The sequence below is a fragment of the Nyctereutes procyonoides genome, unplaced genomic scaffold (genome assembly GCF_905146905.1).
Source record: "Nyctereutes procyonoides isolate TBG_1078 unplaced genomic scaffold, NYPRO_anot_genome, whole genome shotgun sequence".
Classification (NCBI taxonomy): Eukaryota; Metazoa; Chordata; class Mammalia; order Carnivora; family Canidae; genus Nyctereutes; species Nyctereutes procyonoides.
Window position 1 is genome coordinate 18,944,352 of NW_026575049.1, and position 283,371 is coordinate 19,227,722.

The 283,371-nt window shown below is 59.9% G+C and overlaps 1 protein-coding gene across 2 annotated transcripts; it reads right to left on the reverse strand.

The window, feature by feature from the left end:
• Nucleotides 1-16,103: 16,103 nt before the first annotated feature.
• TAFA5 (TAFA chemokine like family member 5) lies at nucleotides 16,104-172,865 on the reverse strand. Of its 2 annotated transcripts, none has more exons than XM_055329477.1 (4): nucleotides 172,665-172,865; nucleotides 77,419-77,568; nucleotides 43,574-43,701; nucleotides 16,104-18,087 (listed from the first exon to the last, which is right to left on the reverse strand). In XM_055329477.1, the coding sequence occupies exons 1-4, from the start codon at nucleotides 172,774-172,776 to the stop codon at nucleotides 18,079-18,081; spliced, it is 399 nt and encodes a 132-aa protein (XP_055185452.1). In that variant the 5' UTR covers nucleotides 172,777-172,865; the 3' UTR covers nucleotides 16,104-18,078. The 2 variants fall into 2 exon arrangements, with proteins under 2 accessions (XP_055185452.1, XP_055185453.1); XM_055329478.1 differs by lacking the exon at nucleotides 172,665-172,865 and adding an exon at nucleotides 110,746-110,877.
• Between the last annotated feature and the right edge of the window lie 110,506 nt (nucleotides 172,866-283,371).

Genomic DNA, 283,371 nt, shown 5'->3' on the forward strand with positions numbered 1-283,371 from the left:
AAGCTTGAAATACTCATAACGGGAAGAAGAAAGATTGAGAATCAAGAGTTAGTAAGTTATGAAAAATAACAAACAAAACCAATGTCATGAATACAAAAAAAATTGAACAAAGGCAATTTAAAAAGTGTGGAATGTAATGAAATAAAATTCAAACTAAAGGCAGTGGAGAAGCTCAAAACCTAAAAGCTAGATTTTTGAGGAAAAAAAAAGAATGATTAAAATTGACAATTTCCATGAAATTTATATAAACACACACACACACACACACAACACCAGAGCATTTTCAGACAAACCAAAGCTGGGAATATAAAAGAGGATTATAACTACAGATGTAGCATGCTCCGATTATCTCTTTAAAGATAAGACAACTTTCAGATTAAGATGGTTGATCACATACTCCATTTTCTTGCAACTTCCCCCCAAACTCCACTAATACTGTATATATTCTTTAAATCTGAAAATCTTAAAAACTCTAACAGATGGGAAGAAAAGGGACAACATTTTTGAAGATGAGAAAAAGACCAATGAATAATAACTAAGTGAGTGAGCTTGAGAAATCTGAATCCCAAGCAGCAGCCAGGAATGCTGAGAACAAAACTAATTTTCTGAAAGAATTCAAAAGGGAGGGGAAGATGAGAGGGGGAGGAGAGGGGTTGAAGGAGGGGGAAGAGAGGATGAGAAGGGAGAGGGAGTGAAGGGTGGGACAGGTAGAGGGAGGGGAAGGAGGAAAGGGGAGGGAAGGGGGGAAAAGGGAGGGAAAGGGAGGGTGGGGAGGGGAGGGGACAGAAGGAGGTCTGGAGGACACTGTCTGGGATGTGGTTGGAACCCAGCTTTCCTCTCCCACCTCATATCTCCTCCTGCATCCCTGCTGGTGTCTGGAGGTGTACTTTCTGTCCAGGGCATAACTGGGATGTATCATAACAGTATAAAAAATGAAAATTAACAAACAAAAAACCCCAAGAAACCAAAGCTGTCAGACACACCTTCCCATTTTGGCAAAAATGAGAAGATAATTTTCTACGAAATAAGATCAACCCAGAAGAAATATCTAAAGAACTGAGATAAAGCAGAGATTTTCCAGCAAACAGCCCGTCCCAACCCCCATGTAGCACAATTCAGCGTCGGTGACTTCATCTGTGGACAGAGATCTCAAACCATGTTCTAGACTCCGCTCTTCACCAGGAGCCATCCGTCCAGGGGCCTCGAGTGCAGGGAACAGCCCCCACATGGAAGGGAGAGGACAAGGCAGGCAGACAGCACCGCTGGAGGAAGCAAAGGCTTTTTGGAGAGCAGAGATTCTCAGAAAGTCATCTGATATCCCAGAGAAATAAGAAGAATATTGCAATAATAAAACCAGAATGAGAGCAATTTACAAAACCAGAGCTGATTCCGACAGCAACAACAACATAGCTGTTGGGCACTGAAAACATGGCGGCCAAAGTGAAAAACTCTATAGAAATCTGCAAAATGAGGTGGAGACCATCTTCTAAAACCTTAGTGGAGATAAAAACAAACAGATGAAAAAGGAAGAAATGAAATTTTAAGAGCCGTCCAGAAGGTCCAACACCCAAATAATGGAAGTTATAGAAGAGATAAAGTCATGAGATGCCTGCATGGCTCAGCAGTTGAGTGTCTGCCTTTGACTCAGGCCGTGACCTCAGGGTCCCGGGATTGAGTCCCAGTCAGGATCCCCACAGGGGGCCTGCTTTTCCCTCTGCCTGTGTCTCTGCCTCTCTCTGTGTCTTTCATGAATAAATAAAATCTTAAAAAAAAAAGAAGAGATGAAGTCATGAAACATGTTTTTCAAAAAAAGTTCTCAGAAATAAAGGACACGGGGTTTATGGATTTGAAAATCCCCACTAAATACATAGGTTCGCCCCTGGGCTCATCTTTGTGAAATCTTAAAAACAGGATACAAAGACACTCTGCTTCACTCAAGGTCGGATGAAAGGTCGGGCAGTCAGAGCGGCTTAGGGTTTCTCCAAGCAACACAGAAACCATCTGATGAGGAAGTATTACCTTCAAAAGTCAGAAGGGAGGTGGTTTCCAACCAGAATCTCTTTACTCAGCCAGGCTCTTAAATATGATTTAAGATCCAGTGATAAAATACATAGAAGGTGTGGAATAAAGCTAGGTATTGCTGTGGGCACGTGGGGTCTCAAAATTTAGCTTCTGATCAGCTCCTCTCAAGAGGTGCCCCCCACGCTGGAAGAGCAAACCCACAAAGGGGTGACGTGGGATACAGGACACAGGGGATCCAGAATGGGAGGACGGTGGCTGCCACGCTTGGGAGGCTGGGGAAGGATCTGCCATAGGCACGCTGATCATCAGGGGCAGAAGTGAACCGCCCAGCTGGCGCATGTCCCACAGGCAGGCGCTTTACGGTTATCCCAGAACCCTCACCACCTGGGGCGCCCGTCTAGGCTCCTCTCTGTGGCTGCCCTTGGCTGTGTGCTCTGCTCCTCAGCCCTGAACTCTGTGCCCCTGTAGGGCCTGCACGCCACCCCGTGGGTGCACGTGCTCTGACCTCCTCCTGGGAGCTGGAGCACGTTGGCCACCCCAGCTCCTGGCTGTGTTCCTCCAGAATGTGCAGCTCCTGGCGTGTACGACAGTCCCCGCAGTCAGTCGCCCCAACCATGGTCCTCAGGTTCCTCATGTGTGACCTGCTCCCAGAATTCTGCAGAAGTCTCAGATAAAACTCTCCAAGACCCCAAACCAGCCTCCCACCCAGAAATTCTCTCCTACTTATTTCCTTGGGCGCTTCACCTATGTAGTAGCAATACTACACTTTGCTCATAAAGCCAGTTTTGTCTTTAATACTCACATCTTAAAGTAAACCATATAATGTTTATGGATAGATTCTGGGGCCACAAAAATATAAAGAAACATAAGAACATGATTTGCACAAAGTCAGAGCAATGACACCTGGGCCATGGGCATGGGGCTTCAGGAGGACTGCCGGAGTCCTAACACGGGTTCTGGAAGGATGAGTACACCATCATTTGTGGTTCTTCAAACCCCTCTCATGCAACATTGAATGTGTGATAAATCTCGCAGTAAGGATGGTAACGATGGGGTAACTCTATAAACAAATTTGCATCAATAAATGTGCAAACTTGAGTAAGCTTAAAAAAATTGCTGGGAAAGTATAACCTCCAAAAAATGACCCAAAAAGAAATAGCAAGCCTACATAGACCTATAACCATTAAAGAAACTGGGTAAGTATTTTAAAGTCCACCCACACTGTATTTTCAATTTAAGAAGAGGCACAGATGGTTTTATGGGTGACTTCTACCAAATAGCCAATGAACAGATCATTCCAATTTCATGAAAAATTTTCCAGACAATAAAAAATGAAAGAACTCATTTTATGAGGTGAGTATAATCTTGATCCCAAGCCAGGCAAGGACAGCATAAGAAAAAAAAAAGTGTAGATCAGTATAACTTCTGAGCATAGATCTTCAAAAATCAATCAAAATATTAACAATTCAAATGCAGTAATCCAATAAAAATTGCTCATGACCAAATTGAGGTTTTCTTTTCTTTTTTTTTTTTTAGGAATAAAAGGGATGCATTAACACCACACCGAATAAAAACTGTACAATTATTGGAATAGATGCAGGAAAGCACATTTTAAAGAATTTAACCCCGTTCTTGGTAAAAGCTCTGAGAAAACGGTCAAATCTTTTCACTGGATATCGGTTATCTATAAAAACTGACAGCAAACATACTTCAAGATAAAACTTCCAGACACATTCTCCTTAAAACCTGGGGCAGGTTAAGGACACTCTAACCTAGTGGAGTAGGACAAGAAAAATAAATAGAAGATATAAAATTTAAACATAAACATATGGACATTGTTGCCAATTTTATTGCCTCAACAGAGTATTCAAAATAATAAAAGTTTCCCAAAAACGCTTTGTGCAAAAATAAAAGGAATAAAACCTTAGGATGTCCAAGTCTCTCAAGGGGAAAATAATGACATTGAGAAAATGTGAAAAAACCGAGAGATCTGTTGCATTAATTTATGTAAAGTCTCAATTCCTTCGAGATGTCCATTTTCCCTCATTAATCCAAAATGATTATCCATAAGGACGATTCCTTATGAAAATCCTAGCAAGATTTCTGATGGAACATGCGTGCGAAGGTACACGTGGTTACCTGTGGCGCGTCTCAGGTATGGGCCTGCAAAGGTGCAAAGTACAATAGGACGATGCCCACTCAAGAGGCTCGGCTCAGGTCCACAGACCACAGGAAATCAACCCCAGCACAAAATCCTATTTGTAATAGGATCGCCAAGTACAGATAAAAGTTTAAGTTTCATGATACAATACAGCAACATTTATCATGCTTGCTCTTAATAAAAGAGCTTCCAAATATATAAGGAAAGAAATGAGCAGACCTTGTGGGCGACGTGTACGCTCATCCATCATGCTGGCGGGTATTTCAAGCGTCCCTTGCACAGGCCAGGCTGAGAAAGGACCAGCAAGGACCAGTTAGAGTTCGGGCAGGAACACACGAAGGATAACTCTTTTTTTTTTTTTTTTCCAAGCCCACATCGAAAAATCACAACAATCAGCAATCACGCGTGAGGCCGTGAAGGGAGCCTCGATATCTAACTAGGTGTATCTGCAGGGTGGAGCAGGACCTCTGACCTCCGTGCAGTCGGAAAAATTCATAACCACAGAGAAAAATCAAAAATCACCTGTAAATGTAGACATTGAAACGCCACCACAGCTACGTAACTCCTGCAGTAAATCCATAACAACAAGGAAAATGTCAAAGGACCCAGAGCTGAGATGTAATGGAAATGCCATGTGGCACGACGCGGTGAGCTGGTGCCCTGGTGTGGCAGTGGGGGCCCCGGCATGTCGGCCCTGTTGCTAACAGGAGCCAGGGATGCCAGGCAAATGCAAGACGCAGCCACCCGAGGACCCTGAGAGCGAATGGGAAGCAGCTGATTGTGCAGAGGCCTCAGCACACCGAGAGGCCACCGGCGCGGGACGTGGCAGGCTCCGCGCCTTGCACTCTGAGACACCATGCAGCCTTCCAGCCTGGGACCTGGGGAAAGACGGCTGCAGAATGGACACCTGAGACGGGGTGGCGGGCAGGGGGAGCCAGAGCGGAGGAAGCAGAGCCCGAGGAGGGGCCTCCCAGGCTGTGCACGACCCGCGGGTTTCCGAGAAGATGCAGCGTGCGCGTCGTCGGCATCCGAAGGCAGGGGTGGCTACGCTGGTGACAGCCGACACGGCCTGGGTCCCGCGGCCGAGCTGAAGACAGACACCAGGCGAATGATGACAGGGTCAGTTGTTCAGGAAGAGATGGGAGTATAAATCTGTGTGATCCTAACAGAGATTCTAGAGGCTGAAGCAAAAAAAGAACGTAACCAAACGGAAAACCACACACGCCCGCAATCCAAGTAGGAGCCGGCCACAGCAGCTCAGAGATTCACGAGGCAGCCACACGCAAAGACGGGCCAGACACACACGATCCGCACGAGGACAGCAAACATTTTCACCTCACTGATATTTATGTGCGTTAAACAAACAAAAATATCAAAATTAAAGGAAAAATAAGTGACTTCACATCCATAGTCAAGGATGTTAACGTGTCTTCCGGCAAATTCACAGAAAACTTGGGAGGAAAGGAGTAAACACAGCATCCGGGAACCCCATCAACCTCGCTGCTCCACTTGTGATTTACGAAACACTGACCCAACATTTACAAAATGGACATTTTATTTCAAACCAATACAGCGCGTTCACCGAGGTAGAGCGTGCGATGGGCCGAACACCGGGCAAGAGGACTGACGTCCCCGGGACACGTCCCGTTACCGCAGTGCCACGTCCTAGACACCAGTTACACCAAAGTACCTAAGAAAACGCCCAAAGACGTAGGAATTAAACACCTTTCTGAGCAAGTCACGGGTCAGAAAGAAATAACCGAGGAGATGAGACAAATAGTTTGAACAGGACAGTGATGGAAATCCAACAGATCGACGTGTGTGCGACGCCTCAGAACCACCGCATGGAGGGACGCTGACAGCTTTCAATGCTTATGTTCGAAAAGCACAAGAGCCCGACATAAAACCTGCGAACTTTCACCCCCGTCACCCAGGAAACGGAGCAGAGCCAAAACCTAAGTAGAAGGAGGACGGTGACAAAGGTGATGTGACTCGGGAGCAGTCAGGAGCGAGGGCCAGGAGGAGGGGCCTTGGGGCCGGGGGTGCGTTCTTGCCTGGGCTCCGAGACGGCGGGGTCCCCTCCAGGTCCCGGGCACAGGTCCTAACCCCAGAGTGGCGGTTTTTGGAGATGGAGCCTCTGGGCGGTGTGGGGGCTGGGCTGTGGCCACGCGGGGGTGGGGGCCTGGGCCCGTGGGGTCCGTGCCTCCAGCAGAGGGGACCCCGGCACGTGGGCCCCAGCGACGGGAAGGCCACCTGGCAGCCAGGGGGAGAGCCTGCTGGCACCTTGGCCTTGCACCTCCCAGCCGTCTGACCCCGCAGAAATGAACCCCCTCCTATGCGGAACTCCGTCCACGGGATTTAGGTGCCGCAGGCCGAGTGCGGCCGTGGCTGCGAGGGTGCACACGCGTGGACATGTCCAGCTGAGCGCAGTGACTGGCCTGCCGAAGCCACGCTGCCGGGAAACGAGCTCTCAGCTTCCTTGCTGCCCCTTCGCTGACTGTGCTGTGACCCATGATGCCTCTTTCTTCCTACGTACACTCCGTTTGCCCCTCTTTCTGCAGCCGCGTGGGGTGGAAGCTCCCACGGACCACGGCCTGCACTTCCTACTGCGATCCGATCCCTCTAAGCCTTGGCAACGCTGCATAGTATTTTGTGCTTCTGCTACCATTCAAGCCAAAATATTTAAATCAATGAAATACGCAACATTTAAATTCTCATCTTTTTTTTTTCCTAACCCATGGGTTGTTTAGAAGGGATTTCCGAATATTCGAGAATTCGCCAGGTCGAATTTTCGTACTGGTTTCTCACTACATGCTGCGTGGTCAGAAGGCCAGAGAACGTGCAACTGTGCCGTTTTCATTCTTTGACATTTTCTGAGACTTGCTTTGCGGTCTAACAGTTGGTCTATCTTGGTTCATATTCTACGAGTCTTGAAAAGACTGTGTACAGGGCACCCGGGGGCTTGGCAGTGGAGCGTCTGCCTTCGGCTCAGGACGTGACCCCGGGGTCCTGGGATCGAGTCCTGCGTCGGGCTCCCTGCATGGAGCCTGCTTCTCCCTCTGCCTGTGTCTCTGCCTCTTTCTGTATGTCTGTCATGAATAAATAAATAAAATCTCTTTTTTTTTAAAGACTGCATAACAAAGTTAATCTATTTTAGGACGGCTCAAAGGCAGCAAAGAAGGCTCAGACATAGTACAACCACTTGTGAATGCAGTTTGGCAATTAAAAAACAAACCCCGTTGCACAGCCCTGTCATGCCCTGTCACGCGCCCCAGCTACTCCCAGGTGCTCCTTCTGGGGGCTCATAATGTTCCAAAAACGTGCAAGGATGTCAGCTGAGGGCGGCCACGTCTCTGGGCACTTGCCGATCTGGCGTCTGTTTGCGTCGTCAGTTAGGACAGAGCAGCAGTGACATCTCCGCAGGTGATGCTCGCGCGCCCATTTCCTTCCCAGGGGTTTCAGCTCCAAGCGCCTTGTACTTATTTCCAGGTACATATGCATCGTGTGCATGTGACAACTCCTCCTGTTTCCTGCTCAATCAACACTTTGTTACTGTGAAATGTTCCTTTAGTCTGTAGGAAGGCCCAGTGCTTGCCTGAACGTGGGCCTTCTCTGGTGCTAACGTCCACTCTAGGCTTCTTTTCTTTTTTTTCAGAGAGAGAGAGAGAACCAGGCCGGGGGGAAGGGCAGAGGGAGAGGGAGGGGGTCCTACGCCGACCCCAAGCCCAGCGTGGAGCCCACCCGGGGCCCATCTCATGGCCCTGAGCTCACAACTGAAATCAAGAGGACGGCCCTCCGCCAGCTGCACCCACACTCGGGGCGCCCTGCTCCGGCTCCCTCCTCTCACTGCAGCCCAGCTGCGCAGTGAGTGCGTTTTTTTTTTAATATTTTATTTATTTATTCACGAGAGACACAGAGACACAGGCAGAGGGAGAAGCAGGCTCCACGCAGGGAGCCCGACGCAGGACTCGATCCCGGGTCTCCAGGATCACGCCCTGGGGTAAAGGCGGCGCTAAACCTCTGAGCCAAAAAAATAAAATAAATAAAAATAAATAAATAAACCGCTGAGCCCCTCGGGATCCCAGTGATAACATTTTTAAGCAGCCACGGGTTTTCTGGTAAGGAGGAGAGATGCACACGCACACTTACTTATATCCATACAACACTCCACCTGTTCTTGCAATGCCACCCGGACACTGACTGTTCTCAGCTTTGTTTTACTGGAAATGTCTTTATTTCGTGTTCTGTTCTGATGAATAGTTTTTAGGGATGTAGAATTTTTGGCTGCTCCGTGCCTCTGGCCTCCGCCGCGCGTGATGGGGAACCCGCTGCTCCGTGCCACACCGGCCCTTCTGGGAGGTGCCACGCGTCTCCCATGCAGCCGGGATGCCCTCCCGACTCCACCTGCTGGGGGCTGGACGCCCACGTTCTTGGGGCGTTTTCTCGTCTTCATGCCACTTTGGGTTATGGGTGTGGCTGGGTCTGGAAGTCAAGGCTGTCACCAAATGTGGGAAGTCTTGGCCGTCTCTCCTTCCAATGCTTTTCAAGCGACGGCACTTTTTCTCCAGCATTCAGGGCTCTAATTCCACTGTCTGTCGGGCTGGTGGATGTTGTTCCAGAGCTCTCGGAAGCTGGCACATTTTTCTTCAGCCCTTTCTCCGTTTCTCAGATTGGATTTTTTTTATTGCTTTATCTTCAGGTTCCCTGGTTCTCTCATGTTTTCTACAATCTGCTGTTGGGCCCATCTGGTAAGATTCTCAGGTTTCTTTTTCCCCCCGATACTGTATTTTTTGCCTCTAGAACTACCATTCCGTCTCCTTAAAAAAAAAAAAAAATTTCCACTTCTCTGCTGAAATTCTCCACCTCTTCACTCATGAACACCACATTTTCCTTTAATTAGTTAGACGTAGCTGTAGGAACGACTTTGAAATCTTTGCGAAACTCAACCTAAGGGCCGGCTCAGAGTCAGTTTCTGTACCTGGATTTTTCCCGAAGTACAGGATCACAGGGCACGCAGTTAACACACTTCGCTGTTCCTTAAAATTTTGGTGGAAAGATCATCACTCTCATTAATATGTTGTGGACACTTGGACTGTCTGTGTTTTCCCAAGGGTTATTGGTTTTTGTGACGGAAGGCAATTATCTCGCTGGTGCTCAAACTGTGACACCCGGCAGCAGAGTGCTCGGGGCTGTGGCTTTCTGGGTTTGGCTTCCTTCTGTGCTTATTTTCTACCCTGCCCCCGGGTGTGCATCCTACACCTGAGCGTTTGGACAGGGCTCACACTTGGATCTGGGGGCTCATCCACTCCCAGGGTCGCGGGCTTCTGAGGCTACCCCTAGCCGTCACTCTGCAGGCTGCCTCGCGCTCCTCCTTGGAGCCCTTGAGCCAGACCATGCGGGTCGGGGGACGCACCTGGTCACAGGCATGGAACTCTTACCCTCCCCAGAGCCATTTCCTCCCTGCCTTCCTCCCATGTGCCCCTTGGGGCAGGACTGGATGGCTTGTGAGACCTGTGCAGGGAGCTGGTTTAAGTGCTGCTTGGGCCGTTGCTCGGGAGAGGCCCCCAGCCAAACCCTCCAGGCCCCCCCAGGCCTGTCCAGGCCCGTCCAGGCCTCTCCAGTCCCCTCCAGGCCCCTCCAGGCCCCTCCAGAACCCCCAGTCACTTCCAGGCCCCTTCAGGCCCCCCCAGTCCCCTCCAGTCCCCTCCAGGTCCCTCCAATACCCTCCAGGCCCCTCCAGGCCCCCCGAGGCCTTGGCCAGCATGGCATGCAGGGCATGACCTCCTGCCTGAGGAGCCTCTTGCTGTTGTCCTTCCAGCCCCTCCTGGTGACCATGCCCAGGAGGGTCAGTTGGGGGGCCAGGCCTCACCCCATCTCAGAGGCAACACCTACCACCCGCTCGTGGGCCATGTGCCCTCCCGACCCCCGGCCGTGCTGGGACGGGAGCCCCTCCAGCTGTGTACGGTTACCTGCTCTGCTCCCTGCTGTCCCAGGGCTGCGGTGAGCAGCCAGTGAGTGACGCCCGATGTGAGACGAGCAGCGGCTGCTGAGGGAGGAGGCCAGAGGGCAGGGGACACCTGGGGGTTTGCGGCCCTAGGAGCAGCTGGCCACCAGCAGGGGCAGCCACGGCACCCCTGGATGGCTGCAGCCTGGCTGGCTCCCTGGGGCACCTGCTCCTTGGGGCGCCCTCTGTGCCTTCAGGTTCGCGGGAGTGTCCCGTGTGGCTGAGCGGAGGCAGTGTCCTCGCCGCACGCCAAGGACCGGAGCAGGCCGGGCACACGTTCAGACCCCTGAACCCCTGGGACAGGCCGGGCCCGCCTCCACCTCTTGGGGACCACAGCCGGGGGCACCAAGACGCCCCGACACTCACAGCCTCACACACAGAGACACAGACTCCTCCCAAGATGAAACAGCCACGCAAAGGCGCATCAGGAAAACGAAAATGCCCAGCGCAGCGAGAGCCTGCTGACGGGCCCGACGGGGTGGCCGCGGACGACTTCCCACCCTGCACGTGCTGCCCTGGGGCAGGTGTTTCCCTGCCTGGCCGACCCGCACCCTCCAGACGGGCCCTGAGGGGTGTTTGCAACCATACTGGCCGGAAAGGGGAGACGACTGCTCTCTCCTCCTGAGACCTTAGCCTGATGACGACGTGTGACCCCGACACCACCTTCGCCCCCAGTAAACCTCGGCCCCTCCTGGGCAGAGCCCGCTGGCCCCCGGGCCCTTGCCTGCAGCTCTTCCAAGCGCCCCTGCTCCCTCAGTGGGTCCCGGTTCCTGCAGGGTCGGGGGCGCCGGGGCTGAGGCCTGGACCCTGGGGGCGGGAGGGACGGGCCTGGACAATCCCCTGGGGACTCCTGGCCCGAGGCCTTTGGCCTTGAACATGGAATCTGGAAGCCAGAGCACCTGTGGGCACGAGCAGCCGGTTGAGCCACTCCTGACCTCCTCCCACAGCGTCCCGGGGTCGCGCCCCATCGGGGTGGTTTTACCTGGTTCCCTGCTGAGCCGAGCACCTGTCGCCCGAGCGGGAGGCGTCCCGGGGCTCAGGGTGCGCGCCGGGCTCCCCCCGAAGATCCCCGCCCCTCGCTGCCCGGACTGGGGAGTCGGGGGCTGTGCGGTTGTCATGACCGGCGGGTTTATGAATCCGAAGCAGAAAAGTACCTTAAATTACCTGGGAGTCAGGAAGCTCCTTCTCTCCCGGTGACTGACGATGGGGGCCGCCCAGCCTCGGGGGTCCACGTGGGGGAAATGGGGCCACATGTTGGGAATTAAATTGGTAACTGGACCAAATCGATTTCGTTAGTGAAGGTGTCATCTGTGAGGTTAATGAAGGCGATGCCCCAAATGGGGTTGACAACTGCCCCCGAAAAACTGGGAGACGGAGATCCCTCGGGCCGGGACCCCTGTGCCCTTGGCTACCCCCGCGGCCCCGCTCTCCGTGCCCGGGCCATCACCTGCCCTTCATCCCTCCACCCAGCGTTCGCTGGCCCCGACCGGAGGGAGCCCCTTGCCCAGGACCTCGGCAGGCGCCGGGTGGGGGGTGACCAGCTGTGGGGGACGCCCGGGGCACCTCCTGAGGGCATGGCCCCAACTTCCCCACAAGCCGCATCTCAGCCGTCTCCAGAAGACACGGGTGCTCCCTTCCTGCTCACGGAGCCCAGGCCGGCGGTGGCCTCCCTGCTGCGGCCCAAGGGCAGACCTGGGGGTCCTGGCGGCGCCCAGCCTGAGCCAGAGCTCCAGGCTGCCCCGGGCTTTTGGCCCTGTGTGTCCCCACCTTCTCTGGGCCCGACCGGAACATACCCCGGGCTCCGGGGCTGGGAGCTGAGCAGTCGGGGCTGCTTCCTGGGGACACGCATGTGCGTGTGAGTCTAGGGCTCCCCCGAACCCTGGAAGGGAAGCCGGCCCGGCCCGTCTGCCTGGTGCTGAGGCCCTGTCCCCTGGGGAGGCTCCTGGGATGACGGGCCCATGGACCCCCGTGGGCTGAGGTGCACCCGCCCTCCCGGGAGGAAGGAGGTTGAGCCTCGGAGTGCGACCCTCCTCCCCTCTTCTCTGCAGAGGAGCGTCAGCGTCGTGGCTGTGGCCATGGGCTCAGCACCATCAGGCCACCTCCCCGGGTGCAAGCTCTTCCTTCTCCCGCGTGCCCAGAAGGAGGCCGGGCTCAGGGAGGGGGTCCTGGGTGCTTCCACGTGGAAGCCAGCATCTCACTCCCGTGTGGAGAAAGCTCGTGACCAAGACGCACCCCTCAAGCAAAATTTAGTCAGGCTCCCGGAGACCCCGGCCCGGCTTGCGCCACCGGGGCTCCCACACGGCCTTGCCCAGATGCTCCTTGCATGGGGTGGCAAGGCCTCATCCCACCCTGGTGTCACGGGCTGTGGATGCCACCGTCCGGGAGGGACTCTGGAGGCCCCGTTGCTGCCTCGGCCCTTGGCCTGCTCACCTTCCTGCCATCTCTCGAGCACCGAAAACACCTGCCGTCTGCAGAGCGTGTGGGCGCCATGGCGCTGGAGGCTTCCGCAGGCTTCATGTTCCACCCTTGGGACAGGATGGGACAGGACAGGATGGGATGGGACGGGACGGGATGGGACAGGATGGGATGGGACATAGTGGGATGGCCTGGTGGACCTGGGTGGGTGCCCCTGGGCTCGCTCCTCTGGGCTCACAGGGTGAGTCTCCATGAGCGTCCCCATGGGGACGAAGGCCTCCATTACTCGCAGATCTACCCTCCCAGGAAGGAGACCGATGTACTCCCTGCAGTGCTGGTGGGAGGGACAAATGGGGTGACACTCGTAAGAGCAGAAAATAAATGTGGTTATTACTTGAGAACAATTCCATGACTCTGGGCACAGAAGGAAGAAGCAAAGAATATTTCAGATGTGGCGTGTCCACTAGAGAAGCCCGCTAGATGGACACGGCATGCACGGCCGCGAAGGTGGACCCGCCAGCACCGGAAAGGGTCTCCGAGGCTGCTGGGCATGTCGACAGGGGGTGCCCGACGCTGGGCACGGGGACTGGGAGTCACATGCCGGTATGAGGCCAGTGGGGCGGGGCTAAGAGACAGATGGCCACATGGACAGACCACGGGGCTCCGGCGCTGACCCTGCTGGGACGCAGTGTGGAAACCGAGGCAGCGTGGAGACCCTGCCGCCCACGAACACGGCAGCAGCAAAGGGCCTGTGCAGGGTAGGCGTGTGGGTGTGTGTGACCCGCCTACAGCCGTGTCCCCGTCTCCCTGGGTCCCTCTCCACCAGGGGCCACAGGGGGGCTGCAGAGAGGCCACAACACCCAGGCAGCGTGTGCCCTGTGACCTGCCAGGTGAGTGGGGAGGCCGCCAGCGAGTCACGGCAAGGGGTGAGGATGCTGGGGGGCCGGTGGGGGATGACAGGGGGCAGGTGGGGGCTGACAGGGGGCCTACGGCCAGACACCTGACATGGGGCCTCAGGACTCGCGTGCATGGGGAAGGCAGTCCGGCCCTGCTCCCCCTGACCAGCACCCCACCCGCGGCACTGCCCCCTCCCTGACCCATCGGCCTTCTCTGGTGCTGCCCACCTGTGCTCACCTCCTGTGGCCTCTCTGAGCGGCAGGTGGCCCCCTCCCCACCCCATCATTGCGGGGGAGCAGTCCCCTCCACGGCCACACCAGTCTTGTGGGACCTGTGACCTCCCACCTTGGCAGCAGGCGAGCTGGGGCTGGGGGGCGCATGGAGGCCCCACCGCTCCTCGCTGAGCATCTTGGCGTCCTTCCGTCCATGAGCCGCTGTCAAGGAAGCATGCTCCCCTCTCCACGGGCACCAGTTCTCAGGGTGGCCAGGAGAGCCAAGTGGTCACCTCCTCAAGGCCCAGCAGGAGAGGCCCTGGCGGACGCAGGGTGGAGGGAGGCGCCTGGCGGGTGGTGTCCAGGGACGGTCCGAGGCTCAAACAACAGGTCCCAGGGCAGAGCCCATCTCAGCTGCCCTCCCGATGGACGCCTCTGAGCATGACCTCGGGGTCCCGGACCTTGGTAAGGGGTCAGGAGTTTGGAGGGCTCCTCCTCGAACCCTGGCCCACGAGGCGCTGGGCACATGCGGGTAGTGGTGAGAAGGGTGCTCGTGGGCACCCACGTGTGGACGGCCCCCCAGGCACGCACACCCCGCTTGGGCCCCAGATGCACTCCCTGCCCCTGCGGGCTGAGCGCATCCACTCCTGGCCCAGCCAGGCCCCGAGCAGGATGGCCCCCCGGACGGCTGCTACCGGGTGGTGCTCTGGCCGCGGAGCCTTAGCTGAGCCCGGTGGACACGCGGAGAAACGTCCCCACGCTCCCGGGGCAGCAGGCCCCGGAGGCCCCATTCCCAGGGCTGTAGGACGCGGCCCACTTTCCTCTACTGCATGGATGGGGAAGTCCAGGCGCCGCAGGGGGTGTGAGCCGCCGACACCACGTGCCTAAAGCACGATGACACAGCCAGGTAGCCGGCCCGGGCCGTGTCCAGGGGCAGGGGGGCCTCTGCAGCTCCGGTGCGGATGCTCCAGCCCGGCCTAAGGGCTGCGTGGACGGCCCTCCGTCCCTCCGTCCCACGGCAGCGTCTTCCAGCTCCAGGCCCTGTTCGCAGCACGGCGGGTGCCGGGCACCACGGAGGGAGCACTCGCCACACAAGCCACGTGTCTGGGACAGGCCTCTGGCGGTGAGGCGGCCCCCGCTCACCCCGGCTGGGCCTGGGGGTGCGAGCCTGAGAGGACGCCTCTTCACGTCCTGGAGGCTGTCGGGTGCGTGAGCACACAGGCCAGACGCTCTAGTGCACAGAGGACACAACCTGCAGCAGGAGCGGAGGAGGCGGGCTTACCTCTGCACGGAGGCCAGGGGGCGGGGGGCGGGGGATGCTCGGCGTGCGTCCCCGGATTTCGGAGATGGGCACATAGGATGCCTGTTCCCACGAGGTGCCCTGGCTGTGGCACCAGGGGAGACACATGTGTGAGGCCGGGCTGCTTGTCACGGCGGCAGGACCCAGCCCACCTGACAGATACACCCTGGCTCTGGCTGGAGGCCATCGTCCTTGTTCACGAGCCCCGGTGCTCACGGCACTCACCATCCTTTCCTCCACGGCCACAGTTTCTCGCCTCGGGGACAGCGACGTCGAGGCTCACGGGCCGGGCAAGCAGCTGTCAGGTGGCTGAGCTTCCCGGGAGCTGCCGCTTGAACCCCTTCTCGTCTCCACGCATGGATGCCACTCCCGCACCTCCAGGCTCGTCCTCTCTCTGCATGGACAGTGCGAGGAGGAGTGGGGGCCCTGTCCTGGTCACGCCGGCCTGCCCCGTCGTGCTCTGACGGCACAGCCCCAGGCTGCCCCCTGCCGCCCAGGGGGCCCGTGGCCACCGCAGGACCTGCCTTCCACCTCAGTCCCCCGCCCAGGACAAGCGCGCTCCGGGCCCTGAGCGGGGGGTTCGTCAAACCCCCACTGCGGCGCCAAAGCCAGGGACGTCGCCTCGAAATCACGCGGCCCACCGCTGACCCACCCAGCCATGCTCCCAGGGCCGAGTTCCATAAAGAGCAGCTGGACAGACGTGGCTCCTTCCGTCCACGTGCGGCCCGAGGACCCGGGTAGCGGAAACAGTCTGACGCCAAAACCACTGTTTGCAGATCTGAACAGGCTTCCCCGGAGAGGGGCTCCTCCCGACATGGGTCTCCTTCGGGGTCCTGCTTCTCTGTGTCCAGGCCCCGGCCTCTGCATGGGGCGGGGGCGGGCACCCACCCACAGGGTGACCGACAGAGGCCCCCGAGCAGCGCCGTCCACGCGCCAGGCTCTGGAAGACCCAGCTGGGCCCCAGGCCCGGGAAGGGGGTCCCATGGCTGCGTGCGCTCTGAGCCGCCCCACCAGCCGCACCTGCTACGCCCCCTCCCAGGACATCCCAGCCTGTGAACAAAAATCATGCTTACCAAAGGATTTTTTCTTTATTTTCATAATTTAGCTGAATCAACACAAAATTGAATACTGTAAAACAAGGAGGAAAAAAAAACGCTGTAACATCTTAATCCTCCAGTGTCTGCCTCTGAAGGAGCCCACGCTCGCTGTGGGAGGACGCGGGTTCGGGGAGGCCGCCGCGACCCTCCTGCGGCCCCGGCGCCTGGCCACGTCGCTCCCTCGGGGATGCTCAGCCCTCTGAACCTGCGGTGACCGAGAGGTGAATTAAATACTCATGGACATCGAAACGGGTCTTAAATAAATGGGTCTTCTCTTCTATCTTTAGTCTATGGGTTGCTGGGACGGCTTCTATATACTTAATATTATTATTTTTTTTTACTTTTTCTTTCCTTTTTTTTTTTTTTTTTTTTTTTTTTTTAGTAGCATAGAACTAGCAGAGCGCGCCTGTTAATTGGACTGTCAGGTAGTATAGTTCAGCACAAACTCAGGAGAATGAGGGGCCCCGGCGGACGATGGCCCGGGGTCGGAGACGCAGGAGTGTCCCTCGCACGTCGGGCCCGGCGGCCCTGTGCCGTGGGGAGGGCGTGGGAGGCTGGGGCGCCTGCCATTCTCCGCGTGCCCTGGCCTGTCCCCGGCTACTCAGCCGCCAGCCGTGAGGACCGAGAGGCAGCGGGGCGGGTGGGCTTCAGCCCCAAGAGGAGGTCCGCGGCAGCGCCCACGGATGGGCCCGTGGGGAGGGAGTCACGCAGAGGGACACAGGATCTGTTGGGAGAGGCGTGACCAACACCTGCCCCCTGGGCCTCCCCGCGGCCGGGCTGGACAGGGAGCAGCGCCTGGGCCCACGGTCGACCGCGCATGACGGCCACCTCCCCGCGGCGTCGGGCGCGTCCTCGGCTGCTGTCCCCGGAGTCCGGCCCTCGGCGCCCGCCCCGCAGCCCTTCAGAGACGCCGGCGCTCCCGCCCGCCGCGTGGGCCGGGCAGGGCGACCACATTAATTGTTAAATAGGATTTTTTTCTACAAATATACAACATATAAAAACTGTTAAATATATAACTTTAGGCTTTGCAAAATACATTTAATGATCTCTTTCAAACAAGTGTTACTTTAGGTTTCTTTAATTTGCTTTCTGGAGCTAAATGGTGCGTCGTTGCAGACAGCAGTCACGGGAGACCCAACATGCTCGCGGCGAATACTGGATTATCCCACTATCAGAAATGAGCTGTAGAGAGGCATGTGTAACTGGTTAAAACAGAAAGTGATTTTAGTCGGTCAAGTCCATCTAAGTACAGCGGGGCCGGCCGCGTGCGGCGGTCCACGTTCCCGGTGAGGGGCGCTCGCCCGCGGGGCCGGCCTGGGGGCATCGCTGCCCGGGCCTGGGGGTGCTGCCGCGGGTCCGCCCCCGCTGGGCCCCTCTCAGCAGGCCCCGCAGCGTCCGTGGGGGGCACGTGTCTGCCGAGGGTCGCCCTCCGCGCCCTGCCGGGGCCGCCGGCGGATCTCGGCCCCCGTGTCCCCCAGTCGAACCCACGGACTCTGACGGTGAGGGCGAGTCCAAGTTAAAATAGATTTTGCTCTTTGGTCTATCGAGTATGCTGAAAGGGTACGAAAATAAAAGTGATTCGGACAGTCTGGGGCACAAGGCGAGGCCGCTTCGGGGCCCAAGGGCCAGTCCTCCCGCGGGCCCGGCGCCGACGGCCGCTCCCGGGCTGGGCCGCTGCGGCCGCTGCCTCGTCCTCCTGGCCAAGGCCCGGGAGGGCGGCTGAGGCTGGGCTCCCACGGACGCCCTCGGGGCCCCTGTGCGTGTCCCGGGCCGGACTCCTCGCAGCAGCAGACGCGCTCAGCTCAGGACGACGCCAGGGAGGCGGGCTGTCCTTGATGGGCTACACGGAAACGAGGGTGGGCGGGTGGCGGAGAAGAGGTGGCGTCCACGACGGACGGAAGACCGTGGTCGAGGTGCGGACGCGCCAGGGAGCCAAGGCCACTCCCGGGGCCCCTGGGGGGCGGCGTCTGTCAGGAGACCTGAGGAAAGAGACAAGAGAGCGTCAGCCCCGCAGACCCCGCAGTCCCCATGGGCACTGGATGAGCCCGGGACGCACCCACCGGCCGCGCGCATCACAGGCCAGTCCTGTTCCTCTCCGGACCCGGGCGGGCACACCTGCCACCGGGGCGGCCCACGGGGACCCTGCCTCCCCCCGACCTGGACACGACTGGGGGGTCCTGCCCTGAGCGCCGCAGGCTCAGCAAACCAGCCACGTGTCCTCCGCCCCGCACTGGGCAGGGTTTGGCTCTGAGGCCCACCCTCCCGCTGCCCCAACAGCCTCTTGCTCTGCGCCATGTACACAGCAGGGGCCGCATAATTGCAGGATGACAAGTGAGGGGAGTGTGTGCGTCATACACCGTGGAGCCCACGGGAGGCCACGGCGGTGGGGTGGCATGTGCACCCCTGGTGACCGGGCCCCTGCCCCCCGGAGCCCTGGGAACCCATCAGACCGAGCACACGAGCTCGCGGCCATGGAGCAAGCATGGGGGTCCCAAGCTGCTGCTCTGGGGTGGGAATAACACGACCCTGAAAACCACGAAGGCAGAAGAGCGGGGTGTGGTTTGCACAGAGCAGCACACCCCACACCACAGGCCCCGACCCAGGTCCCCACCAGGCTCCTGTCACCCCCCAGGGTGACCCCAGTCCGAGGCAAGGATCCCGGGGTCCTGGTGAGTTTTAGGATCCCTGGGCTCAGGTCAGGGGCTCAGGGGCTGCTGGGCAGTCTCCACACGGGGGCCCCAGTCGGGGGAGAGGAGGGTGTCACGCCCCCCCCATGTGGCAGAGATGGGACACAGCATGGGCGGGCCTGTCCTTGGCAGGTGGCGGAGGCCCCTCAGCAACCCCAGGTCAGCGTCCTCCATCCACGCCCTGGCACCTCCCGCCCCCGGCTGGCCCCATCCGCACCCCAGCTCTCCTGAGCACCCCGGCCCTGTCCCACCTGCCTGGGCTCTCACCACACTGCCCCCAAACTCTGCCTGCACTGCAGGTCCCCGTCCTCTTGCACTGGCCGCTCCGCGGCCTTCCCTCTACTTCTCGGTCTCACCAGGCTGGGTGCTAGGCGTCCTCAGTCACCTGGCCTCTCCCCGCAGGCCCCCCTGCAGAGTGCCCCCCCCACGACGGCTGCCCTGGAGGTGTTTATAGGGCAGGGGTGGTGGGGACGCCATCCTCAGGCGGGGCCCGGGGCCAGTCCTGTCCACACCTCACTCATCTTCCCTGTCCCTGGACACCTGGGTCCCCCAAGCTGCCCCAGGGCGCAGGAGGCCTCTCGCAGGGACAGCTGGGCTGCACCCGTCCCCCGTGGCCCCCGGGCAGCACAGGACAGCCAGCCCACTGCCCCCAGGGCACCCTCGGGTCCCCATCCCCCGGGTCAGATCCAACCTGCCCCACCCCCAGGCCCCAGCCCGCCCTGACAGGGGCCCTGCCTGCCGCCCCGTCCTCCCCGTGAGGCCCCCTGACCCCGGGGTCTGGCCCGGCTCGCAGCCTCCTGAGCACGCCCGTCCGGGACGCTGAGGACGGCTGTCACCCGCGGCTCCTTCCCGGCTTTAGGCAACATGGTCCTGCCCACGTCCTCGCCGTTTCTCAGGGCCGTGGGGTCCCCCTGCTTGTAATGTTTTGGTCTGGGTTCTCCTGGGCGTCTCACCGCCGAGCAGAGGCCGCGGCGATGTTCACGGCGAGTGACGGCGCCGGACTCAGGCCTCAGCCCTCCGTCACCCCGGCCTTGCTCTGGAACTGTGTTTTCTCTGGCTCAGAGCGGCCCCCTGGAGACTCAATGACGGGCGCTGTTTCCACGTGGTCGGCGTGGCGGGGCCGCACCACAGCCCGAGAGACGCCCAGACTCCGTGGGCCCGAGGAGGAGCCCGTGACTGTCCCCAGAGACACCGGTGCCTCCCAGGGCTCCACTGAGGGGGCTGCTGTCCTGGGACCCGGGCGACCCTGGCACCTGGAGCCTCCGTGACGATGCAGCATCTCCTCCTGCTTTTGCTCACCGTGCCAGGGCCCCCACGAGGCTAGGAAGGGGACCCCAAGAGCCGCAGTGACCCCATCTTGCAGAGCTGCGGTGACGGGGTCCAGGCGCTGGACGCAGGTCCTCAGAGGTGCTGGGAGGAACCAGCAGAGCCTCCGGTCCTGGGAACGCTCAGCCGGAGGCCTGTCTCGGGGCCTGTGTGGCCACCAGCGTGCCACGGAACCTGGGGGAGCAGATGGGGGATGGGCTGGGCCGGCTGCCCTAGCCCCCGGCCCCCTTCCTCAGAAATGCCAGCCTGTGGCCCAGCCTGGGGACCCTGGGGGGCCCTGCTGTCGTCCTGGCTGCCGTGCTCCTGGGGCCACGTGGCTGAGCTCCCACCTGCTCAGGGAGCAGCGCATGAGGGGCTCAGAAGGGCCGAGGGGAGAGTCCCCCGTGAAGCTCCCTGCCTCCTGAGAGCTCGCCCAGGCTGGGGGACCCTCTTTTCCTGGACCCCGGACATGGCCCCTGGGTCAGCAGGTGGGTCTCTCTGGCCAGGCCCTGGCCCCCGGCGGGTGGTTCGTGTGCCCCGCTGGCCCCCGGAGGGTCCTCACGACACCTGACACCCGCCTGCCTGCCCTGGGCGTCCCCGCAGCCCCACCCTAGGAAGCGCGTGTTCCCCACGGTGACGGGCAGGTACTCGGACACGACAAGCATCGTTCAGAAAACAGAACTTCCCAGCCCCTGCGGGTCCGACGGCGGCCTTCTCTGTTCCTCATTAAAGGCTCGCGTGTGATGTCCAGTGGGGCCGAGTGTTCCGGGTGAAGGAACACGCCGTCCTGGATCAGGAGCCCTGCACAAAAGGTCCTAATAAACAGCAGGCATGAGACACAGAGGCGGCGGCCCCCGGTGCCGACAGGCTGGGGACGACGAGCGCCGCTGCCATGGAGAAGATAAAGGCAAAGCCAGGGAAGAAGCTTCTGGAAGGGTGGCACATCGTCCCTCCCGTGCCCCACCATCCAGTTTCTCTGAAGCTTCACAGCCAGGCCCAGGCCCTGTGTCCTCCCCAAACCCACAGGGCAGCTGCAACTTGTTTCTTTATTTAAAAACAAACAAACAGGGGATCCCTGGGTGGCTCAGTGGTTGGGTGTCTGCCTTCGGCTCAGGGCGTGACCCTGGGTCCTGGGATCGAGTCCCACGTCGGGCTCCCCGCAGGGACCCTGCTTCTCCCTCTGCCTGTGTCTCTGCCTCTCTCTGTGTGTCTCATGAATAAATAAATAAAATCTTTAAAAAAAATAATAAACCAAACAAACCAACCAAACAGCACACGGAGGCTGGGGCGGCGCCTTCTGGTCACACAGCCAGCTCATGGCCTCAGAGAAGCCCCCGGCCACCACCCCTCCACACACACACCCTCTCTTCCAACTCCAAGCAACACAGGTGCGTCCGGGCCGGGAGGACGCAGCCCCTGCCGGGCCGGCAGCACTGGGGACCCCGCATAGGACGTTGGTGTGTCGGGTGGGTGCTCTGTGCACGTGGACAACCCCTCCCCGGGTGGAGGGTGACTGTCTACTGTGCCCCCGGGGGTATTTACCCAAGGCCTCGGGAGGGGAGGAGGCCATGGGGGCCTCTCTGCCCTGTGGCCTGACTAACCTGGTCCCCCGGCAGCCTGAGAGCCACGTTTGTCCCCTCCTCCACTGTCCCCTGGGAAACAGCGCCCTGCCCTCTCCGGCTGCCCCAGGTACCCTCAGTGGCACAGAGGAAGCCCCTCATCGCCCGAGGTCCCGGGCCAGGCCCCTCCTCTGTGAAATGTCCCCCGACCCGGGCAGCCAGCCACGAGGACCCCCGACACACAGCGGCCCGCGGGCTCTGGGGAATCAGTCCTGGGCTGTGGCCGCTGGTCGGAGCCGGCCTGGCCTCCCCTGAGGGCCTCCGCGGGCCCAACGCCATCTGGAGCGTCCAGGGCCCGGTGCACAGGGCAGCCGGGATGGGGCACCTGTCCCTGGCTCCTGGTGTGCCATGGGATCAGCCCCCTTGTGACCACAGCCTGCGGCTGGCGCTGGCGTGTGTCGTCCCCCCTGAAGCGCGGGACAGACCTGCGAGCAGCCCCTCGTCTACAAGGCCCGTACGCTGCCACCCGTCCCGGGGTCTGAGCGGACAGGCGGGCGACGGGCATCTCACCATGCAGGTCAGGGTCGAGCACGAGGTGGGAGGGCTGCCCACAGCCCCCAGGGGGAGCCCAGTGAGTCTCCAAGTCAGCATCTCTGGTGCTAATCAGACTCCCACTTGCGACGCAGACACGGCCATCCCAGCGCAGGCGCAGAGGCAGGTCCCCGCCGGCTGACTCAGCACTCGCCTGTCCGGGCACGGACGGCGGCGGAAGCATGCGGGGCGTGCAGGGCGGTGTGCATGCACATGCCATGCGTTTGGGCGCCCAGAGGACGGGCAAGCAAGCACACAGGCCGTGGACGGAGCTGCCACGAGCCTCTCGCCCACAGCGGCCTTAATGTGCGTCCCTGTTAGTCATTCTGTGCATCGGCGTCGCCTCTGGGGCAACTGACCCGCTGCGGACATCTGAGCTGTGTCGCCCTGGTGGCCCCCACCCTCGCCCCCGTCCCCTCCACCCTGGCTACCGACACCCAGCACCTGGACACAGCAGCGTCCAGTGGGGCAAGCGGCCAGCTGCTCTAGCCTGGGCCCTGGGGCCGTGCAGCCCTTTTGTGCCACGAGGCAGGGAGCCCCCTCCTGCCCACTCGAACATCCCAGGCAGGTCTACACCCACAGGAGGGTCCCCGCGGAGCCCTCCCCCTTGGCTCCCTGCAGAGCACGGCCTGGGAACCGCCTCGTGCCCTGATCCCGTCACTGGCAGGATCTGGGGTTTTACGAAGTGTCCGGGCCTTTCCTGCTTGTGTGGCCTTGGGAAAAGGGCTGTTTCTACCTCCACTAAATGGGAATCTGAAAAGGGGTCGACCACGTCTCCCCTCCACACGGGAGCAGAGAAGGTGAGGATGGAGGCCAGTGTGCACACGTTCCCTGCGCAACACGCCTGGGGCGGCCAGGCTGCCGTCTGGGCTCCTGTGGGTCCACAGGGCCCCCCAAGGAAATAACAGGAGGCTGGTCTCTCGGGTCCCAAACGGAGGAACTTCACCAGGGGCACAGCCCACCCAGGACGCCTGTTCTCACTGGAGAAGCTGGAGAAGTCCCGCTGTCAGGGCGCCGCTCCCCACGGCCTGAGCCCCCCCGGCCTGCAGGCGCAGCTCACTGGCCACCAGGGTGCGGGCAGCCAGCAGCACAGCCTCGGGTCACGGGCTCGCGGGACACTGCGGGGGCTGTGGAGGAAGACGGTTCTGAAGATCCAGAAGGATCCTGCTCCAGTTTCATAAGGAGCTTCAAGTTCCTATCCTACTTCTTAAAAATGGAAAGCTGAGCTCAGGGATGATGTCAGTGCAAGGAAGCCCATGAGGACGCCACCCGTGGGGCCTGCGCATAAGAGGACAGGCCCTGGAGGTGACGCAGGGCGCTGGGAGTGGCCCCTGCCGGGCGCTGCAGGGAGCTGGGTCTGCCCAGAGTCGCAGGAGAGACCCCGCCCGGCCCTCACCGAGTGAGCACCTGTGACCTCAGTCCCGGGCTTCCAACCTCAGAGCTGGGACAGGGCCCCCCCGAGTCGTGCTAGCTGCTGCTTGCAGTGATGCATTATGTGGCACAGAAAACCAGGGACACCCTACGTGGAAAACTCAGCTCATAAAATTGCATTTTACGTTTTAAATAAAAGCAATGCAAAAATAAATAAATAAATAAATAAATAAATAAATAAATAAATAAATAGATTAATTAATTAAAAAAAAAGCAATGTGTTTAGGAGACATGGGTGGCACACGGTCCAGGGCCCCCGCCTGAGCCCCGCTGCACCTGCTAGAGGACTCTGTTGCAGACGGCGTCCCAGGCCGAACCCCTCGTGCGTCTCCAAGGTGACACCCCCCCTCCCTTGCCACACTGGGTCCTGCACACGCCACCTCCACTGGAGGAGGAAACCCCCACTCGGCATCCAGCTGGCAGGTGAGGACCGTCCACCCCGAGCCAGGCCCCCAGACCCCAGGCTGCATCTGCCCTGCTGGTGGGTCAGACAGGCAGGTCCCAGGACTCGTCCCTTGGATGCTGATTCGGGGGGGTCCTGGGAGGCTAGGGCCCCCACAACCTCCTGCCCAGGTGCGGCCCGGCTCCTCCAGGGAAGCATCCCTGCTGGGTGAGGACTCCAGGCTGACACTGACCCCGAGTCCCCTCGGGGCTGCTACAGAGTCTGCTCAGCCCCGCCCATGATCCCCCCGGGAGGACGGGACCCCCCTCCCTGCCGCGCTGGCACCTCCAGCTCACTGCCTGCAGGACTGACCGGCCTTCCCCCTCCCCTAAGTCTCGTGTGTGTTTGCACGAGCCCAGCTCTCCACGCAGCTTTTCCAAAGGGAGTGTCGACCACTGGGGACAGGCTTTGCAGACTGGATTCCTGTCCTCTTTGACCCCAAGGCAGCGCCGGCTTTGAAGTCCGTCCCTCACCTGCGCTAATCCAGGGCAGCTGCCCCTGTGAGCCCCGCACGGCAGCCCAGCCCGGCCGGCAGCAGATCCGAGGTCCGCGTTCACGGGCGGAGGGATCAAGGGGATGCAGAGATGACAGGGCGGGCGGGTGGCGCTCTTCAAAGACGACACCAGAAACGTTGCGGCTGCCACCTTGCTATCCGCCGTCCGCAGTGGTGAGGGTGGCCCGATGTGCTCGGGGAGCTCAGGATCCAACCCCTTCTCTGGTCTCCCTCTGGGGGAAAGCAGCCCCGCACGGTGGGGAGGTCATCTCGGAGCTGGACCAGGCACTGCCCGCAGTGCGTGGAGCCCTGCCAGGCCACTGCCTGCCTGCAGCCTCACTGCCCCACGATCACACTGTCAGGGTGGAGGCTGTGCCTCCGTGCAGCGAGCTCCACGGCCAGCGTGGAGCCCCCCACCCCCACGAGCACCTCCCGTGGGTGTCCACCACTGCTCCCCGACGGGTATCTCTCTTCCAACAGTTGTTGGCCGTTCCCATCCGGGGCTGTGGGCTCCGTGTCCTCGTGGGCTCTACTCCTCTGCACCCGTGAGCCGTCCCTCCGCCACATGGACTGGAGCCATCCGGGCAGCTCACCTGCCTCTGCTTCTGTGAAAGTGGGTTTGGGACATGGAGGGGAGTCTGGGCTGCCCCTTGAAAGCCGGCCCAGTGTGGGCCCTCGGTGTCCGGCCGACTGCCGGGCAGGACTTGGCGCCTCTGTGGCTCCGCATCCCCGTCTGTACAATGTGGATGACGATAGTCTGTAGCTCACGGGCGTCTGGGCCTGAACAGGTGGATTTACGCACCTGCTCAGAACAGCATCTGAGCACGCGTGGTTAGCAACAAGCGTGCCTGTGGTTTTTCTGGATTTTCCAGGCTGGATTTATAACCCGAACCCAGAGATTCCCCAGCGCTTTCTCCAGCGGCCCCCACCGTTTGGGGCGCCACGGTCCTGTCTGCAGGAAAATCCGTGGAAGGTGGTGGTAGTAAGGCTCCAGGTCCAGTTACCCCCAGATATGAAGCCTGTTACCACCACTCTGCCCTGAACTCCGTGCAGTTCGCCACACCCCACAGTCCACTCCCCCCAACGGGGGCCACACGGTCCCCTCTGTGGAGCAGAACATAACAGGAGGAGGACCAACACTCTCAGGTTGTAAGTGCATGTGTGGGATGGAGACAAGCCCTGTCCCTGTCTCAAGGACAAGAGGGGTTGGTCCCCAGAGGGGTGCAGCCCGGGGCTCAGCTGCTCACAAGCGTCGCCTGCTCACCCGGTGGGATGCGGACATCGGGGTGGCCTCTGTCCCAAAGCCCTCCTATGCTGCGGTGGGCCCACACTCCCAGATAAGACGCAGAATCACTCGTAATGTTCCCAAGATGTCGTTGGGGACCAGAATGAAACTGTATTAAATCTAAAAATCAAATTTGAAAAGACAGACAACGGCACAGGGTTTGGGCACCCCCCGACTTTACCCTGGTACGTGCGTGATAGCTTTGTTTATTGATTCAAATCGCTTTAAATTTCTCCTGGAAAGACGCTGCCATTATCTTTATACAGGTGACCAAGCTTTTCTTACCCAAGTTATTTCATACGTTTCCTGCTGGGTTTCAGCAGAGACCCCTCCTCCCTCTCATTTACTCAGGTTTGTTTTATTTACGCAGCTTCTGAAACGTATCTGCCCGGAGGTAAGAGCACAGCTGACTTTGTCGGGCCTCTCCCGTGGACACAAGGCTGTGTTCCAATAAAACTTTATTTATAAACATAGGTAAGGGGGCCGGATCTGGCCAACAGGCCACAGTTTGCGGACCTCTGATCCAGACCGCGACGTGTTTGTGTCTATGAAGACGTACGGCGGGATGAATGCCAAGTGGAGAGCCTTCTGTATTCACAATTGGTCCAATTTAATAAACTCTTTAATTAGTTTTCAAGGCACTTCAGCTGCTCCTGCAGAATTCTGGAAGCACCTGTGCACCTCATCTGTAATAATGATTGTATTTTCTCATATCAAATAATTATGTGATTGCATTTGCCAGATCTTCCAAAAGGTCACCCCGGGAATGTCTGCAGGCCCGTGCACGCAGCCTGCCTTGGTCCCGATGTGAACAGGACAGGGGGCCGGCTATAAGGGCAATGCTGGCTTTCATTTCAGACGGACGTGGTGCCTGCCTGGTGCCTTTTTCAGCACCTACTGAATCAGAGCACATTTTTATCTGGTCATCCTTTGGGGTTGGTCACCCTTCCTGATTCTAAAATGTAAAAATGAAAAAAATATTTTTTTAAATGTAAAAATGTATTTTAATCTCATATAAATCTACGGTGTGAGCACAAGCCTTCTGCTTTGTTTTCGAGGGCTGCAGAACTCCCTGCACTGTTACCTTGTGCAGGGATGCATCGCAGACCTGGCCACAACCCCAAGGCCATATGGGGTTTCCCGGGGGCCTCCAGGGCACTTGGCTGAACGAGCCCAAGGCTGGCACACTGCCGGACCAAGTCACAGGCTCGAGGTCCTTGTGGAACACGCTGGCTCCATGTGCGCTCTTCGGGGACACTCCGGCGTCAGGGTTCCATCAGCCCCCACAATGAACCAGGCAACTTTCCAGTACTTGGGGAAAGGATACCTGCAGACCAATGGGTCCGAGAACGTGTCTCCTAAACCAGCTGTCTGGGATTTCTACTGGGGGACGTTCCCATCTTTCCACTCCTGAGATAGGTTGGTAATTGTCACCCCAGAAAAATCACTTTTATTTTATTTTACTTTTTTTATCTTAAATTTTTTTATTTTTATTTTTTTAAATAAATTTATTTTTTATTGGTGTTCAATTTACCAACATACAGAATAACACCCAGTGCTCATCCCGACAAGTGCCCCTCTCAGTGCGTCACCCAGTCACCCCCACCCCCCGCCCTCCTCCCCTTCCACCACCCCTAGTTCGTTTCCCAGAGTTAGGAGTCCTCATGTTCTGTCTCTTTTTCTGATATTTCCCACACATTTGTTCTCCCTTCCCTTATATTCCCTTTCACTATTATTTATATTCCCCAAATGAATGAGAACATACACTGTTTGTCCTTCTCCAATTGACTTACTCACTCAGCATAATACCCTCCAGTTCCATCCACTTTGAAGCAAATGGTGGATATTCATCATTTCTAATGGCTGAGGAATATTCCATTGTATACATAAACCACATCCTCTTTATCCATTCATCTTTCGATGGACACCGAGGCTCCTTCCACAGTTTGGCTATTGTGGACATTGCTGCTATAAACATCGGGGTGCAGGTGTCCCAGCGTTTCATTGCATCTGAATCTTTGGGGTAAATCCCCAGCAGTGCAATTGCTGGGTCATAGGGCAGGTCTATTTTTAACTCTTTGAGGAACCTCCACACAGTTTTCCAGAGTGGCTGCACCAGTTCACATTCCCACCAACAGTGCAGGAGGGTTCCCTTTCTCCGCATCCTCTCCAACATTTGTTGTTTCCTGCCTTGTTAATTTTCCCCATTCTCACTGGTGTGAGGTGGGATCTCATTGTGGTTTTGATTTGTATTTCCCTGATGGCAAGTGATGCAGAGCATTTTCTCACGTGCATGTTGGCCATGTCTATGTCTTCCTCTGTGAGATTTCTCTTCATGTCTTTTGCCCATTTCATGATTGGATTGTTTGTTTCTTTGGTGTTGAGTTTAACAAGTTCTTTATAGATCTTGGAAACTAGCCCTTTATCTGACATGTCATTTGCAAATATCTTCCCCCATTCTGTAGGTTGTCTTTGAGTTTTGTTGACTGTATCCTTTGCTGTGCAAAAGCTTCTTATCTTGATGAAGTCCCAATAGTTCATTTTTGCTTTTGTTTCTTTTGCCTTCGTGGATGTATTTTATTTTATTTTATTTTTTATTTTATTTTTTTAGAAAATCACTTTTAATGACAGCCTGCAGATTCAGTGATCAATACACTGGCCATGTATGCACTCCTGAATAATCTGAGACCCCAGTACAGGCTGGGTTTCCTCCTTCCTATCAGATATACTTTCTAACCAGAAAATCTGCACATGACAGAGCTCAGAGCGTGTGTTTATGGTCTTGCCAGATACACAGTGAATGATCGTGTCCACGTCTTTCTTTTAAAAGTTCACTATTGAGGCGCCTGGGTGGCTCAGATGGTTGAGCGTCTGACTCTTGATTTCAGCTCACATCATGGTCTCAGGGTCGTGGGATGCAGTCCTGTGTCGGGCTCCGCTGAAGGCAGATGGTGAACCACGGAGCCACCCGGGTGTCCCTCCATTCTTCCTGATTTAAAACTAAAGTTATTCAAAGGCACGAGAATACCCAAGTCCATTTCTCACCATGCCTGCAAAAACACCATGTGTCACCCTCACAACATTCAGAATGTGACCCAACGACTACGGTGAGTGAACTTCATCGTCAGGGACACGTTGGCTCCACTCGGACAGCGTTACCACTCTAGCCCCTTCTTCGATCCTAAGGCAGCCCTAGGAGGCGAGGAGCAGCATCCTGCCCATTTCACAGATGTGGACACTGAGGTACGAGAGCCAGGGGACGAGAGCTCCACCAGCAGCCTGACTTCAGACCCTGTGCACAGCTGCACAAGCGTGACTACACACCTTCCTTCCTCTTTCTGTCCCTGTTTGACCAAAACATTGCAGGATGATGCTGGCTGCTACGGTCATTATTAATTTCTTTTTTTTTTTTTTTTTGCTATACCTTTAATATAACGTAAAATGACTGGAAAAGAAGGTTGCCACATTTCTCTTCTACGGAAGTTCAATCCATGACTTGGGTTATGGATTCTTCTGCACAGATTCCATGAATGTCGAGAAATTAGAAGCACCCTGTTCGTATGTTATGATGTTCAATATGTCGGTGCCAATTCAGTCCTGGTACTTTTATTATTCAGAAGATTTACATCCTGGTTCTTTAAATCATTGTCATTGTTGGTTTTTACTTGACCTTAACGCAGATTTAGGGGTTGTTTGAATTTCCAACTAAACACTGTGTTCCCAATCATTTTGTTAATCTGCAATTGAGCTTGCTTCATATGAACTCACACTAACCTGTGCACAAAGGTTTCTGTGACACTTGCAATACTCTGAACGGTAACCTATCGATAGGTGCCAGTAATCGCATGCACTCGTATGATCTCACGTGGAGCATCTCCACGTATCTTGCCTGTATCAATATATAACCTGGGACACCTGGGCAGCTCAGTGGTTGAGCGTCTGCCTTTGGCCCAGGTCGTGACCCTGGGGTCCTGGGATCGAGTCCCATGTCGGGCCCCCCAGAGGGAGCCTGCTTCTCCCTCTGCCTGTGTCTCTGCCTCTTTCTCTGGATCTCTCATGAATAAATAAATAAAATCTTAAGAAAATACTACATACATGACCTGTTGTTCTGGTTTAATCATTTTACCTACCGATTTCCTTTTCCTGTCCTTGGCCTGGCATATCTTGATTCATTCTTTGCTTTAAAACTTGGTTTGCAGAAATGTACTTAGAAGGCAACGTATATTTGACTATCTTAAAAACCTGATTTAAATAGCCTTTGCCTTTTAGGAGGGGAGATTAACCTATTTACGTTTATTGTCACCGCCGGCATGCAAGTTCCATCAGGGGCAGTGGATCCCATTCTGATTTCTGATCATGTGCCTCCTATGGTTCATTTCTTCACGTACACACACCATGTGGTTTCACCTGCTTTCTCCTCTGCCATGATTTGAAGAAATCATGTTCTTATTTGCATTACGGGTGGCCTTCCTGTTAATCAAATGCACTTTTAATGATTAAGCCATTTCTCTAATGACTTAAGTCATTATGGCTCCTTCTACTCTACAAACAGACATTAAGTGGCTCTTCTCTTTACTTGGCAGCTGCTCCCCACCCTCAGCTTTTATTAATTTAGCCGGAGGTTACAAATCAGTTTACTGTTACACAGAAGTTGTTTTTCCACAATATACACAGTAGATTACACAATACACTGTGGATTCTGTGTTCACTGTCATAGCCACAGTCACGAGAACGATTCAATCAAGCTCCGTGTGTTTGTTGGTATCAAGAGTCACCATGATTCCTCTTGTCTGTGACCTTCTCCATCGTCAGCTCCTGATTTTTAATTCTTTTATTGGCTTGAGATGAGCTTTCATTTCATTTCAGGAGAGGGGTACACTTTCTAAATCCTTGCAAATTGGGCACCTGGTGGGGGGGGCTCAGTGGTTGAGCATCTGCCTTCAGCTCAGGGCGTGACCCCGGGGTCCTGGGATCGAGTCCCACGTCGGGCTCCCTGCATGGAGCCTGCTTCTCCCTCTGCCTGTGTCTCTGCATCTCTCTGTGTGTGTCTCTCATGAATAAATAAATAAAATCTTAAAAAAAACCTAATAAATGCAAATTTAAAATCGTCTGTAGTCTCTGGGTGTGAAAAACAACCAGAAATAGGATTGAATTTGTAAGTGAACGTATTTTTCGGTCGAATCCCTGGCTGTGGTCCTTCCTTTCCATCTGGTGCAGGGGGTGGCTGGTCCGTGCCTTCGGAGGGTCTGTGGATTCCTGTCCTCTTGTCTGAGTCTCAATTCCCTGATTTAGCCTGGATTTTAGGAGGCAGCTTTCTCTCCTTCCTTCAAATCAAACACACCCGTGGGATGTGCGGGTCATGATGGTGTGGTCTTGTTCTTAACTGGGGTTTTCCTTCCTGGTCCTATTTCCATCCTGATGTGATCATCCCTCCTCTCCTGCTCACGGTGGCTTCACCTCCAGAGCACCCACTCCCTCAGCTTAGGCATCTGCCCTCCGTCCTCCACACCTGCCGACTTTCTTTCCTCCGCTTTCTCCTCTGAACCATCTCTGGGCTGGAGACCACGTTGCTTTTCTGCGGGGACAGTTCCTTCATTTGCAGCTTCCAATACACACCTCAGATCCACTCGTACTTTGGGCAGCTTAGCGTCTGTCCCTGGTTCACCCGCCAACCTCGATGCTCACCTTTGCCCCAGGGCTCCTGGGGTTCCTGGGTCACAGCAGCCGCAGCCCCCGTAGCTCTCGGATTCCAGCCAGCAGCATCTGTGCTCAGCAGAGGACTCCTCGGAGCAAACTCCGCCTTTAGTTCTTTAGAAGGTATTCCTTTCCAGAGCGTGCATTTCCCCACAGGCTCATGTTTGAACTTGGGCTCTGATGCTTTTTTAATCCCCTTTAAACGGGCAGAGGCCTATCGTGGGCTGGAATGACCCATGAGGCCTAGCAGTGAGCGAGTCTTGAGCCTTCATCCCGGCTCCCGGGCGTGTGGGAAGCCCCTCCGGGCGGGTCTGGAAGGTCTGGATGTGCAGGGACCCTCAGCTCCCACGTGACCCCCAACAGGTTCTCGACCAGGGGGAGGCACCCCCCCAGGAGAATCCCATCCCCCTGGAGGTCACGGACTCTGCTTCTGCTGGACAGGTCCACCTTCTCTTGAGGATGGAGAACCGAGTGGGTAAACGGCCCCGTGTGCCGCAGTCCTCTGCTGCTTCCTCCTGCTCACCCGACGGGCTCTTCCTGCTAACCCTGCCCTGCCCGTGAAGCTCACCTCCGCCCACCACCTCCGTCCTGCATCCCCAGCAGGACAGGGAGCGCTCCTGCTGCCCAGACCCCACCGCGGCTGGCTGGCTTCCCAGGCAGCACAGCAGTCTCTGTGTCCGGGTCAGGCCAGGCTCCTTCTGCATCTTCGGGGGTCCTTGTCACAGCCAGGGCTCAGAGGGTTGGGCACCCACGGGATGTCACCGGACCTCAGCACGTGGCTCTCGGAGTCACGATGCGATGGCCAGTTCTTACTTCTAGAAATATTCGAAATTGGGCAAAAGCTGGGCCGAGGCAGTGCAGAGGGCAAAATAAGCCTGCTGCCATATTAATCCAGAGAGCCAGGGCCACTTCTCTACACACTTGGTGGGAGGACTAGACGGTTCCTCTCCTCCAAATGTTGGATGAGCTTGCTTCCTCGTGGTGTGGATGGCCCGGTCAAAGGGATGGGGGCAGTGGTCCCCCTGACTCATCCCACACGGGCCGTGACGACACAAGTGAGATGCGCCCCAGATTCCAACAGACCTGAAAGACACAGCAACACAACAGCGTCCTGGGGCCTTCCTAGATGGCAGGGGGAGCCGGGAAAGGGTGTCGGGTGTGGCGTCTTGCTGATGCAGGTGCAGGTGGTGGGAGCACCCCAGATACTCCAGGAGCCACGCAAGGGAGAGCAATGCTTTACTCTCACAGAGACTCCCTGGTCTGTTGCAAACCCTCCTTTTCCATTCCCACCACGCCAAGGACCCAAGGTGAGGCCAGCAGGGGTGGGGGGCACTCTGACCCCTCCCACGGGTAAGGAGACGGAGGCTAAGCACGCACCGGGACGGTCACCCTATGGGCAGGGGACACAGCCCCATGCGGTACGTTGACACAGTGGCTCCAGGGCACATTCGTCACCCTGCGGGCATGGCAGGTGCGCTCACACCGAGCTGAGCACCGTGCTCTGGCTCAGGGGGAGAAGACACCAGAGGGGACGGGCCCCAGAACCCCGCGACATCACCCAGCCAGCACTGATGCCACCCAGGTGCCCCGTCACGCAGTCCATCTCGGGTCTAGCAGGGAGGTGACATTTAAAGCAATTTTGAGTCGAGACACAAATCCTCCCATTTCAGTTTTAAAGACTCATCTGAAGTAAGCGTCTGTGTCAAATGGTGCACCTCGGTCCCCGAGCTGTGAGCAAACACCGCTGGGAAGGGGCCGGCCTGGCTCGCACTCCGGGTGCTGCCATCGGGGCGGCAGAGCTGGGCTGAGGGCGCGGCACGCGGACCCCGCAGTGACAGGTGCAGTGGGACCAGACTAGGGGCGTTGGGGGCAGGCTGGGGTGCAGGCGGCAGAGATGAGGCCGGATGAGCTTCTGCAGGTGCAGACTGACCCACTTCTGGCTTCCGGGATCGCCCCGTCTACTGCGCGGCTAAGAGGACCCGTGTTTACCCTCGTCCTTTCCAAAGAGACACAGCCCTGAGCAATGTCGCTTGGAAGATCATTAGGACTTATTAAACCAACAGGAAAAAAACATGTTTTTGACCACTTTGCCAGTATTTCTGCCCAATAAACTCATGAAAGTGGATCAGAGGACAGAACGAACTCAAATGGCTCCTCCGAGGGCTCGGCGTCACTGTGAACTGCTCCATCCTAATCAAACGCTCACCGTGGACAAGGCGACCGCCTCACGCTCACGGGATCACAGAAGCCCCGGCTTCCGGCGTGGCGGGTGCGCTCCGGGCCCGGGGACTTGGCGGGGCAGGCCCAGGGCCGGCGTGGCAGGCTGGCCCCCGGGAGGGGCAGCCTGGGTCGCTCCCACACGCTGTCCCATCCAGCCCTGTGTTCTTGGAAGGTCCCCTCAGGGCAAGACCGTCCCCTCCCCTGGGACTGCGAGGTCTGGGACCATTCAACGCTTCCGGATCCAGAGCAACCCCCATCAGGATGAGCTGGGGGCCTGGTGTGCGGCTAGCGCCCTCGGGTGGGGGGGGGCATTCTCTTTCGTTTATGCAGCAAATACTCTGACCTCGCATCTAAGCAACGGCCACCTGTGCAGGTGCGGATGGCACCACACACCGCCCCTCCAGGGATTCCTCAGGGGTGTCCATCAGCGGCCTGAGAGCCAGGGGCTGCGAACGCTTCGCCCTTGCATCCCGAGTGTCCCACGTGGGAGCCAGAAAGGATGGGTTGGGAGGGAATGGCTTTGGGGGAGGGGGGAGAGGGCCCGTGAGGGGCTGGGGGACAGCAGGACACGGCCTCCCAGGCCCCCCTGCTTCTCCACTGGGCACGTGCCCTCCCTGTTCAACCGTTTCCCATTTATGTATTTAAATCGACTCAAAGAACAACCGCTTTAAGGAAAAACGGGACTAACACGGCACCATTGCCCTGAAGAGCCCCCCCACGGAAATCATGCGGGCTTGGCCCAACCGATTTTTTTGTTTCTGGGCTCCTTTCTGCCGAGAAAATGAAGCATGTTGCAGCTCACGATACCCACCGATGCCACACCGGCCAGAGACGTTTTGTGTTTACCCACGGAATCCATTAAAACGTCCGGCTATTACCGTGGTGATGAATAGCGGTGATTCAGAGAACACAAAATGGATCGCGGACACGGATCAGAGTAATGACTCGGGATTTTTCATTGTTTGTGCGGGAGGAGGAAGGAGCTAGGCGCAGGCACCGAGGTCCCCAGGGTGGGCCCCGCCATCTGCCCTGCCTCCCTGGGCACTTCTCCTGGAAACCCGATGAAGGCCCCTCGTCCTCGGGAGGATGCCGTAGTCACTGACCGGCTCCTGGGAGGGCAGGTGAGAGGGGCTGGTTTGGGCTGGACTCTGCCCCAGCCTCCACCCGCCTCCCCTCTTCTCCGGGACGAGCCCTGCACCGTGTGGGCTCCCGCAGACCCGCCGGAAGCGCCACCCCATCGGATTCCACCTGGGCGATGGATGGCAGCCCCTCAGCCCCAGACCTCGCAGCCTGCTGGTCCCCTGGTCCTCACCAGACACACAGAAGGAGGGACAACGAATGCCAAGGACCCTCCCCGGGAGCAGAGGCAGAGCCGAGGAGCAGGGGCTGGGGCCGAGCGTCCAGGAGCTCTGGTCTCATTCCAAGGAGCCACTGTCCCTGCTCTGCAGTGGAAGCTCCACGGCTTTGGGAACAGACTCCAGAAAGCACGTCCTCCTGGGCGCCTGCAGGGTGGGGGCAGGGGGGAGCTCAGCCACAGGCCCCCAGCACACGGATTCAAACAGAAAATCTCCAGCCGAAAATCCTGTTTGTCCATTAGAGGCAAATCCATTATCCCTCTTGCTCTCATGCCAAGACGTGTCACGGCGTTCCACAAGTGGCGCGGGTGTTTGCTAATTCCCTCCGCTGGGACCCACGGCGTCCAAGGTGGGAGCTTCTCATGCAGCAGCAGCCGCTGGGCCGGGGATTATCCCACGCGGCCCCTTGTACGGTGAGGAGCTTCCTGGAGCCCCCGCGTTGCCTCCTGCACCCCGTCTTCGACCCCCGTGGCCTGCTGGTCTGCACCGTCCTACCTGGAGACCCGTTTCCCAAGCCCCCACTGGGGTGGCCTCACCCGCATCCCCAGTCCCCCAACGGGGGCCGAGCTGAGATGTTGCCCAATGTGCTCTTCAGGTGACTGGATGGACACAGAGCCCCGACCTCCCTCTGCCGTTTCCCCTCTGTCCCTCAGCATCGCGGGGTCCCAGGGCATGTTTCTCCAAGGTCGGCCTGGGGCAAGTCTGCAGGGGAAGCCCTGTCTCCAGGGAGGGGTGTCCTGGGAGGGGAACATGGCAAATGAGCCGCCCCAGAGGGCGGGCAGGCCAGGAAGGCTCTCCACGCACGGGGCCAGGGGCGGCAGGACTCTGCTGGGGCCTGGGCCAGCTGCCCGGCAGGCTGATGGAGACCCCCGGATCCTCGGGGACCCCCGTCTCCCTGTTCCCAAAGGAGACAAGGGAAGACCCGCCACCAAGCAGCCGGCTGTGGCCTCTGGCCAATGAAGCCCCACGCCGCCTCACTCGGGGCCCAGAATCATTTCTCTTTTATTGGTTTTCAGAATGAGCAGCGGAACGGCAGCTGAGACTCGGCTCTGTAATAAACGCTTCTAATTGCTGGGATGGCTCATTCAGATCAGAGACAAACCCAAGGTTCCCGACGCCTCCAGGAGGCACCGCACTGCTGCTTGGCGTCGGGGTAATCCCGTCTGCGGGGAGGCTGCAGCCCTGAAGGCCCGGGCCCCCAAAATGGACCAGCAGCGAGCTACTCTGCGCGGGGGACCCAGAGGTGGGCTGGCCTGGGTCACTGGGGAGACAGCCAGACGGCGAGGGGAGAGCGGGCCTGGGAGCACAGCGCTGGGGGCGGTGACGGACAGGGCGCAGTGTTCCCAGAAGTCCTGGTGCTCGGAGGGAGTCCTGGAGCTGCAGTCCAGTAGCTGCAGACAACGGGAGGAGGACTCTCGGGCATAAACCCCCAGGTGCGGCACAGACCCCTCGGCTGCCAGTTCAGCAAGGCCACAGGAGTCCCTAGTGGCCCACGGACCAGGGAACCTCTGGCCAAGACAAGGGGCGCAAGCACGGTGCACGCAGGCTGGCCGCTCTGTGCTGGGTCTGGCCTGCCAGGACACCTCTGGACCTTGCTCCACGACGGGGGCCGCCACCCTGCCCATTGGGGCTGTGCCATGCTGGCCTCCTTTGGACCTCTGATGGCCTGCGCAGCCCAGGGGGTGCCCATGGGTGTCCCCAGGAGTGACCAGGCCGGGAACCCGAGTCGATCCCCGTATGTGCCCCTCCTCACCCTGTGCCCTGCACCACACGGGCTGTCACCGGTACCCCTTGCACTCCCACCCGGTCCCTCCTCTCCTCTCCAGCCACAGCTCCTCAGCTGCGACTCTGTTCCAGCCAGGGTGACCTCCAGCCCTTGGCTCCAGCCAGCCTCCTGGAGGCAGAGCTCACTGCGTCCCTCCAGAGCCGCTCGGTGACCCCAATGCACTCAGAACGCACGCCTCCGGGGCCCTGCGTCACGGTTGGAGACGACCCGACCTCTGCACTCCTACGACGCCGGGCTCTTGTGGGAGGGGGCCGCAGGGCAGGCCCTGGGTGGACCTCTCTCTCCTTACAGCGTCTAACCACTTCAAGCCAGCTGTCACCTCCCGGGGAAGTGGTGCCCCACCACCCACGCGAGGCAGGCTCGCACCCACTGGCAGGCCCCGGGCCTCCCTGATGGCAACCGCACTGGCCCACACCTGCCGGGCTCACGGGGGAAACGCTGGATCCGCCTTGGAGACCCCACCCCTGCAGGGGGCTGTGCAGGGGGCTCCTTGGGTCCCTGTCCCGGACGGGGAGCTCTCATTCCCAGCTCGGGGGCACACAGAGCAGAGGGGCCCTGCACCCCGGGGTGTCCCTCCAGCTTTGGGTTCCAGGCTGCGGTCTCCTCTCTCCCCGAAAGGATCCCAGAGGTCCAGGTTCGGGGAGACGTGGGGCGAGGAGTCTTCGTATGTGACCCACCTTCTTGTCTGGGGTTCCACCTGCGGCCACGGGGACGCACCCCGGACAGATGTGCACTCCTGCCCCCTCGGCAGCGGCCATGTGCCCTCGGAGACCACACCTGGGAGCTCTAGGAACTCTAAGCACTGCTCTTCTCCGTGTTTCTCTATTTTTGGAGCTTAAAGTCTTCAGAACCCTTGAACGGATAGTCTATTTTTTTCCGACTTCTCTTGAAAAATCAACTCCACGGTTTTCTGAGACTTCCTCCTGCTACTGGATTAACGAAATCTGTTACACACACGTAGGTGTACGCGCACAAACGCATGCGCATCGCAACGTTACGGGTCTGTGTGCTCATATGTGCAATTTTTTTTACGTATTTTATAGCTGCGTTCTTATAAAAAATCATATCTATCCTTTCCGCAAGTGCTTCTGATCTTCTCAGCATCCAACCCCCTGTCCTGAAACGACCATGACTCTTCTGCGCACACATCTGGGTCTCGGGGGCGTGAGCATGACAGCTCACCCCTGTGTCACAGGCAGCCCGGCCTGGCGGGGGGCAGGTCGGCACAGCGGCCGCGGGGTGACCGCACCTCCCAGGTGGGGCCCGGGAGCCAGATGCCACCCAGGAGGGGCAGGGCCGAGGTCGGGGTGCGCAGCCGGGTCCGTGTGCTCCCCTGCTCCCGCTTCCTGACCCGCCTTGGCTCCTGCGGGCTGCGCGCTAGCTTCGCTCCCCGCTTTTCCGTGTGGTGCGGTCTCTTCCCCCAGAGCCCCGGCTCCTCCAGCTTGGGGCTGGCGGCCCTTGTTCGCGCTCCTCCAGCCCTGATGCTTTGCTTTCCAGTTGGTGAGCGTGGGGTGAAGAACCGATGGGCAGCTGGCGGGCTTCCCAGAGGGTCCGCAGGCCCCAAACTGCAGCGACCACGGGTTTCTGCCTTGGACCTGGTGAGTGAGAGGCGATAGGACGCTTCCACCCCCAGATTCACGGCCGCCTGGAACCTCAAAAAGTGACATATTTGGAAATGGAGCCATTTAAGGTGCGATCAATGAAGTTCAGGGGCGCAATCGTTCTCGATAGGCACGGCCTGGAGGGGACGGCGTCATCAGGAGGGAGGTCTGGCTCTCACGAGCTCACGGGTGACGCGGGCACACGCGCAGGTGCGTCTGGAGCCCCAGAGGCGGGATGAGGCTGGCCGCACCCTCCTGCAGAGCCTCTGGAGAAGCACGGCCCGGCCACAGCTCGGCTTCCAGCCCCGGGGCCCCAGAACCCAGCGGGCGTGAACGTAAGCCTCCAGGCGTGTGGGCACTTGCTGCGGGGGCCGCGGGGCATGTCTCCAGAAGGAAGCCGGGGTGTCCGACAGCCCCCGGGAGCTGCGGGGCCCATGGCTCAGGACATGCCCTCCCCTCCATCCCGGTGTCGGCCTCATGGTGTCCAAGGGCCAAGCTGGTTCTCCCCTCGGTGGCTGAGCTCCCCCATGGGTCTGTCTGCTGCGGGGCTGGGCGGGAGGGCCTGGGATCTTCCCCGCAGGCCCCCCGGAGGGTCTGCATCTGACTCCCAAAGACCAGAGCACGGGGCTCGGCCCCGCTCATCCCCCGAGAGCATCCACGTCCTGTTTTCCCCTTTCTGTGCATCCAGATGGCAAACACGGGAAGCACATATGCTCTGTTCTCTTAACTGGGAGCCTGGAATGAGCGTTTGCTAAGTTTCTACCAGCAGCCCCTGTAAGAATCTCAGTGCTGGTGTGTGGGGCTGGGTCCAGGGTCCAGAGCTCGGGGCCTCGTGTGCTCGTCCTGCACGACCACCCAGGCGCATGCCTGCACGAGACCCCTGCTCGTCCACCTGGGCGTGTGCCTACACGAGACCCTTGCTTGTCCGCCTGGGCACGTGCCTCCACGAGGATCCTTGCACGAAGACCCCTGCTTGTCCATGGGGGCGTCTGCCTGCACGAGGCCCATGCTCGTCCACCTGGGCACATGCCTGCATGAGGATCCTTGCACAAAGACCCTTGCTTGTCCACCTGGACGTGTGACTGCACGAGACCCCTGCTCGTCTGCCTGGGCGTGCCTGCACAAGGATCTTTGCACGAGGCCCCTGCACATCTGCCTGGGCATGTGCCTGCACCAGGACCCTGAATGCGGCTGACTGGAGAGCCAGGAACCTTGTGCCGCAGGTGCTCCCGGAGCAGAGGCCCCGCGTGTCGCTCCCACGGGCCGTCAGGGGGGCCCATCTGGCATAGGCTAGGCCCTCGGGTGATACATGTAGAATTCAAGAACACGGAGATCTCCTGGTTAACTGAGCCGCCCGGACGGGGCACGTTGTCTTCAGGACGGTGCAGACGGGCAGTGGAAGTGGCAGCGGCCCCCAGCCTGTCCCATGCTCGCTTGCTCGTCCAGGACGTGGGCTTGGCACACAGATGCTCCGGCCTCCGGGAGATGTTAACCGGCAGAGCCTGACATGAGCACCTGAGAACAAAACCCACCGAGGGCTTCTCCGCTGTGTGGACGGTCTCCAGCGAGCGTGAGCCTCCGGCCAGGCAGCCGGCGTCCCCGCCCAGTGTCGTCCAACAGCCGCCCGGATGTGCGGCCCACCCCTCGCTGGCTGCACTCCTGGGACACGTGGGCACAGGCGCTCGGGCAGCTGCCGCTGTGTCCCCTCTGGGAGCCTGGTCTTGGGAAGTGCGGTCTGGGGGATGCAAGTTTCCATGAAATCCGAGCTCCTGGACAGAACTAGACAGGCTCCCACTAGACGCTCCTCGCTCCCCACAAGGGGACTGAATTCGAGGATGGCGCAAAACAGCTCCTCAGAAACACGGGGTTCAGTCTGGCTGGTTCACTCTGATGTGGGAGATGGCACAGCTGCTCACGTCGGGCACTGTGCACGTTCCAAGCTGGGGCGGAGTGCTGTGGATCACAGCATACCGAAGACCACCAGCACACGCAGCTCGTGGTGTCAGCGGCGACTGTCTGGGGAGATGTGTGCCGTGTAGGCTGGGGGGCACCCCGCTCGCTGGGTGGACCCCGACCCCGTGCTGTCAGTGGCCACAGTGCCGCAGTCACCTGCGGGAGAGCCTGCAGAGTCCCCCGCGTCACCTGCCTGGTGCAGACCGACACCCGCGGGGCCAACACAGTGCGGGAAGCCGAGCCCGAAAGCCAACGCAACGCGGGTGCCAGGTGCTGCCCCAGGGTCCCCCAGGATGGTGGGGTCCCCGCGACGCCCTGCGACCTGCGGCAGCCCCCACGTCTCAGCTGGTGACCCCATGCAGGCGCGTGAGCCTCAGGAACGGGCCCTGACCCTCAGGACGCGGGATGCTCTGATATTTTTACTCGGTTTCTTCCTCCTCGTCTGAAACGCTGATTGTGATCCAGTAATTTCACGACCCACCAGTGGGGTGAAGACCTGCCCTCTGAGAAGCAGCGCTCTTGGAAATACACACGTCAGCACATCCTGGGGTCCCTCCAGGGAGCCGCACAGTCCCCTTATCATAGGTACTTGTGTGGCGCTGAGCGAGGGTCGGTCCCCTGTGCCTGCCCCCGGGCGTTAGCGGGCGGGGCCCCTGCGGAGGAGTGGGGCAGGACGCGGCGGGGGCGGGGCGCCACTCCGGACTCCTCTGTGGTCTCTAGGGGACAGGAGCCGCCACGTGGCCAGGTGGTCATGGGCGCTCTTGAAAAACCTCAAGGGGAAACATGAAACCGCGGAGCCAACTGACCAGGTGTCACGGCACCGAGATGCCATCTGGAAAATGGGCCTGTACGCTCCAGCCACGTGGTGTTTGGGTCCAGGGCTCTGGTGACCGTTTACGAAAGCTTCGCAGGCAGGTCACCGCAGGCCAGGCCTGCTGCCAGAGCCCGAGGAGAGTCTGCACACCCCTGGGGAGGCCCCGGCCCGCCAGCACCATCACACAGCCCCGACGGGATGCACCAGCCCAGGATCCACCCCACTTGCCCTCCACGGTGCAAGGGCCCCGACGGCGCACCTCTGGGGGGGGGGCGGGAGCCCGGAGAGCAAGCACTTGTCCCCGACTTGCCCCGGGCGTGGCAGGGGTCCTGCACGCACCCCAACCAGCTGTGGCACACCAGCTGCCCCCAGGGTGGGCGCCTCCAGGAACGGGCAGATGGGAGAACGTCTTCAGAGCTGGAAGACACGTGGGCGTGTGCAATCAGACCCGGCTTCTGGGGGGAGGCGAGCAGGGAGAGAGTCCACCTCTGTGGCCGACCGCCCACTGGGGTTTTCAGGGCCATGAGACCAAGGCGCTGGTCCTGAGCTGAGGGCCTGGGAGGCCACGGGACTGGCCCCCGGCAACTGTGGGTGTGCAAGGAAGGGGGGCACGCCGATGGACGCTGGTGTAACAGGGCTGCAGGGGGGCTGCAGGGCACAGTGGGCCTATGACCCCGATTCACCCGTGAGGTCAGGAGGGCGCTGCTGGATCACTTCCCCTGGGCGAGCAACCTTCAGCACCCTGCTCAGGCCTGGGCGCAGCCCTGACCCCCAGCCATGCCCGGGGCCCTGCCGCGGGTGGGCGGCCTGGAGCCTCCCCATCACCGGCAGGTGCTGCACTCGGGGCTGCGCTGGGTGGGGTCTCCACGCGCTGACCTGCAGGCTCCGGGGACGGGGACAGCGGCACTGACCGTGCAGGCTCTGCATGTCTCCGGGTCTCTGCCGTCTGGGAACGGAACATGGGGGGACCTAGAGAGCTCAGCCTCCCCGTGATGCCCTGGAGGCAGCGGCCACCTGCGAGCCACCATGTTCCCCCAGGGCTGCCAGGCAGGTGGTGGGAACAAAGCCCGCACACCCCCCAGGGTGAGGACGGGGTGGCCAGCTTCCGGGCTGGGAGGCTCCTGCACCCCTGCCTCTCAGCCCCCAGCGGCCCGGGTGCCCTGCCTGATGCCTGTAGATGGACGCCCATAGCAGAAGGTCCCCCGCAGGGCCTGGGTGCGTCTCCCTGAGGGGCCGTGGCAGCCGGGCCCCTGTGTGCACAGCTGACCCCCACCCTGGGCACCCCTGCAGGGCCCAGCCCGCAGGCAGGGGTGAAGCAGGCGGGTCACCCTCGGGTCCTCTCTGAGGTCCTGCGAGGAGACTTGGATGCCCGTGGGGCTTTCCGGATCCTTGTCTAGGGGCCCTGGGCTTCCCTGACTGCATGTTCACAAGGCACGGAGGTGGGAGTCACAGCCAGGGGCACACAGCCCACTTTGGTTCTCAGCTCCTACAAGGAAGAGCCAGGGAGGGGGTGACATTGGCCAGAGAGGAGGAGAGGCCACTGCCAGGCGGGGCGCGGTCTGCGGGGCCGGTCCTGTGCCCCACACCGTTGCTGCTGTGCCCAGAGGAACTTACCTTTGGACGAGGGACCTCAGACAGTGGGCCCAGGACTCTTTCCCGTCCTTCCCTCTGGCCCCCTGGGGACCAGGTGGGTCCCGGCTCCTGGAATGGAGGGTGCACCATGTGCCCCTCAGCGGGATCTGGGGGCGACAGGGGCGCCCTCGGGGGTGTTCGGGGTCACCGTTCTGAACGGCCATGACGCGGTGCCCAGGGCAGGGGTGACCTGGACGACCCCCGCCCTCCCCAGCCCCTACTCCTTACAGAGGTGTCACCTGCCCCAAGGGGCGTCCTAACCCGTCCTCCTGCCAGGAGTCGCAGGCACACCGTCCGCCCCAGACACAAGACGACGTTACCAACCACCTTCTGTGTGGGCTGAAGCCCTGAGGGCGGGTCTGTGCGTCCCTGGGCCCACAGGGGACCGCCTGACGGGGTGGAGGCAGCCCAGGGACAGACGGATCCAGCCCCAGGCACGCAGCGGCTGCGGAGGGTAGGCGGCAAGGCCGGCGGCCTCCCCGTACAAGGCAGCCAGGTGCTGCATCCCCGTCATCCTCGCCGGTGTGTGGTTCACCTCCCCCCCCACCGCCAGGACCCAGTGTCCGAGGCCAACCCGCCTTCCCCATGTGGTGGGGCGAGCAGGGCCGCGTACGCACCGTGGTGGTCTTTATCCGGCCGCCGGGCTGTGTGCACGTCCAGCCGGACCGGTTGATCAGCAGGTCACAGCCCTCGCCCTCCAGACATGGGAGCATGTCACACCACTGCTTCGTCTTGATGATGCGAGCTGTGGAGAGAGGAGAGCGGTCAGCCGCTGCTCACGGGGCGCCCGGGCAGACATGGGGGACAGCAGGTGCGGCGGGCAGCACCCAGCGTCCTCGGGGGTGGCCCCTCAGGTCCAGCTCAGCACCGACCCATCAGTAAGTGGCACAGGGGGTGCTGAGGACAGTCTCCTCTCCGATGGAAAGCCTTAGAAGCAGGGGCTGCATCAGGAAGGGAGTGAGGACTGTGACCCTCCCTCAAGGACCTCCAGAGGACAACCAGCTGGTCGTCAAACTGGGACCGCACGTGTGTCCTACGGTTGACTGGCTGCACGTCTGTAAACGTGGGGACCGATACAGGGAGGGGGCGCTGCAGCGACGGAGCCTGGGCGGGCAGATCGGACGCCAGGTCAGCTCAAGGCTGAGTTGTCAGCACGCTGCCCACTGCCAAACACGGCATCCTCCCCAGCTCCGGGAGGATTAACAAAACCCGGGGTTTTCCAGGAAACAAGGAGTCAGGTCCTGCGAGGACAGACGTGTCTCAGTGCATGTGCCTGGTGCTCGACGCGTGGACCGTCCCCTTAGGGGCGGTGGTAAAAGGCGGGCAGGCGGGGGAGAGAGCCCACCAGGCCACCGTGTGAGTCTTGGGGCCGTTCCTCCCCAGGCCGTGCCACGGACGGGACTGTGCCCCCTGGAGTCACACGGGGAAGCCCTAATGCAACGTGGGGGTCCTCGAAGATGGTGCTTTTACAGAAGTAACTCAGCTTAAGAGAGGTCACCAGGGTGGGGGTCCCAATCCCATAGGATTAGTGCCCTCATGGGAGGAGCCTCCAGGGCTCCCTCTTTCCCTTGGCGCCGAGTGCGAGGACGTGGCCAGAGAGCCAGGGGAGGCCGCCCCAAAGCCCCGGCCCCCAGGGCTGAGAAGCCGAGTGTCGGGTGCTGAGGCCGCCCGGCCCGGCCCGCGGTGTTGTCAGTGCAGCCTGGCAGGCTGTGACCCAGGGGGGTCCCACCACCCAGACTCAGCCGGCTGGGAAGGTGCGTGGAGACACCGCAAACGAGCACCCACGCGGTTCCCCGGGGCGCAGCCGGGACGCACCAGGTTCCGCTCATGGCTTCCCCGGGCACCATGGACCCCTCGGTGAGAAGTGGGGGCGGGTGGGAGCCCCTCCCAGGATCCCCGGCTCAGGCGCTTGGCGCCTGTGCATGCACGTCCCCGGGGCCTCCCCTCCGCTGCTCATCATTCCTGCCGGAGCCCGAGCACCGTCGCCATCCCCGAGACACTGTTTTGTGAGAGTAAAAGGCCCAAAAGCCTTGCTGGACGTCAGCGAACGTGGCCCTTAGCGGATCGAAGCACATGCACGGCCAGGCCCCGGGACGCCGCGAGTCGGGAGGGCTCTGGTGGATCAGGGGGCATCCAAGGGATCCGCATCGGGTGCTCCCCGCCCACCCCAAGCCTCGCCCAGGGGAACGCCGTCAGCGTAGCCTGTGGCACAAGGAGGCTGGGGCCGCGCTGTCCCACCCGAGCCACCAGGAGCGGGAGCAAGGAGACGTGCCTCCTGGAGCCAGAGAGCTATGGGGCTGTGGAGGCCGGAGGGCCGAGGTCCTGCACACTGGGGCCAGGCTCCTCCAGATGGGGCTGCCCAGACGGTGTTGGGGGGTCCTGGCCTGGGCTGCACGGCCTGGCCTGCAGGACACGCGGTGACGCGGTCACACCCCGATGCCAGCAGGGGAGGCAGTGAGCCAGGCCTGGGTTGGCCCCTGCAGGCATAGGAGGGCCTGGGTCCGTGATGCTCATCCCCATGCTTGGTCCCCCCGGGGTCCATGGTGCTTACCCCCACCCCCTGCTCGGTCCCCCTGGGGTCAGTGGGGCTTATCCGCCCCCCCGCCCGCCGTGCTCAGTCACCCCTGGGGTCTGCTGCTCTCACGCCCCCCCCGCTGTGCCCAGTCTCCCCCGGGGTCCACTGTGCTCACCCCCCCACACCGTGCTCGGTCCCCCCAGGGTCGGCAGTGCTCACCCCCATGCTCGGTCCCCGCCCCCGGGGTCCGTGGTGTTTACCCCAGTGCTCCGTCCCCCCAGGGTCGGCGGTGCTCACTGCCCATGCTCGGTCCCCTGGGGTCTGTGGCGCTTACACCCCCCCCATGCTCAGTCTCCCCAGGGTCGGTGAGGCTCACACCTGTGCTCAGTCCCTCCAGGGTCGGTGGTGTTCCCCCCCCAAGTGCTTGGTCCCTCTGGGGTCGGGCATCCCCCCCCGCCCTGTGCTCAGTCCCCACAAAAGCACAGTACAGGGGTGGAGGAGAAGGTGCAGGTGGGAGCACCCGCACGGGGTTGGACAGGTGAGCGCACAGACACGCAGCCCTCACTGTCACGGTCAGGACACCCATGGTCAGGGGCTGAGTGGGGACAGACGCTGGGGGTCCCCGGCCGTCCGTGCCTCCTGAGGACCAGGGGATGCTCCTATCTGTGGCCCCAGCAGCCTCCATCTCCCTTGTCAGGCCCTTGGCCGAGGCCCCCTTGTCCCGCGTGCCACCCTCGGCTCCACCCTCGGCTCCATGGGGGCCCGTTTGCCTCTCGAAGCCGCGTGGGGCCATCGAGCCCTCTCCATTCCTCCCTGACCATCCCACCCTCAGCTCTGAGAGCCAGGGGGCGCAGGAGGGAGGGCACACGTGGCCCCATAAGGCCGGCGTGACCCGCACAGGGTCAGCGGTCAGGAAGGAGAGGGGAGGCAGGACGGGAGCCTGCAGCAGGGGAGGCCCGCGTCCCGCCCCGGCAGCCACGGCGTCCGACCGCACACGTCCTCGCCTGCACGCGCACGTACACACCCGTACACACCCCGTCATATGTGTGAACACAGGCACACACGCCTGCACAGACCTCAAGTGTGCACACGCACACACATGCGGAGTCAGACCTGCCCCCCCCAGCAGCGTGGCGGCCTGGGCGTGCCAAGTGCCAGCCCTGCTGGGGGCACCGCGGGGCCACCGCCGAGCACACACGCCCTTTGTCTGCCACTGGGCTTAGCTCACCCTGCCCGAGCCCACTTCCTGCTGGAGGCGGTCGGAGGCGCAGTGCTGGCCACCACATCCCAGGGACAAAGGGACCTTTCATGCCACACGTCACTGCTTCGGTGACGCAGAGGCAGCTCCAGCGGCACAGAGGGCACCCACCCTTCAGGAGCAGACCATGCACAGGGGGCACGCATGACGGAGGCGGACTGCTGGCCTCTGGGGGCGTGGTGCAGCCCATCGTGTGCCTCTGCCATGGGAGGCTCTGGGCCCAGGGGACATCAGGGGTCATCACCCAGGCCCAGAGGGCGGGTGGTGCGGGTGGCCGGGGACTGGCGGCTGGAATGGGGCAGCTCCACTAACCCCAAGCCTGACGGTGCTGCTCGGCCTTGGGGCGGCCCCACCACCCCTGTGTCCCCAGAGAGGCCACTGGGCACCCGTACTCGCTCCTGCACTCACCAGCCGGGTCTTGCTCATGAACACGCTTGCATGTCCACACACGCAGCTGTGGTGTGGGCTCCGTGCACCTGCTGCTGGCCAGGCCCGGTGGGAGCTCCCCTTGCCGCCCAAGCCCGGTGTGGGGGGCACTGAGGGCCCCTGCTCTTGCCCTGCACAGTGGCTTGGGGACACGACGCGCACAGCGGTCCTGCCACTTTCCACCAGGCCACCCTTGGTGACGCAGCCTGAGACCCAGGGCTGAGCAGCTCTCCTTGGGCCGACCCCCAGGGAGACTGAGCCCACGGGGTCCACTGGCTGGCGTCGGGGCCCCGTGACGGTCTCTCCCGCGAGAGTCCCAGACTTTAGACGCCCGGCGAGGTCACGTGTTTCCCCAGCTGCTCCTGTCTCATCAGGGTGACGACTGTCACAGAAGCTCCGTGGCTCCTTCCAAGGCCTTTTCTAGAGACAGTGAGAGACCTGCCCCACCGGGAACCAGGTTGGCCATTCTTTCCCGGGTGGGCACCCCACACCAGTGAGCAGGGCTCTGCAGTGTTGGCACAGGGAGGGGGGTGAGCGCCACGGCACCCCGAATCACACATGGGGCCGTGGGGTGCAGCGCCTGGGGCCACACGCTCCATGCACACACGGCTTGCTCCCTGCCCGCTCCAGAGGAAAGAGCGTGGCAGGACACCTGCGGTGCTCTGACCCCGTCGCTGTCGTGACGGGACCGTGCCTGTTGGAGGCAGAGCTGGATGGCACAGCAAGGCCAACTCGCCTGGTGCGTGAGCTGCTCGGGAGAGGAACCGGGCGGCCTCCGGGTGGCCTGGGGGGAAGGTGAGACTGCAGCGACCTGGCAGGTACGCCTCCGCGGCGAGCCCCGCGCTACAGCTGTTTCTTCCCCAAACATCTGCCTCGTAAAATGAATGCTGCAAATTTAAATTTTATTGGTTTTGCAGTTTTGTTTGTGTTTAATTTGTAAATGGTCTCAGTTTATTCCAGTTTATAGTCTGGTGAGGGCTCCCAGCTTGGCATTTGCTCATGTTCCTGCAACATCATAATAAAAACGATTTAGGTCAATAGTGAGGGGCCCAAGGAAGTAGGTTTCCCTTAAAAGGAGTTTTCAAATGGTGTAAGCGTGAGGAACACAGTTGCCCGCCCGGGGCAAGCTGGTCGGAGAAGGAGGCAGAGCCGGTGCCCGACACTGTCCGGCGAGGGGCTGCTCGGGGCGAGCCCTGGCCACACACGGGGGCTGCAGAAGCGAGCCCAGGAGGAGCCTGCGCTGCCCACACCTCTGCCCCAGGTAAAGGGGCCTCGCTGTCCTGGGGCGGTCTCCTCTGGGGTCTCCCCGCTGTGGCCCGGGGCCGGAGCCACATGGATGTGGACACGGATGTGTGCGGTGCACATGGACCGTGGGGTAGCCTGCTTCCCGCCGTCCCTCTAGTCCCTCCGGGGGTGGGGGGAGCGTCTCCCCTGGGATTCTAGTAGATTCCACATTTATTTTACTCATTTGGGCAACAACGTGCTAAGTTGCTGGCAGCGTCATGTGGTAATTAGATCTGGCCCCAAACTCGATTAAGCACTGATTGATCCCTGCCTGCAGCTGGGCCCACCACTCCACGGGGCCTGGTCAGCCGCCTCCTCCTCCTTCATCCCAATTGACCTGCAAAGGGCAGGGCGGACGCGGGCATGAACTGATGATGCCACACGGCAGCACCACGTGGAGCCCGGAGGAGGCTCAGTCCTGATTCTCTCTTTCCAGAGCACATTCTAGAAGCCTCAAAGGCCCAGGAGTCTGGCTGCAAAGTCTTCTCTGGTATTTTATCCCTATTCCCGGCAGATCTAGCTTCCTTAGACTCAAGGCCTCCTCAACACCACCACTATCACCACCACCATCCCCACCATCATGACCCCCACCATCAGCACCGTCACCATCATATCAGCATCACCACCATCATCACCACCATCATCCCCACCATCATGACCCCCACCATCAGTTCCATCATCATCATATCAGCATCACCACCACGACATCATCATCACTATCACCATCACCACTATCACCATTATCATCACCACCACCATCACTACCATTACATCACCATCATCACCATCCTCATCATCACCCCTATCACCACCACCACCACCATCATCACCACCAACATTGCCACCACCACATCACCATCCTCATCATCACCCCTATCACCACCACCATCATCATCACCACCACTATCATCAACCATCAGCAGCATGAGCAGCTCCTGGTTTGAGCCCTTGTGATGCTGGGCACACTGGCCCCTGGATTCCCACCACAGTTCCTGGTGGAGGCTCTCAGGAGCCTCTCAGCTTGAGTGCCCCCAGGGACATGGAATTGTGAGAACCTGGGGCTCGAGCTTAGCGGTCAACCTGTAACTGACCCCGTGGCCCCTGTCATTCCAGCACAGGTCTCCTCCTCTTTTCAGATCCTCCCGCGGGTCTCAGCCTGGCACCTCTGGCCTTGCGCCCACAGTGCAGCGTGGGCAAGGCCGGTGAAGAGTCTCAGACCTTTTCCACAGCATGTGGATGGAGGAGCACCCTGCGTTTCATTCCTAACCACCTCCAGCCTTTGGAGGACAGCTGAGTGGGAGGCTGCAGAGCTGAGTCTGCACAAACCTCACACCCAGCTTCCTCCCACCAGCGGAGGACTCTGTTGGAAGCAGAGAAGCCTCAGCAGCTGCAGGAAGTGGGGCCCCAGCTCAGCACACCCCAGGCCCAGTGGTGAGCACACGGCCAACGAAGGCCCACGGGCACAGGGAGCAGCCAGCCGGGACCTCCCACCTGCCCAGACTCAGCCTGCAGGGCCCACGTGTCCTCCCCAGCCTGCAGAGCCTCAGGACTCACGGTGGAGGGCGAGTGGGGCCAGGAGGCAGGAGGCCTGGGTTCGAGTGTCAACCCTGCCACCCTGGACTCCTTGAGCCTCTCGATTCAGCTCCTGCTCGGTTTCTCCAAATTGGTCAACAGAGAACGCCCCGCACTCAGCGCTGGATGCTCACCGGGCAGGACCTCCAGATGCCGGGTTCTGGGCAGGGCCTGGGGCTCCCGCCTTGTGTGTCCAACTGGCAACACGCCAATCTGTGTCCCCACTGCACAGACAGCAGCCCCAAGGCCTGACCCTGGACCAGGGGTAAGACAATGACGCCCCAGGTCACCCAGGAGCCTTGCAAATGCGATGCCATCAGCTGCAGGCTTCCAACGTGCCCCTGAGCAGCTTAAATGAGCAGCAGGAAAGAAAGGGTCCTGTGCCGGCACCGTGGAGGAGGAGGCACCGTGGAGGAGGACATCTGGCCCTACAGAGAGGCTGGTGGGCACAGCGGGGGCGCATGGCAGCACCTGTGCAGTGCCCACCTGAGCAGGTGCTTCGCAAGTACCGAGGAAGCGCCCAGACACACCCACGAGTGAGCCACTGTCACCACAGCCAACTTCTCACGTGTCAGCTGCCTGCGCGCGTGTCCCTGGCAGCCCCAGGGGACCACCAGATCCAAGCGCAGACTTGCCTACTTGGCCCCTAACGTCATGAGAGCGTGGCATCCCGGAGCCGGGGTTCTGGCTCCATAATCTCCGGCCAGCCTCCGGGACCCTGTGCCCTGAGCCCAAGCACATCTGTCCACCTGGCCTCCCAGGCCACCCTCTCCTCTGGCCCCTTAGCCTGTGGGGCCACCTGCCAGCCCAGGAGGCACCGCTCCTCGGAGACACAGCCCACTGTTGCCCCCACACTGGAGCAGGACCCAGAGCCCACGCAGAGCCTGGTGCACCTGCGGGGGTGCAGCAGGCATACCTGAGGTCACAGAGCACCCCCCTGACTCTCATCCTTCCAGGGGGACCCCTCCATCTGACGCTCACTATACAGGCAGGAATTAGTATCAGACCTGAGCCCCCGACGGCATCCTCATCCCAGGGAACAGGTGAGCAGAGCCTGTCAGGGGCTCTCGGCCACCCCCTCGCTGCCTGGGGTTCCCCGTAAGATCCACCCTGGGTTCACCCGGGTCTGCGCTCACCCAGACCTAGTGACAAGCAGAGCGCTGAGCTGTTTGCTGAGCCATTTGCACTCCCCACGTGTGCCTTCCCCCAAATCCCCCGAACAGAACAGCCGCACCTGCCTGCAGGAGGCCCAGGAGACTGCTCCTCATGGGGGCTCAGCAGAGCACTGGTTCTGGGAGCGCAGCATCCCCCAGCCCCGGGCCACCCGGGCCCCTCCCGCCTCCACCTCTGGGTCAGCCCCGCTCCCCCATGCTGCTCCGAGGCGGGCTGTGGGCCTTCTGCGAGGCCCCACACCCAGCCTGTGCACCCACTCATCGCTCTGTGAGGGTCCCTGGGGGAGGAAGGGCGACAGGTGGAGGGATGGGGACACGGAGGAGAGGAAGGCCCCCGGCCGCCTGAGTGGTGGTGGCTACACAGGGGCTCAGAAACGGTCTGTGCGGGTCTGCCCCTGGCGTGGTATCGGCATGAGGGGGCCCAGGGCTCGTAACCCACCTCGATTTCGCTCCTCGTTCCCACCGACGGGGGTCCTCGGGAGGTGGGGGCCAGGGGCTGAGTGGACCCCAGTCCAACCAGCTCACCGTGGGCACCTCCTGTGGCCAAGGTGCTTGTGCATCAAGCTGTTCATTGTGTCCAGAGGCAACTGAGTTGGGCAGTACAGTTGTGCGTACACGTGTGTGCACATGTATGTGATGCTGTGCGTGTGTGTGCATGCGAGTGTGCCCCTGTGCACATGGGCACACACAGCTGGTGCATGCACACGTGTGCATGTACAGTGCACACACATGCGCTAGCATGGAGACGTGTGTACGTGTGTGCAGGTATGCACACGTGCGTGTGTGCCCCGTATCCGCCATCTTCTGCGGGAACTGAGCGACAGGGGTGCGAAATGCAGAGCCGGCCACAGCCCCGCCAGGTGGGAAGGGCGTGGACGTGCCCTCCTTGCTCACAGGCACAGAGACGCTTCAGCGCAACCTGCAGGGCAGCTCGGACCCCACCCCAACCCGGGGGGCCGCAGACGCCCCCGAGGGTCCAGAGCCTGGCGAGGGCAGTGTCCGTGGCAGCAGGTACAGTGGCAAGCACGCAGCCGGCTCCCGTCTGGACAGACGGACAGGGGAAGACGCGCTAATTTGCCCGGGGACCCTGCATGGCTCCTCGCGACGCGAGGCTCTTCGCTGCTCATAAAGCGCACGGCTCCCTTCGGAATAAGCTGTGTCTTCGTTTCCATTAGCAGATGAATCTGCTTACTTTACTCAACAGCTTGGAAAAATGAATCATCCAGAACAAAGCCAGTGAGGCCGCAGGAGAGCTCGGCCCCGTGCCCCGAGGTGAGCACACACGGCCCGGCTCGTCCGAGGCGGCGGCCGGACCCTCTCCGGGAGGCCTGGCCCAGAACGCCCGCACCCCCAGTCTCCCAGATCTTGCCCGTGACACAGGGTCAGGCCACACGCCGGGAAGGGGGTGGCTGACACCGAGTGCACATGCACAGTGGTCAGTATACATGCTGAGTGGGACACACCAGGCTTCCAGAACAATCTCCCCTAGGAAGACCCCAAAGTCTTAACTGAGCCGGGATCCTGGAGTGATGGTTTTGAGGATAAGGAGGGCCCTGGGCTCCCACCTATCGGTGCCTCGGGGCTGTACATTAAGGGCCTCCTGGCAGGAAGGCCCACGGGGCTGGGAAGTCAGAGGGCGCCCTCGGTGGCCCCCCAGCCGTCCGCAGGCAGCTCCCCGCCAAGAGCCCTCCCTGGGCAGCCGGGCCCGGGAACGCAGGAGCGTTAGACGAGCACTGCCCCGAAGGATGGGACAAGGACAGGTGACTGGCACACAGGGACACGTGTGCAGGGTGTGGGGGACACGGCGAGGTACCGCCTGGCCTGGGGGTTGGGGCCATGGGGCTGAGCTAGGACACCCCGATTCCCCGGAAGCCCCCAGGCTCCATCCTGCCGACCTGCCGGGTCAGCCACGCCGGGCTCAGGATGACGAGAACAGAGCCAGAATATCCGCAGGGACACCCCCCAGAAGCACCTTCCATGCCCCAGAAACAATCACTGGGAAGGTCAACGCCCAAACACAGTGGGGGCGGAGCAGGGCCACCCGGTCCTTGGGGACGTGCAGGAAGCCTGAGGACACAGGGACACCGTGCGGGTCCCCACAGGGACTCCCACGCTCATCCGTTGCTATAGTTGCTGCCGTTACTCAGGAGGGATCGACTAGCCTTATCCTGACACCACGGGGACACGGAAGCTCGGACGGCTTAGGAACTTGCCAAGGTCCCACAGCCGAGCAGCGACCGTGCAGGGAGCTGAGCCCCAGGCTGTCTGTACCCGTGAGGCCCTTGGGCGGGAACGTCCAGGACCCACTGACCGGCTCCCACGGGCGGCAGGAGCAGGAGCAGCCAGATGGGGCAGAAGGGCATGGGGGACCGGCCTGAGGAAGGGCCTGGGTCAGCGTCGGCGGGGCTGTGTCTACCCTCCGTGGGACCCCCCCTTCCCCTGCTGCCCAGACAGCACCACATGGTGGGGCCGGGGAGGACGGAGCGGGTGGGCATACAGATCCGAAGCCAGGGCCCGGGTGCCCGACACCAGACGGATGTGGCACGCTTGGTGCTGCACGTGGCCCACGGCCCGGGCGGGGGTGGAGAGCCAGCACGGCCACACCCCATGCCCAGCACCGGGGCCACCCGGGGATGACAGCCTGCTGAGCGCCTCGCTGGGGCAGATGTCCCTCCCCGCGTGCTGCAGAAAGGGCCCTGCGGTTGAAGCTCTGCAGTGTCGGCGCCCCCCGATTCCACTACAGAAGCCCTGTCCGCGTGGACGCCGCGTGTGGCCCGGCACTGACCTGCAGCCAGAGAGCCAGGGTGGTCCCCGCAGGACAGGTGACTGGCCACCTCTCTGCCTCGTGCTAGCGCGGCCACAGTACAGAGTAAGCAGGGGGGTGATGGACGGGCGCCCCAGCTCGGGACGGCCAGGGGGACGCTGGCTTGCCCTCTGGAAAGGCGGCTGTGGACACCCGGGCAGGGCCAGCAGGGCGCGCAGGGGCTGGAAGCACAGCAGGGACCCGGCGGGAGGGCTGGGCTGGGCCTGCAGTCCACGGCACCGTCCCGGGCTCCATCCCCTCTGTTCCTTCCCAGAGCTGGGGGTACAGCCTCTGCCCCGAGATCCACGGGCTAGCAGGGGGCGGGGGGCCCTGCAGCCCCCTGACACAGGGGACATGCTCACGGCGCTGTCTGTGCAAGTGCGTCCATGGAGAACGCAGGGCGGCGAGGGTGGTGGCCACAGTGACTGCACCCCAGAGCCAGGCCAGAGCGGAGGCCAGCGGAGGGACTGCCCAGGCCGGGCGGGGTGGGGGGCGGGGGGCAGGCTCGGGGAGCCCCTGTGGTGCTGCCAGCTGCCCTGGGTCCACACGCACCTCCCCCTGCAGCCCACCTCAGCCCTGGCCCCCGCACCGCTCCACGGCCACCCGGCCCTGCGGCGCGCTTCTCCCTGCTCTGCAGGTCTGCATGCCGTCCCGATGGAGGGAGGGCACTGTCGCCGCCCAGGCTGCCGTGTGACGCGGCTACAAACATGCCTGTCTTCCCTGCTCTCCGATTTTCTTTCCTTTATTTTTTGTTAAGATTATTTATTCATAAGAAACACAGAGAGAGAGGCAGAGACACAGGCAGAAGGAAAAGCAGGCTCCCTGCAGGAGCCCGGCGCAGGACTCGATCCCAGGACCCCAGCGTCATGCCCTGGGCCCAAGGCAGACACCCAACAGCTGAGCTACCAGGCGTCCCTCTCTGATTACTTTCTCGAGACAGACTTCTAGGACTGGAATTACGGGATCAGGGGTGTGAGCATTTCCGGGGCCCTGGATGCGTCCCACCAGGCTGCACGCGGAGTGGCCTTGACCCCAAGCGCCTCCCTCCATGCGCCCGCCCGTCTCCCCCACGGGAGCTCGGCCCCGAGTCACATCCCGCCCCTGCGTGTGAGTGTGGGCAGCTTAGGGTGCCCTTGGACCCGAGCAAACGCCTCCCATGAGCCTCTGACCTGGCGTGGCATCAGGGACAGTGAGCACAGACCAGAATCGCACACCACGAACAGCGGGCCCTGCTGTCCTCAGAGGACGCGTGCACTCGGTCCCTGCGGGGACCCGGGGCCACCCAGGGGGCTGCCCCTCCCCACTCAGCACCTGAGGGGCACCTTGCCTCAGCCCCGCGCGGTCAGCACGATGGGAAGCATCCGGGGTGTTAATGAGGGTCTGGGGTCCCCGGGGCCCCATCGCGGCGGGAACACGGCAGGATGATGGGGGAGCATGGAACCCCGAGGGGCCTTCAGGTGCCACCCCAGGCTCCGGCTGCCCCTGCCCCTGACATCCACAGGCCCTCGCGAGCATCCCCCACAGAGACACCCTGTCTGTCCGTCTCCTGCAAAAGCGTCCAAACGCTCCCTACTCCCCCTTTGTTTCCAGTAACCGCAACCCACCGCGTGTCTGCAGTGCCTGGGTCTGGGGGTGCTTTGCTGTTTCATCGCGACCTGGAGGAGTCGTCTCACACTCTCACCCCTCCCCACTGCCAGGCTATGGCTGACTCCAAGGAACTGGGTAAATAGGACAGCCTCGAATGGCCCCCAAATATGGGTCGGATTCTCGCCTGCAGCCGGGTCTCTGCCAGTGACTGCAGCGAACGTGGGGCGCAGGGGGGCAGCGAACCACAGGGTGGGTCCCCCTCATCTGCCCACCTGCCGTCCCGGTGACAGTGTGGCGTGGCTTCCCGGGTGGCCGGCCAGCGAGCGCACTGGGGAGGAGGGTGCTGGGAGGATCATCAGAGACTCTGGCTGCCCGGGGAGGGTGGTGAGATGGGAGCAGGCAAGCGAGCTGCTGAGAGCCCGCCAGGTCCAGCTCCAGATCTGAGGCCCCACCTGGCAGCAAGAGGACTTCAGCCCAGACTCAAGGCGCGAGCGCAGGCCGCCCAGGGGCCCCGCTGGGGAGCTCTTGCTGGGCTGAGGTGGAAGAGGTGAAAGGACATTGGGTTACTAGTGTCCGGGCAGGGGACGTGGCCAGCCCTGGCCATCCTAAGTCCTTTACGCGAGAGCGCCCAGCCCGGGTGACGGTCGAAGGGCTTACTCTCTGGCACATGGGGTGTGCACTGAAGGACCTGAGGTCCGTGGGTGCCAGGGGACGGGAGCAGGCCGCCGTCACATAGAGGGGAGCCGGCCAGCGGGAGGGCGGCTAGAACACAGACCAGGGCACACGGGAGAAAGTCAGGAGGTGCAAGAAGGGGTCAGGAAGGGACCACGTGCAGGGTCTCAGGCAGGGCCTGGCCCTCCGTCTCCTAGCCTTCCAGAATCTTCTGTGACCTGCCCAGTTATGCTCCTGGTCCAGGGTGGGCGCCCCTGTACATGTGCCCACCATTTCCATCAAGGTGTGGGGGTACCCGACAGCAGGTACGTCTGCTGGGTCACAGCCCGCCCATTCTCACTGCCCCATGGGCCCCCATCTCCCCATACCTCACTCAGACGGGCATGAAGTTGAAGCCAAAATCATCATGGGACCCTTGTCACCTCCATAAACTGGTTTGCAAAGAGGTCCTGTGGACCCCACGCCCCTGGATCCTCAAGGGGCCATAGCAGGAAGGATGCTCCCTGCTGACTGACGTGAAGCTGCCCAGTGTGCACGCTAAGGCAGGACCCCGCAGGCCTGTGGCCTCCCTGGGATGGGGCCTGGCTGAGTCCTGACCCCTGTGGTCTCCTGGGTTATAGGAGCGGGGGGGGGGGGGGGGGGGGGGGAAGGGGAGACAGGGGGAGGGGAAGATGGGGGAGATGGGGGAAGGGGAGACAGGGGGAAGGGGGAGATGGGGGAGGGGGAGATTGGGAGGGGCGAGGAGGGAGGCGGGGGAGGGGGAGATGGGAGGAGGGAGGTGGGGAGACAGAGGAGGGGGAGGGGAGGTGGGGGGAGGAGGGAAAGAGGGGGAGGGGGAGATGGGGGTGACGGGGGAGGGGGGAGACAGGGGAAAGGGGGAGGGGAGGGAGGAGGGAAGAGGGGAAGGGGGAGGCGGGGGGGGGGGCAGGGGGAGACAGGAGGAGGAGGGAGATGGGGGAGGGCAGAGATGGGGGAGGGGGAGGGGAGGAGGGTCTCAGGGCTCACAGTCCATTAGCCAGGCCTCCCCGGGTCCCCGGCCCTGCCAAACCAGCCCTGGACCCTCAGGCAGCACTTTCTGGAAGGTGGTGCCCATCCTGGGTGCATCCTCTGTGGGTTCCAGCACAGGCAGTGACACCCAGTCAGGGGTCAATCCCCTCAGGCTCATCCCCTGGGGAGGACTGGGCCCGGCTAGGAGCCCCCACCTGCGCAGAGAGAAGGGCTCTGCTGGGGCAGCGTCCCCGGCCCACCAGCCCGACGACAGAGCAGTGACACAGCACCTCTGGGGCCCAGGGGAGGGCGAGGGAGGGGCACTGCCACCTGCCAACCCCAGCTCCCATCGGAGGAGCCCTGTCTCAGGACACGCGGGCCAAGGTGTCTGCCCGCAGGGCGAGCCCCCTGGAGTACCCCTGCGCCCCTCCCACCCGCCTGGGGACCCCGCCAGTGCCAGCAACTGAGGAAAGCATCTAGCTGATGCCGTCAGAGGGAGGGAGGGAGACACGGAGCTGGCAGGTCAGTGCCATCAGGCCGACCAAAGCAAGCCAGGTGCCCTGAGGGGTCGGGGAGCGTGCCGGGGCGGGGAGGACCCCCAGGCCCCCCGCAAAGCCACACACCGGCTGGCGCCTGTCCACAGCCGTCCCTACAGTGAGCACACCTGCTTTCCAGGACCTGGTGAAGTCAAGGCCCCCCCGCCCCCCCATACTAGGAAGGCGGCAGGGAGCTCCCCACCCCCGGAGAGGCCTGGGTGGTGAGCGGCTGCAAGGTCTGCTTGCTCAGGGGCATGTCCCCAGGGCAGCCGGGCCCTGGCCCACGCGAGGCTGGCCCCCCACACACCCGGGGCCCTGCGGGCAGGAAGCCGAGGCCACGCTCTCCCCCTGGCTCCCCAGCGCCCAGACCTTTAATCACTCAGGAGAAGAAAAATTTGCAAAAATCGGATTCCATCTCAAAATTAGACAAAATTTTCTTTCTACAACTTCTAGACAGCATAATTTAGCGAGAACAGTCTCAATAATTATTTTTTCTTTAAATAGTTACAGTAGAATGTATTAATTTTCAAGATGGTTCTCTGATTAGCGTGATTCATTAGCTGCCGAGGAACTCTCCCCAGCACTGAGGAGTGCAAATCTTGCTTTGTGATGAGTGTACCGCAGCACACCAGTGGAAAACACTCCAAATTTGTGTAATCAAATTAGATTGAGAGGAAGAAAGGGGAAAAAAAACACAGTTGTCATGAGCTAGCTGTTTCATTATTTCATTAAGATTAAGAAATGTAAGTAGAGGGGGAAAAAAAAACACTCCAATCATTTTTCTTGGGCAAATTCCCACAAATTGACAGGAGCTGCTTAACAGGGAGGACGGGAGAGGCGGCCGGGTTTTAATTCCAGTGTTTGGAGAGGAAAGCGTCCCCACTCTGGTTCCAGGAAGCTGCTGCAGCTGCACCTGGAGCCTCCTCGTGTGGGGACCGCCCCCCCTTCCTTCACGCAGAGATGGGACACGTCCTCATCGAGAGGACGTCGGGGCTGCTGTGTGTCAGTCTGTGCAGAGGTGGAGGAGGTGGGTGAACAGCAGCAGGGGGTGGTCCTGCCTGTACGGGGACACCCAGGCCTGGTAGGGAGAGGCTGGGGCAGCAACACCGACAGCTTCCGGGAGGCAGCCAGTGCCCTGCTAGCACTCGGACTCACTCCAATCACAGATTTCATTCACTGTGGAGCCCACAAAATATTGAGAGGGCCATCCTCTGTCCATCCATCCGTCCATCCATCCCTCATCCCTCTATCCATTTATCCACCCACCTCCCCACTCATCATCCCTCTATCCATCCATCCACCCACTGATCTATCCATCATCCCTCTATCTATCCATCTACCCACCATCCAGCCAGCCAGCATCCAAATAAATAACCATGCATCTATCTACCCATCTATTCACTTACCTATGCATCAACCCACTCACTCATCCATCTATCCATCCATCCATCCCCCTCCATCCACCTACCCATCATCCATCCATCCACCCAACTATTCATCCATCCATCCATTTTCCCTCTATCCACCCAGCTACCCACTCATCCATCCATCCCCCTCCATCCACCTACCCATCATCCATCCATCCCCCTCCATCCACCTACCCATCATCCATCTATCCCCCTCCATCCACCTACCCATCATCCATCCATCCACCCAACTATTCATCCATCCACTCATCTGTCCATCCAACCATTTTCCCTCTATCTACCCATCTACCCACTCATCCATCCATCCATCCCCCTCCATCCGTCCATCTACTCATCATTCACTCATCCACCCATCTACCCATTCATTCATCCATCCACACATGCATCCTTCTATATTCCCTCCATCCATCTACTCACTCGTCCATCCATCTACCCCCCAACCAGTTGCCCACCCATCCATCTATCCAGCCATCATCCATCTATCCACCATCTGTATGTCCACCTGTCCATCCACCTATCCATCCGTCCATCTACCCACCCAAACCTTTGGTGTGCTGAGCACCGAGAACCCTTGAACTTGCTTTACTTCCCTCAATGGACTGAGGTGTCTGGCGGCCTCAGATAGGGTCATGCCTGCGGCTAAGGGCAAATGAACCCCACCCCCCCAGGGATGTCTCCCCTCCTCCCACCCTCTGAGCAAGCTTCAGAAGGAAAAACAAGGAGGCTGGTGTCCCTAGCCGTGCGGCCACTCTGTCTCCCTCTGTCTGACTCTGCAGCACACCCGGCCTACGTGCTGTCAGGCCCAGCATCCTGGACTCCCAGCTCCTCCCCTCCTCTGGGCTTGTCCCACGGTCCACAAGGAAGGTCAGCGGGCAGCGATGGGGGAGTGGTCACAGCCCATGGGCTCCACCGCTTCTGCCCGTGGCTCCCGGCTGGCTGGGGGAGGGGGGTACTGTGAGGAAGGACTACGTGAGCACCTTGGGGGGGGCAGCCGGGGGCAGAGAGCTTGAGGTCTCCACTCTAACAGGGATAAACCACTGCACGTCCACGGAACGGGCCCCTCGACCCCCCGAGGCTCCTGGAGCATCCCCTCCGTCCTCTGACAGCCCTGCCCTCTCTGCCTGTTGCGGGTCTGTGCCCGTGGGGTCCACTGTCTCGGGGACCCTCACCTGCCCCACAGAAAGGACGCCCAGGGGCCTCTCGGGCTCAGGACGCTCCAGGGTCACGGCGGGTCCTCTCTTAGGGCACAGCACCACACTCGCTCCCCTGGGGAGTCCTCGGTGCCCTGAGCTCTGAGCGGGAGAGATGGCGCTGCACTTCTGGGCTGTACTTGGTCACGTCCCGAGAGAAGGAGCCTGTTCATACCGACGGTTCCCGGAAAGTCCCCAGGAGCCCACCCTGCTCAGCCTTCCTCAGGAAGGCAGGAAATGGGGGAACTCTCCAGCTGACACTCCCGTTTCTGGGTTCAGTGCTGCCCATTTCCCAGCTGCCCAGCCTCAGGGAGCCTGCACCTCGTGGTCCAAGGGGCATTCCCACCCCGCAGAGGCCCGCGACTGGCCATGTCCTAGTCCCCGGCCCCAGAGTGACTGTTGCCTTGACTTCAGGATCTGCTCCAGCATGAGAATCACGGCCCCTGGAAAAACCAGGAAATTGAGGAAAAGTCTGACAGCTTGTAGTTATTTCAAAAGCTTTCTGAGACACAAAAGCTTGAATGAGACAGGAGGGCCCGGCTGGGGGGTGGGGGTCTGGCAGGGGACTGGGGTGCCGTGGTCCTGGCTGTAGGCATAGGTAGGGGTGTGGGCAGGGTAGGGTTAGGGGGTGGGGACCTCAGGCTGGGGCAGGGTTAGGGGGTGAGGGCCACAGCCTGGGGCAGGGTTAGGAGGTGGGGACCGTGGCCTGGGGCAGGGTTAGGGGGTGGGTGTCCGGTGAGGGGTGAGGTTAGCTGGTGGGGCAGGGTTAGGGGGTGGGGACCTCAGCCTGGGGCAGGGTTAGGGGGTGGGGGCCACAGCCTGGGGCAGGGTTAGGAGGCAGGGACCGTGGCCTGGGGCAGGGTTAGGGGGTGGAGGTCCAGTTGGGGACAAGGCTAGGGGGTGGGGGCTGCAGTCTGGGGCAGGGCCTCCTCGGAGGAGAGGAACAGTTCCAGCTTCCTGAGCAGCAGGGCCACCCGGCGAGCGGTCCCCCAGACCTCCCGAGAGGCTGCCTGCCTGCAAGAGAACTCGTGCAGCTGCTGCTCACTCCCTGGTGGTGTTGGATGAAGAGAAAGCAGGTGGACGTGGATGGCTGGGAGGAGCGGTGTGTGCAGATCCCAGGGCCTGGGCGTGCGAAGGGACCCTCCAGCAGTGGCCACGTGGGGCCCTTGAGGGGCCAGGGCTGCCAGGGAGGAGCAGACTTGTGGCCCAGGTGTCCTGTTGGTGGAAGAGGTGGGGCCAGGGCACCTCCTGGGACAGACGTCATGTGCCAGGGTCCTGGGGCCGCTGTGACACAGCACCATGGAACCACCGGAATGTGTCTCCAGGACTCTGGAGCGGGAAGTTTGAGACCAAGGTGTGGGCAGGGCCGGGCTCCCCCGAAGGCTCCGAGGAGGGTCCTCTGTGCCTCTTCGGCTTCCAGTGGGGCCGGCACCCTCGGCCTTCTTGTTCCTGGACCATCCCTCTGCCCTCTCCCCTGCCGACCCATGGCCTCCTTCCCATGTGTCTCTATTCACAGGGCGCCTCCCTCTTCTCCCAAAGACGAAGGCCCAAGCTGAGGACCCATCCTAACCCATTTCTCCGCGAGTCTGCGTGACCAGGTCCCGGGGTCAGAACTCGGCGCATCCCTGGTGAGTTGAACCCCTCAGACCCTTCCTGGGGCTCCGAGCATGGTGCGAGCCACCTGCCATATGCTGTGTCCCACGTCCACAAAAGGCTGTGGCTCTGGGAAAGCAGACTGAACTGGATGCCAAGGTACCCGGGATTCAGGACCCGTGGAGCACGGACCTGAATCGAGGGCGCCAGGGTCTGACCGGGCGTGTGCAGAAGACGCAGTGTCTGGTCAACACTCCACGATCCAGTGTCTGCAGACCCCAGAGCCGAGCCCAAGAGGAATGTGGCAGTTTGCTGCGTCTACACCTGGACCCCGAGGCAGGTGTCGCTACCGGAAGCTGCTCGCCCGCTCTGAACTTCACAAAGCTCGACTGAGTAAGAGGAGGTCGGATCTTCCAACGACCCGTCTGCTCACTGGTGTGACCCCCGCGGCGTCCGAGAGTCTCCCAACCGGGGCTGAGCTGGGTTCTGGAGGGCGGGTGTGGGTTCCCAGGAGACGGCCCGATCCACGGGCTCCCTGGAGAGGACCGTGGCTGCCTCGCTGATGTTCCGAGGCGTCCGCAGGGCCCTGCCCACGTCCTGAGCTGGGCAACGCCGCCAAGAAAGGGCCCCAGAGACCAGACCGGCCTCCCACTGCGGCTTCTGCGGACCCTAAGACCACCTGCTCATGGGCCGGGGCCTGTCTGGAAGCGCTGGGCACCGCGTGGGGCTGGGGCCTGAGCCCTGCCCTGCACCCCGACCCTGGGGAAGGCTCGCGGCTCAGAGCGCCCCCAAGGCCACACGGCAGGTGCAGCCGCCGCTGCTGGACACACCCTGACATGTCCGGGTCACCTGACTCCACCCCAGCTGGACCGTGACCCCGGCCAAGGGAGGGCCACGCCGGCCCGACCCGGCCCTGGACACTCTCGGCATCCGAGCACAGCCGGAAACTGCCAGCCCAGGGCGGCCGCTGCACCCAGGCCCTGCCCCCACCCCCGGCTGGGGCCCCCCTCAGGCCACCCAGGACTCCACGGGGATCCAGTGCCCCGGGTTGTGGGCAGGTAGAGCGGGGGCAGGTGCTGTGAGCAGGGGGCAGAAGCTGAGCCATCTTGTCCATCCTTCCCTTTCTCCATGCCGAGAATCGGGCACGGCTGGCGGCCACCAGGGCCTTAGGGCAATGGCTCTCCGGCCTGGACGGAGCCCCAGCTGGGCGTGTCTGTGACTCTGCACCAAGGGCACAGCCCGAGCAGTGGCGCGGGTCTGGGGCGCAGCTGGTGGTTCTGCTGCTGCCCTGCGTGCAGTGCACGTGGTGTCCGGACACGCTCGTTCTCGGGACAGAGGCCCGCGGCCTCCCGTAGGCAGCACTGCCCTCCCTGGCTACAAGGGGAAACCAGCCTGGGGGTCGGCTCCAGGCCTTGCAGGGGTGGGGGTGGGGGTATCCCTGCATGCAGGGTTCCCCCAGAGGACGGGGGGGGGGCAGGCTGGGCCCAGGGTGGGGGCTGCGCTCGGGGGACGCCTCGTTTTGTTAACAATGTGGTGCTTCCTCAGTGTCGGCCCTGAAGACAGGGATGAGACACATCCTGACACCGGAGGGGAGCCCCTCGGCCCCTCCCCCAGCGTGGTCCCGTGTCCCCCCGCGTGGTCCCCGTGTCCTCGGGAAGCTCACACCTAAGAACTGCTGCTTACTGTTCTTTCCTTTTCAAAAGTTCAAGCCTGGGGGCCCCTGTGCGGCTCAGCAGTTGAGCACCTGCGTTCGGCCCAGGGCATGATCCTGGGTCCTGGGATCGAGTCCCGCGTCCAGCTCCCTGCTCTGCCCCTCTGCCTGCTCTTGCTCACGTGCTCGTGCATGCGCGCTCTCTCTCTCATATCGATAAATACAATCTTAAAAAAGGAAAAGTTGAAGCCTGTGTGGGGTTTCCCGCATCCTCAGCCGTCTTTCCAGCACGTTTCCAACAAGTGCAGGCTCCCGCCCTGCGTGCACTGGCTGGCACCGGCTTGCTGTGGGACCCAGACCACCAGCCCCTGGCCTGCTGGGCGCCTGTCCCTGCACATCCCCCCTCCTGGATGTGCGAACACACACACGGTTTGCAAACTGCGAGTCAGCCCACAACCCTCTGCCCGGGGTGTGCCGGGCCAGGCCCTGGTCCCAAGCGCCAGCTGCCGTTTGCACCACAGTCCTTGTGACTTACAAAGGCCCCACCTGGGCGTCCGGGTCCATGTCCCACAGATGGGATGGACCAGGGACGCGGGTGGCTCCCCACCCATATGTGTGTTCCCTTCAGGTGCCTGCTGTGGATTAAAGCTCTTCGCTGACCCAAGGATGCCCCTGAACCTACAAGTTCCAAAATTGGGAAAGGCCCTGGGTTGGCACAGGGCGTGGGGGCTTTCAGCACCAGACTGTGTCACTGGGGAGTGAGGAGGCCGCTCGGGGGCCGACAGCCTGGGGCCCTGATCCACACGCAGCCGGAAGCCCCGCATCGCAGTCCGCGCCCTGGGGGCGCCTCCCGGCCCCTCCACTGTCCCCTCCATGTCCCGAGTTTGGCGTCCACTTCCTCATGATTTCCGGTGGAACTAATACTTTCAAAACACGGAATGGCCGTGTTCTCGGGTTTGGAAAAATGGTCGCCGTCTCTTCCTCAAGCTCCACCCCTCTCCACCGTGCACGTTACCTGCTGCAAATACTTAGCCTTTCACGCTGGTTCTAAAGATGGACACGAATGTAAGGCGGGTGACGGGTCGGGGTCACGGTAGGCAGTGCGCATGGGAGGCAGCGTTCCCCGCAAACCAGGTGCCTGGGAAGCAGCAGGCAAGCCATGGCCCGGGACCTGGGAGCTGAGGAAGGAGCCAACCCCAAGGGGTGTGTGCAGCTGGCGCCGGGGACGGGCCTGGGGACAGTTGGGGGGCCAGCGGGACGGGTCGGGTCAACCTGGTGTGTTAACATGCGGTCTCAGGTCCTTGATGCAGAACCTCCGCCCACTTGACAGATGAGAAGACGAGTCAGGGAGGTTGAGGGGCTGCTTCGGGGACACACGGCCACTCACTGCAGGACGCGTGGACCCCCAGGGCGCCGCTGCCCATGCCGGGCCACTCCCGGCAGCAGGAATCGCAGGTCTTGGACACGGGAGCTCTGCCATGCCTGGATGGGGAGCACGTGGCCCCCCCAAGAGGTCATGGCTGTCGTGCGCCCCACGGAGAAGGGACCTGTAACGCATGTCCGAGGCCCGTGCGGTCCTCCAGCGCCTGCCGCGTCCCGGAGTACAAGGATCCTCCAGCATTCCCTACTAAATCCCCGGGGCTGCAGCTTCCCTCCGGCCCCCTAACTGGTGGAGAACCAGCCGAACTTAACAAGGTTTAGGATTTTTGTTCAAATGGAGAAGTTAGGACCAACCATCCCAGCCTCTGGAAGTGGTGCCTCCCACCGTATTTATGACACGGAACACAGTCACCAGAGGCCTGTAAAGCTGCCCGAGAGACACTGCCGTGAATCAGTCCCCACCGCGTAAAACCGCCCTCATCCAACACAGGACGTGCTCTCTTGCCGTCCGTGCGGTGACAAAACACCTCGGCCCGGCGACTTCCCACATCCTGATGAGGTGGCCGACTGGAGGGGCTGCTGCCTGGGGGCTCCGATTCTGCCCGCACCGCAGGAGCCTTGACCTTGGGGCCACCCACCACGTGGCCTGCACACCCCCCAACATGCAGGTCCGACCCCCCCAGGGTCCGCAGCACACGCGGCCCGACCGCCCTGCAAGGCCCTTCATGGAAACGAGCGTTCCAGGCCCCTCCCCGCCCGGCTCACAGCCACCTCTCCGGAGGACAAACAGCCTCGACGGAGCCCTTGTCACAGACACTGCGTTTGTGGACAACACACACCACGGTTAGGGACGGGCACAAGCTGTTAGCTGCCAATTACGGGATTAGGGGCAGCGGGCGCCTGCCCCTTGAGTGCGCCCTGGGTCCTAGCAGCGTGTGCACCCGCCTTCAGCTCGTCAGAGCCTCCGCTCCCATCGGTCAGGTGTCCCACCCGCAGGAGCCATGGCCGCCAGGACGCTGCCGGGCATCCTGAGTCATCCAAGGACCCCTCTGTCCCCGTCAGCGCCTCCTTCCACCACGCGCAGCCCCAAGGACCAGGAAGGTGCGGTACCGCCCTCTGCGCCCTGACTTGGGCTCCTGGCGCACACCCCGTGTCCTGAGCGGCCCTCTCTTCCTCCCCACTGACCTGCTCACCTTCGCAGCCCCCAGGCGGGCAGTCAGCTGCCCCGGGCGCCCGCGCACAGGCCCGCAGGTGCACGCACACCTGCCAGGGTGGGCGGGGCGCTCCAGGCACCGGCTGCACCGCCTGCACCGCCTGCGCGGCCTCCAGCCCCAGGGTGGGCACGGGCCTTCTCATGCACAGCGCTGCACGCGCCCCCAGGGGCTGCCCCTCGCACTGCCCCATCCTCATCTCTACCCTCACCACGCTGACCCCTCCCAGCGTCACGCCTGCTGCCCCAAATTTACTCTCTGGGGGCGGGTGGGGAGAGATTTTTCTAGAAGGCTTTAGGCCAGCACCCGGGCTCCCGCACACAGGAAGCAGGCCCTGCCCTCCAAGAGCCGGATCAGAGACCTGCCCGGCCTCCCCCACCTCCCCAGCCCCCGGGGACGGAGCTGCCTGGCCTGGGGTACATGGTGGGGACTGTGTCCAGGGCCCTTGGGGCAACTGGGCTGCGCCTCCATCCTGCCCGGAGCCCAGCACCGGCAGCACATGGGGGGCAGGTGGCTGCCCTCGCCCCGCGGTCCCACCATCAAAGCCTCTCCCAAGATCAAAACAAAACTGTCTTGTCTAGAACTTCCCGGGCTTGGATTCCTTTTCTCATCACACAGTTTAATTGAGTTGGAAATCTCCGATGACATCGAAGACAGAGGGAGGGGCCTGCGCTCATCCAAGGAGGGCCCGCGCCGGGGGAAGGGGGTGCACAGACCTGCGGCCGGGAGGGAAGGACGGCGGGTAAAGGCCCCCGGGCCTCGCCCCAACTTGGGGCTCCTCTCGCAGGGACCCCCACCCTCCCCCGGCTCAGGACCTCTCCTGTAGGCCCCACCTAGCTCGATGCCCCTCCTACAGGCCCCACCCAGCCCAGAACCCCTCCTGCAGGGACCCCCACCGTCCCCTGGCTCGGTGCCCCTCCTATAGGGACCCCCACCCAGCTTAGTGCCCCTGTTGCAGGGACCCTCCCCCTCCCCCAGCACGGTGCCCCTCCTATAGGGACCCCCACCCAGCTCAGCACCCCTCCCGCAGGGACGCCCACCCTCCCCCCAGCTCAGCGCCCCTCCCGCAGGGCCTCCCCGGGGCCCCCAGGCCGCACTGCGTCTCCAACACTGCCCGAGCCCGTCTGCTTGTCTACACTGGCCTCCCCGACAAGGGACAGGACTCAATGCACAGCGGCCGCTCCCGTGTCCCCCCTGGACTCAGCCTGCAAGTGGCCGGCAGGCCACAGGGCTGTGTGCCCTCTTCTCCTTCCACACAGTCCCCAGAGGGCCCGGGACAGGGCCGACCATGGGGCCGGGGCACCCCTATCCCCCCACCCGCAGCCCAGATGGGGACTGAGGCACGATGCTCAGCACGGGGGTGCGTCTGTGTGGTGTGCGCGTGGACGGGGGTACAAATGGGAGGCCGGGGACTGCACCCTGGGCGCAGAGCCGGGCCTGACGGGGTCTCCCTGCCCCCCCCCCACAAGGGGCATTGCGATGGCCCTGAGCTGAGCCAGCGGCGAGGGTGGAGGCGGGCGGCTCTGCGTGGTGATCAGCGGGGGCCCCGTGCCTGACCCCGACTAATGCCACAAGCGCCCTGGGTCGTGGTCCCAATCAGAGCACGTGGCTCCCACCCCACGCTGGGGCCCATCAGCTCCTGGTTTCCTGGAGAGAATCTCCTCAAAGACATTTCTTCTCGCACACACGCTGATTATTCTCACACGCTGATTAAAATGTAGAAGATGAGGGAAAGGGCGTTATTAGCTCGGCTCTGGTTCGCAGCTTCCGATGCAGCAGCCTGGCGCTCGTTACATCTGTTTTTGACTATTTGGGCGTTTTTTTGAGGTTATTGTACATGGAATTGTTTTGTTTTTTTTTTAAAGATCATTTTCAGATCATTCGCCACCATTGCAGAGAAATTCGATTTTTGTACATCGACCCTGTATCCTGCGACCCTGCCGAAATCCTTAGTTCCCGGCGCGTGCGCAGCTTCCCTGAGGTTTTTATTTACCGGGCAGCCCAGGTGGCCCAGCGGTTTAGCGGCACCTTTGGCCCAGGGCGTGACCCCGGGGTCCCGGGATCCAGTCCCTCATCGGGCTCCCCGCAGGGATCCTGCTTCTCCCTCTGCCTGTGTCTCTGCCTCTCTCTGTGTTTCTCATGAATAAATAAAATCTTTAAAAAAATAAATTAAAAAAAAGATTATTATTTACGGAAGATCACGTCACCCGTGAACCCAGAGCTTTGCGTCTTCCTTTCCCATCAGGATGACTCTTATGTTTTTTTGTTTTTCTCTCGCCCGCCTGCCCCGGCGACGGCCTCCAGGACAATGCCGCACGGATCAGCGAGCTCACGTCCTGTTCCTGGAATCAGGGTGAAAGCACCCCGTCTCCCTCCACTGAAGAGGGGTCACGTGGGGGCATTTCCAAGACGCTGTTCGTTACAATGAAAGAGTCTTCTTTTCCTAGTTTGTGGAACGCTGTGACCGTGACGCAGCATCGGATTCCATCACATCCTTTCTCTGCAGCTACGGAGATCTTCCCGTGACTGTTGTCCTGTATTCCGTGCCTCTAGGATCCCATAGGGCCTTCCGGATGTGGAACCTCCTAGAACCCACACGCCGAGAGAAGACCCACTTGCTGGTGGCGGGCAGCCTTCCGGGCACGCCCTTGGGCCCCGCTGGTCAGTCCGTGGTGAGGATTTCTTCGCCAACACCTGGGAGGCCAGTGGTCCCCCTGCGTCTTTGCCTGATGTTTTGGCGTGAGGCATGCGCCTCACAAGGGCCTCCTCTTGCACACGTGGTTTTGAAGTTTGAGGGTCCGTGCGCGTGTTTCTGGGAACATGCCCGTTCATCCAGTCATGTGACATGTGGACAGGCGGCTGCTTGTGGTGTTTCTTTCAACGCTCCGTGTTGCTGTGAAGGGCGCAGTCCTCCCCCGCACCCCTGACCCAACGAGTCCAGTGCCCCCCCCCCATTATTTAAGCCAAAGGTTTGCTAATTCTGTTTATTTCAGAGAATTAACTTCTGGTCTCGTGGGTTTTCTTTGTTTCTATTATTCTGCGTTCCACTACTTCCATCCCGATCTTCGTTACTGTCTTCCTTCTACTGGATTTGAGGCTCGCTTGTTCTTCTTTTCCCAGGATCCCAAAATGAATATCTTTGTTTTATTTTTTTCTTAAAGATTTTATTGTGGGGGGTGGGGGGAGGGGAGGGCATCTCGAGCAGACTCCCCACTGGGTGCAGAGCCTGACATGGGGCTCGACTCCAGGGCCCCGAGCTCACGACCTCAGCCGAAACCAAGAGTTGGACGCTCACCTGACTGAGCCACCCGGGTGTCCCTGGATATCTTTGTTTTTTAATAGAATCTACTCACCAAGTACATTTATATGACTCGGTTTTTATTTTTTATTTTTTTAAGATTTTATTTATTTATTCGTGAGAGACAGAGAGAGAGAGGCAGAGACACAGGCAGAGGGAGAAGCAGGCTCCATGCAAGGAGCCCGATGTGGGATTTGATCCCAGGACTCCAGGATCATGCCCTGGGCTGAAGGTGGCACTAAACCGCTGAGCCACCCAGGGATCCCCCTGACTCAGCTTTTAATACTGACTGTACGAGCAGCTTGCAAGACCCCTGAACACCGCACACACGGCTCCCAAGTCACGGTGAGCCTGAGCAGCACCCCACGGGGGCGGTTCTGGCCGACGGACCCCACAAAGCGAGCAACCCAGCGGGAGGAGGGGGATGTCACCAATCACACCGTCTGCCCACAGCTCACAGGGCCCCGCTGACCCGCCGGAGGCCACACGCTGCCCAACAACACACACGTGTGTTTCTAAACAGACTTGAACCCTCACGCCCGCTTCTCCAAACACATAAAGGCTTTCCCCAAGAGCCCGAGGCCTGCCGTCCACTCCATCCCACCCGCCCTTCAGAGCTGCTTCCTCTCAGCGAGTGGCCGGGACTGGATGTGGACGTGAGGGGGGCCTCTCTCAGGCCCGCGGCCGGGAGCCCCTGGGATCCAGGCACAGCCGGGGAGTAGCAGCGGGTGGTGCGGCCGCCTCCCTGGACACAGCGCAGCTCCCCTGGGACGCCCTCCCAAGCTGTCGTGCCGCGCCTGGGCCTGCGGTCCCCTAAGGTCTGTGCAGCCCGGTGACAGTCCCCTCCTCCCCCCCCGTCCTGCCTCTGTCTCTGCGCCCCACCCTCAGTGCTCCCGCCACGGCAGCAGGAGGCGCGGGTGCTCCCAACCACTCGGCTTCTCCCCCTCCGGTGGGGGCCGCTGCTTGCACAGGCCTTGCTCATGCCAAGGGCATCTGACCGCTCCACGCACCCCGCACCCCCACCCCGGGTTTCAGGACTGCTCAACTGAGGTCCCATCTTGCGCAGAAACAGTGAAGAGTCTAGAAAGAGTCTGTTGGGGTCAGGAGGATGGGAGAGATGTGGCTGGGGGAGGGGGGCCTGCTTGGCGGAGGGCAGGGGACATGGTGGGGAGGCTTCTGGGCAGCCACAGCCTGGGTCATGGCCTGGAGACACAGCCTGGGTCACAGCCTGGGGACACAGCCTGGGTCATAGACTGGGGACACAGCCTGGGTCACAGCCTAGGATGGCCTGGGGACACAGCCTGGGTCATAGACTGGGGACATAGCCTGGGTCATAGACTGGGGACACAGCCTGGGTCATAGACTGGGGACACAGCCTGGTCATGGCCTGGGGACACACCCTGGGTCACGGCCTGGGGACACAGCCTGGGTCACAGCCTGGGGACACAGCCTGGGTCATAGCCTGGGGACACACCCTGGGTCACGGCCTGGGGACACAGCCTGGGTCATGGCTTGGGGACACAGCCTGGGTCATAGACTGGGGACACAACCTGGGTCACGGCCTGGGTCACAGCCTGGGGACATGGTCTGGCTCACAGCCTGGGGTCACAGCCTGGGGTCAGACCCTGGGGTCACAGCTGGCTGTGTTCACACCCCTTTGCTCAGCTGCCAGGGTGTGCCCCCCCTCCCGTCAGGGCGTGGTAAAGCCTGGAGCTCCCCGCCCCCCAGCCAGGCTGCCATGTGGTGACATGCAGCCTCTCCTCCGAGAGCTAGCACCCTCTGTGTCCTTCGCCCAAGCCCTCGTGTTCCTGGGGCTCTGCGGTGGGGACCCCAGGGGAGTCACGGTAGGGAGAAGGGCACCCGGCGGCGACAGGCTGACCCTGTGATCTCTTTCCCTACCCATCAAATGGCCACATGGCGGCCGCTATGTCACGAGGCACAACTTGCCACAGAACGAGTGGCTTTCTCCTTCCAGTAACATCGAATTCGTGAAGCCTGGGGCCGCGCGTGAGAGGTAGGGACACTGTAGGTGTAGGCAGAGCGGCCCAGGGTGCCAGCTGGCCCCTGACCTGGACCCCGCCTGGGGCCCAACCAACCTGCCAGCCCACCGTCCTCCTGGAATCCTGCCACCGCGCTGCCCGAGCCCTACACGGCCTCACCCACCTGAAGCACGACATCCCACGGCCTCTGTGGGTTTACTCCGCTGCGCCCCTGCCAGCCGTTCAGATCATGTCACGGCCTGGGGGGCAGCCCCGACCTCCTGGCCTGGCTCCCGCCCGCCTGCTACAGCCGCGCCCCTGCCGTGTCACTCCACAGACCTGCCCAGCACATGCGGACACACGTGTGAATCGACTCTCACGGCATCCATCCTTCCGCGCCCGGTCCCTCCACGTCGCGGCATGTGTCACTCCTTTGTATGGTTCAATCATGTTCTGACCCGCGGACACGCCACCTTCGGGGACTCAGCACAGATGGATGCTGGCGGTGCTTCCCCTCTGGTCCGGCAGCTTCGGGCTGCTGCAAAGGTCCGTGCATGGGGCACGTGTGGCCGCCCGCCTCTACTGCTCCTCCGGGGGCACCCGGGTCCCAGGAGGGACGGCCCTGCCCGGCCACGTGACGCACAGCCTTCAGCCCGACAGGTTCCTCAGGCAGCTGCACCCTGCTGCTCTCCCACCAGTGGCACAAGGGTCCTGATTCTCCACATCCTCCTGGCACTCGTGACGGCCTGACTCGGGGGTGCTCCCCGTGCCGTGCTCCCCACACGTGTTCCCTAGGCCAATGTCCCCAAGCACTGCTCCCCACACAGTGCTCCCCAGGCCGGCACTCCCCATGTAGTGCTCCCCACGCAGTGCGTGTGAAGGGGTGGCCTCCGTGGGCCTGCGGGCCTCTTCCTCACCCCACACAGCAGCTTCCCAGGTGCGCAGGGGCCATGCTCACAGAGATGTCTGAGGAAGCAGCCACTCACGCCTCCGCGGACCCCTCAGCGGGGCCACCGGTCCTGGCCTGGTCGCGTTACAGCCCCTTCCGTGTTCTGGAAACAAGTCCCGTCGAGTACGTGTCGTGCAAGTACCTGACCCACCCACCCACCGCGGGCGGCCTCCCTGCTTCCCTGCCAGTGTCCTCTGAAGCACAGGAGGTCTCGCCCTGGGCGAGGGCTCCCCGTCCATCCTCTCTCCCCGCGTGCTTTCAGAGGCGGCTCTAAGTGTCCACCAAGCACAGGGCTGAGGACACAGCCGTGTCCTTCCAAGCCTCTGATCCACGTCGTGCCAGCGTGTGTACCCGGTGGGAGACCCGGGTCATAGCCTGTGACCCGGGCTATGACTCGGGTCCGGCCTCAGTGCTGGGTGTGTGGCTTCTGGGGACTCAGCAACGAGCCCAGCTCCCACCCCAGCTCCCACCCGCACACAAGGCCTCCCCAGCGTTTGCCCCTGGGCTGGGCTTCGTGGGCCGGGCGCCCAGGCCGCGGCTGGGACACGTGCATCACTCACTGCTGGGACGCATGGGAGGGGGATGGCACTTCCCTGAGCTGGACACAGCATGCAACAGGGCAGAGAGGCCTTGAGGTGTCGTATCCCACGTGGAAAGCCCACGGCGTCTGGGCTGTGGATGGCAATGAGGGGCCTGCAGACGAGACCTTCCATCCGTCACAGGGGCGTCGGGCACCCCAGCCCCCAGGCAAGGACAGGCAGCGTCCCGGGCTCTGGTCAGCTGCGTCACTCAGGGGGTCCCGGCATGGCCGGCGGGGAGCCCAGCTGGACAGCACTGAAGGGACCCGTGGCGTCCTCGGAGCCTCTCGGGGCCATGTGCCAGCTCCAGTCACCTCCTGCTCCCCCGGCGGTGGCAGGATGTGTGGGGCTCACAGGCCCCCCCCCGCCAGGCTCCCAGGGTCATGCCTCCGGCTCTGCAAGCAGCCTGCTTTGCGCCCGCCTGCCTGCGCCCTCAGCACCCACTCCTTTTATGACTCCTCTCCACAGTCTGATGAGAAGCCAGCTGATGGAGGACGACTCGCTGATGACAAAGACCGACGCTCCTTCCCTGAGATGGACAGGACGTTGGTGCCTTCTGCTACGCACTGGCAGGGCGAGGCCTGGGGCCAGGGCTGCAGGGCTCAGGGTCCTCAGGGTCCTCAGGGTTGTCAGTCCTCAGGGTCCTCAGGGTCCTCACAGTCCTCACGGTCCTCACGGTCCTCAGCGTCCTCAGGATCCTCACAGTCCTCATGGTCCTCAGGGTCTTCACGGTGCTCAAGGTCCTCAGGGTCCTCACTATCCTCAGGGTCCTTACGGTCCTCACAGTCCTCAAAGTCCTCACTCTCCTCAGGATCCTCAGAGATTCACTGTCTTCAGGATCCTCACAGTCCTCCCTGTTCTCAGGGTCCTCACCATCCTCATGGTCCTAACGGTCCTCAGGGTCCTAACAGTCCTTAGGGTCCTCCAGGTCATCAGGGTCTTCACTGTCCCCAGGGTCCTCACAGTCCTCATGGTCCTCACGGTCCTCAGGGTCCTCACGGTCCTCAGGGTCCTCAAGGTCCTCAGGGTCCTCACGGTCCTCGTGATCCTCAAGGTCCTCACAGTCCTCATGGTCCTCACCACCCTCAGGGTCCTCACCACCCTCAGGGTCCTCACGGTCCTCAGGGTCCTCACAGTCCTCAAAGTCCTCACTGTCCTCAGGGTCCTCAGAGATTCACTGTCGTGAGGATCCTCACAGTCCTCCCTGTCCTCAGGGTCCTCACAGTCCTCGGGGTCTTCCCGGTCAGGGTACTCATGGTCCTCACAGTCCTCCTTGTCCTCATATTCCTCACTGTCCTCATGGTCCTCTGAGTCCTCAGGGTCCTCTCGGTCCTCAGGGTCCTCATGGTCATCATAGCAGCTCCACGAGGTTCTGCCAATGGGGGACAGAGGTGCTCAGGGCCCCACAGAGCCATGGGCATGACTGTGGTGTCCACGAGCGGGACATCCTGGAGGCGAGCCGGGGCTCCCGTATTTGTGCGTGAGGCCGCAGGGCCTTGCAGGGAGGACTGCAGTTTGCTTCAGGGCCTCCTGTCCTGACTGCTAAGTTGGAAGGACTCCCTGCAGGCCTAGTGGGTCACGGCGCTGCCACGTACAGGCCGGGGGGGCGTCCGCCTGGACACGCCTGGGGCCCAGGACGCAGCCAGGAGTTGCCCCTACCTTCAGGATGCCAGTCTTCCCCGGCGAGCTCCCCTTCACTTCTCAAAACCCCGCTCCAACGCTCCCTTGTGCATGCAACTTTGCCAGGGCCCTGGACAGGAGGAGACGGCTGCCGCGGGGTCCTGCAGCCCCTGCCCCACAATCCGGCCCGGCCCCGCGGCGCCGCGCCCTCTGGGTATCAGGGATTTCAGGTCAATCGCCCAGGAGAACACGCTGATCCAAACGAGTGAATGAGCCAACGGGCCAATTGCTAAATGAACACATCGGTGCAGACGTGGGTGCCTCCACGTGTCCAAGCTGCCCTGCTCAGCGAACGGTAGGGTCTGCACAGACTGTCCCCGTGGAAACCCAGCTCACGTGGATCCCAACCAGCCCAGCGAGGCTCAGGGCTTCTCTTTAGCGGCCATGATCACACGTGAGGAAACACCGCGCACACAGAGCAGAAAACAGCAAAGCAAAAATTGAGACACGAGCCGAGAAAATGCGCAGCGCGCAGAACGCGAGCCGACAAATGTGTCCGGCCCCCCTGGAAGCGCCAGGTTTCAACCTGGGTCTCCGGACCGGCTCCTGAGCGGGGAGGCTGGCGGGAGGGGCAGGAGCACGGCCTCAGCGAGCAGACCCAGGTTCCCTTAGACTCGAGCCTGACGCCAGCTCTCCCTCAGGCTCACGGGACCAGCAAGGGGCCGGGGGGCAGGGGCGGCACTGGGAGCTTCCACCTGGGCAACACCGGGCAGCACCGGGCAGCGTGGGCGAGGAGGCGCGCTCGCGTCACGGCCAGCTTGGTCCAGTTTCGAGAGTCGGACAGCGCGGGACACACGGAGATGCACGCAGTTCCCCAGGAGTTGGGGGGGCTGCCCAATTGCACCCAGGGATCCGGTCGGCAGCACCCGGCTCCAGAATCCACAGGGCCCCCCTGAAGTAGCCGCGCACCTGCTGGCTGCTTTGCACGCCTTTCGTGGGATGCCAACTGGTCGGTGTTTTTAATGAGGACAGACTATGCATCCTAAAAACCAAACTGGCTCCGTGACGAGCCCCTCAGAGCGCCAGATCCTTAAGACACTCCCACTTGCCTGCACCCTGACACCAGAATTTCCAAGGACCCATCGAAGCTGGTGGTGCACGGCAGGTGGCAGGTGGCCACGGGGACTAGAAGGCAGCTGACATAGGGCCTGGGGTGGGTGGGCCAGCCAGAAGCCCGCTGGGCGTCCAGGGCACTGTGGGTGCTGCAGGGCCCCTGGGCCAGGAGGAGATACCAGTTTGGCCCTCGAGGTGGGTGCCCGGGGCACTGTGGGTCTGTAGGTGCATAGGGCACCTGGGCCAGGCATCCCTGGACAGGTCTCCCCACCCCGCCACCTGCCCTGCCAGAGGCCCAGAGGAGCTGAGCTCCAGAGCTGACTCACTGCCCCCCACGGCCCCAGGCCATCCTAGGACAGGCTCATCGGTGACACTGGGCAGGGGCCCCCATCCAACCTGTCTCCATCACCCAAGGTGGCCTCGTGCCTCTACTATTCCCTTTCCAGGGGGGCCTCTGTGGCTGTGGGGGCTGCCTGGGGTCCACCTAGACCGTTGGGAAGCCTGCTCTGGTGACACTAGAGTCTTCACCCCTGAGGTGCCCCCCCCCCCCCGCCGACTGCAAGTAGATTCCAGAGCTCCCGTGCTCTGAACCCCGAGGATGTCCCGGCCGCACGCTCGGCACTTGCTGTCATTCATCGGGTGACCTCATGAGGGCTGCAAAGGTCCCCATGTCAGAGGTCAGCAGGATGTGGGCTCCAGGCTAAGCAGCTGGTTTGAACCGGGGAGGTGCCCAGGGCCCCACGCAGAGGCTGCTGGGGAGTGACAGGCACGGCTGGGCCCTGGCACCCGGCTGCCGCGTCCTGCTGCGATCACACCTCCCGCAGGCCCCTGACACCAGGGCCTCATGCATCCCTGCGTGGGCACCCCCACCCCAAGGAGCCCACAGCTGCCGTTGGCATGGCCTCAGGAGCCCCCAGGCCGCCTGCTCCGGTCACAGGAATCGGCCCAGCTCCGATGTGCTCCCCGTGGGGAGCCCCCCGCCCCACTGTGGCCGCAGGAGGCCGGGTCTCACTGGACCACACGCCGTGGCCTCGTCTGCCAGCGCATGTCCCCCGGATGGCGCAGCTGCTCTGACGCCCTGGTGGGGGCCTCCCTGCACCCTTTCAGGAACACCCTTGATTCTGCTGCCAAGATAATCTCCAGAGGCACCACCTCACGAGGCGCTTTAGTTCTGCGAGGATGTTAACAGGGCACATCTCAGCAGTCAGACGTCTGACTCCGGTGGCCATGGGGGGGCGACCATGTCCTGCCAGCCACCGGAGGGGACCCCCCCCCCGCCGTGGGTGCCTGACGCCTGCCACACCCAGAGCAGGGGCGGCCCACCCTCCTGCGGGTGGCCTCAGCCAGAAGCCACAGGCGATGGACGCAGCGGTGTCCTGATCCCCAGGCCTTCCTGCCCCGGCATGGCCTCCGCTCCCCTCTGCCCACAGCGACACAAGGGGCAAGTCCCCGTGGGCATGCCCGGGACCCTGGCTCCCTGCGCCCGCAGCTCCCCAGACACCACATGTGCAGACAAGCCCATGCTGCCTGGGGGTGCAACCACCCCACGGGACTGGCCACCCGAGGCCTGACCCAGAGAACGGGGGCCTCCTCAGACACCCTGGGCCGGGGGCAGGACGGGCTGTGTCAGGCGGCATGGGTGGCCGGCTGTGGGCTCTTACCGTCGACGCAGGCAGGCCGGGCTCTCGTGGTGCCCGCGATCTGCCCCTTTCTGCAGGCACAGCGAGCCGTCTGCCGGGCGATCGTCCTCCGGGGCTGGCTGCTGTCCCGGTCCAGGGTCACAATCTCACAGGTGCCGGCGGCCAGCTGACCTGCAAGAGAGGCACAGGCGTGGGCTGAGTGTCGGGGCTGGGGGACGCGCCGCCCGCCCTCCCACCCTCGGGAGCACGTCTCAGACACCCGAAAGGACGCGGCGCTAACACGTTCTGTGAGCGCCAGTGCCAGGTCAGGCCCGCGACCCCCACTTCACACGCTTACACGGCGGCATTCGAGGCCCCGCCCGGCAGACAGGAAATTAAATGGGGCCCCACCAGCCACACCCGGAAATGAAAGGTCCTCATCGCGCTGTCAGGCATCTGATGGAAGGATCCAGACCACACAGAGCACAGCCGTGGAATCCGCAGGGCCCCGGTCTCCCCGCCCACCTGGCCCGCAGGTGGTGGATGCAGCAAAGACCCCCTCCTGGGCCTGCCAACTGTGCAGGCCGCCCCATGGGAGGGAACAGCTCCCGGGTGGCACGGGGCTGGCGGGGAGCGGCAGGGACACACACAGGCCACCACCGCGTGTGGGCTGCACACGCAGGCACTGGTCGCACCCCTCACGCCTGCTTTCCCACGTGGACGCTGCCCCAGCCCTGAAGGATGGGGGCACAGGATGGGGGACGGCGGGGCCCCATGGCCTTGGTCGGCCTCGGGGACAGCACAGCACGCGGAGGACGGATGCACTGACCATGAAGCTGACCAGTGAACCCATTTAAGCAGCGCCCCTGCCCCTCCTGTCTGGCCGAGGTCCACAGGGCCCCCGCCCGGCACAGGGACAAACCTGCCTCCTGCCTGGACACTGGCGCGGCTCCACAACGGCCCGCTGCTAACTCGGATGGTAAAGACGGCGCCAGCGCTGGACGGAGGGGGGTCCCCTTGTGGGAGATGAGGCTGTCCTTGCTCCATGCCGCTGCCCCAGTGCACCCCCAGGCTGCGACCCCGGCTGCCCCCTGCACGTCCACGCTGGAGAGCCCCCACAGGTCCTGTGCACTCATGGCCCCGCCTGGCACCTGTGTCACCCGCAGGCACCCAGCCCAGCCAAGGATCACGCACATTGGCAGGACGCATCACATGGAGTGACCACCCACCCCGTCGGCCAGGAGCTGCCCGGGCCACCTCGACCCCTGGGGGCGCAGGGTCAGGGTGAGAGCCCCGAGCCACAGGGGCATCGGTGGGGGGCACAGGGCATGCCCGGCCCTGGGCTCAGCGCGGTGAGCAGAGCCTGTGTGGACGGCACACGCGGTTTGCGAGGTGCACGGTACAGGTGCAGGGCAAAGGGGCAAGCCAGCGGGGCCCTCCTGGGCAACTCCTCCCCGAGCCGTGAGGACCCTGACCGGGGGCTGTGCCCCAGCGCCCCCTCCCTGGACGGCTTGGCCGCACTCCTGGGCCTCCATCAGCTAACAACACAAAGAATTACATACCGCACAGAAAATGAGGCAAAAATAAACAGGGTGAGTAGATAAATGCACGCAGCAGAGAGAGGGTCCTCGGGATGGAGAGGGGGCGCCTCCTGTGACAAGAGCAGTGAAAGCCCCGGAGACGAGTTCAGGGGCAGCAGGCGACTGAGCTGGTCCGTAAGCGTGGCAGACGACGCTGGACTCGCGGCCCGGGGGACGCTGTGATGGGCGGCTGGGCGCTGCTGGCCCGCCTCCAGGCCCTTTGTGGGCAGCAGAGGTGCAGGTCCGGGGGACTGGCCCCCCTTCCCTGGACACCATGAGTCCCGCTTGCTAATGAAGCCACAGACCAGCCCTGCGACTCCCCGACCGAGGCGCTCACCAGCCAGTGGCCACCCCTGCCCCAGAGCCCTGAGACGCCTGCGCCTGGGCCCCCGCACGTCAAGGGGTGGCCAGGTGGGGCCAGAGCAGGGGCCTGATGGGGTCTGCACGTCCCAAAGTGCCCTCGCCCAGGGAGGCCGTGGCCATGCCGACCTGACCCCATCATCCCCCGGGTGCCCCCATTCTGGGCCACACCCTGGAGCAGTGGTGCTGGGTGAGGGGTGACCCGGACCCCCAGGAGCCCCCAAATGCTCTGTGTGTGCGTCCGCTCGGAGATGTGACCCAGGGCAGGGGCCTCAGACGGCAGGTCCACGTGCCAGGCTGCCTGGGAAGGGGCACAGCCTTGCCCTCTCCCAGGGATGGGCCCAGGTGCCTGCAGGACATGACCCCCTGCCCCCACCCGTGCCCGTCCACAGCTGCAGGGAGCCCGCCCCGCCTCCTTCCTCAGCAGGCATCCCACCGTGCCTCTGCTCGAGCGCGTCCCCGGCTGCCCGGCCACCCGTGTCACAGCCACGCAGACCACCCCCTTCCCCTTGCCTAGAGCACGGTTGCGAGGCCCGACCACACGGGGCCACTGCGCACACAGGGGGTCAGGACGTGAGCGTGGCCCCTGGGGCACCACTCAGCCCTCGGACAGAAGGAGGAAAACCAGCCCCTGAGAACACAGGAATGCCCGACGTGGGACGATGACAATGTGCGGGGTGCACACTCCCCAGGATGGCCTGTATTCCAGATGCCACTGCAGCGGGACCCCACGGCATCCCAGTCGGGCGTCGGCAGGAGCACGTGGAGGCTTCTGGGGCTGCATTAGGGGCGGCCCTCCCCGCCTGCCCTTGCTGAGAACCACGCTGGAGGCCCCTGGACGGGGCAGGTGCAGTGATGGTAGGACGGGGACCGGGACCCAGGGACAGGAGGGCCTACAGTAGGGAGGAGCTCCAGGGACACCCCGTAGACTCGGGTCCTGTGCGGGCAGAACCGGCGTGCCTCACCACGCCCATCTCTGGGCGGGGGCACAGAAGCAGACCATGGTCACCTGTGCTGGACAAAGGCCCCTTGCACTTCATCTGGCCGGTGTCACTTCCCAAGCTGACCTCGACCACACAGGCCCTCCAGCACCCGCAGGCCACACCAAGACCAGAGGCAGCACTTCCTGCCCCCGGGGGATCCCAGGCAGGGACATCAGGGCCCCAGCTCGGTGGAGGCACCTCTCGCCCTCCCTGAGCCTCTGTCCCTGCCTAGGCGGTGGGACTAACAAGGCTGAGACCACAGCAGGCAGCCTCTCCGCCCCATGCCCGGGGCTGTGGCTTGGGCGCCTCCCACCTGCATCTCCCCACGAACCCCAGTGAGGCAGAGGACACCTCGGGAACGAGGCTACCCAGGCGCAGCTGTCCTAACGATCAAGGGGACAGTGCCCAGCAGCACCACGGGACACCCAGGGCTGCAGGTGGGCACCCTACCCACCGGCACAGTGGGGCCTGCAGGCGGGACCCATGTCATCATGCCCGGGGCACATGGAAGGTGCCCCTGCCAGGGACGGCCAGCTCCCCAGCACGTGCTGGCTACAGGGACAGGAGATGGAGGGGCTCCCTCGCTGCAGGGGCAGCAGCACCGCTAACCCTCCTGTGTTGGGAGGACCCATGCTCGGGACGCCCCGGATGGTTCAGGAAGGATGGATCTTTGGAAACCGTGTGCGGCCCCCTCTGCAGGGCCTTCTCTGGGCAGCACGGGCAGCGCCCAGATCAAGCTGTGGGTCAGCAAAGCATGTTTCCCAGGCTTGGCGTGCATCCTCTGGGGTCCAGGGAGCCACGCATCTCAGGGCTGGTTACTTAGGAGGGGCGGCCGGTGCATGCTGGGGGCCGCGGGGGGCACAGGCCTCAGGACGGCCACGGAGTCCAGCGAAGGTAACTCCACAGATGAGCTCCGCAGCCAGGATCACTGGGAGCCCGATACGCAAACAGGGAGCGTAGACTCGGGCCTCACACCATCCGCAAAAATCAACTCGGAATGGGGATTAAGTAAGAAAAGGCAATAATGTAAAGCTTCTAGAATGGGATCCCTGGGGGGCTGCATGGTTGAGCATCTGCCTTTGGCTCAGGGCGTGACCCCAGGTCCTGGGACTGAGTCCTGCGCGGGGAGCCTGCTTCTCCCTCTGCCCGTGTCTCTGCCTCTCTCTGTGTGTGTCTCATGAATAAATAAATGCAACCTTAAAAAAAAAAAAAAGCTTCTAGAAGACAGCATAGAAAATCTACGTGAACTTCAGTTTGGCAGTGAGCTGTTACATACACGCCGATCACGCGCTCTGGGAAGGCTTTACTGACGTCGAACGCCCCTGTGCTGGGGGGGCACCGCCCAGAGCACAGAAGGGAGAGAATCCTTGCAAACCGCACACACCTGACATCGGGCTCGTGTCTGGAAGGTGCGTGGACCTGAAAGCTCAACTGAAAGAGAATCGATGACGCAGTGAAAATGGGCACAAGCGCCGACGACGGAGCTCCCCCCAGGACGGCCCAGGAGAACCTCGAATGCGTGTCGCTCGGCAGAAGCCGGTGTGAGAAGCTGCATGTGGGGGATCACAGCCCTGTGACGTCCCGGAAGAAACCATCTCACAGGGAAAATGATAATTGTGGCGGCGGCCAGTGTGCAAGGAAGGAAAGAGGGAGGGAGGGAGGGGTAGTTCGGCGAAGCTCAGAGATGCTTGCGTCCAGGGGCCTATTCAGGGGACGCTTGCTGTAACGGGACACGAAGCACCTTGCACCTGCCGGAAGCTGCATTACGTCAACGCAACAAGTGACCTCGAACATGCAGACGTGAGGATCCCGGAACGGTGTCCAGATGCTGCTGGCAGCATCCAGCCACGTTAGAGGCTCAGCGGTGGAACGTCTGCCTTCAGCCCCGGGCGGGATCCTGGGGTCCCCAGATCGAGTCCCACATCGGGCTCCCTGCATGGCACCTGCTTCTCCCTCTGCCTGTGTCTCTGCTTCTCTCTCTCTGTCTCTCTTGAATAAATAAATAAAATCTTTAAAAAAAAATGGAAGGACACAGCCTGTTGCACCCTGTGTGTGCTCAACACACGTACAAAATCGGCGATGAGTGAGGCTGAGGCACGGGCCCCAGGGTTCCCAGGGGCTCCCAGGGGTTTCCAGGGGCCAAGGCCAAGGCACTTGAGCAACCAGATAAATAAAGCAGCAGCGGATCTGACTCAAAACACTCCCCACTGATGCCAATGCCCGTAAATGGGGGGGGGGGCATCATCAAATAGGTAGGAGGTAAGGAAATCTCCATCCTGAGGAAGCCCCACCAACGTCCGCGGACGTCTGCCCCCGAGGACACGCACCGCACGGCCGCCATGCAGCCACTTCCTTCCCGAGAGAAGGGCCCGGAGGGAGCACAGAGACGCAGCTGCCGCCGAGGAGCCATGTGTCGGGAGGCTGGGCCGCGCTCAGGGCACCCGCGCGGACACGATGGGAGGAGACGGCGCCCTCCACCTCTGTGGCTTTCCTGCCCCAGCCCATAGCCCGGTGCGCTCTCGGGAATGCGTGAGGCAGACCCGAGCGAGCACCCTCCTGGGACACCTGCCCAGGCCCTCGGTGCCGCCCCGGCCATGACACACGTGGGCCGTGGGAGAAGGTGCCGTGGGCGGGAGAAGCCCAGGGAGCCGTGGGGCCTGAGGTTCTGCGGGTCCTGGGTGGGACCCCGCGCAGATGGGGACAGGGTGCACAGACAACAGAACCCCGAGTAACACACGGACCGGAGTCAACGACCGAGGGATAAAGCGTTTCTCCAGCAGCAACCGAGGCCCAGGTCAGGGCGAGTAAGATGTTTCCAGCACGAGGAGGTGGGCACTTCCTAACCCACCTCCACGATCTTCCCATAAATCTAGACGCTTTCAGAAGCCACGATGTCTCTTAAATACGCGTGGACGGCAGGAAGGAGCGCGCGTGCTGAGGAGCCCGCCCAGCAGGCCACCCGAAGAGGCCGTGCCAGAGTCTGACGCAGGGGCGTGGGCTGGGCCCTGCTCCCCCGCCACGCGTGTCCCGGGATTCCCAGAGCTGTGCTGAGCCCGGGAGCGTGAGGCCCGCTCGGCCTGGCAGCAACGACCTCACACCTTCACCCTCCCGCCCCCCCTCTGGGGGGCGCCCCCTAGAGTCGGCGCGTCTGGTTGCAACGTGACTCGCCTCCTGCAAACACGCATGAGCTGCACCCACAAGTGATGGGGACCCCCCCCCCGCCGAAGAAGCCGGTGAGAGTGTGTGAATCCTCAGCCATCCCTCCATCAGCGCCTCTGCTGAGGTCCAAGGTGACAGTCGCAGGGGTGCTCACCCCAGGTGCCAGGGGACAGCTCAGGGGACAGGGCCCCCCCAAGATTCTGAGCACCGTGCAGAGGTAAGACGCGCTCGCCTCGATCCATGCTATCCACACAGCGAGTTTCTGAAGGGCCTGGCGGTGGGCACCCCCGTTGCCCACCCAGAAGTGCCCCCGACATGCTCCGGGCAGCCCTGACCTTGGGGCTCTGCTGAGGCCACCCCACATTCAGGTCAGCACATCCCCCATCCCCCAGCTCTGAGCCACGGCCGCGCCCCTGCATCCGCTGGGCCACACGGGACTGGGTATGCGCCGAGTGTGGGGGGGCCAGGCGGGCAGGCCCTGCCATGACCTCTGTCCTGTGGGGACCCAGGGCTGGGCGCACTCCGGGCTGCGGCCTGGGGAGTCCATGTTGCCAGGACCCCGAGGCAGAAGGGAGGCAGCAGGGGGCCGTGAAGGGCCTGCAGGGCTGGGCGGGACAGGTCAGTCAGAACCTTCTAGAACCTGGGCCTCGGGCTCAGGCCCTGCTGTCCGGCTCTCAGGGGAGCCCAAGGGACCAGTCACGGGACACACGAAGGCACGGGGCAAGGGGGAGAAATGTTCGCAGGATGACAAGGGCTCCGACCGGTGGGCGCAGGGGAGGGGCGGAGGGGCAGAGGGGCGGGGGGGTGCAGAGGGGCACGGGGATGCTCTGGGAGCTGCGCCCTCGGGGACGCCCCGCACGGCCCAGCAGAGGCCTAGGGACCTGGTTCCTGACAACCCGGGACAACTGGGGGCCACCCAATCGGTTCCCCGACACCCCACCGTGCGTCCACCGCCCCTGTAGGAGCAGGTAAGGCCTGAGCTCGCCCAGTAAGGCATTTACGAGGCCTCGTGTCCACACCACACGGATCCCCTTCTTCCAATTCCACGTGCCGCAGGGACATACACACAGAAACACAGACGCTGAGCCGCACACGGGAAGCGCCACCCACGCACGCGGCGGCTACCCAGCTGGGACCCACACGCTGCAGCCGGGGCACGGTGTCCAGGGCCCCTCCGTCCTGAGGGGGGCAGGGGCGCCCACAGCCTCCCGCCTTTACCTTCCGTTTCCATGCAGCCCTGGGGTCCCGCATAGCCCAGACTCCCTGGGTTCACATCCTGCGCCCGACGCGCGCCGTCTGCCTCGGTCTCCCCATCTGACACACGACAGAAAGGCGTCCGGGCACTCAGGACGACGGGCCAAGGTCCTCCGTCGCCAAGGACTCAGGACGGGTCCCCGCCCCACATGCCAGGCGAGGGGCGCTCCATCAACGGGCCACGGCGTGCCCACAAGTACCTGTCCGCACAGACCACAGGCCACTGGGCCGCCAGGACCGGCCCCACTGGGGTCTCACAAGCAGCACGGGGCCAACTCTGGAGGCTCAGCGTGTGTCTGGCCGCACGTCTCCAGCCCCGGGACTCCCGTCACATCGCCCACTGGCCCCTCTGACTATCCTGCCTCCTCCTCAGAAGGACCCTGTGACTGCGTCCCAGGTGAAAACCACGGAAAAATCCATGATCTCCCTGCATCTGCGAAGTCCCCGTGGCCCGGAGAGGGAACAGGTTCCGAGCTTCCGAGGGTCAGGACGCGGAGGTCCCGGGGGTGGGGGGGCACACTCTCCGTCCGACCGCAGGCCGGGTGTACCTGGAGTGTGACCCCCAATGGGCACAAAAATCACAAAAATCAGGGCTCCCAGCACCACTGTCCCTGCTTCTCGGCCAGTGAGCTCCCTGGGGTGGAGACGGACCCACCGATCCCCCAATGAGCCCGGGCCCCGCTGACCTGCGAGGCGCCCTGGCTCTGCTGGGCTGGCCTCACGGGCCCTGCGGGGCTCCTCAGGGGTCCAGCTGCCCTGGCTAGGGTGCCCGCAGTCCCCGAGCAGGGGTGGGAAGGGCAGAGAGAAGGCCTGGCCGTGACCACATCCCACCGCCCATGCCTCGGGGCCGTCACTCCTGACCTGCACGCCCAGGAGACCGTCCTCAGGACGCCACAACTCCGAGGACCCTCGGGGGCGCTTCAGACAAGCTGGACACCCGGCCTCCCCTCTACGCCCTGCCTGATTGCTCCCAAGGGCGGGACGCTCACTGCCCATCAGGGCCCACCCCACTCCCCAACACCTCTGTGGCCGGCGGGTCCCATCCCCGGTGACCCCAGGCCGCCCGGCCCCCCAGCCCCGCACCCCCCTCCACGGCCCTGAGGACAAACATCCGGTGGGTGGACAGCATCCACGAAGCCTGGGCGTTGTGTCCATCCACATGCCTCCCACCATGGAGGACGTGACAGGATCCCCTCCGTTTCCCATGAACCACTGACTCCTTGCTCAGGGACGGGTCTCAGGACAGGGGCCCCGCTGCTGCCACGGTTGGAGGAGGGGGATTTTATTACACCTGCTGGCACAAAGGAGAAGTGGGCACATTCGGGCAGGAAAGGAGTCCAGCCCCTGGGGAGGGGCCACCTGGCCACTCCCATCGAGGACAGGCAGGTGCCCACGCATGGGGAAGCAGCACCCGGGAGGGGCCAGGCTGGGGCCAGTCTGTGCCCAGGGAGGCGTCGAGGGAGGCGCTGCACCGTGCGTGTGCGTGAGCGTGTGTGTGAACACGTGTGTGCATGTGTGCTTGGGGGTGTCCTCGCACGCCTGCAGCCGTCGGGGGGGCCGCACCCCCGTTCCAGCCGGGCCTCGGCCTCCGATGCCGCCAGACTTCCCAGACCCCACCATCCTGGCCCCGCATCGTATGGATGAGAAAACTCCAGGTTATGACAGACGCCGTGGCAGGATGTGTGAGCTGCTGGTAAAACACGGGATCCAGGCGCCCGTCACAACACCAACGCGTGCATGGACCCGGCTGTCACCCCGGGAACCGCGTGCCCAGCCGTGCGTGAAATCCAGTGTTCACATGGAGGGACGAGGAGCGGATGAGCTGCCTCCTGGGGACGCCTGGCAAACACGGGCAGCGCCTCCCCAGCCCCAGAGCTTCTAGAATGTGGCTGTTGGGATGACCTCCAGGCGAGGGTGGGGTCCCCTTGGGGCCTGTGACCCCCGCGCCCCAGGCCCGGCTACAGCTCACAAGCCCAGAGCCACCGTACGGGTGCATCAGGATGCCTCGGTCTCCCCACTCTGCCCGGAGCCAGCAGCCGCCGTGCGTGCACACCCAGAGGTTCCAGCACACCTCCCAGTGCCCCGCTCCCCACGCCGGAGCCACAGCTGGGCACACGAGCTGTGCCACAGGGCAAAGCACTTGTCGGTCTGCAGACGGCCACTGGGTCACCTGTGTGTCTCCAGCCGTGTGATGGCAGTGAACACGCGGGCGCACATGCAGCGCAGCCTCCTGCCCAAGCTGGGGGGAGGGGGGGCATCTTCCCGCCGGGGGCAGCAGGTCGGGCACTGTGTGGGGCAGCTGCACTCCTGCCAGGTCTGCCCACGGCAGCGCAGGGGCCCCTAGCACCCAACACCCCCCAGGACGCCCCCAGGCACCACCCTCCACCTGATACCCCGACAGGACCAGGACGCACACGTGTCACTCCCAGAGCAGACTTCAAACTGGACCCTGAAAAAAAAATTAAAAAAAAAATAAACTGGACCCTGGCTCTGGGTTTAAGACTACAAAGTCCCTCACGTGAGACGTGACCTGGGTGGTCGCCAACGTCCCAATGGACCCGGAGCATCGCTGTGCAAGGACAGTTCCATGCTCAGGATGTGCCCACGCTCACCCACCACCCTCTCGGTGGTGTTGACAGCCACGCCCCAACCAGGCCCCACCGCCTGCCCCTCGCGTCCCCGCGTCCCTCCTCACTGCATCCAGCCTCAGACCCAACCTCAAGGTCCACTCCTGAGAGCAGGTGCAAGCCGCGCTCCCCCGTCGGCAGGGTGGGGATGCCTGCCCGGTGCCCGCAGGGTGCGGCCACCCACGCTGTCCTCTGGGGCCCCGGGGGTCTCACCCCATGGCCCTCGGCAGGCAAGCAGGCCCCAGGTGCCCCCAACCGAGCAAGGAGTCTCACGTGTGCCCATCACATCAAGGCGCCCAAACGACGTGAGGCCCCAGAGACACGCCCGCCCCCGCCTGGTACACGTGCTCCTTCCACGTGACCGCGAGGGTGGCCAGGTCCGGGCGCCGCAGGGCCTCTCCCCCTGCATGTCCCTCCTGACCCCACAGGCGCCCGCTCAGCACCGACACGCCCGTCTGCCCCTGACGTCAGGTCTGGCGGCACCGCTGGCATCACCCATGGCCTGAAGAAATCCTGCGTGTGAGACGAGCCCTGCAGGGATAGTCCTCCCAGCCGAACGCCGGCGACATCACTGCCAGGAGGGGTTTAGGTTCTCTTTGCTTCTAAAGACGTGAGGCCTCACCATCAGGTGACCCTTTGCTGCTGACGCACCTGGTGCGCCCGGCATGCCCGCCCTCCCCTCCTGCCATGGACACAGCACCCTGTGTCGTGTGGGGGCCCTGCTGGGAGTGGCTGGTCTGCTGACAGGAAGGGAAGGAGGCCCTGCCTGGCCTGGGGATGCCCTGTTCCTGGCCCTCTGAGATGTCAGGCCAGCGAGGCCTCAGCAGGTGACACGGCCACATCCCCAAGGCTGTCGGCAGTGCTGGGTCCTCGGACCTCGACCTCAACCCAGGCTGCCCTCCGGCATTCACCCCTCCTCCCTGCCGAGGTCCTACAGGTCAAGGCAAGGGGCCCGGCCCGCAGGGACAATCAGGGCACCACAGGGCAGGGCTTCAGCTCCAGGGACACGGAAGGACAAGAGTCCCCAGAGACGCCGGCAGCACTGCAAACACTGGAACCGGCCCCGGTGCAGTGCGGCACGCTGTGTACCGGATCCATGCGCTCTGACCCCCACGCGCCTCTGCCTGGCACCTGGCCCCAGACTCCAGAGAACCGATCCTGAATAAAGGAAGGCCGATCTGTGAGGGGCGCCGGGCGGCTCGCTCGGCCGAGAGTCTGACTCTTGGCTTCGGCTCAGGTCATGCTCTCGGGGTCGTGGGATCCAGCTGTGCGCCAGGCATGGAGCCGGCTTGGGATTCTCGGTCTCCCTCTCCTCCTGCACCCACCACCCTGCCCCGGCATGCTCATGCTCTCTCCAAAATAAATAAATATAAAACCTTTGAAAAAAAAAAAAAGTAAAAGAATGGAGATTTCTAGAAGCTGTTGCATCTGCTGCTCAGTAAGAGCTAAAATACAGCAGCTAATAAAGAGTGAGTGCATGAATACCAATAAATAATAATAAGTAAATTGGGCATAAAGCTGCACCGCAGAAGCACACGTAGGAGGCAGGAGGCACAGGACACGGAGCAGCCAGGGCCTCAGGGCACCGGTGGCAGCTGTCACAGTCCCGGGCGCCAGCAGCGAGCACGCGGGGTAATGGCAGGCCCGGCACCGTCCCCATAGCCCCCAGAACCCAGATACTTGAGTGCAAATCTAATGAAATGGGTACAAGACCCCCCGCCACCATCCCATTTGGGATGAGGACCCCTCGGGGACGAACCACCCCATGTCCCCCAATATCAGGGGCAGACTCCCCGCATCGTGCTGGGGACAGATGCCCCTCTGTCCGCTGCCCTTGCACACGTCGGGGCAGTAGGTGACGCCCAGAATACTAAGAGCCGGGACCTCTCCTGTGGCAGCTGGGGGTGCCAGGCACACTCAGGGACGGACTCATGGGGCCGAGCTAGGAGCTGACCCCGGACAGAGAAAGGCCACGAGGCATCACTTACAAAGTGGGGGGCCAGGCTGCAGCGGCGCCCCTCGGGCACCTTCCTCCCCAGAAGCCTGGCCCTCCTCTGGAAGGGTGCTCAGCCCACCCCTGCCCCGACTTGTGACACCACGGGTCTCGGGCCTGGAAGCTGCCCACCGCGATGACCAAGGTCCCTTCCTTCACACTCAGTGTCACTCCAGGGCTTGGGGGCGCCCCCAGACCTGCCTCCTCTCTCCAGGCCTCAGGCAGAAGGCAAGAGCTTTCACTGCCGCTCAGCGTCCCCTTGGCCTGCGAACTCAGGTGTCCACACCGGCTGTGTGTCCAGAGGCTGGACCCACCCTGGTGAGGGGCCACCTGTCAGAGCCCGAGAAGTTCCTGAGAGGTTCCAGGATGTGGACAGCAGGGTTTGAGGAGGGCATTAAGGGCCCTAACCCATGCCTGAGGCTGCTGTGTCTGTGCCTGAGCAAGGTGACGGCTCACACCCAGGGGCTCCTGCGCCCTCTGCTGCACCCCTGCATTCCCACAGTGACGGCTGCTCATCCGCTGACTGGGCCAGTTACTGAAGAGTGGGGCCTGCCCTCCCCCCAACCACCCTCCTCTTTGCCCCCATGGGTCGACTGAGTCAGGGCACGACGAGCCCCCACCTTCTCCAGGCATTGCTAGGAGTGCCACTCCCTTCGGGGATCCGTGGCACGTGGCTGCTCAGAGGGTGTGAGCCTAGAACACGGGGGAGGCCCCGAGCCCCACGCCCCACCTATCAGATGCCCCTCCCAGGTTGCCAGGCTGGAGAAACGAAGCCCTCACTCCCCACGGCCTCTTCCCAACACGCTGGGTGCCAGGATCCCTTCTGGGTGGTGCTGGTCTCACGCTCACGTCCTCACACAGCTCTCGACTTCTAATCGTCATGCGCTGCTGTTCCAGCCCTGTGTCATGACGCGTCCGCGGATGTTCCCTGAACCTGGATTTGGTGACAGCGCTCCTGCATTCCAGGCAGAGCGGGTTTACAATTTTCTAGAAGCTGGATGGGAAGCGTTGTCTGCACCGAAGATCAAGGCGAGTCATCAGTACAGACCCTCCTGCGAGCCCCGGTGCACATGCAGGGCCTGGAGGAGGGGCTTCAGCAGACCCTGCGGACCACAGGGCACGCTCAAGCTCACTTGCTCAGTGGAGCTACAGCCCCCGAGAGGAAGTGCCAGTGGCTTCCTGACAGCAACCAGATGTCCCTGCTTCACTGCACTGACCCACTCTGCCTTCTGAGTCCAGCTGGTTAGTCACCACCACCAGGAAGAAACCCCCAGGACCTCAATCCAGGTGGGCTCTGTACTGCTCCGCACCTGTGTGCTCCTGCATCACACAATCTGTGAAAGCAGATGTGCAAACATCTCCACCACGGTGTGCCCCTCTGCATCCAGCCTGGACACACCTGGGCCTGGACTGCCCCTCCTGCAAGCTTATGGGGCTCACCAGGCAGAGGGGACCCCCCCAGCAATGCCCACCGTGCAGGCTGGACACTCGCCTGCACGGGGTTCCCGTCCTGGATGCTGAACCTGACCCTTACCCGAAGCACGATGCCCACACCACACACACGAGAGTAGTCGTCCCTCCTGGGATCCAAACAGAGTGAACCCGTGTGCTTGTGCACGTGGCTCCGGAGCCCTGCCATGCCCCCGCTGGCCCGGTGTCCTCAGGCCTGCCAGCTCCAGGATGTGGGACAGGGGCCTAGGACATGGCTGGCTCCAGCAAGCACGGGAGCCTGGAGTGAAGCACCCTCAGGACCTTGGCTTCCCCCACCAGGCAGTGGAAGCCAAGGGAGGGGCCAGCCAATAAACCCATGCACTCGGACACCACTGGTCCCAGGTAGCTCATCGCCGCACTTCCAACACCTGAAACTAAGAGAATAATCCGACCCAACACAATCCAGACACCCCAGGCAGAAAGAGAGAAATGGTGGGAGGGCACTGATTCTCTCTGGACCCTGGGAAAATCAGGACTTTGGGGCACTTTTCACCTATATTTCTACTTTTCTGCTATGAACATATCATATGTTTAAAATTCAACGTGTTTTTATTGGTCGAATGAACAAGACAGCTTCTGGTTCTAAACTGTCACACGTCTCTTCACTCATCCCTGCTTCAGATTCCAGAAGGAACCTCAAAGTTTCGGTCCCACTTGTTCCTCAAGAGCAGCTGGGGTTTGCATCATGCTACCTGCAGCCAAAGGGCTTCCCGGCTCTCTCCAGTATCTTCAAATTCACGTAAATCCACTTTCCTTGCACAAGTAAGTGCCTGCCACACACAGCTCCTAGGGATGTCCAAATCCCAGTCCACGATCAGATACTGTGGGTCCAAACTAGGGAGCAGAACACACGCCCACACAGCTGTGGGCTGCACCCTAACCACAGGGATAACGGGGAAAGCCCTGTCACTTGGCACAGAGCACCCCCGGTGTTGGAGGAGCCTTCCCTGTGCCAGAACAGAGGTTCCCAGAGCTGCAGCTTCCAAGGCACAACAGCGAAAGCCAGGGTGCTTCCACAGAAGGACCTCCATCATCCTATTACCCAGTATACACGCCTATACACACGTGCACACAGGTACACAGAGAGGGAGGGTGAGGGCAGAGCCAGGGATGGGGAAAGAAGAGGTGAGGAGTAGGAGGGCTTGGGGGAAGGTGCCAGATCCGACCAGGGCATCCTGCAGCAAGATGGGTAGGCAGGGGCAGGAGCTGCCCAGTGGGGTGCTGAGCTGGCACTGGGGCACCCACGGTAGGCGGACAGCAGCAGAACAGGGGTTCTAGCCGTGGAGACATGCGGGTCCTGAGCATGCACCTACTAACCTGCTCATCACAAGCGTCACCATCATCATCGATCATCCCCATCATCACCACCATCCACACATCATGATCATCAACCATCACCATCAGTAACTATCATTAAACATCATCACCGACATCACCACCATCATCGCACCACCATCACCATCATCTCTGTCATCAGCACCACCACCACCATCATGATAATCCACATGATTATCAACAGGATTATTACCACCATTGTCACCAGCACCAGCACCATCGTATCATTACCATCACCACCATCAACCATCATCACCATCAAGAACCATCATTATCCTCGTCGTCACCTTCATCACCATCATCATCACCACTGTCACTCCATCATGATCATCATCCATCATTAACCATCACCACCACCATCATCACCGTCATCAGTCATCACCATGACCACAATCGTCTGCCCGATTATCAACTATTAACTTGATTACCACTACCACCATCATCACCACCACCATCATCACCATCACCACCACCATCACCATCATCAGTCATCACCATGACCACAATCATCTACTCGAATATCAACTATCAACTCGATCATCACCACCATCACCACCACTGACACATCATGATCATCAACCATCACCATCAGTAACTATCATTGACCATCATCACCGACATCACTGCCATCATCACACCACCACCATCATCATCATCATCATCATCACCGTCATCAGCATCACCACCGCCATCATGATCATCCACATGATTATCAACAGGATTATTACCATGATTGTCACCAGCACCTTCATATCATTACCATCACCACCATCAACCATCATTAACATTCATCACCATCAAGAACCATCATTATCCCCATCGTCACCTTCATCACCATCATCATCATCACCACTGTCACCATCATGATCATCATCCATTATTAACCATCATCGCCACCATCACCACCACCATCACCGTCATCAGTCATCACCATGACCACAATCATCACCTGACTATCAATTATCAACTTGATTATCACCACCACCACCACCACCACCATCACCATCATCACCACCACCACCATCATCACCATCCTCAGTCATCACCATGACCACAATCATCCACCTGATTATCAACTACCCACTTGATTATCACCATCACCATCACCACCACCATCACCACCAACACCAACACCATCAGCATCACCATCATCACAATAGTCATCTCCTCCCCAGAGACTCAAATGAAAATGTTCTATAAACAGAGCCCAGAGAACGACTCCTTCCCAAAAGCACTGCTTCCGGCTCATACCCCCAGAGGGGCGCTCTGCCCCTTCCACCCCCTGACAGCCAGCAGAAGACTGGAAGGAGGAGCTATCTAGGGGCTGCAGATAACCCAGAGGCACCACTGTCCGGGAGCTCACACAGCTCACCTTCCATCAGTGAACTTCGAGAGGACAGAGGAGCAGGGCCTGCCATTCTCAGCTCACAGTGCCATTCCTGGCAGGCTGTCAGCACAGAGGTGAGTAGGAATGGAAGTAAGGAAGGGGATCTTTGTCCCAAAGCCACCTGTCCCCGGGCCACAAGAGTCCACAGCCAAATCCTCCATCAGCCTGGGAAGCAGTCTCCATGGAAAACATGAGCAGCTGAGCGGCCAGCAAGGGGCACCCCAGTGAGGCTCCACATGGGTGTGTACAGGCTACTGGTGCCAGGGAAGGTGTTTGCCGGTGTCCCCTCTCCGGAGCCTCAGCATAGAGCACCCTGACACCTTCAGCAGAAAGACAACAGGGAAGATGCTGGAACCTTCCCATGCACCCACAGGATGCCCCTTGCACCTGTCCACCCTGCATCATGACTCCACGTGGAAGTGGGTCCCTCATGCGGCCCCGCAGCTCCCAGGCTGGGTGAACTCTGAGCCTTTGTGACCTCTGGCAACTGAGAGGCAGAGGGGGGGGCCTCGTGGGAGCAAGCAGGATTTTTCAGGGGATGCTCCATCATGCAAAGCCTTCTCCTAAAAAGCCCAACGTGGCATTTGGAGGCGATGGTCACTGCGGTCTTGCAGCCCCGGCCCCACATCCTGGCAAGCCCATCACAGAACATCTAGGAAGTGGTGCTGCTGGAGACGCTGCCGCCATCTGCCTGGGGACCTCCTGGCCTTGCCGTCTCCTGGCATGCGGGAACACGGAGCGGGGCCCGCTGCCCCTCAGACAGGCTGGCCCACCAGAGAACCACGCAACAGCGCCAGAGCCAAGAACGATACTGTGTGGTAACACAAAGTCATGTTTTGGTAAATGAAGTTACCCGGGACAAAGGGAAGCGCGGCACAATGAGACCTGGATCGTATCAGCTCCGGGTGCCCTGCTGCTGCGGCACACGCGGCTTTACCACGGGCGCCTGGTAAAGGCACAGCCCTGCAGTGATGTCAGGCCCTCCTCGGAAGGCCCAGCCCGGTCCGGTGGCAGCTTCTGGCCACCGTGCCCCGGAGCCCGCTCCTGAGACCAACCCTGCCAGCTCGCAGCTTCCTCGGCTCCCGGGCACCGGAACCATCACCTCCATCCCTCCTCGGAGCCATTCCTGCAGAGGCTCCTCATGGGACTGAAGTCAGAGAGACGGGCACCACCTGTTAACAGGGTAACAGGGACTCCAGACTGGGCACGCCCAGGGGCTGCTGGACACCCCACCCCGCGCCACTGGCCCCGGAGAGGACAGCTGTCCCCCAGCAAAGTGGCCTCGCTGCCAGCTTAGCCAGGGCTGCTGCTGCTTCTGCACGGCCACCTCCACCTGGTGGGCATCTAATAGGTCCGTGCCGCCGCGCCTCTGCCCCTACACATCACAACTCCCCCCACTGGACATTGAGGCAAGGCTAAACCGGCCTCTTGGACCCGGCATCCACCGAGCCTGCACCGGCCCCACCAACGTGCACGGCCACAAACACGACCCAGGGAGGAGGAGGACACACGCCGTCCTCGCAGGTGCGGCCACAGAGTCTGAAACATGCAGATGATGGGCAGGATGTACCCGTGTCACCTGCAGGAATTTTCTGTAACATCTGCATGGCAACAAAGACCAACCCGGAAAACGGTGAGCCCTACAGTCGGGATACGGTGAGCACCCCACACGACGCAGCCATGACCATAAAGAGTAAAGCGAATAAAAACGGCCCATCGGCCTCGGAGGAGAAGTGAGGCTCACAACTGCCCCGGGAGCCTGGCTGCCGCCTGCGTCTGGGAGGAAGCCCAGGGTCCGAGCATATGGCGCAGGCCGGGGCTTGGGGAGTCATCCGCACATGAGCCCCCCGACGGGGTCCCCAGGGAGGTGAGAGGGAGCACAGACCCCCCAGGCCCGCGTGCTGCGGGTACCCCTTGCGGCACCTCGGAGGTGAGCACAGCCGCTCCCGACGGCATGTTCCCCGATGGCAGGACTCACAGCAGAGGCGCCCGCAGCGAGGCCCGTCACACGCGCCAGAGCCCACGCCGAGGAATGCTACGCAGTGAGTCAGAGAAGGCCCCTCCCCGTGCTCCGATCCTGAAGGAGCTTCAGGAAACGCTGCTAACAGGGCAAACCGAAGCGCAGCTTTAACAGCAAGTTCTCATGAGTGCGTGTTCCGGGGTGGGGGGCGTGGGGCGTGGAGAAGATACGGCCGGGGGCGGGTGTCGATCACGGCCCGGCGGGAGCACGGATTGCTGGGGACGTGGCACGTACCCCGCCTGCGCCCTTCAGACTGTGTGCAATGTGCGGTGTCCCCTCCTCACTCACACGTGCACACGCATGACGGCATAAGACGCCTGAAGGCGCCTGTATCGGTCTGTGCTCACGTGCGCTCACGTGCGCACACCCGCGTACCAGTACAAAAACACAGGTTTAGAAACAGAGCACACGTGCCTCCCGGGGCAGGGACAACGTGGCCACGCGGGCTTCCAAAGACCCCACTCGGCTCGGCACCCGCTGGTGGGGGCTCCGGACTCCCCCCCTGAGCCTGCTGGGCTCCCTGGGGTCCCTGTGGGGCAAGCGGGGCTCTGCCCAGACACACACCCCCAGCTTTGCGCTGTCCCCACAGGATGAGCCAGCTGCCCCAGGCCCCCGACCGACCGCCGCTCCCTGGGGAGTCATGGTCCCCAAAACGGCGCCGTGACAGAACGTGCAGGGCCGGACGCCCAGGGCCCAGGAGGGCAGGGCACCAGGACGGGCCCACGGTCAGCCGCAGGCTCCCGCTGATGCCAGTGCATTGGTGTTGGCTCATCGCCCGCAGCGGGGGCACCCGGGCCACGACAGATGCTAACCGCGGGGGAGGGAGGGAGGGACAGCACGAGAGGAGCATCTCTATCTCTTGCTCAATTTTTTTCTGACTCTGAAACTGCCCTTTAAAAGGCCTACAATTTTTAAAAACGGTAACATACCAGCGCTCTTCATGCCCTTTCACACGACTGAGAACGTACCTTATTATTATTATTATTTTCACTGCCCTGGATGCACTAACCAGAAATCTACCGTCTTAAGCACCTCTAAGTGTCAAGCTCAGCGGTGTTAAGCGCATCCGCGTTGTCCTGCCGCTGACATGCCCCTCGGCCTCCAGAACCCCGTCACCTTCCGGAACTGCAAGCGCATCCCCCACGAGCCATGACCTGCCCCCTGCCCCCAGCCCCTGGGGAGCCCCACCGGCCGCCTGGCGCCATGGCCTCGCCACCTGTGTCCCTCATTCAAGCGGAATCGTTTCTCCTTATCCCGTCGTGTCTGACTGATGTCCCTTCACACGGGGCCTCCCGGCCGCCCGCGTCCCGGCAGGTGTCAGAAAGCCCTTCCCTTTAAGCCTGAGTAACACCCCAGGTTCCACTCCCGTGCCCGCCGCTGTCCGTCCACCCGTCCACGGCCACTGTGGACACTGCGCCTTCTCGGGACTCGGGAAGGCCGTCGCCTGCCCATCCGCGGGTGCACGCCGGGGCCCGGAGCCCACGGAGACCACAGGGCAGCACACCCCGGGCCCCGGTCTGCCGCGTCCCCTTCCACTGCCCCTCACCTCCTCTGGAATGACTCTATCTCGGGAAATTTCAGGAAAACAGCGTGTTGTTTTTAATTAGAGAAAAAAAAATCCTACTGGCACAACCACCCTAATTTCCACAGATTAGTGAGCTCTGCGGTTCCTCACGCTCGCTCCCTTGTTAAACCGTGAAACGCAAGGCGCTGCCTTCAAGATACGTTTCAAAAGCTCTGGAACGCGCCTGCTTAACACAAAAGTTAAGATTTAAACAGTAATGCCACTAATTCCCCTGGAATCAAGCGTAAGTACAGCAGGACGGGAGATAATGAATGTCCCGTAAGAACCACACGGAAAGTTGCATAATCGTACTTAATGATTTTGTTTGCATAATTTTGCCACTTAATAGGGTTACAGGATATCATGTACCAGAAGTTTTCATTTATTTGTCTTGGAACTCAGCTGCAGTTGGAGATGGGGTCTGTTCTCAAAGGATTAGATCCCAGGAAGTTGGCCGCACAGACGCGGGTGCGCCACGACCGGGCTCCTCCTCGGCCCCAGAGGGGCCCTGGGTGCCCACATCTTCACCTCCAGGCAGCAGCTCCCCGTATCACTGACCCCACTGCCCATCCCCGAGCATGTCACTTCTCACCCACGGCACTGGGACAGTCTCGGCAGCCCCCGCAGAGCCCCACCTGGCCGCCTCGGCCCGGACAGCAGCTGCCAGCACCCCCGCCCAGCAAGGACCCCACGACCGCTGGTGGCACACACGCACCGTTTCCTCAGCCTGCCGTCCCCCCAGCAGGAGCACCCCGGCGTCCAGGCCTGCAGACCCCAGCTGGAGCCAACAGTGGGAGGGTCATCACCTCTGCCTCCACCCCCGGGGCCTGGAGAAGCAAAGGCATCTAGGGTGCAATCATTTGGGGAACAGGGAGTCCCCCAGAACTTAGGGCTGGTCTCCTTGCAGGGACCCGGGATTGTGTTTCCGCCAGAGAAGGCATAACGAGATTTCCTCTGCATTTGTGGGCAGTGAAGGCTGTAGATCTGGGCACACTGCTCCCCAAAGGGGAGACTCCCCTCCACCGGGTCATGGGCTCAAGGAGATGCTTCCAGGCTCACCGACCAGGACGTGAGGCCTCACTGGCCCCCGCTGATGGGCACAGCGCACCCGGGAGTCTCCCTGTGGTAGCAGCAGCGCCCAGCAGGCCGAGGGTGCGCTCGTGGAGCTCCAGGGCCAAAGGGCTCCTCCAGGCAGAACAGGGCACGCCCGGGAAGGGAACCCTGCTCCCCCAGCCAAGTCCATCCCAAGGCCCAGTGGCAAGCTGGAGCAAGGTTCCCTGGGCATGGCCAGAGCTCCACACCAAGAGGTCCGTGTTCCCATCAGGCTGGACCGTGGGGGCCCTGGAGACACCGACAGGGTGCCTGGTACATGGTAGACCCCAGAGAGGCAGGGACCACATGCCACAGCCCAGCCCCGAAGCTCTAGGGTCACACTCATGGACAAGCAGGCACCTGCTGGGAAAGGGGGACCCGCAGGGCAGCCCCCTGAGAACCATGAGTGGCCCCAGGTCCCTGGGCACAGGGGACAGCATGTATGTGGACTGGTACACGCTGGGCACCAGGGTGAGCCAAGAGGCTGCCGGGAGGTGCAAGCCCTGCAGGGCTGCTCGGGCTCCCCGGCCCATGCCATCGGCCCCCCGGGGCTCAGATGCACCGAGGTGTGCATGCCCCCCGCTGCCCCCCGCCCCGAGCCTGGGTCCCGGCTGCACTCCAAGCCTGGGGCGGCCCTGCCAGCCAAGAGCATCCCCGCCCCCTGGTGCCCGAGAACAGACGCACGCATCGCCGGGTGAACACAGAACGTGCAGCTCTGAGGCCCCGGGAGGGTCTGCAGGCCCCTGCACGACGGGGGGGGGGGGTCCTCTGCACTCTGGCAGCTAGCCAGGCTCCACCCCGGGCCCCCCCAGCAGTCCCTGGGTGCCCCCCACTGCTGTTGCACCAGGAAGAACCATCCGGAAGCCCCTGGCCACACCAGCCTCCCCGACATCCGCCAATGCCATCAACAGAGACCCACGTAACCCTGGGCGAGTCAGCCCCCGCCTCAACTTCCCCATCTGTCTGTCAAGTGAAGCAGCTGGACCATTCCACGTGCTTCTCAGCCCTCATCGCCAGCCTCTGCGTCAACGGGTTCCGAGGCTCCTCTTACAAACAGAACCTAGAAGCCGTGGGGACAGGGCAGGGCCTAGACGGCCTGGGCACAAGGACGCGCTCGGGGAGCTCAGTGGGTGCCCCACAGGTGGAGATGGCTTGCAGGGCGGCCACCCCGCGTCTGCTCCCTGATAGCTGGGTCACCAGGGGACAGCGTCTGCCCGTGGCTGCAGCCAAGGCCACCACTCTGACGGCTCCCCTTCCCTTGCTCAGCAAGCCCTGAGGGAGCCCCCGGGAGTCCGCTGGAGGCTCTGCAAACACCAGCCCGTATGACCGTGGGCTCGGCCTCCGGGGCCCTGACGGCACTCCCAGCGACCTCCGGAGACCAGCCCCAGAAAGCACAGCCGGGACCTGACGGACGCCCCTCTGCCTGCGTCTGCTAAGTATTCTGGAAAATTCTGTCTTCCAGTCCTTCCCCAACACCGTGCTCCTCCCTCTGCACCCCTCCACCCAGAGCCCCCCAAGAATCGCCTCTCAGTACCCGAGGGAGGGGCCAGCACAAACAACAAGGAAGCCAAGGGGAGGGTGGAGGGCGGGCCGCGGTGGGGCCAGCGCGGGTTGGAGGACAGGCGGGCAGGAGGGTGGCGGGGCCGGGTGGGATGCAAGGACTGCACCTTCCACGCGTGGCTCTGACCCCCTGCGTGCGTGCACTCACCTTGCCCTCGCCTCCACCTGGAGGACCTGCTGTCACAGCTTCCCGTTGGGGGTAAACTGAGGCACAAGGCACACCAGGTCACCTGACCGGGAGGAGAGCCAAGACGGCGCCTGGGAGGTCACGGGGAGGGGGGCGCTCAGTGACTGGTGGGCGGGAAGGGCAGGTCCCTGGGAGGGCGTTGGCCCGGGGCCCCGTGCACGGCAGCTCAGGAGGCCCCTGGACCGGGAGATGCACCCCGCCACGGGGGCTCAGGGCCGCATGGCCTCAGCAAGCCTCGCCCACTCACCTGCCTCCTCTAGGGATGTTACAGGACACGGCATGGGCTGGCGCACAGGGGGACCCAGTCCCCCACACCGAACAGGCCGGGGCGCCCACCGTTTCCTTCCACCCCGCATGGCCCCTGCAGGCTACGGCCATCACCCCGGCCTCAGAACCCTGCGGGGGTACAGTGAGCCCCTCGTCCTCACTCACCGGGACCCCTGCCCAGCCCAGGCCTCCCGTGTCCCTCCCTAGCCTGTAAGAGGAGAGAACCTTCGGACACTTCCTCGGCCCCACAACGTGCTGAGCCAACCGGGGCGGGGGTGGGGGGGGGAGGCTGCAGCCAGCCTGCCAGCCTGGGGGGCAGAGGCACGCGATGAGAGCCCCCGGGAGTGGGAGCCCAGGGGACAGCCAGGGACCGGGCCTGGGGACCCCCTCCCACTCCCCGAGCTGCTGCTTGAAAAGTGCCTCCCACCCAGGAGGACCTGCCTTCCATTCTAGAAGATTCTGCATGGAAAGTGGGGTACAGTCTCCCCGTTCACACCCTCCCAGCAGCAACGGGGAAAAACTCAAAACACCAACGTCTGCACTTCGCTTTTGTTGCCAAACCACACACTTAACGGGGAAAAAAAAAATTCCCTTCAACTAACAGGAATTAGGGCGCTAAGGGAAAACCAGGAATAAAAGAAGAAACACCAGAAACAGGTTCTTAATAACTTACCAGGTAACAGCCAAATTGGCAAGAGCCTATTCCAATTGGAATCAAAAACGCTCTGGGGCAGGCCAGGCACAAATGTCAAACTGGTTTTCACAATTATCTTTTAAAAAAAAGATAGATTAGTTTTCAAACGGTCCCGGGCAGGCTGGCTCCCAAGGTGGCCCCGGGGCTCCAAGTGGAGGCCCCCACACGGCCCGGGGAGACGCACCCACAAGGGCAGACTCCGCGGGGCTGCCCCTCCCGGGAAGGAGCCGCGGAGTCCACGAGGGGCAGGAGCTGCTGGCCGCCCGCCCCACCTTCCACCCCCACCCCCCGCACACCCACAGGCCGCAGAACCCCGGCGCAAAGGGGGGGCACCAGCCTGGAGCAGGGCTGAGCTGCAGCTCGACGGTCGCCCAGATCGGGGCCTCTAGCCCAGGGAGATGGGGTTGGGGCCAGACGCCAGAGCACACCTGCTTCCACCCCTAACACGGTAAGCCAACGGCCCCCCAAAGATGGGTCCACCTGGAACCCAGAACGTGGCCTCAATGGAGCAAGTGTCCTCATGAATATGATGAAGCCTCTTGAGATGGGATCATCCTGAATCCGGGTGGCCCTAAATCCAGGGACGAGGGTCCTTGCAAGAGACGAGCAGGGCATTTGGGAGGGGTGAGGACGCAGGCGCCCAGTCCACAGACTCAGAGATGGCAGCCACAAGCCAGGGGCACCCAGACTGGGCGGTCCTCCCCAGAGAGAGGTCGGGGAGCACCAGGAGCCCCAGAAGGAACAGCCCTGCTGACACCCTGCTCTAGAACGTGGCTCCGCAGTTGGGACCCCACGTGTCTGTCTGTGCTTGGGGTGCCCCATGTGCGGTGCCTCGTACCGTGCCGTCGGAGCCACCATCCCCTCTGACGTCTGCCCTGGAGCCTGGGTCCCCCAGCAGAGAGCCTCTCGGTCCCTGGCCAGCCTGGACACCCAAGGAAGTGACCAGGGCTCCTCGAGTGCAGCCCCCTACACCTGCGGAAGTCTCCGGAGCTCCCGGGGCCTGCAACCTGACCCCCGCCCACTGGCGCCCCGTCCTGCGCACCCGGCGGGCGCTCAGCAGATGCGCATCCCGCCTGCGAGGTACCTCTCCACGCCTTCCCCACGCCTGAGACCACGTTCCCACCTGGAGGCAGCCCGCGTCTCCCGTGACCAGGATGCAGCACTACCACCACAAATAGAAGGTAACCGTAAAAACACACACACGTGCAAAATGTACAAAATGTGCAAAACGCCGACCCGTGTCCTGCATAAAGCCATCCCGTGGGCCGGCAGCGGTGCGTGCCGCACTCTGGGAGATGCTGGATTTGCAGCATCTGCTCCACCCGACGGCTGACCTGGGGAGGCAGCGTGCACCCCGACTTGCAGCTCCAAGGGCATCGCTTCCATGGGTGCAAACACCCCGAAGAGAAGCCACTGCGCGCGTGTGTGCTGTCCCGGCCCCCTGCCTGAGCCAGAGGGGAGGAGTGCAGCGAGCCCCGGCACCCCCAAGAGTGTGCCTCCCCCTCCCCCGAGCCCCGGCACATGCACTGACTCCCCGGCCATGTGCTCCCTCCACCACCTACCCCAACACGTCACCACAAACACGCGGTTCAAGCAACAGGAATCCACTCTCTGGGGGGCCTGCAGGCCAGAGGTCCCTGTGCAGGGAGCAGGGCCCTGCTCCCTCTGGAGGCTCCTTCCTGGCTGTTCCCGCTCCCAGTGGCCGTGTCACCCCCCTGCACCCTCGGCTCTTCTCTCCTAAGGACACCTGTTGTGGGATTAGGGTGGACCCTCACCCAGGATGATCTAGGGTGACCCTGTCTCCAAACCCTTAGCTAAACGACCTCTGCGAAGACCCCATCTCCAAACACGGCTACATCCACACGCTCTGGGCACACACGTTTGGGGGGCCCCACATGTGCATTTCTCACATGTGCACACACTCGAGCTCCCGCCCCACCTCTCCCCCAGGGGCCACTGGCTCCCCAGCACAGAGCCTTGCCCGGCATACAGCAGGCGCTGGGTGTGTGCTCGGCGCACGCCTATCAAAACTGTCGTGGAGGCAACAGTCCTGGGAGCGGGGTGCTGTGGCTGCCCCCGGGGTCAGAGCGCCGAACACACCCTAAAGTCCTTGGGGTAGAGCTACTGACGGGCAGGCCCGGGCTCCACTCGTAGCGCAGCAACCCAGAGGGCCTGGCTCATCGCCGTGGTAGTTGGAGCAGACAGGTCACGAGTTAATAAAACCTGCCTTCTGTGTGCAGAAAAAAAAAAAAAAAAAAACTGTTTGTTTTTTTTTTAAGCCTCAACACAGGGCTCGAACTCATGACCCAGAGATCCTGACCTGAGCTGAGATCGAGAGTCAGAGGCTCAACCCACCAAGCCAAAGAACATGCATTTTAAAGTGAGAAAAATAAATAAATAAATAAATAAATAAATAAATAAATAAATAAATAAAGTAAGAACAGCCTCTAAATAGACGTGGGTTAGAACCCACAGGGGCGAATGTGGACAGGAACAGTGTGGGGACAGGTATTCCCGCAGGGTCCTCAGGCAGCACCCCGGACGGACACTCACTAGGACCTGCCCCACACAAGCTGGGGGCACCTGCAGGCAGGGCAGGGACAGAGCAAATGGACCCCCTGGGCATATCCAGCTGCAGGTCCTGCTGTCACCGGGAGACTGAGGCCCCAGCCCGGGGCCCTGGCATCCAGGGAGCTCTAACCCCATGGCCTCCCCAGAGGTCAGGTGGACGGCCTTGAGGATGACACCACCTGTCCCAGACGGCCAGGGCCCTCTTCCTGCAGGGGCGCTGCACACCTCGCCTTGGCCTTCCCATGCAGAAAGGGAAAGCAACCCCCCGCATGCAGCACCGGCGTCCCCGGGGCCTCGGCCCAGGCCCAGTTGGGAGCAAGGGCCTCCCCTCTGCGGATCTGAGGAGCCATGAGCTGGGGGCGGACGCAGCTCCATGAGCGGGGCGCTGAGCTCGAGACCCAGTAGAGCCCGGTCTGTTTCCAAAAGTGCAGAACAGGAAGAGAGGAGGACGGGGCGAGGTGCACCTGGGGCAAGCGGGCGGGGGGTGACAGCCCCAGCATCTGCCAGCCAGGGAGCAGTGCTCGTCCTTCCGCCACGACTCGGGGGCTTCGGGATGGATGAGCCCTATGGGCGTGGGGCCGTCTGGCACCGCGGGCCTGAGAGTCAAGTCCGGGGGCACGTCCTTTGCTCCCGCTCCCGGCCCTCCCCCTGCAGCCGGCCTCCACCTCCGCCATTCAGGGAGAAGCAGACAAGAGCAAAGTGACTCGACGAGCCCCTAGGTGCAGGGGAACCGCACACACCACTGCTCGGGTGACACAGCGGCCGGCCCCGCGACACTGCATGACCACAGCAGCTCTGGCCAGCCCCACGGGAGGTGGGTCCTGGGATGCCCCTGCGCACACGCCCACATAGCCCAGGCGGGGCGCCCGAGGGACGCGTGTCAGTTCGCCGAGAGCTCCACCACGACCCCCCATGCGGGGTTCCCCAGGCGATGGCCCAAGTGTGCGACACACAGGACATCAGGGCTGCAGGGAGCTCTCGGTGGGCTGGGCCAGAGTCCTCAGACCTCTCAGCCGCGGGGAGGAGGTGCAGGGCACGTGGGGGGACCTCCACCACCACTTCTCACAAATCTGTTTGGACAAAAGGGTCCCGTGCCCTCGGGGATCACCGGGGAGTGGCCGTGGGCACCGTCAGGCCGTGGGCACCGTCAGGTCACACAGCTGAGCGTGGCAGGCGCAGACGGTCACAGTGGCCTCAAGGACACCCCACGACGGGAAAGCAATCCGTGCACCCTCGCCCGACGTCTTCCCTGGGCTCGGGGAGGCAAATCGCACAGGCAGTGTGGACGGGGGAAAGCAGAGCGATCCAGTGCAGCCAGGACTTCCGGGGGAGATGCTCACCCTCCTCCCCACCTCCCGTCCAGAGAGGTACCCCCTGCCCCCCAGCATGGGGACGGCCTGTCCCTGGGCTTCTTGCCGGCTCGCTGTCGGGAACCTGGGTGTGTCCACAGCAAGGGCCTCCCTCTCAGCCCAGGCCCAGCTCCGTGACACCCGTTACCCTCCCTCCCTGCCTGCAGCCGTGGGCCACCTCGCTCAACAGCATCTGCGGGGGGACGTCACCAGGGTCCCCGAGCACTTGGTAACTAAGGAAGCTCCTGAAAAAGCAGGTGGATCGGGCCTACCGCCCCCCTCGGCCACCTTCCCCCCCACCCCGTCTGCTGGTCCTGCTGCTCCCTTCCCGTGGGGATGCCCATCCTGTAGGCCTGTCGATCTGTCCGGGGAGGGCGCGCCATGGCCTGGCTGTCAGTGCCCTCGGAAGGGCGGGGAGCCTGGCCATCCCGCACTGGCCGCCCTGGAAGCCAGAACCCCGGGAAGGCCTCCCGGGCTGGGAGCAGCTAGTAGTGTAGGCTGGTGCTCAGACGGGCAGGGAGTGGGGTGCACTCAGCAGGGACGCCATGAGTGGCTGCGCACCGACCAGATCAGCTGGCATCCCGCATCCTCTTCGGCTTGGCGTCTGCCCCCAGAGCCCTGAGCCCCTCGCCACCACCCTGAGCACCATGCCGTCCGGCTGATGTAACCCGGGGGTCGTCTGCCCACGTGTGTTGGTGAACCGAGCCCAGAAGGAGCACAGCCGCCAGGCACCCGGCACGGGGTTAGAGACCCATCTGCCAAGGACCCCGCGCAGTCGCCCAAAGCTTCAGCTTCTCTGCCTTCCCATCCTGCCGGCCGGGGATGCGCCTGGCACCATGCCAGTCTGGCTTCCGCATCCCAAAGGCCATCTGCACAAGCGTGTGTGAGCCACGGCTCGGGTCTGCATGAAGGCATCCAGTACTTGTGAGGGGAGTAAGTGTGCAGGCGTGCAAGGGGACGGGTGGGTCCTTGCAGAGAAAAGGGCAACGTGAGCACACACGTGGTGGTGGTCCTGCTGACCTCTGGGACCTCGCCGGGCCTCACTCTGAAAACACCCCTTCCACAGGATGGAACGTGGCCACCCGAGGCGTGGAACCTTCTGGAGACGCTCGGCCACACATGATGTCAGGCGAAAGGGAGGGAAATGCAGAGGCCTCCCCTTCAACGCCCTTCGTTGGGCTGAGAGGCTGCAGGCACAGGGGCCGTGTGCACGTCCGTCCGTGTGTGCACGAATGTGTGCGCGAGAGAGCGTACGTGTGAGCAGGGCTGAGGCTGTGCCGCACACACCCAGGGTGGGGGGAGGGCCAGGAACAGGTCTGGTCTCCGCGCAGGAAGAGCTCCCAGAGGGCAGGCCGGGCACCCTGCAGCAGGGCAGCCACGGGAGTCACTAATGTCCACCCAAAACACACCCCGAATCCATTCACTAGAACACACGTGTGAGGAGCAGCCCCACGTCAGGGGCAGACGCACCTGCGTGCGTGTCCGTGTCAGAACTCCCTTCACACACATCACGCGTGTTTGTACGCTTCTTATCTCTACATGACAGAGAGGAAGGAGTGGCGGCCCCTGCCTGGGTCCTGGCGCCACCACCCAGGCGCTCGGCCCCCACGTCCGCAGCTGTGCCTCAAACCCGGTTCATAACGCACGTCACCGATTCCACGCGCCGAAGGGCGTTACACACAAGCCCGGGGAACCTTCGAGTCATCCAACCCCACGTCACTCATCAGTCCTTGTTACAACCGCCGAGGGAGGGGCTGTGGCCGCCCCATGGCCTCTCCACTCCTGGGGTCCCCACACTGCTTGGGGGCCTGCCCCCCAGACACGGGCGCAAATGTGGATGTGCGGCCCCGGGAGGGGACCTGCTGCCCTCTGGGCGGCTCTCCCACCAAGAGAGACCGAGGCCTGTTCCCGGGGCTGCTGCAGGGGGGCAGCGTCAGCTCGGTTCCCCCCCCCACCGCGTGTGTGACCCCAACGCCGCAGGCTCCGTGGGCCCCAGGCAGCGCGCCCACCTCCCCAGGGGCCTCTGCAGGCTGCCCCCACCGCCCACAGCAGGACTGAGCCACATCACATCTGAAAAGTCACCTCCATTTCCGGTCCTTTTATGTGTTAACTTTCACGGCTGTCAGACACTCTGCGCCCAGCCTCCCGTTAAGGTGAGTGTGGGTTTTATTTAGATTCTCTGTCACACGAGGAATGATAGTAAATGATAAAGGAGCCGGTTATTCTTTGGGCGTTTCGATCCCACCTCCCCGCAGCCACTCGCACTTGCCGGGCCCCCCCAGGACTGTGCTCCCCGTGCAGGGAGAAGTCGCCAGGCCTCGGTGGGGTTGGGGTCATGGGCCCGCTGGGAGAGCCCAGGGCTGGGACCTCCCATGTGCATGCACACACACCTGTGTGCGGCACCCCAAAGGCACGGGGCACGGCGCCCAGCCCGGAGCTCCCAGGACCACCACACCCTCACCAACCCGCTCAGACCTCGGGGGTGCACACGTGCTCTAACCGGGAAGATTTTTGTTTTCATTTTTTTTTTGATTGAATCAATATTTCCGATGGAATCATACGTTCGAAAAGGTGCCGTTAGCCCTAAATTATCTGTTGTTTAAAATTAGCTGCCGGCTGTGACAAACACGGGAACGCTCCGTGCTGGCAGCTACTCTTGTGACCAGGACAGCAATTAGTGATCCGCACACAGAGCCACGTCCATTAACGGGAGGCCACCCGGGGACTCGACGGGGTCAAGCATGCCCCCCCCCTCCGGCCTTGGGTTCACAGCGAGCAGCTAACCCCGCGTGTGAATGTTGAGTCGTGTTGACTCGATCACGCCGTGCGTGCCCCAGAGCGGCTGCCCAGGCCCCGCGGGCCACGGCGAGTGCCCAGCTGCAGACGCGGGGCTCACCCATCTCACGCACGCCCCTGCCGCCGGAAGGACTTACAGATACAGACCTCTATCTCCCGTCTGTGTTACAGACACAAATCCCAGGGTCTCCCTCCCACTTGCACTTCCCGCCCCTGCTCCTGCCTCGTCTCCTGCACGACCCCAAGCCCCCAAACTTCGCTGCCCAAGGGGCCGGGCCTGGCGAGGGGTCGTCGCTCACGTCTCCCTGCCACTCCTTACTGGTTTTGTCCATCTTCACATCAACACAAAAGCCGTTAATCTGCGGGCAGGGCCGTAATCTGTCAAGTGAATGAAAGATGGGAGAAAAATCTATTAAAGTCCCTCGAAGAGGGAGGTGGGAGCTACTGCTCCAATTCCAGCTGTTCCATTGCCCCCGCGTCCTGAGACCACGCGGAGTGAAGGGGAGAAAGCAGCGGCGGCCCTCCTCCGCCCGGGGCCTGGCTTGCCATCGCAGAGGCACTTGGCCCCCTAAGTACGCGGCTGTGTTTTGAACCAGGTCCCAGGATCCCCAAACGTACATTTGCACGCTGCGTTCAGGAGCCGAACACGGGGCCTCCTGCATCCCAGGGCAGGGTCCATGTGTCCCGAGGAGTGAGCAGGGAAGGTGCTGTTGGGTCCCCGGTGCGCCCCGGCCTCCCACGCCATGGCCACGGCCACGGCCAGGGGCTGTCTCCAGCTGCCCGAGCCAGGCCCGCTCCTACAAAGGCTGGGCCAGCCAGGGCTGCAATTAGGGAATCACAATGCACGTCCCTCCCCAGTCACAGCCCTATTCATCTTCCCAAACAGTGGGAGGCGGACTGGCCAGAGGGGGACCGACCAGCCACAGGGTGACCTGCATGTCCGCACAAAAGGCGAAGTGTGGACAAACGGCTCCCCGCGTCCCCCATTCTTCATCCCTGAAACACCAGATTCATGGAAATGGCTATTGAAAACAACTCTTTCCCGCTCATCTGCGGACGACGAGCCCCAGCTGCCTGCCGGCCCGCCTCGCCACCTCCCTCCCGCTGACCAGCACGCTCCCGGAGCAAAGCGGCCCGGCGCCTGCAGCTTGCGTCTCCCGTGCAACGAGGGTGGGCCCCGCCAAGGGGACGGAAGGGGCAGGTCAAAGGACAGGGATGCTGCTGGGCCACCCCCAGGCGGCGAGAACCACCGTTTCCAGGCCGACTAACGGGACTTCCAGGACCCCTGGGGGGTGCTGCGCAGGCAAACACCGGACTTCCCATCTGGCTAAAGGATTCGGTGGCGTCGGGGCTCGCACCTGCTCCGTGGCCCCGTGTCCTGCCCCACCCCCATTCCTACACCGCCTTCTAGAACATTGGCACATATGTGTCTGCTTCAAAGTAAACGCCGAGATCTTCTGCAAAGGACTCTCAATAACCGGCCCTCAAAAATACTTCACTCCTGAGCCCGGTGATTTGCTCAAACGTTGACCTGCCACGCACGCCGCATCTTCGAACCCAGGGATATAAGCTCTTGCCCCTTGACCAAAAGAAACCGTCCTTAAGGCTCGAGGCCTCAGGAGGATGGCACCGTCCTCCGAAGGGACGGGGACCGGTCAGCTCCCGTGGGGCACACGGGAGGGAATCGTTCAGCCACACGCCATCAGAGCAGCCACTGGCTTCAGTCGCTTACTAAGTCACAGCTTCAGAACCAGGGACGATTCCCTCCATCACACAAACTCCCCACACAGACGGGCACTTGCGACCTTGGAGAGACGCAGTGAAACTTTAGCACGCGTTCCCTCTCCAAAACGAATCCCCTCCCCACCCAAAAAAAGGGAAAGAAAAGTAAAGGGCATAACATCTGAACAAGACTCAGCTGCCCAGGGGGCCCCCTGGCCACCTGGTGGGTCCTCGGATCCTCTGGGGGAGGACACAGCTGAGAACGGCCCTCTGGAGTCGTGCCAGCCCGTCCGGACCAGCCCAAGGCAGAACCACCCACTTCTGATGCAGGTCAGGTAGCCAGTGTTGGGGGGAGCTGGCCTCCACCCGCGGGGGGCGACGCATCAGGCCCCCGCAGGGCAGGGCAGGCCTGCAGCAAACCCCTGGGATGGCCACCTCTCCCTTTGGGGCCTGGACCCAAACCCAAGGGAGAGGAACGGACGCGGGGCCGCTGGGGGGAGGTCACCCGGCCTGGGGCTGGCCTCCCACACCTACCTGCTTCCCTGGGAAGCCAGCAGCAGCTCATTAATTAGGCAGGGAAGCAGCTGAATGTTGCAAATCCTTCCTTTGTAGGAACCCAGAGCTAATGAGGATCCGCCAGCATTTCCCAGCCACACCAGCTCCGTCCTATGCTTCGCCTTCCCTGCCGGCCAGGGGAAGCGCCGGGCAGCACCGGCGGGTGGCAAGGTGCCTGAGGGCAAGGGCACCGACAGCCGTGGGGGCAGTGGGTGCAGCCGGGGTCGGCAGTGCCGCCAGGCTGCGCCCAGGCTGCGGCAGGACGGAGCTCCAGGAGAGCCCTGCTCCCGGGCCGGCAAGTTTGCAGGGGTGCCCACCCGACCGCCGGCATCCGGCATCCAGGGAGAGAGGCTCCCCTGTCCCCAAGAAGAACCGTGCAGCCTTCCGGGTCCCGCCACCCCGCGCGCCTGAGCACGTCGCAGGGCCGGGATCCGGGCGCCCCGGGGAGGGCCGGGCGCGCACCCCCAGCCCGCAGGTCCCCCGGCCCGGCCCGCGGGCCCAGTGGGGAGCGGCCGGCGGCGCGCAGGCCTCGCGCCCGGGCTCCGGCTCCGGCTCCGGCTCCGGGAGCCCAGCCCCGCGCCCGGCCGGCCGCCAGCGTGGAGCGCGGGTGCCATCTACCGAGGGCCGCGGGGAGCCGGCGAGCGGCGCGGGGAGCGGGCGGGGGCGCGGGGCAGCCTCGGCCGGGGCCGGAGCCCGCGCGCCTCAGCTCCCGGGGAGGGGCCCGCCAGGGCCGGGCGCGCCAGGGGCCCCGCCGCTCGGGGCGCAGCGGCGCCGGCGGATCGTGCTGGGAGCCCGGCGGCCGGGCACGGCGGGGGACAATTACCTTCTTTGAGGAACTGCGCGTGGAGGAGCAGGACGAGGAAGCAGCAGAGCGCGGCCCCCGCGAGCGCCCAGAGCGCCTTCGGGAGCTGCATCGCGCAGTGCGCGCCCGGCCGGCGCCCCCGGAGCCCCCGGAGCCCCCGAAGCCGCGCTGCGAAGGTGCAGGCGCCGCATCCGCGCCCCGCCGGGTGCAGCCGCCCCGCCGCCCGCCCGCGCCCCCCGCCCGCCGCCGCCGCCGCGACTGGAGGCGCCGCTCCGGGCGGCGATGCGCGTCCCGCGGGCAGGGGGGGGCGGGGGGCGCGGGAGGCGGGGGCGGGGGTTAGCGGGAAGTCTCGGGCCGCGGCGGCCGCCGCTCCGGCCACTCGGCCAGCATCGCGGGCTGCGGGGCGCCGGGGGCCCGGGCGCGGGGGGGCGGCCGCCGCGGCCCCATGAATCAGCCCCGCCGCCGCCCCCGGAGCCGCGCCGCCCGCAGGGCCCGGACGGCGGCCCGCCGATTGCGCAACGGCCGGCGCACGGGGGTCCTGCGCGCTCGGCCCTCCGCCGCCGCCCGCTCGCCTGCCGCCGCCGCCGCCCCCGCCGCCGCCGCCCCCGCCCCCGCCGCCGCCGCGCTCGCTCCGGCCGGGGCTCAGGGGGCCGCGCCGCCGCCGCCGCCGCCGCCGCGGAGAGCCGGGCTCGGGGCCGGGGCTGCGCGCAGGGCGCGGGGCCGCCGCAGCATCGCCGCCGCCGGGGCCCGGCCGAGCCCGCCCAGGTCCAACTTGCGCGGCCCGCGCGGCCCCGGACGGAGCCGGCCTCTCCGCGCGCCCCGCGCCCCCCGCGCCCCCCGCGCCCCCCGCGCCGCGCGGCCGCTGCGGGCGGACGAGGCCCGAGGCCGCGAGCAGGGCCGGCGGCGGTGCCGACAGGTGGGGCCCGCCCGGCCGCCCGCTGCTCCGCTCGCCCCAGCCGGAGCCCGGCCCGCGCCCGCCGCCGTCTGCGCTCCGCCCGGTCCGCGGAGCCGCCGATGCGCACTGGGCCGCGCAGGGGACCCGGGGGACCCCGCCGCCCTGCAGCGCCCCCGCCTGGCGCGCCCGCGGGTCAGGCGGGGCCTGTCCAGCCCAAAACCGCGGGTCGGGCTCCACCTAGGTGCGCAGGGGCCTCACTGCAGAGCCTCCGCGGCGGGCGGCCGCCTCCAGCGCGCCCAGCCCCCCTCCGCGCAGCCCCAGGGGTGGGGAGCGCCCGGCCCAGGCCTCGCGGCGGCCCTCGACGCACCCGCGGCACCTCCGCCCGGAAACACACACGCACACCAAGTCCGGGGCCGGGGTGGTGACATCCTCCAGGCCAGCACCCGGGGGTGGGGGCGCACAGCAAATGCCCAGATGTCCACGACAATCTGGAGGCAACGGGGGCACCTCCCTGCCTGCCGGGTCCGGTCTAGGCAGGGGCGCTCTTCCTTCTGGCCACTGGCCTCGCCTGCGGTGCCCGGGGCCAGGAGCACCCGCGTCCTGCTGAGGGTGGCTGCCCAGCACCGAGGCTGCTGTAGTAGGTAGGCCTCCGGGCAGGTTTGGCTGAATTGAATTCAAAGGCCCAGCAAAGAGCTGGGATGTGGGAGGGAGCCGGAGCCTCTGCACCAACCAGTGCCTTTGCCTTGCTCCAGACAGGTGGGCGGCAAGGACACCTCCCCTGGGGGGAGGGGGGCTGAGGGGCTTTGTGAGGATAAGGTAGGGCTGGCAGGAAGGCGGCTCCTTCCTGCCCAAACATCTATGTACCAGGAAGGGAAAGCCGGCAGACCTGGAAGGGGCTCCCAGAGGTCAGGTAGGTCCGGGCCCTCACTGTGTGTTTGGGGAAACTGAAATCCGCAGACGCATGGACGCAGGCACCAAATCCAACAAGGGCAGGCCAGGACTAGCGCCCCGTTTGCCACTGCCTGCCTCCCATGATCCTCGGGTACCAGCCCCTGATCAGAGGGGAGGCCACCTGAGAGTCCCTTCCACACCTCCGGGGCTATCAGTCCCCAAGGCCCCTGCCCTCCTGGGAAGCCTTGTGAGAGGAGGGTGCCAGTCCCAACCCTCACCCAGAGAAGTGGCCCTGGTCTCACCCCAGCCAGCGACTCGGGACCTCAGAGAGGGCTGGTGTTCTGCAGCCCCTTCTCGGAGCCCCGTTTCCTGTCCTGCCCCCCTGCCTTCACCCCCTAGACACTTTCCAGTAATACCCTACCTGTGGCAATCACTGGGGGAACCGTCTTGCCTCGTGCGCACAGTCTGACCTCCACCAAGGTCACTGCCGTCATTCCTCATGCGGAGCAGAGCTGTCCGCTTCAGAAGGCTTAAGGGTCACCGGGGCACTTATTCTGTACACACACCCAAGACCCCAGAGAAACATCAATTGGGAAACAGAGCCCACCTCTGACATCCCATGTTCCCAATTAGGTGCATATTATTTGAAATTTGGAAAATTGAAAAATACTTTAAATTCACCCGGGGAACTTTAAAAACTAACCATTTGGAGAATCTTTCTGTAAAGAGAATTAAAAAGGAAGTTCATAAAGAGAAGCACGTGGGCATTTATTTGCAACAGGTAGGTTAGGAGGACCTATGAGTCCTGCTGTGGGGGCCAAAGCACCTCCTCCTCTGGGCGCCAAGTACTTCTACCAGTAAATGTGTGTGGCATTGCTTGTACCCCTAGAGGCGGTAATGGGATGATCGAGGGACCCTGTGGCTGGCGCCCACAAGAGTGGGTCAATAGTGCACATCATGGAGGCCTCAGTGCCACTGGGAAGTCTGTTCAAAAGGGCAGGGTAAGCATCAAGGCAGACCTTGGACAGAGACTTCCAGTTCTCACCAGAAAGACGTTTCAAAATTGATAAAACTGTAATGGTGTTGAGAGTCAAGAACGAGGACAATCTGGAGGCCAGAAAGGGTGAGAAATTCAGGAATGATGCTGCAGGACAGGGCCTGAAGCTGGAGCCACCAGAAGCATGCCCAGGTCCTACCCTACTGGCCCGTGTTGCCAAAGGAGGAAGCAGCGCGTCCAAGGCACGTGGGCACGTGCTCACAAAGTGGACACTCACTGGAAGGGGGTGTATTGTATTTCCACAGTGCTGCGTTGGTTTGTTGCCCACTCCCCCGTCACACACAGCTGGTGTCAGACAAATTTAGCTCAGGCTTGAGCGAGGGGAATGCTGTCCAAAGAGAAAGGTGGCCCCAGCCCGGAGAGGTCCCCAGAGTGCTGGAGGTGTAAGACCCTGGGTGGAGAAAGTCTGTATTCTGTGTGATATGTCTTTGGCTTACGATCGGCATTACCTTCGAGTGGGCACAGAGGCAGTAAACACAATAGTGTAGGTATAACTGTGATTCTGCCACTGACAGAAATCCGAGGAATCTTCATTTCACATTACAGCTCTTGCAAATATTGCAAAATACTGTTTCTGTTCACCTTGACTTCAAATTACAGTTGCCCCACTGCCAGACGTTCTTACATAATGTTTTAATAAAGCAAACATATTACTCTATCAAAATCAACTTTCCAACATTTGATAAAACTCGTTTTGATATAATTGGTTTTCTTGGTACTTTATATGTTTCTATGTTGCACTGAGAAGGGTCCCACTGGCTTCCCCAGATTGCACAAACAGGACTGGGAAATACCCCCCAACCTAGATTCTCCCAGTCAAGCAAGAAGCCTGCTGGGCTTCACAAGACCATGGTGACCCACACTGACCAGTCACTGCACACACCTCAGCCTTTATTCCTAGACAGGGAGGACCCAGCAGGCAGGACTGCCAGGTAGCTGCAGAAAGGCAGTGGCATGAACAGGAAGGAAGACTCAGGATGCTGATAGTCTATACCTGTAATGTGTAGGACGCTGATAGTCTACACCTGAAATGAGGTGGCTGAGATCAGAAATGATTCAAGGAAGAGAGAAATCATAATAATCATTCTAAGTAGCATCATTCAGGCTACTCTGAAGTAAAGGAAACTGAGAGAGCAAAAAAAGTCGGGAAATGAATGTGCTAACCACCGTTAAGCTCAGGGGCATGGGCATTACTGAAAACCGGGGTGCAAAAAACCCGGCAAAGGCATGTCCCAGAACAGAAGCAAGTGGAAAGCGCCCCGAGAGGGTAAGTGAAAGTTGAGACACACACGAGGTATATCCTGGCTGCCAAACTTTCGCTCACTAAGCATTCTAAAGGAGAAAAACAAAGGGAACAGAGAGCAGGAAAAGTCACATACGTGAAGTGAACACACATCATCCAATACTAGGGGCCCCATACTCTGAGCAGATCCACCGGGCAGGCCCAGACCCAAGAAATGCAAGAAACCCTCAAAATTGGTCAGGAGAAACAGAACCCCAACAATTAATAATGACTTTTCATTTAGCAAAACCAGCTTCTGGGAGCAATGGGAGCAGGCTTTTTAAGTCCTGACGGGAAAGGATACGGCTTCCAGAATTTTATACCCAGCTCAATTGTCCACATGGCAAACCACTGAAGGGCATTTGAGAGTTCAGTTTAACCCGTGACAGACCCCAAACAAAAAGCTGACATGCCAGCAGCCAGAGGAATCCGGAAATGGGATGTGGGAATATGGGATCAAGAAAACATAGCCTCTCTGACTCTTCAGAACCACAGTAAACTAAAGAAAATGCGTACAAATGCATGAGGCCCTCACACATGGAAGAATCTCCTTCCACTGCTAAAACCCTTTGCAATAAATCCCTCTTTCTCCTCCGAGCTCACCACAAATGTGAGATATGCATAATATCTGTGGAGTAATACCGTGACTGCCATATTTTCATTTTCAAGGTTTAAAAACAAGGTGTAGATAAAGCTCAGAAAATTATTTATAGTAGAAAGATAAGTAAAAGTTCTTAATTCTTGTGTTTTCTTAATTATACAAAGGAAGTTAGGTGGAAAGTGGAAGTGGAGAGTGGGCTTTGTGCATCCTCCCCAGCTTGGAACACAGGGGGCAGGTGCCAGCCCGTGGCGATGAGCCGCAACATGTCAGCAGGCACCCGAAATCAGAGGGTCAGGTAAAAAAAAGTAAGTAAAAATTACAACAGAAGGGCCAGAAGGGGCAAAGAGTACACTCTTCACAGTTTCACTCCCGGGGAAACGGTCAGGGAGGTAGAATCATAGAATTCTGTTTGTCATTTCAGAACTTAATTGGCTGCTTGAATTTTTTAACACACAGACCATGTGGTGTTCTATGATTTGAGAAAGTGTATTATCCCAAAGATAATGTGATGTGCGTTCTATCCATATAACGCAACGGTTTTCAGTAGCTGAAGAGAATAAGACGATGGTGTACACGTCCACGGGTGTGTGTGTGCAATAGCCGTCTGCAGGGATTTGTTAAAATAGTGTGAGCACGTGCTCTTTCCAACCACCAAAGGCCGTAGGAGTGGTTGGGGCGGGACTCTGGCCTTGGTTAATGGGGAGAAAAGTCATCTCAGTGGAGGAGAGTCCGGGTGGCATCCTCAGATGGAGGAAGACGCAGTAAATGCAGCAGGTAGGGAGCTAGCAGGCAGGCTTTGGGAGCGGACAGGAGCAGTGTTTGGGCCTGCATGCCGACCCAGACAGCCACACCCTTGGGGAGGCCTTGGGCACAGGAGGCCGCGTGGGAGTGGAGCTGCAGGTCGGGACACCGGGCAAGTCTGGCATCGCCTTGACAGCCTACAGACACCCTGGGAGGGTAGCTCCTCCTCTTCCTGGGTCCAGGATGGGGCGGGGGCAGGAGGGCAGCGTCCACCTCGGGAACACTGGGAGGGGAGCCCCAAGCCCCCCAGAGCTGCGTGCCTCACACTCACCCAGGATCAGAGCAAGGGCTGGTGCAGACTCTGCCAAGTGCCCACACTGCTCCCACGTGGCTGGGCCCGCATTTGCATGACACCGTGAGACCCAGGCCCCACTTCCACAAGAACAGTTGATGCAACAAACAGGCAGGGCCTGGCCCTGGGCAGCACAGTGCGGGGTTTCCATGGAAGCCGCAGGGACACCTGCTAGGACAGAAGAGCCAGGCTTGTCCACTGAGGAAGGGCCGTCCTGCCCAAAATGACACCATGATGCCTTGATTACAACCGGACTCCCAGTGTCCTCGGGAGGCTCCATCCAAGGACGGACACGCCATCCCAGAGGCCACCAAAGAGAGAGCCTCCTGGACCCAATCAAGCGGTCGCCTGTATTCCTGCAGAGCGTATTCGAGGGGAGAGGATGGGTGGGTCAGCGGGATGGGATGGGCGGGGAGACAGCCGCTGCCCAGGAAGGCCGCACTGGCTGAGCCACAGCAGGGCTCGCGACGATGAGACACTCGGGGCAGGCACTCTCAGCCCACAGCTGAACAGCCCGGGCGAGCCCTGTGTCTCTGGCCGTGAAGGGGACCACAGCACAGTGAGAGTCCTAGGAAGGGACCTCTGGGCACTACTGAGGGGCCAGGCAGGCCGCACAGCCGTCAGTAACCCAGAGCAGCGGGAAGGGACAGAGGAGACGTCAGAAGTGGGCAGACCTGGGCGATGAGCCGAGGCTAGGCCCAGCGACACAGGCGGAGGGCCGGAGGTTGGTGGGGGAATGTGCCAGAAGCCTGCTGCGGGCGCCGGGAGTGCTGATGGGTGTCTGGTTTCCAACGAGTCAAGTCTGGGCCACCTAGGAGGTGAGGGCAGGTGTGAGTGCACAGCGGGTGCCACGAGTCCGGAGTAGAGGGTGCAGGTCCTGGCGCACAGAAAGGAAGCGAATGCCCGGAGTGGCCTGTGAGCGGCTGGCAGGAGCCCCATGGCAGGAGCCCGGATACCAGCAGGACGCACAAGAGGCATCTGGCTGGCGCCACCTGAGCCCAGGGGTCAGGCTGGCTTGGCATCTGGAAGCAGCCAGCGCGTTCAGTGCCCACACGGTGGATCCTGTGTGCAGGGAGCACGCAGGGCAGGTCTGCTAAGCACACGTGCACCATGCACAGCAGTGCACGCGTGATGGGGTGCACGGAACAGCTGTGGGAGCACGGGAACACGCACACCACTGGCACACATGACATCCACCTGGCACATACACTGGGCACACACAACGCATGCAGGGGAGGATCATGACATGCACATGAAAGAGGCACGTGTGACACACGTAATGGGCACACGTGGCAGCTGAGCCATTGACATGGAACATACCCGCCGGGCACACATGATGGTGTGCCAGCGCCCAAGGTACACACTATGGGACCACCACGCTAAACACATACAGCGGGTGCACACAACCTACACGCCAGGGGGCACCCACCCGCACATGACACGTGTGACACCCATCTCCGGGAGAACGTGATGGGGGCCAGGTGAGCAGGAGCCGCCCCCTAAAGACAAACTGTCACAACGGGCAGGGCTGGCTCTTGTATGCGAGCCCAGGTGTGCGTGTGGATGGTTACATGCATGTCCTGTGGGTGCATGCCCATGTTTGTACTGTTTGTGGGTGTGTACATGTGAAAACACGTGCATCCGTGCGTAGCTATGTGTGCGCACGTGCTCTGCCCGTATGCCTGTGTTTGTGTCTGAGCGTGCATGCTGCGTGTACGTGGGGGTGTGAACGGGGTGTGTGCACGCACGCACTGCTCTGGAAATCCACACCGCAGAGGGTTTCGGAGGAAAGACACGAATTCCCCGGGGCCCGTGCTCCTTCTTAAAGCCTCGAGTTTCAAAGACGGGTTTGTCAACAGCGGTGAAACACATCCTCACGCAGAACCTCTGCTTCATGAGCCCGCGCCGCAGCCGTGTGCGCTGGCCCCGCACCTCCAGGCTGGCCGCACAACGTGGGCTTCCTAGGGGGCGGGAGGGGGGCCCAGCTCTTTTATCTTAAATTCTGTTTCACCATCTGGAGTCTTCCCAGCTGGGCTGGACTTCAGGAAGCCAGTATTTGTTGCCATTATTTTTAGTATCGAAAGGAGAAGAAACTCACTCTCAATCCGTGTTTCTGAAGAGCTGGGACCCGAGTCTGGCACCGAGGACCCAGCGGGAGTTCCGACCCCCGGGAGCCCGAGTGCAGGGTGCTGGCCGCTGGCTGGGAGGCAGGGGGACACCTCAAGCTGGGTGCGCGTCCCGGGGGAGGAAGCCCCGGTCCCCGCCCTTCCCCACGTCCGTCCAGAGAGTGGGAGACGCGCGGCGCCCACGGGCCCCGTTTCGGGGGCACCCTGGCAGTGCTCTGCGGGGCACTGGAGATGCTGTACAAGCGGCTCTGCGCGAATCCCCACGTCGTACCCTGTGCTGATGCCTGTGGCGTAAATGCACCTGCTGCAGCCCCCGTGGGGACACGGAGCTGACTCGGCCTGATCCAGGTCACCTCGGCAGGCCCCCCACTGAGAACGCAGCCAGGCAGCAAGGGGACAGCCAGGATGGACATATACAAGGGGACATGTACAAATGCATGCGTGTCCTCGGGCCGAGGTTTGCCAGGATGACTTTGAGGTCACATTCAACTAGCACTCATCCCGATGACCGAGGCGGAGGGCTGTGGGTCATCGGGCGTGGCCACGCGGCCACTGCTCCCTCCTGACCACTGCTCCCCCCCAGGGCATGACCCTGTCCCAGAACTGAGCACGCTGGAGCCTCCCCCAAACTGTCCCATCACAGAGAACACAAAACAGCCGAGGGCACAGCCACCCATTGGGGGGGCGGGCAGAGGGACCCCCACCCCAGGCCCTGGCGTGGCTGGGCACCCACCACCTGCCCCCTGCCCGCTGGCCCAGCGGTGATCCCTGTGCCCCCCCACCCTCCGACTCCCAGTGATGCTCAGGGCATGGATTGCAGCTCCTCGGGCAGAGCTCGTCGCGCGTGGGGGCCCCGCCCACTGGCTCTTCTTTCCCCTTCATGTGCATGTAGAGGAAACGGCGTCGTACCCCACAGGGGGCTCTGCGGGGACACCCCTGGCCCTCACCCCAGAATGGAACCTCTGGCTGTGCTCGCAGTTTGAGTCTTCACAAGGGGCGTAGGCCCTGGCCGGGCTTGCGCTGAGCCGTCACCAGCCCCGCACATCCCAGGGCGACCGAGGTCCACGTCCTCACTCCGGCAGAGCGTGGCGGGGCACACGGGGAGGACCGGGGGAGAGAAGGGCCCCCGGCTCAGGGAGGGTGCACCCTGGGCCCCTGAGGTCAGCCGAACCGCAGGACAGCGGGGCACAGGCAGGCCGGGCACCTAGCACGCAGGGAGCACGCGCCTCTGCTGGCCTGGGGTCTGGGGCTTTCCCCTGCCCGCTCTCTGTGACCCCCCTGCCCCCCCAAACACACAGGTGACACCTCTCCCAGCCCCCGGCTGGGACTGGGCCTCTCCACGTGGCACCCACGGCTACCGGGAGGCCCTCGCCACCCACCAGCCCCGTCTCCTGTTCCAGGCACGCAGCCCCTCGGGTCACACCCGCCTCTGCAGGCTCGGCCAGGAAGCCCCCATCTATGCCTCATCCCGTGTAAGCCACTCTGCAGGGCTGTGCGGCACCCGGAGGAGGGGGCTTCAGGGAGGGGCAGGCTGGCCCCCGGCTTACCCCCCACCTCCGCCTGCCCTACCCACCGCCCCCGCAGCACGGGCACGGCTCTTACCTGGCACGCTGGCCACTGTCACCCAGTTCCCCTTTTGCAAATTCTTATCTCCACTCTGCACACATCATCTCACACTAGCTGAGCTCACGGCCTGTTGGCTCAGGGTGGGAGGATGCGCCTGGGAGGGTCACCCTGGGGGTGCCCGGTGGCCCCCGATCCTCTGAAGCTGATGTGTACCCATGGTGCCTCCCACGGGCCTCAGGGGCCTGGGTGGCACTTGGGACGGAACGGGATGCAGACCCGCTGCCCAGAGCCGGCCCCCCCGGGAGGAGAGGGATGCTGCTCCCGGGCATTGCCTGCCCCACCAGCCCGGCACCTGCCGTGATCGGGGCCAAAGGGCTGGGTGGGCGGCAGCCAGGTGTCCAGCGTGGCCCAAGGGCTTCCAGACAGGACGACCTGAGGAGGCCAAGGCTTCCACGCAGGACAGAAAGGCCTCATCTGCGGGAGAAAACACCAGCTTCTGCTCAGAGCCGGCACTGCCAGGCAGGCCGAGCTGGGCAGGGCTGCCAATGGTCCAAGATCCGGGCCTCGGGCCTTTTGGATATTTTTTAGAATGTTGCTGGATGGAGAGCCTCGTGGCTTTAATGCTGGAATGGGAGGTCTCCCCCCAGGGAGAGGAAACTGCTCGGTCTAGCAGCCCGAGTGCAGGTCTGGGGACATCTGGGTCCCCGCTGCTCTATGCAGGCCTGGCACTCGGCCACAGCAGCGGGTCCTCCCGTGGTCCCGGAGCCCACCCCGTGCCTGAGCTGGCGCCCTCGCAGGGACACGGGGTCCTCTCCCGCCTGCCGCTGGCCGTGGCTGTGCCTCCGGGGAAGCTCCAGCTGGCACCATCTGGCTCCTGCTCCAAGCCCACCTGGCCATCCCAGGGCCCCACCCCTGCCATCCATCCGACCGTGGCCCCCGGAGAGGCAGCGAGACAGAGGAAGACAGGCTTTGTCTCCTGGAGTTTCCGTTCTCTGCCCCTAACTCCCTGCACAGCTGTGGATAGAGGCTGAAAGCTCTCGGAGACTCGGTTTCCCCAGGTTGTCTCCTCCACAGGGCTGCCCAGAGAAGTCACTGCGGCTGGGGCTGTCGGGGGCACGGCCCGGGGCTGCGGGCTGGCTCTGCTGCTGCTGACGGCTAGGAGAGCCATGAAGTGGCCCCAGGACATCCCCCGCCCCCAGACGGTGACCATCCCCCGACGGCATGGCTGGCCTTCAGGCTTCCCACAGCCCCCGGGATACCCCCTCCCTGCACGGCCGCAACCTGTCCACCCGCTTCTCCATGGCCCACGGCTGGGACCTTCCCGTGTCCTCAGTGGACCAAGGAACTGACCACATGAACGGACAGTGGATGGTGGCCAGACTGCTCATGTCAGCTCCGCGAGGGCCGCCGGGGAGCCCAGACACCCCTCAGCAGCCCAACCGCTCAGGCCTTTGATCAGAGACCAGCAGCTCCCGCAGGCCTGTCCCCATCTCCAGTTCAGGACCCATGAGAGAGCCCGACAAGGCCAGCCGGTGACCCCCTCATTGCAGCACGACAGGTGCCCCGCCGGCCACCAAGCCTCTGCTCGTTCTCCTCTGTCCCTGGGTGGGGGAGGGCAGCTGCCTAATGTGGTCACTGGGCAGCCACCACCCTCCCGCCTCCCGTCCTCATGGCTGCTCCCTCGGGCCTCCTCGCTCATCATCTGCACACACGTCCTCGTCTCGGGGATGCTCCGGGGATGCCACACTAAGCCACCTAGCTGGACGGTGCACCTTTTACAAAGAGGACAGCGGGGGGGGGGGGCATCGTGTACTGCCCCACAGCACGGTCAGGGCAGGAAGGACAGAGCAGCCGGGGATGGAGCGGGACATGGTCCTAGAGCAGGCCAAGCCAGGAGGGCACTGGGAGCAAGGACACAGGATGGCACTGGGCATCTCTGCCCCAGGGCTCTCCCTGCATTGACCTCTCGGTCCCACTGCCCCCCCCCCCACTAGCTAAGGATACTCACACGGGCCTTCTAGGTCCCAACCTGGCCCTTGGGGTCTGGGCCAGGGTCCAGGCCATCCCCCCACCTGACCCCCCCACCAAGATGAGACGCCGGGCCTGGGCAGGGGGAGACATGGCTTTCTGCTACAATGCACTGGCCCTGCTGCGTCACGGACCACCCGCCTTCCAGAACCGGTCTAGGGGACAAGGCTCTAGAGTGTTAAGGACAGCGGCGGTAGCGACAGCTGACATCTCACACTTCTGTGGCCCAGATGTGTGGCCGGGTCCTCGCCATGGCCCTAATCCCTGAGACACAGAGCCCGCGCCGGGGCGGGAGCCCCGAGGCCACTCCCCACAGCCCACCCCACGGCCCTTTCCAGAGTGATGGAGGCCGAGCACCCGGCCATGAGCGGGGACACGGGAGCCAATAGCACCGACTTCTGCGAAGGCCCAGACCCGCGTAGGGATGTCAGAAAACAGCTGTTGGGTTTTAAGAAACGTGTGGGGTCACTGTTTGGGAGCGCGTGGTGTGTTACCACCTGCTGGCATCTGGAACTTTCTAACAGGGACGCCGGCTCTTAGCCGTGATCGTCACCTCAGTAATTGCCAGCGTCAATCATCCAGGCCCCCGAGAAGCGGCAGGTTATTGCAGGGGTGAATGGGGAAGAGGAGGCCCGTGTTCATGTGCCGTCCAGCGCCTGGCCCCGCGAGGGCCTGCAGGAGGCGCCCGGCGTCCGTGAGCAGTTCTCCCGCATTGACGTAGCAGGAACCACTGCTGGGCACACTGGGTGCTGGACGCCGAGGGCCCCGGAGCCCAGGGGGACGCCGCGGGAGGAAGCTTTCGCTGCCCCCGAGGGAGAGGCTTTGCTCTCCGTGCCCAGATCCCCACGGGCTCCGCGTCTCTGCCCTTGAAACAGGAAGGATACTGGTGCCCGGGGAGGGCGTGCCAGGCCAGGCCCTGAGCCCCCCAGACACCCCTGCGCAGACGCCCAGGTGACCCCGGTAGCTCTCCCAATGCAGCGGTCACTGCTGTCATGCGTGCGCCATGCCACAGCTCAGGGCAGGGCTCCGTCCCGCCCAAGGGGCAGGAGGCAGGGACAGTGGGGCTCTGGAAAGGCCCCGGCCAGCAGGGGTCGGCCGGGCGGGGAAGGGGCCCAGGGCCGGGTGGGACCTCTGTTTCGGGACGGACACTCCCTGGGGTCTGAAGGAGAGCCCCCGCTGTGGCCCACGTCCCCAGAAAGCCCCATCCATGCTCAGGGTCCACGGCTGCAAGAACACAAGTGCCCGCTGTCCTCCTCTGCCCGCAGCCCGTACACCTGTCGCCCACGGCTCTGGGTGGGGGGACCAAGGCGTCAGCAGATCCAGCTCCTGGGCCAGGCCTCCTCCTGGGTGTAGACGCAGTGTCCAGACACATAGAGGTCACTGCTTTCCCGTGTCTTCCAAGAAGGGCACTAACCCCACACGCCTGCCCTGACCGCCTCCCAGGGCCTCACCGACATGGGGTTAGAGTTTCAGCATATCCGTGGAAGGCGCAGGACTCAGGCCCGTCCCTGCAAATGACCCAGCACGCACCTGTTCATGCACCTGTTCCAGGAGCCCGCGGGCTGGGAGAGGAGGCGCAGAGGGGGGCCGGCCCACATCCGCCTGTGGGTCCATCTGGACCGCGTGGGTGCTGCACGCTGCACGCCCCCCTCACCACCACCCGCTCCACTGGGACCCGGCCCTCCCACAGCCCCGCCCACGTGTCCACACTCGCATCTCCCGTGGCCGTGCATGGAGATGCTCAGGACACACCCCCCCCAGGTACCTGGGAACGAAGGGGGATGCTCCCCAAGCCCCCGGCGCTCGGAACAGCCGCCCCAGACCGCCAGCGGCAGGACGCAGAGTGGCGAGGACCCGAACAGGCCCGACTCCATTTAATAACTTCATTACTGGCTTTGAGGATGCGTCCCTGTAAGTAACCCGCAGCTGGAAAATGCAGATGATTATGGGCTGGAGACACTGGAGAGGTGTGACGACGATTAAACCACATTATGTCAGCTCCGGAGAGGGACACATTCAAACCAAGATTTAATTTGTCCATGTGTAAAACGCGAGACTTTAAGAAACACCTAGGGCAAGTAGCAAATGAGTGTGTGCCGCGGAAAAGCAGACGACGATTTGCCGGCTCCCAGCAAATTGGACATAAGCTCTCATCATAATGCAGCCACAGCGCGCGGGCACGCGGTAACGACTACATCGGGACGGTGGGGCCCTGGCCCTGAATGAGAATGAACCACACGTCCTGGCTCTCTACCCACCCGCGAGTTCTTGACACCCCACAGGCCCCCAGGAGCCTGTGTTGATCCCGGATGTCGGGGAGGGGGGACGCCAGGGGGCGGAGACTCACCCATGAGCACCTGACACCGCGGGCCACACATCTCCCACACCTGCATCCCCAGAAGGTAGGCCGTGGCCCCGAGGGGGGTGAGCACCAGGACTCGGGGGCGGGGGGAGCCCAGGGGCTGCTCTGGCAGGAGTCCCCACCCCCCGGGCCCCTGCATTGTGCCTGTGTGCTGGTCCCCAAGGCGTCCCGCATCTCCCAGGGGAGCCCCTCCGTCCCCAGGATGTGTCCCTGGAAGGCGCTGGCCATGCCTGGAGCAACCCCGGAGTGTCCACTGGAAGGAAGGCCGCCCTGCAAGGTCACAGCGAGGACGCGGCAGGAGGCTGCATGTCCAGGCCTTCCCCACAGGAGGCAGGCCTGCAGGACAGACAGGGAGCAGCTGGGCCAGGGAAAGGCGCTCAGCGGGGAGACGATGCCTGGAGGTACCAGGCTGGGAGGTAAAGCCTCGGGGCTGCCCCTCGAGCCCTATGGATCTCACGTGCTGAGCGCACGGCCACGGCCACCCGAGGCCAGGCCACACCAACCCGGTGCCCGTAGACACCCGTGTCCCCTTCCTATCCCTCAGAGCTGCTGGCCAGCGGGCGGGATTCCCTGCCAAACCTTCGGGTGGTGGAGGGTACGAGATGTTTGGGTTTTTTGCTGAAATCTTGAGCCAGAACTGGAGCCTGGGGCCCTGCTTCCTCCCTTGCAGGTGAGCATCACCTGCACAGCCAAGACCCCTTTGGTTCCGGCCAAGACCCTGACTCAGGTGCAGCTCCCGGGACTGAGACAGGTCCTCCAGGGACGCATCCTGACACTTCTCTCCAGCGGCAGAGTCCAGGGAAGAGCCCTGGTCAGCAGCACCGATGCTCAGGCACCCGCCCTGCAGCCTGCTGCTCCTCTGGACCACCCCCAGCGACAGGGAGGCCACCTCCCGGGCACAGAGGAGGTGGGGAAGACAGAGGGCCGAGAGCCTACAGCCTGGAACATCTCTCGGGGAATCCTGGAGAGAGGCCCAGCCGGCAGACACCCTGGCCGCGGCCACAGAGAGACGAGGGATAGGTGCTCCTGGGTCCCTGAGGTGCTGCTCGGCGTGGTCGGTCCTGGGAGCAGCCTCCCAGGGGCCCTGCGCCCCCGTGCACCTCACCGTGTCCGGCCGTCTGCAGGGACAGGTCAAGGTCGCAGCCCGTCACGCTGCTGGGAGTCAGCCCCCTGTGGTCCCCGGGTTCCCAGCCGCTGGCAGCCTCTTGCGGGATTCGCCGCTCCCTTCACAAAGCAAAGGTGTTCCAGCACGGGCCTCCCTGGGAACATCTCTCCCCCGATGAATGCAGATGGCAGAGGCTGATTTAAATAAATCTATTAATTATCCCCAGCTTAGCATGCGTGTGTATGTGTGTAAGCTGGAGCTCCTAAATAATGTAATTTCAAAAACCTCAGCATCTATTACATTTAATTACTTCTCCCTGCGGTGTGCGGGATGGAGGCGCGGTGATAAGTACGCAGGCCCCTGGAGCCCGCGAGCCCCAAGGGGGTGACGCCGCAGGAGGGGCAGGCTGCTCCCTGCATCCCCAGGGACCCGCCCCTGCCCGGACTCCTCTCCTCTGCCCGAGAGCCCCTCCGACAGGAGCCTCCCCCAGGGTCCCAGCAGCATCACCTCCCACGGGGGGTGGGGGTCACAGGCCACCCTCGCCAAACCCCAGATCCACCAGATGCCCAGCCAGGCTTCCAACGTGAGGTCTCGCCAGGACCCTGGGTCCCCGCTCAAGCTCCCCGCCGGAAGCCGGCCTGGGAGGAGGAGTGAGCTGCGGAGGACAGAGGACACTGCCCTAGCAGCAGGACCAGGGATGTCCAGGGTGTGACCCGGCCCCACAGCGGGGCCATCGGCCACCTCCAGCCCCGGCCTGATGCCCCGGGGACGGGTCCTGAGGGCCTCCACCCCCGCCTTCCACTTTCTCAGCTGCGGTAGGGGGTTTGGACAGTGGTGCTGGCAAAGGTCACCCCTCCTCTGAAGCCATGTGGGGACAGGGTCCCCTGGCGGTATGGGGTGCCCAGAGTGTGGGATGCTCCACGGCCTCAGGCACCCCCAGGGTTAGCCATTTCCTTTCTGTCTGTGTTAGCCCACCCCACCCCCCCACGCCCCGACTCTCTCTCTGTCTCTCCAGAAAGGATCAGAACTTCTGAAGACACAAATGCACTTGAACATCCGTTGTGTGAAAGGAACGGGGTGCAGACAAAAGCCGCAGCGGGAGCTGGAGGGGGATGCAGCCTCCCTTGGCCCCTGCCCTGGAAGGAGCAGGAGTGGGTGAGGGCCTGCGGGGGAGGGGGCGCAGGGACACAGAGGATGGAGGGGGTGCAGGGGGTGTAGGGGGAGGGGGCGCAGGAGCACGGAGGCTGAAGGGGGTGCAGGGGGTGTAGGGGGAGGGGGTGCAGGGGCAAGGAGGCTGGAGGGGGCACGGGGGAGCAGGGGGTGGAGAGGGCAGAGGTGACGGAGGGGGTACAGGGAGTGCAGGGGGCACAGGGGACATAGGGGGCAGGCGCCCTGGGCCGAGGGCCATGCTTCGGGGTGCAGGGGGTGGAGGGGGTGGAGGATATGGAGGGGGTACAGGGGGGTGCAGGGAGCTTAGGGGGTGCAAGGGGTGCAGGGGGCACAGGGGGCAGGCACCCGGGCTGAGGGCCATGCTCCGGGGCCACAAGGCAGGATGAAGGTGTGCGGAGCAGGCTGTGTGCATGGATCACAGAGCCCAGGCCCTACTCCACCCCATCCCGCAGTATCACCCCACCTCCCCCCCCACACTGGGGCAGTGAGGAGGACCCGCTGCCCTGCCCGGTCTCCACCGTCTTCCTCCTGCCTCCACCCCCCTCCTGCCTCCCCCACCTCGGGGCCCCCTACCCAAGGGTACCGCCCAGGGACCTCTGCAGACGCACAGGAGCTGCCCTGGGGAGGCTGTCGGTGACCCCCTAGCCCACGGATGAGACACCTGACCACAGGGCTCTCCGCAGAGACCGCCTCGAAACCCCACGTCCAGGGACGGAGGCATCCACAGTTTGGGGAACACTGACCCTGCACGAGGGGCGTTTTGGGCGTGAGGGGGGTCTCGGCATCTAGTAATTCCAAGATCTAACCCCGGACACTTGGGAAATTATGAAATAATAATAATCTGGAGGTCTAATCTGTTAAAACAATAGCTTTTAATATTCACTTGTTACTGGCCATAAATGGCCGTAATAATTTGCTGATTGAGCCGCGGTGACCTTCACTGGGCCTCACTGGGCCTCATCTGCATTCTCATTAAATGACAGGCTCCCGCTCATTCTTTGAAATCTGAAATGCTCTCCTTCCCAGAACTTCCAAAGCCTCCCTAAAGAGTAATTAACTCATGTGATTAAAAATGTAATATGTTGGGAACATTTTTTACTTTACGAAGGTACCAGGTTAAAAGTTTTAATATGCACTATATTAATCATAAATCATTTTGATTAAAATAAAAAAAAACCTCACAGAATGAGAAGTAAATGGGAAAGCTTCATTGTCAATGTTGGATTATGATAATTTCCTTCCTATCCTAATTTTTATTAATGGGGAAAAAAATGATGAAGTGAAGCGGCCGTCAAACTCTTGCACCTTCAGAGCCGGGGGGCCTGGGGGTCCTTCCAGAACGTCCCAGAGACACCCCCTGGCCCCGCGGCTCTGCTCTGGGCGAGGTTCCACATCCCCTTGCTGCTCACAATCAGAGGACAGTGGCCTGAGAACTCAGGCGGTCCCCAGTGGCCTGGGAAGGACACCACAGCGGGCGGGGTGCACCTGCCAGGTGCCGCGTCTCTGGCACGTTCCAGGCTCCCGGCAAGGACAGGCCTCAACAGACAAGGGCCCGGCCCCACGCGGCTGGTGGAGGAGGAGCGCACCGTCCGCCGGGGACAGAGAGCCCGAGGGCGTCGGGCCTGCACTGCGTGGCCATGAGAGGTGAGCTCAGGAACCCTGCAGGAAGCTTCCAGAAGGCTCACGGCACCCTGGGAGAGACCAGGGGCGCCAGGCAGAGGAAGACGCAGGGATGGGCGGCGGGCATGTTGCAGGACCCCAACAGAGGCACGCACAGCCGCATCAAACACCAAGCACTGAGGATTACCCCAGCCCCCTAAACACTCACGTGTCTGTGGCCGGCCTGCGAGACGCCCTTCCCCCAAACCCGCCATCAAGGGCACAGGAGCCTGCTCACCTGGCCCTCGACCTCCCTGCCTTGCTGCCCCTTCTCGCCCTTCCATGTGGACCCTGAGGCTCCGGGGTCAGCCCAGGACCCTTCCTCTCCTCTTCCGCCCTCCTGCCCTGAGTGTGCTCCCGTCACCCAGCCAGACACGGGGTGAGAGGCCCGACCCCCCGCCGCAGGCCCCCAGGGGGTGTGGGTGGAGGCATCCTGCACGTCCACTACACTCCCACGTTCCCGCAGGGCCCCGTGTCCAGGCTCTCAGGAGTGTCCGTCCCCGGCCCAGGTCCTGGGGATGCTGCCCTGAGCACAGCCAAGCCCTGACTGACCATCTGGATGCCCAGCTACCAGCCACCAGCACCATGTACCTGCTGGGCATGACGGATGTCGCCACGGAGACACAGGTAGCAGGGCAGGGAAGGGGGGCGGGGCGGCGGGCACCATGCAGGCAGGTCCTGGGTGGCCTCCCCCAGGAGGGGACACCTGGCAGAGGCCAGGACACCCCAAGCGCTGCAGCGGGGGCAGCAGAGGGCAGGTCTCCGAATTGTGGGTGAACCCCCGGGCTCTCGGGGAGGGCACGGACCCCAGGAGGGCCCCCTGGGAAGCAGAGCAGGTCAGGCCGCAGGGGGGACCCCGGGGCACCTCTAGTGTGTGAATCAAGCTGACGCCGGGGGGGGGGGGCGTTGGGGTCTCCCCGCCCCCCACCGTCTACACACGGTACAGGATTCGCTTCACATCCCAGCACAGATGGGGATGAGGGGAGGCCCAGGGAGCTGGAGAATGAAGAGTGTGGATGCCCCGGGCAGCGCCATCAGGTGAACAGCGAGGGGCCGAGTGCCCCCCCATCACCCCTGGGGAGCCCACCCTGGGCACCAATGTCCTAGCACCCGGCTCCCCACCTTGGGGGCCCAGGGAGGCCCAATGGACGCCATCCGGCTCCTCCTCCTCCTCCCGGAGCCCAGAGAGACCCACTCCGTGCACGATAAATATTTATTTAAGGTTTTTCCAGTTGTCAGTGTGATAAACGGACCCTTGACGCGATCAATGAATCAAGTAAGCCGAGTTAATCTACAGGAGGCCCTCCCGAGGGCGGGGGGAGCGCAGGCCGTGGGCCCCCCGTTGCCCTCAGAGCGGGGACCGTGGGCTCCGGGACTGGACGGGGCGGAGGCACAGGGCCCGAGCAGGTGCCTGAGCAATGAAGAGACGCAGATCACGGGCAAAGCCCCGCCGGGGACAGGCAGGGACACGGATCTCCCGCAGGTCCCCTTGGCATCACCCCACCTGCTACATCAGCCGCCCGCAGGAGGGGACCCCAGCCCAGGCCGTCCCCAGGCCGTCGGGGCTGCTGTCACGTCCACGTGCAGAGCCAGGGAGCCCCGAGGGGGACTGGACCCTGGCGGCCCCTCTGCAGCCCACAGCTCGCCCAGGCCAGCGTCCCCCATGCCTCTGAGAGGGACGTCACGACCAGCAAGACCTCACACGGGAGGCGTCAAGGTAAGACGGCGACTCGGCTGGCGGCCAAGAGGCAGGAAGGGACCAACAAAGGAACACGCCCGTTCCCAAGGCCACACCCAGAGCCCTCCGCCTGCGGGTCCCCCCCCCATGGACCCACTTCACACCCAGGCCTGTGCCGCGCTGGCCAGTGTCACTCACCATGCCCAGGTGGACCCGCCCTGGACGCCAAGACAGCTGTGAGAACGGAGGCCTCCCCACGCCGGCTGAGGCCAGCGTCAATGGTGCCCAAGTACAGCCCTCGGTGAGCACCACGAGGCCCCCCGACGGCAGGAGCAGAGCTGCTTCCCTGCAAGGCCCCCTCCGGGATCCGATGGAGACAAGGGCGCACGCCGCACACGCCTGGCACAGCGTCTGGCACGCGGCCCCGGGACACGCGGCCCACGCGGGCTTCAGCCTTAGGAGGGCTGGGGCGGTGGGGGATGGCTCTGGCCGCAGGAGCAGGGAGGCATGGCTGGGCTCCACGGGATGGGGGTCTTAGGAAAGACCCCACCCGTGCCTCCCCTCTCCTCCTGCGTCTTCCTCCCCACGCCCTCCTCAAAAGCCCCAGAGAAGCCGTGGCTGCCCTGTGCTCCGGCACGTACGTACACACGCACCTCCAGACAACACCCTGTGATGGGACCCGAACTTCGGGTCAAATGCCAAGGAGTTCTGGAAAAGAACCTTGGTGGGCTCATCCCTGTGCATGTGCTCAGAAAACCAGTGAGCCGCTGTCCCTGCCCCGCGTGTGGGTGGGATGTGCCCGGTCGTCCATCCCCGAGAGACTGGCCTTGAATTACCCGTCCCTCCTCGGGGGATTTGCAGGGCTGCACCCCCTGCTGGATCAGACCTCGCCCCTGCTCTTCAGGGCCGTGGGGGGCTCTGGATGGTGCTGAGCGGGGGGACCCAGCACACCCCTGGACAGGCCGCAGGGGACAGCGTACCCAGAAGGTCTTCCGAGGTTAGGGTCCCCCCTGCCTTCCGAGGCCGTGTTATTTCAGAATGACATTTTCAGCAGTTCTTGGAACCTTCCTGCCTCACTCCTGGCGGCATAGGACCTGGGCAAGCACGTGGAGAAGCACGTCCTCCTGGAGCCCAGGGGCAGCCCCGTCATGCCTTCCCCCAACGCTGCGGAGTGCCAGGTCCTCACCGAACCCTGGGGACAAGGGGCCGGTGACACATCCAGCCTTGCCCTCGGTGGCTGAGGGTCACCGCGTGGCTTCAGGAGGCCCTCACGCCGCCCATAAGGAGGCATAAAGGCTGCGGGTGATTGGCGCAGGCGGTTCTGCATGGAGGGTGGGCAGGGCCGTGTCCATGGTGGGAGCAGGCGGGGAGGCCCGGGGATGCGGTGCCCCGAAGCGGGCATCTGCACAGCCCTGACGCCAGCACGCCAGCCTCTGGAACCACTTGGGGCCCGTGTTCGGGTCACTGGGTGTGTTGTGACTCAGTTCCTCCTTGGGAAAAAGGGGCCCTTGCTGGTACCTCGTGGGGGGCCGCAGCAACGAGTCACCACGTGTGAATCTCTGGGACCAGGGCTGTCATAGCTGGACCCTGAGGACCCGCGTTGTTCAGGGCATCGGGTGCCCCCAGTGCCAGGCCTGGCCCTGTTCACCTGTGTGTGTGTGCGTTCGGTCCTTGGACGGGGCAGGGGTGGGGGCTGCTCCCCCAGCACACGTGGGGACCTGCGGGTCTGTCCACCGCCCCAGGTCACGTGGCTGGTGAAGCCAGAGATGATCCCACCCGATGCAGCAGCCCCAGACACCCCCCCACACACACACCGGGAACACGTTGCCTGCCTGGGGTGGTCGGCCCCAGAACACGAGACCTGACACGGGCCAGCCGACCCCTCGGTGACACTGTTCTGCTCGAGTCCCCGGAGCCTGCTGCCTGGGAAGCCTCAGTCCCCTCCAAATGCCACCGCATGAATATGATGAATAATATTTAAATTCCAATGAGGGCCCCTTTCTGAAATGTGTGCAGAAATCATTCGCCGCACCAAAGTTCAGGATTAGCACGGATCTGGAACTAGTAATCCACCTCCAGCTCCGAGGTGACGCGGTGGGCGCGGTGGCACGTGGCACCTGCGCTGGTCACGCTGCCGCGGGTGTGCAGGGACGGCCCGCGTACCCCACCGCTGCCAGCGCCGAGCGTCTGCGGACCAGGCAGCCGTTAATCTCTGGGGACCGTCTGGGAAGGACGGAGGTGGGGGAACGGGGGAACGACCCTGCTTCGGGCAACGCCCAGCTCCAGCCGGCAAAGGGTGACATGTGTTTACCCTCCAGGCTTGCAGCTCAGGGGCCATCTACGGTGAGACGGGCGGTGTCATTTCATGCCAGCGAGGTCACGTTGGGTATCTGGAATTCGTCTTCAGGTCAGTTTGATTTCTGTAAAGAATGTCTCTTCAGCGTGGGCGTGAGCACAGCCAACACCCTCGTTCCCAGAAAGACGATGGACGGAGAGCACGGACTCCGGTGCAGCAACGAGGCAGGAGGTGTGACGTCCCTGCTGGGTGACACGTGATGCCGGGAACGGGATGGAGGACTGGGGAGGGTGTGGGCTGCTGAGCAGGTGCCCGGCTGGGCCCGCGGCCCGAGGGATCTGTGACGTGCAGGGGCAGGGAGTGGCCGTGGGCCTGGCGTGCTTCACACACAGGGCGGCCCCGAGCCCCACCTCAGCCTGGAGTCCTCCCCGCCCCCATCAGCAGCGGGACCCCATCCGTCCAGCCCGGCCGCCGCGCACCCACCGTCGTGAGCGCTACACCCGGGTTCCCGGCTCGCCCCACAGTGGCAGCGGGGGCAACGCTAACTGCAACAGGCCTCAGTTCCCGCGTGGACCGGCTGAGAAGCGGAGCTCACGCTGCCCCTGGCGGGGGACAGGGGACTGCGGTAGGCGCGTCACCTCCGGAGACTCAGCCACATCCCGGACGCCTTCCCGGTTACGTTTCACCCCCGAGAAGGAGCTGCCGCCGCCGGGATCAACTCTCGCAGGCACTGGTTCTGGGGAACGTCGGGGGGGCAGGTCCTCCAACCGCTGCGCCTGGGGTCGCCTCGGCCTGGGAGCCGTCCTTCAGGGTCCCGGGTGTCCAGGATAGTGGAGGCTCCAAGAAGGACGAAGGTGTGAAACGGACACGCGTGGGGTGGAAGGCGCGGGGCTGAGGCTCTGGACGAGGACGGCTCTGGTTCTATCGCGGCTGAGCCATCGAACACCAGGCAAGTTACCAGCAGCCTCATTTCCTCGACTTGTAAAACAGGTACGTTACCCCTCGGGGCAGCAGTGCCCTGCGTGTGCAGGTGTCAGGCCCCACTGGGAGCTCCCGGGTCAGGAGGGCTAGACGGGGTAGAAGGCGCTTCCCGGCAGGGCCGCCGCTGTGGTCCTGAAACCCGCTGTGAGACCCCCCAGCTCGGGGGCCGGAGCAGATCTGATGACGCAGCACCTGTGACGTGGCGGCCGGGGGTCAGCGCGGGGCCTGGAGTCTCTGGAAGCAAGTCTGTCACCTTGGCCACCACTGGTGCTTAATTCAAGTCATCCCGCCGCCCAGACGCCGGCCCAGGACAGTCTGTCTCATGAGCACCCGGGCTCGAGGTGGGATCTCAGTGCCCTGAACCCCACAGGCGAGGAGAGGGAAGCCCCAGGGGCACAGTGGGATGGGGACCCCGAGGCTCCCCCGGGAACAGCTCAGGGGTTGCCCTGGGTCGCGCAGGCCGAGGGGCTCGCGTCCCGGGGGAGGAAGGCGGCCCCACACGCTCCTGCGCACAGGCCCAGGAGACAGGTGGCTGCGGGCCGGTGGGATCCCCCGTCAGCGGCTCGGCTGGAGGGCTGCACCGCCTTTCCGTTTGAAAATAGAGACACCATCAGACATTTTGATCATTTCTATTTTTGTTTCCACGCTTCGATTTTGGCAGCGCTCTCTGGGGAGCTGGGGTGGGGGGGGAACACATTTCTCTCTACCATTTTTAATCTTCTTTTATTTATCAAACTTAGCTCCTCTTTTGGTGGATTAAAACAGACTTGGATAGAGTCTGGAAAAACAAACTCTTTTAAAACAAGACAAAGATTGAGCCTAGCCAACTGGCTACTTTCAGTCCTCACCACGCGGGCGCAGGTAGCCGGCGGGTGGGAGCAGCCCGTGGGGCGCCCGGAGCCAGCAGGGCGGGACACCTGTGCACCCCGCGAACACGTCTGGCGATGGCACACCTGCTCGCGACGCCAGGACCTGCACAGGTGTGCACACTGCAGGGGGGAGGCAGCTCCAGGAGCGCGAGGGGCTTTCCCTGTGGAGGACGTCCCTGCAGGTGAGCAGCAGAGGGACTGTCAGGGACAGGTCTCCGGGGCTGGTCGGGTCCACTCTCCTGCAGCTGCGAGCATGGCCGGGGCTGCTCCTGCGACGCCCGGGAGCACAGGGACCCCCGGCACAGCACGCCTGACGCTAGCCCGGCCTCCTGGAGTTGGCCCTGCCTAGGGCCCACAGACCCTGGGGCCCCCCAGTCCCTCACCACTCATTCCCTCAGCGGACAGAGTGCGTCTGCCCTGCAAGGCTCGGGGACGGCACCTCGCTGACACCAGTGCCTCCAAAAGGGGGGCCGGGGCTCTGAGCTCCGCCAGGGCCAGGACCTAGTCCACGGGGCTCTGGGCACCCACAGCAGCTCCCCACATCCTCTGCAGGCTGTCCTGCACTGTACCTACCCGGGCCTGGTCCTGACGTAGTCCTGGGGGCCTGCCCGTCTCCCGGGGAGCCCCCGAGCCCAGTGGGGGGTACAGGACACCCTTCGAGCCCCTTGCCCTATCCCCACCCACACGGGATGCTCGAGGGAGCCCAACCTGCGTCCACAAGCCTGTGAGGCAAGTTTGCATGCTCCAGACACCCGTTAAGCACCTACTGTGTGCTGAGCTATCTGCTGGGCATTGGGAACACAGCCCTGCTAAGACCTGGGCCGGCTGCATCTTGGGGGGCCCACTGTGGCCCAGGAGCCACGTCATAGCAGTTACACTAAATCATAAGCAAGTGAGGCGGGAGGGTGCAGCCCCAGCTGAGCAGACGTTTGCACCAGGAGGGCAGGTGGCCATCGGAACAGCGGCCCCAAGAACTTTGAAACCCAGAGGCCATGGTCAGGGTGATGGGGCTCACGGCGCTGTTGGAAGGGCTCCGGAGACGGTGCCGAGAGAGGACGGTGCGCTCGAACAACCTATTGTTGTCTCAGGACTCAAAAACTGGCTCAGGGCCTACATGCTGGAGAGCAATTCAGAGGTGGCTGGGGGTTCCTTCCACGGCTAGAGCACAGGGCACTGGCTGGCGCTACTCCCCCCGGCAGGAGGTTACCCCAGGGGCCAGCTGCCGCCCGGCTCGAAAGGCTGCCACGTAGGCTTCAGTCCGTACCCGACCTGGAGGGGCTGTTGGTCCCGAATCTCAGCACCATGCCGACCTCCTCCTGGATGCTCCTCCCAGGGAGCTCGTCGCCCCGACTTCAGCACGAGATCCCCCCCATACACAAACCATGCCCTTCCCGGATCGCCAGAAAGACTAAAACTCAGGAAGCTGGATGGGCAGCCGCCTCCAAGGCCTGGACAGTGACGGAGACCCCCAGGCCTCACAGGACGGAAGCAAATCTTCAAAGCTGGATTTCATGAGGGGCTTTAAAACTGTGGGATACCTGCTCCCCTACAGCCGGGAGGGCGCCGGCGGGGGTTCACCTGCCTTCCGCCTTCTCCTCCCCCTCCTGGCGCCGCTGCTCCTTGGAGTGAAGCCCAAACTAGCATCCTCCGCGGGGTTCACACATCTGCTTGTCACACGTCACCTCGACAGAGGCCCAGTGGGGCCGCCGGCAAACAGACTGGCCTCATGGCAAGGTGGAGGTTGCAGCTGCCCCCAGGCCCCCAGGGCTGATGGCGCCCAGGACGCCTTTGGCCAGCCAGGGGGCTGCTCACAGGGGGCCGTCAGGTCAGGGCCACGAGTTCAGGGCACGTCAGGGCTGCAGGAGAAGCCCCCCGCCCCCCCCGGAAGGCGCCCTGGCCACGTGTCCTGGGCACCCGCCAGTGCACAGCCCCAGGCCTGAGGGTCTCCAGGCCCCCCTGTGCCAGCCCCACTGGGTACCAGGTGGCTGCACACCGATGGGGCTGGCCTCACCACCGCGACCCCATGCCCATGCTATAGGTCGCCTGGGGCGGGATCTCCATGGCCCACAAGCCATCCTGGGCAGAGCCCAGTGCCCGTGTCAGGTCTCCGTGGGTTCTTAGGGACCTCATTTCCCTGCCACCCCAGCCCTGGGGCCGCCGGAGTCTGGGTGGTGGAGAAGGAGGGCCCCTCCGGACTCAGGGGAGGGTCCCAGCCAGGACACGCCTGCCCGAGGGAAGCCGCCCCCGACCCCGACCCCGGGGCCAGCCTGTCCGGCGTCCGACCCATGGCCCTGGCCCCGACTTCCCGTTGGTGGCAGCGGCCCCTTTCCTCTCCAGACGGCGCTCGGCACAGGGCAGCTGCTGAGGGCGCCCCAGGTGACGGCCTGCCTGGCGGGAAGGCCATCTCGGGACGCAACACCCAGCGCCCGCTCTCCCGGGTGACATTTCCTCCAAAGTGGCCGGAAAGGTCGCCTCCCCCCCACTCGGCCGGCTTCATGGCCGCGATTACATTTTATGATCCTTTTATGAAGATTTTCATCTTTAAGTTCCACAAACGTTATTGCAAATAACGAGTCGGGTCAGGTCTCCCGCCCTGGGCAGCGCGGTTCTCCTGGCGGATGGGTGTTTAGTGGGAAGGGTTCACACCGTTTGAGGTTCTTCCTTCCAGCAGAACTGCAGGAGAGGGTAAAGGTAGGCGGGACGGCCCCCGACGGCGTCCCTGCAAATACTCAGTGGGCACGAGTGGGTGCCGGGCGCCCGGGCGGGGCTGGGAACAGACAGGGAGGGTGGCCTGCGGCAGGGGCCTCCCTACCTGCCCCCGGGCAGACCGTGTCGGGGCCGTCTGTGCGAGGAGGCCTGAAACCCACTAGGGGCATGCGGGGTGCAGCTGGGGCTCCCCAGCCCCTCCTGTCTGTGCGCTGTGCGTGGGGCTCCGCTACCTGCCGTCCCCTTGCCACGTGGCTCTCCCCGCTGCAGGCCGTGGACAGGGCGTTGCCCCTCCATCTGGTCCTCGCACACGCACGCCTGGCAGGCTCGCTGGGTGCTGGGGCTGAGCGTTTGCTTCGTGCGCGTGGGTGGGGGTCCCGGGGACCACGGAGGGGCATCCTAAGCCCTCTGGTGCCAGCCCGTGTCCCCAGCGTGGCCCCCTGGAACTGGGAGCTTGGCCGGCTGCTGCAGACGGCTGTCCCCCACCAGGCCACGCCGCCGGGACCACTGCTCACCCCACCCCTGCAGCGGTACCCCCCCCATCCTGGCAGTGGGCGTGCAGGGAACGGGGCTGCCTCCTCGCCTGCTGACAGGGGGACTCCACGCTCCGGGATGCGAGCCGGAGCCAGTCACCACCCCACCCACGGTTTGTCTTCCACCAAATCACGCCTGTCCCATGCTGAGTTTTTTTTTTTTTTTTAAGATTTATTCATTTATTTTGGAGACAGGGAGAGAGAGCGTCAGCCTCTGGGTGTGGACAAGGACACGTGACCACGAGACCCCAGAAACCTTCCAGACACCCGGCCCGGGCCAGAGCTGAGGGTGGACAGGCACCTGGAAGGCAGGTCTGAGACCAAACGTGGAATCCTGGCCAGAGACACAGGGACTGCAGGTGAAACGGAGTCCTCTCGTGCAACCCGGGGCGCCGGGAGGGCCCCTGGTCGCTGCACAGACACCAGGAAGCAAGGGGCCATGGGGTCCTGTGCCCGTGTACACGCACCTGGGAGGCACAGGCAGTGGGGTGCCGGGTCCCTTGCACACCCCCGGGAGGCCCGGGGTCATGGGAAGGGGCACCCTTGGGCCCCTGACACCCCAGGGCCTGGGTGCTGGCTCTGCTTCCTGGCCAGCGGCCTTGGGCACGTCCCTCAGCCGTGTCCCCATTCCCAGTGTGACTTGCCCTGGGGTCAGAGCACCGAAAGCTTCACACCCACACGTACATCACCCGGCAGCCCTAACACGACCCGGCCGGCCTTTAATAAGCGGCCCCTCGGATCACCAACAATGCAAAGTAGTCCACGGCCGACATGGGACAAGCCCCTGCGCTGCACCCCGCAAATCTCCTAGTGCCGGAAGCTGAAAACGAGGCTGCGTATTTCAAGGCATGTTAGTGACTAAATTCTAAACAGTATTTTGTAGAGAAGGAATAATTGGCAAATGATGAGATTATTTCAGCGAAGTAACTTGAAGAGGAAAGAAAGGCGGGACCCGAGGCTTAGATCCATGAGAACAAGGAAGGCGTCGGAGGAAGGAAGCCGAGCTGTACAGGCCTGCGCCCAGGCTCCAGGGGGGTCGGGGGGGGGGGACTCGGAGGCCAGCGGGGTGCACGCCCCATGTGACGCTGGGACCCGGGGGCCTGCAAGCTGGGCACCTGCACACTCTCACAGGCTCGTGATCCCCGGGCTTCAGGACGCCCCGAGGAAGCGGCCTCGCGTCCAGAGTCTCCTCGTGGGTGGGTGACCACGGCCCTGGGCAGCAGGGCGTCCCCACTCGCTCCAGCCCATCGGCACTTCCCACCTGTCCCTGGGGCAGCTCGAGGCACAAGAACGGGGCTCGACCCGTGCCGACCCGGCCTGGACGCTGCTCCGCCCTCCGCCGGGGCACCATGAGCCAGCCCGAGAGGGGCGAGAGCCCCAGCAGCCAGCAGGCGGGCCTGGACGCTCACCCCCGCGGCCCCTCTGCCGTTTAAGCCCATTGGGGCTGTGCGGTCTCGTCACCTGCAACCAGAAGCATCTCGGGTGCTGTGATCACCTGGGAGTGGCTCCAGCAGGTGCCCCAAGGCTGCGGGCAGGCACGCCCTGATGCTTTCGTCAGCCTCCCCCGGGGGCTCCCCATGCGGGGGGCCTGGTGGGGCTGCAGGTGCCGGCGCCCTGGCTCTGGAGAGGCAATGGCCGCCCCGTCCCCGGACCTCCCACGGGGCCCGGGCCTGGCACCTGTGACACAGAAGCCCGTGTCCTATTACGGCACCTTCTTTGCCTCTGATTGCCTGGCAAATAAACCAATTTGGGGTCCCCCGGGGTCTCTCCGGCTGCCGCTGCAGGGCTCGGGCTGAGCCGGCCTGGCCTTCACTCCATGGAGACAGCATCCTCGGAGACACGAGAAGTCATGATGGACCACGAGCGAGGCCTGAGAAGGGCAAGGACTCAGGGGCCCGCGGAAGGCCCTGCCCCGAGGTACCAGCCTCGGTGGAACCGGCCTGGCCCCTCGGAGCTGGGAGGCGCAGCGACACAGTGAACCTCGGTGCGGTGCTGATGGCTCGGTTGACAAATGACCGTGTGTCCCCCTGTGCACAGACGTACTCACACCTGAACGTGGACATCTACTCGCATCTCATAAAACCCACTAGGACGGGATATAAGAGGAGGAGGTTCATGTGACAGCTCCGCTTCTCCGTGGACCCAGGGGTGTCTCCATGGACCCTGGCCGATGTCTCCCCGTGGACCCTGGGTGTGTTTCCATGGACCCTGGGGAGTGTCTCTGTGAACCCGAGGGGTGTCTCCATGGACCCGGGGGTGTCTCCACGGACCCTGGTCGATGTCTCTGTGGACCCTGGCTGGGGGTCTCCATGGGCCTGGGGGGCTGTCTCCATGGACCCAGGGTGTGTTTCCATGGACCCTGGGGGGGTGTCTCCGTGGACCCGGGGGGTATCTCCGTGGACCCTGGTCGAAGTCTCCGTGGACCTGGGGTGTGTCTCTGTGGACCCGGGGGTGTCTCCATGGACCCAGGGATGTCTCCACGGACCCTGGTCGATGTCTCCGTGGACTGTGGTCAGGTGTCTCCATGGGCCTGGGGGGGATGTCTCCGTGGACCCTGGTTGGGTGTCTCCATGGGCCTGGGGGGGATGTCTCCGTGGACTCTGGTTGGGTGTCTCTGTGGACCCTGGTTGGGTGTCTCCATGGACCCCAGGGGGTGTCTCCGTGGACCATGGTCGATGTCTCCGTGGACCTGCGGTGTGTCTCTGTGGACCCGGGGGGTGTCTCCATGGACCCAGGGGTGTCTCCACAGACCCTGGTCAATGTCTCCGTGGACCATGGTCAGGTGTCTCCATGGGCCTGGGGGGCATGTCTCCGTGGACCCTGGTTGGGTGTCTCCGTGGACCCGGGGGGCATGTCTCCATGGACCTGGGGGTATGTCTCCGTGGACCCTGGTTGATGTCTCTGTGGACCCTGGTTGGGTGTCTCTGTGGACCTTGGGGGCTGTCTCCAGGGACCCAGGGGGGTGTATCTGTGGACCCAGGTGTCTCCGTGAACCTGGGGGGTGTCTCCGTGGACATGTGCAGGGAACAAGCAGGGACACATGTGCTCAGGTCCCAGGGACCCAGCCCTGTGGCTGCCCAAGGACACAGGCGCCCAGCGGAGCCGCAGAACCGCCGGCCCCATGCGCTGGCTGCCCAGTCCCTGCCCTGTGTCAGCAGGCGCCCCGGGTGTTCCCAAACATGGCCCGCCCCCAGGCCCTCCGGGACGGGCATCCAATGCCGGGAGGTCCCCAGGGTCTGGGTCCTGACTTCCCCTGGGGAACTGGGCCAAGCCAGGCCCCGGTGGCCACTTCTCACCTCCGGGCAGCTTCGCCCTTGCAGGCCCTCCGGCCACCGCCCCGACACGGTGAAGCGCCTCTGTCTGCGTGCGTAACCCGTCCTGTGCCACAGACAGCACCGCCATGGCCCTAAGCCGCTGCCGCCATGGTGGGAGCAGGACTGCCTGTCCCCCACGTGCAGGCCCAGCACCGGAGACCACGTGCTGTGGACACGGAAATGCAGGAGTCAAACGTTCCTCAGGCGGCTTCGAAATGTCAGATTTTGATAACCAGGCGGGACTCCCTGTCCCCGCACGGGGAATGTGTGGCAAACAAGCCCCGCCGCGGTTCCTGACAGCGCGTCTCGGGCCCCACGACCCCCTCGCTGGCGGGCGTGCTCGTTACCCGGCAGCTCCCGGCGCTGACGCGCTGTCACAGCTGAGACGGAGGCCTGCTGCGTGGCTGCTCTTGTGTGGGCACACACCTCGTGGGCGAACAAAGGGAATCCACTTGTTCCCTGGCTTCAGGAAGGGAAGCCCAGGGACACACGGCTCTCCCTCTCGCTTCTCCGCACAGCCTGGGCAGGCTGCACGGACCAGAGCCGGGGTGGGAGGGCTTGAGGCCCAGGCCAATGATCTGACACACGCATTCGTGGGGGGCGGGGTGCGGATGCTGGCTGGGCCCCAGGATGCGCCCTGAGCTGGGCGCTGAAACCCACTTGGATCGGGTGAGACCTCTGGGATGGGGCATCCGTGACAGCCAACCCACAAAGGAGGACATGGATTTATCATCTGCTTCCTCCATCCCTGAAGGGCAGAGGGTGGTCCCCTGGGTGCCCCCAGCCCCCGAAGCAGCTGCTTACCTTTAATGCAGAATTACTGACTCACCCCAAACTCATTATTTAAAACCCTAAGACCAAAACCCCAAAGAGTCCTGGAAACGGGACCGTTGTCTGATGAGCACGTGAGCTGCTGTGGGCCTGGGCGCAGGGAGCTGGTCTCAAGGGAAGGCTTCACCTGCTTGCAGGGGGGGAGCTCCCCAGAGCCCGGGTGAGGCGGGGACCCCACGGGAGCTGGCTGGTGCCCACGGCCCGGCCGGAGGACCACATGCAGGTCCCTATAATCCCTCACGGAGCCGCGACCATGTGGGCGCCCAGGCGGGGGTGGCATTAGCACAAGGGGCCACCCGGTCTTCCGTCAGGTGCACGGCCTCGTCTCCCACCTGCCCTGCCAGGTCTAGGAGGGTGGGGGCAGCAGTCCTGGGGTCGCCCTGGACGGCCACACTATGGATAGTGCTTTCTGTTCCCAGCTTCCCCGGTAGCCTCGCGGCTCCCAGTGCAAGGTCGAGCACCCCCAGATGGTATGTGGGGCATTCCCGCAGCGGCCCCCAGGTAGAGGGCTGAAAGCTATGGGTCCAGGGCTGGAGCATCCTGCACAGAGATGGCTGCGGGGGGACACAGCCCACTGCCTCCACCACCCACCCTGCCCCGACGCACTCTCCGTAACTGACCCATGCATGCACCTGCTCCCAGACAGCCGCCTCGGGGCCTCCGGAGTCACCCCATCCCCAGGCCAGGGCACAGGTGCAGGAGGAAGCAAGGCCCGCTGCACTCGCTTCAGGGAGACTGGTACAGCCGACAGCCCCAGGACAGGAGGCAGGGCCAGGCAGATTGCCAAGGCCAGTCTCAGCGTCCTGCAGCTGCACATCCCGGTGGAAAGGCCACAAAGGGCCGGCCAACCCCTCCCAGAGGTGGACACGCTGTGTGCCCGTCCAGGCTCCCCCGGGCCGCGTCTGGCTGTCCCCTGCCATCACCCACAAGCATGTGGCCTGGCTCCTGGCAGGAACGACGTGGAGCCCACGGGAGTCAAGGGGGCCCCGGGAACTAAAGCTCGGTGACTCCAGGCACCATGATGCCATAGCCATGATCGCTTGAGCCCGAACGGCTATTCTCTCCTGTCCTCTGCACATGCTGGGTCACCCCCCACCCCCCACCCCCTTTCTCACTGGAGGGTCGGGCGGGGCCGGGGCAGGTCTGGACCAGAGCGCACAAAGGACAGGAGTCCCCGCACCACAAGGGCTCGTCAGCAGGGCAGGCCCCAAGCAGAAAGGAGGAGGCAAGGAGCTGGCCACGGGAGGCTTCTGGGTTTCTCGTCCCACCCAGGCACAGAGGAAGGAGGCAGATGCCAGCCCTGGGACCCACCCCGGGACCCACCCCGGGACCCACCCTGGGCCTCCGTTTCTCTCCGTAAAACAGCAGCAGCTTGGACGGGATGATCCCAGGGTCCCCAGGCAGGCCTTTGCTGAGCTGCAGAGACTCATGAATGATCCCGGGAGAGGCTCTGCTGGCGCCGGGCCCAGGCGGACCCTGGGGTCCAAGCTCCGATGTCGGGAGCGGGGATTTGGGACATTGGCTCAGCCTGTGTCCTCTCAGGGAGCCACACGATGGCCTGGGCACAAAGGCTGGAGCTTGTCCTTTGTCAGGGGGTCCTGCTGGGTCCTCAGGGGGCAGGGAACCTGGGAGAGTTCCCACACTCCTCCAGCTGCAAAAATGCAGATGCAGCCCCTCCTCCTGTCGCCATGGCGACCGAACAGGATGTGGGGTCAGCTCAGGAGAGGGAGCCAGGCTCCCCTGCCTGGTGCCTGATGTCTGAGGACCTGGGGCCCCATCCAAAGCCCTGTCCACAGTGGGCGTTGCACGGGGGCCTGGAGGAGAAGCTGCCCCCACCCGTCCTGTATGCCCCAGCTCTCACCCCGAAAGCCCCTGGTTCAAGAGCTGACCCCCATCTTGCCCCAGGGCCACGGTCACCTCCGAGTGTGAGCTGTGAGGGTGCATCTCCCAGGGGAGGCCCGCCCATCGCCTGCCATGAGCCCCGCAGCCACAGCCACCCCATTGCCACGGAGGACTCTGGTGGAAGACCCCCCACGTCTGCCTGGATGCCCCCATCACCTTCACTCAGGCCTCCGACGCTCTCACACATGAACAAGGTCTGACGGGCGTGCCTGCCACCCTGCTCTGCCCCCGCGGTGCTCCTCTGGCCCCTGAGGCAGGCCACACCGCAGGCCACACCGTGCGCGGCCGCCTCTGCACTCCCGGGCCCTCGAAGGGCAGCCAAGGCCCCCTGCATGTCCTCCAGGGTCGCAGGAGCCACTCTCCCCTCAAGGGGCTGCCCGCGGGCCGGAGGGGCCGCCCTGGCCTATGATCCGTCCTCCGCCCGCAGACGACCGCGTCTCCCCGGCCCCGTCCTCCGTGGCCCCCTCTTCCCGCCGCTGCCCCGGCCCGAGCCTGCGGGAAGCTGGGAGACCCGGACGCGCCAAAGGCCGTGACCTAGCTGCTCACTCAGCAGGGTGCAGGGGGACCCCAGAGAAGCCCTGGGAACCCTTCATCCATGCTGGGGCCGGAGCCGGGGTCTGCACCGCCAATTTGGAGAAGGGAGGGCAACCCCATGGCCCACGTTCTCCCCTGGAGGTTTGCGCCTCGGTGGCCGCAGCCATGCAAAGCGCTGGCTGGAGCCCGCGGGGCCCGCCGGGCAGGGCTGAGGGCACCCGGCCAGGGCTGTAGGCAGGGCAGGGGTGCAGCTGCATGGAGGGAGCTCACACTCATGCCTGTGTCTCCCTCAACCACACCCTGGTCTGTTTTCTGGAAGGTTCTGGGGCCCGGTTCCAAGGTGATCTATCTTCCAGGCAGGAGGGAGGGGGAGGGGGAGAGTAAGGACCCGGGGGCAGCTGGGAGCTGCCCATCACCCGGGCCCCAGGGATTTCCAGGGTCAGCACACAGCCCTCCCCTGCATCTGGTCCCGCTAGGCCGCTCAGCCCGCCTTTGCACAGGGCATCATTCATTCACCCGCTGATGCAGACACACCTGCCTTCCTGGACGTCACAGCACCTGCCCATCCGTTCCCAGGCGTGTTCCCCAAGTGTCCTCTGCGGGCAGGACTATGCAGGGCTCCGAAACACACCGTTGGTTCAGAGAGACCCCAGAGGCGGTGAGAGGCCACTGTGGGCACGCTGGGCACGCTGCCACCAAAGTCCACCTCCAGGGGCTCAGATCCCAGTGTGGAAGACCCCCCACCCCCTGCCCCCCCGAAGCCTCCAGGGCTGGACGGGGCCCCCACACTGGGCAAGGGGGAGGCGGTGCTGACCCGGGGGAGCACCGCGGCCCCAGTTTGTGGCATCTTACATCTGATTTCTCCAAACGCACACATCTGACTTTCACAAAATGAGAAAAAAAGCTTCTGATGAGCCTTCCTAATGAGAAATCTAATATTTAAAGGCAGAGAAATCATTTTTTGAAATGACAAGGACAACTCCACACCCCTCGCCAAGGAGCTGCAGCCCGTCCCACAGTTGATGCCATTGTTAATTTTTCCTAATGACACATTCAAGAAACAAAGCAAAACAAAAGAACCATCAACTCAGCATTTAGAACAACATATTTTGACAGCATATTTTTAAACTAATTCCCCTCTTCCAATGAAAGTGCCATCTTGCAATCTTTTTAAGTCTATTCAGTATATACCAACATGATTATCTCATTCTTCTCTCGATAAAAACTCTGAGATACATAATGACAGCGTGATCAACATGCAAATGCATTCACGGGACATTGTCTCTTCTTGCAAGGACCAGGAAGGAGGAAACAATGCGCGATGTCCCCCGGGAGCTCCCGTGCAGCGGGCGCCCTGTGTGGTCAGCTGTGCAAAGCCGCTCGCCGCGCGGAGTCGGAGGAGCAAGTGCACTCGGACGCCCATCCTGGCCCTCCCGGGGACAAAGGCTCCAAGGACGGGTCTCCCGCTGTGCCCACCAGGGCCCTGGTTCGGGGAGCTCCTCCAGGCTCCTGCAGGAGTGGAGGGGACCCCCCCCAGCTGCACAGTCGCAGTGTCCCCTTTGCGTGGAGGCCACGGCTTGGGCCTCACAAGGTGCCCTCTTCCCTGTCAATACGGCAAGGCCGGTGGCATCTCACCTCCCACCCACGGGGTCTGTGAGCACATGGTACAGAGGGCGCTCCAACCTGCAAAGGGTGGTCCCCCGGCATTGTCGGGAGCTCCCTGCTGCCCCAGCCCCGACCTGCTGTGTCAGACACCAGATGGGGAGAACCACTGCACCCTCCCAGGCTGCTCGGGGACCTGACCCACGCTGGCTTGAGGGCTGCTGGCAGAGCAAGGGTGACGCACCCAAAAGCCAGGGACCAGGGGGCTCCCCGACCCCCAGGGGTCAGCCAAGGTGGGACCCCACCCCTCGGCATGACCTAATTCCCGGTCTTTGTGGATGTGACAAAGTCGGGAGTCTTGACATGGGGGACGACGCTGGGTTTTGGGGGCCCAGTGTCCTCACAGGGTCCTCACAAGAGGGAGGTGGGGATCTGCAAGCAGAGAAGACAGGGCCACAAAAGCAGAGGGCGAGGGGAGAGCAGATGTCCCCGGCCCGGCTGTGAGGTGGAGAAGGGGGACGAGCAGGGGATGCGGCCCCTCCAGGGGCTGGAAGGGGGAGGAGCTTCCAGAAGAGAAGGCCAAGTAGGCACCTTGATTTGGCACCAGGCCGGGGGGCTGCTCACTCTGCTCACATGGACCCTGGTCTCAGGCCCTGGCTCCCAGCAGTCACAGGGCCAGCAGGGGACCCATGTCCCTGGAGCAAACGGGCAGCATCCCCACCCAAGAAGGAAGCTGACCCTCCCAGAACCCCTGCAGGGCAGGGACAGACCCCAGCACTAGGGAAAGCTCACAGTGACCCACACGTGCAATAGAGGGAAAGAGGAGTGGTTTCAAAGAGTCTGCATCCACCCAAGGAACAGTTCCTGCCCCTTGGGCCACGTCCCCGCTGGGACCCCGAGGGTATGGAGCCTCGCAGACAGCCCTCTGCCCCAGCAATGCCGCAGGGGCCCAGCTGCAGCCAGAAGGCGGTTCTCCATCTTCCCCACATCGGGGGTCTGGAGGTCAAGTGAACAAATCTTCAGGTGGCAGCTGGTCACCCAGACTTCTGGCAAGGCTGGCGGGTGCTCACCTCTGGGGGCACCCCGCACCGGCCACACCAGGGCGATGGGAGCATCCATGTGTGCTTGTGGATGTGCGTGTGTGCATGTGCACTGTGTGTGTGTACTGTGTGTGCACATGTGCGTGTCCATGTGTGCCTGTGTGCATGTGTGTGCACTGTCCATGTGTGCATCGTGTACTCTCCAAGTGTGTCCATGTGTGTTATTTGTACATGCAAATGTGTGCACTGGGTGTGCATTGCATGTTGTGTCTGTGTGCACGTGTATACTGTCCACGTGTGTTTGCATGTGTGTACTGACCATATGTGCGTTGTGTGTGCCTGTTGTGTTTGTACATTCATGTTTGTGCCCTGTCCATGTGACAATGTGCCATGTGCTATGTACCACATGTGTTTGTGCATGTGTGAGCACTGTCTGTGTGTGTGCATTGTCCATGTATGTGTGTGTGCTGTGTTTGGATGTGCACGTGCATGGTCCACGTGCATGTTTGTGGTATCTGTGTGCAGATGTGTGAAATGTCCATCTCTCTGTATCATGTGCCCATATGTATGTCTGTGTTCAAGCATGCATGTGTGTACACCATGTGTGTTGCCTATAGCACTGCCCACGTGTCTGTGTGGTCTGTACATGCATTGCATACACTGTGTGTTGCCTTATGCACATGTGTGCACTGCCCACGTGTCTGTGTGGTCTGTGAGTGTATGTACACTGTCCATGCATGTGCACTGCGTGTTGTCCATGGGCACTGCCCACACGTCTGTGTGGTCTGTGCACTGTGTCTGTTCTGCGTGTTGAGTGTGCTGCCGGCGTGACTGTGTCTCCTGTCCTCTGGGCAGCAAGGCTGTGATCTCTGGTTTCTCCCGGTGCTCTTTGCTGTGCCCCCGCCCTGCACCCCACCCCACCCAGCGCCGGCCCTGAGCAGCGCCCCCGCGCCCGGGCTCCCCTGTGTATGACCCCACCACCCGGTCCCTGCTCCTCAGCCCGTGCCCCCAGCACCCAGAGCTCCCAGGCATCCAGGGCCATCCCCCGCCCCACCTCCGCTGCAGCCTGAACCCGGGGAAGCTCCGTGCTGTGGGAGCTCCACACAAAGGCCCGGGGCCGGCCCTTCCTCCTGGGGGGAGACGGGGCAGGGTCGGTAGGGTCACCTTCTGGCCGTGACCAGGGAGGCATGAGGGCATCTGGCAGACTGGGGCAGGTGGCGTTTCCCCCATGCAGCACGGCCAGGTGACGGGGGGCCAGGGGTGTGGAGGCCACAGCAGGTGGTGGGCCCAGGGCCAGGCTCAGGCGGGAAGGACAATCCGCCTGCCAATCAGAGGCAGCTGCAGGCTGGTGGCTGATGCAGGAGGCATGGCTTTCTGGGATGCCCGCAATGAAGTCCCGCCGACGGGGCGGTTCTCCAGCAGCTCTGGAGATCCAGCGTGAGGAGTGGGCACGGCTGCTTCTTTGCGGGGCCGCGAGTGGAATGTGTGCCCTGCCCTCCCGGCTCCCGGGGCTTTGCCGGCATCTCGGGGTTCAGGGCCAACCCCTGCCCTTGGGTTCACTGCCCGTCTCCCCATGGGTGTCACGCATCTCCACGCTGCCCTGTTGTTGTGGGGACACCAGTCACGCTGGAGCACCGCCGCACAGCTCCACTGCAGCCTCATCTCAGCTGGGGCCGTCTGCGACGCTGCTCTTTCCATAAGGTCACCCTCCGAGATCCTAAGGGTCGTGATGTCCACACACCCGTTTTGGGGGAGAGAATCCAGCCCGGAGCAACAGCCTCACCCGTGTGCAGAGGGACCTTCAGCTACACGTCGGAGCAGAGCAGCTGTGGCTCTGCAGACAAACAGCATGCACCCCCGATCCAGGGCTGTGCACACTGAGTCCTGAGCGTGGTGTTCACGGGAACCTCTGCACGCGTCCTGCCTCCAGGTCTCACCCCACAAAAGGGAATTTCTCGGTGCATAAATATCTTCACATTATTAAAAATGATCCTGACCCTTCAGATTGATTTTACATCAACAAGGGGTCAAAGGTCACAGTCAGAGAGATGCTGGGCTTCACTGACACCTGCAGGAGCCTCCTCCGGGGAGAGACCCGCACTCTGGGTGCCAGGACCTGGGTGGGGAGGGGCGGGGTACAGCCGGGTACGTGGGGTGTGTGCGTCTCCCTCCCGCCTGCACCCACGGCACACACTGTCGCCTCTCTGTCCAACCCCTTCATGTCGCATCTCACTTCCTCCTTCACACAAACCATTTTAATTCAGCAGATCACACACTGGGTGGAGCCACGGCCTGTCCCCATGTCAGCATCACGGGGGCTGAGCCCGTCACAACCACCACCTTCCAGACCCTACGTGGTGAGCACCAGGTTGGAAATGGGCCAAAGCCAATCAGTGTCCACTGTGGGAGGTGCTGGGACCTGCCTGTCCCTGGCAACCGACGCCCCTGACATCCCCTGCTCCTTAGGTCTCCACCCCAAACCCTCCAGCCCAATCAGAGCCCGCCCCAGCTGCTGCTGGCCACAGACACCTGGCCGCTGGGACCTGTGTGGGTCAGGGGGACGGCCCAGGGCAGGCAGGCCCCGTGCTGGCATGTGACGAGAGCAAGACACAGACCAGGGAGTGGGAGGCTGGGATGAAGCGGGGGGCGCGGGGCTGATGCTGCCCCCAGCCCGTCCACGCGGCCCCTGGCCGTCCGCAATTGCTTGCCGGCCCTCGGTGTCCTGCCCGGCCTCCCCCAGGGGTCCGGGGGTCCCAGCCCCTCGGGCTTCTCTGGCTGCCCGGGCGGCCGCATTCTCCATCCCCTGCTGCCCCAGGACAGGCCGGACGCAAGGCAGGTCCCCGCAGGCCCACGGTGTTGCAGAGCCGCGGAGAGGCACATCCCACTTCAGCAGGCCCCTGCTTGCTCTGGCCTCACCGCCATGAGTCCTCGCTTGGGGTGGTGGGCAACACCCATGGGCTCCCAGGGCTCCCACGATGCGTGGACAGGATGCGGGGCAGGAAGCCCCGCAGGAACCGCCTGATTTCCAGGGCCCTATGACCTCCAGGAGTCAGCGCGGGGGCCGCTGCCTCCAGGCGTCCCCCCCGGGAGAGACAGAAGTCCAGCGGCTCACCCCGGGGCTCACCAATGCCCTGTTCCTTGGCGACAGACAGATGCATTCCCCGTGGACATGGGAGCGGCGACAGGTGGCGAGCCAGCCGCGCCCCAGCCCGCCCGCCCTCCCGGCACTGCTGACCGGAGGTGGGGGCTCCCTGGGGTCTGCTCCTGGGACCTCCCAGCAGAGCCCGGAGCCCGGGACGATGGGCTGTCCTCCCCACGAGGGCAGACGAGGTGCCACGCAGGCCTAGACCGCTGGACGCCAAGTGGCTCCGCTGCCCTCCTGCCCGACCTTCCTTCGCTCCCCTCGGGCCGGGCGCCCCCCACATCCTCGCGTCCCGGCACCCGGGCAGATCCCTGAAGCCCCACAGTTGGCCTCCACACCGCACACCGCGGACACAGCGGCCACCCTGCGCACGGTGCTCCAGGATCCCTTTGTTTTTATCCCCAGTTTAACGGCGATTAATGCCCGGGCGATTATCTCAAGCTCTCCCTGTGCGCGCCGGAACGAGCCAGCCCGAGAGCCGCAGCGGGGGCGGAGGCGGGAGGCCAGGGCGCAGGGCCTGGGCCGGGCACAGGCGCGCTCAGCGTCCAAGCTTTGCCCCCGGGGGCCCGGGCCGTGACCTGCGACCCCCTGTTCCTCCCTGGCCGACGTTGCAAAACAAAGTAAACCCATACCGGGGAGAAATGTCTCCCTGATGCACTAACGTTATTATTTTTAAAGTGCCCGGGTGTGCACTTGAAAGCAGCATCCTGCTGGTACGGGAAGCCGGAGGACTGTGTGATACGGGGTGATGGGTGAAGTGGGTGGGCCGGGGAAAGCCCACTCACAGCCCTGCCCTCCGAGCCCTGGGTCCCGCAGTGTTACAGCCGCGGTGGGAAGATTTCGCCAGCAATTGATTTCCACAAATTCCATCCAGGGGCACGACCCCCCTGCAAACAGACACGTTTTTGCACGTGGGCATGCCGCAACCCACCCCTGGGCTCTTCCAGCAGCCGGCCAGGGAGCACGGACGGGGCGGTGACCTGTTGGACCCTGGCCCTCCCCGCAGTCCCCGGGACCCTTGCAGGCCCCAGCTGGAGCCCGGGGTCAGCTAGCAATGGCAGGCCTGTGCTGACGGAAACTTCTAGACTGGAGCCTCTATACCATCCGTCGAGGTGTGTCCTGTGTGCCTGCCCCTGGCTCTCCGGAGAGCTCTGTCCTCCCTCTGCGGCTGGCCCTCTGCACCTGCGGCCACTCAACAGCTGGGAGGGGGGAGGCCAGGACACAACGGAAATGGGCCATTCCCACTTCTCACTCCCCAGACCGAGGGAGGAGGAGGCACCGTGGCCTGACGGGGAGAGGTCTGGGTCCAGGCGTGGGCGAGGCTGGGTCTCTCTCTGTGGCTGCGACCCTTATGGGTTGCTTCCTCCTCTCCATGTGCCGGAGTCTCTGCGTCCCCTCCTCTTCTTACAGGGATCCCGGTCACAGAGGGCAGGTCCACCCCACCCCAGTGTGACCTCTCCTTAACTAGTTACACCTGCGAAGACCCTACTTCCAAACAGGGCCATTCTGAGGCCCAGGTGGACACAGCCCTCGAGGGGACACTATCCCGCCCGTCTCGGTGAGGCCACCAGGCACAGAGAGGCTGAGTGCCCACTGTACGTCCGCACCCCGGGCCTCCAGGCCTCAGAATCGGGCTCCTGCCACTTCCTTTGGAGGAAAGGCTGGATGTAAGGCGTGCAGCCTTAGGGCGCAGGCTGTCCACGCTGCAGATGGGGACACTGAGGCCCCTGGAGGGCACAGCCTGCCTCCGCTCGCAGCATGCTGGGGCCTGGCGGCTTCTGGGAACCGGGTCCAGAGCCCGCATCTCCCCGGACGGTCGGAAGGCGCTTGGCCCCCTGGATGGCCGCCCTTGGAGCTGCAGGCCTGTTTCAGGCATCCCAAGCGGGTTTCTGGGGAGCGTGAGAAGCATCGCCCCTGCTACATGGTTGCATAATAAATAGATTAGGGCATTAGGCACCAGAGTTATTAAAAGTGAAAGATCCTCCAAGAGAAGGCGAGGGATTCTTGGAGGCTCCATCTCCTACAAATATGTAATGAAATTTAAATTGAATCTGGTTTAAAATCATTTACCTTTTGACATCATGTATCAGTACACTAAGCATCAGCTGAGAAAGCAAATAACCTTTCAAGCAGAATGAAAAATTACTCTGTCTCTTTTGATTTCATGTTAATTTTCAAATTTAAACTACCCCAGAGCTCTCTGCTTGGGGTCAGCCCCTAAGAGCCTGTTGATTGCACAAGGTCCCAGTGTCCCCAGGCGCCCTCACTCCCGGCCCACTCTGCAGACTCAGGCCCGCCCTCCAGAGCTCCTCGGTGACTCCCGGGGGACTGGGGCGGGGGGGGGGACGGGCGCGTGCGGGGCCGCATGTGGGGACCTGGGATGGGATTGGGATCGCCGGGAGGAAGGCGGCCCTCTCATCCTGTTAACGCCCTGTCCCTCCTCCGGCCGCACATACGGCTTCCGTGCAGGTGAGAGCAGCTTTCAGGGCACCAGGCGAGAGCATCCGCCCGTCTCAGAGTGACCGTCCGCCCAGCACCGTGGGGACATGAGGGGCGACCCCACAGCCTCCCAGTGACCTTGGGGGGGGATGGTCCCCTTCTGAGGGCATATAAACTGGCTGCAATCACCCACCCGCCCGCCTCTGGAGGACCCTGCAGCTTGAGGAGTCCCTTGTGGCACGTGGGAGGGGCGGCAGGAGGGTCCCTGGGTCCCCGCGCGATGAGGTCGCAGGCGGGGATGGCTGGTTCTGGGCACATCACTCCCTGTGCCACTGGCCACGGAGGCCTCACGGGGCTCCGCCTCCCTCTGCTCCCGCACCCGTTACATAGACCCATAAACCGAGGCCCCAGGACGCCGAGCAGCTCATCTGGGTCCCGGTCACCATGCGTCCAGCTGAGCACTGGAGCAGCTTCGGGGAATCTGTAAGAGTCGGAGCCAAACGCCAGCGTCGGGTGGGTCCCGTCAACACTCAGAGGTGAGAGCTCTTTCGTTATGACACTGATCAGAAGCTGCAGCCGCCACCCCCAGCCCTGGCCGTGACAGGCGAGGGGCAAATACGGGGGAGCCCCCCTCAGCCAGGCACAGCCCTGCAGCTCGCATGGTCGTGGGCAGGAGAAGCCTGACCCCCTGGGACAGCCCCCGACGGAGAGCGTGCACACGAATGTCCTCGTCCCTGAGAGTCCACGCAGCTGAGCAGACGGGGGCTTGGAGGATCATCCACTGGGCCGAGGACGGGGACCCCAGGGGCCCCTTCAGACTCTCCCCGCCCCGCAGGTGCAGAGACTGCAGCCCGCTGTGGGGCCCCCGGGCACGGGCGTGCAGGGAGAGCCCTGAGCATCCTCAGCGCCTGCACCGTCCCATTTCACAGACCCCGAAGCTGAGACCCGCCCCTGCCCCGGGGCTCCCAGTGCGCCCCCAGGGCCCAGACCCCACGCCCACCCCCCAGTCATCTCAGCTTCCCGGCCTCTGCAGGACAAGAAGGCCGAGCCTGGGCTGGAGGCCGGCGGGCGGCCGCAGGTCACGGTGCTGGGCCTGAGAGGTCCTCCCCGAATCCTGCTCAGCCGCTGGCTGTGCCCGTCCGGCCCCTATGACCATGGCCGACTTCCAGAGAGGACGTGGAGCCGGGGCCCCCTTCCAGGCCTGCTGCTATTTCTTAATTAGCCAGAATAAACAAAGGGGCTTTTGAGGAGGACTGTCCCCTCTGCTGTCACATGTGAGCGTCACTGGGCTGGAAAACAGAGTGGGCTTTGCCAGGACTTCACCCCCTCTGTGCCTGCCCAGAGATGCCGGCGGGGGAAGGAAGGAGGAAGGGGAGAGGGTAGGAGGGAGGGAGGCCTGGCCCCGGGGACCCACAGAGCCCTGGCCCCAGGGATCACGCCCTCCAGCCTCCCCGCTGCCCCTGGGTGAAAGGATCCAGTGTCCAGGCTGCAGGACGGGAGGGGGTGGGGGCACAGCCCGGGTCTGCTGCCTCCCGGCCCGGGGCTGCCTCCCACCCGGACACGATCTAAGCCCCAGTGGCCCCGAGCCAAGCCCTCAGGCAGAAGCCCCGGATGTGTGCGTGCTGGACACACCGGCCTCCAGGGTCCCGGGCAGAGTCAGGTCCGCAGGCCGTGTGCCCCCAGACGTCCACCGAAGGGAGGAGGACGCAGGGTAGGGGGGGCACACGTGCTGGCAGGTAGGCAGACGGGGCCAAGGAGCTCGGCTCCCACCACGTGCCTGCCGCACATGGAGCACCAGGCCTGATCCAGCCCGAGCCGACACTGCCGGGCAGACGGGACAGCGGCCTGAGGAACGTCCCCAGCAGGACGTCCCCGGGCTGTCCCCAAGGTCTGGGGAAGCCACACAGCCAGACCCCAAGCCCAGCCTGGAGCAGGGTCTCTGTCTTTGTTTCCCTGCCTGGGGTGGGGAGGGCAGACGACACGCATCTGCCCGAGTGCCCAGACCCTCTGCTGATGTCCCCCCGCCCCGTCCAGAGGGGGATCCCTCGGCCTTCACCTCCAGGACGGTGAGGGTGGGGGCTTCAGGGAGGGCGGCTGGGGCTTCCTCAGGGAGATGGAAACCTCCGTGAGCGGGCAGGGGTGGCCGCACACACCGGGACCTGCCCAACGCCGATGGAGCGTGTGCTCCGAAACGGCCGAGTGTGTCCTGTGAACTCCGATAAGAACACGACCCACACGGGTGTTTCTAAAGGCAGCAGAGCGGAGTGAGCGCCCTGTGCTCAGAGAACGGGCCCAGAGGCAGGCAGCGTGCACCCGGGGCCCCCAGGGCCCTGCCTGCCCCGCACCCTGGGGCGCCCCTGCCCCACCGTGCACGCGGTCTGGGGGTCTGGGAAGAGGTCCCCCCCAAGCCTGCACCCCGACCCCCAGAAAGCGAGAGTCTGCCCTCCACCAGCCAGGGACGCAGTGACAAACAGGACCCGGGGTGTCCCGCAGACTCAGGCTGGCCCTGCAGAGCCACAGTCACTGCCGCATCACCGCGGAGACGGCCTTGGGACAGCGTCCACCCCACCCCTGGCCTGGGGGAGGTTCCCGGGCTCCCGATGCCCACGGGGGGTCAGGCCCCGTTCCCACACAGTGATGTTGCACCTAAACCGGGGCCCCGAGGTCCCCGTGACACCGAGGGGACCGCGGGGGGGCAGGGCTGTGCTGACATCACCAGGACGAGGATGGGGAGAAGCCGTTAATATGTAGTTAAACGTCCTTAATCTCCACCAGCATATGCTGCGGCACCTAATTTTGATCAACTTAAATGTAAAAGTGTCTCTGTGCCTGCACTCGGGGTTTACCGCCATCTGGTTTAATTAGTCCTCGGGTAGCACCCACCAAGTTAACGGTGGAGCGTCCCAGGCCGATTGGCACCGCCTTCCAGCCTTTGCTTCTCCTCGACCCCCTGACGGGAGAGGTCAAGGCCGAGGCAGCAGGGCGGGTACGGCGGGCACACGTGGGGGGCCAGGCGGCTGGCAGGACCGCGGCCTGGGTGGCCCCACGAAGGCCAGGATCTGTGCTCCACCCTGGAGGACGGACGCCCGCCCACAAAGCCTGGTGGAGGTCTCAGCTGGGTCAGCTGCCGAGCGCCGCTGGAAGACCCGACAGGATCATCTGCCGGAGCCCCGATGATCCATGAGGCCTCAGGATGACGCCCCCGTGGAGCCGGGCGCCTCTGCTCATCCTGCCTTCAGACCCTACTGTGCAGGGGTAGGGGTGTCCTGTAAGCAGTGATGGGGCCACCCCAGGAGCAGGACCACCAGCAGGCTGTGGAGGAGCTAGATACGGCAAGGCCCCAGCACAGGAGGCCTCGGGGGCGGCCCAGGGCTTGGCCACTGGGATGGTGAGCATGACAAGGCCAGTGCAGGGAAAGGAGGGACGGGAGGGTGGAGAGCAGGTGAGGGGCAGGTGGAGGTGGGGTCTGCGGAGAAGGTAGGAGGGGAGTCAGGGGCCCAGGGCAGGGTGGAGGTCACAGTGCAGGGCAGAGGGGGTGGGAGGGGAGTCAGGGCCCAGGGCAGGGTGGAAGTCACAGTGCAGGGGAGAGGGGGCGGGGACGACCAGGGGCAGGATGCAGGTTCTGTCCCAAGCAGGCACCTGTGCAGCTGAGAGCGGCCCCATGACCCCGTGTCAGCAGGGGCTCCGCTGTGCGTCCCCGGGAGGCCGGGCCCTGACCCTCAGGCTCCCTTAGGTCCCACCAGGCACTGGAAGGGGCGGGCCCAGCCCGGACTCCGTGGGGACAAGGCTGTTGACCCACGTGGGTCTGCGGTGGGCGGTGATCGGCCGTGGTGGCACCGTAGAGACGTCCCAGTGGACAGTGAGAGCCGCACACCCAGGGGACTTCCCTGCTCACCTCGGCCGCCAGGAAGCTCGGAGCCAAGTCCGTGCCCAGATCAGGAGGAGCAGAGCCCCACTGGTGGTGCTCATGTGGGATGAGTCCCCGGCCTGAGGACCCACGGGGCAGGCTGGCCCAGGCCCAGGAGGCACAGGAGCAGCGAGACCCAGGGCGCCCTCTCCTCGTGCCTCGTGCCTCAGGTCGCAGCTGCATCCGCGGAGAGGCAGCTGACACTACTTTTAAGGGACCAGGGATTGTGGCCGCCCCACACGTGCCCTGTCCACGGGGAGAAGGATGACCCCACGCAGGCACCCAGAGAGCCACACTCAGAGGTCAGAGCAAAGTCATCCCTCAACTACCAAGATTAATTTATTAAGAGGTAATGGGTTTTCAGCAAATTTATTAATCAATCTGACAACGCCTGGGGATCGTAATATAAAAATAATCAGCTGGCCTTCGCGCCGACGTGAGATACCAAAAGGGGCCGCTTAATTTCCAATGCGAATTTTCCTCCCCAGACTTATTGTTAACGTTAATTGAGATGAAAATTTCACAACTTGGAACTTCAGAGGAGCAGGTGTCCACGGCGTCCCGGGCCCACGCACAGCGCTCCTCACGGTCCAGCCGGCGCAGGGCTGCCAGGAGGGGGACGCGCGCCCAGGACCCGGCTATCTCGGACCTGCAAGGACGCGGAGGGCAGGGTCTTCCCTACCCCCTGCCCTGGGCAGCCATGCATACTCATCCACGTGGGCCCCTCCTGCGCCGGGCCCCGTCCTGTCCATCCCGGCATTGCCAGGCAGGGAGCAGGGGCAGCACTGGTGGGATTCAGGGGTGACTTTTACTGTCACCTGGTGTCTGACAAATCTACAGGACCACCCGAACCCACTGAACACAGCTGTTTTAAGTCTGTAAGTAGATGGGGCAGAATGGGGGATGGGGGGAAGATGGGGCAGGATGGGGGGGACAGGATGGGGCAGGAGGGGGGTAGGATGGGGGTAGGACAGGGGAAGACAGGGCAGGATGGGGGTAGGATGGGGCAGGACAGGCGCAGGTTGGGGCAGGATGGGGGCAGGATGGGGAATAGGATTGGAGCAGGACAGGGGGCAGGAAGGGGAAGGACAGGGGAGGACAGGGCAGGACAGGGAGCAGGACAGGGAGGGGGAGGACCAGGCAGGATGGGGGGCAGGAAGGGGCAGGACAGGGAGCAGGTTGGGGCAGGACAGGGGCAGGACGGGGAATAGGATTGGAGCAGGACAGGGGGCAGGAAGAGGCAGGACAGAGAGCAGGACAGAGAGCAGGACAGGGGCAGGACAAGGCAGGATGGGGGGCAGGGAGAGGCAGGACAGGGAGCAGGACAGGGGCAGGACAGGGCAGAAGGGGGCAGGGCAGGACAGGAGGGGGTAGGACTGGGCAGGATGGGACAGGAGGGGGCAGGACGGGGCAGGATGGGGGGCAGGAGGGGGCAGGACGGGGGCAGGACTGGGCTGCTGACACTAAAGACTGCTGGGGCCCCACCCTCCGCTTCCTCCAGGAAGCCCTCTGCTCTGGAACATCCCATAGTGGGGGAAGAAGCACTGGAGAGCAGCTATGTTGGAATGAACATGTGTGCACACACGCACACACAGACACCCGGAGAGACCCACGTGCGCACAGGACATGCGCGTCCACACCCCCGGGCCCACCCGCCAGCGCAGCCGAGCCTGCCCTCATCTCAGATGTGAGTATTTTCCATTTTTCCGCATGTGTCTGAGCAGAGCAGAGGCCGTGACCTCCTGGCCGGGGTGTGTCCGCGACGCTGAGAGGCAGTGGGAGGCGGGCCGTCCCGGGCACCCTGGGGACACCCTCTCACTCAGGGGACGTGGGTCCCAAGGGAGGGAGCTTTGCAAACAAGCGCGGGGTCGGAGCCTCCGGGTCTCTGCTCCTCATCGTCTCCTTTGCCACCAAGGCCTCGGGCCGCCAGGCGGGGAGGCGAGTGCGGTGGGCACAGTGTGGCGGGCAGAGCCAGGAGGGCTTCCCAGAGGAGGGGCCTTCCCCCAAATTTCACAGTGGCCAGTTTCTGCTCCCCACGGACACTCAGGCTCCCCAAGCAGTGCCCATGGAGGCCACGCCTCACGCCCTCTCCAGCCTGAGGCCTCCTGTCGCTAAGTGGAGCTTTGCTTTCCACTGGAGTCGCAAGGCTATCGCCCCCCGCAGTCTCGCCGGCGAATGCCACCACCACTACACCTGTATGAGCGATGCCGCTGGCCCCGGGGCTGTGGGAAGCTGAGGGGTCTGGGGCCTGCACCCCCACGCTGCTTCTGCAGGGGTGTCCAGCCCCCTCGCGTGTTCCCATCCGGGCCCCATCCAGGACAGGGCAGAGCCTGCGTTTGGAGAGCCCCGCATGCATCCCCTCCCCGGAATGGATGCCCCCTTTCCCCGGAAACGTGCCCTTGCTGAGGCCAGGGAAGACCCTAGAGACTCTACTGTGGCACAGAGCGGGGGGTTACGAACTAGTGAATACCCTCCAGAACGTTCCCCAGGGCCAGTGCTTCAGGGAACCAAGCGCCTGGTCGATGCCATCAGGCTGGGAGGACTTTCAGGGACTGCCCAGGCCGGTCTCTGCAGGGCACCAGCCCTGGGTTAGGGCCACAGGGGGCTGCGGGATGGCGCAGGCCTCCCTCCCCAGGTCCTTCCAGGAGCCCAGCCATCCGGGCCGTCAGAGGGCATGACACCTGTCCTGCCGAGCAAGCAGGAGGGGCGTGTGCGTTTCTCACTGAGACATCACCCCCAGAACCTCTGGGGGCCCAAACGATGGGGCCTGTGCATAGGTCTCCCCTATACCCCACTTCCCTAAGGAATGAACCCCAGGTACATTGCCCCACATGGCAGCTACCGGCGAGTCTGGCCTATGGTGCCAGGCATGGGATGTGGTCACATATCGTTAACCTGTGCAGGGGGCCGGCCCCCAGCTCCACCCCCGCAGGCCAAGGTCCCTACCTGTCCCCAGGTGGACGAGGTCAGAGTCCTTCATGGACGTTCACCTGCGAGGGCCGCACGGAGCCATCCTGGTCTTACAGGTGAGCGAGGCCAAGCTGGGTGCCCGGCTCTAGGTCACTGCTATGCACCGGCCCATCCTGACGACTGAACCTGGCCAGGTAGTTCCGGGGCAGGGGGCTCAGGTCCAGGAGCCGGGCTGGCTGCATGCTCGGTCGGTGGGCAGACCGGCCACTGGGGCCTGTGACCATCCTCAGCCGGCAGGGCCAGCTGTGCACCTGGGAGGTCAGGGGGGCGCGGGGCAGGGCACGGGAGGCACCCCAGCACAGACCCGCAGCCTCGCCCTGCGCCCTCCCTGCAGCAGAGGCACATGTGGAGACACGGGGAGAGGCCACGGCCCAGCACTGGGGCCCAAGGACAACCTCGCACGCTCACTCTGTCTCAGAGCCACCAGAGTACGAACGACTTATTTCCCTCACAGTGATTTTTACCATCGTATGTCTTACGGCAAATATAGATTTCATAATTAGAGGGGAAAAGAGGAGCCAGGTGATATCACCTGTCAGAGAGCTCTGACTGTCCCTGCCATCTTCCGCCTGGGGGCTGCGGGGAGGGTCTGGGCAGCCAGCCCCGCCCCCCTGGCCCTGGACCCCAGCTCGGGGCCCTGCAGCGCCAGCCACCCTCCCCACGGGGCCCTCGCCCAGCCTGCACCTCAGTGCCGTCCTCACATGCTCCCCTGCTGCTCCCACAGGAGGTTAAGGACGGGGACCCGCTGGGACCCCACCTCCCTGTGACCTCATCACTCAGGTGCTAACAGGACAGGTGAGCTTACTGCTAAGGCTTTAAGGTAGAAGGGACCGGAGCTAGCTGTAAAACACTCATCCAGAGCTCCGGGCCCTGGGCAGGGGTCTGGACTCCAAGCCACCTCGGTCCCAGCCATGTCATCCTGGGGCTCACAGTCTGATGGGGGAGGCAGGCGCCCGGAAAAGGGGCCCCGGCAGCCGAGGAGCTCGTGCGGGAGCCCAGGAGCAACGGGAGGTGAGCCCCAGCTGTGCTCCTGGTGATGGGACGAGGGCCCCGCTCACGCCAGGAGCAGGTGCCAGTGTCCCCTCCGCCCCCCGCCCCCAGCAGTCGGGGAAGCCAAGTGGGTACCCGGGGCTAATCCATCTCCCCGCTGCTGGGGGCCGCGTGACGGGGCTAATGTGGTCTGAGAACACCGAGCCCCATCCTCCCTCCATCCATTTTTTTCAAAACTTCTGACTCAATTTTAACCTGGAAACGGTAAAGATGGAGACCCGGTTGTCACAGAGGCACCCAGCCCCTCTCGCGGAGCCGTCTGGTATGTTGGTTCTGTCTCCCGTGACTAGGCTGGGGACCGACCCACCGGAACAAGGCTCCAGGTTGGAGCCCTTGGTGACCGCCCCCTCCCCGGGCCCAGGATGGTCAGGGGACTCCGCGGACGGCCGAGGGAAGGATGGACACGCTCCAGGGGCCCAGGGTGCTTCTCGCTCTGCTGGCAGAGCCATGGCTGGGTGCCCAGAACCCCAGAGTCAGAAGCACAGGCTCGGGGCTCCGGTCGGCTCCAATGCCACCTGCCAGGGGGCCCGGGCGTGTCCCGTACCTTCCCTGAGCCCCATTTACCCCGACAACAAGAACAGAAGCATCCACCTCGGATGACGGTCACGAGGACCCCGGGGAAAACGGGCACGGGGTGCGCCGGGCTTGCTGCACACGGACCCATGAGGCCAGTGGCCGAGCGGCACGGAGACGCCAGAGCGCGCCTTCCCGACCGTGGCCCACAGGGACCTGGGAGCCTGCTCGGCCGAGCCTGGTGCCAGGGCTCCCAGAACCCTGACGTGGTGGCCACATGTGCCCCTTCATGCCTCAGATCCAGCCTCTGCCCCCAAAGCCCTGAGTGTAGGAACTGCCAGGAATTTGAGAAGGATGAGGGTGTCGATGGGAGACCCCGGAACAGGCGAGAGCCCTGCGTGCAAAGGGCACATGAGGAGTCCCGGAGGGGCGGGCTCTGGGGTGACGGGTCTCAGCCTGGGCTGCTACTGGAACCCAAATACGTGCAGTTGACAAGGACCCCCGTGGGCTTGGGATGTGATGTCTCCTCCTGAGCTTAGTGGATCAGAAGTTGCTAAAAGCTCTGCCGCCAGCAGGTAGCCACACCTGCTACAGCTACTCTTCCAAGTCTGGGTCTGACGGGGTGCGACCCCACCTCCACACTAGCCCCCGAGCGGCCAAACCAGCATCCACTGGCACTGACACTGGCGGTCAATCCAGAGGAGCGCTCTCTGACTCGCAGTGGGAGAGAGCAGGGCGACGGAGAAACCTTGGTCCACAGCTCCTCCAGGGTCACAGCCCAGCGTCGACACAAACCCACGGGGCGCGGACTTGGGAGGCCCAGAGGCACTGCCTTTCCCGAGGGCTTAAATCTCCTCCCAAGTGGAGATGCCATGCAGGAGGGAGGCAAGGGCCCTGCTGCGCCTCGCCAACGCTCGGGAACTGTCAGGCCTTGGGGAGGGCCACCAGGAACCCTCCCTGGACTCCCAGGTCGGCCCTGGAACCTTGCACCATGCGTTGTCCCGAGCTGCAGGGAGAACCGGCTGCGCCAGCAGCCCCCGCCCCCCCCCCCCCGGTGGGAATCTGACCCGCGGAGGCCGTGGTTACGCGAAGTGCAGAGCTGCGTCCTGCCTGCTGTGTGGACAGAAGCCCTGGTCTCTGGGCGTCCGCAGCCCCCTCCCAGGGCCATGTCCCTGGCGCTGCGTTTTCAGGCCGCTGATGGCACCCTGGTTCTCCAGGTGACCCTCCTAGGGCCGCTGGGAGCTCCAGGCCGTGAGGGGTCCTGGCAACCCAGAGCACTCCTACGGCCAGCAGAGCCCCCCGAAAGAAGCCAGCGGAGAAGGAAACACAGCAAGCGCTCAGGAGCACGAGGAGACCCTGCGTGGCCAGTGAGCTTTAGCCACCGCCACGCAGCAGCCGAGGAACATAAATTAGCATCAATTAATTAACGCGAGTCCTATACACCCCGTTAATGGTATCCAGCTCTATCTGGGGACATGCTATCAGGTAACAGATACTACAGCAGAAAAATCATTCAAAAATAGAGCCAAAGTGCTTTTTTGAAAGAGAGGCCACTCGTGTCGAGTCCACCGGCATTTCAGACAGCTTCCAAGGCCTTAGCGTTCTCACTGGGGAAAAAAAATCATCCTATGAAAGCGCTTCCCAGAACCGCTCAGCCCCCCGCCAGTGGAACCCCAAAGCTTCAAGGTCTGGGAGTGCTTCACACCAACCGTCCTCGACACTTAATGAAACCAATCAAATCAGATGCTGAGAAATCAGATGCTGAGAAGACAGCGAGTGCATTTCTCCGGGCCCCTCTCCCGGCTGGCTGTGGACGGGAGACCGTGGACCCCGGCACACGGGGGACCAAGCCACGAAGGCCCCTCCATCGCCACGACCTCCAGCGGGCTTTCAGGCCGGCGCGCGATCTCAGAGACATTCGCCGGCACAGTGGCTCCCGAGCCCTCATGCAAACCCTCAGAGGAGAGGGAATGAGAGGTCAGCCCTCCCCGCCGCCAGAGCCCCCATGCTGGCGGGGACTAGGTGGGCTCGGTGGGGGCAGGGTGTCCCTAGGGTTCAGAGGCCTGGCTACCTGCCCCTCATCCCTGCAGCCATGCTCAGAAAACCCCACTGCAGCCCTTGGCTCCTGAGGTGCTGAGCTCGGGCCCTGCGCGCTCCGGGGGGGGGGGGGCAGACATGCCCTCACCTGCTTCTGGGGGGGCCGGCGGTGCTGCTTCCAAGGCTGAGCGCACAGGCCTGGGGCCCACGGCGGGAGCCGAGAAGGCGGGCCTCGGTCTCCCTCCTGCTCGGGCCTGGAGCTCCAGGGCAGGGAAAGGAGCCCCCCCCCAGGCTCCCCTGCTCTGTCCGGGGTCCCGCTGCCCTGTCCAGGGTTCCGCTGCCCTGTCCAGGGCCCGAGGACAGCACCCCCCATGGGCAGTCGGGTCTGCTGGCCACTGGGTGGGTGTGGCAGGGCCGTGAGGCCTCCCAGGTCAGCAGCAAGCATTTACCCGCACCCCCAGTGTGAGAACGGCATCAGCCTTGCTCCAGCAGAGCCCCTGTGCCTGCACAGCTGTCCGTGAGAGGGCCTGCCCCACAACCTTCCTGCCGCCTCCTGCACCCCAGGATGATCCGCTCAGAAGCCAACACAGGAGGTCAGCAGAGCCCAGTCCTCCCCTCTCCCCGGGGACCTCAGGCACCCCCTCCCACCTGGCCCCCCAAGCCTGGACCCCAGGGCATTCAGGAGGCAAGCAGAGGCACCAGAGCCCTCCTCGTTCTAGCAGCATCTCCAGAGCACATCCCACTGCAGGAGCCGGTATCAGGGGCGGTGGACTGAAAACGAGTGTAGAAAGTGCACTCGGGACCAGACCGCAGGGTGAAGGGGACTGGGGTCTGCTCACAGTGGGGCAGGAGCCAGGCCGGGCACACAGGGCCAAGCCTGGTCCACAGCGCTGCACCCGCTGGGAGGGCGAGCCGGGTCCTGGGGGGCAGGGAGGAGGCTCCGCAGGAGGAGGGCGAGCAGCCCAGGCAGGGAGCTGCAGACTCACAAGCCGCTGGTGTGAGGGAGTGGCGGCCAGGCTCGCGGTGGCCGTGACACCCGGCTGGTGGGCGCAAGGCTGGGGTGCGGCCCAGGGGGGCTGGCAGGGGAGGTGGGGACCAAGTGCCTGGGAGGGCCTGCTGGGCTGGGCTGGAGTCGGGGAGCCCTAGGCAGAGGCCAGCGGGTCAGAGAGACAGGGCCCCCTAGGGCAGGAGCCCCTGGCCACCAGCGGGGACACGATGGGGAGTCAGGCCTTCTGGGCTGTGCCTCTCCCAGGACCCCAAGCATGTGCCCCCATTTCTCCTCCTCATTTGCTCCTCTCAGGGCGAAGAGACACCTGCCCAGCACCAGCCACCCGTGGGCAGTACCGCAGGGCCCAGCTGCACCCCCAGGCTCCCCCGGCCCTCGCAGGAAGGCGGGGAGCCCCGAGGTGGCTGCGGTGGGGTGCGCTCTGTGATACAGAGGGGTGTCGCAAGGCAGGGACCAGAGGAAGGTGGGAGCCAACCCCCCAGCGTTACTACGTGCTACATCCCCGATGACTCACTTCTCAATTAGCCACCTCGTTATGGGAAGAGCCTGTCATGCCTGCTACGTGTCAAGGAATGTTTTGACAAGGTTTACTCTCCAAGTCAGCCAGGGCGGAAATGGGCACAGCGCTGGTGCCGCGCGCTCCGCTAGGCGTGGGGGGCCCTCGATGTGCAGGGAGCGCTCTCTGCAGCAGGGGACCCAGGGGACCCACCCCTTGTTTGAAAGCACACCAGGGCTGTTTGTCCAGCGGTGTTCCTACTTCATTATGTGAACTACAAGTGAAATCCCACTGGTCCTTCAGCCCACGGAGCTGAGGCAGAAAGCAAACAACAGTCCCCGGGATGCGGGGGCCGGGGGCGCCCCGGGGGCTGCTCTGCAATCTGTGGCCTCCACGTGGGACTCTGCAGCGGACATGGAACCCCTGCAGGCCCGGGGTCTCAGCTCCACTCTTCTTGCTATAAAATCTCAGCACCATCAGCTTGGGGAGGGAAACGGAGACCCCGAAAGGGAAGCTGCAGGATGTGTCTGTGTTGCTTGTAGACACGTACACACACACACATACATGTGCGTAGAAACACAGACACGGCACGGAGGGATGGGGCGGGGGAGAGGCCTCCCGTCACACCATCTCCCTCTCCTCGTTGGCAAAGGATGCTGATGGGCCACACCTGTGGATGCCATCTCCATGGCTGGGAAAATCTTCAGAAAGAGTCAACCTTAACCATTCCCTGTCTTACCAAATCGGGGGTCTCCCAGGATGGCCGACGGGGCAGGGCACCAGCCACAGGTTCAGCTCAGCATACGTCTGAGGGTGACAGTGACACGTGATGTGCACGCTGGGTCTGGGGGCTGCAGGGAGGCCCATGCAGGGGTGTGCACGTGTGTTTGCAGGAGTGCTGTCTGACGCACCAGAACGTGCATCTTTGCGGGGCAGCACCCACAGAGACAGCAGCACCCCCGTGCGTGTGAGCTAAGCGACTTCTCCGTGCTCACCCATAGACAGTGCAAGGACTAGGGAGGGACGATTTATTTTCACCCCGAAAAGAAGGAAGGAAGAATGTCAGGAAGACGGCACTGGAAACACTGACGACCTGAGTCACACCAGGCATCCTGGTGGGCGGTGGGTCTGAATGCTTTGCCAGCGCGGGCCCACTGGCCCTGGGTGCCACCCCCCCCCCCAGCAGAGGGCTCACGGGCCCAGCCAAGGCCCAGCGACCAGTCAACAGAAGGGGCACGCTGGAGCCCCGCCAGCCTCCCCCACCAGGACTGAATTGAAGGCATTTCTAGGCAGCCAAAGGTCCTGCCAGCAGCAGAACTTTCTGGAGGGAAAGGCACGTATGAAATGTGTTCCACTGAGCTAGAGACAGAAATCTGTGAATCCTGTCCAAGGACTGTACCGCCCCCTCAAAAGTGGGAAAATTGGGTGGGTGGGTCGATGACGAGAAGGGCGGAGGGGCTCCCTGCCGCGGCAGGATCAGGAAAGTCTACAGCCTCCAAAGGGCGCTCTCACCATCGGAGACACAGCTATGTGTGGAGAAGTTACAACACGTGAACCCCGCGCTGGTTCCGGCTCTGGGGAGGAGAAAAACATGCGGAGACCCCTCCTCCTGCAGCCCTCAGCCTTTCCAGAGGTCTGGGTCCAGCTGGGAAGGGCCGGCTGAGCAGAGGGGAGAAGCCAGGCAGGTCCACCTGCTAGGGGGGTGCCTGTGGCTGAGCACCGTCCACCCCCCAACCCCGCTGGCCCCTCGGCCACAGAAACAGTCATTTGCTTGTCACCCCCACGAGCTGGGCCCCAGGGCCAGAGTCTTCCTCTACAAACCAGGGAACACCAGCATGGACAGTGGGCTGGGAAGCTAGAGCAGGAGCCCCGGCCTGCAGGGGAGGGCCAGGGATGCTGTGTTCACAGTGCTGAGGGGAGAAACCCCAAACCACAGGGACATGGGAAGGGACAGGTGCTCAGGAGCATAGGGCAGTGGGTGGTGGAGGCCCCAGGGCAGGAGCCAGGTACTGGAGGGGACGGTCACAGGGACACTTCTGGCATCGTGCATCCTGCTCAGGGATGCTTTATAAAGTACTGAACATTTTGTCAGGGTTCCACACAGTCTCACTCTGTGTCCCTCGTTTTCAGTCCTTCTGATCAGTTTTAACACTTTAGAAACAGGGATTCTCAGAGTTTCAGCAGGCCCCGCTTCAGACAGCTCTCCAGCCCCGCCCCTAGCCGGCAGGCCACGCCCCCAGACTTAGGCCACGCCCCAGCCCCCGCAACCCCGCCCCACCCTTCGGCCACGCCCCTTGTCACTCGACCACGCCCCACCCTTTGGCCACACCCCTAGGCACTCGACCACGCCCCCAGCCCATCGGCTAGGCCTTCAGCCCTTTGGTCCTGCCCCCAGCCCTTAGGCCCCCAGACCCCCAGGCTCCCAGCCCCCACCCCAGTCACAGCGCACAGTTGAGGCAGTTTGCTGGGGAATCAGGCCACCAGTCCCCTAGTGGCCTGAGGTTGTGCCCAGAGCTCAGAGACTAATGTAGGAGGACATTAGCTTGCAGTGACAGCCAGCACCCAGATGAACACGCCCTGCGCTGGAGGGGGGAGGAGGCAGTGTGTTCCAGGGAGGCTTCCTGGAGGAAGAGGCTCTCTAACACTGGGGGACAGCCCCAGGCCCAGTCCAGGTCCCGGCTCCCCTCTGCGTTGGGCAGCAGTGCAGGGTGCTACTGTTCGAGGGGACCTGGCAGCAAGCGGAACATCGCGGTGACACAGACCGGGCTGTGCAGGTGACAACATGTGCGCACACCAGCTTCCTAAAAGGGGAGCCCCATGGTGGAGGCCTCGGTGCTGGGCTCGGCCAGGCCAGGACAGAGGGATGGACAGTCCCACCCTGACAGCAAAGTCGGCTCCAGGAGGCCTGAGGGACCTGAGCAGGGGGGCTAGTGCTGCGTGATGGGGGGGGCGAGGGGGAGCATGGGCGGGGGTCTCAAGCGGCCAGCCTGGAGGCAGAGGCAGCAGTGCAGACAATGCAGGTGTGTCCAGGCAGGGTCACGATGCAGGGACCCCGCTGCAGACCAGGCAGGGACACAGAAGGCTGCGGGATGCAAGGGGACTTGGGGCAGACCCTGGGCTGTAGCCCGCCCCCACCCCCCACCCCCCGCAGGCCGCGAGCCCCCCCACCGCCCCCGGGGCCCAAGCCCCCGTCTGCCTCTCCAGCCCAGGGCCCCTAATTCCTAGTTACAGGAATCAGCTGGAGACACAGAGGACTGGGGCCACCACCCGCCTCCTTCAACTGATGTGCAAGGTCGGCCAGGTGCCCTGGCAGGCGCCCCGGGGCCAGGCCCTCCACAGCAGGAGACTGGCGGGGACAGGAGGGGAGGCGGCAGTTCTGGGGGACGAGAGCTCTCTCCCAGGGTCCCGCCGGGCCCAGGCCGCCGCCGGAGTGGAGCTGGGCCGCCCTCCCAGAGCCGCGGGAGTCCCGTGTGCCCAGTAGAGACAGCAGGGCTTGCACACTCGGTCCTGGCAGCCATTTTAATAAGTGCTCGTGACAAAGCCTCCAGAGCCCTCCACCACATCCGCCACGGTGCAGAGGACAGTCGCCCCGATCTGCTGCCAGCTGCTCGGGTTTCTGGAAAGCCCAGCCATCCAGATAGCTTGTGCTGCCCGCCCGGAGTTGCAGTCCGTGCTGCCGGGCAGGGTCTGGAAAGCTGTGGACCAGAGTATGTAAGCTGCAGCCTCCGGGAGCTGGGGACACTCCGTGGGGCTCTCAGGGACGGGGAGTGGGGGCTCAGGCACCGAGGGAGGCCCTGCAGAAGCCAGGGCACTCTGGGGTTGCCCTGGAGCCCCAAACTCTGGCTCTGAGGGTCCACGAATGGCAAGCAAAAGCACCATTTAAAAAGGGATACCACTGTGTTCTGTGAGCCGCGTGGGCTGGCGTGGGCCCCAGAGCACAGCCTGTGACCGTCCCCCCAGACAGATGACAACGAGCAGGGCCACCGGCCCTCATCCTCTCTTCAGCTCTCACTTCAGTCTCCAATCCCTGCAAAGCAGGAGACCCCAGTCCCGGTCCTCCTCGTCGATCTCCTCCCCATCTCTCGGCCGTCACCCACGGCGCTCTGGGTGACAGGTGGCATTCTGTAGAGGTCATTAACTCCAGAGCACCACATTTTAATGCAGAAACGAGCCCTTCTAAATCGGCGCAGCTGCGAAGCTATATAAAGAAATGGGGATTTTAATGTTTTGCTTTTCTTCTCTTTTCTACTGCCACATTATCATAACATTTCCCTATAATTACGCCCATAAAAGTCACCTGAAAATACTTCATGCCACAAAAGTTGATCTACACATGTCATTCCGTGGATGTCGAGTGGCGAGTCTCGAGCAGGAACTTCGAGGGTCGGATGCAGCCCGGAGGCCCGGTGCCAAGCAGACCCAGCAAGTCGACGGTGGGACGAAGTCCCCCTTTATGGGATCGGCTGTCCTCTGTCCTCAGTGACAAGAGGGATGCTGGAGACAGTCCTGGAAAGCCGTGGGGCTCCTGTCCCCAACATCGTTCCCCAGAACCCTTATCCCCCGGGGGGGTCTGTGCCTGGGTGGACGCTTCCATGGGCAAAAAACCCCCTTCCCTCACTGATGCTTGGGCATCCAGCTCAGCTAACAGAAATCCCACAAAACAGAGGCGACTTCTCTCTATGAAGTTGAAAGAAACCAACACCACATCCTCTCCAGCCAGAAATTCAACAGACAAAAACACACAGGAGAAAAGGGGGGAAAAAAGAAAAAAAAGAACCCGAGATGAGAGAAAAAAAACCTATGAGTGGCATCACTTCATTAAGCCCAGTATTTTCAAATTTAGCTCTCCAAGAACTCCAGATATAAAATCTCAACAGCAGGAAAGTAGCATAGTCTAATCTCTCCTAACTATGCAATAAATTATATTTATAAAGAAAATGCAACATCCGAGAGCCCATGCTCGGTTAGGATTCTAATGGATTAAAAACAATTCAGAAGTTGTAGCTTCTCATCATTGCAGCCGAAGAGGTGAGATTTGACTCAGAGCTACAAGGCAATTTTGATGGGATTAATTGGCGAAGAAGTGCATGTCGGAAATATTTACGTGTCGGCAATGTCGGTCCGACAAGCCCCTCCCAGTGGGGACAGCACAGCGCCCCCCACCTTTTCGCCAAATACTGCGCACGAGTGTCAAAGTCAAGGCGTGGTGTCCCACGACACTCCACTAGCTCATCCACCGTGTTCTCCATCCCCCGGTGGCGGGGGAGCCCCGCTGCCGTAGCCAGAGAGCAAAGACGACCACGTCGCCCACGACGAGCACCCCGACACCGTCACACCGGCCTGGTGGCCCCGGGGCCGGCCCGACCCCTCCCAAGAACCACGTCCCTCGGGGCCAAGGCCTCTGCTGCAGATCCGCCGAGGGGCCGACAGCATAAGCCAGCTCTCTCTAAGCCGCAGGGAAAGAGGTTTCCCCAGACAAGATGAAGGAGTTCCAACTTCCTCCTCCAGGCTCATCATCCGCCAAACCGACGAGTCACGAAGCGCCTGCCCTGCTGTCCACGTCCCCAGACCACCGACTGTGCGCCTCAGAGAAAGCCACGGAGGACCCCCATCCTCTTTCCGCTTTTCCTGGCAATTCTTCCCCGATGGGAGAAAAATGACAAGACTGTGTCACTATAGCAACTAACCTAATTGGTGGACTGCAGGTTTTTCTCCAGCCAGAGGATGGAGCCCATCTCCTTAAATATGAATCTCTGCCGCCTGGGCCCCCAACAGAAGAACATCCCCTAACTGAAAACCAGGCCAGGAAACCATCCAGTTTTCCTTTTGCCGCGCACCAGAAAGTGAACACCTTATGTGCTGCAGAGAAATGCTCAGATTTAATAGGGAGGATAATTGAATCCTGTATGATACTTATCAGTTTCCCTAATTAATATGATACAAATATATCTGCTCCATAACACAAAAAACATTTTGGGTAATAAAAATCCTGACTGATAACAAAAACAATTTACAAACAAGGATGCTAACTATTCTTATTCATCCCAGATATATTGGAAAAGGGAACGGAAATCATAAGAACTGTTTCATTTGCATTTTACTTGCTTTATCAATTCAAAAAAAAAAAAAAGAAATGTGTTTTTTTTTTCCTCCAGGACTGCTGTTCCACCCTATAAATTATTATTATGTCTATTTCGTATTTTAGTAAAATGTTTTAATTTCTCCAAGTGCATTTCCGGTGAAATGGGGTGTGTCTGAAAACGTCTTATCTTATTGTCAATTATTCCATTACATGGAAATGGCAACCACCATGAAAATGTGGTTAACCCAAGCTTTCGTTATTAATGATTTCTGCTCTTCCGAATAAGACATTTTACCAAATGTCCTTGTCCTGGTGGAAGAGCTGTTTCCAGAACACCGGGGAGGCTGCTAAGGGTGGGCTGGGTGTGCGAGTGGGGATCTCAGGTTCCACGGTGTGTCTGGGCAGCTAGTAGCCGCGTGGCCGGACGCTCTCCGACCCGGGCCTGGGGCAAGCAGCCATCCTGGGAGGGGGGTGTGAGTGTGGGGATGGGGGGCAGGTGGTGGGGAGAGCCGGAGCAGGTGCTGCCGGAGCTGACCAGGAGGGAGCCGGGGGCACGGGGGCAGTGGGGGTGAGGAGCTTGAAGCCACCACCAAGGTGTCCTGTACTTAACCATTAGTGGTTGCTCTTTTTCTCACCTGAAAAGCGGCTTCCACCGGCCAGCTGCTGTCCTGGGTTGTCACCTGGGCCCCCAGGACCCTGTCCCGCTGTGGGCCAGCCCTAGCCAGGGACAGCAGCCCCCGGGGACGGGGGCTCAGGGAGCCACAGTCCCCTTCCCAGGCCGTACTGGGAGCCCCTCTTGCTGGGGAGGGCATTCAGGAGGCAGCCTGGGGAGTTCATCAGCCAGCAGCCCTTTGCACAGCGGCCAGGAACACCGTGCACCCCGCCGGAGGGCCGAGGGGGCCGCGGGGAGCCGGGGAGACCTGCGCGACCGTGCTTCGAGCCCCGAGCCCCGGCCCAGGCCCCTCCAGCCGCCCCGGGTCGGGGGTCCGCTGCTGGGCAGCTCGGGTCGCGACCCCGCTGGCGGCCTTCAGCCCTGGGCCCCGCCCCTACCCGCGGGGGGCGCAGCCCTGCCTGCAGCCGCAGCCGCTGCACCGGGGGCCCGGCCATCCCCGCGGCCCCGCCGTCCCAGGACCGGCCACCGCGCCTGCCGGGTCTGCACGGGCGCCGCTCCGGCTCTGGAGGCGGCCGCGGAGGGTCCGGGGGAGCGGGAGGCCGGGCTCGGTGCTGGCGCGGCGGCCGGGCTCGGCGCTGGCCTCTTTTTTTTTTTTTTTTTTTTTTTAAGAATCCATATTTTTCCATCACCTCCCGCGCCCATGGCAGCTCTCCATGACAGGTGTTCCCCAGCGCCCGTCCGCTCCTCCCGCTAGGATGGGAAGCGGCCCGAGCCTGTGCCCGGCGGCCGGCCGGGACCCCAGCGCCGCGCACCCCGGCCCCGCTCCCCGCCGCCCCGGGCGCGACCCCGTGCCCGGGGCGCTGACCCCCGCCCCCCGCCCCCCGCCCCCCGCGCCAGGTCCCGTCCCCGGACCCGACTCCAGAAATGCCCGCGGCGGCGGCCCCCCTCCCCTCCCCCCGCCCCGCGCCCCTCACTCGTCGGCTGAGTCCGCTTCCCGGGCGGCAGGGACCCCGGCGCGCGCCCCAGCCCGGCCCCGCCGCCGCCGCCGCCGCCGCCGCCGCCGCGGGCGCCCCGCTCGGGCTCGGCCCCGGCCCCGGCCCCCGCAGCCCCCGCCGCGGACCCCGCCGCCTCCTCCGGAGCGCGCGGCTGGGCTCGGCTGGGCTCGGCCGGGCTCGGCGCGGCTGGGCTGGGCTCGGCTGGGCTCGGCCGGGCTCGGCTGGGCCCCGCGGGCTGGGCCGGGCGCGGCGGCGGCGGCGGCGGCGGCGGCGGCGGCGGCGGGGCGGGAGCTCCGGGCAGCTCCGGGCAGCTCCGGGCAGCTCCGGGCACCGCGCGCCTCCCGGGGCCTGGCGCTCGCTCGGGCCCTGCCCCGGGGCCGCGCGGGAGGCTCGCTCCCAAGTGCCGGGCGGCGGGAGCCCGGGCGGCGCCGTCCCTCCGGCCCAGCGGGAAGCGCCGGCAACTCCGCGCCGACTCCGGGGCCGCGGGGCTGGGGCGCGGGGCTGGGGCGCGGGGCCGGGCCGGGCCGGGGCCGGGGGCGCGCGGGGGGCCGCGGCCGCGCGGTACTCACTGCAGTAGGCGACGAGCAGGCCGGCCAGGATCATGAACGCCCAAAAAGTTGAGGACATGCTGGGCAGGGCGGTCGCATCTTGCCGGCTGCCGGTCCTGGGCGATGGCGCCATTGAAGCCGCGGCGCCCGCGCGGGGGGCAGCAGCGCGTCTCAGCAGCCGGCCCTGCCCGCGCCCCCGCGCCGGCCTCCACGTGCGGGCCCCGCGCGCGCCATCCTCCGCCGCCGCCGCCGCCGCCGCCGCCGCCGCCGCCGCGCCCGGGCTCCGGCCCACTGCGCCCCGCGCCGGCCCGCCCCGCGCCGCGCCCGCGCCCGCGCCGCGCCCGCGCCCGCGCCCGCGCCCGGGGACGGGGACGGGGACGGGGACGGGGACGGCGGCCCCGCGGCTCTGGGCGTCGCTGTGCGCCCGGCTCGGCGCGCCCGGTGCGCGCACCCGAGCACGCGGGGTCCCGGCGCGGTCCCGGGACTGGCGGGGGAGGCGGGGCGGAGGGGCCGCGGAGCCCCAGCCGCGCCTCTGGATGGCGACAGAGACGGCCCGGCTCGCCCTCGCCCGCCGCCCGGGCCCCGCCGGGGACAGGCCCGGCCGCCAGAAGTTTGCGGACTTGCGCCGCGCGCCCCGGGCCCTTCCCGCGCCGGCTGCGGCGCCCGCTCCCGGCCCTCCTGCTCCGGGTGCGCGCGGGGCCCCGGACCCGCGGGGAGTCAGCGGAGGTCGGCGCGCCAGGCGGGGACGCTCGGCCCCAGAGCGCCCTCCTGCTCCTCCCTCCGTGTGGCCTCCGCCTGCCCACCGCCCTGGGCCTTGGGAAAGGGTCCCCCTGCCTGTGTCCCCAACCCCCGCCCCCGGCCAGGGGCGGCCCTGCCCAGCGCGGTGAGCGGGGTGCTCGGGGGCGCGTGCGGAACCAGCCGCCGCAGAGCCCACCAGGCCCTACCCTCGGGAGGGGAGTGGAGCCAGGACCCCGTGGGGTCAGATTCCCCAGCCCCACTCCACCCTCTGGCGTCCCCTCAGGAAGACAAGCTCCCAAGACCAGATGCTCACCAGACGGCCCTGCCACCCAGGGAGGCTGTGGCCCCCGCGGACCGGGCCACACTGCCCACCCCAAACCCTGGCTTCCTGCGGGTCGGTGGACGTTCTAATATGAGCTCATCCTTCCAGATTCAGAGGATCTTCTGATCCTGCACGGAGAGGGGGCACGCCGGTGACCCCATGAGGTCTGAGGTCTTCTTGGAACTGGAGGCTCTTTCCCAGGAGCCACTAGAGGGCCTGAAGCAAAGATGGTCACGGCATCACCCCTTCACCTCAGGTCCTGGCCGGCTGGGAATGTAAGGAGACCACAGAGCCTGTGATCACCGCCGCTCAGAACCTGCTGTGGGCGCCAGGGACCCGCACACACACACCCGACACACACTACATATGTGCATTGTACATACACACACCATATGCACACGCAACACTCATGCACACATGATACCGACAAAGCACACACACACATCCTTTCTCTCCCTGGTACACACACGCACACTGCGCAGAGGAAACCACGGCAGGCAGAGGCAGGCCCAGGCCAGGCCACCTCACCCAGTCCCAGTGGGTGTCTGCATGAGGAGCCCACACCAGAGGCTCGGCAGGACTCCTGCTGTAATGTGATTGTGTCCAGGATGGTTTTTTTCATAAACTGTCTATTCCTGTTTAATTAAAACCGTCGGACTTCCTTCGAGGTATCTTCCCAGTGCGGCCTCCGGGTTCCCTTTGCTGGCCTGGAGGCGCTGCAGGGCCGGGGCTCCGGAGACGCTGAGGGTGGATGGGCAGGCACCCCGGTCTCCAGTGTGCTGGCCTGGGTAGGGGCTCCCTCACTCAGAGTCCCCGCGATCCCACTGCCCCCCCCCCCCCCCCCCCGCCGAGCCGGCCTGCCTCTCTGGATCCAAGTTCCCTCCTTTGACGGGAGCCTTTTATCCTGCTAAAAAGGATGTTACTTTTTAAAACGTGACACATCCCGTTTCATCCTGTCCATTCTGAACTTCTGTTATGTTCTGGACATTCCTTCATCCTGCATCTAATTCTCGAGCACCTTCTAGATGCCACTGCTGGAGGAGGGGAATTAAACAGGACACATGCTTTCTGTCCCCTGGCTGTGTCTGCTTGGTTTGGGAGATGGATGAGGAAACCAGCACTTACAGCGCCCTGTGGCGGCTGTGGCAATGGAGCAGGGATGCAGGCCTGGCTGGCAGGTGCGGGGGGTGGGTGCAGGGAGGGCAGGGGTGCAGCCCTAACTTGCAGGTGCAGGGGGGCGGGTTGCAGGGAGGGCAGTGGTGCAGGCCTGGTTGGCAGGTGAAGGGAATGGGGTGCAGGGAGGGCAGGGTGCAGGCTTGGTTGGCAGGTGCTGGGAGCGGGGTGCAGGGAGGGCAGGGGTGCAGGGTGCAGGGGGTGGGGCTGCAGGCCTGGCTGGCAGGTGCCTGGTGCTGGAGGACAAGGCCCAGGGTGGGAGGCCAGGGAAGCTTCCAGCAGAGTGCTTTTACAACCTGTTAAGTGCCATCCTTAAGACAAGCGCATGCACACACGCGCACACACACACAAAACAACGGTTTCACAAAACAATACTTACACTCTCAACACTCTGTTGTGTTTCCCATTTTGTCCTAATTCATTGCTTAAAATACCGGTTGCCTACCGATGGTTGTGTTTACTGTCATTTTCTCTGCTTGACAAGCACTGTTCCAGGAGAGATGTGGTCTGTGTTGAATTTGGGAGGATAAATTGGAGCTGTCACACCAGAGGTCGGAGGGCATGGCGATGGTGGGCAGTGGGGAGCACCCGGAGCAGGGGGGCAGCGAGGTGAGCGGCCTGGTCAGCTTTCTCTTGGAGCGCGCACCCCGAGATTTCTGTGGCTGTGACATTAGGAGGTTGACGTGTTAAAGGAAAAAATCTTCAAAGACACTTGTTAGAGATGGTGAGGCAGGGGGGCCTGGGTGGCTCAGCGGTGGAGCATCTGCCTTCGGCTCAGGTCGTGACCCTGGGGTCCCCGGATCGAGTCCCACATTGGGCCCCCTGCAGGGAGCCTGATTCTCCCTCTGCCTGTGTCTCTGCCTCTCTCTCTGTGTCTCTCATGAATAAATAAATAAAATCTCAAAAAAAAAAAAAATAAAGACAGTGAAGCAGACCTGGTACAGAGCCCCCAAGGGGCTGGGCACCACCGGGACCAGAGCGTGGGCCAGTAGGGGTTTCTAGACGAGGGGCAGGTGGGGCAGTGGGAGGAAAATTGGTGAGAGGAAGTGTCGTGGGGACGGGGCAGAATTGCGGCTAAAGGCCGGCCAGGTGACAAGACCCCAGTGGAGGATGGGACACCCAGGCACATATGGAGGGTGGGGGGCTCTGGTTGAACTGACTTAGCAGGTTCTTGCTGAAACCGGATCGTACAAGGAGGTGCACAGGTGTGCCTTGGAGAAGGGTCGGGAGCCTGACCAGAGTTTGACCAAGCACAGAATCTTTGTCAGACAGGAGCATGTACGTCATGAATGTGGCGGGTGTTGACCAAGTTCCTGGCGGCTGCCGCTGACACCGATGATCCCACGAGGAAGAGGAAAGGGAGCAGAGCCCGCGCTGCCTATAGCTTGGAATTTGAGGGTGCTGGAGAGTCTGGAAGCCAGCGAGCCGGACAGGGCCGGGGCAACGGGACGTGAGTTTAGGCTCCTGACCAGGGGAGGCCAGAGTCATGACAAGGCACAGCCGGGATGTGGGACGCGGGCCGGAGGCAGGCCAGGTGCTGGTGGCTCCCGGCCTGGGGAGAGACCACGATGGGAACGGAGGGTGGGGGCTGAGCAGAGCGCTGAGTTCCGTTGCTAGGAAACCAAAAGCGCAGCTCCAGATCCCAAAGCGCTGCCAAGTGACCGAGTGTTGTTATTGACTGGCTGGTGCTGGGGACTGGCTGGAACGGACAGTTCTGAAACCGAGTAAGTTGACCGGAGACTCAGTGTCCACCTTCGCTGCCCGCCTCACTAACCGGGGTTGTGGTCCTGCAGCCTTGGGCAGGTCCTGGGTCTCCCCGCCCCCCAAACCATGGCCTGGCCCACAGAGGGGGGCGTCCTGCCTCCCAATGGCTCAGGTGGCCCCGAGAGCCCCAGAAATGTGGTGCTGCCCCTGGGGGATGGGTGGCGCCCGAGGGCAGATGACCGGGGTACTCACTCCAGGTCTGGGCAGGGAAGGGCAATGTCCCCTCCACAGGACACGTGGGGACGTTGTCCCTCCACTGTCGCTGCTCTGCTTCCAAACACAGGGATGCGGGTTGTGGTTCCTATCCTCCACCCCTCTGAACTGGCCGTGGGACATTTGTCACTTTAGTCATGGGCTGCCAGACTGACCGGGGCGTTTCAAGGTGGATGTTTATTCAACTGGGTGAATTTGGGGGACGCCCACTGGGGCAGCAGGGAGGGAAGCGTATTTTATGGAAAGGTAGGCATGTTTCTGGGGAGGAGATACAGCGGTCTGGGGACGGTCGGCCGCTAAGGGGGTGGACTGTCCTGCGCCTGGTGGACTGTCCTGCGGAAATAGTTGTGGGTTTTCCTTTGAGGGCCTACCACCTGCCACACGCATGCAACGTGCACTCTGCAGAGCCACCCCTGAGTGCTGAGGGATGGACAAGATCAGAGGGAGTCAGCAGCAGGTGTAGAAGCCCTGGGGGAGATAGGCCCTGACCAGGTGGGGCCAGGTGGGGCCAGGTGCGGGGACGGACGATGGGGTCCGAGGCCAGCCACTTCTCTCGGCGGGCGAGCAGGCCGATGGAAGAGCTGCAGCCCGGCAGGTGGGAGCCATGATGGGGCAGCAGCTCAGCAGGTGCGGACCACGGACTGCAAGCCCCATGAGGAAAGAGGGGCCTGGATGAAATGCAGCCCCTAAAACAGCCTTTCACAGAGTCAGTAGATGGAATCCCAGCGTTATTTTTAGGAGTGATTACCCATTTCATCCCCTGGGTGTCAACAATGATAAGTCATATTTTTCTGTTCCATAGTATGTTCCAGGCACCATTCCAAGTGCTTTGCCTAGGACGACAGAGCACTGGACACCAGTGCCTAGGTGCCTGGCTCCACGCAGCACCCTCCAAAGCTATTGACCTGTGTTTGTTTAAAGACGGTTTTGTAAAATGAGCGGATGAGACAGAGAAAGGAAACGTGGCTCCGCTCCGCCCCTCGCAGTGACCTACTCTGAGCGTTTCTTTGGGTAACGTCGCTTGTTTTCTCTGCTCATCGCGCTGCAGGTCTGTCGTGAACAGAGTCTTTTCCGATGTGGCGAGTGTTATTTCCCACCAGGACATGTTCCGGAACACCGTTCTCACGGTGGTGGGAAATTCCATCGTGCATAAACACCACCCCTTATTTAATCCATATTTTATTTGGGGGTTTCTTAGACTGTTTCCTAGAGTTCTGCTCTTTCAAACGTTCCAGCAGTGAATGCGTGTCCTTCCCTTGTTTTCTGTGGCTGTGCCTATTTGTAAGACAACCTAGAATGCTTGGGTCCAAACAAGGACACAACTTTGAGGCCTTCCTCTACATTTGCCAAGTCAGCGTCCAGAAAACGTGACATTAATTTACATTAATTAAGGTAAACATTGACTTAATTACTGTTCACATGAATCCCAAGGGCTCCTGGGAGCAATGCTACAGGCGACCACCACTGGCCCAGGCATCGTCCCCAACACGAGAGCCACAGCCAGCTGCTCCGGTGACAAACACCATTACTGTCTTTCCGTCTGCGGCCCGTGACCTCACGGCGGTTACGATTTCTGTGTGTACGTTGCATTTGCATCTTCAACCTCTGCTGAGTTTTCTCCTTGAGGGTTTGCCTCCTTATTCTTGGTTATTCAGAACTTTGCAGGTTGGAAGTCAATTCCTTTTAAACTTTTCAGAAATTTGAAGAGAGCAGAAATAAGACAACAGGTGTCGACAACCTTTTGGGTCTGTCCCACGTCATCAGCAAACTGTCTTTGCGGCAGGCCCCATGTGCCAAGTTTGCCTTTTGAAGATTTATTTAATTTTAATATGTTGTCAGTGCGATCTGGGGGAGGGTTCTCATCTTGCTTTGAAACTTTGATATTCCTTACAGCTTTACAGAGCTGCGTTAGCAGGGTTCTCCAGAGAAACAGAGCCAATAGCAGGGAGAGAGAGAGAGAGAAGATCACTTGAAGGGACTGGCTTGTGCAGTCGTGGGAGTGGCCCGGCAATTCCAGAATTTTCCAGGAAGGCCGACAGGCTAAGGACCGAGCAAAGAGTTGCTTTCTGAGCTCTGGAAGCAGAATATGTTCCCCCTCAGGAACCTCAGTCTGTTTTCTTTTAAGTCCTTCAACTGATTGGACGAGGCCCACCCACATTATGGAGGGCAATCTGCTTTACTCAAAGTCAGCTGATTCAGTTGTTAATCACATCTAAAAATATATATATATCTTTTTACACCCACATCTGGGCTGATGTTTAGCTAAGCAACCAGGTACCATGGCCCAGCCAAGTGGAGGCAAACGGCAAACTGACGCAGTAGACATAATTGGCATATAATTAATGATACATATTTGAAGTGGGACGTCTGACGGTTTGATGTCTGCGTGTGCCCCTGAAACCATCACCGAGGTAAAGATAATGAGCATCCCGGAATGTTCCCAGGGATCCGTAACCCTTCCACCTGCACCTCCCTGCCCTCTCCAGCTCCTGGCCAACCTCTGGTTTCTTTTATCACTGTGCATTTATTTGCATTTCCTACAAGCCTATAAGCAGGGAATCGTACAACACCATCTCCTTTTATATCTGGCTTGTCTCACCCAGTTTAATTTTCTTTTTTTAATTTATTTTTTATTTATTTTTTAATTTTTTAAATTTTTTTATTGGAGTTCAATTTGCCAACATATAGCATAACACCCAGTGCTCATCCCGCCAAGTACACTGAGGGGGGCACTTGCTAGTTTAATTTTCTTGAGGGTCATCCCTGCTACTGTACATATCAGCAAATCGTTCATTTTTCGCTCCTGCCAAAGGTGGACCCACGGCACGGCAACTGTGGGCTTTTCCTGACTTCACCGGCTGATGTGCACATGGGTTGTTTATGGTTTGGATCTGTGCAAATATAGTAGCTACGTGCATCCGGGCCGACGTCTGTGCACGTGGGCTCGCGCCTCCGTGTCTCATGCACAGATACCAGCCTGGAGCGTGTCTGGATCATTTCGGAGCCGTACCCTTAATTTTCTATGAGAGGGTCAAACCGTTTTCCAGCATGATTTTCACATTTTATATCTGCACCGGCAGCGGGTGAGCGTCCCGCTCGCTCCATCTTCTCCCCGCGCCTTGGTACGCTGCCTCCTTTATCGCCGTCATCCTAACCGGGAAGTGGTATCTAGGAGGTTTTAATTTGCCCTTCCCTGATGACTCACGATGTCAGAACCTTTTCCTGGGCTTCCTTGCCTCGGTGCAAGTGGACGCTTCTATGGTGATGTGTCCCTGATATTTTGTATGTGGTTGTTGATTGTTTTGATATTTGAGAGTTCTTTATATATTATAGATACGAGATTTTGTTTTGTTTTGTTTTGTTTGTTTTTTAAATCAGACGTGTAATTTGCAAATACTCTCTCCCAGGCTATGGCTTATCTTTTCTTTTTCCCAATAAGGTCATCTGAACAGCAGGGGCTTTTAGTTCTGATGACTGTTACGTCTTCTGCTGTTGTAGTTAAGCCATCTCCACCGAGCCCCAAATCGTTATTTTTCCAGGTGTGTTTTCTTCTAGAATTTTTTTAAAGATTTTATTTATTTATCCATGAGAGACACAGAGAGAGGCAGAGACACAGGCAGAGGGAGAAGCAGGCTCCCTGCAGGGAACCGGATACAGGACTCGATCCCAGGACCCCAGGGTCACGACCTGAGCGGAAGGCAGATGCTCAACCACTGAGCCCCCCAAGTGTCCCTTTCCTAAAAGTTTTACAGTGTTAGGCTTTATGTTTCCATCTATGATTTATTTGGAGTTAATTTTTGTACATGGTCTGAGTCATAGATACAAATGTAATCTTTCTGAATATGGACATTCAGTCATTCTGGCACTGTTTGCATGAAGCGTTATCCCCTCTCCACTCACTGTTTTCTGCAACTTTGTCCAAAATCCACCATCGGGGTTCGCTGCGCCGACCCTAGACTCCCTGTGCAGCCCCTCTGATCTCTTCATCCACCTTGATGCGCACTGTCTTGATTGCATATGAAGTCAGGAAACCTGATGGTGTTTTTCCACTACTTCATTGCTTTGAAAAAAAAAGTGTTTTGACTTTCCCAAATCATTTGCATTTCCACAGGAATCTTAGGATCAGTTTGTCAACTTACACGAAGAAGACTGCTGGGTTTTTAGCTGCGATCCCACGTAACGCGGAGATCGGCTGGAGACAATTCACATGCTAGAAGTTTCGTGTCTTCTGACCCACGGACTCTGCACGCCTCTCCCCCTATGACTTATTTCTCTGATCAACATTTCATAGTTTCCAGGGTACGTGTCTTCCTCATATTTATCGTATCTCTGGCTCTATTTTGTAAGGCAATTCGGGTATTATTTTAAACGTTTTTATTTGAGGTCTGATGATCTGCTCCAACGGTGTGAACCCCACATGGTTTTTATGTGGATCTCGTATCCCGCGCCCTTGGTGAACCCAGTTTTACATCTAGCAAATTTTTCCTTGATTTCATCAGATTTCCTAACATCTGTGATTAAAGACAGAATCACATCTGGATGACTTTTATTTCGTCTTGCGGCCGACCTCACGGGCCAGAACCTCCAGGACGGGGTGGAATGGGAGTGCGGGGAGGCGGTCCCCCTGCCTCACTTCTGATTTAGAAAGGGAGACCGTCCATCCTTTTCCGGTGACGTGTGATGTCAGCTGGAGGATTCGCACGGATGCCCTTCCAGCTTACAAGGTCCCTTTCCATGCGTAGCTTTTGGGGGAGTTTTATTAGAAACAGATACCAACTTTTCCAAATGCTTCTTTCGTGTCTCCTGAGATAATCCTGCCCTCCCCCCACGACTCCCTCAGCTGAGTCCCATTTCCCCATTATTTTCTCCTGATTTCTACTGTAATTCCACATCACGGGAGCTCAGGCCTGGCCTAAGCTGAGTGCTTGAACCTGAGACGTGCTTCAGGCCCAGAACGTGGTCTCTTGTGACCTGCGTTTCGGGTGCCGGGGAGACGTGTGCACCCCCGCTGCCGTTGGGAGGGAGGGAGGGGTGCTCTGTCAACTTCGTGGACAGCACCCCCTCGTCAGTGCCCGGCGATCCTCTCTCTACTCTGGATTACACAGACTGCGTCACTGCGGCCCCCGGCGCACCTTGTGGGTTTGTCTCTTGATCCTGCAGGTCTGTCCGGTTTGGCTGTGACTGTGTTGAAATTCAGCCTTGAAGGACTTGACCACTTAGGATCATCGTGTCCCCCTGATGAATCGGTCCTTCTGTCATTAGAAAGTGACCATAGCTCTTCCTGGTAACACTTGGCGATGGGATGCGCTTTGCCTAAAAACGACACATCTGCTCCGTTTAATATCGTGTAGTTTTTCCCACCTTCTTACTCTTGGGCCATTTGCGTCTTCACATTTGAGGTGAATTACTTCCAAACGGCATGCCCTTGGGCCTCACTATTTTACCCAACCCGGCAGTCCCGGGGGTTAAATGGAGCATTTAGACAAGCTGTGCTTACAGGTGCGGGCAGCAGGGCAGGCCTGGGCCACCGCGGATTCTTGCTCCGTGTGGTGCCTCCACCTCCCTTAAGACCCATCACGCACTTTCCGGAAACGGCCCTAACAGGGGAGCAGGCTCTGTGGGGCTGTGACAGGGCAGCTCGGGCACCCGGGGCCCCACCCAGCTGCCAAGGTGTGAAGATGGTGCTGGGAGCTGCAGGCCAGCCTGCCCTTGAGGGGTGGCCGGTTCTGCTGGGATGTTCACCCCAAAATTGCACTTACTTTTTTTTTAATCTTTTTTTTTTATTATTTATGATAGTCATACAGAGAGAGAGAGAGGCAGAGACACAGGCAGAGGGAGAAGCAGGCTCCATGCACCGGGAGCCCGACGTGGGATTCGATCCCGGGTCTCCAGGATCGCGCCCTGGGCCAAAGGCAGGCGCCAAACCACTGCGCCACCCAGGGATCCCTGCACTTACTTTTAAAAAACCAGCTTTTTATGTTAGAAGGTTCTAGGTTTATGGGAAAATCCCAGTGATAGTGCACGGTCGGCGTATACCCCGCACCCACTCTCCCCTGGCTTGAACGCCTATTTTTGACCATTTCATTTTTTTACTAGTAGTTATTTTCTTATTTTGAGCCCAAATCCATATTTTCTTCAGATCTCTCTGGTTTTCACCTGGCGCCTTCTGCTTCCTGGTTTTCTCCTTCGTTCCCAGGACCCCACCCGGGACAGCCTGTCGCGTTCAATCCTCGTGTTCCTGCGGCTCCTTTTGGTACTTCTTGCCTCTGCCCACCTTGGCGGCTTCGAGGAGGCCTGGGCGGGAACCCGGCAGGGCTCCGCGGAGACTGAAGTCATGGGTTCTGGGGGTGCAGTGCCCCCATCACGTCCTGTCAGGGGCACGGGCGTCGACACCACCCGCCATCTTGGCGTTGACCTTGATCTCGGGGCTCATATGTGCACGCCAGCTTATAACTGTCACATACCCCTCCTGCCCCTTACCCCCGGCCACCCCTTCCCCCTATCTCCCCATCCATCCTGTCCCTCCGTCCTCTGGTCCACCCTGTCCCCTTCTCCCCCCGCCCACCCCGTACCCCATCACCCCATCTACCCCATCCCCAGTCCACCCCATCCCCCTGTCCACCCTGTCCCCCTATCCACCCCGACCACCCTGTCCCCCCATCACCGCATCACTCCATCCCCCCATCCACCTCGTCCCTCCATCCCCCTCTCCACCCTGACCACCCCATCTACCCTGTGCCCCATCCACCCCGTCCACCCCATCCTCTGTCCACCCCATCCCCCTGTCCCCCCATCACCCTGTCTACCCTGTCCCCCATCCAATCCATCCACCCCGTCCACCCCAACCCCCTGTCTACCCCGTCCCTCTGTCTACACCATCCACCCCAACCACCCCATCTACCCTGTGCCCCGTCCCCCCGTCCACCCCGTCCTCCTTGGAAGGAAGTTGCTCTGCAAAGCCTGCATTAAGCGACTACAAAGTATCCGAGCTGTTTCTGCCTGAGAGATCTGTCTCTTCTTCCTATTTATCGATTGATTCAATCATGTAATTGTGTTAGCATGGATTCATGGGTATTTATTTACACTCGGGGTTGTAATGAAATGCCGTGTGATTTGTCCTGCTGCCCCGCTGTCCCCGCCGTCGCCGGCCACCGGGAGCTCTGTCGGCCGGCCCCTGCATCCCTTTGGCGTTCTCTCCCCGGTGCAGGACATTTCTCCTTACCGCTCTTATTAGGTATTTTTAAATTACATTTTTACCTATCTCTTGTGCTGTCCGCACAGCAGAGCAGCTGGGGGACACCCCGAGTTAGGGTAGCCCCGGGGAAATCACAGCTGGCCAACAGTCCAGAGAGGCAGGACCACCTTCTTGTGGGGGAAATTATATTCCCCGCTGGCCTTTCTCCTGCCTTATGAGACACAATTTTTAAAAAGATTTTAATTTATTCATGAGAGACACACACAGAGAGGCAGAGACACAGGCAGAGAGAGAAGCAGGCTCCCTGCGGGGACCCCGATGCGGGACTCGATCCCAGGACCCCAGGGTCATGCCCTGGGCTGAAGGTGGACGCTCAACCGCTGAGCCACCCGGGCGTCCCATATGAGACATAATTGATGTATAATATGCATGAGCTTATGGTAAACGGTGCACTGATTTTACATATGAATCTGCTGCAAAATGATCACCACAGCAAGGTGTGTCAATATGGGGTTTCCTCAAAAAATTAAAATAGAACTGGCCTATGATCCAGAAATTCCACTCCTAGGCATGTATCCCAAGGAAGTGAAATCCGGGTCCCAGACATGTTTGCACCCCCACGTTCACTGCGGCCTCACCCACCGCGGCCAAGACGCGGGAGCGGCCCCTTGCACACGATGGATGAATGGATACAGAGACCGGGTGCACTTGCGATGTGTGTGTCCAGTGGGGGATCGCTCGGCCACGGGACAGGGGATCCTGCCTTTTGTGACAACGTGGATGGACCTTCAGGGCATTTGCTCCGTGATGTAAGTCAGAGAAAGACAAACGCTGTGTGATCTCGCTTATATGTGGAACTTAAAACAAACAAATTAAAACCAGGCTCGCAGAGACAGGGAGCAGATTGGCGGGGTTTTCTTTGGATGCAGGCCCCAGGTCGGGGGTGGTGGGGAGCTTCCGTGGATCGCTCTGGGGGTGGTCTTCAGGTGAGAGTCCCCAGGTGCTTTCATCTGGACACTGACTTTGGGGTGACCACTGCTCCTTGATGGTTCCTTCGCATGGCCGTTAAGAAAGGAGAATATTACTGGGTTTCACCCTGTTCCTCAGAGCCCTGGGGGTTGTGGCCTCCGGGGAGGGGAAGGAGAGGTGGATTCGGGGTGTGAGCACCATACCCTCTTGTCTGGAGGGCATCTTCTGTTTGCTTGGAGCACTGAGCTTCCCCGTGAGACTTTCCTTGTAGAAAATCCCAAAGCCACAGGTCCGGGTGCCTTTTTGAGGCCTCGGCCACTCTGCAGCGGACGTCCGTCCCCTGGCCACCCTGCCCCGGTTCCCGCTGCGACTGGATTCTCCCGCGGGGAACTGAGCCCCCTTCTTTGCCTGCATGTTTGGGGAGGGGCTAGTCCGTTGGCTCACCCAGTTAGCAGGACCCCCGCCTGGAACCAGCTCAGAGCTTCTTGCAGAAACTACTGGGAAAGAAGCGTCAGCACATGGGGGACACACACCCTGAGCTATCGAGAGGCCGTCATGCCAAGTTCCTGCCTGAGGCTTGGGTCACCCAGAACCAGATTCCTGGGTCAGCAAGGTGGTCAAAGAGGTTGACTTTTGGCCTCTGAAGTCAGACTCATCATCCTCTGGGAGACCTTTTTTTTTTCTTTTTTTTTTTTTCCCAACTGTGCAAATACATTTCTCTTTAGGAGGAAGTGGATCTGAGTGAGGTCCTTCCCTCCCAGGAAATGATTCCAACCTCGACAAAGTCACGGATCCCAGTATTTGCTCCAACCCTTGGCAAGAGAAAACCCCACGGCCTGTCCCTCAATCATGGGGCGCGGTCTTTGCTGCTGAGCCTCTGCCCGACGGGCACCGCAGCCCTGGGAGCTGCCCCTGGGCTGTGACATCCCGCCCAGAGCATGGCGAGGTGTCCAGGCTGGAGGAGTGACCACCCCAGAGTGGGGCCGTGTCCCACCAGGCAGACAGTCATGCAGCGCGGCAGAGGGACCCCAGGCCCAGTATCCGAGGACCCTGCTCACTCCCCCCTTGGCCTGCAACACCTTCTCCAGAGTCTGTTTCCCTTCTCAGACTTTGAGACCCAGAGATTTATGGGCTGAAGTCTTTTTCAGGGGAGCTGTCTTTTGAATTATCGTGTAATTAAGATGCTAATGGCTGTTTATAGAACCTTCTTTTCTCAGCCCCACTGCTTTGTGAATAATAAGGAGCGTCCCCTTCCTTGTGGTGGAGAATAGCATTGAGAGCAAAATCTTTCATTAAATCACAGGTTGCATCTTCTACTTCTTCTTTTTTTTTTTTCCTTACACTAAAAAGGAATTTACTAATGCTCGTTAATTTTTCATTGTGTGGATAAATTGTAGGGGGTTCTTTTACTTACAACCCATTTCCTTTGTAAATAAGGGTAAAAGCCTTAGTGCCGCATTGGGGCGTTGGAAGGTGCCCTAAGAGAACGGATTCTTCATCAGGGTCCTTCACATGAAATACCTGGCCAGCCTCATTCAGGAAAACATTTGCAGGACGGGTGTGGGGTCCATCCATCTGCGGTGGGTCGTGGGGGCTGTGGGCACCACCCGCCCACCCGGGACTGGCTAACCCAAAGCCGCAGGGTCTCCAGCCCGGGGCCACATCCACTCATCCAACAGCAGGGCTGAGGCCCAGCCTGGCGCAGCCGCCTGAGTCCAAGGTGACCCTCCAGGACACGGGCAGCAGGGCCGGGAGCCAGGTTCCACCGCTCGCTTTCACTCCCAGGCCGTGGCCTGAAACGGCTGCACCATTTTTTATGCTCAGAGCCAGGGTGCTCCTTCCAGCGGGGGGGGGGGGGGGGGAAGGTGGGGGGAACACCCTCTGGATGGTTGCAAGGGGAAAAGCGAAGGCCCGTGAGTGGCGTGTGCAGAGCACCTACGCCCCCTCCACCCCAGCATTGCTTTCCCTCCGGTGGGTGACCTGCAAAAGCACCTTTTGGGACGTCTTTCTGCAGAGTCTCCTGACCCAGGTGCCCCCACCTGCCCTCCTAGGACTCAGTCTGTCCAATTTCCAGTGTGGTCAGAGCATCATGGGGGGAAAGGCAGGGTTAATTCAGTTGGTTGCAGAAGGAAGGCCTGACCCGCCGCTGTCAGAACTGCATTCTGGCCACCTTGCCTCCCGAGAATATTATCTAAAACGTACAAGATAGAATCCTGAGGTCTGCCCCTTGGCAGAAAGAAGCCTCTATTATTGTATTATTGTGAAAAGTAGAGTTCTGTCCTCTAATGGCTCAATGTCCCGAGACCTCGTCTTGACTTTTCTGCTGCCGTTTATGACAACGTGGGTCTCACCTCCTCCAGGATGGCTTCCTGCCTCGCCCATGCGTTCATATCACTCCGAGCTCCCTGCTCCCAGGCTCTCGGTCCCCATTGGGACCTAGTATTGCTGTCTCTTTCCTGGGTACAAGACCACACTGCCTCCTCTGTAGCTTCTGCACGTGGCTTGAGACGCCTGGTGGTGCAGTTGGTGAAGCGTGTGACTCTTGGCTTTGGCTCCAGTCGTGATCTCAGGGTCACGAGATGGAGCCTTGCGTTGTGCTCTGTGCTCAGTGAGGAGTCTGCTTGGGATTCTCTGCCCCTTCCCTCTGCATGTGCATGTACTCACTTTCTCTCAAGTAAATAAGTAAACCTTAAAAAAAACTGGTTAAAAAAAAGAACTCTGTGGCTTCACCCACTGTTTTGTTCAGAAAGCTTCTTTTTTGTCTTTCAAATACTAATGTTTTAATTTACTTTTTTTTATTATAAATGCTAAGATTCTTCTAATTGGTATCCCAACTGCCTGTAGACTTGACTTATTTCTTGCAGTTAAGAAAAATCACCTAGTCATTAAATACAATTATTACTTTGTTCTTCTCTCTCTTCAACCTACCAAACTATTATAAACTCTTGATTATTGTAACATTAGTCAAAATAAGAATCAAAGAGAAATGTATCCAGAAGCCATCACAGCCACAAATGGAATATCTAAATCTCTAAGTTCTGTCTCAGGCCTTGACCGCAGACATGTCTATTCCCCTCCTATCCCACATTAATTCTGTATTCCTTTCTACTTCTTTCTGCAAAATAACCATTCTTTGTGATGTGTCTTTGTTTGAAATATTCTGAATAACAGGCAAAACTAGGAATTATTTAGACTCCTATCACTTAAAAACAATTGCATGATTTCCTGCCGAGACAGCACAGCAAGTGTGTGTCACAATAATGCCTTTTGCCCCACACTCCTGGGGATGACGAACAGCATAGGAGCAGAGGAAAGGCAGAGACGGTGTCAGGCTCAGAAATTGGGATTCATGTCTCCAAGGCCAGGAGTGGAGAAGGATGCACAACAGTTGAGCCAGGTGACCTCCAAAGCCAGCTGGTCTCTGGGCCAGGGGTAAGCACAGGTGGACGAGGGGCACAAGGTAATGGTGACCAGAATATCAGACTGAAGGCGAGAGCCAGGCTCACTACCTACAGCCATGGGGTGACATGGAGCCCTGACCCCATGAAATAAGACTGGAAACAACTTGCTGTAGAATCCAGGCTCTGTAGTTTGAGGGGAGTGCAGCCCTGGGAAGCCAGTGGAGACAGACACGACCATGTGACCAGGATGTAAGCCAGTCCTGCCGGCATCATGGGTCACCTGGCAACTTCTCCAGTGTCCCTTCCAGGACATCACGTGATTCCTGTGACAAGACCCAGATCTAGATGTGCCACTGTTGGCGTGGACATGCCATCCTCAGTCAGGGAGGTGAGCACCGAGAGGAAAAGGCAAGTGAGTGAGAGGGGGACACAGAAATCTGGGGAAAAACCCAACTCCTCCCACTCACCTGGCTTAGAGGTCAAAACGGAGAAACGCTTACAAAAATATAATTCTCAGGACTATAACCTTCTGGAATATGAATTGACTTTCAGTGAAAATCATTCATGCCCTCACGTAAAGACCAAGCTTCAAAATAAATATGTTGCTGTGTCTAAAGAGATAACTGAAGTTACAGTTTCATTTACAAATGAATAAAACACTTGAGGGGGAAATGCTAACTGCTATGGGGACTCTTCTTTGGGAAAAAGAACTGGTTGGAAATCTTAAATTTAAATTAAAAAGGAGTCACTGAAATACATTCTTGTATAAAAGCAAAGTGAGTTAAACTCTAGCTTGCCCAAATGCAGTCAGGCCAAAAGTTGTGGATTGGAAGGAAATCCTCCAAAATTCAGTAGAGTTGCAGCCACATGCTGAAATAAGCTTGCTTCAGTTTTAGCTTAGACACAATGACAGTTAATTCTATATTTCAAATGGAGACCACTATGCAGAAATTTCAAACTCAATGGTCAAGAACTGGTGGCATAATTCTTAAAAGCATCACAAGTATCAAGACCATGTAAGGTCAGGGAAGTAGAGGCTGATGGAGGAGAATTTTTGAAAAGACCTATCAGTGCCTTAAAATTCCCCACTTTGACGACTGTCCACTTCATTAGGAAATTAAAGTTTAAAAAAAGATCATCTACAGATTGCTCCGAGCTCTTCATGTTAAGTGTAGTCTTGATCCCATATATCTATTTCACTGAGTAATGTATGGAAGTGAGGAATCACTGTATCATACACCTGAAACTAATAAAATACTGTATGTTAACACACTGGAATTAAACCCATAAAAAAAAAGATCACCACAAGAGTTTCAATAAAAAGTACTGAAAAAAAAATCAAGGTCCATTCAGGATTAAAAACTGCTTGCCAACTAGGAATCAAAAGGAACTTCTTAGCCTAGAGCATTTACCAGAAATATAAATAAGAATCTTAATTAGTGATAACTGATAATGCCTTAAAACCATTATTTTTGAAGTTGGGAACAAGCTAGAAGCCACCTGCCACTATTTCTCTTCAAACCTTCAAACTGAATTCAAGCCAATGCAATAAGGCAAGAAAAAACTGGATTCAGAAATTTTATATATATATATATATATATATATATATATATATATATATATATATATTACATATATAATAATATAAGATAGAATTACATGTATTTGCAGAAGACGTAATTATATACACGGACAGTCAGAGAAACAAAACTACCAAGAAATTTTCTGGATACACAACTTAAAAATATGTCAGTGGCATTCCTAAACAATGAAATAAAGAGAAAATACCACAGGACAGAGTTTCCATTTATATCCCAAAACATACTCTAACGTGTCAAGGATCGACCAGGCATTTATGGTGATCGTACGCCTCTAAGGACATATAAATTTAAATAAATTATGAGATAGTTTTGAATTGAATGTCTTAGTAGTAGAAACAAGATGATCCTCCTTAAATTAGTGGGTAAATGTATTAGCATTTTGCAGGAAGCATGACAAGTTGATGATGACATATTAGAGAAGGACAAAGAGAAATTGTTCCCCTATTTATCAATATATATTGGAAAGCCATAGGGAGAGGACGATGTGATAGACAAATCAACCAGAAGGAAATCATCCAGAACAGACCCACGGTGATGGAATCAATATGTAGCAGAATCAGTACAGCCTCAGCGAGAAAAATACAGCTTTCTTTTCTTTCTAATAAATGCTGTTTGGACAATTGTTCATCAATACTGAAAAACCATATCATTGTTATATACCATAGTCAAAAATAATATCCAGGTGGATTTAACATTAAATATTAAAAAGTAAAATTTAACATGTTTTAGGAGAGACCGGAGCATTGATAGCAATGTAATGGGTGACACGGTCTGTTCCAATGCTTCTCAGAATGGTGGGTAAAGTACAAAGTACGTGCTTGAACATGTTCATCTTTACTCAGAAATAGTTAAGTGAAACCTTCAGAAATACAGAGCACCAGGGAAAATCCAAGACCAGGCTCTGTACACATCGTCACACCACCTCCTGGTGGTTACAGTAACGTGGCTCCCGGGGCTGAGCAGTCGTGCAGGAGGCAGGACCCGGACGGGGAGATGGCTCCCAGAGCTGCACGCTCAGAAAGACAGGACGCCAGACAGACAGTTGTCTCATCAGCTCTGATTCTGGGTAGAGGGCTGGACGTAGATCCCTTTGATGGCCCGTATCTGCAAATCTGCAGGTTTGGGGCTCATATTATATGTCCTGCGTCCTCCCCCAAACGCTCTCTCAGACACATTATTTTACACCCAGGTTCCCAGGCATGAAGGTCCCGGTTGAAGGGAATGCAATGTCCTCTGTGATTTTACACCCACAAACCCGTCCTGAGCCTGCCCAGAGCGTGACCTGACGCAGCACCTCCCACTAGGCAACCAGGCACAGCTGCACCACGTTCCCGCGAGTGCCTTCCATCTGGGGTTGGCACATGTGGGTTCTAAACACCCATGTCCTGCATTTAGTGTTAAGAGGGGATGTAAAGCGTGGATAGGAACTAGGCCACTATTAAAAAGGACAGTTTAGTAAAGAGAAAAAAAATGAGTTAATCACTGGAGATGAAAACTCTAACAATAAAATGAAAAGCCTACGCACGGATGAAATGTCGAAGAGTCTGACAAGTGGACGGAGCGAGGGAGCGGATCAGACATGAGGTGACCTTGCAGATCTCCGAGGAGGCAGGGCTTTGGCAGAGTTGATGCAGGAGACGCTGGTGCCCCACAGGCCTGGCAGGGCGGCCCAGTGGGAGGGAGCACAAATGCACGGCAGGGGTCATGGGGCACGGGCGGTGGTGGCACAGGTCAGGAGAGCCTTTGGGGAAACTGAGGAAGGCTCCAAACATGGCACAAGACGTCAACTGCGTTCCTGCTCTGAAATGATGGGAGAGGAGTCTCCGTGTAGCATCCCGGGGTCTGTGGAGAAGAACCACTCGGGAAGACCCCCGATCAGCACCTGGATTCTTTATTGTTCCTTTGGGCAATGGGGACGAGCTTGCCTTGCAAACTTCACTGTGCAAAAGGTAACATAAAATTGTGTCCATGGTCTATACACATCCTTTTTTTTTTTTTTATAAAATCTTTTTTTTTTTTTTTATTTATGATAGGCACACAGAGAGAGAGAGAGAGAGGCAGAGAGACAGGCAGAGGGAGAAGCAGGCTCCATGCACTGGGAGCCCGACGTGGGACTCGATCCTGGGTCTCCAGGATCGCGCCCTGGGCCAAAGGCAGGCGCCAAACCGCTGCGCCACCCAGGGATCCCGTCTATACACATCCTTAATGATAAATCTTTATCATCCTTAATGATAAAACCCAAATTAGACTTTGAAATAATCGGCAACGATATTCCAATTTTTTTATTTAGATGGTAAGTGAGTGGTGCTTTCCCACGACTGGTGTTTCTTGAACACCTCAACTCTCAGCACTGACCAGGGACCCTTCTGTATCTGAGGCGGCACCGATTCACATTTATATTTCCACCCCCCAAGGTATGAGAGTCCTATCCCTCCTCATCCTCTCGCGTAAGCAAACGTGTAAGTGACCCGCAATCTGAGCAGTGAAAGGTAGTATGGCTTTTTTAAAATTTTTATTTGAATCCCATTAATTACAAATACTGTTAAGCAAATCTTTGCATGTGTTCAGAGGACGTGCGTATTTCCTTCATCTGAAAATGTCCCGTGGCTCTCTGCCTGGTTTTCTTTTTGGGTTGTTCATCTTTTACTTTTGGCTTGGACACACTTATAAATTAAAGGGGCAGCCGATCATATATAGTGAAAAACATTTACTTCTCTTTCATTTATGTTTTGTGGTTCTTTCTGACTTTTTTAGTTTTGGAAAAAAAAAAACTCCATTTCTATGCAGTTAAAATACAAAGACTTTCCTTCACAGCATCTCCTTGGCGTGCTTGTCGAAAAAAAAAAAAAAACCCAGGACTTTGTATGTGTTTGGGTCCATTCTGGACGCCCTAGACTGTTCCGAGGCCCTGTCTGGACATCTCTGTTTGAACAGAACTTTGTCCTCATTGGTGTCGCTCTGGGGGCAGAATGAGGCCATGGCTGCTCCCCTGCGGGGCTCCTGGAGAGTCTGCTCCTTCTCAGGGTTCCCTGGCCTTCGTGCCCGGTGTCTTCAAAATTGTTTTCATTTTTTTTTACTCTTTGTGGCTACAGGTTTAGGTGAGAGGTTCATCTGGCACCTTCACTCCATCCCGGTCAGAAGCGAACATCTGCTTCGTGTCTGACCCTGAAGTTTGAAGATGATTTGACAACATGTAGGATGAGCGGGCGTGAGTCTCTGTGGACACGGGTGGGGGCAGGGGGCGATGGAAAGAAATCCCAAACACGGGGTGCAAATGCTTCTCCCTTCAGGACGCAGAGTCGGGCCCACGGTGGGCTGGGCGTGGGGCTGGTCTCCAAGGAGTGGGCTGGGGAGGCTGAAACTGGCCAAGGACACGGGACCGCAAGATGGAGGTCAGGTGCGGGGGTGACGGGCACGTGGACAGAGGTCAGGTGCAGGGATGATGAGCACGTGGATAGAGGTCAGGTGCAGGGGTGACGGGCAGGTGGATGGAGGTCAGGTGCAGGGGTGATGAGTACATGGACGGAGGTCAGGTGTGGGGGTGTCGAGCACATGGCCGTCACGTGCCCCTGACATGCTGTGTTGACAAGGGCCTTTTTCTCTGTGCTATGATTTCCCGAATCCAGTCACCTCGGTCCCATCATGAAAGGAACCGCAGGAAGACCTTGACTCAGGGACATTCTATAGGATGGATGGAGCTACGCGCTTCGGGCCGTTCAAGGTCATGGCAAAGTGAGGAGGACTGAGACATTGGTGGACAGAGACGGGGAGATGTGAGAGCTCAGTATGACATGCGATGCTGGGTCAGAACCAAGGAGAGAAAGGGGACGTTAGTGGGGAAACGGGGAATGAGCTGGAGTTTCATTTAAAAGAGGATCCGAAACATCGCCGGCAGGACGCAGGGAGAGGACAGGCTCCCCAGTAAATGGGGCGAGATCAATTGGGTGTCTGTATGGAAAAAAAAATCATCTTGATCCCTACGTTCCACCTTACATAAAAATCAATTTCAGATGGATTAGTGGTCTACACGTGAAAACAAGAGGGCTTTTAGAAGGAAGCGCAGGAGCATATCTCTGAGGTCTTAGTGAAGGCAGTTTTTTATAAAACAAGACTTAAGCTGGAAAACCGATAAATTGGATTATATCAAAATTCAGGACCCCCGTTTGTCAGAAGCCACCGTGAAGAGAGCCAGAAGGCAAGGGACACAGAAGGAAGAGACGTTCACCACCCGGGTGTCCCACGCTAGCCTCGTAGCCAAATACAGAAATAACTTCAAATTAATGAGGAAGGAAAGACAATCCCCCAGAACACAGGGCAGCCTGTCGCAATAAACACTTCCCCACAGGGACTCGCACGCGGCCCATGCACACGTCCACCTCCAGCAGGATGGGGACGACCCAGCAGAGAACCGCACTGCCGCTCGGGGAAGACGGCCAGCAGCTGGGCCCCAGCCCCACACGTGCTGCCGCAGAGCCGTCCCGTTCCCAGTGTAGACCTGATTGAAACGACGTCTTCACCAGCAGCCTCGACGGAGGGATTCGGAGGAGCACCCGTCCTGACGGCCCCTAGGAATGGCGAGGTCGTCCCGCAGCGGGACCCTCCTCAGCTGCCAGGATGGATGAGACTCGGCTTTGCGCAACAGGATATGGAGAATCTCGCAACCATTACGTTAAGCAAAGAAAGCTGGACACGGAGGACACGTACGCTGGACTCTATTTACATAAAGTGAAAAACGGGTGAAGGGAGTCTCTGCGGTTATAGGCGGGATGGTGGCACCTCTGAGCAGAATGGGGCGTTCGCTTTTCAGGAGCCCCGGGGCCTTGGGGGAGGATCCCTCCCTGACTCGGAATTTGTGTTTTGGTCACATGACTGTGTGACCCTTTTGACATCTTGGGCAGCAAGAAGTTGTGGAGAGAGATTTTATTTCTTCTTTTTCTTTCTTTCTTTTTTTTTAAGTAGTCTCCATGCCCAGTGTAGAGCCCAACGTGGGGCTCGAACTCACAACCCTGAGATCAAGACCTGAGATTAAAAAATATGACATGTAGGGACCCTGGGTGGCTCAGCGGTTTAGCGCCTACCTTTGACCCAGGGTGCGATCCTGGGGTCCCGGGATCGAGTCCCACGTCGGGCTCCCTGCATGGAGCCTGCTTCTCCCTCTGCCTGTGTCTCTGCCTCTCTCTCTCTCTCTCTGTCTTTCATGAATAAATAAATAAATAAATAAAATCTTTAAAAAATTAAAAAAAAAGAATATGACATGTAACCATCTGGGCCACCCAGGCGCCCCTAAGAGAGATCTTACAAATATCATATTTTGATTTGCTAAAGCTAGGTGGAGGGTAACAAGGATGTTTGTCGTTTCCCTCTGTATTCCTGTCTTGGAGTTGAAATAATTTTAATAATGTGTATATATTTTATATAATATATATTATGTATGTATTTTACATAATATATTACATATATTTTCATATTATATGTTACATGTGCATTTTTACATAAGCTATGTAAATATGCATTTTTTAAAGATTTTATTTATTTATTTGAGAGAGAGAACAGAGTGAATGAGAGAGAGAGAGCTCACAAGTGGGCGACAGGGGCAGAGGGAGAAGCAGACTCCTCGCTGAGCAGGGAACCCGACCCGGCACTCGATTCCAGGACCCTGAGGTCAGGACCTGAGCCGGAGGCAAGCACCCTACCAACTGAGCCCTCCCGGTGCTCCACATATGCTTTTTTAATATAAACTATACGACATATATGTTTTATATAATATATATGTTGAATATGTAACATGCATTATAAATGTAAAATGAGAAGTGGACATCTCATGTCCTTGTATCGGGCACCCAGGCAGGCAGACATTTGGGCCGAGGATCATTCCAGAAGGCCCCCGGGGTGGGGCGGGGCTTAACGGGAGGTACCCCCAGTGCACCCACCCAGAGCCTCAGCGGGAGATGCACCTGTGATCCCCGTGAGGGGCCCCTGCTCCTGGGCTTTGCAGCAACTTCCTTAAAACTCCACAGGCTTCAGTTTCCTTTTTTTCCCTGAAAACTGGTCATCATTCCAGCTGTCTCTCCACCTGTTCGGGTTTTTCAGGGATCCTCTGGGATCCGTCGCTGTGGGATCTGACTGTAGCCCCAGCACCAGGCCGCAGCATGGGACAGAGAGAAGTCCCTTCACCCTTGGTACGGACATTCTTCACGCCAGGAGCTTCTCAGCTGATAAGCCTCCGTCAGCATCTCCGCGGAGAGCACTGCGTGCTGGCCAAAACCACAGCGTGCGGGCGGCCCCGATGTGTCCGTGCCTGAACGTCCTGCACAGGCCGGCACCCCGCGCGCCACCCTCCCCACCCCGGGACAGGTGGCCGGTGCATCGAGCTGACCGGTCACGGACACTCGGGGCCTTAGACCCTTGAAAGGCGGAGTGAATTCGCGTCACCAGGGGGCCGCAGTCCGCCGGGCAGCCCTGGGCCAGTCGATGCACCTCGCGGGCCCCGTGGCCTGATCCGTCGGGCGGAGCGCATGAGGGTCCGTCCTTTCATGCTCCGGGGCCGGGCCCGGCTCACCCGGGTGCAAACGAGAACCACAAGTGAACCGTCTCGAACGTGTGGATGTTGTCCTAGGACTACCACGCATCCTCGGGTAGAGAATAATCATAATCTTCAGTGAACAAGAAAACTACCTAAAATGATAACAAATGCGAGCAAATCCCCTTGATTACAAAATACAGATACGATTCAGACCGGTTTTCTCCAGCTGCAAAATGATATGTTATTAAGGTCTCGGCGTAACAGCAGAGATTTTTCATCATCGACTGTGTGCGTTTTGGAGGGACGCTCTGTGCCACGGACGTCTCCTCGCCGGCTGCCCAAGGAGCTGAACTGGAAGATATTTAATACGGAACTATAATAGAATTCAGTGCTCATTATTCAAGTGCAGGCACGGGTTCTGGCCCACGGTAATTATTAAAATCATGTTTATGCCAAGTAATGCAATGAACGTCACCTATTTTTGACCTGGCTGCGCACAGAAGTGGGGGAGGCGATGTTTTACATCTTATCAATTGGATTTAGAATGTGTTTGTGCTGCGGCAGCGAGCGTGAGGTCTGTTCACGGTGATTAGCGGCGCGGCTGGCGGACGCATGACTGTCAGGGCGCCCACCCTGCGTGGGGTCAGGGACCCCGGGGCCAGGGAGACCTAGGGCCTCTGCAGGGGCTCAGGCGTCAGCAGCCCTGGGATACGGACGGTCCGGCACGTCCGCGTCAGTCAGGCCCAGCCCTGGGGTGGGGGTGGGGGTTGGGAGTGGGGGTGAGCCGCTTGTGGGCCCACGTGATGCTCGCCCGGCGGCGGCGGGAGCAGTGATGGGTATGGGGCTGGGTTCCTATAGGAGGAAGGACCTGAATGTCCCCCGATCCTGCTTCACCTGCTCACCCAGAACCCTGGTGCCTGTTTCCGTAAGCCTGCTGAGCTGTTTCTGGGGTCCATGTGCACAGGGTCTTGCCGCTGCCTCACTGCTGGGCTCTGGTTGCCCCTCTCCGTGCCCATCTGGTTGCCCCACGTGCCCAAAGCAGGTGCTCCAAGGAGGCTCATGGGGGAGCCGTGTCCCTGGGATCTCCGATGCCATGTCCTCGTGGACATCGGAGATGCCGGGAACCGGGCCCCGGTTCCGCTGCCCAGCCCCGCTGCTCGGCCTCTGGGGTGCACAGGTACTCTGTCTCTCGGGCCCCCCACTTGTCCGGCTCACCACGGGACTCAGCTGGAGTCGGGGTGCTGCACTGCCTGCTTCCCCCCGGACCTCCAGGGTGCTCCCCAGCCCAGGCACTGGGTGATGGGGGCCTGGCCCCGAGCGGGGCTGCTGAGAGTTCGGATGCTCCCTGCAGCCAGGCCAGACCGGGGCCTGAGGACCACGGCCCGGAGGCTCCTGGGGGAGAAAGGAGGAGCGTCGACAGGGCGGCTGCCTTCCCCGGCCGTCTCACGAGGCTCCCGGGGGCCTGGGATCTGGCTCTTGGCTGCATCTTCCCCAGAAGAGAGTGTCCTCCAAACCCCCACCAGGCGCCTCTCGGGCCGTGGACACGTTGTCCTCGTTACTCGCCGTAACGGCGTATCTTGATTAAGTGCAAATAGATGTGTTTTCAGCCTGAAAAACCTGCGATTCCAAATTTCTTAAAGCTCATTCACCGTTCTGTTTCGATTCCTCTGCCGAACGCCTTTGCGGGAGGTGTTGTGAGTGCTGTGGGTGATCTGTGGGCTGACGACGCCAGCAGATTGGGAGCCGGGTGCTACAAGGTGGCGTCTGTGTCTGCTGACTCATGGGGGAGGCACAGACAGGATTGGAGGGCGTAATTAAAAATTCGACTGAAGAACATTCTTAATTTATAAAGCACAATACAGATCCCTTACGGGCTGTGGCCGGCGAGCGCGCCCTGCCGTCTACGTGCCCGTGTGTGCGTGGACACATGTGCGGCTTTCCTGCCTGGGGACAACTGATCTGTGTGACTTGCCTGTTATTTTTCTTTCTTTTTTTTTTTTTTTAAGATTTTATGTATTTATTCATGAGAGACACACACAGAGAGAGAGGGGCAGAGACACAGGCAGAGGGAGAAGCAGGCTCCATGCAGGGAGCCCGACGTGGGACTCGATCCCAGGACCCCTGGCTCATGCCCTGAGCTACAGGCAGATGCTCCACTACTGAGCCACCCAGGGATCCCCTTGCCTGCTACTTTTTGAAGACCATCAGGTGGCCCTGGACAGAGGTCCGTGAAGACGGGCTCCGGGGCTCCAGGTGTGTGAGTGGGAAGGTGGAGAGTCCCTGCTGGGGGGGCGGGGAGGGGAGGGTGCCTCAGGCTGGTTGGGGAACGGGAACCCTGGGCTGAGGGCTGGGGTCGTGCACTGGGTGGCCTGACCTGCTGCCTGCGGTCACTGCACACGGGCGCTTGGGTCCAGGCTGCCGGGCGGGGGCTCAGGCCCTGGGGTGTCCGGCCTGGAGGGACGCTGCCAACAAAGGAAGCTGGGACAATCTCCAGAGGGGCTGAGGTTGCCACTCCTGCAACCCTGTCCCTGCTGAGGTCGGGCAGGTGCCAGGTAGGGATCCTGGGGGGGTGGGCATGAGGAAGATGCTGGAGGGTGGAGGGTCAACCTGATGTGGGTCAGAGACCTGGGGGCCCTAAGGGAGGAGCAGGTGCTTTGCCACACGGACATGCGCTGCGATGCCCCAGGCTCCTGCAGTTCTCCTGGTGGATCAGTTGCCCCGTCGGGGTGGCAGTCAGGCCCCCACTCGGGTTCCTGGACCGTGAGGCGGGGGGATCCACGGGGCCGTCCAGGACCCCTGAGTGTGAACCACCACGGGGGCTGCACGGGACCATCCAGCTGCCCTCCCCCGGCCCCCAGGCTGGCAAGCCCCGGCCAGAGGCTCTCTCCTCCTTCCTTCTGACCCCCGCATGGAACATTGTGCCTACGATGAGGGAAACTAGTGAAAACCAAGCATTCCAGCCCAGAGCTACCCTGGAGCCGGGGCACAGCCTCCAGCCTCCCCCGGGAGTGGCCTGCAGCCCTGGGGATGGTGACCCCGCAGCGCCTGTCTCTGGCACACCCACCAGGTTCCCACAGCCGCCTCGAAGGATGCAGGTGTCTGACCTCGTGTGGCCCCCTGCCACGGCGCCCCAGGTTCACGTGTCCACATCCTCAACCTTGAAGACACGGTCCTTACACAGGTGACTGAGGTAACATGAGGTCACATTATCCAAAATGACTGGGGTCCCTAGAAGAAGGGGGGGTCAGGACACGGACACACTCAAGGGGCTGACCACGTGAGGACACGGGGAGGGGACGGCGTCTCCACGACCAGGAGAGCAGCCCCGGGAGGAGCCAGCCCGGCGGGCCCCTGGATCTTCGGACTCCAGCCTCTGGGAGCCAGAGACAACGGACGGCTTTGGTCAAGCCGCCTGGCCTGTGGCCGTCGTTTGCACCACCTCCAACGTGGTTTTGTCACCCGCGCAGTGACCTGCTTGGAACAGCTGTTAGGTGTGTCAGGGCCGGAGCAGGTGGCTCATGGGCTGGGAAGCAGGTGCGCCCCAGCGCCAGCAGGTGCACCTCCCGCCCGTCTTCCCACCTCTCACCTGCTCCCCGCAGAGCCCGAGGCCCAGGACAGCGAGGGTGCCCCTTTCACGTCCATGTCCCGCTCCTTATACACCGAAGGCTTTGCTGACCCGGACATTCATTCTTAAGGAGCTTCTTCCTTCCCCATGGAAACTTTTAACGGCATAAAAAAAAAAAAAAAAGGATTCTAACTATAGAAATCAGATAAAAAGGGAAATAAAACACCAGAGCTTGTTGCTGATCAGTAAAAAGTTCAAAAATAGATAAATATTATACATTCCATCAAAGATTTACAATTAATTACCATCTTCATACCATTGAAGTTGTCAACGAGTTTGATTACTGTTCTGAATTATAGACTTTGCAACCCCCTCCCCGTCCTCCCCAAAGTACAAGTGACATTTCTAATTGCCGATCTAAGAGTCTGCTGCCCAAAATAGATTGAGAAGACAAACACAAGCGTGACGGATGATGAAGCTCCGGGACGCGGTGCTGAGCCACTAGCCACGGCCGCGGAGGCAGCGTGGGCGGCGAGGGGTGTGGGCCGCCACAAGCCCCACCCCGGCAGGGAGGTGGCCGCAAGCACAGCCCCGTCACCGCTCACCGCCCAGCTCCTTCCTGCACATGGGGCAGCTGTCCTTGGGCCCTCGCGGGGCGGGCAGGCCTCAGCGGTGTTGGCAGGGCGGCCACCTGGATTGCCTCAAGGTCCCCGCGGCTGAGAGTCCAGGTGGCTTCCCCAGGGTGGGAGCTAGCTGCCCAGAGCCGGGTGTGGGGGCCAGGCCTCCCAGGGCAGGACCACTGCCCCCCATGCTCCTACCTGCAGCTACAAGCCCCCTCCCCTGGCAGAGTGCGCTGGTGGCCCAGGTGGCCCAAGTGGGGCATACTCCCCAGGCCTTCGTCCTCCTTGGCAGCCCCGTCCCCTGGCTTCTCTGCTGGGGTCCTCAGGTATGGCTATTTCCAGCACAGTCGCCCCCTTGAGCCATAGACCCACCCCTGCCCACACTTGCAGCCCCCGGCCCCCAAACGTCTCATGCACCCACAGGCACGCACCCTCCTCCTCCGTGCACCTTCTGCCCCGTCTCGTGGTCCCTGCGCGGCTCCTGGTTCTGCACCCCAGGATGCGGTGTAGGAGCCCCCTCGCCAGGCGCCTACACCTGCTCTCCGCCTCCGCACGTGGTCAGCCAGCCAGCTTGGTCCTTCAACCCCGCGAGCAGCTGTGGAGACCACGCGGCCTCTGCTCAGCACTGCGCTGGGTTGTGCCCCTGCCCTGCCTCCCCTGGGTGCATTCTCTGGCCTGTCCCCCTCTCTGGGGCCTGTGGGTCTCTGAGTCTACAGAGAAGCCACCTGAGGCTCTAGGACGTGCCGCGGGACACAGCCAGCATGTTGCAAAGCCAGGATGGTAGCTCGCCCACTGCCCCTCCGCTGTCTCTGTGTCTGTCCTCCCGGCGAGGACGCGAACAAGCAGACGCCAGGTCCCTGTAAGCTACCCCAGACCACACAGGGGAGGACAGAGCAACCTCGGAAGGATGGGTGAGGAGCAGGCTGTGTGGCCGAGTGCCTGGGAGGGATGGTGCGGTGCTCACACCCTTCCTACGTAGGTCACCCCACGTGAGGGGCCCGGTGGGGGCACAGGTACCTGGGCTGGGCCGGCCTGGCTGCACCCCCGGCTGCCCCTAGCCGTCTCAGGCTGGCGAGCAGATCTCCGGGTGCCAGCCTCTCACCTGTGTGCAGGTGCAGCTCAGCCCCACAGCCAGTCACTACACTCGGATCTGCTTCTGTTCCTTTACGTGGACAGCAGGCGTGCCCCGTGGGCATCTGAGCTCCCACCGGTGGGGTCGAGGGAGCACGTGACCCTCGGCACACAGCGTGGGGCACTGGGGTTGGATTATCCGGGTGGAGGAACACGCTGGCATGCACCGTGTACCTGCACGTGGGCAAACGTGAGGGAGGACGCTCGCGACGACCCCGCGGCTGTGCCAGGCCGGGTCCTGGACACACACGGCCTCGCTCATCCCTGCTGCCATCCTGCAGCATCCCAGGCCAGCCTGGCCCCTCGGGGGAGGAGATGCGGTCTCAGAGGGGTAAGGCGAGTCCTTGTGGACGGACATGGGGTGGCTGGGGTGGCCCAGGCAGAGAAAGTCCCACCGTCACCCCGTGTGGTGTGCATGGGCACACGCTCTGTGTCTGGTGCAGTGCCCGGCCCAGCGGCTCTGCATGCTGCTCGGGTCGATTCTATGTGTCGCTTGGCGCCAGATACTTGGGGTGTCTCTGTGGGGTGTTTCTGGGTGACATGAGCATGTGGATGGTGACTGACTGAAGCAGGTGCTCCCCCCAGCCTGCCGTCCACTGAGATCCCATATAGAACAAAAAGGCGGAGGGGGGAAATGTGTGCTGTCTGTCTGTCTATTCCTGATTGATAAGCTGGGCCCTCGTCTCCTGCCCCAGACTGAGACTCACACCGTCAGCTCCCCTGGGTTCCCCCTGGGCAGGCGTCATCTCCTGGGACGAGGTCTCGGCCTCCATACTCACACGAGCCAATTCTTATAATAAACCTTTAAAAAAAAACAGATTTTTTAAATTTATTCATGAGAGACACACACACACACACACAGAGAGAGAGAGAGAGAGAGAGGCAGAGACGGCATCACAAGACACGTGATGGGTCAGCGTCTGATTTTATTACTCAGCCTGGGTCAGCTATTTCATTAAAAATTAGAGTTTCTGCTTAATCATTTGTGCGGCTCTGACTCACATCTGATGAGAGATTTTCATGATCACCCATAAATTTGAGAGCTTATTTAAGAAAAAAAAAAAATCCGCGGTGGAAATTTATGAACAACCGTGTAAATTTTTAGGACCCGACATGGAGCTGCCAGAGGTGTGTGAAGTCTCCCGGCCCGGGAGAGGCTCAGGGATGCCGAGCGCCCTCCGGGAGCCTCTGAGTTACTGGCCGCGGGTCCCAGTCACCCCCCCGCCCGCCCCAATGCTGCGGGTGAAAGGGTTTTGAGTGCGGCTGGGGCTCTAAGGAGCCTGTGAGCCAGCAGGGCTGGAGGCAGGCAGCACCGCGGTGGGGGCTGGGAGACGTAGGCTCCCCCATTCCTCGTTTCCACGAAGTCCCCCAACCTCAAGCTGCCCCCGGGGGCGGGCCGGGCCGGGCCGGGGCCTTGGAGCGTCTTTGCTGCAGAAGGCCACGTGCTCCTGCTCGGCTGCCCCGGCCCCTTCCCTGCCCCGCACAGCCCGGGACCCCCGCACCTCTGTGCTCAGAGCGGGGTCCCAGCTCAGCCAGGGCCCCGGGGGCGCCTCCCGCAGCCACGGTCGTTCTCCGTGGTCGGGGGGCTGTGTTCGCTCGTTGGCGTAGGACTGAAGCTCGACTCCCATCGCCTTGGACCCTTCGTATCTCACGAGCTCCCGCGTCAGGATGGCCAACCTGCCTTGGCACATCCCGGGCTTCGCTTGTCTGACACCTGAAGGTCCCCGATCCCGGGCACTCGGCAGCCCCCTTCTGCACGCGTTCCTGTCCTTGCCCCCTGCACCCCGTAGGCTGCTGCCCTGAAGAGCGCCCGACTGTGCCAGGTGGCAGTCTTCATGGTGTGTCGCCGGAGTAAGTACGTAAAGGAGAGGAGGCGCCCGGGCTCACCGACTGCCCAGGACCCGCCGGGGAGGCCTGGATCGACCCCTGCCTCTGGTTCCCGCAATCCTCTCTGAGATCCGCGATCAGGGAGGACTGGGCACTGGGCTGCAGGGGCGAGGACGGGCCCGGGACTGCCCCACTGGTAGAGGGTGGGTGGCTCTGCGTCAGGGGTGGGGCCGGGTCATCGGCGGGGCGATAACAGGCCGTGCTGCCTCGGTGGGCGGGCGAGGCCCAACAGCTGCCAACCCGCAAGACCACGGGGAGAAGCAACACAGCTTTGTTATTCATGGGCTGAAGCAGCGCTCCCAGAACATTCCTCATTCTGACTTAAATGTATCCTCCGCCCACTTGAAGCAAATGCAATTTTCCTTTTTATGACTATCAGTTATTTACATGGAAAAAATTTAAATAGAGCTGAGCTACCAATGGCCACTGCTCCCATCACCCTGGCACCAGACACATCACAGAGTCCTGTCCACACGCAGGACCCCGGAGGGGCTGAAGGGGGAGGATGAGGCTGGTGACAGAGGCGGGGGGGCGGGGGGAGGATGCTTGGCTGGATGCCCTTCCCTGTGCAGGCAGGGGGCTCCCCAAGGGCGGCCGCTAAGCCCGCCCCCCCCCTCCACCCTCCCTCTCTCCTCCCTCCCTTCCCTGTGGTCACTTGTTTCCCGTCCCTCAGGCCTTCCTCTGAGTCCTGGGGAAACAGGCAAGAACAAAAGGTCCCTCCACCACAATGTCACGCAGTCACAGGTAACCTGTCCCGCGTGGCGTGTGCACCCGTCCCTCCGGTCACGGCTCCCAGTCCGTGGCGGGCACCAGCCAGGCTCATGGAGGTGATGGGACAGTCTTAACTCAGCCCGGAGCTGCCACGAAGGGAGCTTCATGTCGCTCTTTTACGGAGGATGCACCTGGGAACAGAACACAAAGCCCCGCCCCCAGTGCTCCCCACCTTCCCCTGTGCTCAGGGGACACACGCGTCCTGGGTCCAGCGGCCAGTACCAGGAAGGAGGGATGAACACCCCTCCCTTCCGGGCCACGTGCCAGAGCTGGGCCTGGAAACTACACCGAGGCCTGCCCCTTAGTCGTCCTTAGGTGGGGTGTTCACAGGGGGCGCCCAGCTGGAGCAGCAGGTGGAGCCTGTGACTCGTGACCTCGGGCTTGGGCGTTCGAGCCCCATGCTCGTAGGCATAGGCATTACTTTAAAATAAAATCAAGAAAGAAGTGAATAAAATGGGGGTGGTCATTGCACTCACCATGGGGAAAAATGGGGAACGGGCGAGGGTTGTATGTGAAGCACGCGAGCAGATTTCCCTTGCAGGTGTCGCCGGCCGTGCCTCGGCACAGGGACTGCAGGGCTCAGGCCCCGGGCTCCAGGCTGCGGGCAGTGTCCTCTCTCTCCGGGCTTGCCTGGGGTTGGGAGGATGGAGCTGAATGGGGCCACCCTGGCCATCCCCTGGGCTGTGCCCTCTCCTGTGTGACCCGGGAAGCTGTCCGGCCTCCGCCGGCGTGGCTTTCGCATCTGGGAGACAGAGAGAAGGATGCCACCTGCTAACGTGGCACGGCGGTGATCTATGTCTCTGCTGTCATAGGGTAATGGTGCCGGTCATTGGTGATGGGTATTGATAGAGCATGACAATCTTATCTATCAATAAAATAGTACGGGGCCGTTATATTATTATGTAGCCCATGCAGGTGCACATGCCAGGGGGCTGAGACTTTTCCCGCTTTGCTGTGACCCCAGCTTGGTGAGGGCCCTTCCTCCCTGGGAGCCCGGGGGACAGCCGGAGGGGTCCGGTGGGACACGTCTATGCAGACGTGGGAGGCTGATGAGCCGGGCAGCCGCTAGGGGTGGGCAGGGAACCCCGCTGCCACCTGGGGGGACACAGGCGGGAATGGCTGGTGCCAAACATGGGGTCTTGCCCTCGGGGCACCGGTGACCCAGGTTGGGGGCAGCAGCAGCAGGTGGAAATGACCTAATGATGCCATTAGCAGAGCGCCCGAGGAAGGGCCACAGGGGGACGGGGTGGGGAGGGGACGTGGGGCGCAGTGGGGCCAAGCGGGATGCGTGTCCCATGAGCACCCTGTGGAAACTGAGAGGATGAGCCAGAAGAGACAGCACTAGGGATGGGGGTGCAGGCGGGGACGCTGTGGCTGGTTTCATCACATGCTCATTTGTATGTTCTTTGGGGACCCCGGTGATGCACTAGCCACGGGACCCCTTTATAAGGCCGCCGCGGAGAGGCGATGCTGCCGTCTGTGCACATCAGTCACAGTGGGGGACGCGACTCCACGTAAAGCACATCTATTTTACTCTCAAAAGCCACTTTTGGAAGAGTGCGTGATGAATTATGTGCCTCCCTCGATCACGCCGATAAAGCCGCATCGGCCGCGGCGCCGAGCGATCGGAACAGAGGTGTCGCTCTGTGACCCGGGTGACGGGACTCGGGTTCCCCTGTAGACCTTAAGGCCAGTGGGATCGGGCTACCTCACAGCGACGCCGGCGATGAGAGACGGGGAATAGGCAGTTTAGCGATGTTATAAAAACAGGAAGCTGAGGACGACGCCGGTCTGTCGCGTGGAAAGTGAACCCTTCATCCCCGCAGGACGATTCGGGACTGGGACGGCCTGAGCCAGGATTCGGAACGGGGCCTGCAGACAGCGCGTGGAGGCGCGGCGGCTGGGGTGCCGTGTGGGGGCCCGGGGGTACATGCTGCGTTCGCAGGGCCGCGGGGTGGTCAGCGATGACAGGAGAGGATGGAGCAAGATGGGGCTGGCCCTCCGCTGCTGTGCGTGGCCCCCGATGCACGTTTTCTGCCCAAAAGCGGTTCTGAGAATGACATCACCTAGCGCAGGAAGCTGGGGTCTCAGTGTGGACCCCTTTGTACCCCATGTTCCCTAGGCCACCCTGACTGTCCTCCTCCACCAGCTCCCCCGCTTTCTGCCCAAAGTCCAGTCATCTGAGACGGGACCCTTCATCGTCTGGGCACGAGCCTATGGGAGGACTGGGGTCCGGGGGCTGAGCGGCGTGCCCCCCGTTCCTGTGTGGATGCGGAGCGGGACTGCCTTGGACACAGGCTCTCCCCAGGACATGATGATGTCACTCGGGTCGTCCTGAGCCAACCTGAGCCCATCTTCTTCTCAAAACAGAGTAGGACTCTGAGGGCGGCCACTGAGCCCCTGCCCTCCCCTTCCCCTCCTCCATCCCCCACCCCCACCCCCCACGGTCACAGGAGGGAACCTTCCTCAGGAGCTGGGAGGACCCAGCATGGGGAGGACAGGAGGGGACAAGTAGGTCCCGCGGAGGCAGCGTGGGGTGGTCTGTGATGGCTTCCCACCGGCGGGCGCTCCACTGTTTGTCCTTCTGCCCACATGAGTCCTGCCCAGCGTGGGTCGAGAGCCAAGGTGTGTGGCCGTGGGAGTTTCCCGTGGCACCTGCGTGGCCTGGGGACACCTGGGCCGTTGTCACCAGCTGGGCCTCAGTTTCTTCCAAGTTGAAATGGAATGAGAAGAAAAAAATAAAAAATAAAATAAAAAAACATTTTAAAAGTAAGAAATAAATGGGAGTAAGAATATTATTGTCAGGATGGTCAGAAAGAGTCAATGAGCCAACGAAGTAGAGGAGGCAAGTGTTCAAGCCCAAGGTCCATGGAAGTGGCTCGTAGATGCCCTCCCTCCTCCCCTCTCCTCCTCCCCTCCCTCCTCCCCTATCTCTTTCCTCCTCCCCATCTCTCCTTCCTCCCCTTCTCCCCCTCCCGCAGAGCACCTGCCCGTCAATGTGAGGCCCCGTCCTCGAGGCCCCTCCCTGCTTGCTCCCTCAGGGAGAACAGCCTGTCTGCAGAGAGGGTGAGGTCGAACTCGTGCTGCAGCGTCCAAGGTGGAAGGCTCAGCTTCGTGTGAGCAACGAGTTGCGGGGAAGCCTGAGGACACATAGAAACAGGGAAGCCGGTTCTGGGGAGCGTGTCCCTTACCCGCGGCCATCTCCAAGGTGCAGGATGGGGGGAGGGTCGCCTGAACACTGTGCGGGAAGAGCCGCAGATGCTCCTGCCTCTGAGCCAGGAATTCATGCCTGGGGCTTGGTCTTCAGAACGTGATCTGAGATGCACTCAGAGATTTCCTCGCAGAGATAGTGACGCCACCAATACTTGGTAGGGAAACATGGCCTAATTGCCCTCCGTTTATCACAGGAGGCTGTGTTATCTCCGCTGAAGATTAATCACTCACAGTCTAGTCCCTTGTGCACACATTTGTTCACTCGTCATTGTCCCCCCCCCCCCCTTGGAATGCCACCCAGCACGCTGGGACCTGATCCGTCCCTGACATCCACTCCATTCCCGAGCCCTCATCCCATTCCCAGACCCCCACCCCGTTCCCAGGTCCCCTCACCTCTCTCCTAGGCCTTCACCCCATTCCCAGGTCCCCACCCCTCTCCCAAGCCCCCACCCTGTTCTGAAGGCAGCTCTGAACCTGATTGTCTCCATCCCTCCCCCAAGTATCAGATGGGGTTGAACTACACCATTCCCTTTTAACTCTAATATTCTTTGAGTCTTTTATTTTATTTTTGAGTAAAATTAGATGAGAAGAAAGCTTCCTCTGTGCAACAGTCACTTCTGAAGAAAAGGCAAATTAAATTATTCCTATGGGAGTGTGTCTCCTTTCACGTAAGAAGAAATAAAATTTGTACAGAGTGTTTCCTCCCTGGGACCAGCCTGGCATGCTGAGGAAGAAAGGCCTTTCGCTCATTCACTGCAGGTGTGGATGGACGGCTGCCTGGGCCCGGGGAGAAAGGTGTGTGCATGTAGGAGCGTGTACACCGCACATGGAGTGTGTGCACTGCACGTGTGTGTGCAAGGAGTGTGTGCACTGCACGTGTATGCCTGTAGGAGCGTGCACACCACATGTGTAGGTGTAAGGAGTGTGTGCATGGCGTGTGTGGGGGAAAGTGTGTGCACTGCACGTGTGTGTGCAAGGAGTGTGTATATGGCACATGTGGGGGGGATTGTGTGCACTGCACGCGTGTGTGCCTGTGGGGACATGCACACCGCACATGTGTATGCATTGGTGCATGCGTGCACCTGTGATTGTGCATGTGTGTGCATGTGCGAGTGTGTAGGTGTGTGCGAGTGTTCCCCGTGGAGGGGCTCGGCCACCTCGGGCAGGATGGGGAGGGACCCGATATCTGTGGAAAACAGACCCGGAGAAGAAGCGTCAACGGCACAAGCTTTGTGCTTCCTGTTTAACAGAAGAACAGACAAATCCCACATGTTAAAGTTCGCAGATTCTAGCGCTTTTTTAAAAAATGGAATAAACACATTATTCTATAAATAGAATAAATACGTGAAACGGAAACATCCACGTGCAAACCCCCACATCCACGAAGGGACGGGTGTCATCACCGCGGTGGTCGAGCGCCGACAGGGCTGCACCCAGGGCTCCAGGGGAGAGCCGCCTGTGGACACGGGGTGGACGCGGGGCCTGCGTCCTCCCCATGAGCCTGCGTCCTCCCCACAGGCCTGTGTCTTCCCCACGGGCCTGCGCCCCGCAGCATCGGGTGCTGGCGCCGCGGCGGTTGTCAGCACACGGCTCTCCCGCCAGGACGAGGGAGGGGGGCGCCCGGCAGCCCCCTCATGGGGCCAGCGGTCCTGGGCAGGCCCCTTCCGGCTGCGGGGGCCAGACAGGGACCCAGACCCGATCAAGTGAGGGGCAGAGGCGTTGGCCAAGGACAGCGCGGGAACACACCTGTCGCTCCTCTTCCCTGGCCCCCTTCCCTGGGAAGCATCACTTCACCCCACGATCGTCGATCGTCGGGCTCCTTGAATGGAGGTGCAGGGTTGGTGTCATGTTCTTTCCACTCCTGGAAGCGAAACCCCCGGGCCTCGTCCTCCCTGGCGCGTCCTGCAATCCGTGCTCCGTGGGACCTCCCAATCCGCTCTAGGGGCCTCCTGCTTCCTTCCCTCCAGTCGGGGCCCCCGGGGGAGCTGCAGTCCCCCACGCCCTGCCTCCTCCGCACCCCTGGTCCCACCCTGCCAGCCGCCCTGGGGTCTCAGGTGAGCCCTCGGGCTCCCACGGTGAGAGTCGGGAAGGGCGTCCAGAGGCGCTCAGAGCCTCCCCGTGGCTTAGCCCTGGAGGACGCTTCTCCTCGTCACGAGGGATGTTATTTTTGTGAAGTACATCTGCAAAACACATCTGTTAATTTTCTGTATTTGTTTATCCACAGTAAAAATCTGAATTAGTAACCGTTTCACACTGTAGCTCACAAATAAACACGGAAAAGACAACACAACAGAAATACTCAAAGATGACGAGCCCCGGGGTTGTCACACAGGCGGGTGGTCCGGAGAAATGGGGGGAGGAGGCTGCGCTCAGAGAGGCCAGCGCGGGACACGCCGAGTGAGGGGCGTGTGGAGCCGAGGTGGGCACCCCAGCCCAGGGCCTCCCCGCGCTGCCTGGCTTACAGAGCCCGAGAGCCCAGAGGGGAAGGAAGGCAACGTAAGTTACCCCAGAGCTGGTCCTGGTGCAGCTGGACCACCAGTAACCACTGGGCGCCCCCAGGGCCTGAGTGAGGAGGGGGTCACACCCAGGATACCCACCCTGCTAGGTCCCCGTCCTGGTCAGCCCAGGAGCCCCGGTGGCTGCTGCTGTCTAGATGCCGGAGCCCACAATGCGGGGTCCGGGGAGGCTCCCTTCCCCCATTGGACCCGAGGTGCTGACCCCATCACGGGGCTCCACCGGCAGGACCTCATCTCCCCAAGGCCCTGCCTCCTGAGCCCTGCCCCCCGGGGGCCTTAGAGCCGCAACCTCTGGACTTGGGGCACAGCCATTCTCGAGTCCCCATGGGCCTGCCCGCTAACCTGCGTCTGAACTCTGCAAAGCGGGTCGTTCTGGACACCGAGGCTCGGGGGTGAAGCGCTGCATGTGCACCCGTGTGTGTGTGCATGCGTGTGCATGTGTGTGACCTGAGTTAGCCTCACCACGGATGTGACACCCGGCTCACGAGGCCAGGAGAGGGAGGGACCAGAGACAGGCAGGGACAGGACGCCTGGGGACCTGGGCATGTTGCCCCCGGGGACCCTTGGCAATGCCAGGGAGCATTTTTGGTCCTTAGGTCTCAGTGGGGGGTGTTCCTGGGCAAATGACACCCTGCGGGGCAAGCAGCACCCCAGCTCCGAGGTCAGTAGCGTGAGTGACAGCCGTCACCTGGGGGGGAGCTGGGACCCTGGGGGGCAGCAGGGTGCGGCCAGGAGGGACCCGTCATCGCCCAGGCAGCGCAGCCCCTCTGCACGTACCTGAGTGACAGGATCGCTCACTGAAGGATTGCACATCTCCAGAGTTTAATTACGAGTCCTGTCGTCCTCAGATTAATGGGAAAGCAGGTGTTTTGGGTTTTTTCTTTCTCTTTTTAACTTCAGATGATTGCCACTGATGGAAGCCATCACCCCGCTACCGCTGGGGCCCGGGAGGGCCGGGTTGGGGTGGGGGGGTGGTGGGACCCTCCTCCCCGAGGGGGAGAGCAAGGGGTGGGATGGACGGGCAGGAACAGGGGAGCTGCTGAGGGGGCACAGGGGTGAGACCCTCCTGCCCGGGGGAGGGGAAGGGACGCAGGGGCCCCACAGGCCAAGGAGGGCACTGGGGGCGTCAGGTTTCTGCAGTCCCGGGCTCCACCGCGGCAAGACGTCTCTTGCTGCTCCAGGCGTCCTGGGGGCCGTCCGGCCTGATGGTTCCCACGGCCCACGTGCCACGCTGGCACCCAGGCTGGTGGCAGTTCCGCTGCAGGACCCAGTTGCCACGCTATGGCCAGACCCAGCCCGTCCAGCTGATGTGGGTCCGTGGGGTGGCGCAGCTCGGTGAGGCTGCTGAGGCCCAGGGCGGCCCTGCTCGTGACCTCTGCCTGACCCTGGGGTCCCAGCTGCGTGGAGGGGACGTGGCTCCGTGCACGGCCTTCATCCTGCCTCCCGGGGGTGGTGGGGGAGCCAGGAGCAAGGCGCCACCCCGGGGCTGCCGAGGCCGGGGATGGTGGGGGGCCATCTGGGTCCGTAGGGCTGCGCTCACACAGCTCGGCACGTGGGGTCACGGCCCTGTCAGCTCCAGAGGCCGAGTCCAGATCTGGGGGCGGGGGGAGCCCGGCTGGCATCTCCCCGCGGCCTCCCCACCTGCTGTCCCCGTGTTCTCAGGCCGTCATCCCCCTGCATGTATCTGAGTCCTGAGCTCTGCTCTCACAGGGATGCCCCACAGACGGTGCTAAGGTCACCCCAAGGATCTTGGCTTACCTGGGGCCGCTCCAGAGACAGGTGCCGTCAGGTCCCGGGGGGTGAGGTTGCCAGCAGGGGATTCTGGGGGACACACACAGTTCACCCCCTAGCCGGACCTGAACCAGACGGTGCTGGGACGGGTGGTGTCCCCAGGAGCAGGATGCGGGTCATGCCTGCTCGGTGGGCCGGGAGCCGGGAAGGAGCCAGAGCAGGACGGTGCAGGTGAGGGCACGGGCCTCTGCAGCTGGGGACTCCATCCGTGACCGGTCACCTCCGGCGCTGCTCTGCCCCGGGAGCCACGCGTGGATGGCCCCCGAGCCGGTGGCTGCATTTACAGCCCTGCCCTTCGTTTCTCCGAAGACACAGTACTTGCGTGTGTCTGAGAGCAGTCGCTGAATTACCAGATCGCAGGGTTGTATCCGGCCCCCGTGGAGATCCCATTATCCATTTACATAAACAAATGGCACAGACTCATTAAGATATTAGTATCTCACGAAGGCACAATCACCCTGTTTACATCTTGGAGCAGATATGACTATTACCTCCATGCGCACCCCGGAACCGAGCGCACGCGGAAGCGGGGGCGTCGGGGCGGGACCTCGGTGAGGGGGCGGCTTGCCACATGTTGGGCCAGAGTCGCGTGGACGTGGGCTCTGATGGGGGCGTTAGCCCAGAGTGAGGCGTGCCTGCCCCGTCGCCCGCGGGCCTGACTCCTCGAGGCCCCTTGTCCGGGCATGGAGATCGTCACCGAAGGGTCCCCACCGCCCCCGCCCGGTGTGCTCCTGGCTCCCAAGGTGCTGCTCCCACCGCACAGCTACTCAAGGCGGAGGGGGCTTGGGGGGGCGGCCGGGTGCGCAGCTGGGCCTGGGCGGGGTGAGGGGCATCACCTTCCGGGAGCCGTCCAGCTGGGACGGCAGGGCTTTGAGGGTAGCCCCCCCCCCCCCCCGCCAGAACATCCCTGGCTGGTTTTCAGTTGCGTGTGTCCCGTTCACAGCCTTTCACCTGCTCAGCCAGGCGTCAGCCACCTGCGGGCAGGGACCGCAGCTCCAGAAGCCACCAGAGCGCAGGGTCCTGTTCTCGGCCTGATGGCCCTGAGCACTGCACGTACGAAGCTGGTGACGCTTGCTCTGATGCCGGCACAGTCCACAGCCCCAGGGACAGAGCCCAGACCCCTCAGGGGCATTCTCTATGCAGGTCGTGGGGTCCCAGGCTCTCCCACCCGCCTCCCTCCCGTGTCTTCCCCTTTCCACGGACAAGTGTCCTTCTTTTAAAAATACCAGATGCTATCGTCCTGTATTTTATTTGAAACACACGACAAGGGCAGCCCGGGTGGCCCAGCAGTTGAGCATCTACTTTCAGGCCAGGGCGTGACCCTGGGGTCCCCGCAGGGAGGCTGCTTCTCCCTCTGCCTGTGTCTCTGCCTCTCTCTGTGTCTCATGAATAAATAAATAAAATCTATTTTTAAAAAAGAAAGAAACACACGACAGCGACCAGGGTCTGTCCGTCTCTGGTGCTTCCCAACGTTAATTGCCACCGAACAATAATTTCCCATCTTGCCCAATCTCTTTGGTCACCCAGTGTTACCTGCCGAGAGAGGGTTTTTCATGCAAATGACCCATTTCTCCAGCGCATAGGGCCTGGGGGAGCGTCTGACTTCTCTGGAGCAGCCGTCAGCTGCCCCCAGAAACCGCGAGGCTCCTGGCGGGCCGGGGCCCACCCGGGGACCATGAGGCAAGGAGGCAGGGTTGAGGACCCCGCAGTGCCTGGCTCGCTCTCCCCAGGAGAGCATCCCTCAGAGGCTGAAGGAGGAGACGAAACCAGAGGACGCGTGGGGCGGGAGCGATTTCCCGGGTGAGCCGCGGCCCCAGGACTTGGGCCGTCAGGGTGGCTGCAGCGGCGCTGCCAAGGACGCTTCCTCACCTCGCCCGGCGTCCAGGAAGGAAGCTCATCTATCATCCTGCTTACCCGCAGCATAAATTTAATTACCCAAACCTGATCTAAGGCCTTAATTAAATTTTTAAAAATGTGGCCTGTTCTCTCTGGAACAACGGGGTAGCATTTCCACCCTGCTTCCTACTGAATCAGCTCCTCTGCGGAGCCGGTTTCTGGGGAGGCGTTGGGAAGGCTCGCCCTGCACACCTCCTTCCCTGCAAATCTCCGCGCCCCGATGGGCGGGGGAAGCACCTCTGATCGACACCCGCAAATCGGAGACCGGAGCCCAGCGAACCTTCGCTGTTTGTCAATTTAATATCCTAGAACAAACAGCCTGAATCTCTGTCAACAGCCATTACGCGGAATCAGATTGTGTTTCCTTTTCTATAAATCCAGCTCATTACCCCGCCTGACGGATGGGGGCCCGTTCCTCTTGTTTGCCTTCCTCGGGTGCACCGATTCTCCGTCCCGGGCGCGCGGGGAGGGGACAGGTGGGCACACACGCAGCTCCCCCACGACTCCCGGCAAACCTGCCTCCCGTGGCCCAGAGAACTGGGGCCGGGGGGCCCCCGGTGGGTGTGGGGTGCCCTCCCCTCCTGCCCCAGCCAGGCGCATGGCTCAGGGCTCGGGCACTGTGGGTCCGTGCCGCCCCGTGTCCTTACACGTGCCCCCCCGCTCAGTGCCAGAGGGCCCCCCCGGGGAGGCGGGCGGGGGGCCACTGTCTCCAGGGCGTAGCGCCCAGTGCAGGTGTCTGACCCTTTGGAGGCCACGTTGCCCTCATCCTGAAAAGGCCTTGGACAGGCCAGAGGGCTGCAAACACAGATGCCACAGGGGCGGGGGGGGGGGGGGGAGAGCTGGGTGCCTCCCATGTGGGCTTCTGGGGGGTTAGATCTCTGCTTTCCTCATGTGGCCCTGAGGTCCCCTGGGAAGTGGGCAGGTGGGGTCCAGGGTGCCCGGCTGACGGCGGAGACAAGAGCTCTGGGGTGCGCTTGAGGGCAGATGCAGGACACAGAGCTCTGTGGGGGGAGGAAGTTGAGCTCTGAGGTGCTTCTGTGGCCACAGAGCATTGTGACATTTCTAGGTGACAATCAGGGGTGTAGCATGATGCTGCCCACACGCACACTCGCTCGCGCCCCTCCCACGCCGGGGTGCACCCTCCTGGTGGGTGTGGGGAGAGCCAGCAGGCAGCTGGAAGCAGGGTGGACCTGACCGGAGAGTGCACAGAGCCACATGCGGTGCAGGACACACGTCACACTCGGGCTGGCTTTGCGACTGTGCAAATCTCAGGGATTTCTCACGATGGAAAATGCAACTGGGAGAGACGGTGAGCCCTGTGCAGATGCATCCCAGCCCAGGCTCCCGGGCGCCCTCTCCACTTGCCCTGGGGCACCGCCTCACCCCTCCGCCACCTCCTCCCCAGGCAGAGGCCGCCCCTGGGCACCCGGCTGAATCACCGTCCCCATCTGACCCACGGACACGGTACCCTGCATGGTCCAGGGGCTCTGCAGGGTCAGGAAGGGTGGGAGGTGAAGGGGGTCACCCTGGGTGATGTCCGTGGGCCCCCAGGTAGCCACACGGGTGCTGGCAGGGGATGTGGGGGCCCCTCCAGAAATGCAGGCCGACAGGAGGGCCTCCCCCACACCAGCCGAGGGAACCATGCGCTCCTCTCTGACACCCGGTGGGGGGGGGTGTGCTCTCCACGCCCAGCAATCCCGACCCCGAGCACTGCCAACCTGAGGCCCACCGCAGTCCAGGTGTAAATCGGGGGTTCCCGGACCTCCCCAGAGGTTCAGGAACCCCTAGAGCAGCTCCCAGGACTCAGGAAAACCTCACGGACAAGATTACTGGGTTTTTATAAAGGACGTATCTCAGGAGCGGCCAGACGGATGGGACGCACGGGGCAGGGGTGGGGGCACCTGCTGTTCACCCCGGAGCTCCCGCGAGGGCCTTCCCAGACCTCTGCAAGCCTAAGTGACTCCTGGCCCCAGGTGACAGTCAAGCCCCATCCTCTCCCTTCTCCCTGGAGGTCAGAGGTCAGAGGTCAGAGGATGGGGCTGAAAGTCCCAAGCTGGACCTGGACCAGGTGGTTGGTTTCCAGGCAACCAGTCTGGGCCCTCAGGTGTTGGACTCCAGTCCCCTCATTAGCATGCGCTCAGGTGTGGTGGGCGGGGCTTCCCCTACCTGGGGGAGGATCTGCTTTCTCCTCCCCTGGTGCCTCATCCCCTAGGGAACTCCCAGCCTTTAGGGAGCCCAGGGCCAGGACCGAAGGAAAACCAAATCCACCGTTCTCGCTACAAATCCCCGGGGCACAGCCCGGCACCTGCCCTCCCTGGAGCCTCCAAAGGAGCGTCGCCGCTCGGTCTGATTGGGGTGCAGAGCCGTGCCTGACCTCTGACCTCCAGCTGTGCATTTGTGATAAACTGCATTTTCAGTTTTCAGCCCCTTGGGCAGGTTCCTGCAGCGGAGACGGGCTCTCCCGCTCACGCCTCTTCCTTCCCAGACGAAATCCCCCCGGGCTGAGCCGGCCTTCCTCAGGTAAAAACCCTTCTTGATCCATGCTTTGCTGATTTTATAATCACACAGATTTGGGCCTTTGAATGGACCTCGATTTCCTGTTCTTGTTTGATCACACACCACCTGCCCGCGTGCTCTCCGAGAGCTGGACCTGGAGGACGAGAGCCCGCGCGACCCTCCACAGGACTCCAGGGACCCAGGTTACTCCTGGGAACCCAAGGGACCAAAGCCCAGCAATTCCACCTGCTGGTCCCAGCCCGGGAGTCAGTGGGGTCACTGGCCTGTTGATTTTCTTCTTTAAGATTTTATTTATTTATTCATGAGAGACACAGAGAACGAGAGGCAGAGACACAGGCAGAGGGAGAAGCAGGCTCCATGCAGGGAGCCCGATGTGGGACTCGATCCCAGGACCCTGGGGTCATGCCCTGGGCCAAAGGCAGCGCTAAACCGCTGAGCCACCGGGGATCCCGTGGCCTGTCAATTTTTGTCACAGAGTCACCCCAGGGCTCGGGAAGGAATGCTGCCTGCTGACCCATCTGGACTCGGGGCCTACAGAACCGGGAGACAATAAATCCGTGTTGTTTGAAGCCACTCAGCCTGCGGACGTGAGTTACTGCAGCTTCCTGTCCCCGATGCGCGTGAGGGACCAGCGCGCCAGGGCCGCCCCCCCCGCGACCCCCACCCCACTGCCTCGGTGGGTGACAGGGCCCAGGGAGCTGGGTTTACATCCCGTTTGGTGTCTGACCTCGAGCCCTCCGTGAGAATGTGAATCGCGTGGGCGTGGAAGGAATGGGCTTCCCCATGCACCCGGCCTCCCCGGCCTCCCGCCACACCGCGGGCCCTGTCAGTGCTGGGGCCACCGTGTCTGACGCCTAGAAACCACTTCTGCCCTTGCTGTTGGGGGCACACAGGCAGTGGGGCGGGGGAACCCAGCGGGGGCCTCGGGGCCTCGGGTGGAAGGAGCCCTCCAGCCCCAGATGTGCCCGCAGACACGTGGACCCCCTCCAGACACGGCCTGGAGGACGAGAAACAGGAACAATGCCCAGGGATTTGGGGGGCAGCCAGGGTGCAGACAGGCTTGGCTGGGACACTCCCTCCCTACCAGCCTCCCCCCCTTCCCCATCCCCTGCCCTGGACCTACGAGCCCCTGGGGAGCCTGCTGATGTGAGGGCCTGCCAGAGCCGCGCTGCCCCTCCTCCCTCCCTGCCGCTTCCCTGGGTCCCCGTCCCGACCGGAGCAGGTGAGGCCTTCCCAGGAAGGCCATCAGCGTGGGGCCGCGGAGCCTCCTCCGGCTGCCCGGCCAGGGGGAGGCCGCCTTCACCCGGGGCTGGCAAAGGGCTCCAACCTGACCTCCCCTGTGGGGCCGGCCCTCAGGGGGCACCAGCCCAAACCCTGGGGGGAGGGTGCCTCTGCCATGAAAGAGCTTGCAGGTCCAGCACCATGCGCACTCTGTCAGGGCCTGTGTCTGGGGTCAGCCCACCTCCCCAGGGGCTCAGACTGTCCTCCCTGAGCCAGACCCCTGACCCCATGCTCCAGAGCCCTTTCCTGCTGCCCACATGTCCCACATACCCCCGCGTGCCACTGTGTGCCCCAGTGAGCCCCAGCATACCCCATCATACCCCAGTATGCCCCAGCATACCCCCAGCGTGACCAAGCGTGCCCCAGCATGCCCCAGCATGCCCCAGTGTACCCCAGTGTGCTCCTGGATACCCCATATGCCCCAGTGAGCCCCAGCATCCCCCCTGCTTGCCCAGCATCCCCCAGCGAGACCCAGAATCCCCCCCGCGTACCCCAGCGTGCCCCATCGTGCACCAGCATACCCCAGCATGCCCCAGTGTACCCCAGCATGCCCCAGCATGCCCCAGGATACCCCATATGCCCCAGCATGCCGCAGCATGCCCCTGCATACCCCAATGTGCGCCATCATGCCCAGCATACTCCCATGGTGCCCCAGCATGCCCCAGCATTCCCCAGCGTGCAACAGGATACCCCAGCATGCCCCCAGCGTGCCCCAGCATGCCCGCATGCCCCAGCAGGCCTTGCCCATCCTGCAGCCTGCATCCTCTTCCTCCATCCGCACACATGTCTCTCTCTTCCCGGACCGCATGGCTCCGGAGGGGTGTCGGGTCTGGTCATTCGCTCTGGAGTCCGGGGCCTGGAAGTGAGTGCACCTGGCCCATCCAAGCGCTCTGCAAAGCTTCGCCGAGTCCCCGGGGGGAGGAAGGCCTGACACGATGATGAACAGGCACCTTTTGCCCAAGACAGAGGATCAACAGTGGCTCTTCCTTGGGTCTCAGGTGTTGGAAGGCCGACGCCAGCCTCGGGTGGAACCCAGGGCCGGTTCCTGCCAAGTGAAATGTCAGAGGGGACCCCGCTCCCTCTCCTGCCCCCGAGGAAAGCTCTGTGCCTCACGTGTCTCCGTGCTCGCCGAGGCCCCGTCTCGTCAGTTCATAAATTTAGCCAACAGCAGAGTTTCTGAAAGTGTATAAAGGAGAATTAAGGCTCCCTCCAGACAGCAGGGCTGTGCGGTGTAAATGAACCTCTTTTCCCCTTGGGCCTTTTATGGGGAGGGAGACGGAGGCCCCACTGCCATCTCCCCCCAAATCAGAGCCTCGCTCCTAAATCACTCCTGCCGGCGAAACCAGCGTGAGTGGTGTTATTTCCAGGATGCTTCTCAACGACATGCGGGATGTGCGATGATCATTATTCTAACGTGGCTTGGGCCCCCTGGTCAAGTGGGGATACTGCACACGCTGCATTTCCAAGTCGAAGCTGGCTGCGAAACGTTCAGGGCCTTCCACGGAAGAGCAGGCAAGCCGTGCATCGGAGGGGCCACGCCGCAGCGCAGTTCACGCCCCGACAGGCCTCCCGTCCGCGGGAAGAGACGTTCTCGTGTCTCCCGGTCCCACCATCCTCTCCGTCTGGAGCGCCAGCACTCCGCTGTCCCTGGCTCTGTCCCCAGGCCAGCATATCCAGGGGATAATCGCGACGGGGGCCCACGGGGAGAGGCAGGAGACAGCCGTGTGCGCGAAGCAGCTGCCCTTCCCCTCGGCCCTCCCTGCCGCGGCCCCGGAGGGCGGATGTGCTGCCGTCTACGTGCCATCTACCCCCGTTCCCCCTTCAGAAGGCAGAAGGGCCCTTGGTGGCATTTCTCCTGCGCTGAATGAGCCCCCAGGGCCCTCCGGAGCCAAGACGGCACGGCTCTGGCCTGTGGCTGGGTCTGGCCCCCTGCCTGTTTTGTAAATAAAGTTTTATTGGCACATTGTGGCCCCTGCCACCGGCTTTCTGGTTCTCTGCAGCTGCTCTCGAGCTGCAGAGATGGAGATGAGTGGTTGTAACGGAGCCCGCGGGGCCCAGAAGGCTGCGATCTTCACTCTCTGGCCATTGCCGAAGACATTCGTGTTTACAGACAGCTGGGCTGTCTCTTTGGTGACACTGCAAGGCAGGTGGGGAAGGTGCCCTGCTGCACCTGGTGAGTCTTTGTGCACACGATCCCCTGCCTGAGGGACTCTTCCAGACAAGCTTTGCTTGTCTCCAGGCTGAGGGCACCTGTCCCAGCAGCCAGGAGGTTTTCTTACTCACACCCCTTCCCTCCTCTCCACTCTCCAGGGGGCTGCAGAGGGCTCCCCTCCACCTGTCTCCAGGGCAGACGTCCCCCCTGTGCCCCCCGCTGGAGCCTGCTGTGCCTGGTGGAGGGGACACCCGTCTGCAGTGGGTGGTCAAGGCCCAGGCCGTGGGCAGGGCAGCTCTGTGGGGGTACCCGGTGCGATGGTGCCCAGCACCCACACATGTAATGGCCTCATCGGCCACCTTCACCCCTCGTCTCTTCCCGATCCCTCTTCCCCTCCCCCTCCCCAGCTTCTCCTGGGATTGCCTCCCTCCCAGACGTCCTGTTCTTGTTCTAGAAGAGCCCAGAGAGGAATAGACTGGGTTTTAGGCAGTGGTTGCCAGGGGCTGGGGGAAGCTGCTGTGGCCAGAAACACTTCTGTGGCCTGTGTGTTATGATGTGTGAGCTCTGGGAGACCCCAGAGTGCAGCTTCTGGAGTCCACGGCAAGTGGAGGCTCAGAGCAACCCCGTCCTTGGCAGGGCTGGGGCTTCTGGAAGGGAGGCCGGGACGGGTAAGAGGAACAGAAAGCAGAGGAAGTTGCTGAGCCAGAGCCAAAAGAGGGGACAGGCTGGGGCGGAAGAGCCTCCCCTGCTCATGCTGCTTCTGGCCGACGGTGCTGGCGTGCGGGGGCGCTCCAGCTGGACGGTCTTACGCAGTGCACGCCCAAGCAATGTGTGACTGGTCATTCAGTTCTTGGAGACAAGACTCAGCCTGGAAAAATGGATTTCTAAGGCTGCCCAGGGACGCGATGCGTTTCAGGAATGCCGAGGGGGCAGGTGAGCTGTCAGCCAGCCCCGGCAGGGGACAGAGGGCACAGAAGTGAGGCCGGGACAGTGGACGGGCCTCCGGGTGGCATCTGGGTGGGTGAGGGGGCTGCAGGGTGGGGGCTGGATGAGGAGAGGGTGTAGGGCACGGATGACCAACGGCCAACGGAGCAGCGAGCGCTTCCCGCCCTGCAGGTGCCACCACCTTCCCAGAGCCACTCCTGTGGGGACCTTGACGAGGACCTCCTGGGTCCCCTCTTCCTTCCTGGAGTCTGCCCCAGAGGACAGCCCATGACCAACCCCGGGTAGACCCTACACCTGCCCTCTGACCCTCTTGTGTGGACATCACCAATTTTAACTCCTCTGTTTGCTTCTTGGTCTTCACAAAAATGGCAACAATGTAAAGAAATCCTGAAGCAAACAGTGAATCTAGAATATCTGAGGGGAATGTCTCACAATTTTCCTTTGAAATAAAAGAGACATATGGACTCTCCATTTTATTTATTTCATACTGAACACTGCTGGTAGAAATAACACAAAATAAATGTGACAAGGAATAAAACTTCACACAGTAAAATGTATTATTATCGCTTCCACAAAATTTAAATATGCAAAATTTAACTAGGGAAATCTGAACGGTGTAGAAATTATGCACTTAAAAAGCAAACAGTATTTATCGTTGGTATAATGGGCTAAACCTTGTATGGCCAAATGGATCTTTGAGTCAGATATCTGTTATATAATTTACATGAAACAATTGATTCCCACAGAATTAATTTCAGTAAAATTAAAATGAAAACAAAACTATTTCTCGGACTCGTGTAAAAAAATGGGGGCTCATGGTAGATTGAAAAATTCTGTTCTGGCAAAACTTGACCAATAGTTGTAATTCTATGTTTAAGATTGATATTTATTAAAATTGAATCAAATGTCCACATGGTTTAAAAATATCCTATTCTGGAAAATTAGCCACCCACCCATCCATCCATCTGTATGTTCACCCATCCTCTTATCTGTCTGACCGAGCATCTTTCCATCCATCCATTCACCCATCTATTTATCCATTCACCATCCATCCATCCTTTCATCCATCCATCTATTCATCCAACCATCGAACCATCCACCATCTGTTGATGCAGCCAGCTAGCCACTTTTTTAGTCCCTAATTCATTCCACAAAGTTTAAACTCACTTAGAAGAAAATGTAGTAAATAAAATAACCAATATGTTGGAATCTGGGGAAATATCAGAATTAGATGTCAGGCCAGTAGGAAGATGAGAACGAAGCTATTTAGGTCTTGAGTTCTGGATCTGCAACAAATGGAAGCACACATTTCATTCTGAGCTTCTTGGTAGAAAAAGGAAAGGCGGCCAGTTACGTTTCCTTACTTCCTAGTAGGAGAAAACACACCAGTGTGTTAAGAAAAGCAAATCTTCACTTAGCATTCAGATCTGAAACATTTTCATCAGTGATGCCTCATTGGGGCAATCATAGAGCAGATAATATCCTCTGGCACTTCCCTGTGGGCCACGCTAGAGTAGCGTGCAGCTGTGGATGACACGATAACAGGTCACAAGTCAGGAAGAATGACCTCTGGGCCCCATCAGATCTGCTCTATGGAGCTCAAAATAATGAGATTATATTTCTTTGTAAAATGTGATAATTCAGACCCTCCAGTCACTGAGAGCAATCATTTCAACAATGAATCTGAATTAGTGAGATGAGGTTAGATTGCCAAAAACAATCCCTGTCCCTGGACCCTCATTCTGGTTGTCTTGTTAAATAGTGGTGTAATCGATGAGCAAGTTGACGCAGCCACATGCAGTGAGTGAAATGGCGGGGCCCCCGAAAGTATGTCCACCTGGAACCCACGACTGCGACCCTATTGGGAGAAGGAGTCTGTGCAGATTTCACGAAGTTAAGGATCTCCAGCTGAGTTCATCCTGGATCATCCAGGTGAGCCCTAAAGCCAATGGCAGGTGTCTAAGTGGTGGGAGAGGCGAGAAGGAGAGAGAAGGGGGAAGGCCGTGGACAGCGGGCAGAGCCTGCAGCCCTGCATCTTCACCACAAGGAGCTCGAGGATGGTGGCACCACCAGAAGCTGCAGGGACGTGGAGCAGACTCTCTTCAGGGTCCAGATGGCACGGTGTCACAGAAAACCTTGATTTTGGACATGCAGCTTCTGGAACCACCCATCTGTGGCCGTTCGTTATGAAAACCTTAGGAAATGAATGCACCACGTATCAAAATATTCATTTTTGGCTCCAGAATGCAGCTAGCTGCAAAGAAATCTGCAAAACAATAGATATAATCTCTGTATGGAAATTTTCTTCCTCCCCCAAGCCCAGGGACCTTAAAATAAGAACAGCAGAACTTGGTAAAGAGAAATACGCTGCCTCTTCCAATACCTTGAACAAAAAGCTGATGATAAAAACCCATGTCCCTCATCTGTGAAGTGCTTTGGAAGGTTTGCTGTGTGCCAGGACTCTGTTGGGGGCGGGGAGATGCGGGCAGGGGCCGGGGTCCGACTGGCCAGCTCGGGAGTCTGGGGGAGATGGTGAGCTTGCTGGGCAGGACCCCGGGCTGCTCCTGCCACCCGGACTGGGGGCAGGTGTGTCCAAGGGAGAGCTTCCAAGGTGGTGTCAGGTTTAAAGGGACCACGTTTTGGGGGACCCTGGGTGGCTCAGCGGTTTAGTGCCTGCCTTTGGCTCAGGGCATGACCCTGGGGTCCTGAGATCGAGTCCCACATTGGGCTCCCTGCAGGGAGCCTGCTTCTCCCTCTGCCTGTGTCTCTGCCTCGCTCTCTGTGTCTCTTGTGAATAAACAAATAAATGAAAAATAAAGGGACCACGTTTTCGTGCATAATTTTCAGCTGGTTGCAGGCTCTCAATTTGAGATTTCAGATAAAAACTCCCAGTGCCGCACTTTCAGAATTAACCTGGTGTGGGTTCTTCCTCATTCCCACCATTTAAGGCACCGTGTTATCTGTTCCTGCCCAAAGATGATTTTTCTTTTTTCTTCCGCCTTTAACACTCAAAGCAATGCTTCACCAAACTTCATCCAATTATCTCCCTGCAGCTTAATCGGACTGTTCCTGAGTTTCTTTTTTTGGAACCATCTACTTTTGTTGCTAAAATTACACTTGGCTATCCTGAACTTGGTTCAATTATAATTCTCACTTCTGACGATTTATTTCCTCAAAAAAAAAAAAAAGAAAGAAAGAAAAGAAAAAAGAAAAAATAAGAAAGAGAAAAAAGAACAAAAAAAAAAAAAAGAAAAGAAAAAGGTAAAAAAAAAAAAAAAAAAAAAAACACCCTGGTCTCTGAAGCAGCATGGAGATGTTTCTGCTCCTCCTCATTGCTGCCTCCTGGAGCCCGGCCCCTGACGCCCCCCCCCACCCCCAGGGACCCCTCCAGCGGACACAGCAGGGACCTCCCTGTGGCTCTTTCAAAGGAATTAGTAAAATAACAGATACTTGATAGAATGGAGTCACAATCTCTGTTGGGTAAATGTGCTTCTTCTCTTACTCGTGATCCCTTTCAAAGAAAAACAGCAGAACTGGGAAAGGAGTTCATGAAACTGCTTCTGCAGGATGCAGGGGAGATTGGAAGACAGATCACGCAGACCTCTGTCTTGTGCTCCGGGAGCCCCGGGGGAGAGCCGCGTCCTGGGGGCCTGCTGTGCCCTGTGCACACACCTCTGCACGCCAACGTCCGGGCCACCGCGTACAGGTTGCTCTCTTTATTCCAGAGTGGGAATTCGAGGTCGGAGGTCAGCATCAGCCGCGGAGGGGCCGACTGAACTCCAGCCCCGTCCGGGGAGGGCTCCAGCCCCGCACCGTGTTGCTTCACAGCGCAAAGTCCTAGCTCCATGTTTCTGGGGTGGTCGTGCAAGGAGACCCCTGAAAGCAGATTGTGCGTTAGTGAGTCTGTGAATCAGAGCTCGCAGCCCGCTTTGTTAGACACCGCCATGCGCATCACTATTTCAAGAGCCGATTAAAAATCAGTCGATTTTATCATTCACATTATCTTTCTTATTAAAATATTTTATTTATTTATTTGAGAGAGAGAGAGAAAGCATGAACAGGGGTGTAGGGGGTAGGGGCAGAGGGAGAACCAGACTCCCCACTGAGCAGGGAACCCGACTCGAGACTTGATCCCAGGACCCTGAAATCATGACCCGAGCCCAAGGCAGATGCTTCACCAACGGAACCACCCAGGGGCGCCTACATTTTATTTTTCATAATCCCGACTGACCCACCCAAACTCATGTCCTAGGGTCAGGCTTGGGACACGACGTTGTAGAGCAGGAAAAATAATTTCTCCTGGGCCCTTTGGAGTTCTGGGTGGAGGCCCCCTCGCCATGCCCAGACCCCATAACAAAAAAGTGATTAACATGAGAGAAACAGGAGTCTATGAATATAGATACCTCGTGTATCTGTGCAGAGACCCAGGGAAAGGGAGTAACTCTGCAAAACGCCCTGGGCCTCGAACCGTCACCTTCGTCTCCAGCTAAAGACAGAAGGAAGATCTGAGGGTGGTGGAGCCAGCGCTGGAGGGCCACCAGGAAAGAAGCTGGAGACGGTGAGACTGGGTGCAGGCGACACCCTGCCCGCCCCACTGGCAGGAACCGCCGAGATGGAGCGTCCTCCTCCTCTTCCCTGTCCCCGAACGAGGCAGCCTCCGAAAGGAGAGGCCCCTCGTGAATGTGCATCTCCCCACAGAAGGGAACCGCTTCTCTGGCTTCAGAGCTTCTCTTGCTTCTGCTGTTTCTTAAAATAAGCAGCTCAAAATATTCCTTATGGCAAAGAAGCATATTCCGAGGTGGCATCCTTGCACATGCTGGGCCAGGTCAGTGTGCGGAAGGGAGTGGGGGGCAGACCCGAGCCCCCCCGCCCTGGGACTGGGCCGCCTCAACTGCTCCTGCTGCCGCCCCAGGAGCACCTGCCTGGGGCCACCTACACGGTGTCAGGCTTTCATATAAAATACCAGTAATTTCACCAGCAAGATGCGTTTATTGGGGAACAGCAGGGGAACTGTGATTCTAGACAAGCAAGCCCGGAGGCGAAGGGACAGTCAGCTTTCCCCAGGATTTTAGGAGGAAACCGGGGAGGGTGGTTCGGGACAAGGGTTGGTTCACACGCACAAACGCGGGAGGTGTGGCGGCTTCTCCTCATGCGGGGGGGGGGCAGGAGGGACTGTCCCTCCTTCTCTTAAGAGCAGGTGATGGGGGGCACCTGGGGGACCCAGTGGTTTCGCATCTGCCTTCAGCCCAGGGCATGATCCCGAGGTCCTGGGATCAGTCCTGAATCGGGGTCCCTGCAGGGAACCTGCTTCTCCCTCTGCCTGTGTTTCTGCTTCTCTCTGTGTTTCTCATGAATAAATAAATAAAACAAACAAACAAAAATAAGCAGGCAATGAATTCCTGCACACCAGGTGTCCCTTGTCAGGTCCTTACCTGTGTGACTGCCTGGGTGGTTCCTGTGGAGATGCCCTCAGGGCTTCCAGCTCCATCTAATGAGGTTTCACACCCAGTGACACTTTCAGGTTTTGTCCTCCTGATTCCCCAGCCGGTTACCGGAGCATTTCCTCCTGAGCCCTGCACCTCACTCGTCTAAGCGCTGTCGGCACGGAGGATACTTACAGGTGGCCGCTGGCCACCCTGGGGGGCGTGGGCTGGCCTGGGAACCAGGACTACGGCAGGCTCAGCTGGGGAGCTGGGTGGGTGCAGGAGGGACCCTGCCCCGAGTGGAGCCCGCTATCTGGTTGCTCAGACTGAGGGTCCCACCTGCCCCAGCCCGTCCTCTACTGGGTTCCCAGATGGGGGCTCAAGCTCCTGCAGGGATTTTCTTTTTGGGGTAACAAGGTAGAGCAAAGGGAAGGCTTAGTATCAGAATGACCAGGTCCAGGGGCACCTGGGGGCTCAGCTGGTGAAGCGTCTGCCTTCGGCTCAGGTCATGATCCCGGGGTCCTGGGGTCGAGTCCCACATCGGGCTCCTTGCTCGGCAGGGAGTCTGCTTCTCCCTCTGCCTCTGCCCCTGCTGGTGCGCGCTCTGTCTCTCAAATAAATAAATAAATAAAATCTTTAAAAACAAAACAACAAATTTTTTAAAAAATTAAGAAGATTTTAAAAATTAAAAAACAAAAAAAGAGAATGCCCGGGTCCAGCCCAGATCCAGCCCAGTGGCTTTGCGGCAGGTACTCGGCCCTAATCCCAAAGGTGCTGCCTCCAAGCAGGGGGCTGCAGTGCCTTCCCCGCAGGCAAGAGAAGCATGTGGGAGGAAGCTGGTGCTCTGGCCCCTCTGCCCCCACCCCTGCAGCCCCCCTACCCCGACCCCTGCCCTGTTCGCTCCCTCTCACCTGGCCTGTGGAAGGTCACAGACTGGGTGGAGTGGGTCACCTTGCCTCGATGCCCTCCAGGAGCCCGAACCCGCAGGCGTCCCGGACAAGGAGGACCCAGGCTGCGTGGACCCCACCGTGGCCAGGAGACGCGTCTCTTCTTCCATCTCGGTTCTTTGGCTGGAGGGTTGGTTACACTGACATAAAACAGAGTCACAGAGACAAGCCTGTGGGATGTAGGACGCACAGCATCCCCATGAGGACAGCAGGCCCTCAAGGCCGGGCGTGGGGTCTGGGCGTGGGAGGTGGGGACCAGGTCACCCGGGGAGACGGGAGGAGCGGACACCTGGGAAACACCTACTAGTCTTGGGGATGCAGCTTTCTGATATAAAACAGGGAGCTGATTTCTGACAGCAGCTCTCTCCCGGCGCAGGTCCCCGTCTGAGGCCTCCCAGGCACTCACGTGGGAGGTGCGGTGGCCTCGGCTCCCCACCTGGAGCGGGGAGGTATGTGTCTCGGTGACCCCGACGTGCGGAAGCGAGCGCCCCCCGGGAAAGCCCTTCCTGCCCACATGTCCGCGGGCTTGAATCAAGCTGCCTTTGTGCCCCAAAGACATCCCCAGAATGCTTTCTTGGCCGTGGCCTTCGATCCCTAATGTCTCTCCTACGTCAGCCATCGCTCGACTGCTGATGGACAGACAGACGCCTGAGCGGCCCGCTCCCTCCCGACTTTGAACACGGATGCAGAGCCAGTTCGGAAGGCCCATCGGGGCCCGGGCGGGGATCGGCCTGGGGAATGTGCAGGTTTGCGCGGGATGGGGTCAGGCCTCCAGGAGGCTGCATGGCGAGGCCCCGGCCGCGGGCAGGGGCATGAGTGGCCCTCTGGATCCCTACAGGGTGCGGCCACCCCTGGGAGACGGCAGGTCCTCCCACTGGTGGCCAGGATTCACCGCCCCGTCGGCGGCTGTTTCAGGGGCACCGGGCAGGTTGGTGCCGACCCTTGCGTCTGTGGTCTTCAGGCCAATCCCGTAGAAACAAAGGAACTCACGGGGAATGTCCTCTGCCCCGGATGTCCCTGGATGCACGATTCGCACTGGGGGCCTCATCCCAGGACCCCTGACGGGACACCCCCTGGCACTGAATTCAGGGAAGGAAAACAATCAGCCTGGCTCCTTAGCAAATGCTAGGACGGGTATGCAGAGCTGTTGGCTTTGTAATTCACAGCTATTAAATTCCTGAGAGAGGTGATAAAAACTTTTCCTTGGGGCAAGAAAGTACAGAAGAGATGAAGAGAAGTGTAAAATCACTCTTAGACCCGGGGCTTTGATACAGTTTGGTAACGTGATGAGTAGCTATCAGCTTGGAATTCACACCCAATCAATTCAGCAACTAGTCGCATAAACCAGGCTCCCAAGTAAGTGGCGCCAGTCCCAACACATGATTTCATTTGAAGGGGCATAAGCAAAATACTTTCAAATGCAAAATTTATTTTTTATTTTTTGGCAATCAAACCACTAGTGTAAAAACTTACATTCAAACATTAAATTAGGGGATCCCTGGGTGGCTCCGTGTTTTGGCGCCTGCCTTTGGCCCAGGGCATGATCCTGGAGTCCCGGGATCGAGTCCCATGTTGGGCTCCCGGCATGGAGCCTGCTTCTTCCTCTGCCTGCATCTCTGCCTACCCCCCACCCCCCCCTGCTCTATGTCTATCGTGAACAAATAAAAAAAATAAAAAATAAATTTAAAAAATCTTTAAAAAAAAAAGCATTAAATTAGGTTTAAAGAGGAAGAAGCCTGTCCTGAGAGGCGGGCTCAGGAGTCCGCAGGCCTGGGCCCACGGGGGCGCCTCCCGGGCCGCCCCGACTCCGCGGGGGAACGGCGTGTCGCCCTTCCTCCCGTCTGGGGAATAATCACGCTCTGATGAGCTGTAGTTTGACTTTCTCGTTTCACTTCTCAGGAGAGTCTGCCGCCGACGTGCTGAGTGTGGGACAACGTCGCCGGGAGGCCTACCGTCCTTAAATTCTTACCTGAAGTTTCTGAATGGACAAAAGGATTTCGAAGGCGCGGTTGTTCTTCCTTTAAACAGGCCTTGCTTGCTGGAGCGCAGGAGGCAACGTGTCCTTTGGGGCGATTCGGAAAGCTGTTACAGCGAAGACGGAAAAGGATCTTCAGTTTCTGTAGCCGTTTATCTCCAAAGACGCCTTGGGACCCACTTGGGTCCCTGCTCATTTGCCAGATCTCAGATTAGAGGGGAAGCTCACGCAGCCTGGCCCTGACGAGTGTTTGGGGACCTGCAGCAAGAGGACGTTCTGTGCTACGTGTCTAAACATCCGAGTTAAAAATCTGGTAAATGCATTGTGTCTTAACCTTCTACTTGGACAAATACGCTGCCATGATGAGCTGGAGGCCAAGGGCTGAACTGAGGATTCTCAGACCCCGAGGAGCCTCACACATGTGGCTGCACATGGAGAAGCAGCCCCCCATCCGGGGTGCAGGCCCGGTGCTGTCCTGCCCACTCCACTGGGCGGAAGTCTGCATCCTGGGCAACTGGGGGCCTGGGCGGGAAGGTGACTATACCCATGAGAGGAGCACAGCCGAGCAAGCCCTCTGAAGTTCTTGGGCAGGTGTGAGAGCACCACAGCTTGCCTTGGTTGCCCCAAAATGGAGAGAAATGAGCATCGTCACCAGGGATGAGCACCTCAAGCATCTCATCCACGGCAGCAGTCATGGCGAGGTTGGGTCCACGAGTCTGAAAGTGATGGAAAGTCCTTTACTACCAGCCTGCTGAAGACCGGGCATGGTCTGGGGGGCCCGGGACACTGTGTGGACCATTGCCAACTGTTCACCTGTTTAGGAAAGTGACTATAGGGATTATATCTAATTATTACCAAATGCAATACTGAGCATGAAACACATCCGAAAACCCCTTTGAACGAGTTCTATTGGTATTCTGAAAACCATTTACTCACACACTCACACAGAGAAACTTTTTATAAACTGGTACCCATCAGGAAGAAAGAGGTCCCTGACATTTAGCAAAAAATCCCCCTAAAAGCTTGGTCTGGGGTGGATTTGCCAGGCTGCGCTCCCAGCACAGTCCCTCCAGGTGCCTGAGAGCTTGCCCGTGACAGCTGCGACGAGCATCCACACACAAACATCTCTGTCTGCATCCCTGTTGCTCTGAGGATAGGTTTTTGGAAGTATGATTATGGCATTAAAGGGTATAAACTCTTTTAACTCTACTCCCATATATTACCAGATTGCTTTGGAGAGAGGCAATTCTAGTTTATATTTCCAGCGGCAGAGAAGAATATAGCCATTTCCTCCACCCTCCCGAACATCAAATACTATGCTTCTAAATTGCCAATTTGAAAGATGAAAAAAAAGTTCCATAATTGTTCCCATTTGCATTTTAGAATTACTTGTGGAGCTGAGCATTTTTCATGCTGGATGCTTCGTCTGTGACTTATCTGTTCAGTCGTTGGTTTCCTTAATGGCGGATCAGCACTCCGGAAGTGCTGAGGATATTAAGACTTTGCTGGTTTGTTCTTAATATTTTCCCTAACAAGCTCTTTATGCCTTAATGACAGAAGAAAAGGCAAAATATTATTTAATGGCAATAAATATTAATGAGTTAAACCCTTCTATTAAATGACAGAGACTACCAGATTAGGGTAATGCGTAAAATGCACTTACGGCAAACACACATGAAACCAATGGTAATTGATAAGCGATGATAGAGACAAAGCTGCTACATCTTGGGCATTAATTACCAGGTGCAACGTGATGTACAAGCCTTCTCTAATGGGATTTCCCTTTTGGAAATGCTCATGGAACCTCTTACTTCCCATCAATGGCATTTGCACGTAAGATCTCCCATGAGCCTGTCTTCCAGCACCATTGGGACGTCCTGGAGAGCAGCAGGTGCCTCCCTCTCTCCTGTATTCTTGAATCCCTGCATCCGACAGGGCCTGGCACACTGTGTGCTCACTAAGTAATTGTTCACTGATGGGCCCTAAATTCTCTATCTCATTTAATTCTTACAATAACCCCGCAAAGAGCTATTATCGCTCCCGATTTACAAGTGGAGAACAGGCTCTGAGAAGCTAAGTGATTTTCCTAAGGCCAAGTGTCTCCTAAGTGAGCCACCCGGATAGAAGCCCCAGTTTGATTGATGGCAAAGCACTGTCACTGCACCGTGGAAAGGCTGGAGATAAAGCAGCAGGTAAGATTTATTGATCGAAAGCAAAGGAAAAGAAAGGAGGACTGGCCATAAGAATTTAAAATAAAGGTCAAATTCAAGTCAGCAACCATGGAGTAGACAAAGAGAGGCATTGTGTGTTGATGAGAGCCACGTCACGCCCCTCAGTGAGGACATACCAGACTTGAACATTTTGTAAGAAATACCAACAGCTAAACATACAAACAAAACCCTAAGCAATACAGATATAAGTGAGCAGCAGCTCATTTATAGGACATTATGTATCAAATAGAGCATCTATAAATTAAAGACCTGATGACTCTGGATAGTCTTACAAGGTTGTAGGAACTTGTTTCTAGCGAACATTGAATGGCGCAAAATTATAGTCTCATCCTTTTAAACTGCTATGAAACATTCGCAAAATAGTGAATATATGTTAGACCACAGCAATAATATCAATTATATAATTCTAATGCATTAAACTAGAAATTAACAAAAAAAATGGCTCAGAGTGCATTGCTTGTAAAGTAAAAAGTAAAAAAAAAAAAAAAAAAAACAACTCCCTAAAATGACTCTTACATCAAAAGATACATGAAAATAACCAGAGCAGGTGAGTCAGGCTCTTGGAACCGCCGTGAGCCCCCAGCACAAAGCCACTGGTGGGAGGACACCATGACCTGTGTGCAATGCAGAAAGATGGAAGGATCCCCTTGATCAGCCCTTCCTTTTTTAAAACCTTTCTCTCTCTAATTAGGCTTTTGTGCACAATTCTCGAATCTCACAGCATGAAAACTAGGCTCCCAACTCCCATCCCCTGTGCTTGCCACGATTTTTCCCTGCTCCCTCCTGTTACACTTTGGAGTGGTGAGTGAGTTCTTGGCCTGCAAGACCTCAGCTCTCAGCTGGAAGTTCCCCGAGTCCCCAGGGCAGGCCGGGGCCAAGAAGGCATCTCCTGTCCATGCCCGGACGGAACCCTATGGACTCTTAGAGCAATGAACTATAGGAGTGGGTTGTTCTGCCCTGATCTCAGCTCCCTCTCCCCTGAAGAAAGCTCCTTGAGAGAGCAGGTAGGGACGTTTCTGAATCCCTGGAGTCTAGTGGCCTAAAAAGGACAAATTAACTAATTAACCAAGTTGTTGTCTCTAATTAGGATTTAATAGTTAACAATGCATGACGTATATCAGAAATTACTGGGGACTTCCAGTTTCTGCTTCAACATGTCAAAACCTTGGAAATCATCACTCCCATCCTGATAGGAAAAATAAACTGCAAAATCTAAAAATCAACAACTTGGGATGCCTGGGTGGCTCCATGGTGGAGCATCTGCCTTCAGCTCAGGGCATGACCCCAGGGTCCCGGGATTGAGTCCCATATTGGCCTCCTTACAGGGAGCCTGAATCCCCCTCTGCCTCTATCTCTGCCTCTGTCTATGTCTCTCATGAATAAATAAATAAAATCTTTTTAAAAAGTAAAACAAAAAAAACAAAAAAAAAAACCCAACTTTTCGGGAACCATCAGATGATGAGGTCAAGGTCAAATCACTGCACATCAGAGACAGGCATATCTAGAGTGATGAAATTTGAGATCTGCTTACCCAAGTGGAAGCCCCCAAAGCCGTAAGCGGGTAGGAATATGTGGATGGTCATTCTGACACGTTGCTGGAGGTTGAGGGTGGGTTGACCGGAGAGACAGAAATTTCTGGGGGCCTGGGTCAGGCTGCCCTGGCCAGGGAAGGGAAGGGCAATCCTTGTGAAATATGCCAGAGCCTTCTCTATAGCAAACACTTACTCTGCAAGGCAAAAAGGACTTTACCAGGGGTGATTGCAAGTTCTTGTCCCAGCTGGGGAGAAGCCCTCTGGACCGGAGCCCCCTCAAGCTGTCCTGTCTGACCCAAAGTGGTGGACTCATTGTCCACGTGACACAGAGGATGTGGATTGGGAGTGCCACACGTGGGTGGAGGAGGGAGGAAATGCTGCTGAAGAACATGGCCCAGAGACACACGCCCGCCGTGGTCAGTTCTGGGAGCTGCCCTCCCAAAGGGCCACACGCATGCAGTTTCCAAAATCTATTCTCTCCCAGCTCAGGGGAGCAGATGTTTGAAAACCAGATGCCCACAGGGCAGCGCTACCTGCAGAACAGGCAGCGGAGGGCTCCTTCCTCGCCTCTTCCAGCTTCTGGTGGCTCCAGGAATATCTCAGGACCCGAAGGGAGTAACTTGGGAGCCCCGAGGAGCCTGTGCAGGAGATCTGCACTCTACTTGCAAAGCTGCCCCCCTCACGGTGTGGGTTAACAAGTCTAATACTTGCTACGTCTGTGTCCTGGAACCAACCGGTTCGGGAAACGGACGGTTGGTGAGTTCACAATGTTAGAGCGGGATTTACAGATAAGCTGCAGGAAGAGGCTGGAAGAATGATCCATGAGGTGATAGACACGATGAGCTCATGGTTAGCCTAATATAGATACAGATGGCTACATATCGGATATTTATAGGTATGCGGATATTCATGGGTTTGTAGAACACATATATTCCCTCACTCTGGAGCTGGAGGGTCTGGGAGCACTGACACCCTAATGGCAATGACAAGATGTATAGATACACGCATACCACGTCAGATTGGGGGTTCTGGTACCATTCTCCAAAAACAAACCAATGAACCAAAATGAAAAACGAAAAGCAGGGCTCACTTGGGGAAGCGGCTGATTCCTGGATCCGGGGCAGGAAGGACAGGAGATGGGCCTGCAAGTCCCTGCTCACGACGGTCAACAATCGTTCTGGAGCCACAACAGGGAGCTCCCGACAGACGAAGGCAGACACATTCAGACGACAAAATCAATCAAGCCGTGTTGGATTACAACCCAAAGTATAAATATCCACAAGTACACGCAGATGTAAAGAATTGCACAGATCAATAAATGGGGGGGAGATGAATATCTGCTTCAGAATAATCCCGAATGATTTCTGCAGGTGCTGTGCGCTTGGAAAGATGGAGCAAGGCTCCCACCTTCTTACGCGTGGGTTGCACGTCATGACTTCCTTCCACCATGTAGCAAGGGGAGCCACCCGGTAGTGGGGAGGCCTGAACGACACACCTCGGTCCGGCGGTCCAGGGCAACACCGGCACGGTCAGTTGGGTGATGGCGCGTGTCCTCCACAGGAGGTGACGGGAAGGGCACGTCACCTTTGTGGCCTTCGTCTGCCAAATCCAGAACCCCAGTGTAACCATGAAGAAAACATCAGGCAAATCCCAACTGAGAACCTTCTATGAAATAGTGGTCAGTGTTCCTCAAAACTGTCAGCTTCACAAAACGAAAAACAAAAAGCAAAACAGGGAAAGTCTAAGAAACCGTCCAGGCCAGGAGTCACCCGGGGGTAGGTGGTGACGGAGTAACATGGCACCGCACATGAAATCTTAGAAAAGAAAAAGACCTTAGGTTAAAAATAAGAAAGTTTTGGAGTATGGACTTTAGTTATGAGTATCGTATGAGTCTTGGTTGGTCGGTTACAACAAAAGTGCCTTGTTAATGTAAGATGTTAGTAAGATGGGACACTGTGTGGCGGAGATGGAAACTCTTGGTATTATCTCTGCAACATTTGTGTCGCTCCTGAAATAAAAAATTTATTAAAGGGCAGTACGGGTGGCTCAGCAGTTTAGTGCTGCCTTCAGCCCAGGATGTGATCCTGGAGACCCGGGATCGAATCCTGTGTCGGGCTCCCCGCAGGGAGCCTGCTTCTCCCTCTGCCTGTGTCTCTGCCTCTCTCTGTGTCTCTCATGAATCAATAAATAAAATCTAAAAAAAAAAGTTTATTAAAATAGATTCATCAAGGGCAGACATATTTTAATAGCAAACCACGTTTAATTGGCAAGAAAGGACAGAGTCTTCAAAGAACAAATTACCTTTTCCTGCAAAAAAAATTTTTTAAGATTTTATTTATTCATAAGAGACACACGGAGAGAAGGAGAGACAGAGGCAGAGGGAGAAGCAAGCTCCCTGCGGGGACTCGATACCAGGACCCCGGGATCCTGCCCTGAGCCGAAGGCAGATGCTGAACCACTGAGCCACCCAGGGGTCCCTTTTACTTGCAAAATTATTGTACAGGCTAGCAAGGTAGTGTGACGACAAAACTAAAGGACAATGGGAAATTGGGGGCAGGCAAGGGACCGCATCGTGATATTGGGTCTCTAGCTTAGCTGACGCTGGCTCAGTGCACAAGATGGACCAGAATCCACCCGAAGCCGACGCTTTGTCCGAGCCAGACCTTCGCGGGTAGCATCATGCGCTGAGCGCCTCACATAACTTCAAACGCTCCCCCGCGCGCCTCAAGCCTGCAAAGGTAATGCAGGGCATGCACCCGTTAGGTAGATTGTCCTATTTCCTTATTTCTCTCAAAGCATTTCTTAAAAGAAATAACGCATTACACTTCAGTGGGATCCCACCTCTTCCGGCCTCTGATCCCGTTCCCTCCTCGGTCTTCCGAGACTGGCTTCTCTCCGGCTCTCCCCCATTCCTACGTGTGCCTTTATGAATAAACAAGACATACTATTGATTTCTATTGCTCTACGATTTTACGTTGATAGAACTGTTACCTTACCTTTCGCAACTTGTTCTTTCTTGCTCCACATCACGTTTTGGGTTTTATCCTCGTGGAAATCCACGTGATTTTAGCCAATGCATTTTAAGTGCGGATGGTATTTTTTTTAAAGATTTATTTATTTATTTATTCATAAGAGACAGAGAGAGAGAGAGAGGCAGAGACATAGGCAGAGGGAGAAGCAGGCTCCCTGCAGGGAGCCTGACGTGGGACTCGATCCCGGGTCTCCAGGATCATACCCTGGGCTGAAGGCGGCACCAAACCGCTGAGCCACCCAGGCTGCCCAAGTGCGGATGTTATTGTTTCATAGACATGTAACAAATTCTCCTTTCGTGTAGGTTGTTTCCAAAATTTCTGGATTGAAAGGTCTGTGTGTCTTTGGTGTTACTTGACGTTTCCAAATTAATTGCATCCACATGATTGGATGGAAGCAACATCCAGCGCCTGGCAGTGTCTGAGCCCTGCAGCCAGGCCAACTCCAAAACCCCTGCTCCCCAGGGTTCTGCTCCCCTGGACTCAGCTCTGGGCCCGGCCCCCACGTCCAGCAGGGTCAGGCAGGCAGGCGGGTGAGATGTGTGATGCTTGATCATAACACACGTTCTCCGGGCTTCTTTGGAGGGGAATTCAGGTTTGTTCCAACACTCCTATGTCCTCGGGGTCCGCGCGTCTTTGGCTTCATCTGATGCTGCCACAGGCTCTTAAACCTGGTTGTATCTGCTGACCGTGCCTCACAGACATGCGAGTGTCCAGCCCACTCTTGGGAGCATCAGGTGCACGTGGGTTGAGAGGCTTCCAGCGGGAGCTGCACTTCCTGCCGTCATGGTGGGGCCAGGGAAGGCTGGGGAAGGCTCATGCAGGAAGGGTGTCACGGGAACACAGCACAGTCCTGAGGCTGGGCAGCCACAGAGGGGACGTCCCTCCGACCACCTCCCTGGGCTGGTGGAGGGAGCGCATGAGAGACGGTGTACGGGGAGCCGCTGCCCCTGGGGGCCACTGGCGGTGCACTGCCAGCCGAGTCCTGGGCCGCGGACCTGCAGGGCAAGGCCCAGGAAAAAGCCGGTGCAGCTGTGCGGGGTGAGCTAGAGCTGGCGTCCAGCGGGGCTGTCGGCCTCCTTCTCTGGTCACGTATGTCCGAGAACCGTGGCCTCGGTGTTACTTTGCCTTTTCCCAAATCTCACATTGGGCGGTGGGACCCTGAGGGAAGACGGTGGAGGAGAAGAGATTTAAGCAGGTGTCGACCGGGGTGGCACTGTCTGCCCTGGCGAGCTGACCTCTGACCCAGTGTGCGCCACGCTCTCCTCCTCCGCTTCTTGCTCGCGCATCTGTCCCCCCCACCTTCCTTCTGCACATGTAGCTATTCTATGAAAAATATGTGTTCATAGCATCTCATCTTACATTTCAAGAGGAATTGCATTAGCAATGGATTTTTAAAAATGTATTGATCTGTTCTATTGGTGAAACTAGAACTTTGGCTACGGTATGTAATACCCGGACCTGAACCTCCAAGGTGCCTATTTATGTCCGTATTTTGCAGATGATACTTTGTCCAGGCCTAAGAGGGGTTGCGTGGTGCCATGTCAGCACGGGGACTGTGTCCGCAGATCCCCAAGCGGATGCCGTCTCCGTGGGCAGGTGTCAGGAGACCGCGCTCCGTCCAAGCTGCACTCTGTCCCTCCCGGGGGTGCGCTCGCAGGAAGGCGCTGGCTCCTGCCCCACCTGAGTCCACCTGCGGCTGCGTCTTGTGGCCACTGGCACCGGTGGGCGGGGTGCGAGTGCGGGGCCATTGGCTCGCGGCTGAGGCAGCCCCGCTTTCAGGTGTCCATCTGTCCCTTCCTCTGTTGTCGATCAGCTTCTGAAGCCTCATCCTCTTTATAGTGTCTCCTACATCAGATTCAGTCTCTTAGTCTGGTAAAAACCCTGATTGTTCACTGCTCCATGTGGTTTGTAGTCATGGCGGGATGACCCCTCTCCCCCCGGAAGGTTCAGGGGCGAGCTGTGTGTGCCCGGTGGTGCAGGCTGACGTGTTCCCTCCAATTCCATATGTCGGAGTCCCGACACCCAGGACCTTAGAATGTGACCATGATTGGAGACGGGGCTCCTACAGAGGTGATGAAGGTAACATGAGGTCATTAGGGTGGGACCTGGCCCGATCTGGCTGGGGTCCTGGTAAGCAGAGGTGAGGACACAGACTTACCAAAGGATGACCACGTGGGGACACAGGAGAGGACGGCCACCTGCAGGCCAAGGAGAGAGGCCTCAGGAAGAACCGACCTTGCCGACACCTTCCTTAATCTCAGACTTCCAGCCTCCAGGACTGTGGAGGATGAATGCCTGTTGCTTCAGCCACCTGCCCACACCCATCTGTGGTATTTGTTACGCAGCCTGAGCTGACTAATGCACCAGACCAGTGACCCCGGCCTCCTGAGTGTGCTTGGGGGTGGGCACGTGACCCACGCGGGGGTTCTCCCTGCAGCCACTGAGAAAAAGAAGCTCCCTGTCCCCAAAGATTCTGGGGCAGTCGGCCTGCAGGCTGGGGCTGCTGGCGGCCAGCGTGGTCCCTCATGGAGGAAGGCTGCCCTCCCTGAGTGAGGGCCGGCGCAGAGTAAAACAGTACCGGGACGTGGAGGGACAGAGGCCCCGCAGCAGAGGCCGGCATGTGTGCAAGTCCAGCGGTGCAGCCCGTCGGGCTCTGCCTTGGAGGGGGGGCTGCAGCCGTGACCTGGCCCCGCCCGTGGCTGGAGCAGGTCTGGAGATGGGGCCCTCCCCGAGCCGTGGGTGGCGGGTCACATCCCAGCGACCTCCTGCCACCACGGGAGTGTGAGGAGCGTGATGGAAACTCAGGCCGACATGAGTGATCTGCATCTCCAGCTCTGTCTTCCTTTTCTTAAGCAAGTGGCCTGATTTTTGTAGAATGCGGCTTTTCCCGGAGGGTAAAGTGAGCAGATTTCTGGAGCTTGAAATGGCAGTAGTCATTGCATTAACCCGCCTCCCCTTAGAACATCATCCCGGTTTGTTCTGGAAATGACAGGGGTGACCTGGTGGCCGGGCTGGGCTCCCAGACCCGGGGATGGAGGCGGATGCTGGGACCTGGGGCCTTCTCCAGGGGGCACCCCAACGCAAGCTCCCGCCTCTCCTAGTGTTTACCTCACCCGGAAAAACTGCTCAGTTTCCCCCTCAATTTGCTGGGACGATGGCGAGACAAGAATTAAATGGGCTGGGGCTCACTTGTTCATTCATTCCTTCATTCCTTCATTCACTTCTGGAGGCAGGTGAGGACCACACGTGTGAATACAAGCGGTCTACACAGGGCCCTTGACCTTAGCACTGATGTTTCTGATGGACATGCAGAGGCGGACACCGTCCCGTGGCTCGTCTGGAAACTTCGGGATGCTCCGGCGACCACTTCACAGGATCCTGCCTCCCAGAGACCGGCTTTGGCTGGAACGAGCCCAGCGGAAGCAGATGGGCAAGAAGGTGCCAAGTGGCCGGCCCCGACCCTGCTCCGCCTGAGACCCGATCAGGCAAGTGCTCCAGGAGCAGGAAGCAGGTGCTCGGTGGAGTCGGAAGACCCCGGTGTCGCCCCCGGGACGCGATCTGCGGGAGGGTGGGGCGGCTGTGGGGCAGAGGAGACAAGGGGACCCATGACATCCAGGTCAGCCGGATGCCTCCCGCTGGGTCTTGTTCGTACGCAGCTGCCTGACCAGGCCCTGGCTTGTCGCTGCGGCCAGATGGCACCGTGTTCTCTGAGAGCCGCCCGGGGTTCGGTGGGGTCCCTGAGTCCACCAGGAGGAGGCGGCCTGGAGGGAAAGCCAGACTCGGGGAAAGACACACAGACACAGATGTCCAGTGTTTAAGGGGGGGCTGCTCCGAAATTCTTTGGATCTGACCTTGAATCTCAACCTCCTCATTTGCTACCGTTTCTGAACTTGAGTGAAACAAACTCTCCAGGCCTGGTTATCCCGGAGTGACCTGTGGAGGTACAGAGAGCAGGACTGAGCCCTCGTGGCTTCTCCCAGCGCCGGGCCTAGTGGGCACTCAGTGAGCACAGGCTTGGCTCCAGACCTGCAGAACACGGGCCAGCGTGCCTCCTCCACAGCACACAGGCCTCTTGTTGCCACACGTGCTCTTCCGGGCTTCCTCTTCCACCGACTCCCCTGGTCCACCCTCCGGGCACTACTGTCTGACATCACGTTCACACTCCCCCCTTAACCCCCGCACAGGGGTCCTCCGACTGTGGCTGGCAGGTCAGGCTCTGCCTGGATGCCCACAGGCCCTTTCCCGTCCAAGGCGGTGCTGTCCCTGCTGTGGCTGGCACCTGGAGCCCTTCCTTCTTTGGGGACCGGCCTTGGGCTTTGGACACTGCATGCGCTGCGCTGGCCAAGGGCCCAAAATGCCTGGGAGATGCTGGCCTGGCTCCCACTCCCCCCTGGTGTGAGATGATGGCCTGGCCCTCTCCCCTTGGTGTGGTCTTCATACCCGACACTCATAACCACAGTCTAACCATGTGCAAAATGTCAGAGCAACCCAAGTTGAGGGACAGTCTACAAAATGCCTGCTCCGTACTCTTCCAACCATCAAGGTCATCTAAAACAAGAACACGCTGAGGACCTGTCATAGCCCAGAGATGTGGAAGCGGACTAAATGTAGTGGCGCATCCCTGGATGGGATCCTAGGGCAGAAAAAGGAAATTCTAGACAATCTAATGGCATCTGGATAAAGTATGAACTTTAGTTAATAATAACATATCAATATTGGTTCATTAGCTGTGACAAATGTACCACAGGAATGGAGGGTGCTAACAATAGGGAAATTGGATGTGGGTGTATATAGGAACCCAGTGTACTATTTTTGCAACTTTTCTGTAAATTCTAAAATAAAAGTCTATTTAGGGACATCCGGTTTCAACTGTGACAAGGAAGGAGCTTGAAAGTTGCCACTCTCGTCTTTACAATGAGAAAAAAGCTGAACACACTGAAAACCAATGACTTTTCTTGAACCATCAGAGAATGAGGGGAGCAGGACAAATCATCACCCACAATCCGTAGGGACAGAAATAAGGAGAATCATGGCTGAGATCAGTTTATTTGGAACAGCAGCCACTGGCGCCGCAAACTGAAAGGAAGGCCTAAGTGCTAATTTTGACAAATGATAGAGGCTGAACATGGAAGCAGGGGGTGAGAAATTGCCTGGGTCTCCACAGGAGCCCCCATATGTCCTCATAATGAGGAGCTCAGGAAACCCCCCTGGAGGCTCTGGCTGGGGAAGGCTAGTGGCCCTGCTGAGATGCACCCAGAGCATTTTGCGTCACAGGGACCTACTCCCTAGGGAAACACCTTTACAGAAAGAGCCTCCTTTCGCGTAGGCTGGAGGGGGAAGGGCAGCTGGCAGATCCCAGTCCCCTGCAGCCCTCCTGCATCACCCAAGGGGGAATAAAAGCTAAGAAGTCCCCATGAAGGGGCACCTGGGTGGCTCAGCGGCTGAGCATCTGCCTTCAGCTCAGGTTGTGATCCCGGGGTCCTGGGATCGAGTTCCACATCAGGCTCCCCACAGGGAGCCTGCTTCTCCCTCTGTCTGTGTCTCTCATTAACAAATAAGTAAAAATCTTAAGAAAAAAAAAAAGCCCTCGTGAGGGTCACAGCTCAGGGCACAGCACCACTGACAGGCAGAGAGCTGGTCCTAAGACTAAACATTCCCCCCTCTCCCCCCCTCTACCACCCCACCAATGGGACTGCACCACAATAACAGTGGATTGCAGCCAAAAGAGGCAAAATGTGCAGATTTGTAAGAAAGAGTTATTAGGAAAACCCAGAGATATCAGAGGTGACAAAAGCAAGGGATATCAGAGGTGACAAAAGCAAGGACATTATAGGAATTTGAAGACTCTGATGCCTACAGCTACAGGGAGTATGAAATATATCCTAGTCAGGTTAACATGAAACACACCAAAGACCTTTTATCTCCATTTTTACCCAATAAACCATGTCCAGATTTCGACCAAAAAAAAACTTATAGGACATGCTAAAGGCAAAAAGAAACAAACAAACAAACAAACAAACCCACAAAAAAACAACAAAAACACATCTCAAGACACAAAGCAAGCATGAGAAACAGACTCAGATATGACACAGATATTGAAATTTTCAGACAAATAATTTCAAATAACCATGATTAAAATGTTAAGGGGTCTAATGGGGAAAAAAAGTCTGTCACATGAAAGAACAGATGAGTAAGGTAGCAGAGAGAGAGAAATTAGGAGACAGAATCTAAAGGAAATCCTAGTTTTGGGGAGGAAATTTTTTTTCTATACCCTTTAAGATTCTTCTAAGAATTAAATGGACAGGAGGTAGATTAACAGGAGAAAATAAAAATTAATGACATAGAAATGCAACTCCAAAGACAGTCTGGCAAAATGAGGTCTGTATGTCATCCTGAGCTAAGGAGATGGGGCCACAAAGAGGAGGAAAGCAATTTATGGGAAGATGAAAAAGAGTAAATGTTTGGTAAACAAATGTTTGTTGGGCCACTCAGAACAGTCAGACCTAGAGAGAAATTTTAACAATCAGACTTTGCTGGGTTGCTCCATGTCTCCCACACCTTGTTCATATCATTCTGTAGTTATCTGTGGTGAAATCTTTCTTCCCAGGGCAGGTCCTCTATCTAAATTCTTTCAGGCAGTAAAGGGGAAGATCAATGTTCCTTCCTGAGCTTTCTATCTCCTAAAAATAATCAGCTTAAAACAATCCACGTGCTAAGGGACACATTTTGGGGTGGCCAACTTTCCTCCCTACACTAAGGAGGACATCCTCATCCTGTCACAGAAATGACAAATGCCTTGGGACTCACAAGTAGACGGGATACAACTGAGAGGAGGAACAGTGAGTGAGGGCATGTCAATAGAACTTCCCAAACTGAAATGCAAAGAGAAAAAAAAGAATGAAATAAAGACAGGGCAGAGGGTAGAGAATATACAAGAACTGAAAGATAATAAAAAAATTATTTGCACAATAGGAATACAGAAGGAGAAGAAGAATAGAAAGGAGGAGAAAGAATATTTAAAGTAATAATGGCTGGAAAATTTCCAAAATTAGTAGCAGATACCAAACCAGAGGTCTGGAAAACAAGATAAACAGCAAAAGTCTGCATGAAGCATATCATATTTAAACAGAGAGACAATCTTGAAAGAAGCCAAAAAGGAAAAGTATCTTATCTTTAGAGGAATGGGCATAAGAATTACAATGGCCATCTCTTCAGGAGCCATGAGAACAAAGAGAAAGGAATAATATATTTAAATAACTGAAAGAAAACAAACAACGATCTAAAATTTTGCATCCACTGAATTATCCTTGAAAAATAAAATAAAATAAAAGACTTCCGCAGAAAGACATGAATTCATTGCCAACATGAAACCCTGCAACAAATGTTAGGAGTTGTGCAAGAAGAAGGAGGATGATAATGTCAGATCTACAGAAAGGCGGAGCATCGGAGAAGAAATGAGTGAAGGTAAAATAACTTACATTTTGTCATGTTTTAATTGATCTAATAGATCATCATTGAAAGAAACAATAGTCATGATATAATGAGTGATTAGGAAATATGGATAAGTGATAGGGCACCTGGCAGGCTCAGTCAGAGGAGTGTGCAACTCTGGACCTCACAGTCGTGAGTTCAAGCCCCACTTTGGGTGTGGAGTTTACTTGAACATTTTTTTTTTAAAAGGAACATAAGTTAAAAAAAAAACATACGGATAAGGCAAAAAGAACAACAGCAGTGTTATGAGGGCCAGTGTTATAAGCAGTGTGAGAAGGGGCAGGAATTAGGATACTCTGTTATAAGGCATCTGCACTATAGAAGCAGCATACTGTATGAAAAATAGTGAAAGGGAATAAAGGGGAAAGGAGAAAAAATGAGTGGGAAATATCAGAAAGGGAGACAGAACATGAGAGACTCCTAGCTCTGGGAAATGAACTAGGGGTGGTGGAAGCGGAGGAGGGTGGTGGGGGGAGACCAGGTGATGGGCACTGAGGGAGGCACTTGATGGGATGAGCACTGGGTGTTATTCTATATGTTGGCAAATTGAACACCGATAAAAAATAAATTTATTAAATAAAAAAACTGACCTGGATTAGTTATACATGTAGAGGCCAACTCTAGGAAAACCACTAAAGAGTTGATAGGATTGATATACTAAGGGATATGATTGATATACAAAGACAGGAGAGAAAACAATATACAAAATGCTCAAAAGAAGAAGAGGGGAAGAAAAAAATGGAACAGAACAACAAATAGAAAACAGAAACACAGTAGATATTCATTCAACTGTGTCGGTAATCATTTTAAATGTGAACGGTCTAAATCTCTGTCAAAGACAGAGCTTGTCAGGGAGGGAAAAAAAAAATCCCGGAAGATACAACTATAGGTTGTCTACAAGAAACTCGCTCTAATGATGAAGACACATAGGGATTTAAAGTAAGGAGCTGGAGAAAGACACGCCGTGCTAATACTAATCAAAAGAAATAGAGAGTAGTTGCATTAATTCCAGACAGAACGGACTACAGGCAAGGGATGTTATCAGAGGTGAAGAGGGGAAATGTGTAATGATATAGGGGTCAATTCTTTAAGAAGACGGAGCAGCCCTTGTGGTGCAGACGCCTAAAGGAAGAATGTCAGCATGAGAGGCAACTGCTGATAGAACTTCAAAGAGAACCAGACGCATCCACCATGACGGTCGAAGGCTTCAACACCCATCCTCAGTAACTGATGGATCCAGCTGCTGACAGGACGGAGAGCTGACGTGAACATCACCATCAATCCACCAGGTCTAATTGGCGTCTACAGAACGCTCCACCCGGCAACAGCGTGATTACGCATTCCTCTCACGCTGGCACGAACATTCATCAAGGAAGACCCCATCCTGGGCCATAAAACACACCTCAACAAATTTAAAAGGATAGGAATCTTACAAACTATGCTCTCAGACCACAGTGGAATTAAAATAGACATTAAAAAAAACCAGGGATCAAAGCTCCCACAGACCAAAATATTTGGAGATTAAACAGTACCCTTCTAAATAACGCATAAGTCAGGGAAGTCTTAAAGGAAATTAAAATATACTTTGAACTAAGCACAACTTGCCAAAATTTGTGGGATTCAGTGAAAACAGTGCCTAGAGGGTATTTTTTAGGATTGCATGAATATGTGAGAAAAGGAGAGAGATCTAAAATCAATAATCTAAGCTACCATCTTAGAGGGACCAGAAAAAAAGAAGGACAAATTATGCCTAGAAGAAGCAGATGAGAAGGAATAATAAAAAATAGAGCAGAAAGGAATGGAATTGAAGACAGGACAACAATTGAGAAAAATCAAGAAAGCCAAAAGCAGGTTCCCTGAAGCAATCAATGATAAAACCAATAAAGCTCTTGCCAGGCTAACCAAGATTGGGTGGGGGTCGGGGGGACACAAACTATTAATACCAAATGGAAGAGCGGTCATCACCGCTTAAAGGATAACTAAAGGAACACTGTGAACTATTCTATACCCACAAATCTAATACGTTCGATAGAATGGAACAATTTCTTTAAAAAGAAAAATCCACCAAAACACATACAGGGAAAAACAGATCATTGGGACTGTCTGTATCTATTAAAAAAATGGATAAATAATTAATGACCTTCCGAAATAGAAAGCACCAGGCCCACATGGATTCCCTGGTGAGTTCTGCCAAATATTTAAGGAATAAATTATACCAATTCCTTACCATCTCTTCCAGAGGGAATGCTTCCTTAAACCACTTTATTTTTATTTTATTTATTTATCTATTTTTAAGATTTTTATTTATTTATTCATGAGAGACACACAGAGAGAGGCAGAGACACAGGCAGAGGGAGAAGCAGGCTCCATGCAGGGAGCCCGACGCGGGACTCGATCCCAGGACCCGGGGATCACACCCTGAGCCGAAGGCAGATGCTCAACCGCTGAGCCACCCAGGGGTCCCCCTTAAACCATTTTATAAGGCCCAACCAAATTACCCTAATACCCAAATCAGAGAAGACGTGACAAGAAAGTAAAACTTTAGATCGATATCTCTCATGACCATACATGCAAAAATCTTCAGCAGTGTATTCGCAAATTGAATCCAACTATGCATAACATGAATTATGCATCATGGCCGAGTGGGATTTGTTTCAGGTACGCGAGATTTGTTCAGTGTTCAAAAAAGTCAGGTAATGTAATCCATCCAGGGTAAAGGAGAAGAAAGAAAACCCCATATGATCATATCAATAGATGCAGAAACGGTATTTGACAAAATCTAATACCCATCTATATCAGAAAACTAGGAATAGAGGGAAACTTCTAGATTTGGCAAAGAACACCCACAAAATACCTATAGCTCGTAGTTAATGGTGAGAAATGTGATGCTTCCCCCTGAACATCAGGAGCAAGGCAAGGATGGGCTCTCTCAACAGTCCTATTAATCGTGTTCCTGGAAGTCTTAGCTAGGCCAACGAGACAAGACCATGTAGACAGGTTCGGAAGAAATGAAATTTTGTTCACAGATGACATGATTGTCTCGGCAGAGAATCCCAAGGAGAAGACATGCCAACCTCTGAAACTAATACAGGATTAGAGCAGGCTGTGAGGATACTAGGTCAATACCCAGGTCAGTCGATTTCTTAGGTACCATCTATGAACAGCTGAAATGTGATATTTGTAAAACTGTGTTAAACAAATGTAAAATATTTGTTAACAGCCCCTCTCCCCAAATGATACACTTAGGTATAAACTTAATAAAATAGGCACAGGATCAATATGCAGCAAACTGTAAAACTCTGGTGAAATACATAAAAATTCCAAATAAATGGACAGATATTCTCGTTTCCTGAATTGAGAGACTCAACGTTTAAAAAAAAAAAAATGTCAGCTCTTTCCAATTGGATCTGTGGATTCAGTCGTTTCCTAACAAAAATCACAGGGGTCTGTTTTGCAGATATTAACAAAGTGATTATAAAGTTTACATAGAAAAAAAAGCAAAAGACTGGGTTGCCCGGGTGGCTCAGTGGTGGAGCGTCCAACTTTGGCTCAGGTTGTGATGCCAGGGTCCTGGGATCGAGTCTCGCACCGGGCTCCCTGCATGGAGCCTGCTTCTCCCTCTGCCTATGTCTCTGCCTCTCTCATGAATCAATAAATAAGGTCTTTCTAAAAAATTGCAAAACTACCAAATAGAAAGCACTGACGAAAACAGAGCTGACCTAGGGTTTCATGACAAGATGTTAGATGCAGCCGCAGAAGCACAACCCACGAAGAAACAAAGTCAGCCGGGCTTTGTCAGGAGGATGAACTGCTCTGCCAAGCCCTGTCTCAAGGGGAGGAGAAGACAGGTCTGTGGCTGGGAGAAAACCTGCAAAGCACGTGTCCCAGAAGGAGCCGTGTGCAGAGACGCAGGGGACCCCGCAAGGAAACAGCCCCGTTACAGAGGGAGTAGGACGTCGGAATAGATGCGTTGCAGATGGATGGGTTACAAGGGAGCACCCGAAGGGACGTTCAGCATCACAGCTGTTACTGGGCTGCAAACGGAAACGATGGCGGGACGCAGGTCTACCTGCACGCACACGCACACGGCCGGCCGCGCCGAGCGCTGGCGGGACAGGAGCCGCAGGGACTCGCTGTCATCCGTGGCTGGCGGGGACGCAGAGCGGCTGCAGCTGCTCTGGAGAGCGGTCGGGAAGTCTCCATGGGCTCATAGCGCAGCGCTCGTACATCTCAGGGTTGGCTCACCTGGGGTGTCCACCTGTGTCCACCTAAAACCCGCACGTGAATGTTTATAGCAACCCAATCACCCCAAACCGGCAGCGTCCGTAATGTCCTGCGGCAGGTGGGTGGCTCGGCAAACACGGGATGTCCAGATGACGGGATGTCATCCTGGAGTTAAGAACACACGGGCTACTGGGGGCACGGGAAGTGTGGCTCAAAGCTCAGTCTGAAAAACCCACATGCAGTCTGAGTCCAGACCTTCAGGAACGGTCGAGATGATAGAGGCCACGAGATCAGTGGTTGCCAGGGTCACAGGAGGAGACGAGAGGGTTAAGCAGATGAAGCCCCACGCTTCCAAGGCTGCGAGACGGGCTGTGTGACAGCTGTGCACATGGTGGGCGATACGCATCCTGTGCATGCGTGTGGGACAGATGAGGGTCCTGTGAACAGATGACATGACGCATCTGTCAAAGCCCATATGATGTCACAGCACCAAGAGTGGAGTGTGATGTGTGCAAATCTGAGCCATCATCTGGGAGGCTCTGGGGTCCCGGGCAGGCACGCTGTAGGGGCCGCAGGAGAAGCTCTCGCCCCCATTCTCGCAGAGCAGCTCACCAAACACCCTCACTGTAGCTCCCCTTGCGTGGGGCGAGGTGCTGAGCTGAGTGACAGGAGACGAGGGGAGTGGAGTCCGGAAGCCGCCGGAACGGCACGCGAGCACGGAGCTCTGGCTGAGAAAGTCCTCCCCGCTGACCCCCAGGCGGCCGTGGGTAACGGCCTGGGGCTCCCGGCACGGGGCGCAGCGCTGGGCTGCAGCAATTCAGCAAATGGGTGGCTGGTGGTGGGAATGGGCTTGTCACGCCAGAGTGGGAATCCCCAACACGCCGGAGAAGAGGCTAGAAATACTCAGGTGCTGATGGAGGAGCGGCGGCGGTGGCGGCGACACACAGTCAGGTGCAATGGGATTTAAGTTCTAGCGGCTGCACGGGGAAATATTCATAGCGGCCCGTGCTCGCGTGGGCGCACGGGGTGGTGCGTGAACGTGCATCTCCCGGGCCTGCCAGCCACGGGGAGGGTCTGACGGTCGGGCTGCCCAGCAGCGGTGAGTGAGCCCACTGTGCGCCCAGGTCGTGCTCTGCTGTTGGAAGAGGAACTGTCTCCAGGAGAAAGGACTGATCCGGTTCTGAGGTTAGCCCGTCCGTGACCTTGAGTTCCGCGACTTGAGGAAGGACTGACCAAAAATAAGAAAACAAAAGAGAACGCATTGATGCCAAAATGCAACACAGAGGGAGGAAAGGGATTTCAGCGGGGACATGAGAGCCCCTGAGATTGCTCCCGGAGGCCAAACGTTGGAATACTTTGAGCCAAACAAAGAAATGAGATTATATTAAAATCATAACCTGGAGTCCAAAGTAAGTTTCCACATCCACATCCACGGGAATAAATCATCGCAGAAATAAACACGAGGGGTGGAAGAGACCGACCAAATATTTGATGCAACTACTCTACCCTCGCGGAGGGGGCGTGATGCTCGGCTGTTAGGTGTTGTGTCCACAGGGTGACCTCGTGTCCGACGAGGACAGTGGGATGGGCACGGGGAGGGGGCCACGTAGCTTCCAGAGAAGGAGCCTGAGCAAGAGGGGCTCGGGCAGGTGGGAGAGGCCGCGCATTCGGACAGCAGGTGCCCCCCCGACCCGGGCCCGGATGGCCCTCTGCGCTGCTCCTCCTCCTCGTGGGCATCAACCCTGTCCCGTCGTGGTGAGAGCACCAGGCAGGTTCCGGGAGCCGTTCGCCCTACAGAATACCAGCCCAAGACGGTTCAGGTCACCAGACACAGGCGAAGCATGCGGAGTCGTCACCACCAGGCGTCCACGCAGACCCGGGTAGGGCCCTGGAATAGAAATCCGACCTGCGGCAAAAACCAAGGACACGTGAAGAAAGCCTGGGCTTTAGTCTCTGCAGACATGAGTTGGTTCATGAGTCGGAACAAAGGCACTGTGGGGGGTGGGCTGTGGGTGCGGGGGAACTCCCAGGGGGACCACGGGACCGCAGCCCCTGCATTGTGGGTTCTGGACACTGGGATCTGCAGGACACCTGCCTGCACACGGCGCCAGCTCAGCTTCGGGGTGCAGAGCCCTGCCCCTCCACCCTGCTCAGGGCGACCTGTGCGTTTGAAGTATGAGCGACACTAGCTACTGAGCTCTGGGTCCGCTCCCGATGCTGAAGCTCCTCTAGGGAAATCAGGCTCTCCTGCTAATCTCTGCTTCGACGGCATCAGGAAAAGACACCTGCTGGGGTCCCAGGGTCTCAGGATCCGCATGGATGAGCCCCCAGCAGCCAGATGCCCCCACGGTGCCCACTGGCCTGTGTGCTCCAGACACACGGTGCCTAGCAGTGTGGGCACGGAGACTCGCCGAGCCCCGGACAGAGGCTGCCGTCCCCCGGGGCTGCCCTGGAGGGTAGAAGGCCATGCCAGGCCGCGGGGGCCACTGCCCAGACCAACTCCGCCAGGGCCGGGAGCCAGGCCTGTCCCCCTCCTGCCTGACCTGGGGTGACGGCTACTGGAGGGTCTCGGCCCCCATCCAGCCCCCGCAGTGCCTGGCTCCTGGGAGTCCTCCAGCCGGGGGGACGAGGTGCTCCTGGTGCATGAATGAGAGAACGCGGGGGTGCGGGAAGGAAACCCAGCCCCGCAGACACACTGATGTAGGCCCAGCTTTTCAGGAGTAACGGAACCAGACTCTCAGGGGAGCTTGTCTCCAAGCTCTAGGAGACCTCGGGGCCCCCTTCCCAGGGTGGTGGGCGCGCCCCCTGTGTCCATCTCAGGGGCTGCTCGATGCTCCCCTCACACGACCAGCTGGGGTCCGGTTCTGCCCACGTTGAGCATTTCCCACAGGCCGGCGGCGTTCTGAGCACATGAGGCCGACCCGAATTTAGATCTGCAACACACGTGTGATCCCCGTGGACATGGGGGACGGAGGCCCGAAGAGGTTAATACCTCGCCCAAGGTCACACGGCCAGTCGGGTCCCCGGCGGGTCGGCCCTCAGAGTCCACACTCCCACCGCTGACCTCCCGCCCCGCGGCCAATCCCAGGACTGACAGTCCTGGGCCTCGGTCAGTCATTGATGCTTCCAGGCCAGGAGAGGTGGGGCTGCTCAGACAAAGCGCGGGTGCGCGGGGAGGTGTTGGGGGAGTTTCCAGGTGTTCAGGTAGGCGGAGGTCACCGCGTAAGGACCCGCCTGCCCCCCACTGGACCCGGGCCCTAGCAGCACCATCTGGACCATGTGGGGCCACGGCTGACAGTGGGGCAGCTCCGGATGGGAGGGCGAGGCGGGCTGGCCCGGGCGACCCTGTCCTTCCCGAGGCCCCAGAGGCCACCACGGACCCTGCAGTCTGCCTTCTGCGCCTTCTTTGCTCAGGGCCGGTGGCTGCCTGTTCCGTCCCCATCCCGTCCTGTTTTGTCCCCTCTGAACCATGACCAAATCTCACCTGTCGTAGTGATGTATTTACTACATCAGCCGTTTGACCCGGCTTCCACGGGGGTCACCATCACACAGGGAGTGATTCATTCATTCATTCCTTCAATGACTACTCTGTGCCTGACCCAGTCCTGGGCCCTGTGAGCTCATTAATGGGCTAAAGATGCTAAAAAAAAAAAAAAAAAAAAAGCAGGTCAGGGAAAAATACAATGTAGAGGGAAGGAAAAAAAAAGTGATAGAGAAAATGATGTTCAGGCAGCAGAATCCGGGGTCTTGCACTGTTGTTAAGGCCACGCTGTGTCCAGTGCCACGCTGAGCTTCCTGGCAAGAGAAGCAAAAGAGGAAAGAAGATGACCTTGTGCTGTGTGCTCCCCGTGGGCAAAGCTACCAGGCCTGGTTCTCGTTCCATCTTTCTCCCCAGGGCCCTGCGGATTCCCCCAAAGGAGTTTGATGCTGTAACGGAAACGGAGAGGGAGGTTGATTCAGGTCAGATCCCGCAGGGGCCCCAGGGCTGTGCTAAGGCTTTGGGACAAGGGCGGTGAGCACCAGGAAGGGTGGAAGCCAGCCCCGAGCCCCGAGACAGCGGCCGCCTTCCCTTAGCTGGTTCCGTGTTTCTTTCAATGTTAAGTGACTTGGGGCAGGTCGCGTGGCTTCCCTGAGCCTCAGCGTTTCTATATTTTTTTTGAAGATTTTATTTATTTATTCATAGAGACACAGAGAGAGAGAGGCAGAGACACAGGCAGAGGGAGAAGCAGGCTCCATGCAGGGAGCCGACGTGGGACTCGATCCTGGGTCTCCAGGAGCACGCCCTGGACTGAAGGCGGCGCTAAACTGCTGTGCCACCAGGGCTGCCCTCAGTGTTTTTATAAACGTAGAATAGGAACCTCCCGCCGTAACAATCGCTGTAGTTAATGAATTAGTGTATTTGAGAACAACGTTTGGATTGTCGAGGGCTACAAGGGGTACGATGAGAGTGCGCGCCCGGACGGTGGGGGTGACCAGTACCTGCCAGGGCTGCCTGCAGGGGCTCGCACCCCCACCGTCCGGGCCCCCGTGATGAGGTGAGGTGGTGGGAGTCCCCTGGGCGGTCTGTGACACTGCTGAGGGCTCGTGCAGGCGGTGGTCTGGGCAGGCAGGAGGGCTGGGGCATCGTGAAGTCCCGTCACCAGGACTGGGGACCCCAGCTCCTCTGAGGCCTCTGCACGTGGCTGGGGCCTTCCCTAGCCTGGTGGCTTGTATTCCGGGGGGAGCACGTTGGGCAGGTGACAGTGTGGCCTCCCTGTCCCCGCCCCCGGGGCTCCTGGGCTTATGTTGCCCTCCGTGGGGGTTCCCCCTGCAGCCAGAGCCTGCGGCCCCCGGGCCGAGCTCCCTCTCCATGTTCTTGTGCAGAAGCTGCGCTGCCCTGGGGGAAGGGAGCTCCGTCCTGCACACCCCGCCAGCCCCTTGGGGCTCCAAGTCCCTGAATCAAGATGCTGCATTAGGAGATGCACCTTTGTTGGCCGTGGCCTCTCGAACTTCTTCTGGGGAGTCCGCAGCCCTCGGTAGACAGGCGCTTCTGGCAGCCCCACTGGGTGCTGAGCCCCGGGAGCCACCTGCAGGGACATATGGCTGTCCCGCTGCTGCTGGGGGATATGAGGACGCCCAGGGCGGCCCCAGGGTCTGGGATGGGCGTGAGGACCTCTAGTGCATCAGCCACACCACGAGGGCTGCATTCGTGAGGCACAAAGCCAGCATTTTGGGTAACACCTCCCCCTGCACCCGAACCCCAAATCCTGTTTGTTAGCAAACAGCCACATTCTGGAGAATTTCTTGAGCAAAAGCGGGAACTGTCTCCTAATCCTTCTCCGCAGCTGGAGAAGCAAGTGCCTGCAGAGCACATTTAGCCAAATGGACTTGTTCTCCGGGAGCAGATCAGACCAAGCCCCGCTGCAGGCACAGAGCTTCCTATTTAAATGACAAACAGCTCTGCTTCCAGTCGGGAAAAACTCGCTTAGACTTTTTCATCTTGTGGAAACAAATCATTACCGGGGGTTTGCTCCGGGCCTGCGGGTGCGGGTGGGGTGTGGGTGGGGAGCATCCAGGGGATGAATATGTACCTGCAGACGGACGCCTGTGGGTGCGCCCGGCCCCCGGGAGGAGGAGGGTCTGCGGGGCCGAGCTCCGTCTGAGCCTCAAGTCTGAGGAGAAATCGCCAGGTCCACCCGGCAGCGGGCAGGTTCAGCGCCAGCACTCCCAGCTTGTCCAGGACGGCGCCTCTAGATCTGGTGCGAGTGCGCGCCCAGCAAGGCCGCCGGACTCCTCTACCTCTGGGTCCGGGGTTTGACCCCCGCCCTGTCCCGTGTGTGCCTCCCCAGCTGCCAGCTGGTGTGCAGTGGGCGCCCCTGCGGCTGGAAAAGGGGATGGAGGAGGGAGGACGGCTGTGAAGGCGGGCTGCGTAGACGAGACCCTTTGTGGGAGGCGCACAGAGAGACGGGTTGGAAGCCATAAGAAAATGTGGGGCTGGGATGCTTGGGTGTCTCAGCGTTGGGGTGTCTGCCTGGGGCTCAGGGCGTGACCCCGGAGTCCTGGGATCGAGTCCCGCATCGGGCTCCCTGCAGGGAGCCTGCTTCTCCCTCTGCCTGCGTCTCTGCCTCTCTCTGTGTCTCTCATGAATCAATAAATAAAATCTTTAAAAGAAAAGAAAAGAAAAGAAATTGTGTGGCTTTTGCTGATTAAAATAATAAAAAAATAAGAGGGAGAAAGAGCCTCTAACCCAGTATTGCTCAGCATTGCTGAAACTGGAGACTTTCCGTTGAGAGGCTGGAAGTGCCAGCTCCTGACCCGAAATTGGCCCCTGCCGTGGGGTCCCCGGGGCCCACCAGCATGTCGGCGGACTCTGCGTTTGGGTGCTCAGGCTCGAGAGCTGAGGTCAAGGTCAAGGCCGAGGCTGCAGGCAGGATGGAAGCAGCCGATTGTCCCGGGCACGCACGTTTGGGTAGGACGCCTGACCTCGCGGAGCCTCAGCGTCCTCATACGTGAAATGGGAGGATGAAATGACTCTGCCAACACTGAACCCTTATCACCGTGGCCCTGTGGCTGGTGATCCCACGGCTGTGGCCAGTGGCTCAGGACTAGATTACAGAAGTCTACTTCAATCCATGCTGTTCTAGAAGCATCGGGGGCCTTTGGGGAAGCTTTGAGGGTGATTGGATGTCTGGGTGCTCCGGGGTTTGGGGTCCGATCTGCGTGTGGCCTGGGGCGGCTCAGGCCCTCGAGGTCAGCGGCACTTCCTGTTCTACTAACCCCGCCCTGCCGGAGACTCCCCCGCCGGTGCTCCGGGACAGCGAGATAAGCTGCGGAACCTGCGGGCCTCAGCTCACCTGCTGCCACCTGCCACCCTTCCTGCTGAGGCACCGCAGGAGGTGACAGGGACCCTTCCTGGGAGGACCGGGTGGGGGCCCAGGGTCGTATCGCCGGGCCCTGGCTGACCCCACGGGCCCTATGCCGTCAGCCAGGTTGGCGTGGGCTCTAGGGGGATGGGCTGTGTCTAAGGGTCCAGTTCTTTCCAGGGCCACACAGGATGCTGGCCTGGGAAAAGAGCCTTTGCTGTGACGCCCACCCTAGAAGGCCCGGCTGTCTGCACTTGAGATAAACTCCACTGCCGTCCGCGGGGCGCCACGAGCTGCACGGCTCCGGCCCTCACACCTGGGCGTCCGCACGGGCCCAGCCTGCGCTCCCGCCGGCCTCCCTCCCAGGTGCAGGGGGGACGCCGGGCCAGCGTGGGCCACCCGGGGGGGGGAGGGGGCAGGAGTCCCCAGTGGACAGTCGGCAGCCTTGGGTCAGGGGCTGTGAGATCTTCATTTAAATGTAGATTTTGACTTTCGGCTCTCGCCTAGTTGGGAATACTAAGTAGAGGGAGGGCTTGGATCATTTAAAAGGCTGCACATTTGCAGATTTGACATTTTATTTGTCTGTCTCCCCTCGTCCTCCCTCCCTCCCTCTCAGGTTGGGAGAACGTGGTGTGGAAAGTCTAATGTAAAATCCCAACTGCCCCTCCCTGGAACGCACCCCGTGATGGAGGTGGGGCTGCGACCAGGGGAGGGTCCATCCCCGGCTCAGGGCCAGGCTGAGCCCCGAGCTCCGGGCCGGAACTGTCCGAGATGATGCCCAGAGTGAACGCAGGTGCTGAGCAGAGGCCCGGCCATGACCATGGGCCCCCACCTCCCCCTGCCCTCCTTCTGCTCCTATTTGGGAAAAAGAGACTTTCCCTGTCCTCGCCCGCCGGCCAGGGCTCCCCCATCTGCCGCTCTGGGCTTGGAAGAGGCGTCTTGGCAAAGGCCGGGACGTCAGCCTGGAAGGACTTTGGCGAGAAGACCCCGCGGTCCCGTCCCCTTGCTGGGCCCTCCGGCTCCCCGTGCTTTGCGATGGCTCCCCCGCCCCACGGTAAGCGGGGAGGCTCCGGGGCTGCGATTGTGTCCCGTGACCGCGGCCCCGCGGCCGGACCCCCTTCGCCGTGTTTGCAGTGCCCCGGGCGCTGCGGCGTCTGGAGGAACGGTCTCCCCGCTGGCCTTCATTTGCGCACGTGAGGGTGTTCGTGTGTGGCCCCTGTGCCCCCAAATACACAGCAGTGATTTTACCCCTTTGTCAGAATAATCTCCACGGAGGGTTGTTCTTTTTTTTTTTTTATCATTGGAATCACATGAAATGTGCACATTAATATAGAAAAGAAAATATTCACCATTTGCTTCTCAGCACCGCGGGGCGCGGCCCCCTGGAGCCAGACCACCTGCCTCCCCACCACCCCCGCCCGCCGTCCGACTGCTCACGGGCCCATTTCCAGCCTCGTCGGGAAGTTTGGGCAGCGAGGGGACAAGGAGGGGGCCCGCAGCAGGGGCCGGTGAAGGAGCCGCTGCCCCTCCAGGCATGAGGTGGCTTCTGGGGGGACAAGGAAGTGCCAAGGGGACATCCGTGGGCTCCTGGCAAGAGGGAAAGGGTGAACGTGGGTTTGGGCACCAGAAAATATTTCCAACATCTGGAAAAGCTGGACCGAGGGATTTTTGTACAATACGGGGCGGGCTGGGGAAGCAGTCAGCAAGGACGCAGGTGGGACCCCAGGCCTGATGGTGCCCACAGTCAGCGCAGGGGTCAGGAAGTCAGGAAGGGGGCAGGGGTCAGGAAGGGTGGCTGGACACAGATGGGAAGAGGAAAGGCAGGCAGGGCCCGGTGTCACCCCCAGTGTCACCCTGCAGCCCTGATGCCTCGGTGGCCAGCGTGCTGGGCCTGGGACTGAGAGCGGCCCCAGCAGGACCTCAGGGGGCCGCGGGCTCCAGGCAGCCCGCTGCAGCCCTGTGCCTGGAAGGGAGCCTGCAGACCAGCGTGGGGGGGATGCCTGCAGCAGCTGCCAGCGCCCCCGAACCAAGCCCGGCGCCGAGGCCCAGGACACTCTCACTGTCCGCTCCGTCTTGAGAGGCCAAGTCAGGACAGGAGCCTCCCAGGCAGGGTTCCTGTGACTAGTGCAACCAGGACGGTCACCTGGACCCCACCTCCCACGCCGAGTCGTGCCATCATCACAGGAGGATGAGCCCGAGGAGCGTCAAATCTCATTCATTTATTGGGTGAATCCGTAGGACTGTGTTGGGGACCGTCCTCGGGTGGAACAGGCGCCACGGCGCGTTTAGGGAGGAGAAGGCCTGGGCTTGGGGCTGTGCGAAGTGGGCACACAGATGCACAGCAGGGCACGCCAGGGCCTTGGGGGCGGGGTCTGTGTGGCCCCCGCTGGACCGGCCATCCGCAGCCGCCCTGGGGATGGGGGCCGAGTCTGCACCCCGAGGACACACTCTCATGCCCAATTAGAGGGAGTGTGGGGCCGAGGGTCACAGCCCGGGCCTGGGTCTTCCCAGGGATGACACCACGCCAGCTGTATGACATGCCTGACCCTGAGCAACGCCAGCCCCCCTAAGTCCTACTCCAAACATTTTATAATTTAATTAACCTAATCCTCGCGATAACCCTGTGGCACCAGGAATCTCCATCTCCATCCTACAGGAGAGGAGGCTGAGGCCGAGGGCTGGCGGGTGCAGGGATGGCTCCTCCTGCCCGATGGGGGGACTGTGTGGCCGTCGTGCCAAAACGCAGCACCAGCCCGGCCCCTTCGGAACCTCTGCTCTGGAACGAAGCCCCCGCGTAGTCCTGTTTTCAAGGACACTCAGCTCAGGCTAGGGTCACTCTGTCACCTGTGAGGTGCAGCAGTGCCCCTGGCCTGGGGGCCGGGGGCGGGAGTCAGTGCAGCTCCGATCGCCTTCCTCATCAGGCCTCACTCGGGGCTCTGCTGCTCAGAAGGGCCACCCGTCCTCCCTGGGTTCTAGAGCATTCCCGGCTCACTCCCCCAGGGCTCCGGGCATCCGAGCATCCGAGCAGGACCTACTGGGTGCTCCCTGGACCCTGCTCCCTCTCCTGGAATCCCCGACATGGGTGACTCCTGTCTCCACCATCATTGTCCGTGTCAGGACTTGTTTCCCACATCTTGGCCTTGCAGCGTCCACTGTGTCTCTCTGATTCCAAAATACATCCAGCATCCTCATACTCTCCCCGTCCTGCGTGGCCCTTCCCCCTCCTCCGTGGGCTCTCCTGGTGTCCTTGGGTTTCATCTCCGTTCCTGCTCAGGGGGCTTACATCTGAATGGTGAAGGGGAGCATGCGCAGCATCCGTGGAGGAGGAAGCAGGGACACAGTGGGGTGAGCCAGGGGCCAGAGTGGTGTCTCTTCCCCGTGACCCTCTCTATGTGTGCCCTGATGCCAGCAGGGGACAGTCCCTCCTCCCTCCTCCCTCCTCCCTTGCTCCCTCCTTCCTTTTCCAGGAAGAGACCAGGAACCCGCACCTCTGAGCACAATTTGGGCCTCTGTTCCCCAATTTTAGGCATAAACACTGTGTGTATATCTGTGTGTTTGCTTTCACCATAAATCCTAATTTTAGCAAGAGAATGTATTCCGTGCCATTTCTGCTTTCACAAATTTGTTGGGATTTTTATGGAATAGACTAAGATAATTTTTGCAATGTCCAAGAATTGCTGGAAATAATGCAGAGTCTTTCTCTGTCACTTTGCTTGACAGTCACATCGTTCTAATGATCTTCGGCTTTATCAGTTTTCTCTATTCTGTGGCCCTCAGAGATTTCCAGGCATTGCAGGCTTTTATTTTCCTGCCGTTTTGGCCGGCCTGTGTAGGATTATATCCCATCCACATTGTAGAATTAAGATACTCGCAATGCATGTGGGTAGTTTTTCCCATTTAATCTTGTTTAAATTGAACGACGCAGTGTTGGAGATTAAAATTGCCAACTCTGTGCCCTACTTGCTTTGACCGGTCACTCCCGGATGGTGCCGAGCGTAACACCCCACAGGTGTCCTGTGTTTTCTGCCTGCAGGCACCGGGCACCGTGCTCTCCAAACGGCCCTCACTTTGGACATCAGCTGCGGTGCCAGCTCCGGAGGCCTCACCTCTGACCGGGGGTCTCCGCAGGCTTCCTCGGGCCCCGCAAATCCCTAGAGCAGCTGGGAGAACTCATGGGAGCACAACACCTGGGCTTATAGTTTTGTTAGAGCAAAAGGACACGGTGAGAAGGTGCCAAGAGAAAAGATGCACAGAGGGGCTGGGAGGGCCCACCGGCGATGCTCCCGTCATCCCCAGGGTGGCCAGCCCCACCCCCCCAGGTGCATCCAGGTGTGACAACACAGAAGGTGGCCAGCCAGGAATGCTGACTGAGCCTCAGGTCCAGAGTTTTAATCCGGTTTCATCCGGTGAGGCTGGTGGAATCAGGGGCCAGGAGGCCTCCAGCCCGAGCCTCTCCCCAGAGGCAAGGAGGCTGTGCGGCTAGCCAGTGGCTCAGGGCCCTAACCCACCGATCCTGTCGTGTTTCTAGTGTGACCGGCCCTCATCCTCATAAGGGCCTGGTGACATCGACTTAGTGTAAACTCTGGGTGGTCCAGACACCCCACCCCCATGAATAATGCAGACCCTGCTACCCCTGGGACATTCCAAAGATTTAGAGGTTCCCCTCCCAGGAAGGGGGTCCAAGGCCAGCCAGCTGCTGGATTATATGGTGCACCGTGAACCACTTCCTTCTGCTTCATCCTGACCTCAGCCTTTGCGGTCTGGCTCTTGTTAGGAAAGATTAAGCCTCCTACACCCAGTGCTGCGCACCAAGGGGCCGGTTTCCACCCAGCGTCTGCATGGGGTGGGCGTGCGAGGGCCGTGGGCAGCCCGCTGACCTCCTCAGATCTACGACATTCCCAGAGGTTCCCCTCTCTGCCCTGCTCTTAGAACTCAGCTTGTCCGCTCCCCTCTTCTTGTGGATGTTCTGGAAATGCCCACCCCGCCCACTGGGTGCAGGTGCAGTCTGGGCTGAGGGTGGGTGGGGAGTGGGGAGTGTGAATTCCGGCTGTGTGCGTGTGTACATCTGTGAGCCGGGGTGATGTGCAGCCTCCCCGACCCCTGACTCAGTCGTGTTCGTCGGGGATGGCATGCGGGTCACCCACAGTGGACACCCGCTTTGGGCTGGCTTGTGTGCAGCCCCTCCGGGCCCTCTTAGCCTGCAGGAGACAAGCCTTCCTCGTTAACCAGACCCGGGTCACCCCTGGCCCAGTGCCCTCTGAAGTCTGCACTCAAAGAGGGGCAGCGGGGGAGCCCCCCCGGGTCCCAGTACCCCAGGGCTCCCTTCCCTTTGTTTCCCTCCCACCGCCTCCTGCTAGGGACACTCAGCGTTCTGATGGCAGATGCCCGCTCAGACTCGAGCTTCTGACACTTCCCGTCCTCAACACAGCTGAGCCAGGCTGGAAATTTCCAAAAAGACTTTGCTGAGATCTGAGGGCAAACAGAGGAAGAGCCGTGGAGGCTCAGACAGACCCCCTGCCAGCGCCCAGTGCTGGTCCTCTGTGCCACAGCCTCGTGGCTTCTGTGCCCACCCGCTGGATGCCCACCCTGGAGGCTCTCTCTGGTGCCCGGCTTTGATGTGGGCACCACCTCCTCAACCTGTCCCCACCAGGGACAGCATCCCACTCTCTCTGCACGACAAGGGCATGAAGCTCAGAGTCTCTTTGTGACCCCGGCTCAAGTCTGGGAGGGGCATCTCTACTGTTTCGAGGACGGTGGGCATCTGGCAATGTTCTGGTTGACTCTGGGGAGTGCCTTTCTTTTCACTGCAGGGCCCTCGGGTGACCTCAGGGGAGGCTCCTCTCCCACAGCACACACCCAGAGAGGGAGGGACCGTCGGGTCCAGGGGGACAGACACAGGTCAGAGGGCAGGACCTCCTCTCTGCACCCCGGGAGGTAGGGAGAAGTCATCTCCCAGTGAGGAGGCTGGGAGCCCTTCTGCACTCACCATTCTGTTCTTGGGAGATTTCTAATGCCTTCAGCTGCACTGACCCCATGTCCCTTTCCTGCTTCTTCTCAAAGGGGCAAATCATGCCAACCTAGGGGGAAAGGCCCCTTCCTCAGGGAGCACATGCTGCCCAAAGAGCCTCTGCTGAGATTGTGGGCCCCACCCACCCACTGACTGCCCCGCCATACCATCCAGGTGGGAACTCATCTGTCCTTCAGGGATTCTCATGAAGCCATCCTGTCTGATGCTTCCCATGAGGATGGCGTGAGGGGGCCCACTGAAACCCTCTCCCAGGTGAGGAGCCTCGTGGCTGGAGTCAAGGATGCTGCCAGTAGAAAGAAAAGACCACTCAAGAGAGCACTGCTGTCTGCCCACCTGCTTCAGCTTAACAATGGGAAGAAGCACTTTGCCAGCTCCTGTTCCCCCGCTGGCATCTGTGCTTTGCTCACAGCTCAGATAACCCCAGAAGAGTTTAAAAGACAGCAAGCACTCAGCACTCCACTTGGGTAGTTTTCAACCAAAGCCAATTCCTTAGCAATTGAGAAAAACAGAAAAAAACATTTTCCAAAAGGAGTCCTGTGAAACAGCTTGCCTTCATCCATCTGCCTGCTGTCCATGCATCCATCCTGCTTCCCTTCCTCCCTCCCTCTGTTACCCACCTACCTGTGCACCATGCCTCCTTCCCTCCATGCATCCACCCACCTACCCATCCATCCATCCATCCATCCATCCATCCATCCACCTACCCATCCATCCATTCATCCTTTTATCTATCTATCTATCTATCTATCTATCTATCTATCTATCCATCCACTTTCCTTCCCCTCTTTCCTTATATCCACACATATTAACCCTCCCTCCCTCCCTCCATCCATCCATGCCTCCCTCCATATTTATTGAACTCCCTTTTGGTGATCTTTCCCATCTACCTTGCTATGGATATCATGGCCTACTGGCAGGTAGTGCCTGAAATTCTAATATTAGATGTTTGTTACCCTTGCTAAAATTTCTGATTCCTCTTAAAAAGAAATACTTCCAAGAGATTTTCAGGTATTGGCAACTCAGGGTGATTACATTTCTGAAGGTGAAGCCACACCCTCCTAGGCCTTCTTAATGGTCCGTATTTAGACTCTGTTCCCATCTCCAGCTAACAGAGCCTCTAATAGTCCAGGGAGCTGTGAGGGATGCAAAGTCCAGGCAGGACAGTGTCCACTCGACCCCTGGGAAGGAGGCATGATCGATCTAATCCAGTTAATGCTCATTTCATTTATCCTGGCCAATGATTGGTCTTTGGAGGCTGTATGGCCTAGTTCTGAGGTATAGGAGGAAGTGAGAGGGGGAGTGCTTCCCTTCTGGAATGAAGATGGAGCAGACTGAGGAGAAAGGCTTTGTCCATCCCTCTTCTTCCTGAAGGAAGTCGTGCCTGGAGGTGGATCTGCCATTTTGCAAGTGTGAGGCAATGGGCCACTTGCTGTAGATGGTGGGATGCAGAAGAGCTTGGGCTCTTGGTGGCGGTTTTCAGTCACCGCACAAGCCTGGGCTGCCTACCTCGGAGTCTAAAGCCACTTCTTTGTTTAAGACACCGCTGGCCAGTCATTCTGTTATTTGACCTGAAGGCAATCCTAAAAGATACAGAAGAGTAAGCAGAGAGGTTCCCTTCTGGGAGGGGCGCCTTTGCCACCCGGGGCAGGGCATTTGAAGTTCCCTTTTGCAAAAGGGCCATTGGCAGGGCTAGTAGAGGGGTCCTTTGGCCCTGAGAAGCACCGTTAGGACCGCAGGTGCTCATTTACAAGAGAGAGAAGGTGGCTTTCAGAGTCAAAGGGGGTGAGTCTGCATCAGCATCTCCTCCTCCGGGGGGACCCTGGGCGAGCAGCGCACCTCTCTGAATCCAGCTTCCTCATCCTCAACGGGAATCACTGTGCTTTGACCCAAATAAAACAGTCGACAAACAGTGTGTCTCTTAAGTGGCAGCTCTCCCTCTGGGTTGTGGAGGTGGCGGGGGCGGGGCGCGGGGACACGACAGCTCCCTCCAGACACACGAGGATCCGTCCCTTTCCCCGGGCCCAGGGAACAGATCTGTTCTGAGTGGCTGACTGAGGGGGGTTGGCAGAGCTTCGACAGATGGGAGCTTCGGGACAACGGGTTCTGATTAATATAAGAAAGAACGTTGTGACTTTGGAAGCGTTCACATGTACCAGGCTGCCAGCCGGCTCCCAGTCCGGGTGTCGTTGAGCACGGGGTGGCTGTCCACTTGTCCAGCCTCCTCTGGAAGGGTCCTGGACTGGAAGGAGCCAGTGTGCTCCTGATTACTGCGTGCTCCTGTTGTCATCCCCAAAGCCTCATTTTAAGTAAGTCATCTAATTGGATTAAATTCACAGCAAATGATCATCAGCACCTTTTTATTTTTAACAAGTTCATTTGGGCTTCATAGATGTTGGGTATTCAGGACATCAACAGTGTTCAGGAAATACTTCTCTTCCCAGGAGGCTTGAGGTGCAGTGGGTCAGATGCACTGGAGGAAGGGCCTGCATAGACGCCCCCCTGGAGGGTCCTTGTAAGGAAGGGCCTGCATAGATGCCCCACTGGAGGGTCTGTGTAAGGATGGCCCTGCATAGGAGCTCCCATGTGGCCTTATAGTCAGGACACCAGCCAGGCTATTATGAGGATTCATGCTGGAATCTGGGGTAACAGAGAGAAAGGAAGAAGGAGGGACATGATGCTGGGTGGGTGGCATGGTCTACAGGAAACCATAAGGACTGATGCAGCTCCCCCCCACTTGGGCCCAGGCCTTGGGCTGCACATGCCTGTATTGTGGGAGGGACAGAGAGACCCTGGACAGGGCCCGGCTCCTGGGGAGGACTGGGAATGAAGGGCTGGCCAGAGAATGGATGCCAGTTGGCTACTATCTAGCCCTGTGCTCCAGACACTGGAAAATGTGGGGCCTGAGAGAAAGCTAGGCAGAGGAGGACCATCCTGCTCTGGGTCTGGGCCATGTAGGTCCTCTTGTCTCTCACAGTCCAACCTATGTTGCCAGGATCAGGGTTTTTCAAGTGGAGTTGGGCCCAAAGCCTTGGGTGGATAAGCAGCATGGAGCTCAGGAGACCTTGGATCCAGCCTGGTTCTGCTGCTCGGAGTGAGAGCCATGGCCAGTGAGGCTGTGCAGAGCTCAGAGTCCACAGGTGGCTCTGGAGGAGAAGCCTGTGTGGCTTCCAGCGTTTCCCTTCCCACCACTTAGCTGGACCTCTCCAGGCCTTGGTCCTCCCCCAGGCCTTGCCCAGGCTCCGTCATCCCCTCTCAGTATGCAGATGTGCAGCCCAAGGTCCTGGGGCAGGGGGGTGGGGAGGGAGTGCGTGTCTGTACCAGCCCTTCGGGTTCTCTGCAACCGTGCTGCTCGCCTCACCACCATGCTCCTTTCTCTCTTGCTTCCCGTTCCCTCTACACCTGAAGCTACTGCAAAGATGGGATTTGCCCAGTACCTTCCACTCAACATCATATCATAATATTTTCCAGTCTCTTTGTAGGTCCTCATCATCAATATTTAATGGTCGCAAAAATATTCACAAATACCCGCACATGCAAAAAAAAAATGATCTCTACACTGATCTCACACGTGTCATCAAAGTGAACTTGTACTAGATCACAGACTTCAATGTAAACTCCTAGAAGAGGAAATTAGGGGAAATACAAATGACCTTGAGTTTGGTGATGAGTTTTTAGCTACAACACCAAACATACGATCCATAAAATAAGAAAAAAATACTAAGTCAGCCTTCATTAAAATTAAACATGTCTGCTTTGCACACGGCTCTGCTAAGAGAACAGAAAGACAAGCCACCAACGGGGACAACACTTGCAAAGACATGTCTGACGAAGGACCTGAATCCAAAATCGACAAAGGACCGCAGAAGCCTAATAAGAAAAGAACCCAGTAAAAAACGTGGCTGGAAGTTTGGAACAGAAACCTCCCCCGCGAGACGGCAGGCAGGAACAGATTCGTACGTGGCGTGGGGGATTGTGCACTGACACGTGAGACGCCACCACGCACCCATGAGCTCGGTCAGAACGGACCCGCTGACAACAGCTGGTGCTGGTGTGGACGTGAAGCGATGGGAACGGCCGCTCGCGGCTGGCAGGGGCGTGGAGTTTTCTCAGGAAGCTGCACAGACCCTTACCGTCCGATCCACAATTGTGCTCCTTGTGTATGCTTGAAAGAGCTGAAAACGTACGTCGGCGCCAAACCCTGCACGCCTCTGCTTTTCCGTGATCACCCGAGGGGAAGGCCACCTCGGGGCCTTGGAGGAAGCCCACGCAGCCTGCGGTCCAGCCCAACGAGGGACTCCCACGCGGCGCTAGGAGGAAATGAGCTATGGAGCCGTGAACAGACAGGGAAGACCCTCAAGTGCACATAATGAAGGGAAAGCAGCCCATCGGGGAGCACCGCATACTGACTCCAGCTCTATGACACTGTGGGGATGGTGCTGGGACCTGCGGTGGCCGGGGTGCGGGGAGGGAGGACAGGGGGGCCCAGATGGCTTCCAGGGCAGTGAGAATTCTCCGGGTGATGCTGTAATGGTGAGTCCGTGTCATTACACGTTTGTTCGAGCCCATAGAAGTTACAGCACGAGCAGTGAGCCCTCAGATGAGTGGTTAACATACCGAGATTGGCGCATCAACAGGGAGACAAGCCCCACGGCGACCACTAGGAGGAATTTTGTGTGTGTGCGCGTGCGTGTGAGCATTGTGTGTGAGTGGACATGCGTCCACGTGCATGTGAGTGATGGTGAGCGGATGTGTGCATGTGAGAGTGTGCATGCATGAGTGAGTGTGCGAGTGATTGTGCATGTGCACGTGAGTGGGAGTGTGCGTGCGCGTGTGTGCATGCGTGTGGTCATGCAGGTGAGTGCACGTGAGAGCGTGTGTGCATGCGTGTGTGCGTGCATGTGTGCACGTGTCTGTGAGAATGAGTGGGTGTGTCTGTGTGAGTGAGCGTGTGTGTGCATGCATGTGATCACGCAGGTGAGCGCACGTGAGAGTGCGTGTGTGCATGTGTGCACGAGAATGAGTGGGTGCATCCGTGTGAGCATGTGTGTGCATGCGTGTGATCACTCAGGTAAGCGCACATGAGAGCGTGCGTGCGTGCATGTGTGCACGTGTGTGTGAGAATGAGTGAGTGCCTGTGAGTGTGTGTCACGTACAGGAATTCCCTATGCTTTGTGTTCAATTTTTCTGTAAACGTAAAACTATTCTAAGACATAAAATCTGTTTACTTTCATCAGTCTACTCATAAAAGAAGGAACACGGCGTGCTTAACTCTGCGCTCTCAAAGGTCACTGGATGTTTGACACTAATGCACGTTAGCGGTTGTGAAAGCGGCTGCTGGAGGCGCCGACACTCACCCCCCGCGTCTCGTCACAGCGCCCCTATTCTCAGCTGGACGCGAGGTTGCCTGAAGCGGAGACGGCTCCCCCGGCTCCCTTGCAGCTGGATGTGACCGGAAGACAGTTTGGGCCGTTGAAACGCCCGAGGTGGTGTGCGCGGCGGGAGGGACATGGGGGTGCTCCTCCCCGAGGTCCTTGCAGCAGGGGGACCACAACGTGAGCACGGGGACGGGGATTGGGTGGGAGCGTGGGGCCGGGGAGAGCTGGGGCGCCCCAGCCGTGGATCTTTACCCCAAAGCCCTCTGCGGGTGGGAGAGTCAGGACCCTCCCCGCAGGCCGTCCCGCTCTCTCAGCCTCTGCCAGGCCCGAGCACGCCCGCTGCCCCCTCGGAAGCTCCCGAGCGCGATGTACCGCTTCCCCTCGTGAGCGCAGGCCTTGGGGGTGGGATCGGCCAGCGTGCGCGCAGCACACAGTGAACATGGGCTGGTCTCACCAACTGGCTGAAATAAGAGGGCGCGGCGGTGGCGCGGGAGCCGGGCTCCGGGGGCCTTGGAGCGGCCTTGTGCGTCCCTGTCGGGGTCTGCGGGCGACCGCCGGCTCCCGAGGCCCCCGAGTGACCTGGCGTCTGTGGTGACAGCGGCTCTCGCAGGACGGCACAGCAGGGCGGGCACACTGCGTGCACACACACGCAGGCACGTATACTCCGCTTTTCAAAATATTTCTGTGCAGGCTTGTATCAATTCTCAAAACAAAAATGAAGCTAGTTAGCATGTTTCCCCCCGGGGAGCCAATTTTACTTTTCCCGAAACATCCCTGTTTTGTGGCACAGGGTTTAGGAGAGGGGAGCGCTGCCTTCAACCGCTGAGCGGCAGAGGGGTGGCCTGGGCCCGCCCGTGGAGGCCCCGGAGGCTCCTGCCGACACAGTCAGCACCCCAGGTGCGGGCTCCGTGGGGAGGACCCACATGATGTGGGTTTCCGAGGAGAGAGGTTACTGGATCACCACATGGCGGGGCATCCCCATGACCCTCTGGTGCCCGGACGCTGCCCTCCCACATCCTGGAGGCTGGACCCGATTCCGGCCAGGGGTCTCCAGGAGGGTCCCAGCGCAGCGCAGCCGAGGGGCGCCGAGGGGTCTCCTGGCCTCAGGGCGGCTGCGCAGCTGGGTCAGAGGAGGAGGGAGTGGTCCGGAGCCGGGGCTGGGGAGCCCGACCCTCGAGCGGCCCCCTCTTCCCTCTGACCGCCCCGCCTTGCCAACAGCAGATGGCAGGGGCGCAGGTACAAGCAGCTGCGGGGGCAGTGACCCAGGCCTCAGCGTCCCTTCTGTGCGGGGACAGCCCGTCCGAGGTCCGGCGCTGCTGTGGGCTCCCAGGCCTCACCCCGCAGGCTGCTGGCCACCCTCAGGGGTAGGACGGTACCTTTCCCGACGCTCTCCCTGCCCCGCCGGCTGACCTGCCTGGGGCCCTGTCTCCGTCACTCAGGACCCTTCAGGAAACATTGTGCCATTGGGGTCACCAGTGCCTGGAGAGAGGAAGACGGGGATCTAAGGGCCCGGGGGGCTCCTGTCCTGGGAGGACAGATGGCGCCAGGCTGACCCCCACGCCCGTGGCTCGCCCGCCCCAGCACACATGCACGGCTCCAGCTGGGAGCCTGTCCCGGTCGCCCCCCTCATGTGCTGCCTCTCCCCTGCACTGTGGATGGGGCCCCAGCGTGAGGGCACAGGCCTGGTGGTGCCCTTCTCTGCACAGGACCTTCCGCGGCTCCGCACTCCCTGGGGATGCTCCTCAGGTGTGTGGGACGTGACCCAGACCGGCCTGTCCTGCCTCGAGTGGACGCGTGAGTGGTCCAGGAGGCTGACCTCACCGTGCCCTCTGCCCGGCTGACCCCGGTGCCCTTGGGAGCCCCAGGGAAGTCGCCCCGTCCTCCGTCCTCCAAAACTCATCCAGCAGGCAGCCTGGAGGAGGCACAACGGCGAGGGAGCTGGAGCTGAAGGGGGCCTGAGCGCTCTGGCCTGGGCCTCGCCGGGTGGCCTCCTGCCTCCGTGAGGACGGAGGGGGATGCCGGCCGTAGCCTGGCTCGCGGAGGATGCTTGCCAAGCGTCCCCTGCCTTCCTTCCCAGGTCTTGCCTCGGTTCCTGGGCCTGCGACCATGTGCTCACCCTCGATATCGCTGATCTCGCCGCTTCGCTCGGTGCAGGAGGCAGATGGAAGGAGCCAGCGGGCCAGTGCGGACTCCTTTGCGCGTCCTCCTATGTGCCACTTTCGATTTCGTTTCAGGAAAGTCGGGAATCTGTTCTTTCCTCTCTGCCTGTTTCTCTTCTCCATCTTTGTCCATCTTCTTCTTCTTCTTTTTTTTAACTTACGGGGGAGCCCCCCTCCCCGGTACTGAGGGAGTCAGAGCCAGAGCTGGGCAAAGCGGCGCCGGCCCGCCATCCGAGCCCAGGCCCCGGCGCCCTCCGAGCCTGCGGGCGGAGAGCGGAGCCCTGTTGTTCCTGCCGACTCCTCGCCTCGGTGCGAGAGGCAGTGTGGACACAGGCATATTTTTGGTAAGTAGGGCTGAGTTTAATACACTCCCAGTGCTAGAGAATCACAACGCTAGACTGCCTAAAAATACCCTGGTTGAGACGTGATCTCAATAAATACAGGCATTGACTTAGCCTGGGATGCAGGCAGCCTCCGCTGGTTACTGGCCTCTCGACTGCTTCCCGTGTGTGCGCGCTCAGGACGCCGAGCAGGGAGTCTGAGCGTGGACCACAGAGGCACCAGGTCCGGGCTCCGGGCGTAGCCTTCACTCCCGGCAGTGTGACCTGGGGCACATCGCGTGGCCTCTGTGTGCCTTGGTCTCCCTCTCTGGACCACGGGGATGCTTTATTTATTTATTTATTTATCTTATTTTTTTTTTATTTTTGATTATTTATTTATTTTTTTTACGGGGATGCTTTAGCAGCCATTCCGTCGCCTACAGCGAGCCACGACCCACTCAGTGTCTAAAACAAAGCCTGCACGCAGTAGGGCCCCGACGGTGGTCGCGGAGAACTGTCCAGGGCCAGGGAAGCGTCAGCTCTGCCAATGGACACGATTGCCCCCGGGCTCCAAGGAGACCGAGGCCCCACAGGCCTCAGGCTGAACGGGGAGGCGCACTTGTCACTCTGGGCCACACCCGGGTGTCAGGCAAGCCATGAGCGATGTCTCTCGGCACCCACGTAGGCGGCTACGCCGACTCCTTCGTGGGGATGGAGGACCGGCCTCGGATGTTAGGGGGTTTCGTCACCTAGTTAACGCTCGAGAAGCTCCAGCGCATGCTCTTTGGGGGCCGCCTGGCTTTAGTGGGACGCGCAGAAGACCTGCCTGTGGGAAGGGATGCACGGCCCCGGGGGCGACCTGCAGCTGCGGAGCTGGGAGCTGTGTCGGCTGGCTGCAATCAGAGACCACCCTTCAAAGAGGATTTTGTGCCCGGGTCTCGGCCTGGGGTCCCCCGGGAGCCAGAGATTCAAGGGTGAGGAACACGTGGCAGTGGGGACGAGGCTCGCGTGGTGTGGGGAGAGGCACGACAGGGCATTAGCTCAGCCTCCCCTGGAAACTGCAGGATCTGGGGGCACGCTGGGGAACCGTCGCCCCTGAGGGCAGGACTTCTGGGAGTCGGCTGGCCTGCATAGGCATTGGGGGACCTACAGGGAGGCCCCCCCGACCCCGAGCCTGGGGCCTGAGGACTCCGTGTCTCCCCCACAGGCGCCAGGTGTGCAGAATGTGCCTATGGAGGGGGCGGTGGATGGAGGGGACCGTGGGGGCCCAGCCTGGACAGGACACAGAGCACACATGTGGGCGTGCTTGTGCTTCCTGGAATCCGGTTTAATTAACGCCTCGGTGTTTCCTCTTTGCCAGAAGCACGATCTCGAGGCTCCTCATGGGACGGACTGTCTGCCATCGTGAAGAAATGTCTCAGATCTGGGCCCGTAGCAGGTTTCATGCTCTGCTTCTAAATCACGGTCCCCCAGAAGGACTCCATCGGTCTGAGGACACTAGCCGGGGGGCCTGGGGCACCTCTCCAGCTCTGGGACTCGCTGTTACTGACCCACGAAGGCGGTGGTGGGTGCGGGGCTTCAGGCTCCACGCACACCTGGAGCGCCACCATCACAGCATCGCCTGGACGGGGCTCCCTCCGGGCTCTCCCGGGACAGGCCGCGTGCCGGCTCATCGTCCTGACCACGCGGCATCATCCTTGACCACCGGCCTCTTCTCCCTCTGGGCCTTCCAGGTGCATCTCTGTGACCTCAGAACCCAGGACAGACCCTGGTATACAGCAGACGCTCTCTAAGTGCTGCAAGTGTGTTCACCCACTCCGAAGCCCGCAGCACTCACATGTGTCTGTGGTCTCCCCTCTGCCCGGGACTCCCTAAAGGCAGAAGGACACGTCCTGCCTCAGGGCTCTCGGTGCCCCCACTGAAGGGCTCATGCCTGGGGTTACACCTGGGGACCCTCAGTGGCCTCCCCGTGAATGCTGGCTGCCTCAGGACCCTCCGTCTGTGGCTCTGTGCAGGGCTGGGGCTCGCAGCTTCCCCCGTGTGCCCCCAGCCTCTCGGCTCCCAGACGTGACCTCAACCTTTCAGGTTTCCAAGGACTACGAAGTGTGTTCATAAGTCCACGGAACGCGGGCTGAGCCCCAGGCCTCAGAGACAGATGCCCAGAGCAGGGGGGAGCCGGGAGACAAACGTCCGGAGCAGGGGACCCCCAGGGGACAGACGCCTAGAGCACAGGGTGACCTGGGGGACAGATGCCCAGAGCAAGGGGGCCCTGGGGAACAGATGCTCAGAGAACGGGGGTACCTGGGGACACATGCCCAGAGCAGGGGGCCCCGGGGTCAGATGCCTGGAGCAGGGGGCCTGGGGGACAGAGGCCTAGAGCAGAGGGGTCGGGGGTACAGATGCCCAGAGCAGGGGGTGACCTGGGGGATAGATGCCTAGAGCAGGGGGTCCCAGGGGGACAGACTCCTGGAGCAGGGGGTGACCTGGGGGACAGACGCCTGGAGCTGGGGGTGCCAGGGGACAGACGCCCAGAGCAGGGCGCCAGGGGGCACCAGCCCAGGATTCCCTCCCGTCTCAATCTCTCCTGTTGGGCCACCTGGCGAAGGTCCTCACCCCGTGGCCTCCAGCCCTCTGGCCACATGCTTCCCACGGGATCCCCATTCTCGTCGAAACACCCCAGCTCCTCCCAACAGAAAACCCGGAGCGTCAAAGGAAACTAGAAGCACTGTTGGGGTCTAAGCAGTCGGTGGGAGGGAAGATTCTCTGGGAGGACCTGCCCTGTGCTCCGTAGGGTGGCGGGGGGACCTGACCCACTGGGTCAGGCATGGGCGGGAGTGGAGGGGAAGCTCCCATTGCAGAGGAACCCACGGGAGGCGGCCCACAGCCCCGGCGCGCGGGTCAGCGGTCAGCCACATCCCATGGTTCGTTCTCGACCCTGGATCCTGTGCCCGTGCAGGGGATACAGGGACAACGCCTGGCTCCCCGTTCTCTTTGACACCAAACTCTGCTGTCTCGGCGACGTTGGCTTTGGGCGCGATGCTGTGGCGGGTTTGCTATTTTTACAAGGTTCACCCTCTTCTCTGCTACTTTTAAAAATAAAATTGTCAACAGCTTTTCCTTCCCCTGTGACATTTCCGCCACAACCAGGGATCTTAATGAACTGCGACAGGGAGGAGGAGACTGCGTGGGTGGGCGGCGCCGCGTGAGCACCTTCGGAGGATGGGTCGGGGGTCGGGCGCCTCCAGGAGCCGCTGTCCCCACGGAGCAGCCTGGGACTCGGGGATGCTTAAAACGCATCCAGCTTGGTGTCAACCCTGATGGTTTGAGGAAAAACCTATTCCTGGGGAGAAAAACACCTATATTTACTCAGCCGCGCAGATCTCTGGGGAAGGCCTGGCTCTCCCCCGCGCCGCGGGGCCCCTGGCAGCACCGTCCTCGCAGTCACGCCACCCGTGTCCAGCAAGTCTGTCGCAGCCACCCTCCTGCGGCTTCCCCGTGCCGTTCAGACAAGTCTGACGATCTCTTTTCATGGTGGAGGTGATTCCTTGGCCCAGGAATCGTTCCGGGTCTCATTTCCGTCATTTGCAATAAAAGCGACCCCCCTCGTCCTGCTGACATCCCTCACTCACTCCTCCTCTCCTTCCTCGTTGCCGCCAAGATCCCTGAAAGCAGACCCTGAGGTGGCCTTGAGCATGCAAATAGCCCGGGTTGTCCAGGGCTGTAGGAAGGATAGGAGTTGGTGGCGGGAAGCAGGAGGTGAGCCAGGTGCCAGCTGGTGGCCACCTCGTGAGCAAAGGGTGAGTGGCGAGGTCTGGGTGTGCACGGCGCTGGAGATGTGTCCCTCCTTGAAGAGGTCCGGGCACGTGCCAGCACTCCGAGCCTCTGCTCTTCCCCCTCGGTGTCTCAGCCTCAAAAATAAGTGAGACCGTCGTTCACAGGTCTGCGACCTTCCTTCGCAGGAGAGGAAACGCTCAGAACGGAGCCGTGTGACGGCGCTGCCCTGCGTCTCTGTGGCTCTGTCGGCTGCCCGGGCTGGAAGGAGGTTGGGATCCCGCCTGAGGGACTTCAGGGTCTGGGGGATCTGCCCTGGTCTGGGGCTGCGGGGTAGCACCTGGGTCCCCGCGTTCATCTCACCCTACTTGCAGCTCCTGGAAGGAAGGGGCCGTTCTTTCACATGGTGAGCACGTCCCTGCTTGGCGCCTTGCAGAAACCTCTCAGCGTGAACAGGGCAGAGGGTTCCGGAGGGTAACAGGGGCCCGGGGCTCCCCCTGAGGTCCCCAGTGTCCCCCCCCGCCCACCAGCATCTTCCTTTCCTGGTTACTTCTCATCATAGACCAAGACGGAGGAAGATGCGCCCCGGGTCAGCACATCCCCAGAGCAGAGTCCAGGGCCTGGGGCTCCCACCTGCGTGCTCAGTGCCCCCAACAGCCCTCCTTGGGGATGCTGGCCAGCTGGGGGTTCTGCTCCTTGGGCAGGCAGCCTGCGTGCTCCTGTTCCAGTGAAAGAAAGCCTCACTTTGTGGCCTTCTCTCGAAATGCAGTTCCCAGAGCTAGAGGGCGGTGAGGGCGTCGAGGGTTGGGGAGTCTCAGGGTCCCGGGGCCGGCTCTGCGGGCAGCAGGAGGCCTGCCTCCCCCTCCCCCCATGAGACGGAACTGGGGGCCTCGGGGCCCCAGCGGGCAGCCCTGGCTGGACACCCAGAAGCCTTCAGCAGGTGTTTAACTGGGACTGGGGGAACAGCGACAGAGCCTTGACTGGTTACCAGGGGCAACCGTGACATTTTAGGGACGTCTGTCCTTGGTAAGGGCGGCTGCTGGGGCGGGAAGCAGCCTGCTGTGGGGCCCTGGTGGGAGGAAGCAGCAGGGCCAAGGAGCTGAGGTGGGAGTGAACGGGCTGCAGACCGAGGTGGGCCGACGGACAAACATCACGAGGCAGCGGGGTGCTATCAGGGTCTCAGTGTAACCACTGGTGTGGATGGGGGAGGAGCGGGGCCATTCCTCATGCACGGGACTCATGCCCAGAGTCATGGGCGCCCTCTGCTCTCAGGATGGATGCCTTGCTCAGAGCATCTTTCCGGCTGGAGCTGTGATCCCAAACCATGGACGCTAGACCACTGGCGTCGACTGGCTGGCATCCCTGAAAGCAAAGCCAAGAGGAGTCCCTCCATCACCATCCTTCTCTGACACATCCCGTGTCTGCAGAGGCCTTGGCAACACCAAGCACATGTTCTGCATAGACTGTTTTCCTGGGATGATTGTTCTAGGGACCGAAGCTTGGCTTGATGTCTACGTCTGTGGGTTTGAGGCTAGTGCTATGTTACCTTGAGTGTCCCATTAACCATGGGGAACATTGAGACGTTAGGCTAAGGAGGCGCTTCCCAGAGTTCCTACCACTTCTGAGTGAGAGGCACTCGTCCCCAGCTCCAGCTGCGAGTCACCGCGAGTGTGGGTGGGCCGCACAGAGGCAGGGTCGTCAGCACGCTCTGCCCTCACCGCTGGTTGCCCAGGGTTGTCTTCTTCACTTAATCGAAGCCTAAATAAAATATGCAAACCTAGCTTTGCAAGTAGAGGCATTAGGTCGTTATCTGCTCTGCCAAAAGATTCACAGTTAAGGTTCTTAAAATAGAGGTTGTTTCCATAGCGTTTACCTGGTTTTGGTTTACAGAAATTCAAATGTGCAAACACCATTAGCATCAAAGACAGCCTTGTCTTGGGCACCCCCAGCCAAGGATGAGGGGCCGGATGCAGTCTCCTTGTAAGGAACCCCACCTGGGGCTCATCGCTCATTCTAATGCGCATGCCCCCCACCCCCCACCCCATCGGCTTAGACTTCTCCCCAAGGATATATCTGTTTTCCAAATCCCTGGCAGATGCACTCGTGGTGCCAAATCAAATCTGCTTTTCACAGACAGTGTTCCCTTATATTAAAGCCGACCCCGGTCACCCCACAGAAGCGCGACAAAAGGTTTCTGCAAACTTACACAATGGCCTCTAAATATGAAGTCCTGAATAGGAAACCTGTTTCATCTCTGGGAAGAAAAGAGATGAGTTGCAGGAAGACATAGAGGAGATTTCCGACAGAGGACCGAGAAGTCGGCTGTGTTCGGGGCTGAGGGGGTGGGAGGCCGCTCTCTGCAGAGGGGTCAGTCAGCAGCGCCTGGCTCCTGGAAAGTGGACGCTGTGTTGGGCCTGTTTAGGGTAAAGGCCACTTGAAGACAGCACCGGACTCTGGCTGGGGCTCAGCCTTCCTTCAGACGGGCATCCTCTTCAATATCAGCCTTCGAATACATGGGCCTGAACCCCGGAGCCTTGCTTCCTTCCCAGAGCCCAACACTAGTGAGTCGGGAGTGTCTGTGCAGGGGCTGCTGTCATAAATACCCATAAACTGGGGGGCTTACAACAACAGATGTGTGCTCTCTCACGACCTCAAGGCTAAAAGCCCCAAATCAAGGTGTCCGCAGGGCCTTTGGAGGCTCCTGGGAAGAGCCTTCCTTGTCTTCTCTGGTTCCTGGTGCTCTGGGCTGGTGGTGGCATCATCCAGTCCCTGCCTCTGTCTTCACCTGGCTGCCTTCTCTGAGGGTCTCTGAAACACACTTGTCACTTGATTTGGGGCTCACCCTAGTCTGGGACGATCTCATCTTAAGATCATCAGCCTAATTTCACCCACAAAGTCTCTCTCCCCAAATAAGGTCTCATTCACAGTATCCAGATATTAGTTCACAGACACATCTTTGACCTGCTGCAGATAGTGAATGTTATGGGCTGAACTGTGTCCCCTAAAATTCAATCCAATCCCCAGCACCTCAGAATGTCACCACTTTGGGATATAAGGTCTTTAAAGAGGCAATTAAATGAAAGAGGTCAATAGGATGAGGCTTTAATCCCAAATGGCTAGTGTCCTTTCAAGAAGCAGTAGAGACATCAGGGATGTGAACACACGGAAAGGTCAGGTAAGGACACAATGGGAAGGTGTCCAAGGAGAGATGCCTCAGAAGAAACCAACCTTACTGACACCTCGATATCAGATGTCCAGCCTCCAACACTGAGGGAGAATAAATTTCTGTTGTTAACCCCCCCAATCTATTGCATTTGTTATAGCTACTTTAGTAAATGTAGAGCGTGACTGGTTTTGGGGGGCTCATTATGTACCTGCCACCCAGCACCCTGCATTAAAAGGTGATACAGTGGTAAAGGAACTAATTGACACGGATATGATAACAGTAGGGGATGTCAATACCCCACTTACATTGATGGACAGATCATCCAACCAGAGAGTCAACAAGGAAACAGTGGCTTTAGATGACACACCGGACCAGATGGATCTAACAGATATATTCAGAGTGTTCCTAAAGCAGCAGGGTACACATATTAGGTCACATAACCAGCCTCCACAAATTAAAAAAGATTGAAGTCACACCATGCATTTTTTTTTACCACAAACTATGAAACTAGAGGTCAACCATAAGAAGAAATCTGGAAAGAGCACAGATATATGGAAGCTAAACAACATGCTACTAAAGAATGCACGGGTCAGCCAAGAAATCAAAGAAGAAGTTTAAAAAAAAATGGAAACAAATGCAAATGAGAAATGATAATCCAAAACCTTTGGGATGCAGCCAAAGCTGTTTTAAGAGGGAGGTTTATAGCAACACAGACCTATTTCAAGAAGCAAGAAAAGTCTCAAATAAATGACCTAACTTTACAGGAAAGAAGCTAGAAAAAGAAGAGCAAACAAACCCCCAAACCAGTAGAAGGAAGGAAATAATAGAGATTTAAATGAATTGGAAACAAACAAACAAAAATAGAGCAGATCAATGAAACTAGGAGTTAGTTCTTTGAAATGATCAACAAATTGATAAATCTTCAGCCAGTTTCTAAAAAAAGAGAGAGAGAGAGAGAGAGAGAGGGAGAAAAAAAAGACCTCAAATGAACAAAATCTCAGAAAGGAAAAAGGAGAATTAACAACCAACACCACAGAAATACAAAAGATTATTATAAGAAAATATGAAAAATTACAGACCAACAGATTGGACAAGTTGAAAGAAAAGGATAAATTCCTAGAAACATATAGCTTCCCCAAACAGAAACACAAAGAAATAAAGAATTTGAACAGACTGATTATTAGCAAATAAATCAAATTAGCAGCACTTGGGTGGTTCAGTGGTTGAGCATCTGTCTTCAGCTCAGGGTGTGACCCCAGGGTCCCGGGATCGAGTCCCGCATCGGGCTCCCCGCAGGGAGCCTGCTTCTCCCTCCGCCTGTGTCTCTGCCTCTCTGTGTGTGTGTCTCTCATGAATAAATAAATATAATCTTAAAAAATCAAATTAATGATTGGAAACCTCCCAAAAAAGTCCAGAACCAGACAGCTTCCCAGGCAAATTCCACCAAATGTTTAAATGTTTAAATGTATAAACCTAAAGGGTTAATACCTATTATTCTCAAACTACTCCAAAAAATAGAAGGTAACTTCCAAACTCATCCTATGAGGCCAGCAGTACCCTGATTCCAAAACCAGATAAAGACCCCACCAGGAAAGAGAACTACAGGCCACTATCTCTGATGAACATGGATGCAAAAATCCTCCACAAAATACTAACAAACCAAATACAACAATACATTTAAAAAAAATCATTCACTACCATCAAGTGGGATTTATTCCTGGGCTGCAAGGGTGGTTCAATATTTGCAAATCAATCAACATGATACATCGCATCTCAACAAGAGAAAAGATAAGAACCCTATGATCATTTCAATAGATGCAGAAAAAGCATGTGACAGAGCAAAACATCCGTTTCTGATAAAAACCTCCTCGAAGTAGGTGTAGCGGGAACATACTTGCACTGAGAAAGGCCATCTATGAAAAACCCATAGTGATTAAAAAATGTGGTGTGGCCGGAGAAAGCCGGGACTCAGGTCAGCTGAAACCAGGAGTGGGGGGGGGGGTCCTCAAAATCACCCGATGATTCGGGGCAGGTTGCTTAGCTGACGAAGGGCCAGCGGTCTCATCTGTGTCAAGGGGACATGGGTGCCTGCCCCGCGGCCTTATCACAAGGCAACGTGAAATCTCGCCATCCCCTGACACTGGTTAGAATGCAACAGTGGATGGTCGCTGTTGCGGTTGTTTCTGGGGCCCGGCTGCATTTCTGGGAGGCAGCTCTCACCCCGGGGAGTACGCGGTGGCCCGCGACGTGGGTCACGTGCTTGAGGCCAAAGGCTCGGGGAGCGACGGCTCAGAGATCGGCACCTCCATTTGGTCCCTAGAATCTGATGCTCAGACCCAATTTTGTTTCTGAGCTCCGGGCCTCCATGCCCTGGTGTCCCCTCCCGTCTTGGAGCCATCTCCAGGAGGGTGACACTGAAGGCAGACGTGCCGTGCGCCAGGAGTGACGTTTACACGTGCAACGAGGCTTGAATTCACCATGTCAGGGAAGACAGTGATCACTTGACTTGTCCCTGAGCACAGGTAGCACGTTCATCCTGCTGCCTCCCAAAGGGCTTTGGCACTTCCGTGTACAGGGGAGACATCCCACAGACAAAAGGTGGTGACCGTTTGTCCCCAGTGTCCGGGGCTTGGCGGCCCTGCTCCTGGACACCCCCAGTGGGATGAGATGCCCCCCACCCCGTGCCCTGTCCCCTGTGGCAGTCCTGCTGGAGGCTGTGCTCCAAGAGGCATGTGACCATGCCCTCGTGATGCCCAGCCCCCCACTTGGCAAATGGGAGGCACTTAATAACTTTTATCCTGGAACGTGGAAGTTTTACAAGGGAACTACAGCAGGAAGACAGAGCAGGGCATGAGCAGTGGAGATATGCAAGGTGGCGTGTGCACATGTGTGCGCTCAGGCCCGTGGGCACCGCGGACAGCATGCGGGGGCCGGGCAATGGGCTGGGTCCCTGACATACACATGCATGCCTCTGGGCAACCTGTGTCCCCTGGGTCCCCGTGGCAGCTGCGATGGGGGCAGCAGGGAGAGCAGGGTGGCCCAGCCAGGGCGAAGGGGACTGTGCGGGGGTGGCACGGGGACCCACAGAGGAGGGCGGGCTTGCTGGTGCCTCCCGGGAACCTGCCTGCAAGAGCCTGAACTCTTGCCCAGCCGCCAGCACGGGAATGACGGTCCTGCCAGGCAGGTTGTTACAAAATAAAAACACTTGCGTGCATGTTGCCGTAGTGTGTATTGGGGAGGTATTTGGGTTCTTCAAAGAATTTAGGACCTCCCGTTCTGAAAACTGCGGCAATACTGCAAAGCAGATATTCACAATCTTAGAAATAGAAACCAAGCTTTAAATCATTGCATTTCATGGAAAAAAAAAATGTACCATTTTCATATGAAGCTTCAGAGAATGCGATTATTAGTGAGGAAGGCCACTTTAAAATTAATCTTTTTCAAAACAAAAAAGAACTAAAATCTATTTTTTTTAAAAAAATAAATATAATTTTTTTAAAAAAAGAAATAAAATGAATTTTTTTCCTTGTAATTGAAGACACAGCTTTGGAAACAGGCATCTGAATTATGCACAAGTCATGAGGGCCCTTTGAGTTTCTGAGGAGGAGAAGCTAGAAAGGCATTGTATGATTTCATATTTGAAATTAATTTCAGAATTAATTTGTATGAAGAGCTGAATCATGGCAGAAAAATCCTCCCACAGGATTTATCAGCTGTAGATGCTCTCACAGTTTATATTTCAAACTGACTTATCAAATGTATCCCAATGTTGTCCCAGCCTATATACTCCTTGTAGCTCCGGGAACTGTTGCATTAGCAGAAAGATCCTTTTCAAAAGTAAAAAAATATCAGAAGTTATTTATAATCTTGTATCTGCCATCAGCGGCAATAACCCGGGGGAACAATGAAGTGGGCAGAACCACAGATTTTGATGACCTAAGAAATACAGTGGTAGCCAGAAAAAAAGCATTTTATGACTGATCAAGACACTGCATTAATAAAATATTATTATTTATGATCTTACGTGAAATGATGAGTCTGAACATATTAATACTTTGCGGAATGAAAGTTTCTGCTGCTACCTGTGTGTCCCCGTGGCTCCTTCGAGTTAATAAAACATTTCAACGGGAAAGGCTTCATATTTTAGAATCATTACACCTGCTTTGTGAGCAAGAGACACCAAATTGTGCACTTTTTAAAAAGATTTTATTTATTTATTTGACAGAGTGGGTGGTGGGGGAGAGAATGCGCTGGGAGACGGGCAGAGGGAGAAGCAGGGTCCCCGCTGAGCAGGGAACCCGACACGGGGCTCTATCCCAGGCCCCCGGGGTCATGACCTGAGCCGGAAGCTAGTGCTTCACTGACTGAGCCCCCCAGGAGCCCCTAAATTGTGCATTTTTCACAGGCCTGGAAGATTATGTAGCTGGCCCTGATCCTAAGATCACCCTAGAGGTAAGAGTCCCAAAAGCTCAGAATCAAAACAGACAAATGAAGAAAAAAGCCGAACGCAGTACAGTAGCACCTGCCTCACGCCCCAGGCCCTTCGTCGTCCCTGGTCCAGGGTGCTTCCTCGTTTAGGGCCTGGGTCGGGGGGGTGGGGCAGGTGTGCTCGGTGGGACGGCTGCCCTAGTGCGGGTGCCGTGGGTTCTGAGCTCCTGGCTTCATCTGGAATCGCCCTCGTGTGACAGGGTGCATGCAGCTCGCACCCTGTCCCCTGCAGGGGTGCAGGGCAGCCCCGTGTCTGACGCAGGCATCGCTTGGCCTTCCCTTGCCGGCTCTGCTCACGGAGCTCCCCTCCCGCCTGGTGTCCTCAGACCCGCCGTGCGTTCCTGGGGTCCCCTCCCCGTTTTGGGGAGAGGGCTTGACAACACACCCCGGGCCTCTGCGTGGTTTGGCTTGGTCCTGCACCTAACCCTAACCCTAACCCTAACCCTAACCCTAACCCTGCACCTACCCAGCCGGCGTGACCTCGGGGGGTGCATGCACCCAGATCGCGAACGGGTCTCTGAGCCGCCCCGGCCGCTCTCTGGCTCTGCGGCCCCGGCCAGCCCCGGCCCTCCCTGGGCCTCGGCTTCTTGCCCAGGAAAGTGGGCTTTTTTGTCCACACTCCTGGTCTCAAGAGGCGTGTCGAGATCCCATATGAATCGATGTATAAATGGGCTTGGGGGGCGTGAAGGCCGTTTCCCTGTAAGGGAGTCTCTCACGGCCTGATCCCAGTTAGCTGGGATCCCAAAGAGACTCCAAAACATCTCAGCCAAGGAAGAAAAAGCTGCAGGCGAAGAAGGCCCGTCTAAGAATCCGCTCGGCTTACAGGGCTGCAGACAAGCTGCGTGCGCATGTGTGTCTGAACTGCTGATGAATATTGTCTATTTCTACCCCTTATGTAAGGCTCACGGGTGGGGAAGGATCTGCTGAGTATATCAAAGACCCATTTTTAATTCATGGTGGGCTGGAGGAATAAAACTTACTTTTTTGAGAAAGAAATCTACAAGGAGATTTTGGAAGCCAACCAGTTTAATAAACACAGGCTCTAAGTAAATAGCATAAAGAATTTATGAACATTGCTTTCTGCATTTATGTATAGCTTGCTGTGTGGGGCCCAGAAAAAGAACAAATCACGTCTTTACAGTCTTTTCAGGACTCGCAGTCTGTTTTTCATACCCGGTGTGGCCCGCGGGGGCCCAGCGGTGCGAGGCGTCGTGGGGAATGATGTTGTTTAGCACGGAGTGTGCCGACACCCCATTGTCCGCGGGCCGGGCCCCCAGGAGGAAGGGATGCGCCACGTCTTCAGCTCTGGGTCTTCAAGATGTGCTCTGGGCGACGGCACAGTCGCAGAGCTGGACGCAGGACTCCGGGTGCGGAGAAGCCGGGAGGACCTGCTAGGGGCTCCGCAATCCTCCGGCGGCCCCAGTCCCTGGGCCTCGCCACCCCGAACGGCCGTCCCCTTGTTCACCCGCCCCAGACCCACCAGGCCCCTGGGATGGCGAAGCAGGGGCTCCATGTTCTGGGGGACGTTGGGGGGGGGTCCCAGGGACTGTAAGTTAGGCTGTCCCCCTGCCCAGGTAGGGACCTAGGCACAGTTGCACGTGGAGCCGACTCTGAGCCGGCCTCTCCTGCCCCCATGGTCGTTCCCGGGCTGCGTGGTCTCCCAGTTGGGTCTGCGGGAGTCGAGGAGGGCCGGCTGGGGGGTGACATTAGGGCCGCCTTCAGAGACAGTTGAGGATCCCAGAAGAAGGGGGCCTGGGCATTCCCTGAGCCCTCGCCAGTGCAGCGGCCTGGGCTCACCCTTAGGGGGGTGCAGCCAGGCACCAGAACCTCAACGGGCTCCTCTTTTTCAACGTTTTGCAAAACTGTGGTAAGATATACGTAACAGAAAGTGTACCGTCTTAATCATTTGGGTACATGAGCGCATTCACGTTGTCTTCCCCCAGGACTCCCATCTTCGTCGATGGGAGCAGGGTCCCCGTCAATCCCTAATGTCCATCCTCCCCCAGCAACAGTGTGGAGGCTGCAGGGCCATCGGGGCCAGGGCTGGGGGCTGGGGGCTGGGGGCTGGGGCCTGGGGTCCATCCTTGGCCGCGGGCATCCGGGGGGGGGGGTGAGGTGGTGGTGTGGGCAGGGGACACTCACCTTCACTCGTGGCGGTGGCTGAGTGCCCCAGTCTCGGCTCCCCTGCCCCAGGCTCTCCCGGGGCCCAGCACCGCGATGGTGCCCAGGAACCAAAAAGAAAAATAAATAACATGCTTGTGTTCATTTCAAGCCCCATTACAAGCACATTAAAAATGAATCCATAGTGGCCTCGTTCCTTGGAGACGAGTGCACCGGGCCCAGGAGTCAGGCTCGTCTTGGAGCTTCCAATGTGCAATAAACACAGTGACGGCCCGAGGTCACGTCCCCCTCTCCTCACAGTGCCCAGGGCCCCCGTGCCAGCCCCCCCCCCCACTGTGGGCTGCAGGCACAGCTGGGGAGGCCCTGAGAGGAGCACTGGCAGGAGACGGGCAGGGGAGCCCGGGGCAGCCTTGAGGGTCAGGAAGCCCGGGCCCAAGTGCACTCAGACCCTTGAACAAAGGGGGCCCTGCCTCTCACAACCCCCACCAGCTGCTCACAGCTTTCTGGGCTCTCAGGAGGGTCCTGGAGTTGGGGTTGGGGGCAGCCATAGGGGACCCGGGCACGGGCTGTCCTGGTTCCATGGCCAGGGCTTCCCCGTGTCCGCCTGGCCCCTCCCTGCCTCATGCAGTGGTGTCGGGGGAGGGACTGAATGCACTTGGGGCTCTCCCCTTGTCACGTGCCCCTCTGTTGGACAGGTGAGCTGATTCCACTCAAGGAAGCGCCAGTGCTATGGCCTTGGCTGCCTGTCATGCGAACCATGGGGAGATGTGCCATCTCATCCCCCGACACTGTGAGGGCCACGCGTGACCCAGGGCTGGAGGGAAAGGAGCCAGGTGCAGGTGTCCTGGGTGCTTACAGACGACCCGGCCAGGCCTGGCTGGACCTGAGGGGTGAGCAGGTGTGCGGCGGTTGAGGTTCCCTCAACCAAGCCCTCCGTCTCCTGACCACAGCTCGGAGCAAACCACAGAGGGGAGGGACCCTCCCCCAAGGTCAGGGGCAAGGTCTTCTCAGCTGACTTGGGGCAACAGCTGCTAGTGGGGGACACCCCAGCACACAACCTCAGACATCTCCCGCAATGGAATCCAACGGGCTGCCTGGAGGGGTGGGCATCCCCGAGGGACTCCATGGGCACAAGAACATGCACGTGGCTCCTGGTGTTAATGGCCCCACCCTCTCTCTGGGAGGATTGCGGGGTGCAGAGAGAGCTGGAGCATCCTGCAGGTCAGGGTGCAGCCCACCAGGGCGGTGGCTGGGGTAAGCTGGCCTGGCCCAAGGGTGTAGGGCAACCATTGGGATCTGTGAGCCCTTTGAAGGAGACACCCCAACCTGCACCTCTGTGCCCCAGTCTAACCTGTGGCAGAGTTAGAAGTTAAGGGTTGGCAGCCGACTCGGGCCTCCAGGGAGAAGGGGGCCAGAGTC

Bases quoted from the DNA above. Each gene is read 5' to 3' on its own strand.
- TAFA5 (XM_055329477.1), bottom strand. From the start codon at position 172,776: ATGGCGCCATCGCCCAGGACCGGCAGCCGGCAAGATGCGACCGCCCTG. The intron at 77,569-172,664 runs GTGAGTACCGCG...CCTCTCTTGCAG, and splicing joins CCTGCTCGTCGCCTACTGCA to GTCAGCTGGCCGCCGGCACC. The intron at 43,702-77,418 runs GTAAGAGCCCAC...CTCTCTCCACAG, and splicing joins CCGGCCTGCCTGCGTCGACG to CTCGCATCATCAAGACGAAG.